The sequence below is a fragment of the Lonchura striata genome, chromosome 8, assembly GCF_050655825.1.
Source record: "Lonchura striata isolate lonStrDom1 chromosome 8, ASM5065582v1, whole genome shotgun sequence".
In the NCBI taxonomy this organism is placed as follows: Eukaryota; Metazoa; Chordata; class Aves; order Passeriformes; family Estrildidae; genus Lonchura; species Lonchura striata.
In genome coordinates this window covers 26,569,125-26,857,482 of record NC_140710.1, presented here as the reverse complement: position 1 = coordinate 26,857,482, position 288,358 = coordinate 26,569,125, and the positions used below count along the sequence as shown (strand labels likewise).

General features: G+C 39.8%; 2 protein-coding genes and 2 long non-coding RNA genes across 5 annotated transcripts; 2 read left to right on the top strand and 2 right to left on the bottom strand.

Moving 5' to 3' along the window:
* The first annotated feature begins 24,297 nt into the window (after positions 1 to 24,297).
* Positions 24,298 to 25,446, top strand: LOC144248499 (uncharacterized). The gene is made up of 3 exons (XR_014957108.1): positions 24,298 to 24,386; positions 24,490 to 24,895; positions 25,050 to 25,446. It is a non-coding gene; the product is annotated as an uncharacterized LOC144248499 (long non-coding RNA).
* Positions 25,447 to 64,584: 39,138 nt separating this feature from the next.
* Positions 64,585 to 69,569, bottom strand: LOC146766788 (uncharacterized). The gene is made up of 4 exons (XM_085586037.1): positions 69,171 to 69,569; positions 68,781 to 69,087; positions 66,875 to 67,177; positions 64,585 to 66,762 (listed from the first exon to the last, which is right to left on the bottom strand). The coding sequence occupies exons 1-4, from the start codon at positions 69,567 to 69,569 to the stop codon at positions 66,737 to 66,739; spliced, it is 1,035 nt and encodes a 344-aa protein (XP_085442163.1). The 3' UTR covers positions 64,585 to 66,736.
* A 173-nt stretch (positions 69,570 to 69,742) lies between these two features.
* BRINP3 (BMP/retinoic acid inducible neural specific 3) lies at positions 69,743 to 274,696 on the top strand. Of its 2 annotated transcripts, none has more exons than XM_085586627.1 (8): positions 69,743 to 69,935; positions 86,500 to 86,785; positions 185,382 to 185,572; positions 194,369 to 194,559; positions 213,074 to 213,179; positions 215,597 to 215,833; positions 237,024 to 237,246; positions 273,219 to 274,696. In XM_085586627.1, exons 2-8 carry the CDS (start codon positions 86,550 to 86,552, stop codon positions 274,333 to 274,335), a joined length of 2,301 nt encoding a protein of 766 aa, XP_085442753.1. In that variant the 5' UTR covers positions 69,743 to 69,935; positions 86,500 to 86,549; the 3' UTR covers positions 274,336 to 274,696. The 2 variants fall into 2 exon arrangements, with proteins under 2 accessions (XP_085442753.1, XP_085442754.1); XM_085586628.1 differs by lacking the exon at positions 69,743 to 69,935 and adding an exon at positions 72,680 to 73,173.
* Positions 69,881 to 70,189, bottom strand: LOC146766787 (uncharacterized). Its single transcript, XR_014957109.1, has 2 exons — positions 70,078 to 70,189; positions 69,881 to 69,987 (listed from the first exon to the last, which is right to left on the bottom strand). It is a non-coding gene; the product is annotated as an uncharacterized LOC146766787 (long non-coding RNA).
* Positions 274,697 to 288,358: the final 13,662 nt, after the last annotated feature.

Genomic DNA, 288,358 nt, shown 5'->3' with positions numbered 1-288,358 from the left:
TTGTTCACCTTTGACAGGTCATGCAGTGAGGTATCCTCTTCTCTTTCAAAGCACTTAGAAATGCTCTAAATGTTTAGAGCTCTAAATGTGCTGCTTACAACCTTTGCCATTTTAGCACACAGGTTTCGTTGCAGCTCTTCCCCAAGTCATTTATCATAAACCAGCAGTTAAAGAAAAGTCAGATTTCTCATACATTTTCCCTGGAGCACGTGTATTTCCAACCAGCACTTTCCTGCAGCAGGAAAGCTGTGATGCAGCTGTCACAGAGACATGGTGGGATGATGGGCACAAGTGCAGTGCTGCAATGGGTGGCTGCAAACTCTCCAGAAGAGACACGTGAGGAAGGAGAGATGGTCGTGCAGCCCTGTGTGTGAGGGAGGGTTTTGATGGTCTGGAGCTTGGTGATGGTGAGGAGAGGGTTCTATTTATGAGTGAGAATCAGGAGAAATGCCAGCAAAGCAGAGATCCTGGTGGGATTTTGTAAAAGAGCACCAAGCCAGGATGAAACACTATGAGGTTGCTGTAAGGAGTCTCGCTATCACTGGCCCTTGTTCCCATGGGGGGCTTCAGCTTACCAGGTGTCTGCTGGAAATATAAAAACATAACATGGAGCAGAAAAAATAATTCAGGAGGTTCCTGGAGCGTGTGAAAGAGAAACTCCTGACACAGCTGGTGAGGGAAGGTGCTTTGCTGGGCCCTTCTTTGCAAACACAGAAGGACTTGTGGGTGAGGTGGTGAACATGGACCCACTGTAGCACCTCCTGGCACAAGTCCACATTGCTGAGCTGCTAAAAGGAAAAAGCAGCAGCTGGACCTGGGCAGGGCATGGGAATATTCTCCAAAGCTGCTGATTAAAGGGGTAATTCCTGAAATGAGAACCATTTCCTGTACATATTCCAGCCCTTCACTCAACAGCAAACTCACCACCAGCAGGAGCACTATTTTAGGCTGGAATTTCCCAGTCACTTTTGAGCTGCAGGACACAGCTCTGTTAGGCTGCAGGTAGCTGTGTTGGGAAATCACTCTCAGAGAACTTATAAGCACTCTCCATTAAGTGAAACATTTCTAAATGTTATGCAAATGAAAATCTGGCGTTTGCTTTGTATGATGGAGCAGTGGTCCCTTGGTGTGGTTACACCACAGGACATAAAACCCTGAAATATTTTGAGGACAATGGTGGCCCATCCATGTACTGCACAGTGGCAGCAGATCTGTCTGGTTTTGCTTTGGGGAATCAAGGAAGCAGAGGCAGTCCTGAAAGCCCAAATTATGCTCTGAACTTCTGCCAGCTACTAATAAAGGTCAAGCTAAAAATGACAAGAGTGTGACTAAAACAATGTTGCTGTATTTTTGCTCCTTCTTTGCACACACTAAGAAGAAATTGTCTCTTTATAAGTCTATCAATCACTGGAAATCAGGACAAAAATTCCCCAAAATAGTGTCATTGTCCTTAGCAGAATGCAATTTCTCTCTCAGTTTCCAAATCTTTTAGGATTACATCAGTGCTTCTCTTTAATTAGAGGAGATATGTGCTTTTTTGAGGAAAAGCTGAGATTCTTTATTGTCACATACACTAGAATTCACAAGTTTAAAATATCAGCCAATATGCTGCATTCAAGAATTTGTGGAAATTTCTATAGACATGGAATTAGCTGTGATTCTCTTGGTATCTAGAAGTCCTAGAATCTAGAGTCCTAGATTTCAGTGGCATTTATTTTTAGTGTCCTAGCATCCACATAGTGCAGCAAAAATATTTTGATTTTCTTTCAGTCTGTTTCATGTCCTTTCAGATGCTCACAGCATCCCCAAGATGGCACTATGCCATAGAAATATTAAGAGAGGACACAGAAGTTGAAACTAAATCATGGAAAATAAAAGCAACTGCAATATTTTGCAGAACTGATAAAAATAGAACTGAATGTGCATATTTAAACCAGTGCATAGAATGCTAAAGCATTGCTAATATTTAATTAACAGTAATAATCAAAATGTATTTTTTACTTAGAAAATTTTTATGGATATAGTGTAGAAAGACTGTTTTATTATCGTTATATATATATATATATATATATATATATATATATATATATATATATATATATATATAATATAATATATATCATTATCTGTATATCAGTTTAATGAGGGCAGCGCCAGTCAATTTCTTTGTGTCATCAGTCTAATAGTCCAGTCAATGTTAAATACTAATGTGCTCAAAAATATATCTTTCTGGACAATTTTCTGCATGTCACACCATATATGTGGGGTCATGGAAAAAGGGGAGATTTCCTCAACTCTGCCTGCAGCACAAGGGAGAGCCCTCAGCAGCTTGATCTGAGTGTGTTCCCTGCTGCCAGTGACTGCCAGTGCCCAGGAAGGATTCACACTGACAGTTTACAGGGTAACACCCTCTATTAATATCAAATTGTGGCAGGTTAAGGTTTGAGCATTGTTGGAGATAGTGTCTGATTGCAAAAATGTATTCAAAGCAATACACGGACAAGCTGTAATCCCCAACAAAAGTACTCAGTGCAGACAGTGGGATTCTCACTCAAGAGGCATCCCTATAGGGGAGAAGACAGGTTCAGCCTGTCAGCTGATCCCAGCAGTTTCAATGGAGTCTTCCTTCAATTTTCCCCATTCTCTCCTTGTTTTTATTTGGCTTCTCTACGTTCAGGTGGAGCTTGAGTGGCCCTAGTCATACATTGGTGTAAAATTGTCTCACTTTGCTTTTAAAGATACAGTCAAGAAAATCTAGAGCACATGGCCCAGTGAGGGGTGGTTAGACCATGGAGTGGGTATACATTGAGGGGAGGTGTGTATTAATATTGCAATTAGATTATAATGAGACAAGTTAGCCCGAGGAGAGTGATTTTGCCCCAGTCACCAGGACATCTTCTCCTCTTTCAGCTGGAAAGTGCCACTGAGCCCCTGTAAGGATTCTAGCAGGCCTGGCCATAGTGTCTCTGTGGGTTTCTTTAAAATCAGAAGGTTTTGGGCACGAAATGTCTCCACTCTGCTCCTCCTTCCATTCCATCCCCCTGAGCAGCTGCTACGCTTTCAGATTGTGGGTGTGGAGAATCACAGTGGGATCCAGAGGGACAGGAGTGTCAATGGTTAATGACTCAAATAGCTGACCACTCGCTGTGTAAAGTGTGCACCCATCCCCGAGGGGTTGAATGGGACGAGGACAAATCCTGTGGGCTGGGATGGTGCTTCTTCTCATCCTTACACAAGTGGCTCAGCTGTGAGAACTCCCCTCTGGAGAAGAGCTAGGGTATTCACACACAGCATGAAATGTTCATCCCTGCTCATGGTCTGTAATGAACTCAATTTCACCAGTGTCATCAGTGTCCTGTGATTACATGATCCATGATTCCTGCCCCAGGGGAGCTACCTGAGCCTTCCCACCTCAACCTGGACTCTGTTTCCTGGGCTTCTGTCACCAGGTCCAGACTGCAACCATCACTTTGACAAGACTGGTACCCTCACCCCTGAGAAGACCAGAGGAAGAGGACCAATGGGGTGATGTCAGGAGCCATGGAGTGATGATATTTTCTACTTAATCTAGCTCTCTGTCCCACTATCTCTCTCCTCCTGACTCCCTTTTTCTAGTTGTTTCTATTTCTCCCTCTCTACCTCACATTTGCCAATGCATTCAGAGGGGCTAAATTATAAGCTGATGTTATTTATGAATAATTTAAAATTTGTTTGTGGTCTGTAGGAAGGCATTCTTTTGTTAAAATTATTGCTACATGAACTATGCCACAAGACATGTGTTTATAGAATTCTGTGCTTTATTTTTAGACTATTCACAAAACGACAAGCAAATGGATTATGGCTTTCAAAACAGAAAGGTGATACTTAAAGATTTTAACAAGTGTGACAAAATGATCATTGTTTGCCCAGAATTGTTTATTTCAAGAATTACTGATGAAGATTTGAGAACAGGCACTGCATTCACAAATGCAGGTCATAAAAATGGGCATAAAAATGGAGATAAGCAGAGTAATGACAGCTGACTGCTCTGTGAAACAAAAGCAGCACAACATCACTCTGATTATTCATTACAGCTGGGCTCAGTGAGCTACTTAAGCAAGCGTGTAATTTAATTGCTTTCATTCATAGACATACCTACCTCTTTAAAATAAGATGCTGGCAGAGAAAAAATTGGTTAGGTATCTCATTAAACCAGGTTTCTTAATCCTTGAGTGCTCTCTACTGCCTAGAAGCATCTGGAAGTTCCCTAGAAAACCATATGTAATCAGCATTCCTGGAAGTATCCAAGGCCAGGTTGGACAGAGCTTGGAGCAACCTGGGCTAGAGGAAGGTGCTCCTGCTTGGAGCTGGAGTGTTGGAATGAGGTGAGATTTAAGATTCCTGCCAACCCAAACCATTCTGGGATTCTGGGATTCTGTGTTCCAGAAAGTGGATGTCAAAGAAAAGGTGCAGAGCCTGTGTGTGCTGGGGCTGTCCTGATGTATGTGCATTGACATGAGATGGTCAGCAAGACCCTGGAGTATGATCAGTGATCTTTTTCCTGCCTGTAGCATGCCTGGAAATAAATATAAATAAGTCTGGTGCCAAAGCTGTGCAGCTGCTCAATGTGTGTGTTCCTAAAATCTTGGACCTGTATTGGAAGTCTTACAGGCTAAGATGAATATGGCAAGGACAAAGCAGTGCAGATCCCTGAGGTGATCACAATGAGGTGTCTTGTAATTGCTGCCTTGATAACCTTAGAAAGGTTTGCTTTATTTTCTGGTTTATTTTTTAGATTTGTCTGTGCTCTGTTCTGGCTGCACACTGTAATAATAAAAAAGTGTTGTTACCAGCTTGGCAATCTCAGAATGAAATGTTCTGAAATTTTAGACTATTTGAAATTATTGCAATTCTGGCAATGAGCACATTCATGATTTACAGATACAGCAAAAGAAAATAAAAGAAAAGCTACTGAACACCTTTCATTTTCAAAACCGATTTAACTTTCATAACTATAATAAGTTTTTAAAAGTTTTTAAAGTACCTCTGCTGATTTTTTTGACCCAAGTCTATTAAAAAAAAAAAAGTTGATTGAGGTGTGAGGCTGAATGTAGAATTTTGCATTCCATGTAGAGTATAAATTTAGAGAGGGAATTATCTCTTGTGGGTTTTTTTTCCAATATTAAGATAAAATTCAGTCTTTTATTCTTTATGGCACACAGACCATAAAGTGTTTGTTTCTCAGATGTAGGCTAGATGCATTCTGACCCAGTCTTGAGTCACATTTATAGACTCCTGTCTTTCCTGCATTCTGTGGATTTTAGTATCAAATTGAAATTGAGCTGATCCAGTCAAGTGAAAACATAGCTAACATAACCCATTTTCTTTTACCTAAAATAGCACAAATATATGACAAAGGGGACCGTGCTGCTGTATTTGAGTGTCTCCTTCATCCTCCAAACAAGCAGATGAAATGTGTTTGGGACCACACACTGGAGTATCACTGAGCAAAGGTTACAAGTGAGCTGCCTGCTGTGAAATGCTGATCTTTTTTTCTGCTTGTCTGTTTTTACCACAAAGTCTTTTCACGGAGTGAATAATTCAAATTCCAGATGATGTCTTGTCATTGTAGTGGGCAAATACCTACTTTTACTGGGTTCTCCTGAAGTAAAACCAAAGAAGGGGGAGCAATAACATTGTCAGTTTGCTGCTCCTTTGCTTTTATGGTAGCTACATGCTTACAACATTTCCGTAACTCATGTAAAATGATGTATTTTATCTCATAAATTCAGGGGTAGAATCATAGGCTGATTGGTAGGGAAGTTCATCCTGTTCCAAATTCACCAGCCACAGGTAGATCTTGCCCACAGAGTTTCACCATCTTTGCATACTCTGGAATTAGGATTTTATATCCTTCTCTGCCTGGACTCTTCCCCATCTCCACAGGTCCCCCTGCACTGATGGTGGGCATACCCTTTGCAGCTGTGAGTTTAGAAAGATATATTCTCACATATACCTGTGAGGTAACTGGTGTGACAAATAGATTTGTATCTCTTGCATGTATTTTCTTTAACAAAAAAAAAAAAACAAACAAAACAAAACAAAAAAAAACCAAACCAAAACAACCCCCCTCAAAAAAAACTTCATAAACACCATAAATAATAACAATCATCCCAGAAACCACTGACAGACACATAATCATTTAGTCCCATCCTATTGATTGATATATAAGATACAACAGGTTGAAAATCACTTTCTGTTTTGTGGGAGATCAATATTTTTATATTTGTTTTACTTTTCTACTGGCTTTTTTAATTTTGCAAAGATGAGAGTTAAAAGAGCTTCATTTGAGAATATAAATCTTCATTCTAAATATGATTTGCCAGTTTAGTATTTTTTCCATTATGGAACGTCATGTCAGCAGCCCAAGCTCATGAACTGTCTGACACATTTTACCCTTCAGTGTCAGAATTTCAAACCTATTCATTACAAGTTCCAATCTGCAAAAACACTGTGAAAAGACAACAAATAAGACTTTTAAAGCAGGATGGAGAATTTATTGAGTTTACTGATACTGTGGAAGAGCTCTACCAACAAAATGGAAATAAAGTATTTGAACTCCCATATTAGGACAATACAGGAGTAGCTCCACATAATAGTGTCTCTGGGATAGTACAAAGATCTTTATATAAAAGCTTAATTTATTGTAAAGAATTTAAAATATTAAGATCTGGAAAAAATTCTTTCAAGTCGTTTCCCTTTAGGAATTGAGTGAAAGTGAGTCCATTTCAATAAAACCAGAAATAAAGTTAAATCAGCTTTATCCTAGTCAGAAAAAAAAATTATATTTTCTAAAAAAATTTTTAAAGGATTTTTTTTTTTTTGAGGAGAAAATGACTTTTAGGGCCTGGTAAACCTAATTTTTTAGCATCAAGAGTGGAAAAAAACCATCCCAAGTATTCCAGAAGAGATTTAATGCTTTGAAATACATCTCAGCTTTGAGCTGCAGAGACAAGACTGACCAAAATTTGACAACATGCTGTTAATTGCTGAACACTTGGGACTTTGCACAGCAACATGAGCTTTTTTTTTTTAATATTAGAGATGTGTCCAATAACCTAATAGGCTGCATGTGTGAGTCTAGTACTAATTATAGATCAATAGAATTTGTCTTTAACACTCAATACTTCATTGAACTGCCTCTGCTGATCTGCCAATATGTCTACAGGAACACTCTATCTGAGTGAAAACTCAGCACCTTGTGGATTGACCCTCTTTCTCCTCCTCTTAATCTTCCATCCCTCACATAATATGTGGGATGGACACAGAAACCTATACAACAATAAATAATACATTTCTTCCCCTTGTTGTGAACAGTATCTCATTGAAGGCCAACACCTTGACTGCACTGCTGCTGTCGCTCTGAGAATTATCTGGGAAAATATATTAGAAATATAACAAGGGACAGACTGACAGGAAAAGACATGAAGGATTTGGAGAATATCAACAAAAAATTGCAAGAATAGCTGAAGCCTTGTTATTAAAGGAAAAGAGCCTGCAGGGGATAAAAGGATGAAGATGAATGAACCCATTTCAGGTTAATTAACTCATAAGGGGTTATTTACACCTGTGAGGTGGTCAATCCCATGGCACAGCCTTGGCAAAAAGGCTGGATAACATGTCAGATAAGAATGCCAGTGTCAGCAGTGTCTGAATTGAGAATACAGAGATGTCTGAAGAGGGTCTTGTACCAAAAATGATCTTATTTATGAGGAAGAGGAACATTTGTAAGTGGGAGGGGAAACTGAATATTTTAGGTACTACTTACAGAACGGTACTGGGAACTCTGTAGGTGTTCATTGACATTGTGTGTCTAGACTTTTTGTTTACCTGTTGTATTGCTAAGAATGATCACAGTTTCAGAGTTCCTTGCTGCTGGTTAATGACATGTTGCTCCTAAATCAATAAACCACTTTAATTCTGATTTAGAGCAAGCTACGTGAACTAAGTAGCTATTGCCTGCAACAATAAGAAAATCCTCATATTGACTGAAATTATGACACAGTTGGTATGAGAAAGTATTTGTTAATACTGTTCACATGAAACAGGGCTTTTTTTAGAAGAACCCAGCAGAAAACAAGGGAGGAGGAGCTGCCTATACTTTATCCTCACTGCCAAAGGTCTTGTAGCTCTGGCTTCTTTTGTTACTCAAGAGACAAGACACTATCAAGTTTCCCTGAACAACCCTTCTGGAGCCTCCAGATGTTATCATTCCTGCATGCCCAGTCATGTGGAAACAAGGGGAAGTGACTTCTGTAAGGTTTACGGACATGGGAAATTGTATTTAGTTTCTTTGTATATATTCTAAGAAAAATCACAACACTAGTCTTACTCAAAAACCTTCTCAACAACCAACTCTCTCCTTGCTTTTCTGCCTTCAGGTTGAATTGGAGGTCAGTTCTTGCTTCCAGGTTTAATTTCCATCACTCAGCAGTCTTCTGGGTGCTGATGAAGGATTCCCATTTCTTGCTGAGCCTTGGGAACTTCCATTGCCCCTAAGGCCTGGGTGACACCTGATGGCAATATGATACCATTTTTTTCTCATAGAATTCCAGAATCATTAAGGTTGGAAAACATCTCCAAGGTAATTGAGTCCAACCTGTGACTGAGCACCACCTAAACCACAGCACTAAGTACCACATTCAGTCATTTCTTATACACTTCCAGGGATGGTGACTCTACCATTCCACCACACTTGCTGCAATTTTTCATTCTCAGTTGGTCTTTCACCTGATCCGGTCACCCTACTCGACAGAACACAACATAAATCACAAAACAAAGCTAAATATACAGTCTACAAAAAATGTGTCATTTTTTATTATACATAAGAAAAAAATTGTAAATAAACCAGATTTTCTTGCTGTTGCCATTCCTTTCCACCTGCCCTAACAAATGCACAACTCTGTGGCCAAAAACTGGAGGGAATCTCCCATGGACCAGAAAACCCCAGGCTAGAACAAATGTACCAGAGGTTCTTTCTTAAAGGCATTTACAGCATAATGGATATATAGTTCCCTGAAGAATTTTCTTTCCCAGGCAGTTGAAAATCATAATGTAAAGTAATTTGAAAGGTTAATGATCAATTAGACCTGGGGGCAAACATTAACTAGAGGGTTTGAAGGAGTTTGTCCTTTGGGTTTTCACTTTTTTGAGATGCTCCATCAAGCCAAACCTTCAGACTTTAGCCAAAGTGAATTATTCATTCAGTGTTTCTTCTAACATATAATCTTTTTCCTTTGGGAAAAAAAAAAAAAAGAAAAAAAGTAAAACAGCAGAAACAAATTTCCAGCACTCAGGAAAAAAAAAGTTGCATATATTTAAAACATCTCCATAGGTGATGAATGTATATCTTTTCCCTGCAAGAGTTAAATAAGAATAAAAATGCAAAAACCTATGGTAGTCAGCAGAGCCATGTCTGGCAATGCTATTATCTGAATTTACCTCATTGATTAGAGCTCAGTTTCTGAATGAAACTCCAGTTTGGTTTATACACCGCATCCTTCATCTATCACCCAGTTTTTATTCAATTTTCTTTAACACAAAGGAAAGATTTCATCACTTCAGTTTTCTGGAAAGGCCTTGCAATAATGAAAGGAGCCATAGATAGAGAGACAGTCTAATATACCCCACTTTGTGTTCCCTGTGCATTTCCTGTATTGGAAATATCTGCTTCCTTAACTACTGGAAAAAGATCATGGCTCTGTTGTGCTGAATGCATAGGCAAGGATCCATCTCCCTAAGATATCCAGAAGTACTTACTTACTTGAAGAGGGTGCAATCAATAAATACTAGCATTTTTTAGGTTAAAAAGACCTTTAAGACCATCAAGTCAAACCACTCCCCCAAACTCTATTGTCTTTTTATTCTATGATTTCCTATAATCCTGCACAGAGTAGAAGAACAGAACTTGTTGCAAACCTTGATATAGAGAAGAGCAATTTAAAATTAGATTTATATCCATCAGAAATGCAGGTACCTCATTCCTTGTTTCTTGTGTTTTATACCTCATTCCTGTTTCTTGTCTTTTTATTCTTTGTGAGACTAATTGTGGCCACACTAATATTTTGAGCTGATTTTGAGGAGAGCCTCTACCACCATGACACAACAAGAAACTTGTTCTGCAGAGCTCAGACTGCTTAGGGTAAAACTGCAGCATCAAATGCTGTGTTGTAGGGAAATGCTAAACGGGATTAATTAGAGTTATTTTAGGTAACAGAAGCACTTTATGTGTTGAGCATAGAGTTCAGAAGACTAATATGCACATTCTCATCCATTGGTCTGTTAAACTGCTCTAAGCACTGATATGTATTAAAATAGAAAAAAATAACAAATTATTTCATGCAGAGATCCATGCTCTGAAGTAATGCCTGCAAACCCCAGCAGGTAGGCTGCAGTATGGCTATGACTTTGTATTCATAAAGCATCCTAAAAACTTCTTGGAAGGTATTTTTCCTCCTTCAGAGTCCTGCTGGTTAGCTGTTCAACTTCATTGGCTTCATCTGGTTTTCATAAAGCATTATCTTAAGGACACTGAACATCTGAGATTATAAGGTATTTAGTTCCCCACATTGCAGTATTCTGTGACAGAACTAAGGTGATTTATAGTGGGCTATGGAAAAAGTCTGGATGAATAACCATAAAAATCCCAGGGTTAGGGTGCTCATCTGTTACCATACTGGACCTTATTGTAATGCAGCGAAGAACACAATTAATTCAAAAGCCTTTGACTGCTTTCCATGCACTAGAGGCTTGAGTCTATTAAACCTACATAAGTATTGGCCATTTATTAGGAATGAATTTTAAAATTGTACAAATCCATTTTTTATACAAATAGCAGAAGGCGCCAGACCAGATTAATGACTAAAGAATTGCCTGCCAGATTTCTTATTTAATTAAAACTTTGTCTTTTCGACTCTAAAAATGAGAATAAAACCACTAGAAGTGACTTAAAATCTGTTTTTCATATTATGTAAAAATAGTTGGGCTTTACTAATAATAAAGTTTTCTGGTGAAAATTTTGTGTGAATTAGTTTAAAAAGTAGATTGTGCAATAGAATTTAAGACTCAAATTCGATCACAGAAAAAATCATCCGCTCGAGAAATAAATTCTATGTATTATTTTTACATCACATTAAAATAAATTATTTTATTTTTATTTGTTTAGGCCAGACCAGGCTTTCAGTGTTGCAGCAGATATCTGAAAATGCAACACTGTCCTAATCATTTTAGCATTTCAAACCATGCAAATTTTGGGTTTGTTGACTGTGGGAGGATCTCCTCAACAGCTGGTCTAATGATGGGATGCACCTGTTTCAGAGGGAAAAAGAGCTCTAGCACAGGATCCAGCAGGGCTCAATGACAGCTTTAAAGTAGCTTGGGAGGGGAAAGGGGACAAAGCCAGGCTGGCCAGGGATGGGCAATGGGATGGAGTGCCAAAACTGGAGGAAATTAGCACTGATGGGATCCCTCAATCTGCTCCACCAGGCGCTGGCTGCAATGAACCTCACCCAAAATGTTTCTGCTATCAGTCATTCAGCACGAGGAACAAACACGAGGAGGTCAAAGCTTTGACATCCTTGGCATAAGTGAAACCTGCTGGGATGAGTCCTGTGACTGGAGTGCCCTGATGGAAGGTTCCAGGTCCTTCAGGAGGGATAGGCAGGGGCAGAGAGGTGCCAGAGGGTATGAAATGGAAGGGTTGGAATGTCTGGAGCACACTGAGAGCCTCTGGGTAAGAAAAAAAGGGCAAACAAACAATGTGGATGACACTGTGGGAACAAGGCTCCATCTTCTACCCCATGCACGACAAGAACAGACAAGAGAACAGAAGTGCCATCTTCCTCAGCAGCAGCAGAACTGCATCTTCTGGTCTCTTCTCCAGTTCCTTTCTATAGTGTATGGTCCAAATCCACCATGCTAAAACTCAGAATTCTCTTTTCCAATTCTTCTAATGAGCTGTTGACACAGTCCTGGCAGTCCCAGGGAATCCATTCCCAAGAAGATGGGTAATAGAAATAGTCATTCTTTGAAGTTCAGCATACTTTGAGAAGGAAAATAAAGTGCCAGTAAGATTTCCATGGCAGGTTCTCCTCTGCAGGACAACTACAAAACTATCTCAAATTAAAGACAATTTCACAAACTCAGAGCAGAAAAAGCAATATTTCTCACATTAAACCTAATTCCTGTTTGGTTTTGCCCTCTTCCCCTCTAAAAGTATCCTGCAAATATTCACCTGGAATACAGAAGTTCTTCCACAACTGATAGGCTGTTTTTCATCCTGGTGGATCTATACAAGGATGTTTTTCAGTTCCAAGGAAAGCATCACCCAAGGTGAGCCAACACATTACAGCTTAGGCATTCGAAGGTCATGTCAACCATTTGGTGTTAAATCTCTCTCCTCAGCTCCAAGTAAAGTTTGTCTCACCTTGCCTGGGGACTTGTGAATACATTTTGTTGTTCGATTAGACACATCACTAGAAGAGCTACAACCACAGCTCTTAAAGAATGTCTCAGTAAAATCACTCTAGCTGAAATGCTAATAAGTTTCACTACCACAAGATGAAGGCTTATTGTCTCAATGAGCTACTTAGGTAGCTGGTCTCACCTTCCTCAAGAGCAGACAGAGATTTACAATCAATCTTAGATTTTCCTGATGTCTCCAAATATCACAATACAACAGGCTCTGTGAGCTCAACACTACATGAATGATTTTTTCAGAGTTGGTAGACAGTGAGCTGCTTAAAGTGATTAACAGTCATTTTCTACAAATAGGATTATTTTTATTATTTTATCCAAAAAGGCACAAAATTAGCTAAGGAAATGTTCTGAGGGGGGGGGGGGGGGGGAAAGTGGCTTCTGCATATTTATCCTGAACTTTTATCTTTCCTGACAAGGTTTATTAACCTGTTGTTGGCCCTATGACCTTGATCTCTGGGGTGGGAGGAGTAGCCTGCACTCTTGAGGCACTTGCCTTATCTCAAAGTCACTGGTGCTCAACTGCAGCACCAACTACTCATGCTCTAGCTCTACTCACTGCCAAGCTTTGACAAGTATCTTCAAAGCTCCCTTTGGGCATCAAATCCCAGATCTCTAGTTTTACTCATTATCTTGATATTCCAAAATATTAAGTCTCAATCCAAAAGCATTTTAATGATCTTTTTGTATTCATTCCATCGAGGAATCATTCTCTGCCACTTGTTTCTGATTTCCTACATCTTCTATGATCTCATTTCAGTCCTTCTGGAATATCACTCTTATGTATCAGGGGAAAACATTCCATCTGAGAGACATCCTGACACAAACAACCCAAAACACCTCTGATCCTGACAGCCATATTTGATGTGGTGATTATCCCATTTCATTAGACCACCCTTCTCTCCATCACCTCTCCCCTCTGTTTTCAGATGAATTATTCAATCACTGAGCTTGGCAAGGGCCACTGGAGGTCTCTGCTGCAGTTCAGATGAGGTTGTTCAAGGTTTTGTCCAGTCAGGCCTCAAAAACCTCCAAGGATGAAGCCAGCACAGCCTCTGTGCAATCTGTTCTGCTTTTTGCCTGTCCTATTTTCAAGCACTCTGCCTCTGAAAAAACCCAAAGCTGCTGCTTGAAGGATGCACAGAAATGGTAACAGAGCAGCAGTGGAAGAATTTAAAGGCAAAAGTAGTCAGGCATACAATTCCCAGGAATAAGCAGGGAATTTGTTGAAAATTACTAGAGATGGAAAGATAATCTCTTGAATTCCTGCTTTTCTTGCCCTTTATAACAATTTACATTTTCATAACACATTTTGAGGACAGACCAACAAGAAACACCCCTCTGAGTTACAGAAAGTCAAGGCATGGCTCTAATGGAACCCACCCCAACTATTTAAAAGCCCATTAGATGGCAGTTTCAAAAGTTCTGTGGTCAAGGTAATCTCTAATTGCTGTCCCCTATTATGAGGGCATATATTCCCTGTTTACATTTTGCCTGCCATTACTCCTCTGTGCAATATGCTTTACTAGAGATGCTAAATAATTTTTAAAAATTGATTAAAGTTGACTAAGCTTCCTGTGTCTGCTTGCTCATTCATACATTGGAAAATGAGTCAGCACTGATTTAACGTGTATGAATTGCACAACAAGATGCAACAAATCTTGCATGCTGGACCAGAGCTATTTATTATATTAATTATACAACATCTCTGTGCTAGAAAAACATATGCTGCTGCTACTTAACTCAGTGGCTTTTCTATCCAAGATAAGCTTCATGTATTACTAGGATTTGGCATAAATGTTACAGCAGTTAATATCACAGATACAGAAGCATTTATGTTTTTTGCTATCACAGAAATACTTTTAAAGAAGTAAGTTAATAACTAAATAGTGAGTTAATGTAGCTTGGTAATGAATCTTAGAAGAATTTCAGTATTATTTCACTTAGAAAATCTGAAACTGGCTTCTTGATGCTTTAAAAGTACACAATCTATAAGCTGTGTGCTTTTGCACTGTGAAAAAATGAACTGGAGGCATTTTGAAAAGAAAGCTCAAGGAATCTTTTTATATACATGCATTTAAAATTTATATATATTTTTTTCTACCAAATATAGTAAGTAGCATATTATGATAAATATATATATATATATCTCAAGCTGTTTACTTTTTGCAAGATTAACAGAGACAGCTTGGGTTTTGAAAACAACTAAATAACTGCTTGCTGTAAATTTCATATTAACTGTATATTTTCCTTTTTAATACCTATTTCTAAAAACCATTACAGCCTTGAAAAATGGAAAATTGAGTGTGACTGTAGAACTGTTTTGACTTGCCTGCTAAGAATGTCAATAGTTATGTGAAAGCATATCACATTTAGAAATACTGAGAAATATGCTAGACAGAGTTTGAACGAGATAACATGAGAGAGCAGAAGGAATTAATTAGTACCAGTTGATGTATAGTTTGTGTAGGGCAGCTCTGAGCTCTCAGTGCATTGCATCCCTAATTTTGTATATTATATAAGATGTATAAATCTTCATTGAGAATACAAGCAAAAATATGTGGATGTATTTTTATACACCAGACAAAAAAAAAATTGTTCATCACACAAAGGTGGTCTGTTTTTAAAAGAATATAGGTTTCTTTTCCCCAGCCAAAAAAGAAATATCTGTTCAGGCTCACACTTTGAAGGCCACCTATGTTCAGAAGAGCACAAAAACTGTGCCATGTACATAGATTTTAGGGAAACTTTTAAAAAAGGCTGGGAACATTTGCTGAACTCTAACCTTCATATCCTGAACTCTAGACTTCATGGCTTAGACACCTTACACACTTCTCTTTCTCTCCCCGAGTTTAGCAAATTCAGACTGAAGTTATCAAAGAAAGTTTTCTTAATAGAGAGATTTTGACTGCTGAAGCATTTCCCAAGGGAAGTAACAAAAGTCAGGTACTAAAGCTACTGGAAACCAGCCATGATAAAATCCTGGCACACATAATTTAGGGAAGACTGCTACACCAGCTCTCGAGGGATCTCCAGTTGTTCTGTTAAATAACTGCACTCTGTGGATAGACAGGACACAATTTACTGGCATTAGATGAGGGAAATGGACTTCTCTTTTGGACAGACATGAGAATTGGAGACCTCTGAAGGATCACAGAATATTATGTGCTGGGAGGGACCCAAAAAATCTGAGTCCAACCCTGAAGTGAATGGCCCATGTGGGGATTGACTCCACAACCTTGGTGTTGTCAGCACCCTGCTCTGACTAAGAGAACAACTGTGGCATTATGTTAGAGGGATGTAAAATTCTGTCAGTTACTATAAGAGCATCTTCTGATGTTTTGGAGCTCCAAAGCTATTGTTGCATCATAGTGAGGAAGAGAGCAGATAAGTTTTTTAAGTTTTTCTGCAAATTCTTTGTACACACACACATATATATACATGCATATTGTGTAATCTACATAGTCATACAGCATATATACAGACATTAAACTCAGCTTGTCATGCAGCCAGAATCTACTGAAAGCAATGGGGACTTGTTGCTATGGAATTCTACATCCTGAAAGAATCCTTTTAAACCTCTTTGTTGAGCCAAACTATTTGTAAAGATGCCTCTGGGTTGGTGCTTTTAGCTATACCATCTAGTGCACATAGGCTTGTGCCAGAAGAGAAAACAAAACAAATCACTTTTATCCCATCTTTAAAAAACCCAAATCGCTGGCTGGCTAGAGTTTACACTAAAACTAGGAGGGTAAACTTGTTTTATAGTTTGATTTTTGCATTGTTAAGTTATTAACCATCGTCTCATCTTTCTCTCTCTTAAAATGTGTGTTGGATTAATTTTAGTAATCCGTGTTAAAAAATAAAACCAACAGATATCTTTGTAAGACTGGAAAGAGAAGAGGTCAGGATCTAATTAATCAAAGTGACACCCAGCTTGTATCTATCTTTTCAAAAGCAAGTATCAGTTTTCCCGAAACAAGAAGAGAAAAAATATTTAATCCTAATGACATCCAAGGTTCAGCAATATTTTTCTAGGCCATGGTGCCTAACAGAGATAGATGATGTTATTTTACCTTCTAATGGAAAACTGCAGAAAGATAAAAGGTAATTGGGAAAATAAAATTCTTTTCAGGAAGCTATGAATTTAACTCTCTTTAAAGTATAGATAATTCTCTTACTAAGCCCTTAAGAGGAATGATCATGTTTTCTGCTGCACTGACAATGAAAGGTAATCCAAGGAGATTATATTTTAACAAATCATTAATTACATAGTTCAATATCTTAAACTGTATGGTAAACAGAGACGATGAGCCAAACAACCCAAATCTGTCACTGCTTCATTGCGTTAGGCAGCTGATGGGTTTCTTTACCCCAGAAGAGATTAATGTGGGGTTTTTTTCAGCTGTTTGTTGTGAAGCTGTGTATCTTAGATCAATAAAAGAACACAAATTTAGGGGTTTTCAATAGGTTTTCCCTCAATTCAAGTGCAGGAAACTGAATCTTCATGAAACATGCTTTTACAAGTGTAACAATTCAGTAACATAGAAAAAGAAAACATAGAATCACAGAATATCCTGAGCTGGAGTGACCCACTAATAGAAAAAAGTACTAAAAAGGAGTCAGCAGAGTCAGATTATATTAAAGGTGTGTTGTATGTCTCAGTGACTGTGCTCAGATGATTTGTGTTAAAATATAATGGCATGAAATAAAAAATGACAGAATTGTTTTATATGTCTAACTGGAGTCCAGATGGGTGTGCAGAAAAAAACCCAGGTAAATTACCCTCCCTAATTTCTCTGTGCAACTGTAGGGATCTAGTCTTGGGATCATGGAGACAAGGTGGAAAGGCTGCCATGATCAGAGCATTGCAGTGAAGAGATGCAGGCTCTGTAGGAGTGAGAGGATGCAGAGGGAAATGAGCCTCACCTTTCATGTGAGAAAACACTGAGGGTGCTGAAGGCCAGAGGATGGATGAGGAGACAAGGGAGAGTTCATGGGTTGGAGGAGGCAGGTAAAGGTCTGCTCTAGGCTGCCTGACTGGAAAGTGCAAGTGGATGAGGACTTCTATAGACAGATAGGAGCAGCTCTGGTCCTCATGGGCTTTTTCAACCACCCTGACATCCACTGAAGTAACACCAAAGCATGGCATGAGCAATCCAGAAGATTCCTGGAAAACATCAATTTCCTCACTCAAATGGTAAGCAACATGCAAATATACTTTGTGGCACCTCATGCAACCAACAATGAGGACCTTCTTGTGAAGGTCAAAGGAGTTATTTGCTGTAGTGGCCATGAGATGGTAAAGTGAAGAATAATTAAGAGGAGAAAGAGGCCTCCCTACAGGTGGTAGAGCTATTGGGTAAGACATTAAGAGTGCTGATCTATCAGTAATGATGTTTTCTTGTTTTGATTGTTTTGCCCACCCTGCCAATTCCTTGGCAAGTGAATGCCACAGTGGTGGCTAACAATTGCACATTCCCATGCAGTTGCAGCCCTCTTTGAAACAGAAATCCCTGCTTACAGTCAGCAGCCTCCTTGTCCATTTTACATGTGACTGGTGGAAGGAGCAGCATCTTCAATAGTCCACAGAAAACCAGTTCCATTCATAGCAAATAACAGTTCCTGCCTTGCACGACAGCATGTGGATTCTGCACCATCTAGAGCTGGGTATTGTCTTCCATTTCCTTGCCAGATCCAAGAACAGAAAGAGAATAAGCCCAGGATCTAGATAGAAGGGCGAGAAATAGTTCACCAGAGTCCTACAGATGTGGACTGCAGCCTACAAAAGAGATAAATAAAATTTTGGCAAACTGGTATTGAGAATAAAGGCAGGGTTTGTCAAAGTGAGACTGAGAGTACCACCATAAACTTACACACACAGTGAAAAATAAGAGATAACTTTTAAAATACACTTAAAAATCTCTTTATCTTTGGCAGCTAATAATTTTTCAGCACTTTGGCTAGAAATAGTGTTTCACCTCCTCCCAACCTTCTGCACATTGTCTGTACTTATGTCTCCATGTCACTGAAATGCAACAGTCAGGAACCTCTCAAAACCTTTCATTAAATGTACAAATGTACATATATTTTTAAAGGGAAAAGTAGTTTAAATATGTCAGTTTTTGAGCTAAAGAGATGTTCTCTGCAGCATAGAAAAGATAGATAAGGGAAAGTATAAGCAAAACACAAAAATGGAGGAATACGTCTTTGATGCCTTTAATCCTTCAAATTGATAATGATAATCCAGTACCAGAAAGAAAAGAAAGAACTATAAAAATCTCAAGACATTAGATATGCAGTGCAAACAAACTAGGCTGACCTCTTTATAAATCTCAAGAAATAAGAGTCTACATGCCTAAATTACCTGCAATATCGTCTAATTCCAGTAAGCCATGGGTGAATTTTAATTTACAGCATATATAAATATGACTGAGAATACTTGGAAAGCCATAATGTTTCAGATATTTTTCAACTTCCTTTTTGAAAGCCAAACTTTCAAGTCCATGGAAAAGATGAGAGCTTGCAAAAATCCAAAGTTTAAAAATGCTCATTTTTAAATTTCTAGTTCTTCACCATTAATTGATGCTTTCAAGCTCTGAATAACTTATAATGATAGCAATCAAAAGCAGCTGAAATGAAGTTTTGTGATTAGGAAAACAGTGGTATATTGATGGTGTTGTACATTTGTTTAATAGCCAGGGTCACCCAGATATTTTGTCTGAGAACCAATTCTTCCCAGAAAACTGGCTGCCTCTTCCCCAGAAGTGTTCTAGGCCAGGTTTGGGTGGGACTTGGAGTAACCTGGTCTAGTAGATATCTATATAGGCTTTGATGCAACAGGATAATCTGTGAGCTCTGACTCCACCCAGCACAAGTAGTCTGTACCCTGAAATGGATGTCTGGCTCTGCTTTGATCTCTAGAGATTTGCTTTGGGAATAGCAATCCCAGACCTCCACTCTTTCCTGTGGTCTTGGATATAGCTCAAGTCACATCACCCAATTATTCTTAGTGTTTGCTTTTCTCTTCCTGTTGTTACTTAATCAGGTTTAACTTCAGGGAGCAAAAAAAGCAACCTGAGGTCAACAGCAGACCCTGGACACAGATGAGCAGAAGACCACTGTAAAAGATGGATGTATGACTATCAGACAGGAATTTGGCTCTTGGGTACTTTTCTAAAAGGATTTCAGGGAGGACATGACAGGCTGAACTGGACTAGAAACCCACCAGAAAATGGTTCTCTGCACCCTCTGGTTTAAATTGGAGGTGCAGTGTCATCTGCTGCCAGGCTTATTTTGAGGATTCTCTTAGTTGCCTCAGGGCCTTTTCTCCTTTTAAGAATATATTGTTCTGTAATCAGTTTCTTCTGCATTTGAACCACTGAACAGATGCACAGACTGTCCTGGCTCCAGATCTTATCATTAATCCTCCCTCTCATATAAAGAGAGGACAAGCACCTTATTTCAGCCTGCATTAGTGACCATGCCACAGCCATTACTTGTCCCAGTTTGTCAGCAATCCAGATGATTCTCTTCTGACTTGCTACTCTTCCCATTTAGGTTTGGATAAGTTTCCTTCACTTTTCTAAATCAAAATGAATTATGCTGAGAGTAGTATAGTATATATATATATATATATATATATATGTTAACAAAATATTGTATACGGGAATTAGAGGTAAGCCTTATGCCAAATTCTGGCTATAATTCTTCAGCACTACATAGTAGATGATATTCAGTCTCCAGCTATTTAATATACTGCCTGATTTACTTTTGTTCACTGTTTTGGACAAAGGAAAAAGCATCTTAAATGGAAGGTGGCTAGAGAAAGCAATTCCAAATGTATAACTTTAAAAATTCAGCCTTCAGTGTGTCAGTTGCAGTGGAAAAGAATTAGCAATTTTAGCTCTTGCAGGTGTGTTTTCATGTGGTTTCATGTGTTCTATAAGGTGGCAACACGGGACATGAAAGCTGGAGATGAGAGTAGGATAAGAATTCTACAGTTCATATGAATATAAGGTTTGTTAAAATCCCATCTCTACACTATCAGTAAAAGATGTCAATGATGAGCAGCCCTGCCATATACTGGTCTAGAAAAAAAATATTTAGACCTTATTTCTGCGTGGAAGAAGTAACAATTTATAAATCCACCCTTATGAAAAGCAGAAAATAAGCCACCTATTCTATGTATGATACTCATATTACTATAGCTGGGCCATGTGGTTTTTAGAAAATCACTTTTCTGCACAATATTTAAAAAAAAAAATTAGAATGGTATTGCGAACACCTTATCCTTGAGTCATTTTGTGATCACTCTCCAAAAGGAAAGAACCCTCTGTCAGAGAAATGAGCATCAAGGGACATCCTAGAGGATTATGGCTCCATTTTAGATGTTTTTAGCAACAAATATTTAAATTTGGTACCTAATGGGTGAGTAAAGGGCTGATGCAGCTCTTGCACTGGGAGGGAGAGGACAAAATTAACAGTGAAGTTTGACCATTTGACCATTTATTCCTTCTTGCATGTACACATACATAAAAACAGAGGTTTTCCTTTTTCAATATTTTTAATATGAATATTTCTCTTTATAATCCTAAAAGAGAACACCAGATGAATTTTTAAAAAGTCACATCTGGATCTAAACTTTCTGTCTCAGATATATTATTAGATTCTCAAGTTCAAAATTTAAAATTTCCTTATAAAACCTCTCAGGCTGATCTATATAAAGTAAAGCAACCCAAACAGGTCTGAAAGCACTGATATATTGCACCATAGATTGATATATTCTTATTAAAAAGCAGCTACGGATTGCTCAAAGGAAAATTTATATTTCAAGCAGTGGAATAGAGAGACATCATAAAGTTTTTAATATAATTACTGGATGCCTTGTGATTTGGAGTTCTTTAAAGCTACAATAAAAATGGCATTTAAAAATAAATCACTATTCAAATATCTGTCAATTTCCATAATCTTTAATATAGCCAAAGGAAAGAATAATTTATCTAAAAATTTAGAAACAGAATATATAATAGAATATATCTTTCAAGTGCATGAGGGCCTCAGCTATTAAAACCAGCATCTACATTGGGACCTTCGTGCAGGTGTTGAAATCTGTGCTGGTTTTAGACTTCTGAAATCAAAGTCAGCGACAGAGGCCCCAGTAAAATAAATTGTACAGGCACATCTAAACTGAAAATTATGAACATTCTTTTAACTTCAGTGGGGCCACCAGTAAACTGTATGATAATCAAAAATTATCTATTAGTTAATTAGCTATTAGTCTAACTTCAGATTAAAACCACTATCTCAGCTTTGGAGACATACAAACATTACAGACTTTTGGTCCTGAGCCTTTTCTTTCTTAACAGAATTAAAAATTTAATCCAACAACATCCCGTTACCATAAATAAATAAATAAATAAATAAATAAATAAATAAAAGCTAAATATTTTCAAAAGTGTACGTCCATAATATAAATTATCACAAAGTTGCCTATGACATTGATCTCATACCTAGCAGACACAAAAAAATTAATCTGATTTGCCTCACAATTTTACAAACCTGCTAGTCTAATCTTATTACATGTTTTGTTGTTTCAATATTTATATCTATTATTTTATAAACACATGTTGCTGAGCCACATTTGGGGAGGAAGTAAATTATTGGTTTAGAACAAGATGAATATATCTGCTGTAACTTCCCAATGTATTTTTGAGATTGCATCAGTCTCAAGATCATTTCATGCCTTTGTTCCAGGACTATTCTCAAAGGAAATGACAACAAAGATATTGAACTGGCTTAGGAATATTTCTCTTCAACTTTACATTGTGGGGATTGTATCTATTGAAAGCTATTTCTTAAATTCAATTTAAATAGAAAATTTAGACATTTGTAGCATGTCTGAGTGTGATTTTAAAAACAAAACTACACTTAAGTACATCTCAGACTTAGAAAGTTCTAGCCAATAAATTTCAAAGAATTCTTCATGATGCAAGAAGCAGGTGAAGTTTTCTGAAGTGCCTGCAATATTTGTAAAGGAAGTCAGGATACCCTGACTGTGTGTACCCTAAATGCTTGATTCATTTTTGTTTTACTTGTTCTTCCTTGAATTCATTAAGCAGTGGAAGCTGCTACATTTATACTCTGAGAGAATATCCTCGAGGGCAGAGAGGCCCTGAAAAATCCGAGCAAGATGGGCAGGCACCACTTGTATGGGGTTTGACAGGGGAAAGGGCTGGTTCTGCCCTGGCCCCACTGGCTGTGTGTATGGGGAGCAGGAGGCTGGAGAGCAGCTGTGGGAAGAGCCCTGGGGCTCCTGGTCCATGGGCAGCTGGATCTGAGGCTGCAGAGCCCTGGCAGCCAGGAGGGACATCCCTGTCCTGGGGGCACGAGGCCCAGGCCAGGCAGGGATTGTCCCACTCTGCTCCTGGGTGGCCTCACCACGAGTGCTGGGGGCAGTTTTGGGTGCCACAATATCAAAACTATGCTGAACTGTTAGAGATGGGCCACAGGAGGGGGAAGGTCTGGAAGGTATGAGGAGAGTTGAGGGCACTTTGTTCAGCTGCACAGAGGAGACTGATAATGCCGTTGAGGGCAGGATGATATGAAAGAACTCCTGTTCAGAAGGCTTGAGAGTAGAACTCTGATTTATTTCAAATACATTGCTCTTTTATAGAGAGAATCATCCAGACCAATTCTAGTGGTCCTAAAGTAAAACATTACACATCATTGGTGTGCAGGGAATGATGCACAGTGGCAGAACTTATCTATAAACAATGCGAACAACAAGAGAGATAAAGAATTCTTTTCATTCTTTCTCAACTGTTTCCCAGGCTTCTGCCTGGTTAGAAACTCTCTGTTTTCTCTCTGCCTGAACTGAGAATATCCACAGACTGAGACCTCGCTGAGATCCTCAACATCCTCCCAAGGAGCAATGCAGGGGCAGCTCTGATCCCTGCTCTCTGTGACAGGGACTCAAGGAAATGTCTGGAGCTGGGTCAGGGCAGGCTTAGTCTGGATATCAGGAAAATGTTCCTCCCGCAGAGGGTGCTGAGCACTGCCCAGGCTCCCCAGGGAATGGGCATGGCCCCAAGGCTGCCACAGCTCCAGGGGGGTTTCAACAATGCTCTCAAGGATGCACAGGATGGGATTATTGGGGTGCCTTGTGCAGGGCCAGGAGCTGAACTGCATGATCCTTGTGGTTCCCTTCCAGCTCAGCATATTCTGTAATTCCACAAAAACTATTTATGACTGATTGGTCTCTTGGACTATTAATCTACTAGTCATTATCTCCTGAACAACAGATAAAGTATGATTTTTATTTATCTCTTCCCTCTCTTTCAGTCCCTTTTTCTTCTACTTCAGTAATGACCATAGTCTGGAAACATAAGATTAAAGCCGTATTTTTGGTCACTGTAAATATGAAAACAAACTCTTGTGGAAGTTATTTTTCCTCGCACTATCACTGTTCATTTGCAACAAGAATCATCAAATCACAGAGCACTTCAAGTTGAAATGGACCTTTAAAGGTTATCTGGTTCTAATCTCCTTGCCATGGGCAGGGACAACTTCCACTAGCCCAGGATGCTCCAAGCCCCATCCAACCTGGCCTTGGACTCTTCCAGGGATCCAGGGGCAGCCACAGATTGTCTGGTGTCGTGGTTTGACACGGAAAGATAATTTTTTCCGGAAGGAAGGGGTCAATTTAGATATTGACCAATTGAAAGTAGACACGCCTCTGAGAACACAGAGGGGTTGAAAGCAGAATTCCCAGGGGAACTCGCTCTCTTTGGTTCCGGTCAGCGTGCAGTGCAGACCTTCCCCCGCCCAGCCACGAGCTGGGTGGGGGAGGGGAAGCCCATGGCCTGAGAAAGGTAGGCTGAAAGCCCCAAGGGTGGTGAAAGGACTGGAACCGGGCTGGCCCCTGCAGATGGAAGGGTGGAAGAAATCTGGGATGTCTCCATTTTCCCCCCCCAGAGTTCCTCTCCCGAGAGGGAAAGCCGCAAGGAAGGAGGAGCGGGGGGAGCTGCTGCAAGGTGCCCAGTTGTGTGGGAGTTGCTGGATGTCCGGGCATCGAGCCATCCTGGGAGTTCGGACTTTTAACCCTTTCTTGAGAAAATGAAAGCTTTGTGAATTTTCCTTTCCCCTCCTCGGTTTGAAAGAGAGGAAGAGGGACACCTTGGACCCTGGGATGGGATGTTGGAAGGAGGAATTCTGGATGGGAGGGGGACAAGGAGTGGCTTTTGGCTGGACTTTTCCGTGTTAGCCACAACCTGAACCAAATCTTCTCCGTCAAGAGGGACTGTGTTTTGGGAGGATGCCAGTGAGTCAAGAGACCTGCTTCAGCTGAGAAAAAGACAAAAGTGGAGTGAACAGAGAAAAGGTTAGGGGGTTTGTGGTGGCGCCCCCTTGCCCTGGGAAGGGAAGAGAAGAGAAGAAGATCTCTGTTCTTGAGCCCTCGGCCCCAGGGGAAAATGGGGGGGACTGTGGTCCCAAACAATGAAAAACTGAACTGTTGTTTTCTCCCCTCTTGGCAGGGCATCCTTGAAAGGAAAAATCCTAAAGGCAGTCTGACCATCCATGCATTGGTGGTGAGAGCACTGTGCATGGAAAGGAGAAGGGTCACCATGGCAAACTTTTTCTCCGGGCGGTGCCATGTGTGACATGGAAACACAGGATGTGGAGCTGTGTTTCTTGGGGGGGTCTGTGGCACAGGAGAGACTCTGTTCCCTCGATGGACTGAGTATCGATTGCTTGGAGGGTGGAAACCTGATTGGGGTCCAGATTGTGTCTCACTGTGGTTTGTTGGAGTTGGGTGGTGGGGGGAGGAATGTTTTGCAAGGTTTTCATTTGATCTTTGTGTGGTTTTTTTCCCCCCCTCTTTAGTTTTCTCTTTTCTTTAGTAGTAGTAGTTTAATAAAGTTTTTTTCCTGTTATTAAGCTTGGGCCTGCTTTGCTCTATTCTAGATTCCACTTCACAGCATTCAAGGTAGGGATCACATTTTCATGGGGGCACTGGCATTGTGCCAGTGTCAAACCATGACATCTGGGCACTCTGTGCCAGGGCATCCTCACCCTCATAATAGAGATTGTCTTCCTTATGTCCAACCTAAAGTCATCATCTTTCAGTTTAAAGCTTGTCCTGTCCCTACAGACCTTGGTAAATGTTACTCTGCACCTTTCTTACATGGCTCCTTTGTACATCAAACGGGCTGCCATAAAGCTTCCTGGAGTTTTCTGTTCTTTAGGATAACAACCTCACCCTTTCCTCTAAGAGAGCAGTTCCAGCTCTTAGGTGATGTTCATAGCCCTCCTCTAAGTCCCATTCCAGCAGACCCATATCTTCCTTGAAGCAGAGCTGGAGCAGCTCTGCAGAGGGGTCTCACCTGAGGGGCCAGAGGAGCAGAATCCCCTTCCCCTGCTGCCCATGGTCAGCGTGGGGGGTTCAGGGCTGGGAGACTCACACTGCCAGCTCATGTCCAGTTTTGCTCCTCCAGTATCTGCAAGTACTTCACCTTAGAGCAATGGCTGAACTGATTAATTTACTAGAGAGCCAAATCATAACAAGAATCAGAGCCTTTTGTCATTACATGATGTGTTTCCCAGGTATTGAAGTGTTGGAGAAGCTGGTGGTAGCTCTACCCTCTCAGGTTGGTCAGATTATTTAGTACAAGCAGCTGCACTTACCTTTCCTTAGACTTTTGGTGTTTCTGTGCCACAGCCATTGGTATTATGGTATCAGCCTAACCATCCTCAGAATATCCCTTGGACAAATCTGCTCTCAGTGTGTACTTTAAGAATTAATGTTAGCTCTAACTAGAGACCAAATCAAACATGGACAGCTTCCAGGAAAGCTATTTCCTGTTTCCATATAGAGGACCTTATTTACAGCTCCCACATGCAATACACAATTAGAGTAGTAAATCTATTTATTCACAGAAAGAATAATGAGTGCCAAGTTAATAGGAAAACTTAGAGGCAAATATTATAAAAGCATTACTTTTGCTTGGAACACTATTAGCTATTAACAAGCATGTTCAAACAAACTGAAAAATGTCCAGAGGCTTAAGTGCTAATTCTGCATAAAAACCAACTGATTTTTAGCCTGTTTGATTTCCCTTCTGTTTTAATTGTATGGTACTTTCAAAGGATGGAATGGTGTATAGCTGCCCTTTGTTAACACCACATTTTGGTTCCAGATGTAACAGTTTCTTTTCTTCCTCTCACTCAGTTTACAACTTTGTTCATTCTTTTCTTAGAAACAAAATCATGGAATTTGTGAGATTGGAAGAAACTTTTTTTGGAGATAATTCAGTTCAACGTCTTTGATTAAGCAAGTTGCTCAGGGCCTTGACCTGAAAAATAATTAGAGGAAATTTGACTTACAAAATCACTGGAATTATTCCTCTTCCACCTTCCCTTTGGGGGAAGATACTGAAAACAAGAGATAGTAAATAGTATGAAGTCTGCCCCATAGTTCAGTGTGTGTTATCTCTAGATTTTCCTATTTCACTCTAAAAAAAAGTCATCGTAACAACGGTTGGCAAAAAAAGTCTCTACAGAACTCAATTTCCTTTGCTTTTTTTTGTCTTACTAGGAGTGAATAAACAAACTAAGCTATATAAAGCTAAACTGCTAACACATCTGAACTTTGTCCTGCCTCTTATTTAGACTGAAATGTGTACAAAGGGCTCTTTCAAACCTGCAACTCAAAACTGCAAAGCTTTCAAAGTCTGCAACTACCATGTTGCAGGTTTTCCATTGCAGTTTTCAGGCCAGCCAACAAATAAACAATGTACTGTTAAAACCAATAAATTATTCTACCCACTTTAGAGCAACATCTTTGTTTGTTCTTGGCCAAAAGAAATTATTTCATACAGTAATTCAGAAGCAGATCAAAACTGTCCATAGAGGAGAGGTCCCTGAGTACAGGGAATCAAGTGTTTCAGATTTTCTGAAGGCATAATAATGCCTTTGTTGTCAAATACAGTGTTCTTAACAGAGTCCAGATTTATTCCATGTAGTATTTATGTGTTATTTCAGAGAGAAACAGTGAGCAATAGAATGATTTTTTTCAGTATCTATAATTTCTTACCTTTCCTATTCCCCCCTTCCCTTTTAATTATCATAATTTGTGCCTTATCTCAGAACATCTTAAAAAACAAGTTTGAAGATTTAATCTAATAAAGTTGATTTTGCATCACATAGCACGCAGTCCATTCATTATGTTTCATAATCCTTTTTTCTCCAAACATTTCTGGCTGTTGTTGCTTAATTTTAACTTTAACTATCTGAGATCCCATAATGACTTTTTTTTACATTTTAGAATTTAAATAAAAAATTATATTAATTGAATGGTATCAATTTTGAAATGAAACATGGCCAAACCAGTTCTCATCTTATTGTTTGGATGGCTTTAGCTTTCCAGTTTAGTTAAAAAAATAAAGGTAAATCATACTCAGAAGGAGAGGAAATTATATGTTTTGATGGTGGACCTCTATAAATGTTTAGTATGCATTTTTTTACAAACAAGAAATCTCTCTAGACTTCAGGGGTTGCAATCATCATTTGTGACACAAAACCTATTTAGACATTAGCTCCTAGTGTAAAGATAATGTATATCTCCCTTGTAAACTTCTGAAGAAAACTAAAATACAACTGTGAAACAAACAGCAGATACTCAGGATTACAGCTATTTGTTTCCTCAGTTACGTAAATGAGTGATTCTTAAAAAATTTTTGCAATTATACTATGTTCCAAGGTGATGTCAGCAAAAGCACCTTGTGACTGGAGATGTGCTGCAGGTTCTTTAAACTGCCATTGTCAGCACCAGTATGTCAAGCATCATTAAAGAGCACAATTTAAATTCAACAGAAAAACACAAGTAAAAAATCAAATTATAAATCTGATTTTATAGATGTCCAGAAAAACTGATGTAATTAAACTTGGCTGAAAGAAAAAGAGATATGAAATTAACTAGGGAGAGATCTCAAAAAAAAATCATGCTGCATCCTTGTCCCAAAGTAGGGCTTGTGTATAAAATGCAGTTAATATTTTTTGTTCCTATTTAATACAAAAAAAGATCAAAGATTCTATCAACTTTTTTAAGGAGTAAAATGCCCTAATCAATAAAATCTGAAACCCTAGTGTAGCACATAATTTTTCATCTATTTAATAATTCAGTGCCATAATACATAAAAACAAAGTAGAAAGCCCAATTTTAAAACAAATATAATGACAAAACCACTAAAATATTAATTTTCCCAGGATTTTTCTGGGGGTTTGAGCACAATCTTATCAAAACCTAGACAGAATGCCTGTTCCAAAAACCTTGCATAACAATGGACACCACTTCTCTAAAAATTTATTTATATAGCTCTAATGCCACGGGCTTGCCTAAACTTGGATAAAGTACTCACTCAGGTATATGTGAATTGGATGCAAAGTTGAACTCTTGAGAGTTCTACAGGCACTAGTTGCTGGTTTTATTACAAATTTATCATCTGTTTCTGCTTGCCCCACTGCATCCTGTTCCATTCACCTAAAATGTTTAGTGGCAGAGCCACCATGCCTTTCATTCTGTTGGCATTGCATCCAGACTGACAATGTACATCAAAAGTGGCTGCTTTCCAAATCTGAAACATACATAAATCTAAGGAAAAATCACTTAAACCATGTCTTCTGTGTGTTCCATCACCCATCTCTCACCAGAGCCCTGGATTGACTGTTGTATCTTGATCTCAGCCTCTTGATCTGGAGTACTAACAGAGAATGTGGATCATTTCCCTTCTGCCTGCTGCCCTGGTGCTTCCTCAAATCTTATTTAAAAGCAAGCACTGACCTGCAGATTCACATGAAATCAGTAATTTCTATGACCATATATGTGATTACTAAATTGCAAACTCTTAGGGAGGCTTGTTCATTCTTTCTTTTTTTTTTTCCCTCCCTCCCTGTTTGTTTTTGGTTTTTTTTCCCTTCTTACCCCTTGTTCCTGAGAGTGATATTAATAAAATAAAAACCAAATAATTTTCAGAAAATAGTGGTGTTAGAAACTGTGTCTTCTGTCAGGTATTTAGACCAGAAAATTCACACAAGTGGCTGTCTCCCAAGGAAAGGATGACTTTGCAAATTAACACTGCATATGTACACATACTTTTAATCTCTTCTGTCTGCCACAGAGGAAGCAGAATTACAAGATTATGTTGCAGTACATTTTCTTTCAATTAAGAAAGAGTGAAGCTTGAGTTCTGTAGTATTCAAATATCATTTGGATCCCTAAGAAAGAGAACTTTTACACTTACATGTCATTAGTCAATCATCAGAAAAATACAGAATCAATGTATTAGGAGTCAGTTCTCCACTCATTTAAATCATCTGGAGTATCAGCTTCTTACACATCCCAGTGAATTGCTGCTGTAAGCAGTGAAGTATGCAAGAAAAAATCAAGAGGTTCCAAGCAAACAAAGAGTGAAATTTCTATGTAATTCCCCATGTTTTGCTTGCACATAAATTTGTTGCAAAAGAAAAATGAAACTATGTTCTGTCCTTAGCAAGCTGCTCCAGATGGGCACCTTGAGTAGAGGGGGTGGCCAACATCCTGGAAAGATCCCTTCTCACCTCAAACTTATGAAGTTTGAGTAACTTATGAAGTATGAGTTCATTAATGTATATCTGTACATCACCTAGGGAATCAGAGATCAGTGGGACAGGAATGCTGAAAATATTGATAAACCAACTTCAAAAGTGAGGATATTAGTTGATGGATGATTATTATCAATACAGCCAAGGGCTAGCTCTTGCTTAGCAGTTACTGGTTAAACAATGAGTGATAGTACGTGGTCGTCCTGCCTTGCTCTGCAAAAGAAACAGGGATGATGTTATTGGCCAGTCAACATATTTTGCATCTTGCTGGTTTTGTTCCTTGCAGATGATTTCCTGAATCCCATTTGTGCCATTTGATCTCCTGCAGGTATGTATTATTTACACATTTGTGCTTGGTGATGTACATGTTGTTAGCAAATCACGATGTACAGTTGGCTATACTGCATTCTTGGGTTTTGTTTGGTTTTTTTGTCTTTGTTTTTTTTTTTTTTTTTTTCCCTGTAGGAAAATGATTAGTTCCTTTGTACTCTACATGATTTGAATAAACACCCTGTAAATCTTTTGCATGTGCAAACAATGAAGGCCCAGACTTTGCTGCCATTACTATATCCAAAGGTGTATCGTTAACTGGGTATTAAATGTGTTAAAATTTACAGCCTACAGTATTCAAGTACAAGTAGAAATCAATTATTGTTTCCTATTAAAGCAGGAGTTATGGGCTATTAAACAATGTCTCAAATGGACCAAGGTTATTACTGGAAAAAAAAAAAATTAATGGGAAACATTCTAACTCAATACACTCATGAGCTCTCACAGCAAGGCCCTTGATTGTTAGTGTTTCAAAATGATGTAGCATTACTGATCAATACAGAGGTAAGAATGACCATCAGGTTTTATCAGACCTCTGTGTCATGAAAACGAATGAAGTTTATGGAAAAGTGAGGCACGTGCCTGCAGACAAGTGAAAATAAATGAATTTGCTGCACAATTATGTGCAAATCCCTGATGACATGGTACTTTTGTGGTGCAGCTCAGTACAATGCACTTCATATGGGTTTCTAGTGCTCCCCAAACACTGATGGAGCTTTCTGAGGAAAAGCAGAATTTAGAAATGATGATAATTATTTAGCACATTTTCAAATCTCTAGCCAGCCATTTAGATGACAGCTAATTTAAATAAACTTTTTGGTTAAGTTTGTATAAAAACATTGCTAATATTAAAATATAATAAATACACTACACTTACTTTATCCACTAAACTTGTTTTTTAAAATAAGATTAGGTTTGTTAATAAAAGTATACCAATGCTGCAATTATTCTTTTAGTTTTGATCCAAATCCCACTAGAGGCAATTGAAAATCTCCCAATTTTAGATGGAACAGGATCAGGCTCTGTTTTTAAATTAGGTTTTGCCTAGGAAAGAGCACTGATATCTATTAAATGGTGGAAAAATGAGTAACTACTGCCTAATTTTAATATATTAAGCCTTTATCTATGTAAAATATTGCATTATACAGTTTATTAATGGGTAATAGCAAGGAAATAATAAAAAGCCAAAATTTCCTTCCAAAATGACAAATTGAACTATGTTCAAAGACCTGTCTGTATTAGATGTGTTGTTGAAAGATTTCACTCTGCTGTGTAGTTAAACACTTCTCTTACATGCTTCCAATGGATCAGTGGAAGATGGAATTCAGAAAACCACCTCACCTTTGAGTTCAAAATAAAACAAAAACATCACGTTGTTTTAGTGAGCAAAGGAGAAGAAATTAGAAAAAAGTAATTTGAAAAAAAGTAATTAAATTCATAAGGGTGAAATAGTCCTCTTTTAACCTGTAACCCTCAATATTCTAATACTGGTAAAAGGTAACCTTGGAGAGATTTGCCTTAAGTAATTGAAAAATTCTTTATCTCAAAGTTCAAGTTTTTAATGCAAAGGACGGACAAATGAGGATGCAGAAAGCCCATCACCCTTCCAAAACAAAGTGGGTTACATGGACTCTCAGTGCACTGAGGCTTTTTTTTTCACTCCTTCTGTCTCCTTTCCCCAAGACCTTCTATCCCAAATAATGTCCTCTAAAGGACTCTTCCATTGCAGATGGGCACTGCAAAGCCACTCTGAAATTGCTTCCTCAATTTTACCAGGTCTCTAATATACTAAAATTAGATGCTCATATTATATGCTCATATAGTTATGCAATTTTTTGAGTACATAATTATAGTGTAATTGTCCACTCTTTTAAGATTTCTCCTTACTCAAGAGAAAAGGGAGTTAGGAAACTAGATTTTCAGAGCAATTTAAAGAAATTAGATGTTAACTCCTTCAAATCAAATAAATGGTGCCTGACAGGAGACCTGTGGGATTCTTCAGTCACACACTGCACATATATACTTGTATAGGATCATTCCAACAACACTGGTCAAATGCTTAAAAATTATTTTTCCTTTTTAGTTGCAAAGGTTATGAGACAAGAAGGAAACACTGGGGCAGTAGTGCTTCATGGTGTGGAAAAATTATAAGTACACTGACTGTTTTCTACAGGGATGCCAACAATTCTGTCTCATATGTTCAGCAGAAAAGGAAAGTTAAATCCATTTGGTGATAAAATAATTCTGAACAAAATAATTCAGTCAGTCCTATTAAATATTTCAGGCTGAACTAGTCCTTCCCTTATTATTTTGAGGTCTCTGTAGGCTGAGCAGTTCAATGCCAAACATGCAGTGCAGCCCAGTCTTCCTTCCTCAGCAATTTCCACCTCTGAAGAAAGAAATGAGCTCTCATGCAGATCTCTTTTACTCGATTTTTCCACTTAGGAAGCTTCATCCTGCTGGCACTAATTACTCCTGTCACTCGGTTCTCTAAGTCACTGACAGATTTTAGCACCAAGTGCAATTCCACTTAGGACAGACTGGGGAAGGAGCTTCCTTTCTTTAGAGTGAGGGAGCTGTCTCTTTCCAAAACCACAAGACTGATCAAGCAAAACATTCAAAGAAAAGATGTCTGAAGATGTCTTCTCCTTTACTATTCATTTTTTTTTGAAATGTCTTTGTAATATACCACATGCAAATAAAACATCAATCCCCCTGCAAAAACCCAGGAAGGTAACCTGCAAACATTCCTTCCAAAGCCTTTTTTTTTTTTTAAATATAAAATGTCAAGAGACATTAGAAATCACTGTGGAATCCCCATGTTTTTAGATATTGATTATTCAACAGAACAAGGATCTGAGCAACATGAGCTAATGACTCAATCAGTCTTGCTTCTAGAAGGAGATTTGGCCAGTAGAGCAAGCAGATTAAATTGGCCTGTGATTTTGCATTCTGCATAATTTAGTGACAGACATCATCTTTCTTGATTTGCTTATTGTAGCCCTTAAGATCTAGGGAAAGCACTGAGAGTTTAGGAGCATCCTGATTTTCTGGAGGGGACCATGTGCAGGAGGAATGTGCCCCACCTCTGGCTGATGGAGTCATGTCACAAGGGGACAACAGACTTTGAGAGTTCCTCAGCTGATTAGTGAGGAAGACTTAAGCTGACCTAGGCAATCAAGGGAAATGTTTAAAGAAAAAATGAGCAAAAATTTGTTGTTTTCTTTTCCCACTGCCTTGGTTTTTAATTTCAATAAAAATATCTCAGTATTCAACTCTTTGTTTCATGCTAGGAAGTTACATGGAGGCGTCTGAACAAAAGGAAATATCCTCAGAAGAGACTGACTTTATTGTTTCATACTATATTTGGTCTTTGTGACAAGAGTGGCTTTGTTCACTCAGGGTTTGTGACAGCCACACATAGAGCAGCTGTGATTCCATTTGTTCTATGAAAAGAACTATTGCTTTATCAGGAATCATAGGAATATATCAGGAATATAGGAATCAAACAGAATGGTTTGGGTTGGAAAGGACCTTAAAGTTCATCCAGGTCCACCCCTTGCCATGGGCAGGACATCTTCCACCAACCCAGGTTGCTCCAAAGTCTGTCCAACCTGGCCTTGGACACTTCCAGGGATGGTGCATCCACAACCCCCAGGGCACAAGTGCATGACCTTGCAGTTATTCTCCTGTTATTCAAAAAAGTAACTAAGTGACAATCAGTTAAATTTTATTGAGAGCAGCAATTGAAGCAGGGGAGTTAAATTTGTCCAGTCTTGGGAAACACTAATTTCTAAGCCCACACACACCCACCTGCACATATGCTGGCCCTGGATGCATGCCAGCCTGAGTTCCTGCTGAGACCACATGGGATCAAATACCCCAAACCCTCATCCATTTTACATCCAACATAGACCAGGCCATCAGATGTCACAGAGCTGTCATAGTGCAGGGAAATCATGCTAGTTTCTATCAGCTGAGTTTATTTCTTAGTAAAGATGCAAGATGCAAAATGCAAGAATATTGTTCTGTATAAAGGGATCAGACAGAGATTACAGAAAAAAAAAGGAATTGCATAAATTATACAAGAATCTATTCGTGTCCTGTCCTCATCTGACCTCATTTAATCTCAAATTAAGTAAATAATCCAATGCTGTATTATATTTTGAAATCACCCTGCATAAAACTTAAAGTTTTCTTAAATAAAAGTGCTGCTGTGCTGGCAGAACATTTCCAAAGCAATACAATTTTAGTCAAGTCTAACCTGTCTTTTAAGATGTTTAAGGCCTTCACTGTCTGAGTGCCTTGAGAATGTCTAATAGAATGTGCTAATCTTGATAACCTGCTAATTAGGTGCCACCAACATCTGATGTCCATGTATATCTTGTCCTTGCTAGGAGGAACTGGTGTTTTCACACACATAAAGTCTCATTCAACGTGTCTTCATGCCAGTCTTAATATTTGAACACAGATCTTAACTGAGGAAAACGGTGCAGGCGTGTGCAGAACTGTTTTGTACCAGTGTGGGATAGAGCTAGCACACCAAGTAACCAGTTGATTTATGGTGCACAGCACATAGAGGAAAAGAAGTGTGAATAACACAGAGCATTTTGCAGCTATTAATAGGGTGCATTTACACAGATGAGTGAAGACTGTTGCATGTTCCTCCTGACTTAAGATTCCTATCATATGGTAGAAAACTTTCAATCTTTAAGACGCAGTAATCTGAATTTCATCAGAAATGTTCTATTTTAGTGCTGAATATTTACCTTTATTTTAAACTCTTGAAATGAATGCATTTGGTGAGGGTTTTTAACAATCACAAAAAGTTATTCAGGAGAATAGACAACACTGAATCCTTATAAGAAAACAGACATATTTCATGTTTCTATGAGATATGAAGTTCAAGATGATCTGATCAGAAACTGTTTTAGTTTTTGCCTGCTGAGGATCTGAATTGTAATTCATAGAATAATTCAGTGAATAAAAATGTGCAGATTTATCAGTCCATATATCCTGATTTACACAGCAATTGCAAAAGCAGAATTTCAATTCTTGAAGACCATTTTCTTGCTCTCTGCACCTCCAGCAATGGTGTGAGTGGGTATAGAATGTCTGGGTCCTGGCCATGTGCCTCCCAGCTACTGCAAAAATTAACCTTGTCCTGGCCAGAACCAGGACACAAAGAATTTTAAAAATTAGCCATTACTATAAAATAAACTAGAAAATGCAATTTTATGAAAATAGCACAATACTGCTGTAATGTGGCAGAGAGCTGTGATATTTTTTTGGTTAGGGTTTTTTTTTTTCAGTGAAAAAGGAAATTTTCACAATGTTTTCTCAGAACAAAATCTGGAGGTCACACTGCTTGTTTTTAACAACTCATTATAGTAGGATATCCATATATTTTATCATTTCAAAATGTTGCTAGTTCTTGGACCTATTTAAATTAGGGTGATATTTCCTATGTGTACAAAATAAACATAGAGCACAAGAGGAAAACTACATCAAACAATGCACTAAGATCCAAATGGTTACATATGCATGGAGCTTTTCTAGGTTTTCAATTTCTGTTTAGCCTGCTTCATTAACACAAAGATGGAAAACAAGTTATTCTTGCATGTTTAAATCCAGATTTTAGATTTAACTCAAGTCTTTTGATATCTGGAATGAGAAAGGAGCAAGGCAAATGGTGACATATTAGGGAGTGACACAGCCTTTAAAAACAAACAATGTGAACTTCATTAAAAAAAGAAAAGCTTCCCCACAGCCAATGTTAATATCATTTTTATGGCTGGAAAAAAAGATCCTGTTTTGTATCTTTTCAGAAAATTATTGGAGGTCTTCTAGGATCCATCCGTCCATCCATCCATCCATCCATCCATCCATCCATCCATCCATCCATCCATCTCAGTCAGTTTCTGCATAGTCCTGTGTGGCTGCAAGCTCATTTTTGCACTATGGACCAAAGTAAAAAACATTACTATTATCTTCAAGTAAGTGTAGTATATTTATTAGATTTGAATATTACCAATGCCTTTATTACCAAGTCTCAAAATTTTAAACAGAAAATTTAATTTAAATCAGCTTTCATCTGAACACTCCTGGGTTTGAAAGCTTTGTAAATATTCACCCTAAAATAAATACTTTGCTATCTAGAAAGAGTTCACATAACAGTTGCTTATTATTCTTTAAAACAAAGCAAGCCACACCACCAAAGTACTTCTTCAGGCTGTGAATTTATCCTCCTGAACCACACAAAAAAATTTAATATTGACTACCAGACAAGTCCCAGTGGAGAAGGAAGGAGATATTCTGACAACTCAGAGGCAAATTTTTAAGAGACTTTTCAAGAAGGCATAGAGTGACAGGACAAAGGGAAGTGGCTTTAGGTTGAGGGATGGCAGGGTTAGATGGGATACTGGAAGGAATTTTTCCCTGGGAGGGTGGGCAGGCCCTGGCACAGGGTGCCCAGAGCAGCTGTGGCTGCCCCTGGATCCCTGGCAGTGTCCCAGGCCAGGCTGGATGGGGCTTGGAGCAATCTGGGATAATGGAAGGTGTCCCTGCCCATGGCAGGGGTGGCACTGGATGGGATTTGAGGTCCTTTCCTACCCAAAAGAGTCTGGGGATCCATGATTCCATGATTCATAAGTGTAAAAGTGCCACTTAGGACTACACTGTGTATATTTTTAATTGGTTTAAATAAGAAGTATTTTCCTAGGTATGTGATCTGCTGTTGGCTGATCTGGGTATCATGAGGAGGAAGGAAGAAGTGAAGATAAACTGAGAGCTAAAGGGCAAGAGCAAGAGTGGGAAAGAGACACCAAAACCATGTGCTTAGGAAAAGAGCAACTACCTAAATCCTGCTTGTGTCATGCAAGGATCCAGGATCTCTGAAAAAGCCTCAGAGATAAGCATTTCTTCAGCCAAAGGCACTCAAATTTAAGGCAAAACACTACTGTATTATTTACAGCATAAAATCTCTTGAAATCGACTTTCATGAGCTTGATAATCTCGACTGAATTTTAAATTATCCTTTAAAAATTGCCTGCCTAATTTTCATCTTTGGATTCCCAGGTTGGAGAGAAACTCTGCATCTCACAATGATTCTGAACAAAAAAAGTCTAAAAAATTATACTTTTTTTTTAATATATCTTTGGATAGTTTTTGGTCTAATTGGTTATGAAAATCCATGTACATAATTTCATGTTCTGCAGGAAAAAAGATTTTTGGAAAAAAATGCTGTGGTGTGTCTGTGAGAGGGAGAGATTTCCTTTTTATATTTTTCAATGGTTGAACAAGAATAAATCACTGAAATGGACACCTGCAGCTAAATATGAAATATTAATTCAACACAGTAATAAATACAATATTATTCTCAGTGGCCCTAATTATAAATAAATCCCAACAATCTTCTATCACCATTTCTTCTGCTTTACTAATGTGATTCATTTGAAAAACAGTCTATTTTCATTAAAAAAACAACTGAAGTAATTAACTGGTCTCTCTTTACCCACTTCTGAAGCAAAAAAAAAAAAAAAAAAAAAAAAAAGATTCAGAATATATAACCTCTGTTATTTATCCATTTTAAATTAACATAGAAGACCTGCTCCTGGTAATCAAAGAATTCATGGGAAAACAAGGAAACAAAAAGCAAATCTGCTGATTGCTCGCTGTGTTAAAGCAAGCTCGGTTTAGTTTTTTATCTCCTTCCCTTTTCCCTTCATTCTGCAGGTAAATTACAGCAATCCCCACCCTGAAGAAGTTTAGAAGAGGCAGACCTGTTCCCAGAGGAACAAACGGGCTCTTTCTAATGGCCCTCAAATCTCTCTTCTTGCACTTGAGTTCATCCTCCCGTGCTCCCTGCTCTGAAAAAGGCAGCTGGCAGTGAGCTCCAAGTCCTGCTTTTACCCACATCTCCGAGGGGCTCAGATGATGGAAAACAGACATGAATGACTGTGGAACACACGGAGCTGAATCTAGGCAAAAGAAAGTCATCCTACAAGGTGTGTTTTTAATGGGAGTTCTGGATGTGTGTTTGGTGGGGTTTTTTAACGGTAATTTGTTTCTTAATGATGAACAAAAAAGCAACAAATTATTTAGACAGAGCTGATTTGAATTAAAGAGCCCGTGACTTTATATTTAATTGCTTTATTCTTCTTTAGATCTAGATACATTAAAAAAAATCCAGGGAGCATCCATGCAGCCCATTGCTTATGCAAAAAATTTCTGGAAGCTTCCAGAGGTAAAAGTATCTGGGGATGCTGTAATTTCTGTCTTCAGGGCCATGATGGTTCAACAGAATTCCCTGGTCCAGATAATTAATTTTTTTTTACTTCTATTTTTTCCTGAAAATAATTAATTTTTTCTGACTTTTACCTCCTGTTCTTGAACCACAGGACTCTGAGAGGTGGTGTGATTAGATGGGATATCAGGAAGCAATTCTTCCCTGGGAGAGTGAGAAGCCCTGGCACAGGATGCCCAGAGAAGCTGTGGCTGTCCCTGGATCCCTGGAGGTGTCCAAGCCAGACTGGATGGGGCTTGGAGCAACCTGGGCTGGTGGAAGGTGTCCCTGCCCATGATGAGGGATGGGACTGGGTGATTATTAAGGTGCCTTCCAAGCCAAACAATCTGGTATTCCATAATTTTCTGATCTGTTATGGCCACAAGCTTAGTCACCCCTGTGAAAGAACCAGAGAGAGACATGGAGGTACCCAACATCTGGGCAGGAATCGATTGCCAAGTCAAAAGGAATTAATTTTGTAACTCCAATGGTGAAATTCAGGTTTGTGTCATAGTTACCAGCATGCTGTAGCTTGATACGTTGTGTCTGTGTCCACACTCAAGTGTGAAGTAATAAAAAACATCACAAATCAGAGTTAGTAAATAAGTTGAATTATATATCCTCACAGAAGGAATGGGGCCACTTCTGGCCTGTAGAAGAGTCTGATCAAGCTCACTTTCTGCACTGGGAGAAAAAGAAAATATGGATTTTTTAAATATTTTTCCCCAGCAGGCAATAGTTCAGTGGTAAATCCTTCAAACTAATTTTGGGGAATCAGAGACAGGAGTAATGTACATATAAAATCAGAAGTGACAAGAATCCCTCACTGAGCTTTCTGGAATGCTACCAGGATGGAATTGGTGACCATTCCAGCCACATAGGCAGACATGATATGAGACTTATGGAATTATACAAGAAAAGACTGCTCTGGTTATATATTTTAACTCAAGTCAGGATTAAAACTGTTCTGTGGGTTTTTATTTAAAAAACAAGTAATGAGATGGCAATCCCAGAGCTATACATTTATAATCAATAGCAGCAATATGACACCTAATGGCATTACTGCACACTCAACAGCTGTTAATAAAACCTTATAAATGTCTAGAACCCTTTAATACTTATTTGCAAAATATTTTTTTCTGGGAGTACGCACTCCCACACAGTGTTCACACACTCCTGTGGATCCACCCCCACACCGTGTGTGCTGCCATCACACATCCCCTCTCCTGGCTCTGGGTTCCCCTCCCTGGGAGGGAGGTGGTCCAGCTCTGGGTGTCCTCCTGCTGCTCCTCACGCCCACGGAGCCACCAACACCCTGGGGAGCCAGGGCTGCACAGCCAGGGTGGGGCCCTGCATCCTTCCCAGTCTGGTTTGTGAGGAATAAACACTGGCCTGGAAGGGTTGGTAGAATGGTGACTCTTAAAGTGTCAAGCCCAGGCTTTCTGCTATCTGTTACCTTCCTCTCAATCCCTGAATCATATATTTCCCATCCTTAATTTTATGCCTTTTCAAGCTGGCTCCTTCTTTCATCCAACGTCTCTTGATCGTGCTCTGGATAGTTCTTAATTTGGCTTATCATCACCATAAGGAAACCTCGATATTTTTAATTTGCTCTTGATCAAAACCATCAGTGTTTGGGCAAGAAACCTCTCAGAGGAGATAGTTTTGGGTGCCACACAGATTATTCACACTCCCTGAGTTACCCAGGTCCCATTCCCCAGAGGTGTATGGGGTGTTTGTGGCAAGGCCTTGATGCAGAGGGGCTCTGAGGGGTGGCTTCTGGGAGAAAATGCCAGAAGCTCCCTCATGCTCAGCACAGTTCCAGGCAGCTCTGGGATGAATCTACTGCTGGCCACACCTGAGTGGAAGAAATTGTTGATCCCCAACTCCCTTGGGGCAGCTCCATAGCTGCCATCTGGAGAGGAGGCTGAAGTGGAACAAGGCTTCTGGCAGGACTTGTTCTGGAGGAACAAGGCTGGAGCAGCCTTCTCCTGCAGGACTGACCCTGTGCAAGGGACCCATGCTGAAGCAGTTTGTGAAGAGCTGCAGCCCATGAGAAGAGCTCAGTCTGGAGAAATCCATGAAGGATTGTCTCCCATGGGTACGACCCCACGCTGGAGTAGTGGAAGTACCTGAGAAGGAAGGAGCAGGAGAAAAAACAAAGACCACAACCCCTATTCCTGTCCCCTGTGCTGCTCAGCTTTAGGAGCTATATAAGCTGGGAGTGAGGCTGAACTCAGGAAGAAAGAAGGGTAGGAAAAAGTTTGGTTTAAGTTTGTTATTATTTCTCGTTTTCCTACTCCTTTGTTATTTGATAATAAATGAATTCCCCAGAGCTGTCTATCTTGTCCATGCTGGTGATGTGTGAGGGATATTTTTGTCCTTACCTCGCCCACCAGCCCTTAATCATTGTTTTTCTCCACTGTCACACCGAGAAAGGGGGAATGATAAAGCATCTTGGTGGGCACCAGATATCCAGCCAAGGTCAGTCCAACTCGTGCAGATTACTAAAAACTGGAAAACAAACACATAAGGAAAAGGTAGAGCTTTTATTAAAGACCTTTTTAACTTCACCAAAATGGATGAGAACATCTTTCCAAAATGTTATTCACTGGAATGAAGAGAGCTTAGAGTTCTTGGTCAGGCAGACCTTGGTCAACTTCCCTTTTTCGTGTGGTATATTTGTTATTTCTGGCATCCTCTTACAGCCATAAAGTAAATATGATGTTGCAGGTGGGTTGTGCTACTGTGGTGCTACCTGGTGTTATTTCTGCATGTATCTCATGATATGACTTTAACAAATGCAGCACAGATACTCTATTCACAATTTTTCTTTCATCTGGCATTCTGCCTTACTGTTGCAGGTTTCATTTGTGGCCTTTTATGAGTTCTACTTTTCTCTCGCATCTCCCACATCACCAGTGAAGCTGTAAAGTTTTGAAATAATTCTTCCTTAGGCGTATTAACTCGACATTTTCTGAGAACAGTTTCATTGTGTTACTCTTTCCTGGCTCCCAATATTGCTTTGTCCCTCTGCATTCTGTTTTCTTGTCCTTAGTTTTGCTCTGCATGAGTGACCAAGGACCACAGTGTTCACTTGGCTGAGTTAACAGGTGCAGGTGGCATCTTCATCGAGGTGCATACCTTCCCGAAATCTCTTCTGAACTTAGGCTTTCATTAATACTGCTGTGTCTTTAAACCATCAAACTCAATCTAGTTCTTTATCAGCTATTTTGCTTTTTCTTATGGTATGTAGTTGATATATGAAATTTTCATGTGTTCAACAAAACATATATTCTGCTTTTCAGTTACAAAATCAATTAATTTGCTAGTGAAAGACAACTTCTTACAAGTGAACCACTTGTCCTTATACCAAACTCTTAAATCAACACTATTGTCTGACCAAGGCTATGCAAAACTGACATAATTTCTCACTGTCCTTTGACAGTGAAAAGGCACCAGAAGACAGGAGCTCACCTAACTGGATGATTACTGTACAGCGTACAGGCAAACACTTTCTCTGCCAGTAAAGGCTGGATTTTATGGCTGTGCTCTGAGAAGAAACTCCAGTGAGATAACAGATGAGATGGCAGCAGGTGTAGGAGTTCCCATGAATAAAACAGAAGCAGCAGCAATAGAGGAGCTGAGCAGCTGGGCTTAGGTACTCAATGTTGTCATTCTCTCACTGCAAGATTGATTCCATGGATGTCTCACTGAAATTATTTTAGCTGGCTAGTTGGATTTTCCCCTAGTTTTGTCTGATAACTGATTTTTCTTTCTAGATGTTTGTTTCACGTTTATCATGGTAAATTTAGGAAAATGGCTAAGAAAAGTCCTTACAAAAATCAGCAAGTTACTCAAGAGAAAATATAAAGTTATATTCCTCTTCCTTTGGAGCTGCTGGAAGTATTGGGTTATAGAATCAAATCTGCTGTGTGCATTGTGCATCTTTCTTTTTTTCTGTATTTACCATTCCCTTTGGTCCTCAGATGCCTTTACAGAAGACTATAAAGGATCTTTGCTGGATTAATTTTCTTTATCACCTAAACTTGTTATATAAAAATAACTTCTCTGCAAGAGAGCCTGGTAGTAACACGGTAGAGTTTTCCTTTTATATTATGTACATTGTAAATTCTTGTCAGCAAATTGGATGCTAATAGAAGCAGCAGAGAATCCACACTTGTGTGGCTGAATTCCTAACAAGGGCAAATCCAACCAGTGGGCTACACTGAACTGGTTTAGTAACTGAAAACCAAATTTACTGTTTTGCTACAAACACAGATGCTGGTGCTTCATCATGAGTCCCTTTTACCCAGGGGTGAGAGAGAGGAGGATTCTTGTGAGTAGAAGCAGATGGCACTTCTGCCTATTTTAAAGCAGTCTCATTAAGAGATGCTGCTGAGAAAAACTGCATGGACTTAATTATTTTTTTGGTAATGTGTAAATTTGGAGAGCATTATCAGCAGATATAGTCGTACTGTGAGAAAAAATAAGTATGATTTGTGGTTAATTCCAAAATAAGGTGTCTCCTTTGCTCAAATCTCATGTCATAAAAAAAAGCTACAAAAGAAAGATAAGCAACTCTGGACTTCTTTATAGAATTACATAGTTACATTGCAAAGTTGATGCATAATTTTTCAGGGTTCGTAACTGCAAAGAGCCCTATAAAAGTTTGAAAATATAAACTGTTATGAAATACCATGTTTTGCTCCTCTGAGAAAAAAAAAGACAAAATTTTAATTTCAAATTAAATGAAGAATTTTCAGTCCAAATTTCAGCTCAGAACAATATTATTGTTGTTTTTATTGTTTTTATCAGCCATCTGCCATGTACTCAGTCCAAGTAAAAACATGCAAAGACCAGTCCATGGAATGTGCTGAGTCTCAAAGAGTTTGTTGTTCCTCTTTCCTGTCTTGCAAAAGGAGGTAAGCAAAGAACTGAGAGCTTATTAATACCTGACAAAAAGCTCCTTATTTCCTTATGGAACAGCAAATGCCTGCCCCAGATAGTGCAGGTCAGGTGGGTAATGTATATCTGCATGTACCTCAGACATGGAGAACAGCACAGACAGCTCTGTCAGGGATATAAACAAGCATTTTATGTTCCATTAGTCTCCTGGATTTTATTCTCACTTTCTCGGAGAGAAACAGGCTTTGATACCATCCCTGCACTGAGTTATAGCCCATTATACTGAGAAACCTGAGAAATAAATTTGCAGGCATTCACACATCCCTCAAACCACTCAGCTCTGAGATGCTTCACTCAGCATCACCTTCCCTGCAGGATCCACTAATTGACAAGTCTGCTGCAGCACAGGAGAGATCCAAGGTGCACACACTGAAAGGAAGAGGGAGAGTTGAGTGTCTTTAGTGTCACTGTCAAGGGGATGGACCAGGCTCTGCTCTGTGCAACAGAGGAACAGGCAGGAACTGATGCCCAGGAAGTTTCTCCTGGATATGAGGAAGAACTTTCCAGCACAGTGAAAGAGCTCTGAAAGAGCCAGGCAGGAGTTGAAATCTTCCTCACTGGGGATACTCCAGAACCATCTGGCAATCCTGTGCCATGTGCTGTGGGATGGAGCTGCTGGAGCAGGAGGTGGGATCAGATGAGCCACTGTGTAACGTCAGGGACCTCAGATACCGGGAAAGCTGGACATGACTGAACGTACATCCAACCAATATAATTAATGCTATGTTCTCTGTTTATTTGAGAGTAGATGGCAGTTTATATACACTTCTATATAGTTTACAGTTTACAAAGGCAGTCTCATTGGCAAGCTAACATTGTTTGTCTTTGTCTTAAGGTGGTCTAAACCTCACACTATAAACCTGTACTACTTCACACCCAGACAGCCCAGTGCTCCCCATCACACCTTAATACAATTTCTAACTGCGTCACAAACTCTTAATTTCTAACTGCATCAGAGGCTGGAAGGCCTTGCAAGGGCCAAATCTGAGGTCCAGATGGGAGTAGTTAAAATCTCATTCCAGACATAAATCATGCCCCCTCTCTCTCAGAAATTCTGTAACAACTGTGGGCCTTTCCAGCCTTGTTTGTTGTATGTCCAGACAATGAGACCTTCCAGCCTTGTGCTTGAAGGTCCCTCTCACGGGCTGTTGTTTCACACCCCAGAGCAGCAGTGTGTGCACATGGCCCAGAGCTGGCAGCTGGGAAAGCCAGAGCACATATTTTAACTTACTGCTGGCCACCTCATCTTTGGGCTGAGCCTGACATGTCCATTTTTTTCATCCCTTCAAGTGGAGCAGATTTTTTTTGAAGTGAGAAAAGTAGTTAGCTCTGTAGCAGCAGGAATTTGTAGCAGATCATAGAACCACAAATCATAGAATCACAGAGCCTCAGCATCACAGAATTGCAGACTAGCCTGAGCTGGAAGGGAGCCAAAAGGATCATTGAGTTGAGCTCCTGCCCCTACACAAACACCCCAACAATCCCACCCTGTGCATCCCTGGGAGTGTTGCCCAAACCCTCCTGGAGCTCTGGCAGCCTTGGGGCCGTGCCCATTCCCTGGGGAGCCTGGGCAGTGCCAGCACCTCTGGGGAAGAGCCTTTCCCTGAGCTCCAGCCTGGCCCTGCCCTGGCACAGCTCCAGAAGTTCCCTTCAATCCCATCTGTTGGAATCCTGGATGCTGAGAATTTTAGACTTTCTGTGCTGAAAGGCACAGATCCACAAGAGAACACTGCACTTGACCTGAGGCTGTGGAGAAGACATTAAAAATTGATTGATAGTACTGGGATTTCTGGGTTTGTAGCTAATTAGAAGTGTGTAATATCTCAGGGTGGAAAACTTAGAGTTTGGGGTTTATATAGAAATAAATATGAAGCAAGATAGGGGTTTTAGGGTGGAGACAGATTGTCCTTTACCTTCTTCCTTCTTCATGCTTTGGGTAATGTTTTATGACTGGACAGAAAAGGCCACATTACAGGCTTCGAGGGATCAGTTATTGGCTTAAAAGGGAAAATAATCTAGGTGTCCTTTCTTAATTGGATAGTTTAGTTTTAAAAGACCTTGTAACAAGAGTTAGTTAGCCATTTTGGGCCTTGCTAATGAAAGGTTGCAGAACTCATGGTTGTGAGGCTGTTTCACTGATAAGAAATAATAAACACCTGAGTCCAAACATGGAATGCCATCTCAAGTGCCTTCAATCCTGACCCTGAGAAAAAGAAACTTGGAAATTAGAAAAGCCACAGAAAAGCAAAAAGTTTTCATTTGAAACATTCACATGGAAAAAAAAAGGCCTTCAGTCCACACAGAAATCTGAGAATTCTTACAAACCTTAGAGAAGATGCAAGAAATGAGGACCTAATAGATAATGTAATAAATGAAAAGAGAGAACCAAAGTTCTCACAAATCAAAAGGATAATACCCTTAAAAAGAACTTAAAAGGACATAATATCAATTTCCTCACAGCCACTTTTATCTGTAAGAGAAAAAAATCACTACTTACATAATTTGGCAAAAGAATTTAAATCCTAAGTATTTTTCTTCTATACAATTTCTAGACAGGACAACTATGAAGAATCTTTATGGCTTTCTTCTATTTGTTTACTAATGTCAGTGACTTTTAAAATCTTCTTGGGGAAAGTAAAAAAAAAGAGTATTTTATTTTTCTACAATATGTAAATGAACAACAGAACTGCGATATTTGTCCTTTTATATCCTTTTATATCCTTTTTTTTGGGGGGGCAAAGAAAACTAATAACATCTTGCAGATCAAATATGAGATATTGGAATCCAGCCCTAAAGATGATATTTATTTCCAGCATTCCCAGGCCTATCAGTGTACAAGGAGGAAAATGTAATTTGACATTGCTGCATTTGAATAGCATTCATGGTTAATTAGGTTACCAGTACCACTGGCAGGGTTTAATATTGTCCCTTAGGAGTAGATCTTTTACCACACTGTATGCAAATGATAACCTTGAGTATCTATTTTATCCTTTCCATCAGTACTCTGCTGTGTTCTGCTGCTCTACAAAAATATAGTATACTTAAAAGAACAAAGACAGCAGTAGCTGCAGTTTTATCCAGATGTAATTTATGCTATCTGTTGGACATACTGAGAGCAACTGAAAATTTGGAGATTTCTGAATTAGCCTCAGCTATGTCCTGGACTTCTAGAGATGCTGGATCTTCTACTGAAATTTTACACTGTCTTGTACTCAAATGCTTTTTCTGTTCCAACTCTGACTCTGTCACAGTATCAGTAACCAGAGAAAGAATCAATCCTGAAAGTTATATCGAAATTCCATTTTGCCTGACCAAACTGCAGCACGTACATTCACAGAGTCCTGTTTTTCTTCCTCCATAACTTTGCTAAGACAGTAGACTTCAAACCACAACAGCAGTATTTTCTCATTTCTAAATCTACATGTTTATTTTGCATTGTCTAATAGTTGCACCCTGAAGAGACTGCACTTGGAATTTCTTTGTGTGGGAGTTTAGAAAGTCTAAGTAAGTATTTTATCACAGTCCTCTTCTACACCGAAACCCACTAGAAAACAGAAATTATATCAAAATAAGATTAAGAGTCTTTAAATATCAGGCAGCAAACGAGACAAAAGGCTAGTGCTGTTTTCCTTTTGCCTGTAAATGCAGATTTCATGTGTTCATCACCATCGTGATGTCCATGAGTAAAAAAGGTGCTCCCCAGTTCAGTGCCTCCTCCAGGACTCTCCAAACCACTCACCTGCCACCTGGAGAGGACAACTGGAGACAAAAAAAGTGAAGATGATGGGCTGGGATCAGAGGCAGGTGCTGGAAACAGCAATGAGACAAGAAAAGGAGCACTAACAGCAACAATAGTAAAGCTAGACAGTAAAAGAAGGGATTCCCACAGAAAAACCTGCTGAGAACAGACAATACCAGGTGGTTCTCTCAGCCTTGTTTCCTCCACCAGGAGGAATCCCTACTCCCCAAGAGAGACTTCCCCTTTCCCCCACACCTGGCAACTGTGAGTCACTACAGAATAACCTCAGGCTCTTTGCTCTGCCCTCCTGGCAAAAAAAATTAACCCTGTCCAGCCCAGAATCAGGCCAGGACTTTTCAAATATGATGGAGAGAACTGCTCAGAAATGACATCTTGTGTATGTAATTGAGCATTGTCTTAGTGCCCATGAATGATTTTAAATGGGCATAGAAATAGATGTCCAGCTGCAACTGCATTTCTCTGCAAACCTTGTAGATGACAAGTAAAAATAAGTCACTGTTTTCTACTAGACAGAATTCTCACATACTCTTTAGCTAATTTTTTTTTTTAAATTTCAGAAAGAACTTTAAATACTATTTGGTCCTCAGAGAATCTAATTATATTTCTTGTCATGTTTTTGAATTATTTTCTGTCACTGGTGGAAGGACTGTGTTTTTCTTTCTAGTTTCAAAACTATAGGTTCTACCAGGATGAAAAGAAAAAACCTCTAAAAGATTATCCATAAAGATTATAACTGTATTATTTTTTCAATTTTAATTGTGTTTAATAATAAGCAGGACAAGACACAAAATGTCAAAACGTTATATTTTCTAAATATTTTTTTTGTTTTTATTAAAATTTCAGAAAAGTGGTATATTGCAAAGCACAGCAGCACACAGCACCTTTTGAGTGTCAATGTACCTTACCTCAGATTTATTAGTACTGAAGAAAATTAATATAAGATTCATATAAGAAAATTCAGCCCCAAACTTTGTGGCTTTGCTGAAGTTATGCCTGTGAGGACTTAATTACATTTTCTGCTGAGCTATCCCAAGAACTTTGCTGAACTTTTTGTTCTTGAAGAAGTTGCTAAGCACTTTTTTCCTTCCCCAGCCTCTTCGTCCCCCTCAGAAAGGGCCAAGCCCATTAAAATTTGATCCATTAATTTTTTACAGTAAGTTAATTGATGGGATATTAAGGCTACAAAAGTGGGCAATTGCTCTGTACTTCACCTCTTCTTATCCTCCAGTTGTCATTGCTTGAGAAATGAAATGTCTGAAAGTGGAATTGCCTGTTTAAAACCAAGCCTACAGAATGGCAGGGGATCCCCTTTTCTTTAATCCAGCCTGACACTAATCAGACATAACCCTCCTTCTGAGTGCTGAATGGCAACACAGATGGAAGATTTTCCAAGCTTGGATATTCATCTGGAGATGGTCACTACAGCTTTGGCAGGGAAACATTATTTTCTATTGATTTAGGTAAAAATATAATTCTGCTTTTAAAGTGAAGAGGGAATTTATATGCAGAGTCTAATAACAGTGAGTAGTGCAAATCATGACAATTCAGTGTCTCTCCCTTACCCTATTACCATACATTAACATCTATTGATACATAAATAGATTCACTTATTAAAAGACTACTTTATGGTCTTATGGCATGCATTTCATTTTTTAGCAGATGGTGTTTTTTGTTGCTGATGCTGATCACATTTGTTTTCTGGTAGGAAGTACAACACTATCAACATAAAATCAAATTTAATATTGGAAAATAAAATCAATTCCTGCATTCTCGGTAGGGATGTTAAAGTCCCTGGAGACCTGACTTTGTCTAACAAGGTACAAACTCAGATATTCTTTCTTTTTTTTTTTTTTTTTTTTTTTAACAGCTATATTGCCTAATATGTTTAATCATGGCTTTCATTTTAAAATCTCTACTTTTCATTTCTTCAGAATGCCTTTGTAAAGGCAAGCTTTCAGACAGAACCACTTCGGGTGTTCCACATTTTCCTTCAAATCCTTCCCCTACCCACTTAAATGGTGTAGTTATTCTATAAACCTAATAAGAAGTCAAACTTTTCTCTTCCCATTTGCATGAACAGCATCTTAGTCCAGAGGCTTCTTGGATTAGAAATTTTAACACCTGAAAAGAAAGCTAACAAAGTAGTCCATTTGGGAATCAATTATTCTTAAAAGGGAGGCAGATGTCCACCTGTTTCCCTCTCAGAATTTCTAATGCCTCTGAGCTCTCCTTAAACAAAACAAAACAAAACAAAAAACAAACAAAAAACCAATAAACAAAGAAACAAGCAAAAAAACCTACCAAACAAACAAACAAACAAAAAACCCCCAAAACCCAAAAGAAACCCAAAAAGAATTTATTCTTCCTTCACCCAGGCTGTCTGGTTAGGTGCAGCAGCAGCTAGATAAAAGTAGTCTCTGCATAATGAAGATGCTTTGCTTTGGGACTGTCTCTATGCCATAAATCTGTGCACAGACATTTCTCCTTTTATATCCTATTCTATAAAGTCAAGTTATTCTTCTCCATCTTCACCATCTCCTCCAATAAGTTTTACTGTAAGGGTATCTCTTAAAGCAGGTCCTAACATTTTTGTTAGGGAATGGGTTTGCTGTTGGACTGCAGATTTTATAATGTGCATTTTCTGCTAAAAGCTAAATCAAATCCATTGCAGAGAATACTTTTTGAACTTGTTAGCGTGGATAGGTTCTTCAAGATGGGATGATAAAATTATTTACTTCCTAATGTCTTTTCATGGCACACCCTGCCTATGTTCAGTAGCTAAGTGCTCCTTTGAGTTGATGCACAACCTTTTTTACTCTGCAGCATGCAACAACTATTCATCTATGTACTAATTCCATCCAAATTACTTCAAGTTGCTGACTTCTACCATCATTTAAGCTATTATATCTTTGGTTTTAAATTAGCTGCTATTGTATTAAATACCTTATCTTACACTGGCATCTGTCTTTCCTTTTTAGAGTATTTTTGAAGCTATATTTTTATCCAAGGTCTCATTTTCCTTTGTGGATACTTGCAGAGCCTGATTTCTAATTCCTTATGAGGCATTTCCTTATTTCCAATGCTTGTCTAAGAACATTTTTTTGATCTTTTGCTTTATGTGATGTACTAAAAAGAAAATCAAATGAGGCTTTGCTCTTGTTCTATAGGTATCTACTTTTTCATTGATATATCTCACTTCTAGAGACATAACAGATGCTAAAATGTTATTTACCTTCTTGCTGCTACCAGACATTGTGCACATAGCTGATGTATTATCCTTAATCAATCCCAAATCTTGTTATTGCTCAGTTTTGCAGGTTAATATTTTTATTTGTGCTGTAAAATTTTCATCATGTAGTTCTGTGTCCATCTCCATTTTTCCTCTCATGGGGAATAACCACAACCCATTGGATCACTCTGGAATTTAGGACTATGGAACCATGGAATAATGTTGCTTTGCAGGATAGTTCTTTCCTTGTAGCTGTTTCTACACTTCTGTGTCTTCCTAATAAATCTTTTTTGTTTGTTTGTTTTTGGTTTTGGTTTTGGTTTTGTATTTTTTTTTGTTGTTTTTGTTTTGTTTTTTGTTTTCATTCAGGGTAATGAGTCACTCCAGCTGATGCCTTCAAATTCAAATGGCTAGAGACGTTTGGGACTCTATTCTATATCCAGTGATATAAAATACAGAATTTATAGCTCAAGCAAGGTGTCATTAGGCCAAGTAGTGCCAGAGGCCAGAAGTCCATGATGTATTTACCAGCCCAAAAAGTAGCCAGCAGGATTTGCAGGGAAAAGCAGCTCCTCTGGGGTGCCTGTGTAGAGCACTTTGTGTTTACTGTTCAATTTCTACACCCAGGAGCTGTCACAATACCTGTGTTCCTCTCCTCACAACGTATTTCTTACCCAGAAGGATACAAATGATGCATTTATGTAATAAGGTGAACTCTGAACTTTAGCTCCCTAAATCCTGTCTTTAAGACCTGTGAGCAGCCACCATAGCAGAACTGTTCTTTTTGTTGCTAAAGGTTTCCAAAATTCCAGGTCCCAAACGCATTTGCTTATTCCCCTGAATAAAGGAGTAGGCAGGAAGCAGCTCAAGCACAAAAAAAGTGAAGCAAGTGAATCTTCCTGTTTGAATCGCAGCTGATTAATTTAATTTGTATGTCCCTTGCCAAAGCACCACCACCAGCAATTTTCATTTCCTCTTGAGTCCCCAGGCACCACCACCAGCAGAAATCTTCATTTCCACTTGAGTTCCGACAGAACAAAACAAACTATTTAGGAACAGCATGTGAATTGGTGAGCTGTCAGGTCACAATGAGTGTTTTGTTTGCAAAACATCCATTTAGAACGTCATTACCCCAAATGAGCTCCACCTGCACTCCATTATAGCAGCTTTATTCTTTTGCTTTTTTAAAATATAGGAAAATTTCACCTCATCTAGAATCAAGTCTGTGAAACTGAAGGCAATGGTGTTGGATGGGCAGGTTTAAATTAAGGTTTAGCTTGATGGAGAAAGCATGGAACAGGAGTAAAAACGCTGGACATGAAATATTGCATCATTATAACTAATAGGGTCAGAGGCACTTTTGCTGTCAAGTGTCTTCTGACCTTGCTCAGCTCTTATGCTGCAGAGATTTTTATAAGCTCAATGTATTATTCAATGTTTTGCCAGGAAACAAAAATACTTTGTCTCTTTTGCTTTGTGAAACACTGATTAATTTCCTTTGATTCGTTAAAAAAAAACCCTGAGGACAGTGACGGAGGTCATTGAAGATAAAGACAGGAACCTCAAGGGGCGAGCACGATTCCCTCTTTGAGCAGCTCATATTTACCCTAGAAGTTTTGAAATATAGAAAGTTGATATTTTCAATTTCAAGAAACAATTGTTTAGCAAGTACTGTAAACTTTCTTCTTACTCTGCCTTATTTTCCAAGCATTTTCACTTGTGCCTTGTCCTCCCATTAGATGCTTTCCAACCAGATTTTCTTCCAGTCAGCTGTTGAGACCCTCACCACTGTTTCAATGTTCTGCCTGGAGTGTGTTCTTGTCTTTCAATTTTCCATTTTTTTCTTACTCTTGGGATATTTGTCCTTTCACAAGGTCTACTGAAGTGTTTTAGTCCTGAAACACGGCTCTGTTGAAAGGTTCAGAACAGTACTTACACCCTGCTAGGCTGAAGTGTTATGTCTTCTGGAGGGTTTTTCAGTGCCTCATCATGTTTTCTTCCAAATCTTTCCAAAAAAATTAATTTAAAAAATTTGTAAATTTTTAAAAATTTAAATTATATTTTAAAAATTTTGACATAATTTCATACAGCTCTAGTGGCTCTCCAGCTGCCAAATAATTAATTATTTTGTGATCATAAAGTCGTACAGAAACATCTCCCAGATCATTCTCTCTGGTAGTTTAGTCAGAGATATACATTCCCAGTTAAGTATTTTAGTCTTGGATAAATAAACATTATATAGGAGCCAGCATCACCATTATGGCACAGGATTCCTGTGCAGCTCCACTTGAATGTAATAAAATCTGAAGGGCTTGTGTAAGCCAAGGAAGGAGCCTGCTCTCAGAGACCCTGTACAGGCTCTGGCTAGTCAGCTTAATAACTACTTTTGATTATTAGTAAGAATATTTAAATTATTTTCTTTAAATGTGCAGTCATACTCAATTTTTAGAATCTTCCAGCACAGAAGAAATGAAAATATTTTCATCCAAATGCAGCTTTCCCTATATTTTATTAATAAGATTTTTGCCCTGAACTGTCTGTATCACATATATTACATATGCAAAAATTCATTAGTACAGGTTAGCTTTAAATCTGCCAGTCAATGCAAATTATATTAAATGACATGTGGTGGTTTATGTATTTGAATTATTGCCACCACCAAATGAAAAAATATGCTACTTCAAAGCAGAGAGAGGACCCATGGCATCGAATAATAGAAAAAGAGCCAAAGGGTTTATTAAATTTGACACCTAATCTTTCCATCAAGCTTATAAAAATGCGACTGTTCTGCAGTAGTGACCTAGAGCATTACAGCAGCACTACTGCAAGATGCAGAGTTCTCAGCCACTATAAAAAATGCTGTTTTAATAAAAATGGTGAGCAGGTGGCTCTTATTTATTTTACCATACAGCCACATCTCTGTGTGAACCATCCTGAAAGGCTGCTGCACTTCAGGGTGTGTGAAGCACTGCCATAAATCTGGGAGGATGGCTGCAATTGTAATTAGAGGGCCTTCACCTGAAAGAAGAGGTTAATCCTGGGGCGTTAAGGATTTTGGTACTTATTTAGCATTTTAACAGTAAAAGATACAATCCCAATAGGCCAAGCTCATGAAACCTTGTCAAAAAACTGTTGCACCACACACAAGACCCAGCAATGACTTCTGGGCTTAGTCACATTAATCTTGGAACTGGGCAATAGTTCAAGCTTTGTGCTTGCTACAGAAAAGCCTCATTAGTAGAGCAGTGGAAGTTGTTATAAAAAAGGACATTCTAGTGCCTCCTGTTTTCTTTAGCACTAGCCCTACCCTCTCAATGCTCCTCTGCATCCCAAGGCTGGCAGCTTTGGCTTTCTTCAAGATTTTGGGAAGGGGGATTAACCATGTGCGGTTACCACCTTGGACATTTCCTGGCAATGTTGTGATGTGGTGAAGGATTTGTTCCCAGTCTTGGAGTCTGCCTGAGATTTTACTAACAATAATTTTTGGGTTTTTTTACTAGTAATTGTAAAAGTCATATACCTTGGGCGACCAACTGGTGAATAGGTTTGTTGCAGTGTATAACTTTCCTACAAGAAGTTGATTTTTCTTTATCGTGCTCAGCACAATGATCTTGTGCTAATCTAAACATTTTAGTGAATTTGAATTAGTGTGTTTTTCAAGATTTTAATTTCAGTGCCTAAAGTGGGCCAGGTGCTTAGTTGCTTTAATCCATCTACTTCTGACAAAATCAATTATTCTGATACAATACCAATGTGGGATTTTATCCACTACAGTTTTATCAATCTGTGGTCAGCAAAAACCCCTCAACTATTTTTGCTGAGGATGGAGATAAGACATTTATTTCAAAGACTTTCTATTTTTAACTGTGGCTCTCTTGTTTTCTTCCCTCTTCATGGATGAATTTTGTGAGCTGCTGGATCTATCAGCTGAAATGACAAATTTCTGCAACAATCTCCGTTAATTTTTTGAGATAGCTGAGTGTATAAAACAGTGCATGTAAGTACACAGATAACAGATATAGTGAGTTTGATTGCTATGCCTTTTCAATTTCTTTTTTTTTTCTACAATTTCTTTAGTATATATGTGCTATATATTAATTTTCAAACCCTTTAACAATTACAGCATGACCTTAAAGTTAATATTTAATGAAGAATCTGCTTACCTATGTTCCTTACCAAACTCTTCATTAGAACTGACAATTTGGACTCTGTATAATTTTTTAATTAAATTATGGGTTTAAAATAAACAAACAGCTGTTTTTCCCATGTAGTGGTTGATGACAGAGATATGAGCTTATGTGACTTTGTACTGATTTAAAAGTCTCCCCGGTAGTAGCTGTGTTCTTTTGCTTCACTATAAGGTCATGACACAAATATATTGGAGCTTTTTACCATGAAGAGACCCTATTAATGCTCAAGAAACTACCATGAAAGGAGACTTGGGTTAATACATAGTAGTGTGTGTCAAATTTATAATTGTAGTGCCAAGGAGAATTTGTATGTCTCGTGTTTCTAAATTTTCATTTGAAGATCTATAAGATAATTTAATTTCTTGTGTTCTTATTCTGTTTAAATGGATGTTAACAGGCATATACTGGTTTGGAAAAACAACATAAATATATCAGATCAGAAGGGAAATCTGCGTGGTTACACCTTTGCTGAAGATGGGACAAGACACCCATTGAAATGAAACTATTATTGTTTTATTGTTTGTGGCTCATTTATTTCCCATATTTTATAAGTATTTCCTAGCAGATATCAAGAAACAATAGATTTGGCAGAATATAGTGAAAGATATATGTGGCTTTGAAGATTAGGTTTCTCTGAGCAACCTGTGCTGACTGGAATTTCTGATGGTCAGGTGCTCTCAGTTTGTGCCATTTTCACTGACACTTAGATGCAATGAATAGGAGCTCTAACTGCTTTTTATACTCCAGCTAAATAAAATAAGGGAATAGGATTTGAATCCAAACCAAGAATGGGCTTTTAAAGTGCATCTGGTCATCAACATCAATTATTGCACTTTGGTTCTCACCACTGAGCAATCCTGGAGCTCCCAAACTGGAATCTTTACTAATAAAATCAGACTAAGAGACTGACTATAAGTGTTAGCAGGCAGGCCATGGTTTTAATCTATCTAATGTAACTTCATCTCTCTTCCTGAAACACTCGTCAGGAGATTCCACATCCTTAACAGTTTTGCTGCACAGATCCCCTCTGGCTATGCTACACCTTTTGGGAATATAGGCCTTTCCCATCCTTAGTGGGTATTATAAAGCCAATATGGTTGGAAAAGACCTCTAACACCACAGAGTCCTTTAATATAGTCTGGGTTTCAGATGATTCTAATGCACAAGTCCAGTAGACAGTTCAAAGGAGGCTGAAAGTCAGGTCTGATGCCTTTGCTGGCTGTGATCTCTCAGTTACCAGCATGCCTATATAATTACATTATAACATATTCTGTACAGCTGAAGGAAGTATGTCCTGCATCTCTAAATCTTGAGCCTGCACCAGAAGCTCAGAAGTAGGTGCCATTTTAGGGCATTTTAAGGCTCTGTTCATATCCATATTTCCATTGACAGTTGTGGACCCAACTGTGGCAATCCCTCGATGTGGGAAGAAATTATGATGTTTGGCTTTAGATTAAAAAGTTGAAGGATAGTTTTATTAAAATGATACTATATTACAATAATATACTATTTAAAGAGATACTATTCTACATACTTACTTCTTACTTACCTAACTAACTCAAACTCAGGACTCTGCTGAGAGTCCGAGACACGGTTAAATCTGATTAGTTATTAAACTCAAACAACCTGTATTAGAATCTAATCAAACAATTACTTTAAGTAAACAATCCCCATACTACATTCTACATCAAGAAAACAAAAGAGTAAAACTAAAGATTTTTTTCTCTATACTTCTAAGAGACAGAATTATGTCTCTCTGTCCAGAGAATGTGAATGTCACACCCAACCCCTGCAGTGGAGAGAAGCTGCACCACTTGGTGTTTGAAAAGTGTCATTTTCAAACCAAACCAAGCTTGGGCCCTTCTGGGTCTAAACTTTGTGTGAAGACAGAGATCATCTTGATCTTTCCTTTGGACCAGCAGTTCCCAAACTAGAAATCATGCTTCTGGAAGTGTGACTGCAATTGGCATTATGAATTCAGCCACAAAGATAATATGAAAACTGCTATCCCCAAAATCCTGTTTACATAAAATATGAAAAATGTGAATTATTGTTAAGATGGTTGTAAAACCCTCAAAGATAGGCTTCTTACTGTGGAGGAAATATACTGAAGCAAAGGCACAATTTCCCATTTTGTTTATCCAGTCTATACAAAAGAAGACAGTCAGCTGCATGGATACAAGGCTCTCTATTTGTCTCCTCTCTTTTGAAGCCTTTATTTTTTGGAAGCATTTGGGGGTTTTTAAAAAATTGAAGTTAATCTTCAGCCTGAAATTAAAAATATTAACTAACACCTTCCCAAACTGCCCAACTCCCTAAATGTCTGAGATTTACATAGAAAGGGAAAATATTAGATTTTCATGTCATGTGCTCTATGATGCACCTTCTTGTCTCAAAATAACACTTGGAGAGAAGCATAGAGTGCTTTTTCAGCCTGTCACTGTGCAGGTGGTGTCATTAGGATTTCAGAATAGAGGCAAATTATCAAAGCTAATAAAGTCCTAGGCAATATTCTATTGCATCTCTCGCAGTGAGAATTGATGAAGCTGCCATACAAAGAGAGGACCTCTTCTCCCTTGTCTTTGGATTTAGTTCATTGCCTACATTGAAAACTTATGAGATGCACTTGCCAGAGTTTTGGGTTTTTAGCCCAGTGATGGCTTTAAAATACACCAGAACAGACTCTCTTCACATGCTACAGGCTCTCTGTTTACATAGATTTTGGCTACATCTCAGAAAACACTCAGGAATATTTTTTGATCCATTTCTCTTCAAGAAAGCGTATGAGCACCTGAGCAAAGACAAAGCCACACGTTTTAAAAGAAGAATTAAGTAAATGCAAAATCTGAACTGAGCAAATGTGTCTCTCTATGTAGTGATGAGTTCATCCAGCAAGTCAATTACTTCTGTTTTACTCTTCCCTTTCCTTCAAAGAAAAGGTGTAGACAAAGCTGCCCATCATTGATGTTGGTGGTGCCCCTTTTAAAATGTGTTTAAGAAAGGGAAAAAAATTCAGGACAGGCAGAAGAGTGAGGGAAAAGATGATGAGAGACAGTCCAGCACTCATTGAGATCAGTGGAGAAAAAGGCAGAGGAGGTGTTCCAGGTGGCTGAGATGACATCCATCCCTTGTGGAGAGGACAACAGTGGAGCAGGGGAAAAGTGTGAGGAGGAAGGAGCAGCAGAAAGGAGCTATTAGGGACTGACCACAATGCTCAGTGAGGTCACAGCATCCCCCTGGGCTGCTCAGCAATGGGGGAAGAGGTAGAGGGGCTGGGAATGGAGTGAGGTAAAATGGGAAAAAGCAGGAGGAGAAGGTGCTGTTTTCATTTTCTGTCTTTCTTTCTGATTTGTCAACTCTGTTTTTAATTGGTAATCAATTAAATTATTTTTTCCCAAGCTGAGTGTGCTTGGCCCATGAGAGTAACCCATAAGTGGTCTCCCTGTCCTTATCTCAACACATCCAGCTTTTTAATCTGATTTTCTCTGCCTCTCCTGTAGAGGGGATGTCCCTTCTGAGGGGCAGTATTGATGCAGCTCTGATCTCTGTGACAGGGACAGGACTCAGGGAATGGCTGAAGCTGTACCAGAGGATGATTAGACTGGAGATTAGGGAAAGGTTCTCCCCCAGAGGGTGCTGGGCACGGCTCCAAGGCTGCCAGAGCTCCAGGAGGGTTTGGACAATGCTCCCAGGGATGCACAGGGTGGGGTTGTTGGGGTGTCTGTGCAGGGACAGGGGTTGGACTGGATGATCCTGGTGTGTCCCATCCCACACAGGATATTCTGTGATTCTGTGAGTGGCAGTTGGCCAAAGTCAGCTCACCACTGGTCTAAATTATTTCTGTGGCAGGAGGCACAGGGAGCAATTTTTGTGTGGTTTGTGTGTAATTACAACCAGCTGCAGTGCTGAAGGGTTACATCATTGTGAATGTAAGTAGAGAGCTTACCTTTATGATGATGAATTACCAAAAGATATTGCAGAGAAATTTTTCTCAAGCTGCTTACAAATTAAGTTTAATATTTGTTGAGACCAGGGAGAGCTTGTCTCCAGGAAAAGCTTTCTGTGACCAAAAAAGATTGTGTTTAATGCTGGCCAGAGACATCAATCATCATAATGAAGTGTTTTGGGAGAGGAGTCTTTAAAGTGGACCATATTTGAGTAGGATGAGAAGAATTTTGGATGCAGAAGAAGGTTTTCATGGAGAAGCTAGCAGAAACAATCTGCATGTCCTTTAGCTAACTTGAATGAAAAATCCTGTAGAAAACTTGTTAGGATAATGATTTTCATTTTCCAGCACTGCAAGATGTTGCAGGTGATGATGCAGTAATCACTGAGCAATAAACACATTCAGAAACAGCATAACTTAAAATTACTTCTTTGTTCCAATTGCTGATTTGCAAATGGAAAATACTCCCAGTACTGTTATAAACAGACTCACTGGCAGGCTATGCAGAAGAGTTCTTCTTTGCCACTTGCCAGCTTTACAGCCCTGCAGGAAGAGAGATTGACTAATCCAGTGTAAAGTGCACCACAATTACCTGTGACAAGCATAAAGCATTACTTTATTTATGAGTGTTGTGGTTTAACCTCAGCCAGCAACTAAGAACCACTCAGCTGCTCACTCATCCCCAGCCCCGCCAGTGGGAGAAAGGTAAACCCCATGGGTTAAAAACAGCTTAATAACAGAAATAAATTAAATAATAATATAAAGAAAATCCTTTACTTAGGGTAAGGGTTGCTGAGCAACAACTAAACCCTCAGTGTGTGATTCACATGGTTCACATTCTAAAGAAAAAACACAGCACTCTAGCAGCTACTAAGAAGAAAATTAACTCTAGCCCAGTTGAAACCAGGACAATCACTTTTTTATCAACTGTTGCTTGTGGTACCTTGCTGACCATCTACATGCAAACAATTCTGTGCCAAAACCTCCACAAATACTAAGGCAGAACAACTTCTACATCTCCAAACCTGTATTTGGAGCTCGTGGAGAGTTAACTACCTCTGTCACCAGCTCACCCAGCTGCTTCTTCACTCCTCCTCCCCTCCCTCCCCACCCTAAAGCAGGATGAGAGAGGAGAACAGGAAAGGCAAAAGTGAGACAAACTCATGGATTGATACAAAAGGAGTTTAATGACTGTAAAAAACCACCCTAAATAATAACAAAAAAACTAAACCAGAACCCCCAGCTGATGGCAAGGCAATCCCTGACCACCTCCCACTGTCAGACTGGTGCCAAGCCAGGCTATGAGCAATGGCTGCTCTGGAAAATTGGTGATGTCTGCTTTTGTTAGGAGTGACTTATTTCGTAGGTGTGGCAGTAGAGGGGGGTTTTTGTACTTCACTGTTCTCTTTTCCTCCTACTGTGAAAGGAAAATTAATTTCTGAGAATTCTATTTTGTTGTAGAACAAGATGATAGCCTTGCCTTTGGTTTTCTTATTGTAATGATATATAAAAAGTTGGGGTTTTTTACTAACTCACAAATCAGAGAAACTGCAAATGTTTCCTTCATTTACTTGTAGCAGCAATTTTTATTTTATTTTTTCCATTTATGCAAGTCTTTGCATTAAAACCACAAGAGTGCTGACTATTGAATTTGGGAAAAAGTCAGGCTAGGGTTATTTCTTAAGAGGAGAAAATTATTAGAGCACTAACTGTAAGTTGTAGGGTACAGACTGGTTAAGCCATAGCAGCTACAACTGAATTAATACATATACCATCTTCTAGCTCCAAGCTCAATTCAGACTCTAAGAGTGCTCAGTTGTCTAAAAAGACAAAATCCCAACATATATACTCATCATATAATACATACATAATGCCAGTTTTATACCGACAATTATATACTTATATATATAATTATACATATATATAATTATACATAATACGTCTATAATATATGTCATATATTTATTATATTTTATATGAAATATATTTTATCTATATATATATATGTGTGTGTTTATAATGCCAGTTATACAATTATATAAAATTAATTGCCCATTAACTTCCAGGTTGGGAAGACCTTCCATCTCCTCTAGATAGCCCTAATAGTGCTCAATGAGAATGTTTTCCTAAGGTTGTTTTGTTGTTATCCTGTAGGGTTTTTTTAGTCTATCATTTCAAGTGTAAAACTAATAGGGACATTGAGATTATCCCATATTATACATTGTGGCAGTGTTAATTTTCATGTCTTTATCTTATTGAAAAAAAAGCCAAACAAGCAACCGAATGGATGTTTGGTTTCTTAATGTCCTGCTAGGAACAAGACAGTGTTCTGCTGTGTCAGTTATGCCAAAAAGTGAATGTTATTTATAGGGTTGAGCAAAATCAAGGACAGCTAACTTGAAATTGAATTTATGTCTTTTTGAACCAGGTTCTGAGATTTCATTTACTTCTTTCATTTACTTCTCTCCAATCTCATTTGAAGAAAGGCAACTGAGATATGGCTCTGGGAAAGGCATTTTGCAACACTTTAAAAGAATAAATTCCTGCTGGCATGTGATTCAGCAAAACACATGCTGAAGACATGAAGCCATCCTCATCTGCTGGAGTTTGAAATGTACACTTACAAACCAGGGTGCTTCACAAATCCATGTGGGCTTTGTGCTCTACTGCTCTGACAAATGGAGAACATAACCAAATAAATGATGGAAGAGGCTTTCTTTTTATTTTTTTACTGCCTCTTTTCCATTGTGATTGAGAAGAGAAGCTGGTATCTCCTTGCTTTCACCCCCTAGCAGCTGGGAGGCAGGAGAAATGTCAAAAGGATGATGGCTGCTGAAAAGACACGTACCTGGTGTGTGCCACAGTGACTCAGCCTAGACTGCTGCAAGACAAGAACTGTGAAAAGCAAAAAAAAAAACCAAAAAAAAAAATTGCACAATTTTATACACATATCACTTATTTTTCATATTGTTATGTTTGGGTTGGAAATTAGGTAAATGGAGTTCATCCATACAAATTCTTCATGCTTTCTCTATCTCATTAACTCCACAGCCTAAGCAAATGAGAAATGCTTGTAAAACTGCTGTATTTTAAGTGCAGGCTGGAGAGTGGAAATGCATGGAACAGAATGTTCAAGAAACTGTATTGTTCTTGTTCACTGTCATTAGTGGCCATGTAGTTTGATTCTTATGAGTTAATGACACATAATAACAAAGGTTATTTTCAAAACTTACAACAGAGTTTTTGTTCAGCTCATTTCTGTGGGAGATAACCAGATTTATTGAGATAATGCAGCAGATGTTATTCAGGGAATGACTATCAAATGGAACCAATATCTGTAAAATAATCTATTTTCTAAATGCAAATCTCATTTTCTACAAGTTTTTCTTCACAGTACAACCACTTTGTAAAACTCTTACCTTTTTATTGTGCAATTCCTTACCACTGCAAAGCATCAACTGAATTTCACTTGACTTCACCACCCTTCCAAACACTCCTTTTTTTCTGAATGTGGGTCTTGTTCTTTTACATGTGGCACAGAAAATTCATTGAGGAGTCTTCTATTAATTTTAGCTCTTTTTCTGTCCTACACCATTAATTCAAATGCATTTCAGATCCAAGCTCTAGAGGAAGAGACTTTTTCTGTTAATATCTTCCCTGGTCTGGAAGGGATCCCTTTCTGACTACACAGATAACTCAGCACCAACTGGTAGGAATTTTTATAACTCTGTGTGTCAACACTAAGGTCACATGGGGCTAAAACCCAACAGAAGATGCATGACTCCTTTATTTAAACACAAGCACACTCAAATTGCACCTCAGTTCCTCTACAAATCTGCAGAGCTCAGTGCTTCTCACAGTGCTTGTGGCAGAGGGGCCTCCATTCTCTGTCCATCATATCAGCTACAGAAATACAGATTCATAAGACAGGCCTTCTCAGCAATTGAATACATCTAAAGAAGAACAGGCATTTGATGCACAGGAATCTCCACAACACTTCAACATGATTCCAAATGCATCTCCTCCTTTATCTTTTTCTCTACAAATATTGCTTGAGTATTTTGTAATTTTGTGATTTTGCAAAGTCCAGTTAAGTGGAAGAAATACCTGAATACATCAGATGATATTTTAAAAATGCAAACCCATATTTTTATATTTTTTCCTGCATGGCTATTGGTCATTGAAACATGTCCAAGATATGCCAAAACTCAAAAAAATAGTGAGAGAGTCAGTAATGCATTGCAGCACGTTGCTGTTGTCATTGTCCCATGGATTTGAAGACAACTAATTTTCCCTTGACCTTTTCAGCTTTAATGTCAAGGTTTGGGAGCATTTTAAAGTGCTGATTTTCCCTCTCACACTGTATGACAGCAGACATCCTTTGCCTTACATGCCTTAAAAATTAACAAGTGTAATCCAAGCCTGTCCCAGGACAGCCATGAAGGGAAGCTCACAGCACCCTGCCTGGCACAGATGACTGTGAAGATTCAACAGAATAGCCTGAAATATTTCAAGAATAAGGGTCAGTAAGCACTGCAGAAGTTTGTGCCTCCACATCTCAGGTGCTTTTTTGTCCCTCCTAGACATATGAGTCTGGCTATGTCTGCTGAGTTCAGCTTACAGGTCTTGCAATTAATACCTTCTGAAAGCAGTAGTGAAATACCACCTCTCCAAAGAGGTTATTCTGTCTAGGAAAACTGGTGGTTCAATGACAGCAAGAGCCTGAAAAAAACCCCAGCCTTTAAGTTTGTCCCCTGCTGCCAAAGGACATGGTAAATAAATAAGGAAACATGTTTTATATCTTTGATATTTTGGGGGAAAAAAATACACAGTATTGGTTCATTTTTCTGTAGGTGAAATGTTGGGAGATCCTGAAAATAATCTCCTCTGCAAGTGAGGAAAAGCTCAGTAAGCATAATTTTATTCAAGTGAATCATATCTGTGTTAATGCAAGGTGCCCACCAAGCTGCTCTACCCACTCCCCCTTCCAGCTGGACAGTGGAGAGAAAATAAGGTGGAAAATAACTCATAGGTTGAGATAAGGCAGTTTACTAAAACAAAAATGAAAGGTGTGCTCTCAAACAAGGAGAAAACCTGAAGATTTTATTCTCTAGCTCCCATCAGCTAGCAATGTCTGGCTTCTTCCTGGGAAGCAGGACTCCAGCACATGGAGCTGCTGCTCTGGAAGGTAAATGCTCAAATAACACATCCTCCTCCCAGTCCTCCATCCCCACTCAGCTTTTGTCTCTGAGCTGATGTCACATGCTCTGGAATATCCATTTGGTCAGTCTGGGGCAGCTGTGCCCAGGGAAAGTTGAGAGAGTGGAGTTGTACCAGCCCTGCCCAGCAGCAGCCAAACCTGGGGTATTATCAGCTCCTTTCTGTCAGAACTCAAAATGTCCCTCAGACATTTTTGGATGTTCTGGGCCCAGGTCAGAAGCATTTGAGACCCTGGCAGGCAGCTGGAAACAGCTGTGATTTTGGGTTTGAGCCATGGAATGATTTACCAACCTTGCAGGAAGAAGAAGAAGTCACAGAAGATTAGATATTATAGTAGAAGTAGTCACAAAGTAGAGGGAAGAACTTTTGAGTGCTGTACGGGGGGGTTTAATACTTGTACAGAGGGGTCAGAGGTTTTAAGATGGAGGGATTTTGGGATCCTGTCATCCCTCTTTCTCCTTCCTTGCCTCCATGTTCTTGGTGATGTTGGCACTCACAGATTGGTTTAGAGTAGAAAAGCACCATTTAATATAGGTAGTAGGTATTGGGGAAAAACTGTAACCATGTAACACGTTATGTACCATGTAAAAGATAGAAAATCACCATTTAATATAGGCAATAGGCATTGGGGACAAACTGTGAACATGTAACACGTAATGTACCATATAAAAGATAGAAAATCACCATTTAATATAGGTAATAGGCATTGGGGAAAAACTGTAACCATGTAACACGTAATGTACCATATAAAAGACAGCAGCAGCCCTGGGCGGGGAGAGAAGAAGCAGTCGGAGTCAGAGAGGATGTCAGGGTGTGTGTGTGCCTCTGCCTGAGCTGTGAGCAAACCACAGCAACCCCAGAAGAAAGTATTTTAGAAAACTTGCAATAAACTGCCTTGAGACCGGACAATAGAGACTGCTGAGCCTTTCTTTGGAAGCACGGGTTGGAGGAGAAGTTTTTTCACCACATGGAGCCACCCTGACCTAGGGTGTTCTTTGGCACCTTTCCAGCTCCCAGTGCAAAGCACAGCACTGAGGGATGCCCTGGAAGCATGAACCCCACCCCTGCCGGTCCCACTGCACCAGTGGAGTAGAAGCATCTCCTCTGTGACCAGGTGTCTCTGATATATTCTAAATATGGCACATTTGTTTCTGTAATGAGCAATTACAGGGCTTGTTTAGATATTCAGGTCAATTTATGGGTCCAAACAGTAGCTAGAAATGAAACTCATGAATCGTGAAGCACTGCTTCCCAAGCGAAATATGAATGCTGGACACAGGCAATTAAGCACTCCCTATGTTTTCTGGATAAATATGCAAATTTGACATTCAAATCAGACTTCTAAAAAAAATTTCACCCAAGTTAAAACACTAAGAACATAAGCAGTCTAAAGCTTAAGTCTTTTTGCTCTAACTTTAATTGCTTGCCATAATTTCTGTTAAGGGCAAGGCACTTTAGTAGGTTATCATTCTGCTCCTCCCAACTGTTTCAAAAGTCAAGTGTGGTTTCCCCTGACACATCACATAGTGGATGGAATTTTTAGATGGAGAATTTACAGCAGAGTAGCATGCAGGGAATTCATTAAAGCTTGGAGAAGGAAGTCACTGCAAGAAGGTGACAGTGTTGTTTGCATAATAGTTTTGCCTGTTCCAAAGTAAGACTAACTACTGAACTGCCTTAATAAATTACATTTTTCTGTAGTTAAAGAGAAGCACTTAGCAGGTTCTGGAAGAAAGAGGATTAAAAGGTTGATCATATGAAGTAGGAAAAATAAAAGTTATGGGATAAACTGTTAAAAGGTGTTTACCAACGCAGATATACACTGCTGTTAAATGCAGATTTACAGGACAAAGGACTCTAATGACTCTAAGTCATGTGCCACTCCTCCCTCACATGATTCTGCTGCAGACAGAGTCCCAATCTGGATTTAGCATTTTTGGTGGTGATGTAAGTTCCTGCCTCACTCAAGTGCAATTTGTTCCATTGTTTGTGACTTCAGTACGCTGCCCTAAAATGAGATTTTATATCATATTTTAATGCCACAGATTATTAACACCACAAACAAAAGGCATCATAATCCTTTACAACCCTTTAACTCTACTTCAGAATGATTTTAAGGGCTCAAATCAAACTGTGGTGGCAATTAGGTCTTGGAGTTGACCACAGGGAAAGATCTGTGTTGTAATTCCAAAGTAACTTTTTTAACCTTTTGGCAATGGACATAATCATTTCTGAGCGGTCTGTTCTAGTGGGATGTGGAAAGTGCATGGAATTAGATCATCTTTAAGGTCCCTTTGCAAATGAACTATTCCATAATTCTATGACTCTGTGAAGTTAATAACATCAGCATATTCTTATTAAATTTAAAGTGGAAAAGAGCCAGAAGAGTTGATACTCCCTGAGGAAACCAAGTTGTCCTGCTCTGTAGGTGAAAGGAGGCAGGGAGAGAAAGAGCACAGTGAAATAAAGACCAGACTGTGTCCACTGCACCTCTGGATGCTATGAAATAGAAACTCCACCTTCTTGTGAGGTGTCTGAGCCACAGACTAATGAAGTCAATCTCTTTCATTAGGAGGGTGAGGTTGGTTGGATGCAAAATCCTCCTTGGCTGATTGAAGCTACCTTTGGTGTGAAGGAGCTGCAAAGCAAGTTCAGCCTAGGACATCACTAGAGAGAAGAAGCCTAAAGGAAAGAGCAGAGAGGCATTAGCATACCAGCAAATCTCTTTTTATACATTTTGAGGGTCTCTCTCTCACACACATGCGAGGTAAAGGTCCGGTGGACATTGCAGTACCAAATTCTGCCGTGACGCTGCTGCTGCCCATGGGCGCCCCGGCGCTGTTGATCCATCCCACGTCCGTCCTTTGTTTTCTGCGAGATTTTATCACTCTTAGAAAACGGACAGTACCATTATTGAATGTCTTGAATCCCAAATCTATTTGACAGTCATTGCAGGCTTGATGCGCAGAGGTCTTTGTTAGAAAAGGCACACTATTTACATAACCAGCTGACCTTTTAAACCGCATTTTATCAGGAGGAGCTGAAGAGGAGGCGATAAGGGGAGAAAAGGGGGCAGAGGAGCCTTTGCTACCTGTTGCTGTAAGAGAAATCATACTCTGAGGCAAAGAGACCTTTTGTTTTTATAACTGCATAAAGTATCATATATATGTCTACATATTTAACAGCCACTACACTTGAAATGTACACTGAATTATTTTCTTTACAAACCGTATCATCCTTCCTTCATTCCTTCTCTTACGTTCTCACTAAAGAAAAAAAAAATCAATAAAGCCCCAAGCAGCGTAAATCATTGCTAAGATCACCTCACTCCACGATTCTTTAGCATAAGAATGATTAGATATGCTGACAAGAACAAACCAATGTGATGCCAGAGGAATCCTGGGTTTCTGTGGTTTCCCACTTTTTCCCAGCAGATTCAGGAAACATAAAACTGCCAGGCTGGCAAACAGATTGGAATGCTTCACACTGGTGCTTACAGAGACAATAGAAAGAAGACAAAAAGCTTCTTAATAAAATCCCAGAAACTGCCATCTCTTTTACAGACCGCACACAGCACGGCAGAGAGGGGCTGGTGGAACGCTCCGCATTGCCTAGCACACACATCCCATAATCTGCGCGGCTCCTGCGCTCACTGATCCTGCTAAGCGTGAGGCTCACACAGCCCTGCTCTGCTGCGGGGATGCCGGAGCTCCTTCACTGATCCTGCTAAGCGTGAGGCTCACACAGCCCTGCTCTGCTGCAGGGATGCCGGAGCTCCCTCAGTGATCCTGCTAAGCGTGAGGCTCACACAGCCCTGCCGTGCTGCAGGGATGCCGGAGCTCCCTCAGTGATCCTGCTAAGCGTGAGGCTCACACAGCCCTGCTCTGCTGCAGGGATGCCGGAGCTCCTTCACTGATCCTGCTAAGCGTGAGGCTCACACAGCCCTGCTCTGCTGCAGGGATGCCGGAGCTCCTTCACTGATCCTGCTAAGCGTGAGGCTCACACAGCCCTGCCGTGCTGCGGGGATGCCGGAGCTCCCTCACTGATCCTGCTAAGCGTGAGGCTCCCACAGCCCTGCTCTGCTGCAGGGATGCCGGAGCTCCCTCAGTGATCCTGGCTAAGCGTGAGGCTCACACAGCCCTGCTCTGCTGCAGGGATGCCGGAGCTGCCTCAGTGATCCTGCTAAGCGTGAGGCTCACACAGCCCTGCCGTGCTGCAGGGATGCCGGAGCTGCCTCACTGATCCTGCTAAGCGTGAGGCTCACACAGCCCTGCTCTGCTGCAGGGATGCCGGAGCTCCTTCACTGATCCTGCTAAGCGTGAGGCTCACACAGCCCTGCCGTGCTGCAGGGATGCCGGAGCTGCCTCACTGATCCTGCTAAGCGTGAGGCTCCCACAGCCCTGCTCTGCTGCAGGGATGCCGGAGCTGCCTCACTGATCCTGCTAAGCGTGAGGCTCACACAGCCCTGCTCTGCTGCAGGGATGCCGGAGCTCCGGAGCTCTGCACGCTGCTCCTGACACCTTCTGCCTTTCCGTTCACTCGCGCTGGGCTCTCAGCCCGGCTGTGCCCGGGGAAAAGCCTTTTTATTAGCCATGACCGCGTGTCTGTTCACAGCACGGGTGTAGAAGAGGGACCAGGAGAGGAGGGGGACATACATCAAGCTCCATAAATGCTGCGCTGCCTCCCTCTACCTCACACACCTTCAAATTCCGCACGTATTCCGGAGCCACTATGCGAAGGGTGATGTTTCCACCGAGCCAGGTCATTATTTCCATGCCGAGAGCCTGGCAGCATCGAGAAGCGGGGGAAATGGAGGGGCGATGCTCCGCTTACCCGGGGCAGGAGAGGGACACGAGTGATGAGCAGGGGAATTTCCGCCCATCCCCTCTGCCCCGCAAACGCTCCTGGCCGTGGGGTCTCTCCCAAAAGCCGCTTCCCCGCCCAGGGATCTCCGCAACCCTTCCGTGCCGGGGTCCGAGGCGGAGCGGCGCCGGCCGGGGAGCACGGCTGCGGAAAATATGAAATAAAAAGATGAGAAACAAAGGGCTGGCCGAGGGTATGTTCTTACCCGGTCGGTATCGCCGCCGTGCCTCGCTGGATTGCGGGCGCAGAGGAGGAGGAGGAGGAGGCGGAGGAAGAGAGGCTGGTGCCGCGCCACCCGCACCCTGCGGGCGCGCTGCCCCCGTGCCGAGCCCTGTCCCCGCCGTGCTGAGCCCCCGGAGTGCCCCCGGCCCCAGCGCTGCCCCCACCTCGGTCTCGGCTCCCCGCGCCCCCTCCTCCGCTCGCCCCCGCCCCGAGGGGCGCGTCCTCTCCCGGCCGCGGCTGCCGGGATGAGCCCCCGGCGCTCTCTGACCCTCCCGGCTGGCTCCGGCCTCCCGCTCCTCGGTGCGGTCTTGTCTGTGTTCCACCTGCGTGGGCAAAGCCCCTCTCCTCCCGCCTGCGGCTGAGATCCCACAGTTTGTTATTCTTTCCTCGAGAATCGCTTCCATCACCACCAAAAAAGAAGGACAAAAAAAAAAAAAAAAACCAACCAACACATCTACCCCAGCGAATCCCATCCCTCTTCGCAACTCCTCTTGCTATTCGGGTTTGCTTCCCTCTCCCCTCCTCCTTCTCCCCTCCCTCTTTCCCCCCTTTCGGGTTTGGAGCCTCTCTCTGCCCTACACACACACACACACACAGACAGGCACGCACGGTGTAAATGGGTTGTCACACACACAGAACCGCTGCTGGTTCCCAAAGTCCCCCCACCCTGCTCAGCCTTCCTCTAGCTTGAAGCCGCAGATCATGGACTATACGCTCGGAGCCGGGATGCGTTTCATTCACAGCCGCTTCTCCTCCTGCAATTTCACCCGGTGAGTAGGTTTGATTTCGCGTTCAGGTGGCGTGCTTCCAACAGGAAGGACACTAAAAACAACAGGGAGAAATAAAAAGAAAAGAAAAGATAAATTGAAAAAAGTTTTGCTTCCCCTTGTTCCCCAACGGGGCTGGCTGTACTTTCTAAACTCGAAGGGATTAGGAAACGCCAGCTTGCTGCCCACGTTCATTCCCAGCCACCGCGCTCGGCGCTGATCGCAGCGCGCACCGCAGCACCGCTTCCAGAGCCACCGCTCCACTGCTTATTCATCACATTTTATTCATGTTTCCAGCAGGCACGGTACCTGCTCCATTCCCCGGTTTAACCCTTGCAGGGGAGCGGCTCTAGCGGACGCTGGAAGGGCTCAGGGTTTGTCCCCGTGCCGGAGCAAGGACAGGATCGCTGCCGGCTGAGGCAGCCGGGAGCGCGCCTGAGGAATGGCTGGGAACCTGCGGGGGGACATCAGGTGCAAAAGTTCATTGCTCTTCCCCATGCCCTGAGGAACTTGCACAGGATTGGGGGTGGGGAAGGATTCTTCTGAAGCGATAGGAAAGGATTTGCAGACCTCAGGTCCCGTCGCATGCGCTGGGAAGTGGCGCTGGCCAGGCTGGGGGGGCCGGGGGTGCGGGGCAGCAGCGGGGTCGGCGGCCGGGGCTCCTGTCCTGCTGCTGCCAGGGCTCCTGTCCAGCCGCTGCCGCCACTCCCTCCTCGCCCTTTCCTCACTTCTCAATCCCATCGCACCTGATTTTATTTATCACTATTTTCGGCCATGCCTGCATTTTTCGCTGGCCAAAAATGGGCCCCTGAGGAGCGCAGGAAAACGTACACCTACCTATATATGTACATGAGGTAGAGGTAGGGCTCTTGGAACAAATAGGGGCTTCCTTGAAAGAAAAAGAGAGGAAAAACCATGGGAAATAAACATGTTATGTCTAAAAAAAAAAAAAAAAAAAAAAGGACAAGTGCCTTCAGAGTGCTATTTGTTGTTGATACTTCTAGGATTTCAGTGCCTCTAATTAGCGGCAGAGATCCTCCCATGGTCAACAGCAGAAGGCAGGGAGGAAACATGACTGGGCTCCGTGTAACTCTGGGTGCAGGATAAGTGTGTCTGTGTGTGTGTGTCCGTGTGAGCGATCATGTCTCCAAAGCAGTACCTGCAGGGATCACCGGGAAAGTGCTAAAGGCTTGCGGGCAGGTAGAGATGCCAGGGAGAAATAACAAGATCCGAATTTATTGCCTGGTGGCGTGCACAAGATGGGAAAGACTAATTCAATGCCATAGCGTGCTCCCCCCTTGTTCTCCCTCCACCCTCCCCCTCCCCACCCTACTGCCTCCTCCCTCGGCCGCCAGATTGCTGGCTGATGTCTGGAAAGGAGTAGTGAGAAAGCCCTTCAAGCATGGGATCCAAAATCCACCCTTCCTCCAGCTCCTCTTTTCTCCCACCAGTTCGAAGTCCCCATGCCTACTTCCAGCTCAGCGTCCCTCTCCCGGGGACTCCAGCAGGTTTTCCCATTCCCGCTGACTTGCCCCTCTGCCACTCCCCCCATCTCCTCCTGCCCTGGACCTTTCCATGAGACTGGGGTGATTAACCAAATCCAAATCCCAGACATTTCCCCTGAATTACCCGCCTCTGGCGCTGCTGCTGCCGGGATCCACCTGCACCAGGCTGCTCAGGAAAGTTTCCGTGCAGTCATACTCCCCTTCCCTCCCTAGGTAAGGAGTGCGTTTCAAAACCTCTGCCTGGTTTTCAGTCTTTCCACTCCCCACCCCCTAAAACCTTAGTAAATAAAGAAAAAACCCCGAAACTAACCAGCAAGTCCTGAGGGATTTATGTTATAGTGGGAATAGCTCAGCCAGTGAGCATCGCCTTGCCGTGCTGCTTAAATGTTACCGCTCTGCAGAAGAGATTTATGTGCCCATCAGCAGAATATTTCCCGGGTTTAAGAGCACTCGATTTTCCCTCTGCTGACGGGGATGGGAGACGGTAAGACACAGGATGAGGGCAGTGGAGTTGTTTAGCTCACAGGCACTATGACGGAAGGCAGTAAAACGGTGTCTGGGCAGCAAAAGTGACACAGGTTGGAGCGGGTGGCATTTCTATGCTCAGCGGAAGGCGAGGGGATGCACATCAACCCCTTTGCATACAGCCCCAAATAAATCAATGCGAGTAACGTGGGCTTAATGGGCGATTGCAACAAGAGTCAGGCGTGATAAATAGAGAAGATTCCCACTACCCCTGATTTCCAGCATTCTGCATCCCCAGCCCAGGGATGCCTCCTTCTCGCACGGGGCTGGATGACTCAGAAAAAGCAGAGGAATAATGGGCAGCGGCCGGGCAGCTTTTGCTCTGCCATAGTTGGTTCCTCAGCTTTTTGTACAATACATTGGCGGTGTGAAAATACCTCCGGAGCCCCGCGGCCCATTCCTGAGAGAATGCTTCCAAACATCTCTCTTCCCTGTATTTAGATGTCCAGGCTCCCTGCTTGCCCGTGTCTGGCTTCACTGCCAAGGATTACTTCCATCTCCCCTGAAGCTGCGTAGATTTGGGACTCCCTTTTGGCCGGGAGTTAATTTCCCAATTTCCCATGCTGCCGGTGGCAGACGGACATCCAGGGAGGTGGCTCTGGCAGAGGGGACACCTTTAAGGATGCGTGTCAGCGTTCAGCCTGCCTTCTCAGCTCCCCGGGCTTAATCTGCCCCGCTCCTCTGGGTGTCCTCGGGGCAGGTCCCGGGGGCAGGGCCGGTGACAAGGCGGGGGTCAGGGGGAACAAGCCACCCTCCCCGGCAGCAGGAGGGGCCGCTCCGGCTCCGGGCGGAGCGAGCATCCGCAGCCGGGCGGCAGCGCCTGTCCCGGCCGCGGGACCCCCGGCTCGCCCCTCCCCAGCCTCCCCCCATCCTCGTTTGGTGGGAGAAAGAGCAAACATCCCCCTGCAGGGAGCGGTGCGTGCCCCGCAGCCGCCAGCCCGGGCGGGCTCGGCGGGGCTGGCCGCAGAGGGAGCGGAGGCTTCACCGCAAAGGGTTAAGGCAGGGCTGCAGGGTGCTCCGGGCAGGAGTCCTGTGAGCGCTCCGAGGTGCGCCAGCCAATCCTGGAGACGGCGGCGTGAACTAGATGTAGCGTGCTGCGGGAAGGGAGGTGAAGAAAATAGGGTGTAAACTGTCACCGCGCATCGCCGGGCGGACCTGCTCCTCGGGCTGCGATCTCTTAGGGACTTAGAGACCACCATGCATTTAAAAAGGTAAGGGCTTTGTTACCAGCAGTCTGTATTTTTGATTCACTGCCGGATTCAAGTGCATTAGCCGCGTAGTTTTCCTTCAGTGATAAATTGTGCAGCACAGAGTGGGAAGAAAGTGGAATGTGGCATGATTTACTGCTCGGGAGCCGTTTTGAAAGACTACGTCAGCTTCGAGTTGTAATGATTTCATGTAGAGATTAAGCAAGTGAATGCATGTGAAGTAAAGTGAATTCATGACTGGCAGAAAAATGTAATGTATGTGATAAGAGAAGGCTGTTCTGTTGTAGCAGCAGAATCAGTTATGGATCCATATGAAAGGAAGGCTAGAGTGAGATAGACCTGATTTTGAGAAAATGTAGAGAGTAGTTCAGAGACATATATCTGAAAAGCAAGTCTGTCAGAAGAAAACCCAAAAATAACTTCATTCCTAGAAAAAAAACCCGTGTTGATTAAATACAACATCACAAAAGAATGCTGTAAAAAGAAGTGAAGTCAGAACCTTGCAGAGTCTGTACGTTCAGAGATGAGTGACTCTGACACATTAAGTGCTGAGATAAAGCTAGAGTGGCCCTGCTAACATTTTACAGGATATAAGAAATAACTTCAGAGGAGCAATCCGTTTAGATATCAGACTTCATAGACTGCTGTCATTGCTCAACTCCATCCCTACAAGGAGTTACTCATTTTAAATAGGTGCTCTATCAGCTTTACCACAAGACCAGCTTTGGGAATAGAAACATTTCACTGGATCTCTTCCTCTTGTATCTAAGCATAGCAACAGACCCTCAGTCTCAGACGCTGTTGCAGTGCTAATCAGCAGAGTTCCATCCAGAAACTACCTACAAATTCTTGCCTCCAAGCATTTTTCTCTCTAAGACGTGTATAATTTAAGCAGGGGAGGAATAAAAAAAAGATCTGTGATATTTTCTGTAAGCTGATCCACCTCCAGTGAGAGCAAACCTCCCCAACAGATGCTGAGTTCACTGGAGTCGTGTTTGGGGTGCTTCTTCATGAAATGCTGAAATGCTGTGAGTGAAAACGATAACTAAGAGACATGAAAACAAGCAGCTGAATGTTTTTACAGTGCTCAGTGCAGAAGGCAGCATTTGAACAACAAGCCAACAAAACAACTTGAGAATCTTCAAGTGATGCAACCCTCCCGTCTTATCCTTTCCTATTTTTTCTACTACTCTCTGAGTGCCTCTGTGAAGAATTAATTACAGAGGTCAATTCATTGTTTACACCAAGGTGACCAAAAATTTACTTTTTAGTCACATAGAGCAGTGACTTGTCACTCCTCTCAGTCCTAGACAATTATTTATGGGACTAAAATATTTTTCCTTCATTTGTATTTATTCAAAATCATGTCTGATTGTGATCAGCCTAAGTAATTTCTTGCTTGAGATGCAACATCCACTGAAAACAAAAGGAAGTTCTTTTTACCAGCAAGCTTGCTTCTTCAGCAGTTTTTGAAAACCTGAACGGAAAATTGGATGATCAAACTACTTACCTAAGTTTTTCTTAGAAGAAAAAGAGTGGTGGAAGGTATTAGGTGATAGTTTCTGGAAACATTATTTTCTAGCTTTCAGGCATACCAAGTGCAGCTCTTTCTGAATCCTCCCAAAGCTTCACCTCTCCTCAAAACCAGAAGTTGACATTTTTTTACTCTCCTGAAACACAAGTAAGCTCATATGGGAGCAAAATCAGCAGAAATACACTTTGACAAACAAAGCCCAAGTGCTCTTTGAGAAAGGTTGCACTGAAGCCACTGTCCTGTTAGAGCTGCAGGTAGTAGACTACAGCCACTCATTTCATGGGGAAGTAATCTAAATTCTTCCTGATCTCATCCTATATCAGCATAAAAGAACATTTTTTAAAAATAAATTTGCAGCTACATTCTCTTAATATCATTGTTTTCCTTTTGCTCGATACATGTGAGTTCAGTGAGGGCCCGATCTTGGACAATTCAAGGAGATGAGAACATCCCTATTAATGTCAAAAAAAGCAAGATAAATTTCCAAAACAATATTCTGGAGCCCAAATGAACTTCAGATTTAGAAGGGAAAAAAGTGGGCATCATGAAGGTACATGCTGCTAACTGAGCAGTGGGAAGCTCTGCATGTCTTGAGTCAAATAGCATTAAAATACTTAAGAACTAAGAATCTGTGACTTATTCCAGGCCTCAGTACTTTTCCATCTTTGATAAATCAACATTTTTCTGTATGAAGGTGAGGAAACCCACTGAGCTGCAGGTAATCAGCACCTTGTGACTGGAGTCATCACCTTGCTAAAAACTGTAGTGTGAATAAATTTGGCCTTCCAGCTTTGAAGTTACTAATTTATATGTACCAGAGTTTGTGTGCATACACAAATATGGTTTATACATAGATATAAATACACATGATTCACACCCATGGTCTGTATAATCACATTTTTGCCCTGGCTCAGACCGTGGGCATGGTTATTTAGCTCAGTCTTTTTCCTATCTCCCACTGGAAGTCCTCACCTGCTCCGTGTGCCACAAAAAATTGTGCTGAGGAGAGGGAAGAAGGACACTGCCACCTCAGAGCTTTTCAACTTTAACTAATGAGCCTCTCACAAAGGCCACAGATTTTGTTCCACCTTCAGAAGAAGATTGACCAAGCAATATATATTGTTAGCTAAATTAACACTATTAAACTTTAGTGGTTCCTCTTATAATGAGGTGAGAGCGTAAGGCTCGTGTGTCAGATCTCTTTATTGTAACAGTTACATTAATGGGGGAAAATTCTGCTGATTTGCAGTAACACCTTCATTGCCACATCCACCAGCACTGATTAATGAGAAAAGTGGAATGTAAGGCACTCATTACACATTGGAAGTAAAGGATGTAAATCTGGGGAGTCAGAGCACTGCTCTATACCCTTAATCCCATATTATTCATGACTCCTGAGAATTCTGTAGGGCTAATTTAGCTCTTTCAGTACTTATGAATCTACTGGAAATAACAAAAGCACCTGGTTAGCTGAACATGGATGACCACACTGGAGTCAAATGGGATTATTAAAATCCATTATAAATGGTATTAGTATTTTCTTTTTTTCCTTTATTTGAAATCTGTTTCTGAGGAGGCTTACCATCACTGGTGAAAAATACTGCTAAATGCTGAAAAACAGTGTCATGGATGGAGGTGGCAGCCCAAGTGTACATTTTTATTTCACCTAAAACGTTATTGATCCCTATTCATTAACAACTTGCTGGACAGAGAGAGCACATATACGTTACAACCATTTTAATATTGAATAATTCTATATGATTTGTACTTAATGCGCTGCCCTAAAGGTTAAAATTGCTGTAGTTTAGGACAGAGATAATACCCACCTCTCTTTCTCTAGAACATGTAGCTGCTCAGCATTTCTTGGATTAATGCCCTTATTCCTTTAGGTCTTTAGGTACCAACATTTCTAAGGAAGATGCTTGTTTAGGTAAATTAGCACTGTTTATGCAGGTCAAAACTCATCCTGCTGCCAGTCTCTGGAGGCTGTGGATTTATTTCACAGAGAGCCATTAGTTGGTGATGTTCTCTTTTTAAGTCACTGCTCCTGTGGGATGTAAATCTGACTCATTGGCTTAAAAAGTAAAAGCTTTAGTAACTACCTAAGTACCCTTTAAGCTCTCTGTTAGCTTGAGTTTATTAGATTGATTCACATTAGTTGAAGACATGGTAGTGGCTTTTTTTTTTTTAAGTGCTCTTATTTATAAACCAGCTTAACTTCTTCATGCTTGCTTGTCTTGGCCAGGCAAAGTCTAGAACACTTTGTCTTTCTGGGAAAAAATAGGCTATAATAAAGAAAACTGATGACCCTCATAATCAGAGACTGCAGTGATCTGTAATTCCTCATAAACAGACGTGTGTCTCTCATTCAGCACTGTGCAGGCACTACTGAAAGTTTAAAGCTCCTCAACATTAGCTTAACAAATTTCTACTAAATAAGAATGTTTTTCTATGAGCTACAACAAGAAATAGTGACAATTTTGTACTTAGGCAGTTTCAGACTGGGTCATATTTAAATTAAAACAGTAGAGAGATTGCAATTCCTGATGTGAACTCAGACTTGCACTCCTTGTAGCATGATGTTCATAAGAAAGACATCTTTTAGCGGACAGACTGCTTTTTTTCTCTCTACTTTTACAATTTCTTCTAATCTTGTCAAAAATCAAGTCTTGCAAGGCAGCTTTGGTGCTAGATTTATGTGAGATAGCAGGCTGCCCAGTACACGTAACATAATTATTACTTGTACAATCAAGCTTTATCCATCCTGAGCTGCAATTAGCCCCAGACTGGTTTGCTGGAGCTTGAATCTTTGCTCAGTCAGCCATAAAGTCCCTACTCTTGCTATAAAAAATTAATAGCTATAACATGAACATTTAAGAGGATCTGGCTACTGCCCATGCAGTGGCTACAGGCTGGGAACGCTGCGGCAAAGGGACTGTGGAAAAATCCTGTAACAGTTTTGAGTAGGATCAGCTCTAGAAAAATGGTCTCTTGAAGCCTCTACGAGTCCTGCCTTGGGAGCTGGCACAACAAGTGTTGAAAGTTTGTTGTTTTCTCCTGTTAGAATAAATAGGTTGAAGATGAGGAACTTGAAAGGAGTTTTAACCATCCATTTATATCAGCTGAACACCATGCATGCCATCTGTGAAATCAGCTGTAAAATATGCTGTGAGATCTGGAGCACTTTTGTCTGAAAGACGTAATAAAAAGGCAAAATAAAAACATTACCACTCTATTAGATATCATTGTTAAGAAATAAAATATATAAAATAATCCATTCTTCTTGCAAGGCATCCAGAGAAGTGCACTGAAAGAAAAACTTCATGCCATTAGATCTTTATGGATGTTGTTCTTAACTACTGGTCTGAGTTGTAACTACTAACTTTCACATGGAGAATAAAATCAAGAAGAGTGTAAATCCTTGACCAGATACAGCCTTAGATAAAATTAGAGGGCTCTGTCCCATGCCTGAGTCAGAGCCTCTAAACTGAGAAAACCATTCTTAGAAATGAAAGAACCTCCAACCACGTTATTTGTGGATTAGGTCAGGTAATTTCTGAGGGGATGGAAGTACATGAAACTAGGCTGGATTTTGTAAATATGTCCCCATTGCAATCAGTACAGTGCATTGCTATTTTGGCTCTCCTCCTAAGCCCAGAGAACAGCTATACACTATTATTTTTTCCCTTCATTATTGTACAAACAACATTAGCACTCCAGTAACTTCAAAGAAACTTCTATTTTTGCCTGAGATTGACAAATCCTTTCCTCTTCATCCTTTTTTTGAGAGTTTCTTGTAAAATCTCCAGGAACAGAAATTTTAAGCAGCAACAAAAATAGTCAGCCACTCTTTTAGTGGAAAAATCAACTTCCTTTTTATTTTATAACATTTTTGCCATCCAATAATTTGAAAGAATTCTATAAGCATTGATTGTTTAGGCTTCATAATAGAAACTGTCATTAAAAAAGGTTAAGAGACTTGGCAAGGCTTATAGAGCACCATCAAAATTGTACTTTGAGGTAACTCAGCTCCAAGTACTCTCCTTCCTCTATGTAACCTGAATTTTCTTCAGTTCAACAATCTGTTGGTGAGCAAAGTTTCCTCCCACTCCATCCCATTTTAGCCCTTCTGTACTACTAATCAGTTATATTTGGATTTGTCCTTGGGCTTGAAAGCCTCTGGAAGCAAAGCTTTAGTGTACAGTGTGTAAATAGCTGCTTCCTCCTGTTCTAGATGGTAGCAGCTGTAAGAGCCCTGGGTTTAAAAACTACTACAAGGGTGGATTAAAAGAGGAAAGGGCTGTTTGTTACTCCAGAATGGTTCACTGGATACACCTAATTTACATGTGTCTCGGTCTCTGTGTATCCTACTGACACTTAGCTGTCAAATTGGGGCAGAAAACTTGTCTGGGGACTAAGAGTTATGAGTGAAAAGGAGAAATGCTGCTGGAACATGTATGTTATGACTTTTCAATGATCACTTACTACTTAATTTCAGGGGGTACTTTTTACAGATACTGAGAACCAGCTCAATTACCGTCAAAACACACCCAACGAGATTATTAGAGTGAAGAATGCTAAATTATCAGAAGTTAAGCATTCAGTTAAAAAAAAATCCAAACTGGGAAGAAGGCTTCTAAATATATGTCTCCTGTTGGGATTTTCTTCAAACCTGAAAGCTCCAGTATGCAAAATTTTATGTCACAGCAATACATGTCAGTCTATGCCTGAGGAAATGCTGGACCAGAACCTCTCCCAAGGCTGTTATTTTTCTGTAGAGCCACTCCCAAACTTATTCCAAATGAGTTTGTTCTATTTCCCTTCTAACACTTTTCCTACCATCAGATGCTTTAGCTGAAAATTTTTTGGACAATTTGGGAGAATATTTAGCATAACTTGTATAATGGAAGAGTGACTTAAGACTGAAATGTCAAGCAGAGCTTTCATGCAGAGAGATTTTGCACATAGGATAGCCTGTGTGCACTTGTGGACTTGCAAAGATTAAGGTTTCATCCCTACAGACTTCAACCCCTTCAAACTTTTATGATTGCAAAAGTGCAGTCATCCAGCCTGGAGCAGGCTTCAAGCTCGAAGCAGCAGGTTTTCTGTGTCTTCTTGGCATCCTGGGTGTTGGTCAGAAACCCAGGGCTTCTAGAAATCAGCTTCAGTTTTGCTCCTTGTGTGTCTGATACCTGTTGGCTATCAAGAATTTAGGTGCTAGCCCCCATTTAAAGATGGGGAACTGGGACACAATGAGGACTTGAGTGGATTTTACAAGATCATGTAGTGAAAGGAAAGTGGAGAATGGCTTTAAACTGAAAAAGAGTAGATTTAGGATTTAGATTGGACATTGAGAAGAAATTCTTCCCTGTGAGGGTGGCACAGGGTGCCCAGAGCAGCTGTGGCTGCCCCTGGATCCCTGGCAGTGTCCAAGGCCAGGCTGGATGGGGCTCGGAGAAACTTGGGCTTAGTGGAAGGTGTCCCTGCCCATGGCAGGGGTGGCACTGGGTGGTCTCTAAGGACCCTTCCAACTCAAATCATTCTGTAGCTCAATGATTTCCCCCTTTCAGTTATTCACCTACACAATCACACCAGCCACACAAGCTGGGACTGGAGGTCCTGGAGCCCCTGGTCAGCCAAGGTGGGTTGAGGACCCAGATAAGGCTGGTCAAGGCTATTGAGGTATTTTTGTGCTTTCAGAGCTCTCAGAGCTCAATAATATCAGAGCACAGGTAATATCTTCCCCTCAACAGGCTCCTTGTAGAAACAGATTCACTCATTAAGGCAGAAAGACTGCAATGGCATTTTGGGGGTGCTGCTTTACATCATCAGCTAAAACACATAAGGATCCATTTGCACAGGAGGATGAAGTTAGATTAACAGATTTAAACAGTGCCTGAGGGAAATGATACATCATTATTTGGGCAGCAAAAGAAAAAAAATCAGGTCTTTTACAAATATCAGACATTGAAGCAATTTCCTTGGTACGCCTGACAGCCCACAGATACTTCATGGGCTGAGGAGGCTGCCACTTGCTGCTCTGACAGGAGCACATGGGGACATCAGCTGAAGGCTCACAGGCACTTGCAGGAGTGAAATTCTGCAGGGACAGAGCAAATACCAAGGCATGCTCCGTGGGCAAGGGTTTTAACACTCAGCAACCAGCCCTCACATTCCAGAGAGAGCCGAGCACAGCTGCACAGGTTGGGCTGACATCAATTCTCTCTTTCCATGGATGCATTTTATGTTTTCTCCTTTTCTCTGAAGGCAGGGATGAGGAAAAATAATAGCAGGATTGTTTAAAAAAAATTGAAAATCAGAGATCTTATTTGTTCTTTATTTCTGCTGTTGAGGACACAGTTAGAGGGATCTTATCTTTGAGAGGGGATAAGAAAGCTAAAATCTGGCAGTGGATAAAGCTCTGTTTGAATAAAGGAAAGATGCTGATTTAGGGTGCCTGAAGTAAATACTGCTACCAGGAACTGATATGAAGACTTATTCTTAAGCTTGGAATGTAAAACTCTCCTAAGATTGTTAGACATAGATTTAATTTCCCCTTTCAGATTTTTTTCCAGATTATTGTAGCTCAGAATGAACACCAGAGAACAAACTGATTCAACCCCCCTCTGGAAAACCATGTTGACAAATATGACTTGTCTACTTAGGTGACTTCTAATATTTCTGTAGTGTCACACACTGTCCCCTGTAGCTCATGAGGTCAGATCTGATGGCAGGGAGGCCTCACCATCCTCTACCCTGATCCTCCTGAGCAACCTGGGCCACTTGGCATTGGAAGGAGCTGAGCTTTGAGATCCAACCTGAAGCACTGTGACTCTGTGATTCCAAAGCTCCCAAAGCTTGCTCTGTTTCTTTGTTCTGGGTCTCTTGCTCCTGCCACGGACATCTGGGGGGAATTCAACCAGAGCTCATCTCTGTCCAAGAGCTGACTACGACCACGGGACCAAGCAGCCCACCTCAGTTCACAAGTCCTTTTGCTGTCCTTCAGGAAATTCAGCTTGGGAGATACTTTTTCTGTGGATTTGAGTATCTTCCTTTGGAGAACAGAGCCTGTGTGGTGGCCAAGCACAGAGCAGAGCACAAGTGAGATAATTTTTGCTCTCCTCTCTGGCTGATACTGATGGAAGCACTTTCTGCTCTTTTCTCCCACAGCACACCATCAGCTTCAGGGCTGTTTCATTTACACTGTGCTGTGTGAGATTCCAGGGACAGGTGACTCCTCGGGTCTCATTCACTTAAAGCTGTTAGCATGAGAAAAATGGTTTCTTGAAAAAAGAATAAGAATCACTGATGATAGCACAGTAGGTCCTGTGGTGCTTTGCAAAGGTGGGCAATGTGATCATCACACTTCAGACAGGGACGTGAAAGCAGAGACACGTGAAGTGATAAACCCAAGGACTTACAGCAGATAAGAGCAATCTCTGAGACACAGACTACTGCTTTATTCTTTATGCAAAATGTCTTTCCATTTTTCTGTGTCAAAATACCTTTGGAAAAAAAAAAAAAAAAAACTGGTCTGGACTTGGCTTCTCTGAGCTTCACTGTTTCCCATCCAGCTGCAGCAAATAAAATGTTGCTTCTTGCCATTGATTCAAAGTTGTAGCATTCCTGAGAATTTTGTGTAATACATACAAAACAAAAGGTTTGCTCCATTCCTGTTTTCCATGATGTGCAATCTAAAAGAAATATGAAGAGTACTCTGCTACACCATGTATTGCACTTGATCAAAAGCAGTACCTTTGAAATCCCTAAGGCTTGGAAGTAATGGAGGGATGGAGTACCAAAACCCCCATAAATGGTAAAATTATTACCTTGCTGAAATCCAACTGCCTACAAACAGAATGAGATGTATTGCTCTCCATCTGTTATCCTATTTTTTTTCTTTGTTTGGTAACAATAGATTACTTTTTTTTCCCCTGAGAAATTTTTCCATAATTTCCATTTTAGAAAAGATTTAAACAAACTTTCTTTTCTTGAGCATTGCTGTGCCCACATCTGGGTTGGCTCTATATTATTCAGTGTATCTTAGTATACTGGTTCATTAATTAATGTTCTGTAAGCAAGAAAGCTCAACCCACAAATCAAGCAGACACTTCAATCTGCACTATTTTAGCTTAGTATCTTAGTAAATTCATAAAATACCATATGTAATTATATACAATTTTAATATTAAAAAAAAAACTGAAAAAGATGAATTTGGTGAGATTTTCCTTTCAATATGATGACAACCAAATGACCACAGATGTCCTGTTCTCTTGTTCACAGCTGAAGCTCGATGAAATTTATCTCAGTGGCCAAAATGTTTTTGCATTTGCCAGCTCTACATTCACACACGATATAAATACATGGATTTTGCCAGTCTCCAGAACCCTTACATGTTCAAGAGAATTAGGACTTGGTTATGGTGTTCCCAGAAGGTGCTGAGTCAAATTCCTGCTGCACTAATGCCAGCGAGGAGACAATAGATTTCTAACAAAGAAGAATTTAGCCTGTTTTGCTTCTTGAACTCACCTTAACCTCCGGATTTAGAAGAAGGACCAAAAGCTTAGCAGAATTTACAAGTGGTAGCTGGGTGAAACCATGGGGATAACAGAAAATAAATGTGCAGAGCATCTATGCCTAAGAATTGTCCTTTAAGCCAGCACTTCAAAGAGACTGCTGTTGACATGACAGTTTTTTTCACAGAATAAATATTGCATTATTTGCTCTCTGTATAATGTCTTCTCTACTTGAAAATCTACCAGCTCTGTTACTTAACAGGTGTTTTATTTGCCCTGGCCCACCCTTTATCTACCACATATTTAATACAGGTTGTTCTTCCCTGGAGTTCTATGATGGCTTTGTAACTGCAAACTTTGTATGCTCCATATGCCTGTAACAGTATTTAGAAAATATTTTCAGGGCATTTGCATTAATTAGACAATTTGAATATTCAAATTTTTTAGATATTTCTGATACTGTAAGCTTTGAAAAAATCCTTTGGTTAGAATTTTCTAAATTATCTTTTAGTAGGAAACACACATTAAGATCCCTCTAACAGCTTAACCTCTCCCTCAGCAGTCATCTTTTCAGGCTTCTGTTCCTTGTTTGTTAAAGTCTCCTTCTCAGGGGTGTTATGAGGATTAATGCAATGCAGAATGATTTTACAATGACTGGACAACAGACACAAGTGCATAAATACCAGTTACAAATGCACACATGATTTTTCTCTCCTTATTTCTCTCCTGTATACTTATGCTCCTTTGGAATATACCTCCTTAGATCTTTAAAACAAGGAGATTTTTAAAACAAGATTGTTTTCTTCTGTTCCAGTGCAGGTTCTCTGCAGGTGTTTAGCCAGTGGTTAATTTATGACCCACCGTGAGGTGCAGCATTAAGCCAAAAATAAACTCCTGGCTCTTCCACTATTCCTTTCCAAGTGCTTAATTAGTCTAGTTTTAGGAAGATGCTCCATATACACCATGATTCATTTTCCAATCCTAATATTATAATTTTGAAGTCAAAAGGGACTAAATTAGTCATCATTACAGTTTAACAGCCTGAAACACTTTAGTGTTAATAAATAACTGAAAAAGTAAATTCCTATCTCTTCTCATTTAATCAAGTATGTAAATTTTTCAATAGAAAAGTTTGAAATTTTAATACAGCAGTAGGTATGAAAATTGAAATTCTCATGACACTCACTTTCTGTAGCTTCACATAATGTCAATTATGCCCAGCATCTTCCCTGTCTATGGAAGGGAATGAATATGCTGTGCAATTTATTTTTCCCTGATTAACGATAAAAAGAGACAAAAGCATTTGTGGATTTTCGCTCTGTTGTGATGCAAAGGCTGGTCTGGCCTGTCTGAAAGTGACTGGAAAGTTTTCTTCATTTATACTGATCTATTTTTAGGAGGAAATGACAACCAAATGATCAACATGGCTTTTATGGGCAGTAGAGCAATCTATGGCACTGCAGTTTTGCATCAAATCTGTGCAGACTTTCTCACACAGCGGGAGGAAGGTTATGCAGTGGTGTAACCTCAAATACATGAATTTCAACCTATGAAGGAAAAAAAACCCCACCACCAGTCTAGGAAGATTATACTCAAACTTCAATATGCAGACTCTTTTTGCATGGAAGTGATGGCTTGGGACTATAAATAAAACTTTGAGAGGTCTGTGTTGTAGACTCCTGGAATTTAATTTCAAAAGGATTTATAAAATTAATGCAATCTGTGTTTTATGGTCAGAAACAATTGCATGGCTGTAACTGTTTATGGTTACAATTCAGTGTCTTGGTACACGCTCAGCATGAAATACGAGCGGGGTCTTTCTTTATACATTTATTGTTTGCAGAATCATGTCCAAATCATGTTACAAACAATTACACCACATAAAGCTGAAGTATTTATCTGGTTGTATAGACAGATTATTATATTCTTAGGCTGTAAATTCCTGTTGGTTCACAAGAACCTCTGTGCTCTCCTGGAGGCAGTCAGCTTCTTGCAGGCTCTTGAGAATATTAATATCTCACATATATGCACAGAGCATATTTATTCAGTGACACAATTTTCATCATAATGGATGGAGGTGCTGAGTGTTCAGTTGCAGGACTGTTCTTTTGGAAATATTCATCTTTTAGGGTTCACTTACAGACCAAATTACTGATGGGAAGGGAGAGTTTCCCACCAAGTTCAAAAAACCATAGCAAAGGTAAAAATGTCATGATGAGTGCTGATTTGAGTGAATGTGAATCCAGCATTTTATTCCCTGTAAACTCATCAGCTAGAAAAATTAAAGTTTTTACACTCATGTATTTTAATTAATTCTGTGCTGTTTCAACTTAGACTGAAAACTGGAACTGATTGCCTCTATATATTTAGGAATCTACATGACCTTTGTAATCTCTGAAAACCTCATGCATAAATCTTGCATAGATGTTTTCATGAAATCTCTGCAGGATTTTAGAAACATTAGCCCATTCCACAGGTATGAGTCTGAGGTACAGGGGGAAACTGGCTTGTCTTCACTGAGATCCTACATGATGCAATCAATACTTGATCTGTGACAAGACACACAAAAAAAATTGTTTAGGCACCGTTTAAAAAGTGTTTCTAGGCTGATCCGCTGAGTTGGAGTGATTTGGACTAAAAGTAAAATTCTGCTGTTAGGGATACCCAAAATTTCAGCATCTGGAGTTGGTGTAAGTCACTGGAACTCATCACTGTGGGCAGCTCCAGAGCCCTTGATCAGGGCAGTCACTCTGACCAGCAGTGCTGGTTTGGAAGGAGGAATGTGGCTCTGTTAACTACATTTTGCAGTGAAGACAAACCACTATGCAATTTTCTCAAGGATATTAAAAGAGAAAGCAGCCTGGATCTTCTGAATCTCACCTGTTTTCTGTCCAATGTGTGAACTGTGAGCTTATGTACAGATATTGCCGAATGATTTTGTACTGCTGCTAACAGACAAGAATCTGATGTTGCATATTTTTCATTAATGACTAGCATGAATGGGAAAAAAAAACCCCAACAATCCCTCCCCTGATGATTTGTGAAGGTTTCCCTTCAACAGTAAATGTAATCGCTGATGATGTTAATGAAGACATTAGTTTCACAGCATTTGGAGTACTGAAACACTCCACTGTTAACTAGCCTAGTGGGGTTTATGCTAATGTAAAATATAATAAAGTAGAGGCCACTATCTCTTTAAGCTGAAAGAAAGGAAACTTGTTTCTACTTCCAAGGGATGCCTAGTGTGTGCTTATCTAATTGACTGTGTATTTTGTCTAGGTGTTGAGGGAAAGCTAAGAGAATGAAGGCTCTAAGTCCCCAGTGGAAGCATGATATGGCGATGCAGTGCTGGTGCTGAATTGTTCTCTCTGATGGCTCTATGGGAGTGGATAGCACTGAGTCTTCATTGCTGGGTTTTAGCAGTTGCTGCTGTCTCGGATCAGCATGCCACAAGCCCCTTCGACTGGCTCCTCTCTGATAAGGGACCCTTCCATCGCTCACAGGAATACACAGATTTTGTGGACAGAAGTCGACAGGGATTTAGCACAAGATACAAGATTTACAGGTATGAAGCAAAGGGAAAGCAATTACAGAGATGCCATCCTTAGAAGTTGTAAATTATCAATAAGGTTTTCCTTTAAGGGAAAGGTTCAGTTGTGGGAACAAATCCATAGATACCAAATTCATTGCTGAAATATATGCAAGGCCACTGTGTGTTATGGAAATGCTGCTTTTGTTGTTTCTGTTTGTTTGAAGAACTTTTGATAATTGATTATGTTGCTCTGAAAAACTTTGTTGTTTACTACCTACCTCTACTCTGTTCTAGTGATGTGGTCAAAAATGTGCCAGGGATTTAAACACCCCCTTTGGTTGCAGAGGGATCACCTTTGATCATGCAGCAATTGCTTTCTGTGTGGCTCATAAAGACTTAAGCTGAGGTTTTAAGAATGAAATTGTGGCTCTGCATATACTGCTGACAGAACAGACTTTGTGGTACAGAAGAGGGCATTTCAAAAGTGACTCAAAAATGTTTTATGTTGGTTTATGCCATTTAATGTTTGTCTATGCCACTGATTTGAAAAGGGATGTTCTCTTCCCTGAGGAATCGAGTGATAAGAGCCACTGTGAATTTTAACAGAGTTTGAAGGTGTTTGGTCCATCACAAATCTCAGCATTAGACTGGCCCAAAGAAAAAAAAAACAAGAAACCAACAGGAGAAAACTTCAAAAGTATAGGTCTGCTTGAGAATTTGGGCTTTGCTGTGGAATTCCTTCAATGATATATTTGTAACCTGCGAGTCTCTACTACTTTGAGATAGCACTGGTGAAATATCTTCTCAATCATGTGTGATGGGTGTAACTCAGTAACACCCAATATTATCAAGGACATGGGCAGGAAAAGGGGACCTCAGTCTAATATGAGTGATCTAATGGCAAATAGACAGAAGGACAAATGAGAGACCAGGAGAGATTAAAGACTGAGAAAATAAATCTATAAGCAGAGAGAATTTTTTGCTTCGAATCGTGATGGATTCCTTCCAACAGCCAAAAGCAAGTGGGGCAGCAGGGCAGTACAGGGCAGATTTTCAGCTCCCCTAAATAACTGTTCATCCTACAAACACGGACCATATTGGTATGGGAAGACACACACTGATTTCACTGAAAAGCACAGAAGAGATTGTGCAAATGTCATACCTATTTTGAGCTATTATTCCCTAGTCCTTTAGAAGAAGGTAAGGGTGATATATGCTTATGTGTATATTGTATTTAATTCAGTGTACAGTAGCCTGTGACAAAAAATGCTGGCCTCAGCATGTAAAGATTTTATTTTTAAGGAATTTGCTTTATTTCCTTTCCCAAATACATGCAGTAGAGGGCACTCTGTTGCAGGTCAATTTTGCAGTGGGCTCCTTTGCGATATACAGAGAAATTAAACACATTTTGAAAATAAAGTGTGATTTGGAAATATGCTTGATGAAGTGGCTTGTCTTAACAGAACAGCATTGCCCAATATTTACTGCATTTTAAAAGCCAGCTGTCAGGACCAATAATGTAAAGCCAATAATGCAGAGACTGAGGCAGCATATTTTATTCCCATTATTCTGTATTAGTCAAAACTGAACCAAAATTATCTTGCTAAAACATGAAAGATGGAATTGTATTTCATTTGAGCTCTTACAATCAGGTCCTTGAGAATTTTCCTCCTCTCAGCCATCATTACAGCAACATTGTTAAGTTTCACAGATCTGTAATCACACTGCTAATATTTATTTGGGTTTGTGCATAGGTTTCAATTGACTTTAATTTACACAGTCCCACAGAAAATATTTCTCAGCTTTAGTTCCATTCTCTGCCTATTCCAGAAGTTAAAAGAGCCACAAACTGTACTTTTTTGATTCAGCCCTCCAAAACCAAATTTTATTGTAAAGTTTCCTTGTAAAATATAGTCCCATTAGTGAGTAGTGCAGAACACCGTGACCTTGTTAGAAGCCACACACTGTAAATTTAATCCCTGTTGCTTTTCTATGAGCTTTCCCAGGCTATAGGATTTGGAGTCTAATTGTCTGTTCATTCCCTCACCTGTCTTTTACCTAATGGAAACCATCCCTCAGGGACTGGTCCTTATTTGAAGGAAGAGGTAAGGAGGAGGAAAGAACCTGCCTGCAGGGACTCAGCTGAATTAACAAGGGAGAAAGGTGCTAAGAGAGCCCCTCCAGTCCCTGAGCTCTTCACTTCAGCCCTTGAACCACACTCCTGAGACCTCATAGTCAAAATTTAACTCTTCTCCCTTCATTTTAAGTCCATGCCAGGTCAAAATCTATGGGGTGTAAGATGAGTGAGATGTGTAGGGTGAGGGACTCCACGAGATTGTGTCCCATTTGAACCCTTCCTGGCAGGATGTTGGTAGCACAGCGGGGTCAGACAGAAAATGACTGAAGACCCCTTTTCTTTTTTAATGGCACAAATGTGGCAAGTAGCTGCAGGCTACCTAAAGGAATGCTTCTCTTCTGGGGAAGGGGCTGGCTCCAGAAGAACCAACGGGGCTCTGAGCAGCAGCAGCTCACCTCCTGTGTCTCCAGACTGACACAAGAGATGACCAATTTTATCTCTCTGCCAAAACCATCAAATTCTGCTGCCCATGGGAACCAACTTAGGAAGAACAACCTCACACTGGGACTGTTTGTCTACAACTAATAGGAATGAAATGGCCTTAATAAAAATAACATAAAGCCAGCAGCGAGTTGCACATTTTCCGTGTCATAGTTCAAGGTGTGTAGCAGGAGATTTCAGCATGAGACTGCTGTCTGATTTTTGCTTTCCAACAATGGAGCAATTATTCAGTGACTAGAATGATATTTTCATTTCCCCTCCATTTACAGTCTCAGGAGAGGCAGTAATGGTGTGGAAAAAAACAAATCTTGATGGAATCTGTAATATCACAAGATTTTATTTCATTCCCTCATTAAAAACATTCTATTTTTTTAATCAAAATCATATTAAAAAGCAGAGAATACATGTTATCCTGCTGTTGGTGGTATCAGGTAATGCATTTTTCTGTAAATACCGAAGTTACAGGTACAAAGGCCATTGTCTTGCACCATTGTTTGACATTGGTTTGAATGGGATCAAGGTCATACATTGCAGGCCCATGAAAGATACAAAATGATTAAAATCAGATAATAGGACAGAGAACTGGAAAAGCACCCAGTAGAGAGAATAACAAAGAATATTAAAACGGAATTTACTTGAAGGATACATTGTCATTATTTTTCAGCTTTTGAGTAAAACAAATGTTGTGCTAATTCTTCTATTTCTGTCACTTGCATGGCAGGAGACAGACTGATTTTAAAGTTTAATTTCACATATGGCAATTGTTTCTAATGATACACAGGAGGCTCACTTTTTTCAGTTCTTATTTTACATAACCTGTTTCCATTTAAAATTCATATTGGGTTTTGTAGCATCAAGCAATCATGTGATGAAAGCAACTAGTGCATCAATTGTGGGAATGTACCAACAGAAAAATCATCAGCTACCCATATCTTACTATATACATTAAGGTTCAGTTATGATCATGGGCAAACAAGCTGGCCTGGCCAGGAGTATTCAGTGTTACAGGACAGAGCTGAAAGAGACAAATAAATATGAAGTAAGTTTTAATCTGGTATTGAAGAACCCTAAATAATATACAACTGGTGTTATTGACATTGTTATAAGTTGGAAATGGTGGGCTGGTTGTGTTGATTACGTGGCAGTGTTCTATTCCCTCTAATGCATCAAAGGAAATACCCTCCTGCAGGAAATGTAATAATTGGCACAATTTTTGGTGGTATTCTTCATCACCGATCTATGAGAAAACCACCAAGAAAGCACCTTGATCAGTGCTGAAAACTATAGATTCATCATAGATTCATGGGATAGATAGATGCATGGGAATGCTATGTCAATATTTCATGGAAGGTGGCTCCTGCAGTTAGCATCAATAAGTATTTTGGCAAGGAAAATCAAATTTATAATTTGTTATTTAATACACAAAGGAAGTGCTGTGCCTCTTATGTAAATCAGCTACCAGACAAAGGAATTTAAATCCAAACAGAATGAGACAGAGGGGTTACCAGAATGGAAAGAGTGATTGTGAAATTATGCAAAGAACTTACATTGTATCAGAAGAGGTAATTTCTACAGCGATAGGGAAGTATTCAACCTATCAAATAAGGTCTTGAGGAAATCTCCTCAGGGATACTGTGGAGTTTTGTTGAAGCAAAATTATTTAAAACCTGAAACAGATGTGAAAAATCAGGGGAAGAAAGAGCCTCATTCTTAAGATGGAAGTACTTGACAAAGTATAGGAGGGAGAAAAAAGAGTTGAAAGAAGATGCAATTCTTGCCAACAGAATACATAGTATAAAGTGAGATGAGTTATCTAAACCAAAAGCCATCGCTGTCTCAAAACCAAACTGGTATCAACTGGCTATGAATAAATTTAGGTTGGTTCTTTAGAAAAGATTCCTAATCATTAAAGAAATTCTGGGACACATAAAGTTAACAGAGCCCTCCCAATCATAGGAATAGGAGGAAAGGGTTGTAAGATATGATGCAGATAAAAGTGGATGAAGTTGGAGCGACCATTGACATCCTTTGGGGCAACTACACCTAACAAGTGTCCAACACTACTCTGCAAAAGACAAAAAATAAAAGGAATATCTTGAAGAAGTGGGTAGCCCTTGGCAGCGTGGTATTCACATGGCTTAAGAAAATTCCCTTAGAGGTTGTTTTAAAAGTGATTATGTCCATGAACAGCTACAAAAATAGCATTTGAAAATAATGCTATCAAGTTAAAAATAAGAACACACTGGGTTCCTCTCCTTTGTTCTGAATCCTTTGGTGACTGAACCCATAGAGCAAAGTGAGCAAGACTCAAGACTGTATCAAGACATTTTCTAATATGTTTCAACTCCTGTGTGTGAACCTAAGTAGGGCCAACATTAGTTGGTTTTGTCATTTTTTTACTCCCTATCAGAACATTTTAGCCCACAGTTCTCACTAGACTTCTTGACACTTGTGGCAGACAGTGTTAATGAAATCCTAGGGGCTTCAGTTGTGCAGGTACACAATATGCCTCGAATCATAATTTTCACTCCAGTGTGCAGTCTGGAATAACATTTCCTTGTGCTCTTCCTGAGGCTGATTTGAACTGATTAATCTGGAATTGCAAACCATGGAGAAGAACTAACACAGGTCTTCCAACTGTGGTTTTCAATACAAGTGTTTTAACAGGAATAACAGAAATCTCTGCCTTTCCCAGCTATTGGCTCTATCAGTAAATAGCTTCTGGTCTGTGTTGTAATTGGTTCCTTTAGGGAATATTCCATTCAGCTTTGTGTTGAATGGAATTGGTTGGTACAGAAATGGAGTTGGTACAGAAATCAGATGAGTCATCGTTCCCAGAATGTTTGCAAAAGGCTACATTGGGGAATGCACTAAGTCCTCTTTATAATTTCAGAGGCTCACAGGCTGGTAACAGGGAAGAGGAGCTCAAAGGGAGTTTTTGGGATTGTGTGTTGATAAATTTCCACTAGAAAAATAATATTTGTAGCCCAGCACATTTTTAAGAACGTCTGGGTATGAAAAACATCAATAAGTTTAATTTTGGATTGTGATACAACAGCCTCTCTTATTCTAGTTAGCTGGGCATAGAAAAGCATGACACCAGTTAAATAACTAGGTGTGGTGAAACTGCTTGAATAAGGACATACATGAGCAAAATGAAAGCTTTAGATTACCATATTTCCAGGTCTAGAAATACCTGGATAATGTCCTCCAAAATCATTGAATTTCCATCCCTTTGCTCCAAATGCAAAGCCCTTTCACAGGAAAGGATTTTTACTTTAATTTTAGAGCTTAAAAACATATCAGGTCATGAGGATTTGCAATTAGCAATTCCTGTTATCAGTATTACATTAGTTTCTTGATCTTTATCCAGGGGATTCTCTGGAGGGTATATGCTTATGAAAAGGTGGAAATAAAGTATGAGAATATTTAAACTGAGAAGCCATGCATACATAACAGAAAAGTTAAGAACATTTTTTTCAGCTGAATTATAACCAGAGCCTAGCTTAATTTAGCCAGAATATTAAAAGATTGACAAGTCCCTGGAATGGAGGCTCACAAAAGTAAAGGAGGGTTTGGCTATCTCCAATAGCACTGGGAGAACCAGGGGACTCCTAAGATGGATAACAGAGACATGAAAGGTGCAGAAGATAAAGACTTGACACTTGTTTAAGTCTATGCTTACAATCCCAGTTGTGTAAGGGGTCTGCTATGCATGGATAAATGATATTTCCATGGGGAATAATGAAAGAGCCTGAGATCTTGTGGGTATTTGTGTCTCAGGAAAAGGGCAGACAGAAATGAGGGCTCAGAGATGGACACAAGGCAGGCAGGCAGTTCTGATTCCCAAAATAACCCTGTTTTTCCAGCTCTCTGACATCTATGAACCAGCATGGCAGAGAAGCCATGTGCTCTGGCTAAAGGAAAGCACTTTTTACTCCAGAACAAAGGAGAAATCATGTTCATTTTTGAGACTGATCCACAATATCAGCCCACATTTGAAGATCTTGGAAAAAAGGCCCCATCCCTGGCAGTGTCCCAGGCCAGGCTGGACAGGGTTGGGAGCAGCCTGGGATAGTGGAAGGTGTCCCTGCCCATGGCAGGGGGTGGAACATGATGGGCTTTAAGGTCCCCTCCAACCTAAACCACTTTGTGAGTCTCTGAAAATCATGACAGCCCCTGAAGGCACAGTGTATTTCTAAGTGATTCTGCCTTCCTACAGGATCTTGCAGAACATTCAGTATACCACAAATTATTGATCAGAGAGCCCAATTCTACAGAACTCAAAGGCCTCCAGGGTGTTTTGCCAGACTCAAACCTATCCCATATCCCCTTACTCCACTTGGCTGGCTCGGTACCACCCTCCTGGGCTTCAAAGTGAGGGTGGAGCTCCTCTTAGTGAGCTGGAGCAGCACTGGGCAGGGTGCTGGGAGCAGTGCTGGCTGTGCCCGCAGGATTAGGAGCCTTCTCAGGAGTCAGCTTGACAAGAACACGAGAGTGTTTCAGCTTGGCAACAAAGGAGACTATTGATGCCAAGATTGCCTTCCGTATATCTTTTTTTCATGATACACTGCAGGAGTCTGTGTTTTGACAGTCTCTCTTTGTATTTCTCCCTATTTGTTCTGTGTATTTAATCAAAGATCCTAAAGAAACTCAAATGGCAAGGAGAAGAGCAAATCTTATTTTTTGTAAACATTATTATAATCTATTTCTAGAATATACCCTCCTTCACAATCTAATATTTAAGGATAATTATTAGATCAAACCTCCTACTGATATGTTTCCCAAGAACAAAGAACATTTATTTAGAGAATATGGTGTGTCATCATTTCAGTTAGTGAGTTCATGAATCATTTAAGTTGCCCTAAAAAAATTAGTAAAATAGAGGCTGTAACTTAATGGTTTCATACAATCACTGAAGTAGTGTAAAAGCTGTTTAAAACTAATAACAGATACATTCTTCAGTCAGCAGGGTAGTCTGACAAGATTTTGCACATGAAAGCGGGTCATTTTCATTAATTCTTTGAAGATTTTTTGTTAGTTAGGTCTTTGTTCTTTCATTGCCCTTCCTTTTCATTTTCATTTCATTATCCCTGCTGGTACTATCAGTGATGTTCATGATGTAGAGGATATCAAACACTGATGACGTTCATGAAGGAGAAAAAGAATTACCAAGATTTCTTTTAGTTACTGGAGAAAAAAAAAATATTTTTTTTATTACTTGAATCAAATTGTCAGTGCTTTTGTTTGAGCCCCCATGTTGATGTTTTCTCTTACTGCTGCTAGGGCAGTAGCTGTCTCCAAACTGAATGGCTTTCAGCTTTTTCTTTTGGACCGTGTGTTAAACCTATATGGGTGTCATGTTATACCTTATACAGAAAAAATGACTGAGTAGCACAGAAACCTTCTCTGTATAAAAAGCCAGTGATATTGATTGGAGTGTATGATAATTTATATAAAAGGGCATTTGTGCCTTTTCCATGCAGAAAAAGAACAACTGACACCGAATGTGCTCACTCAAGAATTTTTGTCATTTTCTTCTACTATCATTAAGTTAAGGTTGGGTCAATATCTCTGAATCAAAATCTTACTTGTCTTCTAGCTCAGATTGATTGATTCTACAGGTTTTCACAGTCATTATGCTGGTTGTGAATTTTTTTTTTTTTTTTGTAGCTACAGGTTCATTCCAGCAGAGACCCTTGTGAAGAAAAGCAATACTTCAAAATAATGTCTCATTGCTCGATTCTGCCTAGAATCCCAATATGATTGTTATGGATAACAGTGTTCTTAAGGTCATTAATGGCTCTGTATCTCAATGTATCTTCTGATACTCTCAATCTCTGCTTTATTTATGCAGTTTGAGAAGATATTGTTACTGACCAGACAATTTGATATATATAGAGCTCTGAAAAATGCACACGCAGAACCCACTAGAAATTCAGAAGTTGTGTATGCAGGTCTTGCATGCATCCAAGAGTCAGAATCTGGCTTTGAGGAGTGAATGCTAATTTCTCGAGGGAAAAACACATAAAAAGGTTTTGACTTATATGAATAACGTAATTTAAAATCAAAGCAGAAGAGGCACTACCAAATATTCAGAAAGAAAACAGAATCTGAGACCTGAGGAAATGTAATTGATTAATCTAAACTAAATATTTTGTGTTTCAGCTAATTCTGAACTATATCCTTACAGTTCTTGAACTATAACTAATATAGATTGGATTGGATGCTTTACTAGGAACTCAAATACAATATAATCTTTTCTTCCTTGTATATATTCTTTAAGAATAGAAAGTAAACAAAAATGTTTTGTTTATTATCAAGTCCCATCTAATTGTATTTTATTTAAGCTACATCTTTAGCCATTTACAAAACATACTGGCTACATATAATAATAATAACAATAATAAAAATAATAATAATAATGATGAAGATAATGATGATGATGATGAAGGTTAAACCTCACACAGCATAAGCAATCTAATAACCTGCATTAACAGAATGTGGCCTTTTGTCTGCATTTCATGTATTTACTCATGAAAATAAATTGTAAAAATAATTGATAAGTTCAAGTGATTAAAACAGAATACGTAGGATAGACTGGTTATTTTCAGAGATACTTCAGTTTCAAGACTCAGGAATCTCATTGTAGTGGAGAAGCAGGTGAACTCACAGCCCTGCAGGGTAATTATTCAAGGCCTGCTAGCCAAGGGTGTGTTGAAGATGAAGGCTGGAGGCAAGTGCCCCTGCACAGAGCAGGAAGAAATCTCCTCTTCCTCCTCCTCACCTCCTCTGAATTTAACAAGCAGGGCTGGCACCTCCTACACCAGGCACGAGGCTCTGGAACTAGAAGGCCAGACAACTGGTCAGGTGGGCCAAAGCCCTTCTGTCATTGTGGGGCCTCCTAAAACACCACTTGTACTCTAAAAACACCTGGATGACAGCTTTTTGGAACTGGTCCTGTGGGAGCCAACTTGGAAAGATGCCCTTCTGCATCTGCTGCTTGTCTGCAGCTGGGATTTTGTGAGCAAAGTGGAGGTTGGGGCCATCTTGGCCACAGCAAGCACGGAGTTGGTGAGTTTAAAATCTCTGGTGGCAGGAGGATAAATGCCAGCAAAACCTCAGCTCTGGCCATGAGGAGAGCCTCATGAGGATCGACCTCAGGCTGATCAAGGACTAGTGAGCAAGGTCCCCTGGGAAAATGTTTTAAAGGTGCTGGGCCCATCAGCACTGCTCAGTTTTGCTGGTCAGCAATTCCCAAATGCTGGAAATCAAACAGACAAGGCAGAAGACCTGCTTGGCCAAACAGAGATCTTCTCTTGGAAATAAGGCTAAAAAGGAAGATGTGGAAGTAGAGCCAGATGATGTGGGGAGAATAGAAAGATGCTGCTTCCCATTGTGGGGAGAAAATCTGTGCAGCCAAAGCTCAGCTGAATTTAAGGCTGCCAGAACTGTCAGGAAAAATTTAAAAAGTTTTTTCAAATACATTAATGGCAAATGGCAGAGTAAAAATACCATTGGCACATGGTCACCTCACAAACTGGGACAGGGACAAGGTGGAGGTGTTTAATGGCTTCTTTCCCTCTGTCTTCAACATGGGTGATGGACCCAGAGAGTTTCAGTGTTGTGAGCTGGAGGACTCTGTGAGAATGATCATCTCCAGGCTACCCTCAACTTGTGAGGGACCTGCTGCTCCAGCTGGATCCCTACGACTCTATGGGGCCTGGTGAGCTTCATCCAAGAATACTCAAAGATCTGCTGATGTCATTGCAAGACCTCTCATGACAATTTTTGAGCAGTCTTGGAAATGCAGAGATGTCCCAGTTGCCTGAAATCTGGCAAGTGTTCTGCTGATATTCAAGAAGGACAAGAAGGAGGACCCTGGAAACTACAAGCCTCACTTCAGGGCCTCGTAAAATTATGGCGAAGGTTATTCTGGGAGGTATTGAAAAACACCTGGTGGACCAGACAGTCATTGTTCACAGCCAGTATGGCTTTGTGAGGGGAAAGTCCTGCTTATCAAACCTGATTTCCTTTTATGACAATGTGATCCATCTGGCTGATCAGGGGAAGCCTGTTGATGTAGCCTTTTTGGATTACAGTAAAGCTTTCCAGGCTGTCTTTTCCAGGATCCTCCTGGACAAAATGTCCATCCCGCAGCTGAATGAACATATCATGAAATGGGTGAGCATCTGGCTCACAGGTCGGGCACAAAAGGCTACAGTGAGTGGGATGACATCAGACTGACAAGCTGTCACTAGTGGGGTTCCACAGGGCTCTGTCCTTGGCCCTGTGCTCTCCAATGTCACCATTAATGACCTGGACATAGGACTGAAAGGAATACTCAGCCGGTTCACAGATTATAAGAAACTGGGAGGAGCTGTCTGACTCCCTCAAATGCAGAAAAGTTCTGCAGAAAGTCATCAACAAATCATAGAGCAATCACCAAACATATGGAAAAGGAAGGTTCTGCCCCTGGGACAGGGCCCCACTGGCTGTGTGTATGGGGAGCAGGAGGCTGGAGAGCAGCTGTGGGAAGAGCCCTGGGGCTCCTGGTCCATGGGCAGCTGGATCTGAGGCTGCAGAGCCCTGGCAGCCAGGAGGGACATCCCTGTCCTGGGGCACCAGGCCCAGGCCAGGCAGGGATTGTCCCACTCTGCTCCTGGGTGGCTTCACCACGAGTGCTGGGGGCAGTTTTGGGTGCCACAGTACAAAAAAGATGCTGAACTATTTAGAGAGCATCCAAAGGAGGGCTTTCCTTGAGGGGAAGCCTTATGAGGAGTCTCTGAGGGCAGCTGTTCACCTGGAGGAGACTGAGGAAGACCTCACTGCAGTTACAACCCCTTTGTGAGGGGAAGAGAAGAGATGGACACTGATCTCCTGTCTCTCATGACCAGGGACAGGACTTGTAGGAGTGAAGTTGTGTCAGGGGAGGTTTAGAGTGGATATTAGGAAATAATTCTTCCCTGTGGAGGGTGGTGGGCTCTGAACAGTCTCCTCACAAAATGGGCATTAGCCCAAAGCTGCCAGAGCTCCAGGAACATTTGGACCATGCTCTCGGGGACAGGGTGGGATTGTCGGGGTGTCCTGTGTTGAGCTGGACTCAAAGATCCTTGTGGGCCCCTTCCAAACTGGCAGATTCTGTGTTTCTATAATGATGCTTTTGGTAGCAAATCTTGATAAATTAGAATAAGTGGAAAACATGTAGATTGTGGTGCTTGTTGTGTCTACTGATGTCTAGAACCCAAATATTGGTGATTATTGTGAGAATGAATCAGTGTGAATATTTACCAGTGTTTTTATATATTAGTGAGTATATATTTCTGTACACATATATGTATTCTTGTGCATGTGTGTGTATGTAGAGATATGTGGATATATACATCCATAAATATAAAGATAGATAAGGATGAGTAAAATAAATTAGTTTAATGATTCACCTTTTTACAGACAGAAGAACACTGTTGATTAGAAAGACAAGCTTATATCCTCTGCAGTCTGGTGTCTGAATAATGCCTTTGGCCAAGGCATTAATGAAGTTTGCTATGGACATTTGCTCATGAATCAGACATCCAGAAAATCTCTGTAACCCTGGCAATGCCAAAAGATCTTTCCTGATTAGATCCTTGTATTAAAATGCCTATGGCAGAAACATTATGTCACATCTTGCTTCATTTTCTCATGCTTTTGCTCAGCTCTAGATTATGCCTTAAACTTATCCATTAAATTTTAGTTGTGGCTACAATAGAAGACTTCTGAGAATCTGTAACTGAAACACATTACAATGAAACTTCTTTTTCCTTTTCATTACCATGAAATTTATTTTTCATACAGGGGTTACCATGATTTTGCTCCATTTTTTTCTCTGTCTTCCCATGTGATTATGGATATAGTTAATTAAATTAGCCTTGACAAAGTATAGAAAGAATTAGGCATGTATGTGACTACAGAAGCTCTTAATTTAAATCTCAGCTTTCCATAGATTCCTTGTGTGGCAATGTCATGGGAAATTCATATGCTATAGATTTTCCACCTATACCTTCATTTCTAGATCCACCATGTGCTCATGTGTTGATGGTGCTAAGAGCTGTCAATATATGTTTGATAAATATTACAGGTGGTGCACAATTCCAAACTTTCAAAGAATATGAAAGGAGTTGTTGTTGAGCTCTGTGCCTAGGACTGCTTTGTTCCTTTGATACCTTTGCCTTTTCACATTATTTTGGGGTTTTTTTGGTGTTGTTTTTGTTTTTGTTTGGTTTTTTTTTAGGTTGGTTTTTTTGCTTTTGTTGTTTTGTTTCAGGCCTTGTGTAGTGTCTGGATGATATTTTTATTGTATTTGCCTTTGAAATTTGATATTCCTTTAAGTAGAACTATTTCTCCTGTGGTTGACTTCAAAGGCACATCTGTTTATTTAGGATTCTGCCTGATGAAGTAATGGTAATGTCTATTTTTACTGCTGACTCCTTGGCCTGGATGAGCACAAATGTGTATTTGTTTGCACATTCTAAAGTAGCAGTTCTGTGTGAGTTGGGTATGTGTTTCCTTGGCATGCAAACCATGAAGGAGTCTTAGAAATCAATGTAATATGTCAAACACCCTGACACTTGTTCTTTCAGAGAGACAAAAACAATCAAAAAACCAAAATAAACAAACAAACTGTTTGATTTTTTTTTTAAAGTGATGGTCATTTTCCCATTCTATGAGACTGGTAAAATATGAATAACTTAAAAAGGAATTTTAACCATAGCAATTAATTGGAATTTAACAAGAGCTTTTAAATTTAAAAAATTGCAAAGTAGGACATTAAAATGAGAGAAAAAGAATTGTACTTCTACTTTTAAAAATGTCTTCATGTACCAATTCTGTATTTATGGGAAGACAAAATAAGATATATAATGTATAAGTCACACTTATTTCACTCTATTTCTCTTGTCTTCACAGTTAAACCATGAGAATTCCAAATCACGAGTGGGTTTGCAAGATGCTAAAGGGTTGTTGACAGCAATAAAACAGTCTTTATGTAGTATTTATGCTAAAACAAAGTGGGACTTGGCAAGCTTCTACAACACAAAAGCTGAGGCCATGGGACTACTGTTTCTAACTCAGCTTACATCTTTGGAAATTCCTATGAAAGGCTGATATGCATGAGTTACCATCCCTCTCTCCCTCAGAAGAATGGGTTCTGGCACAGGGACTGGACCAAAGCAGTAGGCAATGGTCAGTTTTAGTTACATAAACTCGGTAATATTTCCAAATTTAGGGAATAGAATTTTTGAGAGAGGGAAGGGTGGAAGAGAGAAAGGTCCACCTACTCATTACTACACAAATTTGTGGCTGACATCTCTGTCTGAACAGCAGGTACCTGAGATGAAACGGTTTTATCCTCGTGAAATATGCATTTCCCAGTTGTGAAAAGAAGCTTGTGCTTTGCTTCTCTGTTGTCATGTGAAATCATCCTGAAATGTGCTAACAAACCAGTAATTTCAGAATTTCCTGGTCTGGCAAGAGACATCTCTTAAAGCCAATAAGATGATGGTAACCATCCCACGAGTGGAAAGGCCACTGGAGTGATTCCTGCTAACACTACCTGCTGAGTAGCAGGGAGTAGTAACAGGGAGAGGAAACTCAAAGGGCAAATCCAGGAGAAATTCAGGGAGCCAGCTGTTCTTGGAGTGCCAGAATGAATACAGATGGCTTTTCCACAACTTCCTGTCCCCTGATTGATAGCTGATGATCTGACTACAGCTCATCTTGCAGTCAAGGCATTTTTAAGAAGGTCATGTTTTGGTGTTACATTGATTTTTAAAAGAATTAAGTTTTCTTTTATAGTTCTTTTGAAAGTTTCCAGATGTTGTTATTGGACACAAAGTGAGTACGCAGATGCTTGGTAAGTTTAAAGGAGAAAAAAGAGTAAGTTTTATTCAAACTTCTGGTATTTATAGGATTTCAGAGGTGACTGTGGATTGGAGGATGGAATTACTACTTCTCCAACCACAGCGATCAAACTAATGGTCTATCAATTCTCTCCTCCCACAAAGAAGAATGCAAACTAATCGTTATTTACATGAACAGTGCATGAGAACTCTAGTAGAAATATGTAAACAGATCAGAAGGATGACAAAGTTTTATGAGAATTTTAATACTTTTAAAAAACTATAAAAGAAAACACTTTTAAAAATCAGGGTAACATTTTAGCACTCACCTTAAACTCTGCAGACATTTTTGGGTGTGCCTTTGTGATAAGATAATTTTGCCCACTATGGTGTATGATCATCAAATGTGAAAATGGTTTTAAAGTGATTTGTGGCTTACTATGTCTAGAAATGGGTGAAATTAATTTGAGGATGTACAGTAAGTTAGATATATTTATCTGCCTGTAACGCCTCCCTGTATCTGTAACACTACTACCACAATGATGATCCATGACTGTCACTTTTTAAGAAACCAGGTTAAGTCAAATCTAGAATCAGACTAAATGGGAAAGAGGTATTCTTGATTGGCAAGGACCACTAATGCCACTGACTTGAAAAAGTACAGAATGATAACAAATCACAGAATGGTTTGGGTTAGAAGAATCTTAAATTCTATCACATTCCACCCCCTGCCATGGCAGGGGCACCTTCCACTGTCCCAGGCTGCTCGAAGCCATGTCCAGCCTGGCCTTGGACTCTTCCAGGGATGGGGCAGTCACAGCTTCTCTGGGCAACCTGTGACAGAGGTTTCTCCCTCTGGTCTTTTCTCGTGAGACCCACCTGGAACTACACTCTGGGGTCATCAGCATGAGAAAGACATGGACCTGCTAGAGCTGCTCCGGAGGAGGCCACAGAGATACTCCAGGGGCTGGAGCTCCTCTGCTCTGGAGCCAGGCTGGGAGAGCTGGGGGTGTTAATCCTTGAGAAGAGAAGATCCCAGGGAAAACTTAGAGCCATTTCCAGTGCCTAAAGGGGCTCCAGAAGAGGGACTTGGGACACAAGCCTGGAGTGACAGGACAAGGGGGAATGGCTTCCCTCTGCCAGAGGGCAAAGTTAGATGGGATATTGGGAAGGAATTGTTTGGCACAGGGTGCCCAGAGAAGCTGTGGCTGCCCTATCCCTGGAAATGTCCAAGGCCAGGTTGAACAGGGCTTGGAGCAACCTGGGCTAGTGGAAAGAGTCCCTGTCCATGGCAGGTGGATAGGAAGTAGGTGAGCTTTAAAGGTTTTCCAACCCAAAACATCCTGTGATTTTTCTGATTCTCAGAAGAATGCAAGAACCTGGGTGGCTTTAATTATTCAGGCAATCAGACAATATCACCAGTTTTCCTCTGCACATTTACTACTAATCAATATGTTTCTCCACAGTTTATAATTTCATGAGATATATCACTGAATATCTTACCTATTTGGTCTTAGCAAAATGTTCTGGAAGGTGCCCTACAACATATAATTCAGAATTAAAACAGTCCCTATGTTTTCTGCTTGCTGAATTAAATTATCATACCACAAGGTTTGGTAATACCTTTTAGTCAGTGCTGAAAAGTAAGGAGTGAAATTAATAATGTCACATTACAAATGCCCCAGGCAAAGACGCTTGTGTTATTTACCCTTTGGCTGTTACCAGGTCTTGAAAATCAGGAATCATTCCATCTCTGTAACAGCATTATGCAAAAATGACATGACCTGTGAATTAGTCTTGTGGGGTATTAAACTCTCTGTCTCAGATGAAGTAATCCATGTCTAGTTAAAGCAGGGGGGCTGCACTGACAAACTACAGAAATTTCTGGGTCTAGACTAGCATGAAATGGTATGTTGATCTTCATTGTAAATTGACAGGCATTCAGAGGAAAATATATAAAAGTATAAATGTGTCCACTGTGGACTTGATGCTGAGACTAATCCAGCAAAAGGATTAGGATTTGGGATTTATTTAACTCCTTTCTAATATAAAGAGTGATGATGTTTTTCTCACTTATAGCAAAGGGTAGAGTTTGGAACAGTACTGTGGAGATTTAATTCCCATGCTGTGAAATGAGGAACAGTCATGCTCCTCACTGGCAGAAGCAGAAAGTGAAGGCAGAAGCCTTCACAACCGGGGTGTTCAAGGAGTACTAATTTACTTTTTATGAGATCAGCTGCTACTGAGTGCAGTCGAAAAATGTTGAGGTGCTGGAGAGTAGGAAGGCTCTGCAGGGGGACTCAAACAGGCTGGATTGATGGGCCAACACCCACTGATTGATTGATGATGGACCAACACCCATTGATTGATTGATGATGGGCCAACACCCATTGGTTGATTGATGATGGGCCAACACCCATTGATTGATTTATGATGGGCCAACACCAGTGTGTGAGTTCTGGGCCCTCCTGGCCAAAGAGACCTGGAGGGGCTGGAGCGTGTTCAGGGCAGGGAACGGGGCTGGGGAAGGGGCTGGAGCATCAGGAGGGGCTGAGGGAGCTGGGAAGGGGCTCAGCCTGGAGAAAAGGAGGCTCAGGGGGACCTTGTGGCTCTGCACAGGATGGGACAGCCGGGGGGTCGGGCTCTGCTCCCAGGAACAGCGACAGAGGGAACAGCCTTGGGTTGCACCAGGGCAGGCTCAGGGTGGCTATTAGGGAAAATTTCTCTGCTGAAAAGATATTCAGGCCCTGGCACAGGCTGCTCAAGGCAATAGTAGAGTGCCCATCCTGGAAGTGTTCCCAGAGTGTAGATGTGGCACTTGAGGACATGGTTTAGAGGTGAACATGGTGCTGAATTGATGATTGGACTTGACGGCCTGAGAAGCCTTTTCCACCATTAGTGATTTTATGATTATATGATTTCTCTTGGGTATTTCCAGGTTGGTTGAACACCTTTTTCATACCAAATAAAATTTTAAAGCATCGTTTTCACTGAAGTCAGTTAGATAATTGTTTACTAAAAAGAAATACAACTTTGAGAATACATGTGAATACTTGTGTGCAGTTTTTGGAACCAATCTAGAGCCAGAGAGGATGTTAGGCACACATACTGTGCTCCCTCTGTAGTAGTTTGTAGTAATTTCTGTTTTCAGCCTTTTTTAAAATACTGATGAGCTTAAATGAACAAATTCAGTTTTTGGAAGAAAACAATTCAATTCTGGAAGAATTGAAGAATTCTGGAAGAATTCAATTTCTGGAACAAAACCACCTCGTTTTTGTCATTTTTTCCTAATGAGCTCATGTCATGCTGTGTATGTTTTGTCAGGGTAGTGGTATTTGTGAAAGGATTAGGTTTATTTTGTATCTCTTTCCACTCTGGTACCAGGTGTATTTGATGGTACAAGATTATTTTTTAAATTTCAAATCTGGCAAAGCACAGAGTAACATATTGCTTGCTATCTGTAAAACAAATGGAGTTCACCTTTGCCATTTTACTGTAGTGCTTGTTCCTATATTTCTTTTTAAATTATGTTTTATTTAAATTTTCCTCTGTGTTATGGCCATCCCACAATTGCAGTTTGCAATGGGAAAAGTGATTATTACAGGATGGAAACTGTCCAGTTCTGCTTTTGCTGAACTGGAGAAATTAGATGTGTCATATGAATAGCATAAATTCTGATTTTCCAGTTATGTATTTAACTGGTTTTGTAGGATGGGTGCTACTCAAGTGTGAAATATTCTTGTGTATCACTGCTAAAACACATGACATTTTGCATTTTACATGCTCTGATTTCATGGTAAAGTACTGACAAAGGCAGGGGAACAAAACTGGCTATGGTTTTTGTATTAGTCACTAATAGAAAGTGGCCCATGTAATTTCTCTTATATGCTAAGCCATGTCTTGCTGTCAATATAGACACAATTCACCAATCAGCAGCAATAAAAGCTCTTTAATTGCATATTTTTGTTGCAAATATTTCTAAGTAAGCATGTCCAAAGTATAAAAAGCATAATTAAAATCTATAATTCAACTATCTGGGTCCATTGATAGAAATACAGCCACATTTTAAATGAGCTTTAACAGTTTAATAGCTCTGTGCTTCAAAGAAAAAAAGATTAATACAAATAGCCTGTAAGGAAAGATAAAGGTTCAGATCTCAGCAATCTGTAAAACTTTGCATTTCTATGGAATCCAATTTCAGACTGCACAAATAAAGTTAAGAGGATGAGTAAACTTACTGCATAGCATATTTTGTTATCCTAACTATTGTTGCTCATTGAATTAAATTTGATCATTCCGCTGAAGTTCCATTTTTGCTTCATATTCCTCATGATTCAGACATGTTCTGTATTTGATGTTCTCTAAATGTCATTGAGGCTAATGCCATATCAATTAAATATGCTCTTTAAGTACTATTTTTTTTCTCCACTAGTCAATCACTGACATTTTCTATACAGCTTAGCATTAGCATTCAGAAACAGATTTTCAAAAGGACCTCATATTTTCAAAAGACTTCAGACCTCGATGTGACATTTGTTTATTTAGGTACCTAAGGAGAATAATTGCTGTGCTGAAGAAGATGGCTTACCAGTTTCATGTTAACTAGGATGGTTCCACTCTCAGTAGTGCAAAATTGTGTGAATAGTTGACATGTTTAACAATATTTTACCTCCTGGTTTGGTTTAGTAGGTTCAGCTCCTGATTGCAAAAACTTTGGGACAGAGAATGAAATAGGAACAAAATAAATAATGATGTGAGGCTGTAACAATAAAAGAAAAAAAATATCAGTCTGAGAGGAGGAAACCTTGAGGATTTTGTGAATAAGATGAGTTTAATATGTGGGACTGAATTACTTATAGGAAGTGGCAAAGTACTGTGGATTTGATGATTAGGGAGCAGGAAAGGACTTTGCAGAGCAACAGCATTGATAGAGGGCAGTGAAATTCTGAGGTTCTTAAAAAGAAGTGAGGAAAAATTTGCAGGTGATTAGTTCAGATAATAGATCTAGTTGAATTCAAGAGGATTCTTGCTGTGCTTTTTTCATAATATGAAGTGTATTGGTTCAACTTAATTTTATAGCGTTTATGTCATCCTGCTTAAAGTAAATTTTGCCATCAGTTTGTGGCACTGGATGACAATATATCTCTTACTTAAACCCAAATGATTTGCTTGTATAATTTACTAAAATGTTACTTTCTGTGTTGCCATTAACTAACTTTTGCTATCGAATTGGGAGATAACAGTCCTCTCCACCCTTCCTAGGGCTCTGAACCTTTGGTGTTGGCTGCTGACAGTGGCACTGACAGTGATGCACTTGGCTTTCTTGCAAAGAGATTTCCTCACCCCATGCCAGATGTGGAAGAAAGCAGAATTCCTATTCATTCTGGTTTCTAATGGCATACCCTACCATTGAGTACATGGAATTAGAAATTAACTGTTCTTCAAAGATATAAACTTACTATAAGTTTCTATGTCTAGGTTTTTTATTATATTACATACTACCTATTATAGGTATTACAGTTTTTGCTTATTTTATTTTAAAAACCCCAATCCAACAAGAAAAGCACTTCAGTTGTGTGGTGATGTGTTTGTTTCCTTTCTTTTGGGAACCGTGCTTTTTCTCAAAAATTCTGGACTGGTCAAGAAATATTTTGGAGAGGATACAAACATTTTTGCTGAAATTTTACTGTTATCTACTTACCAAACCTGTGCTTCTTTTACTTCCATTTTATAGGTGAATTTCAGGAAAAAATTATTCACTGGAAGGGTTGTAAAGCATTGGAACAGGGTCCCAGGGAAGTGGTGGAGTCATCACCCTGGAAGTGTTCATAAAACATTAGATGTGGCACTTAGAAACATGGTTTATTGCTGGGCCTGTCAGTGTTATCTTAATTGTTTGACTCAATGATTTTAGAGGGCTTTTCCAACCTTAATTCTTCCATGATCCTATGATTCTATATTTTAGAAGCTGTGCTATGTAATGCATCCTATACCAAGGGGGGTGGGAGAATTCTGCATGCAGAATGCAGCAGAGTAAAGGCAGGAGAAAGTCATGCACCTCTTGTTCTACTTTTTAGAAGAAATCCCCACGTGGAAAAGAGCGATTAAACCCCACCCCCCCACGCCCCCCCAAGAAAAATGACAGCTAAAAGACAGTGTAACAATCTTTCCTATATATGTTAGTGAATATGAGCTCAGATGGGGATTGTTTAAGCTTTGAGTTTTGCCAGATGGGTTCTAGAGCTGGATCCAGCTGTGTTAGCTGCAGAGGGAACTGTGGATAGCCTGACTGGAGAGCTCACAGTAAAATTCCCTCATATGGTATATTTTTCTTCTTCTGATTGGCTGTAATTGTCACTAAAAAGTCAATCTCTGTCCTTATACTGAGTGAAAATGAGCAGGGCTATTTCTTACTTGGATACTCATTTGTAAATTAGATTACAGATGCATTCGTAGCACAAATCAATAACTGGGTGCAAAAATGGTATATTTGTGAGTTCCTGATACTGGAGCATGAGCAGATAAAAGGAAACCTGTCCTCTGCATAGGATATGTCTTGTGAGGTCAATGTGGGCCATAAAGAAAGTGCTCTGTCAACAAGCCATGCCTAATTAGATGAGACTGATCTTAAAAGATTGATCTTGAGCTTTCTTAAACTGAATTCTGCAGGTCAGATCTTTTTGGGAAGAGCAGAAATGAGGTGTCCCACACTTTCTTCTAAGAAAGTGTGAGGACAAACAATGGGTTTGTTTGATTTGCGTGAGATTGGTGCTGTTCTGGGGACTTACCAGGTCAAACAGAAATGTTGGTCAGGTCAATCACACTTTAGAGGTGTAAATTTATTTTTTCAAAATAAATTTTATCTTGAAAAATATGTTTTTTCACTGTTTATTGACAGGCTTTCACAGTTTTGTCTGTGAGAAGCATGTTGACATCTTCTTAATCACAATTTTGTATAATGTACTTGTTCTGAAATTCACTTGCCAGTTTGAATGTATACATGTGTGTGTGTCTGCATACACATACATAAAACTTTCCATCATCCTCCCTTCACAGGATGCTTTAGGTGGGCTTTGAGAGCATCCTGCTTTCATATTTTCTGTTATTGTGTCCTTGGGTAAATGTAAGAAAGTTCTGGACTTCTCTGAAATAAGCTGAGTACCTGAGATATTCCTGAATACTCTTTGCAGTAAGCATGTATGCAAGTATTAATATCACGTTTGTGTGTGCAGAGGGGTTTGAAGAGAGCCAATTTTGAGGGATGTTTTACCTGAACTTAGACTAATGGCTTCATGTAATCACTATGATAATATCAACAGCCAGATGAAATGCGAGCTTACTCATCTGTTTCATCTGTTTGCTTCAAAAAAGACATGTAGAATGGAAATATAAAGTGTCATATCAGAGGCTGGAGCTTGGATGTTCCTCTTATCTAAAGAGTGATCAGCCTGTGGATATTTGCATGTTCATCTGTTTTCAATCTCCAAAACTGATGCGAAAATTTTAGTGGGTCATTAGCCAGAGTAAAAAAAAATCTTCAACATTAATTCATAAATAACCCTCAGGTACACTAAGGTATTTCCTCCAAAAACTGGAAGTCAAAAATCGTGCCAATATCACACCTTTGTTGAACTGCTTTAGGTACTGTCAGGACTGACATTTCCTTTGGAAATCTGGGAAACAGAATCAGCTCCCTGACTGCAAGCTCTCAATTTATGGAATAGGTTAAAATGTTGGGAATTATCTAATTCAGAATATCAAGTATTCAATGCTGGTAATTCCAACAGTTACAGAGCTTTCCTCCAGTGTCTTTCTGCCATTTAAAAGTAAAGTAATACTTGCAAAATGCTGAAATAAATGTATTAACATTTCTATTTACTTTGTTAGGTTAACTTCAACTAAGAAGTTGAGACTGATAACACACAGAGAGAAATAGTTACAGCAAATCCCAGAGAAACCAAGTTTATTAAAATTTTCTTTCTTCCAAATAGTCAAGCTGAAGAATGCCAAACACTGCATTATGCAATGCTTTTTGTTGTACCTGAAAGGAAAGGGAATATCACTATCTAGCTACAGCTTCAGAAGTGATACTGCTGTAACCTGTTATCCTCCCCCAAATCCCTAGATATAGATTCTTCACTGTAACCATCTGGATGCAGCTTCCTGGAGGTTTTTCTAAAACACACTTTCACCTAACAGTTGAATTTAAATATAGCCTCTCTGTTGCAGGCTCGAGGGTTGAGTGTCATTTCAGTGTAACAGTCAGCATATGGTGCCTGGCACAGGGAGAAAGAAAATTGAAGTCGAAGCCAAGCTGTCAGGAAGCTGCTGCATGTCTCTAAGATAAACTGCAGAGTTTCTGCAGTGCTTCGGGGCTCCTTCCTGATACTTATATGTGTATTTGACACTTTTGGAGTGGTCAGAAGGTGTCCTTGGAGGGCAAAGAAAAAATTACTTAAAAATTCAGGTGTGCTGGCATATGTCATTAAAAAGCAGTTGAGACTATTACTGCAATTAGTGAGCAGCTCTTTTAAACTGCAAACTTGGATGAAGAAAGAGAGTTTTGAGCAGAGGGATCCCTCTGAGCAAGGCTCATAGGTGTGCCTGCCCATCTGGCCTCCAGATTTCACAAACCTCTAAGGAACAACAGGTGAAAGGCCAGGTTAGACCCAAGGCAGACTTTGGGATTTCCATCTATCTTCCCTTCTAAGACGATCTTTTTCCCTATCTGCTTCTTATCACTTTGGTTTACTTAAGAAAATTTACTTTAGAGGAGAAAGTAATTCCAACAGAAGGGGATGCTGTTCTTGTAAGGGAGAAAACATTGCCAGGCTTTACTAAATCATTACAACATCCCTACAACTTATCTCTTGTGTAGACTGGATGGAAGAGGTTGCCCAGAAATTCTGACAGCTGCTCCATCCCTGGAAGTGTCCAAGGCCAGGTTGGATGGGGCTTGGAGAAACCTGGTCTAGTGGAAGGGGCAGGAGGTGGAACTGGATGAGCTTTGAGCTGCCTTCCAATCTAAACTAGTCTCTTCACAAGATTTAATTCTGAAACCACATGAAAATTTTCTCAAAATTATTTCATTTAGGCATCATTTCAAACATTGACTTGTTGAGAGTTAAATAGTTCTGTATGAATGACACATTACTCTCTCCTATATTTTTTTTTCCATTGCTCTTTCTGGTAGTTTTCGGAATTATCTAATTCACTATAAAAGTATCAAAAAGCGTGAACTTAATATGGCTTAATGACTAGCAAAAGCAAATGTGTATATGAAAGATGTTTTGAGATCCCGTAGGGGTTTAGATTGTGAGAAGTAGTCACAATCCTGATCAAAAAGTAATTAAAATCCTAATTCCATCTACCCTCAAGAGAGACTAGTATTCCACTTGTTTGTGTTAGTTTAGATTTTCATTTTTTAAAATTCCTATAGTGTGATTTAAGAATGAAAAATTCAAATTAACCAAACCAGTTATTTGTGTTGTTGAGATATTAACACACTTCTTCTGACCATTATTGCATGAGTCAGTAATCAGCATTACTCAGTGCTGTATTTATCCCTGTTGTTCTTGAGAACGAGGTAATGATGGTGATACTTGGGAATAAAAAAAAGGTGGTGGTTGTAGGTCACTTCTGGCTGAACTGCTCTACTCTAATTTAATGAACTTCTTCCCTTCCTTCCTTCTTCCCTTCCTCCCTCCCTCCCACCCACCCACCCCACCCACCCATCCAGTTTGGCTTATTCAGAACTTTTTGGAAGGCAAAGGAACAGGGACAAGCTGCCCTGAGTGAGAAATGTAAAAACTTCCTTGAAGATGCAACAATAGTGTTAGGAAAATGAAAGATGAGGTGGAATAGAGACTTACAAGGGACAACAAAAGGAACAATAGGAGCTCATGCAATTATGTAAGCAACAAAATGCTGCACGAGGCAAATTTGGACTCACTGCTGTATGGGACAAGTGATTTAAAAACAGAGCCGTACTAAGGCAGATATATCCAAGGTGCATCTGTTATGGACAAGATTTTTCTCTGTCCCTAAACTGGGTGAAGAGGTGCAAAGGGGAGATGAGCTACCAAGAGAGAATGAGGGCTGAGTGAGGAATTACATGAGAAAAACTGGACCATGCAATCCCATAGGACCTAGCATGCATCCAAGGGTGCTGAAAGGGCTGGATGGTGTCCTTGTAAAGCCTCTTTCTGCTGCTCTTGAAAGATCATAGAGACTAAGGAAGTTCCATGATGAATGGAGAAATTAAAGTTGAACTCATCTTCTGAAATGGCCAAAAGAATGGCCTGAGAAACTGATCACCTTGGTTGTGATCAATGGGAAAAGCTTGGATTGAGACCTCTAGGAGCACATTCCTGAGGACATGATGGCCACATGGAGTGGCTGGCAACAACGTGGCTTGACCAAGGTTGAATCAGGTGTGACCCACCTGATCACCCTGAGGGCACTGGGTGCTCTATGCCTCCACTGCAGTGAGGCTTTGGGCAGTCTCACAGTGTGCTTGAGTTCAACTTTTGGTATTGCAACCCGGGTGGGAGGACAATCACATGGACAGCAAACACAGCTTGACTGCTTGCAGAAGGTGTAGGATGAGGGGCCTCATCCTCTTCTTCTCCATGACGACAGTTAATAACTGAAGAGGTTGCCCAAAGAGATGGTGCAGTCTCCATCTTTGTCTGATTTCAGCAGGAGTTTGGACCAGTGACCTTCTGAGGTCCCTTAAGCCTGTGATTCTGTGACCCTTGTAAGGTTGATGAGCTAGTGAGATAACACTGACTGCAAGTAGAAGTGCTCAGAGAATATTTTTCTCTCAAATATCAGCTTTTCAGTAAGACTAAAAACCTCAGCTGTTCCTTGTATGGCTTCTCTTCAAGACTCTTCACCATCTCCATGTCCCTCCATTTGGCACTCTCTAACAGCTCAAGATCTTTCTTGCAGTGTTTGATGATTGCAGTGCAGTGCTATGGTGGCAGCTGCATTCAGGGAGAACACTGAGGGTGACGTGAGCACAGAAAAATCCTTCAGAAAGATCCATGACACTGTTTTCAACAGAAAACACTTTCAGTTTTGGGTAAACATAAAGGAACTTCTCCCCTAACCTCTCTCAAACCAAATCTCTTTTGTAAAGACTTCTGTCTGTACCAAAACACAACTTTTCATGAAAGAAAGAAAAATGAAACTCTGTAAGGAAGACATACATTTTCCCTATACTTCTAACTGATGAAAAGCATTTTCCTATTGAAAAGAGTTTAAAAGCAGAAAAATCCTTGTCCAGCTACATTGTTCATTTCTCGCAGAGAAAGGATTCTCCAATGTATTATCTTCAGGATATTCCATTGTGTTTTCTTTATGTATGGCTCAAACATATCTGCTTTATGTGATTAAAAAATAGTCGGTGGTGTATGTATGTATTTTGGGAGATTTAGCTCTGTGGGTTTAAAAGAATAGGCTCAGGTCTTTCTGCATTAAGTTCTAGAAAAATGCTGATTTATACAGCTCATTAAGGGTTTCAGAACTAACTTCTGAGAAAATATGGGTGACTAAGCTTATATACCTTTGTTTGAGATAGATTCAGAGTCCAGGGCTTAGAGTGCTTTTTGCAACTGAGAAAACTTCTGCCCAAATCCCTTTTTCCTTATAGATTCATTGTGTGACCATGCACAAATCCTTTAGCCTGCTTTGCCACAGATAAAACCAATTTCCTGCCTCACAGGAATCTGTCAGAAGGAATAAATGTAAATGTGCCCAGGTACTGTGGCAAGGGTAGGGGGTGTGGAAATTAACTGAGCACCACTTTTGCTCAATCTGAACTTGCTTGACCTTTCTCATTTAAAATTTAACTTTTGTATATGTTTAAGGGGATTGTTTCCAGCATGTGTGTATGGTTGTCTTCTCATCTGAATCATCTAGAAATGAAAAACATAGTAGGAGGCAGTAATAGTGATTATAAATCAAGCTTACGATGAACAAGTTGTACTTTTGTTAGCACAGAGGGATGAATTTCTCTTTTTCAAAACCATAATCTTGCATGATTTAGTCCTTGGTTTTACAGCACTGTTGGGATTTTCAGTGTACTGTAGTGTCTTCTGTGTATTGCACTATTGTAAGGTGTGATTTCTACTCAAGGTGCTCTTTACTCTTTTTGTAGAAGGAAAAACAAAGTGTTAGATGAAAGATTTAAGGACAAATTGTCCAATCATTTCACCCACCAAGAAGTAGGATCTGGTTTCTGTGTGATGACTTTGTGAGATGGGAGCTGCAGAAGTGCTTCTGTGCTCCACACAGATCTCTTCAAGATCTTGGAGCAGACCATGGTGAAGTACAGGGTCAGAAGGCAAAAAAAGATGGATTAAAGTTTTCCCTGGACTAAAAGGAAGAAGAAGGAAGGTTTATCTCAAAACCTGGAAGCTTAAAAGAACAAAGGAATGCTATGGATTATTCAATAAATATTAGTTTCCAATGTCACCTGGCCACAGAAGGATTTGTAGGCATTTCTTGGACTCCATCACTACATTCAATGCCTTTTAGCTGCAAATAAGATTTACATTCAGAGTGCTTAATTTATTATTGGATATACTTCAAGAGAGAGCCTGCTGTTCAGCTGTGGTTCCTGGGATAAAAACCTTCACTCACAGGAGAAGGAGGAATCTTTAATACACAAATTGTGGGGCACCACTCATTGTCCTGCACTGTACTAGGTCAGATCAGATGCATTCCACAGATCCTCTTGACCTTAAAACATAGATATAAAAATCTCTGAAACAGTGGTGCTTCTTGCCCACAGATTATATCACCTTGTCACTAGAAGTGAGGGGACAGCCTGTGCAGTGAGAGCAGCTGCTGCACTTTCCACATCTTAGAGCATGTTGCATTTACCTTCCCTCCACTATTTACACTGTATTCCTCACTGAAAGCACCACATAGGGATTATCTGATTCTCACTTTCCCCCCATGAATCATTTGAGACAGCTGGGGGCTGTCATCCTGTGTTTTTATTTTGGCGTGTTAAAACATGGGAGTCAACAAATATGCATAAAGCACTACAGGCAAGACAAATTTCAACAATTCACATCCAGTTCTTCCACTGTGTTCACCTTTTGAAAACCTGCTTGTTAGACACAGACAAGGTGATGACAACTGTAATAAAGTCACTCTAGGAAAGTTTCTCTCATTGATCCATTTGGACAAACAACAAGGACCAAGATTTTGCAGCATGACCTCTTAACAATCTTGGAGACAGTCAGTAAAAGGGAAAAAATGTGAATAAGAGGTAAGACACAAATGTAGTTCTTCAGGAAGGTGGAGAAGATTGGCAAATGGCTTTTGTAATCGCCACCAAAATTTGATTGTTGCTTCAGCAAACCTAGTAAATGTGAAGGAATAGATCTGGGGAAGAAATATTCTCCCATGTTAAAAATAGACTTCAAATACTGGAGTGAACAGTTTAAATATAAAACTGTTTGTGAATGAAAAATCCATTGAAGAATTATTCAGTTCAGCTGAAGGTCTTTATTGCATTTTTAAAATGTTGAATTTTGATATTTTCACCTCATTACTCGCACCATTTTCCAGATGATTTAGGAATATGCTGAACAAGAGAGATCCATGTGGGATGCAATAATCCTCTTGCTTGTGCACAGCCCATCATTATTTCCCCTATATGTGTTTCCTATCTTTTAGCAATCCACTAGAGGATCTTCTCCCTTGTCCCATTGCACCATGGCTTCTTTAGGAGATTTTGGCTAGGAAACTTCTCTAATGCCTTTGGAAAGCTGTGTGCTCTAAAATGGAAGTGAAGCTGTTTCTGTATGGATAAAGGAAGGAACACCCTCCCTCTGGTAATCCCCTCCAGAAGAGCTGTAATGGGACCAAGCACAGCCAGTGTCATGACTACAGCAAAATCATCAAAGCCTGCCCATTTTTCTCTCCATACTGCAGTGGTATCCTGGGACAAATCCTGCCACAGGCAGAGCAACTATTTGTGCCTCACCAGAGACCTTTTGCCTAACACTCCCTTGCTGCTGTTGATCAGACCCTGTTCCTATTTTCCCAGTGCCTTTCATCACAGTTCACACCCTAAGCAGTAATAAACCTTCATCCCCTGAACCCACACAACCCAAATTCCTGGTTTTAAATCCTGAACCAAACTGAGAAGTCAGAGCTAGGTAAGCATGTGTCCTCACAGCCCCCTCTGATCACGTCTGTCTCATTTAATTTGTAGCTGTGTCAGATTTAACCTGTAAATGAAAAGTGAAAATTGAATTTCTAGTGTTACTCAGTAGGCAGGCCAGGTTGCCTGTGGGCTTGGAGGCAGATGTGTAGTAAAAGAGGCCTCAGTACCTTTCCAGTGCCATTTATGCTGCACAGAAAATCCACATGACCCTTGGAATGCTGACAGTGGTACCAGCTGTGAACAGAGAAAGAAATCAAAAAAGCTTATGTGGAAGGTGGGGTGTCTTTCTTCTCCAGGAAATTTCCTGCTAGTAGTCTTGGATAATACAAAGAAACTACACTGAACAACTACAAGAAGTTGTAGTGAAAAACACCCAGATATTTTGGTGATCCTGGTTAAAAGCTGGTATATGGGTTTTCCACAACATTGTGAAAAAATTGCATTATGACAATTTATACAGGCTAAGTTATTCTCTTGCTTTTATGTGACAGATTTAGAAATGTCTTTTTAAAATGAGTCAGCTAAACCCCAATTTTGATGCAAAATTTATCCTGGAGTGGTCATGCATTTTTTCCAAAGCAAAGCATTTGCTCGTGATATATCAAAATGTCAGTTAGTTTTTACTTTGCATGTTATTCTCAGTCAGAATATCATTCATATGGTACACAATGATCTCACTGGATAGAAATGTATTCCATCTCCTGGATTTGTAAATTAAAGCTGTAGTTTGGCACAAGCTAGGCCAAAACTCGTGTTGTTGCTGTCTTGTGCCTTTCTCTGCCTCCAAAGGGGGTAATTGTAGCATTAAGTTAGTCTTGTATTTAAGATGTCACAGAGGTTGGAGAGAAGACAAAAGACAAGGGTAAAGAAGGGTTAAGAAAATGTGACCCAGCAATTTCTTGGGAAATTAACATTTCGTCTGAAAAGCAGCAGTGCTCTACCAAGTTGATGAATGTGATGTGTCCATTGGGAGTGGCCTTTTGATATTTTCTATTATCTGATAGCTTGCCAAAACGGATTAAATTATTCTTGAAGTGTTCAAGGGCATATTGGATGGGACCCCAACAAGTTGGTCTGGTGGAAGGTGTCCCTACCCATGGCAGGGGGTGGAGCTGGATGGCCTTTAAGATCTCTTCCACCCCAAACCATTGGTGCTGAGATTCTGCATTATGATTCTGTACAATAATGTTTGCATAGATCTGGGGCACAGAATCAATGACAAAAACCATAAGGAAGACAGGAAAATGAGCATGGAAAATGCTGCATAAGCTTCCCACACGCATCAGGATGCACCCTTCTGCCCTTCTATCAGTCTTCTGCCCTTCTTGCTTCAATGGGGAAGCATTGCCAAATTCATGGGATTATTCCACATGCTTCGAGTGCAAGTCATAGAATCCTCTTGTAGAATCACAGAGTGGATTGGGTTGGAAGGGATATTAAGCCCATCCTGTTCTAACTCCCTAACACCTTCCACTAGACCAGGGTGCTCTAAGCCCCATCCTTGAACACTTCCAGGATTCCAAGTCCTTCACTAACAACAGAAGGCAGGATATCTAAAAGTACAAGAGATAATGCACAGCTAGATCCATGGAATATGCTGTGACAAGATAGTAGAAGGAGAAATATCTATGTGAATATTTCTATGAGAAATCATGACAGCTGTTTTCTAACATTAACTTGAATGTTCATATTTCGATTTTTAAGCTGGTAAGCAACAGGGCAATGAAGAAATTTGCTTCCATGGTAAAGCTGCACAATTAAACCTTCTCGGTTGAGTGCTGAATGCCTCCAGCTTCCAGGGAAGCTGAATACCTCACAGGCTTGCCTTCCCTGCCAGATGCTTTGGAGATGTTAATCCACCCATCTGTGAACCATCCACTCTACCCCAGCTGGTGGTGGGATACCAAAAACACAGGGAAAATAGCCTGTTAAACCACAGTCACTTCCTATACTTGCACTCAGATTATTGTGTGGCCGGACAGATCAAGAAAATGCATTTAAGAGAGTAATGTGCAATTAATTTATTTTTTTTCCCCTCCTGATATTAATATTTTAAATTTACTGTCTATTGAATGATTTTATTTAGCTCATTCGGAACTTTTGAAAGTGACAGACTACTTAAAAAATCATTCTAAATCATCAAAAGAGCAAGCTTGACAACACATGCAGACTCTCTCCTCTAGATCCAGTTGCTGTGTTTCAAGGGCACTGCTAAGAGATCCTGTTGGGAATGGGAGAAGAGAGTACAAGGGAAGGGTATAAAGTCAACCTCAATTCCCAAAAGGCTTTTTGTCCTGGTAAGAATCCCAGCCAGAGGTAGTCCAGAGCTCTTACTGAAAAATAGAAACCGAAGAGTCAGAAACAAAAAAGGATTTTATTTCTTAGCCAGCTGGTGTTGGGTTTCAAGTTACAGCCTGGGTGGGGTGAGTTTCACCTTACAGCTTTAGCTCCAGCAGGAGAAAAGCAAATCAAGGGTCTGTCAGCTGCCAATTTACAGTAGAATATTTCACAGATAAAATATTTTTATTTTGAACCATCATCGACTTCCAGCCTTTCACAACTACTGAACTTCACTCAGACTACCTTATGACACGTCAGCAGGCACGTTAAAGGAGCCCTTGACCTGGGAGGAATTAATATATCACTAAAGCCTATGAATTCCACTGTTCAACCAGTAATATTTATATTTTCTGCAGAAACCAGCTTTTAAGATATTTTTTATCTTTCCCTTCACTCTCTCCTTTCCTCTAAAGCTTTAGAATTTGGTATCTGTCCTCCTCTAGCTAAACTTAATATTTTATCTGGGTGTTGAGATGAAAATATACCGATTTTAAATAGAAGAAAAGCTGTTTACAGGCGTTAGATTTCCCTTGCTTTCCAATCTGTGCTGCAAAAAGCAATGAAGCTTACTCAAAGTATAAAACACCATTTGCCTTGGACATCTCACCTCCATTTAAAGTAGTTTTGCACCTGTCAGTGAGGTCATTATTAAAAGCATATTCAAATTGCCTTTACAGAGTACTGTCACAGCTCACTAATAATTGTCCCCAGTCAAGCAAGGAAATTCATAGGATGTTTTCCTCTTTTTTTTTTTTTCCAGTGGAAATGGAATTAAATACTTAATGTCTGTAAGTCTTGCAGCTCATCATCACTGTAAATAACTCCATTGTTTTTCCATTACTTTTCCATTCCATTTATTGCCCTTTCTGAGAATTACACAACACACATGTGCCTCCAAGAGATTGTTGAATTCTCATCAGATATCAGGTAAACTTCCTGCTCTACCCTTTCTGTCTGAGAGCTCTGAGCCAGGCCCTTTGGAAGACTGTAGGAGGGAAATATTCCTGTGATGTTCACATGTGGGGCACAGAAAAGAGGAAGAGGATCCTTAGCCCTGAGCAGAGCCATAATCAAACAATCTCATTATTTTGGTTTCTTTCCAAACAGTGCTGGGCTGAAGGAAAAGTCTCTCATCTTGCAGAACTCACCCCACAGAGGGAAGGGAAAAAAAGTGTTGTATCAACTCATTGCATAAAAAATTGGTCTCATAAGTGAAAACAAGTTCTATGTGGTTTTGATAGGCTGGGGAGACTTTGGGTAATTATCAATATCTTTCCATGGAAAATGGAAATAAACTGATGAATAAGGACTCATGCAGTAGAGAATTTGAACGAGCTTTAAATTTCTTATCTTCACAGCAGATGATTCCTTCTCTTTACCCTAAACATGCACACTTTTCTTTTTTCTTTTTTTTTTTTCTTTTTTTTTAATCTGACCAGCTCTTTTTCCTTTTTCTAGCCTCTGGTAAACACAATTGTGAGCCTATAAAATCCCTCTCTCTTTATCTGTTATGGGGATGCAGCAGTAGTTTGCAGCAGCTCCACACATTTTCAAGTCAGTAAAAGTGACACTAGTCCTAATGTAATAAGCTTAGAAACTGCATTTATTTAAACAGCTAATGACTCTTGCTGCAGTAAGTTTTCATTAGCTTGTTTTTTATTTTCATTCTGTTTTCAAGTGCCCTCGATTGTGCAAGGAATGATGAAGCTTGGTACCATGGCAGAGGATTTTGATTTGCCTGCAAGCAGCAGCAGTTCTTTGAATGGCCTCAAGCTGCACCAGAAAGGTTTAGATTAGCTGTTAGGATTTAAAAAAAAAATCACAGAAATGTTTGTAAAGGTCGAAAGATTAAATGTTTTTTTCTAACTTTAGTGATTCCTTCTGGAGGGGGATGACAGCTGGTCCATGAGCCTAAAGTTAGAGCTAACAGAGGAAGAAATTGAAAAAAGAAGGAAGGAGGGAAGGAAATTAAGAAAAGGTCATTTGCATGGGAACCAAGAGAACAGAGATAAGCAATGGATATTTGCAGTTAGAGAAACAAAACTAATACATGCCTTGAGGATTTTTGTCAATGCTTTCCAAATCTGTTCATGCAGATTGCTCTGCACCAATAAATATGATGAGCTTTGTATTGTGACCAATGATTTAATTGTAGGCTTTGTCAAGAAACATGCTTGGTTAAGGAATGCATAAAAGAGGAGAAGAAGCAGCAATTTAAAAAAGCCTTTGATACATTGCTTGGTGTGTTGTTTCTGTCCATCTCCACTATAATTCCTTGCCTCTATGACTGCATGAATATCCAATTCCCTGAATCTTCTGTACCATATTGCCTTTTCCAAAATCCCACAAGAATGTCTGAGGTTAGCCAGTCACATCCAGCATTAGGAGCCTCTTATATTCATGTAATACAAAACATGCAAAACACTTGTTTTGCAGTTCCTTGGGAGATGATGTCAGTCTGCAATATTCAAGGACTTTGCCCATTGGAGCATAACCCTACTCCTCATCCAAAAATTGCTACACTGCAAATAAATTGGGGTTCCTTATTCTTTGTTACTCAAATTGCTTTAGCTGGGGTAATTATAAGTGCCTCAGGTGTCTTATGCAAAGGCTGGTTTTGTGATCCTCCTTTTCAGTAATCTCCTGAGACCTGACAGTGGCATAACACCTTCCCTACTAACTGTTCTCATCACCTGGGCACCTCTGCTTTGAGGGCTTGTTCATCACCAATAAGTAAAACAAGAAAATTAAATCCAGGGAATATATAGAGGGATGTGTAACCACAGTAATAATCTGTATGAGATGTAGAATTCAGCTGACTGTAACTCAGCTGCTTCTAAATCAGCCTTGGCAGAAGATTTAACCAGCTTTTTCCTATGTACACTGCTGGAAAGTCTCAACAATTGTATAATGATTTTATTTTCTAGGCAGGTAGAGCTTTAGTTGCTGCTTTTCTATATAAAATTAGTATGTTTCAGGACATCTTGACAGTTCAAAAGAGGCCATTCTTCATTAAATGCTCTCTACTTTGGAAGTGTCCTCCAAGCCACTTGGATTTTGTGTCTTTTAGAAGTATTTATGCACTTCTCTGTGCCTTTGTGGGATTAGATCACAGGATAGAAATATGTCAGATTAGACTTTTAAAAGTATTTATTTAGCTTTCAGGTGTCAAAGTAGATATTTGTTTAGGAAATAGGTAATGAACAGTGGACATAATAAAAAGTCAAAGCCTGTTTTCAGCAAGTACGGCCAGGAACCATGTAAACACTGTTAGAAAACACAAAGTGAGCTGCACTGCAAGGTCTCACTTCCAGTTTTAGCCATACTGTGTTTTCTCATTAAAACAAGGAGCAAGAAGTAGGTTGTGAATCAGCAGCAGCGTTTCCTAAATTGACCTCGCCTTTGGTGCCAGTAATAGAACTGGGTCTTTATGAGTGCTCATGCCTCTTAACATGCCCAGCTGGGCCAAGTCTTTTTAGGCACTTATGCTATTTACATCACAGTGGCAGGACAGATGAAAAAAGTCCTGGGGCCATGCAGCTGCTATTTCTTTACACTATCACCACTCCAGCACGTTTAAGGCTTTAAACAAAATGTGTTTTAATGGGTTCCCTCTGTGTTCAGACTGAAAAAAAGAATATAAACTGCCACGCTGGACTTGAGTGCAAAAGACTCCAGTGTACCTGCTGGGATGGAAGAATCTGGAATATAAGAGATATAAGAGATGAAGGGAACATTTGACCACCTAGGCAGTCCCAGTGTGGACAACCCACTGCTTCCATGTGGCAGCAGGGAGGAACATCTCCTGGGAATGCAGAGGGAGGACTTCCTGTTTTTCTTGGTGAGAAAATGCTGCTCTCCAGTGGACTAGAGGCTCTGAAGAGAACTGACATCTGAGACACCAGGAACTGAAAACAATTCATCAAGCCACTCAATGTGGGTTTATGAATAAAGCTACCAGTAAGCCAAATTGCAGAAGATGGGGTAAAAATCAGTAGCATTGAACTATTGCTGTAATAGTTGTCAACACTGCAGTTTTTTCTTATAATAGAGAGAGAAAAAAAAGTGTTTATATAGTTGGTAAAGATCTATCTATAGAAATAATAACACATGGCTGGAAGATATACAACCCATAATCTGTCTGAATGACTTGGCCAAAGGGCTCCTTGAACACTGCTTGACCCAAAAGGCACAGAAATGCTAAAGGAAAGGGATGAGAGCCCCAAAGTCTGGCTCCTTTTCTATTTGTGAAGTTTGTTTTCCCTTCAGCTCTACACTGAGAAGCTGCTCTTTGGTTCTTTTCCTGTGCCTGACTGGGCTGCCATGAAGTGAAACCTTTTCATATTTCATTTCAGCAGTAGTTTCACTGCAGTGGTGGATGAAGTGATTCAGTCACAGGGCCTACATACACCTCAAAGTTATTCTAAGACCTTAATGCTGTTTTGTATTTTAAAAGCCACTACACAAATGAAAATTGTTTTTCCATACCAATCAAAGTAAAAATATTTACTTTAGTTGCTTTATTCTCAGTTGAAAAAACACAAATAGTGAAAATTTTAAATAGTATCCTTCCTGGTATCATTATCAAGATGTTCTGATTTCTTGTTGGCTCTTCCTCACGTTTCAATGTACCATCTCATAATAACAACATCACTGTGTTAGTTATTAAATTAGCTTGAGTCAAGACCAGGCAATAAGTAAAGGATGGTTCTCTCTGCCTCTAATAACTGGAGAATTAGAAAAAAAATGCTGCTTCTGTCAAGAAATAATAAAAATGATTTTTCTTTATAGTATAGATTAATTAAAAAAAAATGCATAAGAAGAGTATAAGGTTAAATTTTTCCTAGTACAGAAGGGGAAAAGAAGTATTTTGATATTTTGTATTAACAGGGCAGAAAAAGATTTGGGTTTTGTTTTCCTTTTAATATCAGCACAGATATCAGAGTATATAGATCCAAGAGGTACATAGATACATGAAGTATCTTGGGTGCTACTGTAGTATGTCCAGCATGTGCAGCTTATCTCACAATTCAGGTTAGAGAGGACCATGGAAAGCAAGAAATGCATGCATGGCAGCAAATAATCTGCTCTGAAACATGGGCTGTGTTTGTGAGACTATTTTGGACTAGTCACCTTCCTGAGGGGATTCTCAGAATTAATTTTTGGGATCCTAAAATATTTCAGTTAACATGGGATTTATATTTAGGCAAATGAATAACTTTGGCTTATTGGCTAAAATTATTTTGATGAGACTGAATGAATTGAAATATTCAAGAAATATTCAATTTCTTGTAGAGCAATGTCCTTTATTTTAAGAAAGTTGTGTATAGGTTTTGTAAGTTCAGTCTTGCAATGTTGTTTTATTTTAAGAAGATAATGCCTATATCTGTGCATGTGATTTTATTTTAAAATTGATTTTTATTTACTTGCCTTGAAAAAAAAATAGGAAACACATCTTTTTCCTCTCTACAATTCCAGTAGATATAATATATAATCACTAGATATTATATTGGACTGTGTAAATGACACTGTATTCTGCTGTAGGACAAGTTATAGCTGTGACAAAACCATATGATTGCAGGGACAGATGTTTATAATGGAAATTTCTTTGGGTATGAGGAGGTTACAGAAAAGGTTCAATATACAGCTATAATATCCCATCCAAAATGTGTTCTAGGTAGGATAAAACAAAGAGATTACTGAAGAGTGGATGATAGGGATGTGAAATGCAAAGCCTGGAAGGGCTGGTTCACTTTTTTTTGCATTTAGTTGCATTATATATTTCATTTCTTCATCCTCTGTTAGATCTCTGTTATTTTTATGGTTTAGTCTCTCTCCCTTTAGTAACTAATGGGTGAGACTATAGAACTGGGACATTTAACAAGAAAAAGCAGAGGTTTAATATTATTTTTAATGTGCAGCTAAGAGAAAACAATTTGTTTAGTGACAATAGAAATTCAAAGAATTCTTGTTTTGGTGTTTGTTGTTATACAGATTTTCTCACTTGGAAAGAGAATTACTGTTTAGAAAAAAAAACATGAAAAAAGTCAGCAAAAGTTGATGTTATTGAAAATAATTATATTTTAATTATATCCTCTTTAATGAAGCAATTTGCATTTTCAGAAAAGAAATTATGTTCTTTGAAAAATAATCTTTGCTATCCAATATTGGCAATATTGCAAAGCAAGCTTTGGATGTGTGATAATTTTTGGGGCTACATCTTTGGATACAAATGTCTTTCCACAGTTTGCATGACCTTAATAATAAACTCCTGAAATGTAAAGATAATCTGAAACTATAGCAGATACCTTCCTATACAGCATATAATGTAGCCTGAAATTTATCCAGAATGAAGAACACCTCCTTGTTTTGATGCTGAAAAGCTTTGAAAATTATCTGGGTTGCACCTTTGGAAGTGAAGAGCGTGTGCTGGTATTTTTTTTTTACTAATTACAGTAATATATTTAGATTTAGATTTAGATTAGATATCTTAGAAATCTTTCCCTGTGAGGGTGGGCAGGCCCTGGCACAGGGTGCCCAGAGCAGCTGTGGCTGTCCCTGGATCCCTGGCAGTGTCCATGGCCAGGCTGGATGGGGCTTGGAGCCACCTGGGCTGGTGGGAGATGTTCTTGCCCATGGCAGGGGTGGCACTGGCTGGGCTTTGAGGTTCCTCCCAGCCCAAACCATTCTGTGGTTCTGTATTTCTGTTCATGGGCCTGCAGGTACAGAAGAACAAGTCAAAAATGGAAATATAGTTGGAAATGCAGTGTGGTTTTGGGGGAAGAAGGGCGGGAAGTGGTGACACATCAATTCCTCTGGTGGCAGAAATCAGAATCCTGCTTTGTCATTGCTGCCCCATCTTGCCTGGTTCTGTGGTGAAAAGGTGTGAAGAGCAGAATCTCCCCTGTCCTAAGCTGTTAGCTCGTCCTGTAGCATTCAAGAGATATTTCATGGATTCTTTAGGACTGGGCTCAGCTTCTGGAACTGCATTGCAGCAGCACCTGAGTGCCTCAGAGTCTGGGCATTTATCTTGAGCGAATTGTGCAGGGTTTTTGCAGGGAACAGAATAAATTCAGAAATGCTTTCACCAGTAAAACCTTTAGTGACAAATCTTCTTTCCTTCTAAAATGTTTATTCTTTTCTCCTAAAATGCTGTGCCTTGGTCAGGGAGAACCAGCTGATTAATTTTGGAAGGTTTTCTTACCACCTGTTTCTGATTGTCTGAACCCTCCAGAGTGGTGATCAGTTCTGGCGCTGAGATTTCTGCCTGTGCAGCTCATTTCTGAGCACTGAGGTGGCAACACAAATTTTAGAGGGGTGCTCATTAATGCAGAAATCCTTCTTAAATGCACTTAAATTGTCCATGAGACAAAGAGAGTAGTTACCATCCCATCTATAGTGACAAGGCTTTATTTCTATGCTTTGTAAGTTGGCACTCCAACATTTAACTATTACTATATTATTACTATAACTATACAACTATTAAACTCCAACATTTCTTGACTATTTTTTAAATATTTTTTATATTTATTTTTTATTTGGAAACAGACAACTTTGTTCTAAACTTCTCTGAATAGTGGTTGGTTACAAATTTGTTTGGTCTGCCTTTAGATTTCCAATGATATGTTAAGCACATTTTGGATATTTTATTTAAAGATTCTAAATTCTAAATATTATTAATGAGTTAATTATAAAGATTTTTTTATCATTATTTTTGAGATAGATTAAAATGCTTGCTTTTACTAGAGTCTGCTATGTTTTATTTTGAAGGTCCAGAGTCCTTGCAGTCATATAATGATTCTAGTCAAGAAAAATTAAAAGTTATGTTATTTTTGGAAAGATTATTATTAAATAAGTTTCCTACCTTTTTTGTTTCTGAAGGGTTAGGACTCAGTGTATCAATGTATACCTGTTGAACTCGTAAAATTAAAGTCAGGAATTGACAGATAGAAAGCAATGCATAAATTAGTTTTTAATTTCTGTCTTACCTTTTCCAGTTGCTTTGAGTTTTGTGTATTTCAAAAGTTAGAGGGCCTGATATTATTTATTCATTTCTTAAATCTTTAGCTGGTCATTAGGAGCAGGAGTCTGGTCCCTTGAAGAAGAGATCAACTCAGCTCAGTCTCAGCAGGCTTGGGCTCAAGCAATTGCACAGTCTGCTGCTGAAAGATAGCATTAATTTTCAGGATGAATTGGAACATTGCAGAGATTCTGGCTTTTTGGCAAGTGCAACAACCATCCCTTTCTAAATCTGAACAATATCACAGTGTGTGCTTGTACAGGCTGGACTGACAGGGCATTCTTAACGGTGAAATAATAAACAGTGAAAAGTCATCCTGTAGCAGACTGGCAGGACAAGAGGAAATGGCCTTAAGTTGTGTCAAAGGTGGTTTAGATCAGATATTAGGTAAAATTTCCTCACAGAGAGGGTGGTCAGGCATTGTCATGGGTTGCCCAGGGCAGGGGTGGAGTCACCATGCCTTGAAGGGTTCAAAAATTGTGTGGCTGTGGCACTGGAGGACGTGGTTTAGTGGTGAACATGATGGTGCTGCTGGCTTGATTGTCCAACCTCAACAATTCCACAATTCTGTGAAATGCAAGCATAAGAAAAAGAAGAATTCAGCTACTTTCAAGGTTTAAAGCAGCATCCAATCTACTTGTATCATAAAGTGATAAAAAGGGTGATTTTCTGCAAGCTGACATTAGTCTCATGTAATTTATATTCATTTTCTGTTTCTGCACATACTTTGCCTGTGCTCCAGAAAACAAACGAGTTTTTCACAGGCAGCACTGATGGCAGGGTTTTATTTCAAGAACAGGTCCTGTGCTACCTCCTTATCACTTTTTAAGATAATCTCTGTTTTGATAAATGAATAAACACTAAACTCCCCAGTAGGTAACTTCCATCTGTTTGAGGGAAGCATTGCAGCTTCACCATGTCTCTCTTTTCTGTACAATTTCCAGTACTTTTCATAAACAGTTTTAATTATTTTCTAGCAATATATGTTCTCTGGACATTTACTGCTGTTAAACAACTTTTACAGGACATTAATATCGTTTTGCTTTCAGCCTGCATGAACAGCAAATATCCTTAGCAGAGCTGAAGTTCTCTCAAACACGTTTTGCCCCCTAAATAGTTTTCTTCCTAGAGCAGCTGATCTGCTCGTACAACATAATTATTTTTATAAATTCAGCTTATAGGTGTCTAGTTCCAAACACTGTAAGGGTTTTGTTGACCACTCTCTGTTGCAAGTAATGATTCTGTTTTATGGATTAATTTAGAAAGGATTTCTACAGATCTGATACTCTGAAACACAATGAGTTTCTTAGACATGGCCCACTGAATTATTTTACATACTCTGGTGTAATATATAAATAGAATGTAATTAATACAATATAATACAATATAATAATATAATAAATATAACATAACATAACATAACATAACATAACATAACAATATAATATAATATAATATAATATAATATAATATAATATAATATAATATAATATAATATAATATAATGTAATAGGATGTAATAGGATGTAATAGGATGTAATATATAATTAATCTATAATCTATAATCTATAATATATAATACAATATTTTAATTGTATAAATCTCATGAATGGAAATCTGTCTGGAAAAATTGCTTTCCTTCATAGCCCTACAATAATTCAAGATTCAAAGCAGATAAATCTGTCATGCCCAACCTTGGTGCTTTTCACCACCCAGCTGAATAAAGTTCTGAGCAATTTGCTCTGCTCTGACCTCAGAGCTGGACTAGAGATGTCCTGACATTCCTGTGAATCTACTGACAAAATCAGCACCTGTTCATAATGAAATGTTGTGGATTTGGAGGGTTTTGTTTTGTTTCGGGTGGGTTTTTTTTGTTTTGGTTTTTTTTTTTTTTTTTAGAAAGAAAAATAAGCTCACAAATGCTCTTCAAGAGTTTAACAATTGAGTTATTTCATTATTTTCAAATTTTTTTTTGTGTATTTTTTTGGTGTATTTTTTGGTGTATTTTTCCCCCCCAGTTTTTGTAGACTGCATATCAGGGGCTTAATTTTCCTCAGGCCTTTTCTTCAGACTTTCATTCATGGATTATCCACAGTGCCAGTCATACCTGTATAAGATGTTGTGATGAATTTAGCATGAAGCTTTCATTGCAGACGTGGTGGCAAATGTGTAATGTCTTGATGACCTCCCCTTAGGTTTCCATACCCAAAATTGTTCCCAAGTCTTCCCATTATTTATTTTTTTTAATATTATGCAGAGAAATGTAAACTGACCTTATGGCAAAAATAAAAAATTATTGTGAAAATCGGTGTAAAGCCAGTGTTGCCATTTGCTGGACCTGTGTTTGTTCAGAGGTTGTGCCATCAGCAGGTGTCTCACTCAGGGAACCTTCAGGTGGCCTGGGTAAGCTTCAGCATCTCTTCTTCTGTAACTTCTCCACCCACTGGTCATTTGGAAGTTGCATTCAGAATTAACATGTAAAATAGTTCCTGTGTTACAAGATTCATGAGTTTTATACTGTGGTGGTCAATTTTTATTTTCCCCTTTAATAGAATTTATTTTTTAATTTTGTGTCTTCTGTTTTATGCTTATAGTTTTGGCCATATCCTGTTTTATCTGAGATTCTGAGTGTCTGTGTTTTTCATTCTCTCTCAATTCCCGTCTCAGGAGTGGGTGTGAAGGGTCTGAGCACATGGCAGCCACGTGCTGCCCTACTCTTATAGTCCCTGGTTTTGCATGGTGTCATTACATGATATTTATCTGCATGAAATTTAAAGTAATCTATCTTTAGTAAAACACATTTGCAGCTGTGACACTGCCGTTTCAAGGTTTTCATCAAAAGGGAGAATTGCTATTTCTCAAGTGTATCTACCACCTTCAATGCTCAAAGCAAGCCCAGGGTGGAATTTTGGGTCACAAAGCAAGTTCCACCAGGTGATGATTTGCTTCCCAGCACGTAGTTGATTAGACTGCTTCAGTTTTGTGTTTGATTGATACTTTTCACAACTGCAGTAAGGAGGAAAGCTACAATTTATTTACAACTAGCTGAAAGAAAAGTGGAACTCAGGTTTAAGGTATGAAAGGGCTGAATTTGAGAAAAGTCATTGTTCCAGTGCCTGGCCACCCTCTGGGGGAAGAACCTTTTCCTAATATCCACCTAAACCTCCCCTGACACAGCCACCAGTCCTTGTGCAGAGTTTTAAAGTTTTCCATTCGGGTATTTCTTCCAGCATACATTTCCCATTTCAGTGGTTTCAGAGCTCTGATGTTATAAAAATTAGATCATAACAAAATCCAAACATTCAGGATAATATGAGACATGAATCACAGTATCATTAAGGTTGGAAAAGAGCTCTAAGATCATCTAGTCCAACCTTTGGCTGATCACCAGAGTCATGCTATGAGATAGATTAAATAAAACTCAATAAGAGACAGATAAAAGATTGTAAAGATCTTGGATAGCAAAGCTGATTAGGTTTTCACATAACAAAAATACCCCAAATGAAGTAATGTATTTAATTTAATGCAAGTGAGGCTGCAACCATTAGGAGACTGGGTTTGTAGTTTTGAGCTGATCTTTGCTTCTTAATTTACTTCGTTGTCATGACAGAGACTTTACCCACCATCCCCTGCTCAGCTGCAGCAGGTAAATACTGTTTTATTACCCCTTAAATTAAAAAATTGTAAATTTGGATCTGCATTTTTCCAAAGCAGCTGATTTTTCATATTCAGGAGGTTTTTTTTTAATAGTCAAATTTATGCACTTTCTACTTTCTGAGGATTTAAATATAATGAGTTTTAGAATCTCTTATTATAAACACAACAAATTATTCCTAGAATAATGGATGGAGAGTGATGAATTACTGGAACATAAATCTGTAACATTCACTCACGGTGGGAAATAACAGAGGAATGGCAAGGCTGATTTATTACTTGCTGGTGTATCTATTCCTGTTTGAGAGTGTTAAAATTACAGTACATAGAAAAATTTAATTAAAGTTATTAAAATGAGGAAACTGTTTTCTGTTTTCTATTCCACAGCTGTAAAAGTTTTTCATTTGCTCATAAATTTAGGGATAAGTGTAACATTCATCAAAGTGTAAAGAACAATGTTAGACATAGAGCTTATTGTAAATCTCATATTTCATCAACAGAAAGGATAATATGTGTCAGAGTGTGCAAGAACTCTGGGCTTTAGAAAGCCTAGCACAGAAAGAAATCATATTTCTTAACTATCTGAAATCCTCATACAAAACACATTAAATCCATTTGAATGTGAAAATAATACATATAATATTGGCATGATGATTTTATTTCCTGTCTGGACCATGACTCTTCAGTGCATTGGAAAAGTCTCCTTGTGATAAATTTCAGAACCTCTTGCTCTACTGTGTTCTAAATTCTCCCAAAAAGCAAGAAAAAACCAGCAGTGTTTACTGGGAGGGAAAAATATATCCTTTATTTGATGCTCCAGCATGATCCAGACCTAGAGGAGGAAAGACACAACAAAATCTTTCCAAATCTACCACAATCACTTCTCTATCAGAGAGATTGTGGGGAGAAAGATGAGTTAAGAAATGGGTTTCTCCTTTCTTGATGGGTTTTTATTCTCTGACACATTGTTTTATTGATTTCTAACCTTCAAGCAATTTGAATGAGTTTTGCAGTGAAGCGATATGGAATCTCACTTGAAACAGCAATGAGTTTTACTCAGGGAAGGGAAATATAATAGGCAATTAGCTCAGTTTTTGAAGTCTGAAGTAAAAGCCAAGCCAGGTAAGGTTTAGCTTCTCAGACAGTGCCCAGCTCTGATTGGTTATCCAGAGTTAAACTTCAGCCCATACTTAGGGAATATTTTACCACTTCAAGAAATTTCAGCTCTACTTAAGGGCTGGAGCTTTTGTTCTCATAGAGGGAATTTTTGTGTTGAGCCAAGGGCATAAAACAGAGTTTAAATTCAGAGCATTCTTAAGGCTGCCCCTACTCCTGGAAAGATTTATTAGCTTGTAGTACCAGCAGATAGTCAGCCAGACTGCACTGGCAGAGTTCCATGGGGAAATGCAACCGATGGCCAGCCTGCAGAGGGGGAAGTCATGAAAAGCTTGACAAATCCAGGCAAGATCAGCGAGCTGGACAGATGAAACAAGATCCTAACAAGTGATCAAAGGCTGTGTGAGCTCATACCTAAAGGAAGGCACTTGAGCAATTTCCTATATTTCCTGGGAATGTGTGTTCCTGTGGTGTCTGCCGCTTTACAGCTTATGAGAGATCAAGGTGGATTCCTTAAAGATGTCATTTGAACAGAGCAGAAGAGGAGCATTTGAATCCATCTGATAATTTCCCTTGAATCAATATACTCTATTTTTTCCTTCTTATTTCCTTTTAGATCTTTCCTATAGTTTAACCTTCTAAAAAGTCTTTTGCTCTACACCAGAGGCTCTTCTCGTGTTCAGGGAAGAAAAATTCTTCAGAGTGGGGTAAGGAGGAATAGCTGACATAGGCAGCCAGGAAGAAAAGAGGGAGAAAATCATGTGGGTATTTTCTACAATAGTAGAAAAAATATATGGAAAGCATCTTGATTGACCCACAGCATTTCTCATCTGGTGAAGTGAGGCTTTTGTATAGATGGCACAGCTGTGAGAGCTGCCAAAAAATTTCACATACGTTGAGAAGAAACATTGACCTGTGTACAGGTGACATATATATACTTACTTGTATATATAATATATATATATAAAGTAATAAAACAGGAAGTTAAAAGGGAATTGGAAAAAGACACATTTATCATCCTTGTTTCTTAGATAGCTGCAATGAAGCACAAAGGTCACTTAAAAACTCTCTGGGAATTAAAGTACTGAGCTGCCATAGGCCATATATTGAATTTAATGCTTTACTACAATGATACCTTTTCTTCAATTCAATGAGGATATTTAGGGCCTTTAAAGCAGTGGCAGGAACACACACTGGACAGGGAATCCCATGAACCTCTCCACGCAGGATGCATATCCCTGTTTTAAATAGTGCACTGTGCCTTGCAGGCAATCACCTGATTTAAATATGTTCATTTGAAGAGTATGCAAACAGCCTATTTAAATTCACAAAATGTTCTGTAGTTTTGCAGGCCATAAATGCAGTTTTATTTAAGGACAGTTTTGCATCGTTGTTTCCTAGGAATAATTCTTACCTGAATATTTGGGTGCTTCTACATCATTATATGATGGAGGAAAATGGTTAGTTTAGAGCAGTAGGATAACAGAAATGGAAATAAAGTTGTATATGTAGGAATGCTGACCAAGCTTTAGCTCAGTAAAGATACCTAAATTAAATTCAGATAGTGCAAGTTGCACACAAATGGTTCATTAGCAATACAGAGATTAAGATTTTTTTTTTCTTTCCACAATAAGAATTCAAAAAAATCTGAGCTAAAATAACAACAAAATCAGCAATCCAAGCCCTTAGGTAAATTAGAGTTTCATGAGTCCACATAAATATGCAATTAAAGATGAAGGAGAGAAATTATTTTTGGAGTAATTTCTGTTTCAGATTTGCCATTTTCCAAGGATAATGAGGGATGGACATGCTCTCCTAGTTGTTCTGAATTAAACACCTGAAAAGGCAAGCAGAAAAAGAGTGACAATGCTTTCTCAGATAACTGGAGCTTAAATGGCGAATTCACACAGTCATAAAATGATCTGGGATAAAATATTCATGCACAGACATTTGAGACAAAAGTTACCTTAAAAACAAAATAATTGATGCATCCAAATTTCCAAACCACTAATAATACCTTCAAGAACAATATGGGAAAGCTGTAATTTTCACAGAAATTTTCCTAACATGAATAATTATGTTTATTTCAACACAGATTGTATTTTAGTATTGGCCTATTAAAGTAATTACAAAATAAAGGAGTTTTAGAAAACCACTATTTGGTTTAACTTTCTATTAGAGGTCATGCCAAGGTTATAGTAATTCAGAGGTAAATCATGAGTTTCCAGAGGGTATGATGACTTGGAAGTATTCTGTGCTATAGCATTAATATGCAAATATTTGTGACACAGAACAGTTCACAAAAATATTGTGAACATGTGGCAATAGATTGGCCGACTTGGTGAGGTGGGCTTTAAGCTAAAGGTGTATTGGTAGCACAATACAGCAGCTCATGTCTGTTCATGTGACATGAAGTTCCTGGAATGCCTGGAGCACCTCTTCCTCCTACAATTTTTATATATGCCAGCCAGAATGAACTGCTGCTGGAATTGCTACTCCCAAACCAAGAATATCTGCTCTGTAGTTCCTCGGGTGATTTCTTGTCAAGGCTGCCCTAGAACAGAGGCTGGGCAGAGTTAAATAAAGTAGGGATTTATTAAAAGGCCTCAATGGATCCACCTTAGGCAACACAAGAGCCCAGCTAGGGCTGCACCCCAGGTGAAGAAAAATCATCATAAAATGCACGACCAGTCATGGGGTCTCTCACTTTTATAAGTTCTGGCCCATTTGAATATTGGAGTTCATTGTCCAGTTCCAGCTTTAGGTTATGAAGTCCCATCCTTCTTGTTTTTCAGTCAATGTTGTTCATGCTGAAATTTGGGTGGTTGTCTTTGGTCCCATACTGGGAAAGGAATTGTTTTGTCTCCCTGCTCTGTGAAGAGAGCTCACCATTGCTTAATATGAAGCTCAGAACTACACACTAAAGCACAGAATCTTAAAAATAGAGAAGCTGAAACCTAAGGCACCACAGTCAGTGATGGCCTTGACTGCAGTGATCAGGCTTGTGCACTTTGGGATCCTGGAGGCTGCTCTAAGATTTGAATTTGCCCTAAGGATTTGAGTTTTAGAAGAACAAAGCTGAGCTTGCTCAGAGCTCAGTTGGGAGGGATTCGGTGGGGAGATTCCCTGGAGGATAAAGGAACTAGTGTGTGCTGAGGTTATTCTGGAATGTTCTCCTGGAAGCACAAAAACATTCATGCCTTTTAAAGGGAAGGGAAGCAGACAGAAGAGAACGCTCTTGGCTTGGTGTGAGCTTCTAAAAGAAAGTGTAACAGAGATGGAAAAGAACTCACTGAGAACTCCAAAGGCATTTCCAGGGTGTCAAGACCTGCAGTTAGAAAAGCAAAAATCTCAGTTCAAACTGACATTGGCCAGAGATGTCAAAAAACTACAAGAAAAGGTCCATCAGGTATTGAAACAATAAGAAGAAACAGAATAAAAATATGAGCCCACAGTTCAACAGGAGAGGAGCCACAAAGCTGAAAAAATTGAGGTTCTTGACACATACTTTACCTGTCTTCACCAGCACAGCTGCACCCCAGTTTTTGGGAGCACCAATCCAGGTTCATGCAAACAGACCCACTACCAGTGAAGGAAGAGTTGTGTGTGAGCTGTTAGAGGAGCTTGACCCTTATAAATCCTGAGGATGTTAAGAGACTTGGCTGATGCAATTGTGAAGCTGCACCCTATAGTCTTTGAGGAGTTGTAGAGGTCAGGGGATGTCCCAGAAGACTGGAAGGAAGTTAATGTCACCCCTATCTACAAGAAGGGCTTAAAGGAGATTCAGGAAATTACACATCCATCAGTCTTCCTTTATGCCCTGGGGAAGTTAAGGAAAACCTCATAGGTCAAGAGAAGTCAGTTTACTCACGAAAAAGCCAAAGGTTGTGCATGCAAACAACGAAACCACAAGATTTTATTCTCTGCTTCCCATCAGCAGCACACATCCATAATTATTTTTATTGTGTACCACCCCAGAAATTTCTGCCAGATTCTGATACCCAAGCTCATAATGAATAATTAATATATAGGTGTCTCTCTCACCTACAAATACATATATTATTAAAATCAAAACTCTACTGAGACAAGTAGTGTGTTATATATTTGATGGCAGTGAAAAAAAAGCATCAGGAAGTGTCTACCAGCTTTCTTAAAAACCTTAAGCCTGTGATATCAACTCTGTTTTTAATACACATCCTAACACAACCCCATACAAGCCATAACGAAAACAATTAACTCCATCTCACCCAAACTCAGTACAGAGAGACATGTGCCTCTTACAGTGGTGAAAGAGCTATGGAAAACTTGTCCTTTCTCTTTGAAACATCCAATTGGATGCCTTATGAAGACCAACTAATTCAAAATATATCTAGTTCAGACCAGCATCTGTTTCTGCATTAAACAGATATATACTGAGTGTGCTCCTGGTTGCATAAGGTTTCAGGAGAAGTGAGGAAGATCAATACATGGATTTGTGTGGGAAAACTGTCTTGGTTTGGATCACAAGCAAGCTGAAGGGATTGACAACATATAAAAAGTAAATACAGTATAGACTGGACACTGTTTGCTTTCCAAGAATAAGCTTACTAGAATCTATATGGATTCCAGACTTGCTCAAATTACATTCATTTGGAGTAGTTTTCTCTCTGGAAAGGAAACACTTGCTTTTAGGTGCATTCCTCAGCATTTTAGGATTGGATTTAGGACTAGAAGACCACTGTCCTCTGGCAGGGTTTAACTCAGGCTCTGATGGCATGGCTGGGGTGTGGGTCATTGGGGTTGCTCAGCTGTAGCTGTGGTCTTACACTGTGGCTTAAACTGCTGGGGTCAGCTAATTTAGTTTTGATTGCCATTGTCATCTCCTTGACAGGGAAAGAAACAGTGCTGGAATACTCTGCTGAATTATCTGGAGTCTGCTTGTTCTCAGAAGTGATTCACACCAGGGTTTTTATAATCTCTTCACAAATTTTACTTGTGGGAGAAAAGGAGCTGGGAGAAGCTCTTCAGCGAGATGATGCTGATAAATGGCCTCCTAGATAGTTTTGTTCTATTCTCCAAATTTGCTTTTCGCAGTGCACCTGATTTCAGCAGAGCCAGGCTTCAAATTGAGGCTGGGACCACAAACTCTTGATTATGTTACACTTTTTGGTACAACCAAGTCTGTTCTCTTGCCTTGGGGGCCGGCGGGTGCTGCTGGTACGTCTGAAGTACCTAATCATGCTTTGGAAAATCATTGGCATTGAGTTCCTAATTAATGACTGACCCAGCTGTAACTTAGGAAACACGGAAAATTGGATGTATCTTGAAAGCTACTGCTGATGTCACAAGGTTGGGTACATCAATATGTTGGTACTATCAGGATTTATATTGTTTGTGCCAGGAGGATATTTCTAGATTGAAAATAGTCCAAATGGTAGTGAATTGGAGGCAGCAGATTTCATTCATTCTAAGAAGAAAAAAAAATATAACTGATGGGATGGACTATTTAAAAAAATGTATCTGATGGGAAGGATTTTTTTCATGAAATAATCCTTTCTTGGCTTCTTTGTAGAGAAAACTTGCCTGAAAGCTTGAGAAACAGATAAAGGCTCTCCCCAGGCTTTGATTGTGCTTATTACTGAATTTTTAGTAGGTTTTGTGACTCTGCTTATACACAGAGTCATCTGGTGGCAATCCAGTACAGATTTACACTGCTGCAAGCTCAGAACCCAATTATTGCAATTTTTTTTTTCTCAATTACTGGTGAATTTGGTCCACTGCATCAGCGTTAGTTCCAAAGTCAGTGATACAGGTAATTTTTACAGGTAATTCAGCCCAGTTTGTGTGCTACAGGGTTGGTATCCATCAGTTTAAATTGTTGGTTTTGATTGTCAGAAGTATGGGAGGTTTCATTTAGGAATTTCCTCAACTTTACCTCGTGTTCCTATATCAACAACTGAGCATCCATGATACAAAGTCTGTGCTTTGTGAGCTCACCAATTTGGAAATAGATGTTCCTTGAAATAAAAAAAAAAATCATCTTGTTCTGCTTCTAAAAAGTGTCCTGCATGATTTTCTAACTTACCACCTCATTAATTTTATAGTCTCTTTGATTTTTTCTGATTTCTTTACAGGTTTGATGACTTTAGAGAGTGATGCTTAAAAAATAATTTTGTATTTGGTTTTGTTATTCAGCACTTCAAGTACAAGTACCTTATTAAAAGGGAGAAATATTAATTCAGTTCTGTATAGAGATGTGGCTATTTTGTATTCTTGTTCAAGTTCTGAAGGTGAGACTTTAACAACAAATTCTTCTGAAAAGAAAAGGAGAATCCTGTAAAAGCAACAAGGTTTTCAAGAATAGCACATCTTTCTCCATTAAAGCACGTCAAGTCTTATCTCAAGTGTATTTCTGAGTTTGCCACTTTCCATTCGTGTTCTAGTGTCACTGAATTAACCTTCTATACACAGTATGATCTCAGAATCAAAAAGCTGTTAAGACCTTGAAGGTAAAACTCTAAAGTTGTCATATGTCTTCAGAGAATTACTTGTCTGAATGAAGCTATCTTCCTTTTTTTCTTTTAAAGAAAGGGAAAAGTACATTGTAAAAATACTGAGCTTCATAGTTGTGAGTTCTGTCATTGTTCCATGCAGAAACCAACGGCTCAGCTATCCTGGAAAATAGGTTGTTCTCACATTAGCAGAAGCCTCCTGCTTCAGGCAGGGTCTGTATTTACTGACACTTGGAGTTACCTTAACAACTACTGGTCTGATTCTTATATTTTTGCCTTGTGAAGGGGTACAAAAATGAAGAATTAATCCCCAAAAATTCTCTTTGTGCCCTCTAGCATTCTCTTTGCAGCTACTGTTACTACCCCAACTTAAGTAGTCTTAAGGAATGTCTAGCTAAACCTCTGAATGGTTTAAATCTAAATATTTTGTTGATAATAGAAATTAAAAGTGTGCCCATTCCTGCAGCATCTCTCAGTCTTCAATGCAGACAGCTTGTATTACTTTGGCAAATAGGCTACTATTAGGAAGGACTTACAAAGAGATGGATAATTGACTGGCACTATTATACTTGATATATATGAAATTGTTTATTGCTAAAATTAGCTAAAACCCCCCAAAATAAAAATACAAAATAAATCTGTCTCATAAGGCAACAAGAAATGTAGAAGGCCTGATTCTCAAGACGGTTAAGGAAACACAGATAAATCAACTTTTTTTTTCTTTTAAATTAATATTTGAAGTTTGCATTGGCAGGAACTCTTTGACAGAATTGACAACTTTGGAATTTCATCACTTTGATTTCTATCACTTTTTCACTCCAATTTCTTTTCCACCCTGAAACAGGAACTCCAACACTAAGTGCCACCAATGTGATTGCCATGTTGGGTCACTAAATCCCAAAAACTGGGCTGAAAAGAAGTTATTCTAAAGCTTTGGTTTTTCAACTATGGGGCTAAATATTTCCATTCACTTGGTCAGAAGAGAGGGAAAGCAGGAGAGGAACTCTGGCAGAAGAGATAAGATCCCTGACAGGAACCAACTGTATGGAAGGCTGCCCAAAGGCAAATAATTTGAAAAATTTTCTCCTTGTATTAATATTTTTTTCAAAATTTTTTCTGGAGCATCATAGATTTTGAAATCTGATGCAAGACCAATGTATGTAATGTTTTCCTATAAAATGCCAGCTAGAAAGAAAAGTGAAAAGGAGACACGTAATTAATTAATTAATTAAATAATTAAGTCCCATTATTTACAAAGAAAAAGGGTAGTGAAAACACAAATTTAGAGCAAATTTCCTTTGAAAGGACATTTCAGTGCCCAAGTTTGCTGTTGCTGCTACACTATGATTAAATATCAGCTATGTAGAATTAAAAGACTATCAAAAGGTGTCAGAAGTGCTATCATGTCTCCTGGGGAATAGATGTTTTACAGTTTTGGGCCTTTTCTGAGCAGATGTCTAACAAAGTGATCCCAATATTGACTGCTCCAGCTAAGAGAAATATTTGCAGAACTCTGAATCAGAAAGGAAGGATTATGGGGTTTCATGCCCTGTGATATGCTCAGGTGATGACACATGCAGCAGCAACCTCTTTTTCTCTGTATTTTGTCATTCTGAAATTCCTACAGTGAGTCAATAGCATTTATCACATCTTTTTCTTGACCTGGGCACCTCTATTCCAGTATTTGGTCTGTCTCCAAAACACACAACTCACTTCTTGCAGCTGAAGGTTACTTTTGTAAAAAATCAATTTATATGTTGAGATCTTGTGTCCATAATAAAGGTTGGTCAGAGGAATAGGAAAAATTCAACTGAGGATTAAAGCTGGCTAAGGGCACAATCCATATTCCTGAGAAATTATGTTGTTGAGCATTCCCTTGCAGCCTAAAGAAAAATCTGTAATGCTGGGCATTCGTACACCTGTGGGCAGAGACAGAAATTTAGCAGGAGGGTGAAAGGTGCAGCTGAGCCTTAGGGGTGGGTTCAGAGCAGGGTCAGCCCACAGCATCTTCCACAGCTCCTTTTCCAGCACACAGCCCTGAGTGCCCAGGGCTGCACTCAGCTGAGGGCCTTCAAGCACTGGCTCCTTGCCAGTTTATTCTGCTTAACTACATTCTTTTACAGCTGACTTTCTTCTCCTGCCAGAAATGGTAGAAGGGAATTGAAACAGAATAGAAAAGAAGCTGATCCTGAATATTGTGCTTTATTTTATTGTTGTGGTTGTTTGAACAAGACAGAGAGCTTCAGTTCGGTTTCATTCTCCCTACAGCACACACCTGCCCCACACCCCCAGTCCAAACCACTTTTTTATTAATTACAAGTGATACACATCATAATTATCAGTTTATTTGTTAGAGACTTGACCTAGTTGAGTTGGAAAGCTGTTTTCACTTACATGGACCAGCAGCACCACCCTGGAAAGTTTATGGGAAAATCTGGTGCATAGAAATGTTCTCACTGTAAACATTTTTTCTGCAAGAAACACCCAGATCAAAACTGTAGGCTTCTAAAAGATAAAACAGGCTATCAATTGTTTCAGTGTAGTTGTTGTAAATCTGTATGGTTATTTTTGATACAGGACTACAACCACATTAACGGGAATCCTCATGACATGGCTTAAGTGCACGGTGGGGCTCAGATGAAGGTAGGGCTTGAACACCTTGGAGGTCTTTTCTGGCCTTAATGATTCTATGAAGTACAGTAATGAAGGTGTTATTTCTTGGAGTCAAAGGTTAAAATGTGGTGGCAGGATTTTTACTGCCACCACAGAATATTTCTCCCCTCCTACGAGGTGCAGCATTACTGAGAGTGCGTTTCCAAATAGGAAATGTCCTGAACACTGACTGAGCTGATGCTTTTGACAGGATAAAAGCATTTCACCCAATTTAAAATTGATTACCATGTGCCTAAGAGTACATAGATACAAATCCATAGTTTAGGATACAAGCAGAAGCCTTTCTCCAAAGGGAGAATTCCATAAGTTCCAAGCTTTGTCCAGCTGGCTGCACCAAGAACAGGGTTCTTTTCCTCATTGCTGTGTGCCATGTTTTATTCAAGTCACACTTGCACAGAACTTTCACAGTATTCCCTTGTTGTCTGAGATAATTTGCTTTCAGCTTGATCTCGAGTAACTGGCCAGAGCTGGTTCTGTTCATCTGTGAAACAGAAGGTGTTACATCAGCACTAAAAGTGTTTATGGAATGCAAACACTGTGGAAATACCACCAGAAATATGCATGCATGAGAGAATTAGCACTCTAATTTTCAACTGCTGAGGAATCCCACATGAGCTTTTCAGGTTTTTTGAGCAAGGGGAAGTTCTGCTTGCTTCCTAGCAAATTCCCAGATGTGTACGAATGAGACAGGGTTAAATTATATTGCAGAATATATAAGTTTTCACTGTTTTACAGTGGAGGAAAATTAAAATTGTAACTGTTCAGCATAGTCTATGGGGAATTACCTGGTCACATAGCTTTCTGGACTCCTTGTAAAACTGCTTAAGGCAGTAGGACTCTGCCCAGTGTGTTGTTTGTTAATTCATGTGTTTGGTTTTGATTTTATTTTTGTTAAACTTTAAGCACAAACATGTGCTTTATTTACCTCAAGGGGTACCATGAAAATTCCCCAACAGTCCTTTTAATTTAATGTTATAAGAGTGGAATGAAAAGACAGACTTATTTTGCCAAATTTCTACTATGGATTTTGTCCTTTTTATTTTTTTTTTTTTCTGCTAGTAACTGAGAGAGAGAAGGTTTTGTTTAAATATTAGGAAGAAATCCTTCCCTGTGAGGGTGGGCAGCCCTGGCACAGGGTGCCCAGAGAAGCTTTGGCTGCTCCATCCATGGCAGTGTCCCAGGTCAGGTTGGATGGGGTTTGGAGCACCCTGGGCTGGTAGAAGGTGTCCCTGCCCATGGCAGGGGTGCCACTGGATGGGCTTTAAGTTCCTTCCCATCCCAAACTCTTCTGTGATTCTATGACACCAGTCTTATTAATTAAATTCCACTGCCTTCCTTCCTCACTGCCCACATCTCAGCTTATTATATTTCTCAGTACAAAAATCTGCTACCTCTTCTTCTCTTGTCTTTCTCATTTTAATCTGCTTTGGGTCTTATCATCAGAGCCTTCATCTCCAGTGGCTTGTCTTAGACTGGGGCTTTCTTTGAACTTTGTTTCTCATAACAGAAGATTCGGGGTCATATTCATGAAAATGTTCCTGGCAGTGGGGGGCACAAGCTGATCTTCATTAAGAAGAGAAACTGGAACCTATTTTTCTAATTTGTGACACCTGCTTAATACAGTTCTATGTAATCCGTGTTGGAAAAGACGGAAATGAGCCCCTGTTGATTGCATAGAATTATACCTCAACTGAAGTGCAAAAGGGAGAAAAATCTTCCTGCAGCTAAAGCAAGAGAGTTTCATATGTAAAACAACATTCAGTGATGCAATTTGAAGTAAATTCTACCATGTTAAAAATAAACCAAACAAACAACCCTTATTTGTTACAAATTCTGAACCAGATATTTCATTGTGGAATCCTAGTGGAAGCTCTTGAATGGGAGGGGCAAGAGGTTTAGAGATCCTGCAGTCAGGTTTCAAATTAATCCTGATAAAGTTTGTTTTTGGAGCTAGTTGCATTCCCTGGATGATCCTTGTGGACTATGAGGTGATTTTCAGTCCCTTTTCAGAGGACTTTTAGCAGAGTGGAGTCTGGTCCTGCTAGTGAAGTTTGCAAATATTGTTCTGATGATGGCACTACAAATGTGAGCAGGACTGTGCTGATAGCAAACCTCTACCCACACATCAGGGAGCAGAAACCTCACCTGCATCCCTGCCCAATCTCTGCATTTTTGGGAAACTAATGTTTGCAATTCGCAAAGAGAGAACCCAACGTTGCTCCTCAGACAACACAGAGCTTAAAAATAAATCCTTCCACTTCTGCCCACTTAGATGTAAATCTCAGGCAGAACCTGGCCTTGCTTGGTGTAAGAATGGGGCTGTTTCACAGTTGATTTTCTTCTAAACCCAGGGACTTTCCACTGAGTTGATCCCTACAGTTACATTTTAGGAGGTAGTGCCACAGGAAATGGCCTCAGCAATCATCCCAAATGATTTATGGGATGTTCAAATCCGACACGTCTCATTCACATTATGCCTTGATGCAGATCTGTCTAAGCAGAGTGTGTGCAAGCAAATTCATTCACATGCACTGTAATAAGGCTTCCTATCCCTCCAGCAGCTTTGAAAATATGAGGGATACTTATCCCATTTTTATTCATTGATCCATGTATTCTCGAAGCAAAAGATATTATATTTCATGGCTTCAGCTACAAGGACCTCCAGCCTTGCTGAGGAATTTTCTGAACCACTGACTCTAATTTTCATATTCTGGGGAGAACAGTAGAATGCATTAGATTAATATCTGAACTTAGTAAAGAATTTGATATTATAGTTCACAAGAATTATTCATGAAAATAATCTATCTTGGCTTGACTATGATCCTTTGGAGGAATTAATACTTTAAAATGCTTAAACGTGATTGTCTATGAGGATGTAGCTGACCTAGGGAGCAATCATATCAACCTCAGCCCTCAGAATAAAAATAAAAATAATGTCATTTATGTAGTCCCTTATCCTACTCAAGGGAGGAAGTTTAGAGTCAGTAAAGTGTTTGAAAAGTGCTTTGCTATAAGTGACTGGGATATTTTGGCTGACAATCTGCTTTTCAATAGTATCCATTTTAGGCTTACTTGCATATAAATACACCCTGGCTTATTTTCCCTAAGAGGCCTCTGGGTGCATTTCACCAATTAAAAGAATATTTTATAAACCATTAACGATACTCTGCCAACAACTGGCAACACTTACTCAAAGCCCAGCTAAATTAAAGCTGCTGTGGTGCCACAAGTGAGGAACAAACCCCACCCACACCTTTTCACACAACTTTGCTCCTTCATTATCATTTAGAGAAAGAGAGACTGGCAGATGCCATTCTGATGGGCATTGGTAAGTGCTTGGGAGAAATACAAATGCTATGGAAGTGTTAGATAGTTCATTTTTGCAGAGCAGAAAGAAGCAAGAATAGACTTAGATACTCAGTTTGCTCTGACCTTGAAGTAAAAAGAATATGATCATTGAGAATGATTTATTTTAACCTAGTTGCTAGCTTTTAGGTTCTCTAGCTTTTGTCCATAGTGATGGAGAGAAAGGCATTCACAGCCACAAGTTCAATCATTTTCAGGACCTTCTGTTTGTCAACAATTTCCTATTCCCAGAGTCACCTTTTCCCAAAATTCCCTATAGCCCATGTACAGCTGGAGAATTCTGAACCTGAAACTTAAAATTAAGGCTGAGTGTAAATCTGCTTTTTCCTGGGGCAGTGGATTTTGATGCTTTCTAGGCTGTTCTAGTGATTGAGATAAATTTTGTGCCTTGAAAATGATAGGTGCTATCAATTTAATGAGTAGTTGCACTTGCTAAAGTGCTTTGCTCAATTTTTTTGTGCGTGTGCCATGATCAAGTACAGCATCAGGGTCACTAAACTGTATCTTTATAGTTTAATTGCATGCCCACATGTGTGATTGACCAAAAAATTGATAAATTGGACCTCACAGAAAACAAATAGCTAAAAAATAATTCTCTAGATCAGATTTTCTGTTTGTTGCCTTATTTCCCCTGCAGCAAAACTCTGTGCAGCCCTGGCAGTGAGGATACAAGGTCAGTGGAGATGCTGACATTTAATGCCTGTAGTAAACATTTCAGCATACAGAAAGCAATTATTTACAGCTTAAGCAGTGAGAAATTACAAAGCTTCTCTTCAGACCTTGTGGTTTCTTGGCTGGTATTTGCAGAGGTGATGTATACACAAAAGGATTTCTTTACTGCTGTATTTTCTTTACTGTATTGTCTCTAGATGTTATTGTGCTGAGCTTTCTGAAGGCTAATAGCTCACAGAACACAATAAAAAGTGGTTATTTAGCAACACTTCCATGGGTATAATACTTTTCTTTTTTACCCTCTAATGCACCTTTTTAATAACTTCCAGCTGAAAATACTGCCCTTATTTCCTAAGAGCTCTGCGCCTTTACTAAATCACCAGTAGGTATTGTTGTTTTTACAAACCTCCTCACAAAAACAGCCTGTAAAATATTATTATTTCAAGTAGCAGTTCACGGGAACAGAGCAGTCCCTTGTACTGAAGTACAGGAGAAGTCATGTAGTAGAATGAAAACTTATTCTTTTAAATAGTAAGGGGTTTTTAGAAGCTTACATTGTTTGTTTTTTTTTTTTCTGTGAGTGGTGTGTGCTGTAGTAATATTTTATAATGGCTGCTGTGTCTTTCACAATTAGAAATTACAATGCACTTAAGTAATACATTCTATATAAAATCTAAGTTTTAAAAAAATTTTCTATACAAAAGCAAATTATTATTGTTTATTCTGCATTGCTATTATTGAGTATTTTAATCCATATCACAGCAGGTAATAGAGATGAGTAAAATGTGAATTTAAAAATGTAGCACACTGTACAGGGAAAAAGATACAAATAAATAACAAAAATTAAAAGCTGAGCACAGCAGGGATGTTTTATGGTTATCTGAGAACCAGGCAGCTTGATACAGGTTGTTAAAATACAAGAAAACAGGAATTAGGGTAACTAAAACTTTTCTAGGTAAGAACATGGTATATAAAAAACCATGAAGGATTAGGAAAGCCAGGAAATTTGTGTCTGTCTTAAGCACTCCATGTTAAATTCTCATTCTAAATTTGGGGGTTTTTAGTGTTATGGCTGTTGGACCTTTGCTGGCCACTCTCTCCTCAACAGGATGTGAGAATGAGATGAAAAAGCTCATGGGTTGACATACAGACAGGGACACCACATACCAACTACCAGGCTCAATAAGGAAAATTAATTTAGTTTATTGCAAATTAAAATAGAGTAGAAAAGTGAAAACTAAAAACAAGAACTCTGAGACAGTTTTCGGAGAATATTTTACTTTAAAAAAGAAAAAAAACCAAACTGTGAATAATTTGTGTGTGTGGTCTGTTATCTTCTTTTTTCTTTTCTCTCTGTCAAACAACTCCACCATCAAAAAAAAACCCCAAATGCTCCAACAGCTCCTTTCTTTCCAGCTCTTGAAAATTCTTGAGCAAACACAGTTGTTGGTATTTCCCTTTGGGGAAACTTAAGAGTTTCCCCTCAGCTAAAAACAAGACAATCTGGAGGTCCAGAAAAAGCTGAACTGCCCTTGGTAGCTATACTTGGAATCAGCCTTGGCTTCCCTAGGGTGGGTGCCCCAAATGGCCAAATTGGGCCTTCAGTTAGCACAAGAGATGCACTAGACAGGAAATTTAGGTGAGGAGATAAAATATGGGAGCTCATATAAAGATTTTGTGAGCAACTTTTAGTCCAGGTGCCTGGCTCAGTGATACTTGTATAGCTTGCAGTACATTCTGCTCCTCCAGGAGTTATGAGCTTCTTCTTCATATTTATTTGTATGTGGAGTTGTAAATTTCTGCTCTTATTTCTTGCTTGTGAGATACATTTTCTCCCTGTGCATTCTTATTCATGCAGGCTTTCATTTGATCCTGCTATAAGATTCTTTGCTCCTTTTCATGTGCTCAAAAATTGTAGCCACAGCGGTTTCCGTGGTGGTGGAATTATGCAGCTGCTTAACGCTCCTGTCTTTCTTGTTGTGCTTGTTCTCCTTCTGTAATCCCAGGGACAGGAATTATGGCACTGGAGGCTCTTAAATCAGCAGGGTTAACACAAGCACAGTTTGCAGTCCCTGCAGTCAGAGGTCCAAAGGCAAAGGGTGCCCTGGGGTGTGCTCCTGTCTCGTGGGGCTGCTGGGGCAGGGGTGGCTGCAGCTCTGCAGCTGATGGACAGAAACCACCTTCCATGCTGCACTTTGAGCTTCATGGAAGTGCAGTGTTTTCAGCTGCCACCTAAAAAGCCCAACCAACAAACTGAGCAAATTATTTCCACTGCCTTTAATAACGCATAAGCATTCCTAGAAAGTTGTCTTAAAACGCATCCAGTGCGACCCATGGTTTGCTATTAATTTTCTTGCTGTTGTGGACACTTCACAGTGTCATCCTCCATTCAGCTGGATGAAAAGAATGTAAATAATGCTTGCAGATAAATAAAGATGCAACTTCACCCTCCACCCCTTTCCTCCTTCCCTTGCTTTTCACCTTTTGAGAAGCTGATCTGATCTGTCAAGGTCACACATTGGGAAGCACAGAATGCAGGTGCTGGGAGTTGTCCAGGAGTCTGGAAACATTTATTTGTAGCTCAGACAAATTGTTCATTTAGTCCTCAGACTGTTTAGCTCTCTGGCTCCTGACATTTTCAAATGACAATAGTAAAAATGAATGTGGTGAGTGGAGTTGTAGCTGCTGGTTTATGTACTGCTTGAGCAGGGTTTAATGAACCTTTTCTACATTGTGAGGTCACAAAGTAAAAGAAAAGGCTTGTGGGGGTGGGAAAATGCTGAATGACACTAACATTGTAAATAAATACCTGAAGTAGGATGGGTTCTAACTTCTGAGCTAAATTTGATAGCATAGTACACTTCCTCCAATGTTAGAAGGGTGAGGCACACCCAAAACAGGATTAAAGGTCACTAAGAAAAGGCAAAAGTTGAGCAGGACTTGCTTCAACTTTCCTGTAGTAAACCTAAAAGAAAACTTTTGACAAAAATCTATGTCCAGTCCCACCATAAGAAGTACTAGTCTTATAAAAAAATTGACAGCATTAAGAATTAAAATTTACTAGGATGAGGAAAGGAAGAAAAGATGGTGGGAGAAATATTATCCACTAGTTGTCAAACTGATTTATTTTTTACCCCATGTGAGCAACACCACGAGCTTCAGAGCAACTGGTGCACCAGTGAAACAGATACCTCTTGTAAACCAAAAGTGATTTCACGAGATTTTAATCAATTTGGAACTGAAAAAGTATGTTAATGCTAAACAGTTGACTGTTAGGATACATTCAGGGTCAATATTGGTAATGCAATGGATGAACAACAGTAATAAATAAATGAGTGATAAAAGTACACCCCTAATTTCCTGGTTCTCCTCTACAACTGATCCAGGGAGTTTTAATCTGGCACAAACAGACAGAAATATGCTCCTGTCCCTCAGCAAAAAGTGAAATAGCACCTAGAGAAAGGAATGAGTTCTTGGGAGGAAAGTGCAGCCAAAGTAATAAATAGTAACATTGTGCTTGCTGGATCTGGAGAATAAAAATAAGCCCCTGCAATAAAAAACATATTCAAGAGAGCAAAACAGAAAAGAGATTTTAAGAGTTTATACTGAATTTTTATATTAAAAAAAATCTTGAAATAGAAAATATCTAAAATTTCAAGGAAAAATTGAGCAAATGAAAGCGGAACTCTGCGGGCTTATATGTATATGTATGAAAAAGCATTATTTAAATAATCCTTTATTACCAGACTTACAAGGGTGTGGGGGGTTTTGTTCTCCTTTAAAAACAAGGGTAAAATAATTAATTTAAAGAAAAATTTGGTACTGTTGCTATGATAAACACAGATCACTGAAAGCTTCACTGTCCTAATTGTTAGGCATACAGAAAAAATAGTTCGTACTATTCAAAATGCAAACACATCCCAAAATAAAAAGCTTTTTTAACCTATGTCCCTTTGATCCTTGCTTTTAACCTCCCTAGATTTTTTTGCAGTTTATAAAACCTGTTGCATCTTGCACACAGGTGACTGAGTAATTACTTGTATGTCTAAGCTCCTATAAATCATGTAAAAGGACTGAAAAATAAATATTTATGCATCTAGGGAAACAGAGTGGTAATAATCAGAGAAAAGTGACTTTTTATGCAGTCTGAATGGTTTATAAAGGGATTTCAGTGTTTTGCTCTAAAAAGCGGAGATGAATGATGAACTTTTCTAAATATGAGAAAACATATGTTTTTAGTTGCTTTGTGAAAAATCCCCTGAAAAATATCAGGAGGTGCCATGTTCCTACATTGTCACTAGCATTGTAAATGATGAAAGTGCTTCCTTAAGGAAAACACTGGGACTTTTTGCCAATGAAATCTCAGTCTGTTCAAATTCTGTAGGAATATTTGGCTTCAGGATGCAGGGGACGTCTCCTTCCTCCTTGGTGGCCACCCTGCTGGCTCAGCACCTATTCCAGGGGTGCAGAAGCACTTGCACATCTGGGCACAAAACCTCCCAGACTTCTTTATCAACCCCTTCCCACCAGCTCCCCATGTTTGTTTTACTCCCAGCTCCATATTCTCTCCTTCTCTGTCCTGGCCTCCCCCTAAATAGATCACTTGTCCCTGGTTTCTTTTCCCCCAAAGAAGTATTTTTTCCTATATCAGCACACAAATTTAGAATGTTTGACAGCATTTCCAGGGTAATCCTGGTGTTACTGACACAGTTCCCTGGGTGCTGCTGGCCTTACAGACTTTCTCCACAAAAAGTCCTCAGTGCTCCCTTCCAAATATTTCTAAAAAAGTGCCTTTCTCTCCCCTAAATCCCATTAAACTCCTGAAAATCTGGCCATTCCTAACAGCAGTGTCTGTAATTTTATTTTCTTATCACAGTGCTCTTTGTTACATCCATCAAATTTCTCATGTCATTCCTGGTGATTTCCCAAGGTCTGTTCTCCTCTCAGGTCAGGGCTTAGTCCTTTACCTGTGTGCCCAATTCTCTAGACTCTGAAAACCTCAAGTTAAAAGAGCCATAAAATCAGAAGAAAAATTGAAAATTAAAGTTATTATTAAAATTTAGTATTTTTCCTTTATTGTGTAATATTACACTTACCAAAAATATTTAATAAGTCTAATTTGATAATAAAGCTACCTGAAAATGCTTTGATAATTCCATTTGTTATATTGTCATGCTTTACAAAACCTCAGAACAAAGTGCTACACAAGAAGGTTGGGAAAAACATTTCTCCTAAGGATATAACCATAAAGTTACCAAAAAAATTAATTAATCCAGTAAAATATTGACCATATTATATGCAATTGCCATCACATGCAATCCATACATGACAAACTGATTTAAAAATGGAAAAAGCCCTCCACGTGTGCTCTGTATCCCAGCTAACACGGCAATAATACCAAAGTACATTATTAGGCCCTGCAGCTAAATGTGATATTCCAGTGGTTCTACAAAAGCCACACACTTTGGCACAGCAGAGAAAACTGGACACATGGCTCCCCAAACTTTGTTCTGTCACATCAATGCCAAAGAGCCAACGACCTCAACGTGACCAAACACCCGATCAAAAAGGCTCAGATGTACAAGCTGCAACTTCACAGACACTGCACAATCAATAATTTGAAACCCACATAGCTAACCTTCGAGGTGAACCCAGAAAGACAATGTTTTTGAGCTTCTTGACACTGGATTCCCACAAGGACAGTGCTGGATTAATGAGCACTCGTGGCTTGTCACCTCTCAGCAGTGGTGGCTGAGCCCTTAGCGTGCAAAACGTTCCCTGCCATGGCAGCGATCTATAGATGCTGTTGCTTTGACCTCACAGAAACCTGTGTGAGCTGATCATCCCATCAAGAACAGGTGCTGAGCCAGGGGTTTAATGCAGTCACCTCCATCCTGCACAGAGAGGCATCCCTTTACCTTGGTGCATGCTGCCAGGATGCACATGAGTCTGCCTCGGTGTTGAAGTGTCCCTGACATACCCCACAGACCCAGCACGGGAGGTTTTGTGATGCTGTTGAGGCAGGAAGGGAATGAAATGATTCCACTTCAGAAGGCAAGAGAATAGAACTCTGATTTATTTCAAAATCTTTATACAGAGCTTTGTCCAGGCCAATTCTATTGGTCCTAAAGTGAAAACGACTCAACCCATTGGTGTGCAGTCAACATACAGTAGCAAAACCTAACTATTAACAATGTGAACAACAAGACAGATAAAGAACCTTATTTACATTATTTTCAGCACTTTCTCAGGCTTCTGCCTGGTTAGAAACTTTCCGTTTCTCTCTTTCACTGCATCTGAGACTGACAGATTTGCAGTGAGCTCATAACCAGTAACTTCACAAATGCCTGGTATGTGGATGAACACTGGAAATATTCAACCTCCACAGAAGGTTTTGCCTTGAGTTTTCCTCAGCAAGCTAGGGAAACTGGAATATTGTTCTCTTGTTTTCTTAGGCTACCAGATAACAGGCATGAGCTGTACTGACAAACCTTGGGATTTGGATGCTGTCCCTCTGGGGCCCTGTACCTTGATGCAGAAACAGCAAGAAAAGTCTCACAGGAGCTGGTTTTAACAATATTTCAACAAATAAAAGCTCTTGAACGCGACACAATAGAAAGGAGGTCTGGACTTTTGAAAAGCTCCAAATCTGGGTTCTGCTCAGGTGCCTTTGGCCTGGCAGTAAGCTCAGAAGGAATGAAATGCCAAATCCCTAACATTAGAAGCATGTGGTTCCATGTGAATGCTGTCCAGATGGTGACCATCCCTCTACCTGTGCTTTAGCCAATTTGTATCTGTGTATACAGCTTTGACAGCTATTAAGTTCTCTCAGTTCTAACACGGGTTTTGGAGTGTATTTAATTTTCATACTAAGAGACCCAAATTGCTGATGTGGGATGGAATCCAAAATGCACTGAACTGAGCAGGGAAAAAAAAAAAGAAAATATCACAGCCTAACTACATCTTGGAACTAGTAATTAGTGACTGAAACTTTTCTACAGCTGGCATCACGCTCTTTAATAAATGTGGTGGAGTGTTGAAAGGAAAGACATGGACAGAACTGCCATGTGTGTGATTCTTCTCCATTTATTGTCTTTGCTTGTTGAGACTAAACATGATTGAATGTGAGGTGGAAGGGATTCTGGTAGGATAGCCTGGTTCAGACAGCTCATCACAGCAGGCAGTTGAACATCAATATACTGTGTAAATAAACACCTTTGTAAATGGAAAACAACCACATTTCCAGGCTTTTTGTACTCCAGGGCCTCAGCTGACAGGCAGCACTTTTGTTTCCTTGACGTGGAGTAATTAATGCAGTGCAGCTATACTGCTCCTCATAACCAGGATGGTGTTTTTAAAAGGTGCCCAGCACTGCAAAATCTCTGTTTTCACAGCCCCAAGAGCCAATTAAGGCTGCTCACAGTCATTTACAGCATTTTTTTGTATTAATAAGTTGAAATGTAGAGTCACAGAATCATATAATCACACAATAATTTGGGTGGGGAGGGACCTTAAAGCCCATCCAGTGTCACCTCCTGCCCTGGGCAGGGTCACCTTCCACTATCCCAGGACCCTTACAGGGAAGAATCCCTTCTCCTGGACATATGGAGCCTTGTTTTCTCCAAGCTGAACAGCCCCAACTCAGCCTGTCTCCATAGCAGAGGTGATCCAATATCCTCTCCCGTAATTTTTTAAAAATAAAATTACATCAATTATTTTAGTTTTTAATGCTTGTGCACAGCATATACTGGTTCAAAGTATTACAGTATATCGCAGGTTAACAGGCAAAACTCCCCAGATTTTTTAGCCAAGTGGTGTAAATCAGTTCTCTGAGTCATTGGGGGAGGTGACACTTGGAGGACTTTGGGTCTCTCAGGCCAGACCAGGCTAGGTTTAGTTTTCTGTATAAAATCCATTTCAATTAAAAGCCTTGCTGACAGTAGCACCATTATTCAATCTGGGAAGAGTAATTCCACGCTGATAAAATTAGATTTCTTTGTCACAGTCTTTCAGACTCTATCCTCACAATGTGTAGCAATTTTGCGCAGAAAAAAAAAAAAAAAAAAAAAAAAAAAAAAAAAAAAAAAAAAGTGATTTAATCCACAGCGGTTATTGCAATTACAAACAGTGTTCACAAATCTGAAGAGAATTCATAATTCTCCAAAGCATCACAGTGCCATTCAGCCACAGCACAGCTGGGGAAGAGAGTGCTGAAGAAGCTGAACAAAATAACTGATTGGGGTGACCACAATGGGAGTGATTCAATGCTGCCACCCAGCAGAAATCACCCACTTCCACCCCCTCGGGGTCTGCTGGGAAGTCCCAGCAAAATCCACTCAGCTCTCCTTGAGGAGGCCCAGGAGCTGGAAGAGGAGATGCTGAGAGGAGATGCTGAGATATCACTGCCCCTGTGTCCTCTGGAGCCTGGAAATCTGGAAATGGCTCCAAAGTCTGTGCCAGAGCTAAAGGACTGCAGATGGGAGAGTGGCAGATTTGGGCATTTGACTAAATCTTGTAGCTATTTGTGGCCATTCCTGGAATACTGACCTCATAACTCTAAGTATGTACTCTGCAATAGCACAGAATCATGGAAGGGTTTGGGTTGGAAGAGTCCCCAAAGCCCATCCAGTCCCACCCCTGCCATGTCAGGGACACCTTCCACTGTCTCAGGTGGCTCCAAGCCCTGTCCAGCCTGGCCTTGGGCACTGCCAGGGATCCAGGGGCAGCCACAGCTTCTCTGGGCACCCTGTACCAGGGCCTGCCCACCCTCACAGGGAAGATTTTTTTCCTAATATCCAGCCTAAAACTGCCTCTTCCAGCTCAGAGCTATTCCCCCTTGTCCCGTCACTCCAAGCCCTTGCCCAAAGCTCTCCAGCTCTCCTGTCAGGACCCAAGAGCTTTACCCCAGAATTCTCTCTCCTTCAAGCTGCACAATCACAATCTCCCAGCCCTTTCTGGTAGGAGAGCTGTTCCATCATTTCACAACCATGGGTGCCCTTGCTAGCAGGGGTAGTTCCACACCTGTGCATGAAGAACCTCCTTTGCTTCAAGGAAATCAGAATCAAAATGCTCTTCTAAGCACAAAATAAGCATTCATTAGGATTTCTCTTACCTAACTGGTCCTTAGGAGGGCAAGGTGGGAGCAAACAGGCCCTGCTGATGCAGGACAACAAACTCTCTGGGACAAGTTACCTTTTAAACTCCTTTTTTGGTGAATTTTTCACTCCTTCCATACGTGAAACAGTAAGCAGGATTGGTGAGGAAATGTATTTAACTTCTGAGAATACCAATTGCATGCTGCTTTCTAAAACAAGTCATTGAAACATCATGAGGATTAGTATGCAATGTGCAGAACATGTTGAAGAGGAAGATATCTACTTATTAATTATTAGAATTATACTACTAAATCTTCTAGGAAGTTATGTATTTAAATATAAATCAGTGGTTTTATTTAATATGATTATTTCTCTTCCTCTCATAACCTTATCTGGCAATGCAAACTGATAGAATAGGAAAGGAAAAGACCAATTAGATGGGTAAAAAATGCATTGCCATCCAAACACTGAGTTCCTGTAATTTCTTAGTCTTCATTAATAAGCTCCTGAGCTCACCTCCCTCTCCCTGCTACTCCCACAAGTTCAGTTTAAGCTTTTTCAGAGCAGCAGAACATATTCAAGCTCTGATTGATCAGCAACAAACATAAAAACAGGTCAGAACCTTGAGTATCTCTGAACCATGCACTTCACATAAGCACAACAGTGCTACCAAAAATAAACTTGTTTGGGATCATAGCAGATACCTAAAAGATTTCTGTTTCTCTGAAGAGTTACAGAGACTTGAACTCTTATTCCAAACGTTTCAAACATTTGAAGGACTCTGAAAGGAAAGCAGCCATTCTTTTGTGACATAAAAACTTGCACAGGAATGATGCTGGGATGATTTTCCCCTTTGTTATGGCTGTGCCACAGCCCTGGCTGAGCATGAGCTGTGCATACGTGTGCACACAGAGTATCTGTGTCACAAAACCCCCAGCCTGCTGTGCAAGAGCCTTCCTCTCTCAATAAAAAAAGCACTTTAAAGCACTTTTCTGAACACTTTTGCTACTTTGAGTCTTTTTTAGCTCACTGCAAAACTTGTTAGCATTGGTATTGAGTCTAGTGAGGCTAGAAACCTTCCTTCTCCTGGATATATGGGGGATCAGGATCTGATGGGTTCAGCTGTCTGGTTTGATCAGGGTTTCCACACTGAAGCTGAGCTCTTTGGGTTCAATGTCATAAAAACACCTGTTCTGTTTTTCCCCACAGACACTGGGGAAACCTCAGTTACAAGTAAAACACCTCCACAGCTCACCAAACATGCTCTCCAAACATGCAGGGCATACTTGTGTTCTCTAATCTTAGAACACACTTTTTCTCTTTTCATTTTTAGTTTTCTAATCAGCATTAGCAATGGTGGAATTATCAGATGCTCTTCCCAGCCATAGTGGTGTTAAGAAGAAGGAAAGAAGGGAGAATGAGAGAAAAAACTCTTTTTTGAAAGAGTTATTTAGTTGACTCTGTCCTTCATCACTATCTATGATTATAATATGTGTATGTACACTCCATGTGCATAATACTAGGAGTGAAAGTCAAATTGAGGTCTGTTGATAGTGATACTTCCACCATCCTAAATTTTATGACCTAGAGGAAAAAATAAGCCCCAGCTAGGAGGGAATTTCAGACAGGTACAGCACACCTGGGCCCACATCTGTGTCTGCTAGTGATCCCCTGAATAGTCATGGTCACCTTAGTATCTCACCTTTAATAAATTGTGAGGTGCTGGTGTCACAAATACTAAATTGATTTACCAAATAAAAATAGAAACATTTAAGGATGCAGGAGGAAGGTCAGGATTGATGATCACATTTGTGCTGAGGGGTTGTCTCATACAATACTCACCAATTTCGTAGTAACTGTACTTGGAAACTCTTCCTGGTATCTGGTATAACATTCCCAAAAAACATTTGTTAAACTTGTCAGCACCTGCAGAAGGAGAGTGATATAATTATAAAACCACAATTTTCATGAAAAAATATATCTCACCTGATATATCCTGCATAATTTCAAAAGCACCAGCTTTTCTGCTTCAGTATGTCAGCATTTCCATTGAAACCCTCATTTGAATGGGAATGCTGTTCATCTGCAAAAAGTGTATTCTAAGCAGAAAACAGGAGCGTCCAGGATCAAATATGAGCACAACACCACTTAAAGGAGTACTAATGATTTTTAAGAGAGTCACTTGCCTCTTTTTGAAAACACAACCATCAACAATTTTGAGTTTAATTTTTGAAGATTTGTTAAATCTTGGCTGGAATTCCAGGCAGTCCATAAACCTCTTTTTAGAGAAATTTCTGCTACCAGGAAAAGGAATGGGCTTGGGGAAAAGATTTATTAGACCTGTTCGATATTGTTAACACAAATCAGGAAATAGTGACAGTCTGAAAATGCAGGATTCCTGGGGGGGTAAAAAATCCCCAATATACAACCTGGTATAAAGAATGAAGATAATTGGCTCTGATCCTAAGATGCCACTGGGAATTTCCAAACAGGCCCCAGAGGATGTAGGAACACTGATCTTCAAAGGAAGTGCACACAGGTCTGTTACAAATTATGTAAGGTCTGATAAGCAAGTTACACGGTCTGATAAGGCAATTATCTGGAAAAATACCGTCCTTAAATCCAAAGCAATCCAGAAAGGCACTTGAAGGAAGAATTGGCAGTGTGCTTTGGCCCATCTCCATGTGCTCCTAAGCAGGATGGGAGGAGGAGAGGGGTTTTGGTTCATGATTCTGGCATGCAGGGCTGCATAGGCAGTACAGATTAATTCACTGCACCATTTCCAGCGTGCGGCTGCCCTAGAAAGTGTGAATATTACAGTTGTACATGATGGGCTTAGCTTTAAACTCCCACAAATTTGAGTACTGGAGCCATGATGCCATGGAAGGCCAGAGGAGTTCAAAGCTGAGGCAGCATCTCCAGCTGCATCTTGGTGTCACTGGGTCTGTGTGATCCTGACCTCTGCAGGCTCCATCTCTGACCATGAAGCCAAGAATCACCCCCTGCACAGAATTTAAATGCTTCAGACCCATCCCAGCTTGTTTCTCAGCACGAGCTTGCTCATACCTTAGGTATGCACTTCCAAAATATATTTTCCCTTTGCTACAGCCACCCAAGAACAAGGGCTATGATTGCAAATTTAGTGGTTTCTTTAACAGGAACTTTTCTCTGAAATGTACCCGTTAAGCATCTTTCCTGTGATTTGTAGCAGCTGTTGTGTCTCCATGCCAACTGATGGGGAAATGGGGGAAGGACACGCTCAAAGTCATCTCTGAGCTCTGCAGTATCTTATGAAGAAAAGCTCATGATTATAATGAGAAAAGTAATTCCTCGCCGTGAAAGCTGACTGAGAGCAAATGGAGAAAAGTAAGACTTTCAAGTAAAGAAAACCTGAGTAGGATTTCCTACATGAAAAAGTGGAATTGCTTTGGAGATGAGACCTTCCTCTTGCCTCCTGAGATCAGCTCCTGGGAAGGGCTGAGAATTGGCTATTGTGAGTAATCTTTGTACCAGTGCTTGTGGGGTGATAAAAGGCATGAGGATTTAAAGCAAATTTCTTTGCTTGATAAATCCAAGCCTTTTACCTGAGGAGAACAGTTAATTTTTGTCAGAAGTATGTGTGCAATTGCCTCAGTGCTGAGACGAGTGGGAACTGAGGCAATAACACTCTAGCCCTTATGGCGAGAGAGAGAAAGAACCTCTTCAATGTCTCCATGAATGCACAAGTATTTCAGAAATGCAATAAATAAAACTCAAGTTCTCTGCCAAACCAGAAGGATGGTGACAAGATAGACAAAGAGAGCAAAGCAAACCTGGGGGAGGACGAGCTCACTTTGAAGCAATGACACAGTTGCTGCACATGCAGCAATCTCAGCACATTCTCAGCTGCGTCGCCGTTCTTATCCCAGACAATGCATTTAAGTATTTGCTGCAATGCTATTTAGCAGATGATAATGAAATAGCAGGCAAATGTACATGAAAGGAGATGGAAATATCTTGTGCCTCCTCACAGGGAAGCCGTCAAGCATAGAAGCAGGGAAATGACACTCGGAGCACTTGGAGGAAGGCGAATGCTCTCCGCTGCTTTCTGCTGTAAATTGGGCACTGGGGAGAAAGGACAGAAGTTCCACTGAAGTGTAACAGAGGGTAACGTTTGCCACCATGTGTCACCACTGCACTCAGGGAATGCAGAGGATGAACTGCACGAGGCACAAGTTTCAGAAATTTACCCGCAGCCACTTTGTCCCGCAGAGCAAAATAATAAAAAATAAGAAAATGCTGAAGGCAAAGAATGATGTCTCTTTCATTTTAGCTTCAAACAAACCTAACTGTGTATCTTCCTCTTCACTCCTCTCTCTAGCCTCTGCACAAGGTCTAGAAAACTGAGTAAATTTAAAATATTTTTGTGGACAGATCTACTGACAAAGGACAGGGTTTCTAATTTTAGTAACAGGCATGAAGGTAATTGGTCATATCAGATACCTACTGAAAGAATTGCCACACCAATGGATTTTTGCTACATTAAAGTAATCCTGAATTTTTTATTCACTCCCCAAGTTGAATTTACAGAACAATGAAATAGATGTACACAAAGAACATGCAGGCAGTGTAATTGTGATGTGAGGTGGGCACAATCGCGTGAACTTCACCATGGCCTACAAGCTACCTCAGCTTTGCAATTTGAGGTTAATGTGACTGATGCATTTAGATTAATGGCAGTTGGAAGAATTTTCTTTTTCTCCTTCTCAATGTCAAAATATATCCAGTATAATTTTATCCATTTTACATGAAATTGGATGCGCCTGTCCTTTACCATTTTGAAGCTGTTGGACATCTTTAACTCAGAAATTACGAGTCAATAACTTTGTAAGTCCTTCCCTCAAAACAAAAGCCTTATGATGCTCTGTGTATGTAAAAATTGTTTGTTCCATACAAAATGGAAATAGGCAAAGGCAACTTTTTTGGCTGGTGGGTTTTCTCATTGTCAGGGAGTTCCAGAGGATGTTTTGACCAAACCCTTCTCATTTTTATCTACTTATGGTACTCCTTAAGAAGAGGTATGAGTAGCACTGAGAAATACTTCCAATAACTCACAGTTCAGATTACAATGAAGAAACTTCCAGATTAACTGGCACTGACCTTTCTGAGTCAACATTCCTGCACTTTCAAATTTGAGCATTTCTAGTTCTGCCTTTTTGCCTTTGATTTTGACCTGGTACAGCTGGAACTATATATAGATGTGTAAGGTAAAACCCATGATCACTGCACTTCAAATGGGTCTTTCAACTTGCTTGCTAGAGGCCTTACAAATTGTGTCATACACCAGTAGTCAGTGGGCAATAATCACCTCTCCTGGGATTAATTTATTATAAGGACACCTTCATTTGGGAATGTGTTTTATTTAACACCATCACCCTTCTTTTTGAGAGACAATTTCCTACCTTTCACATATCTTGTAGATGCATATTTTATCACTTCATGGTAGTGGCACAATGTTTGTAAAATTAGACAGAAAAATATTTTACTTTCACTTATCAGTACTTATTTTACTTATTAATAGCATAAATTTCAGTTGCAACTCACTGTGGTGTCTAATTTTGTATAATAAATCTTGCTAATCATATAAGGTACTGGGACACTTCTAAAATATAAATAAAAAAGAAGAACAAATAGTATCTGAAATCAACAAGGCTGACTTATCCAGAGGGTAATTAAAAAGTCATTAGTTAAAGTCATCTGAGTTTTTGGTTGATAAAGTAAAAATGTAACATTTGTGTTCTGAAAATTGATTAACAAACGGATACACAAGTTTCATAATGGAAAATCAAGCTGTTGGTTAAAATTCAATTTCTTATGTACTTCAGATTAAAAAAAAGATCATCTACTATACTCTAACAGGAAAAAGTGGAGTCACATCCAGTAATGAATGGGGTATGGCTTTGGCTCTGGTCCAGTTATCCATAAAGTCTCATGGATCAACAGGAATAGACAAGTGAGCCAAACCCAATGAAGCTAATTTTAGCTGGCTGAAACCAACACCATCTGCACTTCTGGCCTTGGTAACTTTCTATTGATCCAATCCTTCAGAATGACTGGGTGCCAAATGCATAAGGAAGCTTTACAGGTTCCTAGTGTGCAATGGGAAGGTTCTGGTATCATCTCCTTTGAGGGTTTCAGATCCTGTAACTTTAATTTTTTTTTTTTCTTTTTCTTTTTTTTTTATTGAATAACCTTATTTTTGTGTGTATAGCAGATAAACATTAGTATCAATTTCTTTGCACAATTCCAGAAAAGAAGTATATCAATTTAAATGATTTTCTCTCCAAAGCCACAGAAACAGTTTGAAGTGGACAGATGAGCACGTTTCCCACGTGGTTCAGCTCATTTATACATCCTATACATCTGCTTGCTTATCCCACTTATGTTAATCCAATCAGAGGAGATTCATGCAGTGATTCCAATTAACTGGCATTCTGGGTGTGGTGTCAAGTAGATACAATGAATTATCCCCAGTACAAAAATACAAGGGAAATATTCTCACTGCATTCAAACACTGAATAAATGACACAAATAATCTGCTACTGGACATGCCGTGAGCAAAAAGAATTCAAATTGGTCAGACATTGATTGTGAATAATTTACTCAAATACATTGTTTTAAATCAGTTTCAAGACCAGAGGGCTAAACTAACCAGCCAACCAGTTAAAATTTCGGTGGTTTGTGGATTTATTTTCTGTTTCCTCATTTACTTCAGTGGGTTTTGTATTGAGCTCTCACAGAGCAGACTTACATTAGATATCACAAAGCTTAGGGTCCACTTTACCATTTTTAATAATGGTAATTATACTGCTAACATTTGATATGAAAAATAATTTGTATCTACTAACCTCTTTTCTCTGTTAAAATCTCTAAATATAATAAATATGATGGTCTAACCCCTTGAGACTTTTAGCTTTTCTGACAGGCCTTGGTTTTAATTTACTTACAGAGCAGTAGAATTGTCAGCAGAGATCACTAATGGCATTATTTTTCCTAAGTGTAGGTATTTTAGTGTATCATTAAATTACATCTCTTACACATGCTACATAAACCCCAAATATAGATATACACTTATTTAGACCTACTACAAATTAATAAATAGGTCCTTTTAGATTAAAGTTGGGGTTTTTTTAGTGACTGTGTGCATTCAGGATGAGAACATTTCAGCTGCTGGTTTTTCAACATTGTTTGGTAACTGCTTTTACATATCATTATTCAGTGCCACAACTGCTTGCCAACAGTATCAGAGGGGTTGGAATCCTAGGGCTCAAAATATTCTTGCACAGCATCAAAACATCAGTGTCCTGACTATGTTTATTAGACACTTGATAAGCCCAGAAAGTTGCCTTTCTTTGATGTTGGTATAAACACCAACTTCTGCCTCATTATTGAGGACACCTCCCAGGGCGAGGCCTCCAGTGGCTCATGGCAAATTTGCATAACTCCAGCAGGTGCAGAACAAACCCTTCACTCCTCATTCCCTTGCCACTTCTGAACTAATCATTGTTTACCTCATTAGTAGTGCTTCCAAACTTTTATTTAGAAGAATACTGCTTTATTGGAGCTATTGAGAGGATTTTGAAGGCTCATCCTTGTAAAGATGCCTTGGGGAGAAGTTAGATATTCAAATGTCTGGGAATAGATTAAAATAAAGGTGAGCATTTAAAATTTTTTAAACCTATTTTTGATTGCCTTTAATCAATTAAGTCAAAAGCCAGGTGGGAGATGGAAAGGTGAAAGAGAATTACTGACACTTTGCATATTTACTCCTTACTGAAGCAGATGCTGAGTTTAGAAGACCAGATTCTACTTTGAATTAAAAATACTCTATCTTTAATTTTAATTGTTCTCTTTGGCACATTTTAAATGCTTAAGATTTCCAGGGGAGTGAATTTCCATAGAATGCTTCTACTCTTTGATTTTTCTTGATTAAGGTAAGATATGGGCAAACTAATCCCCCTCGGGTAATAGCAAGTTTATTGTTTTATGATCCTTTGCACAGGTTTGCTGTGCTTCCAGTTCTTCCATGGCTTATGTTTGTGTTATATTGAAAGAGAAATTAAAAGCCATCTCATCCATCCATCATCCATCCATCCTTCCATCCATCCATCCATCCATCCATCCATCCATCATCCATCCATCCATCCTTCCATCCATCCATCCATCCATCCATCATCCATCCATCCATCCATCCATCCATCCATCCATCCTTCCATCCATCCATCTATCCCCATCTGCATCTTCCCAAAAATGTTCAAGGCATGTGTAAGTGATATGGCCTACTTGCCTGTGAAACCAAATATACTTGAATCTTGTCAACTTTGGTTATTGGCACATTTTGAGGAGTTATTGATACATGGCTCAGATCATCCTGTGGTGCCATGGTTATTACTTTGCTAAGAAATTGTGCTGGCAGGACCATATCCCTGTCTTGTGTTTGGAGTGCAGCTCAGAGGCCCAAGTACATCTGCACAGAGATACAAATAATTACCACTGGAGCATCCCAGGGAGAACAGAAAAAATGCCTTTTTGGGGCAGCAGTGACTGCTTGGAGCTAGGGAGGCTCCATTGCTGCGTGGAAGTGAAATAAGGTCCTTTAGAATCACAAGGGAAAAGGAACCTCTATGCTACACAGATCAAAGGGCATCCCTATTAAAATTATTTTTGCAAAAAGAATATAATGTTGGCAAACCCATTTAAAATCCCATCTTATTCTTCTTTCAATAGTATTTTACAGATACAGGTATTATGACTTCCATAAATGTCTCTTTTTCCAACTGGGAAAGCTGAGGCTGGAAGGGGCTGTTCTCTGTGTTTAAACAAGTGCAATTGTCAATGGCCATATGAGACTCTTAAAACACATTTTGTTCTTAAAATCCCTAAAGCTGCTTCCCAAACAACATAAGGTCAGGTACATACTGTTTACTCACGTAGTTTGTGTCCTGGAACACTTGCTAGAAAAAAGAAAATATTTATTCTGATACAGAGTAAATGTGTAAGGACATAAAATACCTACAGAGGTTAGGTTTAGCTCCCCATAAAAGTGAGATCAGAACTCCAATGGAGATGCCAGGTCTTGCCCACTACACAAAACCATTTGCATTCCAGTTGTTGGCTGAACAAATACAGTGGAAAAAATATTTTGATTGAAAAAGCCTGAAGATTATTTAAGGTAAATAGAATCTTAAAATAGCATTTCAGTTCCGCTTTCCCAAGACGTTATCATCAAAGGCAGGGTGTTCTTGGAATCTTCAGCACATCTCTGATGCTCACATTTCCTCTTGTACAGCTCACTAGTAAGCCTTGTAAATGTTTAATGGGAGATAATTCCCTCTGCTTGGTGGGAATCCTGCTGGGGATCACAGCACTCCCAACCTGAGAGCAGAGCTCTGGGAAGGCTCTATCCCTCACCTGCTTATCCATCTATACATTCTATACATCTGCTTGCTCTTAAACATAAATTAAGATTAACACAAATGTGAGCTCTCTCCTGGCAGCACATTCCAGCTGTGCCAATGTCCCCCCTAGAAGAGCTGGTTGTCCCCCATGCCCACTGCCAGGGCAGTGACCATCCCTGAGCTGCAGGCATGGCCGAAAATGCTACAAAATGCAGTTTATAAGAGACCCACGGAAAGCCTGGAAATGCTGCTTCCTGATAAACAGCTCTGCAGTTTGAAAGAGACATTTTTCCTTCTCTTTTCCTTCCCTCTGAGGACATCAGCTTCTAAAGAGTCACCTGTTCTCAGCGCGTTCACCCGAAATAATCCTTTATAAGGATTAATCCTTATGGGTTTTATAATAAGGCTTTATTTTCAGGAGTTGTATGATTGCTATGAGCTGCCAGAGAGCACTTTAGTCTCAGCAGTGATGTAAACAAAATTAGCACTTTGCATGGTCATGCTTCAAGCAGTTACTGAACAAGGTAGTAGATGCAACAACATAATGCGAGTAAGAGCTGAAGGAGAAAAACACTTCATGCAAATTAAGTTTTGTTCTCTGAGGTTCCCCTCAAATCCCACAAAAATATCTGTTTGCTGTGTGTGCCTGCTGTCATGGGCAGGGCTGACTGTTCCTCATCCTGCAGCCTCAAGCACAAAGAATTCCATGGTTTCAGGGAACAAGTAGCAATTTCTTTGCAAGCATTGCTATTTGTGTGGATATACATAATTTCTTCCCCTCCTCTTCTTGGCTGTGAAATGAAACGACAAATCAGAATCTTAATAATAACTGAAATGGTTCAAATGAGCCTAGAATTTAATAGTAATAAGAAGTTATAGATATCTGTGCTTTTTCTTATTTTTAATCCCACGAGGATAAAAATTTACATTATAAAACTATGAATTGCCCAAATTCTCTGTAATTAAAATGACATCTCCTCGGTGTCTCTGAGTCAAAATGTGTCAGCTTTAGAAAAATACCAACTTAAATAAAATTATAGTTGATTAAAAAATAATCTTGAAATAATTTTAAAATCACTAAAACAAAACATTTTATCTAAGTGTCCTGGGTTGTAAGATAAGCTTGTATTCCATTTGCCATCTGTCGAAGGCGAACCGGTTGGACAGGTTTTTGTTATCTCTCTCAAAGACAATGGTTTGTCCTGTAGAGGCAATGGTTTGTTTATACACCATTGACTGATTTAATGAAGGGCTGAAAAAATGTAACACCGTGAGGGGTCCCACCCAGAGGGGGAAAGCAGCTCTCTCTTTTCTTCGCGGGACTCCGAGAGAAGCAGCTCTCTCTCTCTCTTCGTGGGATTCCCGGGGAAGCAGCTCTCTCTCGCGCTCTCTTCGGCGGCACTCGCAGCGAAGCAGCCGGCGCGCAGAGGCGACGGCAGCGGAGCTCAGAGGCAACCCCGGCGCAGAGGAAGACCGGCCCCCACTGCCACCAGATCTTCAGAGGAAAATTATACCCTTCTAAAGATCACCACTTCAGCTGCAACTCATCAACTATTGCAAGAGAAAGCAATTATCCCAGCAAAACTGTACTGGCATTCCTCAGGTTCTAGACTTTTTCTTTCACTGGTTTTGTTTGTACCGATTGCATTTGCCTTTTTAAATTGTTGTCTAGTTTTCTCCTAGTAAAGAATTGTTACTCCCACTCCCATATCTTTGCCTGAGAGCCTTTTAATTTAAAGATCCTCGTAATTCAGAGGGAGGGGGGTTTGCCGTTCTCCATTGCACAGGAGGCTTTGCCCTCTTTCACAGACTCCTGTCTTGTCTAACCAAGACAGAATTTGGCGCATCAACGTGAGGCCCGAGGGCATTGAGAGGGAAAAAGGATTAACAGTTCTTAAGTAATTTGGTTTTGTTGTGTGTAAAAACATCTTCAGCATCACCATGTGGTCTAGTTTACCTTGGTTTGGGTGGCATGTGATCGTAGCTATACTTTTCCCATTTGCAGACCCTTATCTAAAAATGGGTCCTATGACTAAGGCTACGGTGTCTGTTATCAAGTTTGGCTTCTGGGTTAATTGGGTGAGGAATTCATGGATCTTTAATTTCCTCTGGAAGGCAGGTACATGGATTCATAGCTATCACACGTTAACTGTATGTTTTTGGGGTTACTTTAATAACGGTACCTACTGCGAGGAAATAGCACCTGGGCAAACTTTCTCTCAACCTTTGAACCATCTTTTTGGGTCTGTTCCACCAGTTCTCAAAGGGTTAAGATCCTTTATAAGTGCTAATGATACCATACAATGGGTGGTGTTGCTGATAGTCCTGTTATATTTAGCATTCAGAGATAAGGGAAGATTAACCTGGATAACTACCCTCACACCTACACCACAGACTCGAGATGCTGCTGCTCCAGAGCCTGACCCTGCCCCACAGCCCACCTCAGAAATGAACCGCCCAGATTGGGTGAGGGTTCTGGTTAAGGAGATACGAGAGATGCTGAAGGAGTGCATTTCCCCAGCTGGTGAGAAACCGGCCCTTTGCCTTGAGGAGGGACAGTCTAATAGTACAGCTGTGGAACCCACTAATGTTACAACTGTCCAGGTTCCAGCTGAACCACAAGGGCAGTCACGGTCAGCAGCAGTGGCCCCGGTAGAAACAAGGAAGTCTAAGGTGAAAGCAGAGCACCCTGCAGATAGGGACAGGAATGGAGGAACCTCACAACCCACAGGGGAGCCAGAGATTGCTATCATCACCGAGTCCCTGACGTACGAAAGTCTTCGCAATCTGCATAAAGACATTGTGCGACGAGGGCGTGAGGCTTATGCTACCTGGCTACTCCGGGTTTGGGATCTTATGGGTACAGGCGTGCAGCTGGACGGTGGTGAGGCAAGGAACTTGGGACCCTTGACCCAGGACTCGGGTATAAATCAGGTTTTTGTAAGGGAACCAGGGTCCCTTTCTCTCTGGGAGCGGCTCTTAATGAGTGTCAGGGAGAGGTTTATCCACAGAGAGAGAATGCAAGAGCACCATCATAGAATGCGCTGGAAGACCCTCGAGGAAGGGATCCAACAGCTGAGGGAAGTGGCAGTATTGGAGGTACTCTTTGGGAGGGATGGACGACACAATAATGACCCTGACAAGGTCAGGTGTACGGGACAAATGCTGTGGAGTCTGGCAAATCTTGGGCCATCTCAATACGCCACCTTCATTGCAACGATCAATGCTGACACCCACCGGGAGACAATAGGTTCTGTTGCCAACAAACTTAGGAATTATGAGAGTATGATTAATGGCCCAATGCAGGCTCATATCTCAGCTGTGATTAAGGAGTTTAAAGAGGAGATGAGGGAGGAGATAAGGAAGGTTAATACAGCACCCGTGAGAGTCACAGGCCCCAGAATCAGCACCCAACAATCCCCAGCTAGAGAGAGAGGGTACACCCCAAGGGCTAATCTGTGGTTCTTCCTGCGTGACCATGGGGAAGACATGGGGAGGTGGGATGGGAAACCCACCTCTGTCCTGGCAGCACGGGTCCGTCAACTCAAGGAGGGAAACTCTAACCGGGGGAGTTCCACCAAAGTGAAGGTAGCCTCAACCTCCCGTGACCAAGCTTGTGGGTACGATCTGTCAGACCCCCTTGAAGGGACCTCTAGTATGTATGCCCAGGGAAGGAATGATAACCAGTGTTAGAGGGGCCCTGTCTCTAGCCAGGGAGAGGCACGGGAAAACCGGATCTTCTGGACAGTGTGGATCCGATGGCCTGGCACATCAGAGCCACAAAAATATGATGCTTTAGTTGATACTGGTGCACAGTGTACTCTGATACCATCGGGACATGTGGGGGCAGAGCCTGTTTCCATTGCTGGTGTGACAGGGGGATCACAACAATTGACTCTGGTGGAAGCTGAGGTGAGCCTGACTGGGAAGGAGTGGAAGAAACACCCTATAGTGACTGGCCCAGATGCTCCGTGTATCCTAGGCATAGACTTCCTCCGGAACGGATATTACAAAGACCCAAAGGGACTCAGGTGGGCTTTTGGAATAGCCGCTGTAGAGGCAGAAGACATTAAGCAATTGAACACCTTGCCTGGACTGTCAGAAAACCCCTCTGCAGTAGGACTCCTAGGGGTGGAAACACAGCCCCACCATCTGCCATGGACTGATCCAGGCCGCACTAGAAAAGGGTGAGGCTCCAGAACACCTGCAATACATTGATGACATCATTGTGTGGGGGAGCACAGCGGCAGAAGTGTTTGAGAAAGGTGAGAGGATCATCCAGATACTACTAGAAGCTGGCTTTGCCATCAAGAAGAGCAAAGTCAAGGGACCTGCCCGAGAGATCCAGTTCCTGGGAGTGAAATGGCAAGATGGACGGCGCCAGATTCCCACTGAGGTCATCAACAAGATCACAGCTATGTCCCCACCAACCAGCAAAAAGGAAACACAAGCTTTCCTGGGTGCCATAGGTTTCTGGAGAATGCACATTCCTGAGTATAGCCAGATTGTGAGCCCTCTTTATCTGGTTACCCGAAAGAAGAATGATTTCCACTGGGGCCCTGAGCAGCAACAAGCCTTCACCCAGATCAAGCAGGAGATCGCTCATGCTGTAGCCCTTGGCCCAGTCAGAACGGGACCAGAGGTCAAGAATGTGCTCTACTCTGCAGCCGGGAACCATGGGTTGTCTTGGAGCCTCTGGCAGAAAGTGCCTGGGGAGACTCGAGGCCGACCACTGGGATTCTGGAGCCGAAGTTACAGAGGGTCTGAAGCCAACTACACTCCCACAGAGAAGGAAATCTTGGCTGCCTTTGAAGGAGTTCAAGCAGCCTCGGAAGTAATTGGCACAGAAACACAACTCCTCCTGGCACCCCGACTACCGGTGCTGGGGTGGATGTTTAAAGGAAAGGTTCCTACTACCCACCATGCCACTGACGCCACATGGAGCAAATGGATTGCCCTCATCACTCAACGCGCCCGTATTGGAAACCTGAATCGCCCTGGGATTTTGGAGATAATTACGAACTGGCAAGAAGGTGAAAACTTTGGTCTCACTGATGATGAGGAGCAGGTACAAGTGGCAAGGGCTGAAGAAGCTCCACCATACAACCAACTACCAGCAGAGGAGACCTGCTACGCTCTTTTCACTGACGGTTCCTGTCGCATCGTAGGGATGAACCGGAAGTGGAAAGCAGCCGTATGGAGCCCCACACGCCAAGTTGCACAAGCTACCGAAGGAGAAGGTGGATCGAGCCAACTCGCCGAACTCAAGGCCGTTCAGCTGGCTCTGGACATTGCTGAAAGGGAAAAGTGGCCAAAGCTCTACCTTTATACTGATTCATGGATGGTAGCCAATGCTCTGTGGGGCTGGCTGGGAAGGTGGAGGAAGGCCAACTGGCAACGTAGAGGAAAGCCAATCTGGGCTGCTGATATATGGAAAGACATTGCCTCTCGAGTGGAAAAGCTGACGGTGAAAGTCCGTCATGTAGATGCCCATGTCCCCAAAAGTCGGGCTAATGAGGAGCACCGGAACAACGAGCAGGTAGATCAGGCAGCAAAAATAGAAGTGTCAAAGATAGACTTAGATTGGCACCATAAGGGGGAGTTGTTCCTGGCTCGATGGGCTCATGATGCCTCAGGTCATCAGGGCAGAGATGCCACCTACAAGTGGGCACGAGACCGAGGGGTGGATCTAACCATGGACAGTGTTTCCCAGGTTATCCATGACTGTGAGACGTGTGCTGCCATCAAACAGGCCAAGAGAGTGAAGCCCCTATGGTATGGTGGGCGGTGGTCCAAGTACAAGTATGGGGAGGCCTGGCAGATTGACTACATCACACTGCCCCAGACACGCCAAGGCAAGCGCTACGTGCTGACCATGGTAGAAGCCACCACTGGATGGCTGGAGACTTTCCCTGTACCTCATGCCACTGCCCGGAACACCATCTTAGGCTTGGAAAAACAAGTCCTGTGGAGACACGGCACCCCTGAGAGAATTGAGTCTGACAACGGCACCCATTTCAAGAACAGCCTTATCAACACCTGGGCCAGAGAACATGGTATCGAATGGATATATCATATTCCCTATCATGCTCCAGCTGCCGGCAAAGTTGAACGGTGCAACGGACTCCTTAAGACTACCCTGAAGGCACTCGGTGGGGGAACATTTAGAAACTGGGAAATTAACCTGGCAAAAGCAACCTGGATGGTCAACACCCGGGGGTCTGTCAATCGAGCTGGCCCTGCTCAGTCAGAACTCTTACACGCAGTAGATGGAGATAAGGTCCCTGTAGTACATATGAAAGGTATTTTAGGGAAAACTGTTTGGATTAATCCCACCTCAGGCAAAGACCAACCCATTCGTGGGATTGTCTTTGCTCAAGGACCTGGTTACACTTGGTGGGTAATGCAGGAAGATGGGGAGACCCGCTGTGTACCACAGGGAAACTTGGTCTTAAGAGAGAACTGGGTGTAAGATTTCATGGTGTGCAGATGGAAATAGAATAAGGGGTGGATAATGTCCTGGGTTGTAAGATAAGCTTGTATTCCATTTGCCATCTGTCGAAGGCGAACCGGTTGGACAGGTTTTTGTTATCTCTCTCAGAGACAATGGTTTGTCCTGTAGAGGCAATGGTTTGTTTATACACCATTGTCTGATTTAATGAAGGGCTGAAAAAATGTAACACCGTGAGGGGTCCCACCCAGAGGGGGAAAGCAGCTCTCTCTTTTCTTCGCGGGACTCCGAGAGAAGCAGCTCTCTCTCTCTCTGCGCGGGATTCCCGGGGAAGCAGCTCTCTCTCGCTCTCTCTTCGGCGGCACTCGCAGCGAAGCAGCCGGCGCGCAGAGGCGACGGCAGCGGAGCTCAGAGGCAACCCCGGCGCAGAGGAAGACCGGCCCCCACTGCCACCAGATCTTCAGAGGAAAATTATACCCTTCTAAAGATCACCACTTCAGCTGCAACTCATCAACTATTGCAAGAGAAAGCAATTATCCCAGCAAAACTGTACTGGCATTCCTCAGGTTCTAGACTTTTTCTTTCACTGGTTTTGTTTGTACCGATTGCATTTGCCTTTTTAAATTGTTGTCTAGTTTTCTCCTAGTAAAGAATTGTTACTCCCACTCCCATATCTTTGCCTGAGAGCCTTTTAATTTAAAGATCCTCGTAATTCAGAGGGAGGGGGGTTTGCCGTTCTCCATTGCACAGGAGGCTTTGCCCTCTTTCACAGACTCCTGTCTTGTCTAACCAAGACACTAAGCACAGTAAATCTACTGAAATATTGAAACAGGCAGCTTCTACTGCATATTTAACATTTTCAGTGAAAATAATATTCTTGACTACAGCTCTAGACTACAGCTCCTCCCTGGCATTTTGAAATAAGTCCAAAATAATGGCATCCTGTGCCATCCATGACATGACTGATCCTTTAGGAAACATAGTAATTATAATCAGCACATAATAATTTCTTTTATTTCATGTTCTTGTTTCAATTTGTAGCAAACCCGCCTTGCATACAATAGAATTAAACACAATTCTTTTGCTGACAGTCCCTTGTTTTTCTATGTTCCTCTACTTTTCAGGAACTATTGAGTTGAGCTATCACAATAACTGTGAATATTATTAATTTGTGGATTGGGACTCACCAAAGACAGTTCTTGCTCAGCCTTCTTTGCCCCAAATAAAGTTTGTTTTTCCTAAGTGAGCAATTGATCACCTCCTGTTTCTGAATAACATTCCATATGTTATTGGAAGTCTTGTGTTCTCTAATAAGAACCAACCATGCAACCTTTCCTACTAAGGAATTTCTTATACCTTTTTTTATCTTCTTGCTATTTTGAAAAGTATTTAAGCAGTATTTTATTTTATTTCATTTTATTTTATTTTATTTTATTTTATTTTATTTTATTTTATTTTATTTTATTATTTTTACATTTTAATTTTATTACTTTGGGAGCTATGATTGGGATCTTAGCAACCCTCTGGAAAGTGACATAGCTAATTTTTTTGTTGTCACATGTAAAACCTTCTTGTTTTATGTTAGAATTTTTAGAGATTGTACCTTTGTACTTCCAAAAATAATTAGGTGGACTTTTTGGAAATGTGTTGTATTTTACCATGCTTCTATTTGCATAATTATTTATTTTTATAAAATTATATAATGGGAAAAACCTCCAAGATCACTGAATCCAACCTTTGACCAAATCCCATCATACCCAGTAAACCACATCTCTTTTCCAGTAATTTTTTCAACACTTCCAGGGATGGTGACTCCACCACTGCCCTAGGCAGCCTGGTCCAATGCCTTTCCTTTAGTGAAAATATTTTTCCTAATAACCTGGACCTCCCCTGATACAACCTGAGGCCGTTTCTCCTTGTCCTATTACTAATTGCCTGGGTAAAAAGGCTGACCCCCACATGTTGTGGTGTTTTCTCTTTTTTTAGCCTAGTGCCTTACCTTTTATCACATGCCATATTCTCAATTTTCAGCTGCTTCTCTGGTTTCTCAAAACCTTCCAAAATACTTGCCTGGACCATCAGCTTAATATTGTCTGGGTATCCTATGAATATATTTTCTATCATTCTACTCAGTAATAAGATTTTTTTTTAAGAGCAGGTTTTTAAAAGAGGGAAAGATCTGTGGGATCCTTTCTAATTTGATAATGCACCAGGAACAAGGAACCCTTTGCAAATACGAGTCTATTACCTTCAGCCAAATGTCTTCGATTATTTGATGCAACAAATCATGTGAGTTGAAAAAGTGCAATTTGTGTATGCAGAATGCTGCAAAAATTCCACTAGAAAACCAAAATTTGCATGACTAATATGTTATATTTTTATGTTATTTTTGCATAAGCGAAGGTGTACTAAACTATTAACTAGAAAATAGATTAAAAATTACAGTGCAAGTGGAAAGTATTTGATTTATAACAACTTTTAGCTTTTCTGTGGTTCAGTAAATTAATTTAAATGTGACACGGATATAAGATGTAGAGGATATTTTTTTCCTGTAATTTCCTTCAATTTCAAAAATTTCATTAGTTATCACAAGAAGAAGCAATACCACATAGAACAACTTACAACAAAATCAACCATTTTAATAACAAAAAAGGCTTGGCTTGCTGCAACTCTTTTTATTTCATTTCAAGGAAAAATCAGAGAGGAAATGAAATCACCTGCTGTCCCAATTAGCATTTAAATAGTCCCGATTTGGCAGCGAATTTCGTGTGCTTATTTAGGTTAAAGAGGTGAAGAAAGCGTTTGTTCTTATCTGTGCAGCTGTTGCTGGGTCAAGTTTCTCTTGCAAGGGTGCAGGGATTCATGGCTATGTCAGAATTGTTGGATCCAAGACCACTTCCTAATTCTTCATATCAAGGGCATTTTTGGTATTATCCAGATTCAGAGCAGAATATCCCTGTATTTCCCTTTTGCTTTAATTTCGTTGGGAAAAAATGAAAAAAAAAAAAAGCTCAGGATTGCTCCTAGAGAGGCAATTACATATGTATATGTATGTATGTATGTATGTATATATGAATATATATATATATATACACACACACCTTGTGGGGTTATTATCACCACTCTGAGGTTGCTGCTTAGAGAGGCTGACCTGGAACAGAGGCTAGACAGAGTTAAAGTAGGAATTTATTAAAAGGCTTTCACAGGATACACCTTGGGTAATACAAGATCATGGCTGAGGCTACACCCAAGATGGACAACGGGTCATGAGTTTTCACACTTTTATAAGTTTCGGTCCATTTCCATATTGGGGTTAATTGTCCAGTTACAGCTGTAGGTTATGCAGTTCCATCCTCTCAGTTTGCTCTCCTCAATTTGCTGTTGTTTATATTTTTTGGGCCTGAAGCTGCAATGGTGTGATTGGTTCTGGGGCTGGAAAAGGATTGTTTTGTCTGTGAGGAGAACTTGCTAACACTTTATATGAAGTTCAGAATTATATATTAATGCAGCACAGAATCTGAAAAATATGAAAAGCTCAAACTTAAGGCATCAAGGTGACCCTGTGGCAAAGGGAGTCAAACCTCAAGCACACACAGGTGTCAGATTTAGTATGAGCAGAAAGCAGAGTAATGAGGAGTGTGGTTCCATTCTGTGTGACTGAGCAGTTGTTTGAAACCTATTAAAAAGTGTTTGAGCTCCTGCCAGAAAATCAAAAGAAGAGATATTCCTTAAATTTGAGATATTTCAGATATCAAAATCAAGATATGCCTCAAATCGTAGGAATATTTAACTCTGCATCTTCCTGCCTGACAGAGGTATGGAGGGATAGGGAAGTTGCAGATTTGTGGCTTTTTTTGTGTGTGAACTACTTCTTACAAGGAAAGTACAGTCTCCTGTCAGGGAGTTTTCTGTTTCTGGGATGTTTGGATAGTCACTAAATTTCTGCTCCTTGACCTGATTTCACCTGGTCCGAGGTTTAAGGAGGTTGTGCTGTGGCACAGCAGCTCTCTGACATGGTGTGAAGCACATCAAGAATCAGCAGAGGCTGTATCACCCATGGTCCAGCTCAGAGAACATCCATGTCTCTGCATATGTTGGTGGCTGTGGGTTTCTCACTCATACAGAAAAACTCAAGGCATCAGCAGCACAAAGTGAGCATTTATTTTGGTAAAAGGAAGTTTTCAACAATCCTGTCTCCTTTTCCCACTGCTTACATGCTGTCAGACAGGAAGAGCAGACCTTGGTGTTATGTAGTTTCTGCCTTGTTTTCAGTGACACTCTTCATGAATATGCTGATTAGCTTGCTCTTGCAATATGTTGATATATTTCCCCCAGAAAGTGAAGTTGAGGGTCCCTTCACGCTGGTCAATGCCAAGTATCTGATGGCAAAAATTCCTCTTTTGTTGCACCTTGAACTGTATTCAAACTGGCAGTTCAAAGGGCAAGATTTCATAACTGCTCACAGGACTCTATGTCAGCAGATTTGTCTTGTGCACTACCACTGCCCATAAGTATGACCTTAATAAATGACCTCATTTATTCTCACACCTTCCATTTAATGGAAATATTCTTATTACCCATAAAATACTGGACTATATTTAACACTTAATCTCAATTCAGGGAAAACACGACACACTGCAGAAATACACTTGTTTTTTTCCTGGCAGCATTGCAGAGCTGGTGAGTGCTACAACCAAACAAAAATCATCTTGGCCAAGACATTAAGAGCAAATGTTAAATTTATTCTGGCTAAAACAGAATCCCTGGTACATGCTCAGCATTGTTCCTTACACAAAATAGTTGGAGAATAAACACCATCGTGTGTGTTGGGCATATGGATTGGGAAATCAGTTAATCTTGGGTTATTTCTAGATCTGTAGAGCCATGTTTCACTCTGTTTTTTTCTAAGCAAGCTTCCTAGGAAAAACCTGCAATGTTCATGTAGGCCCTCATTATCCTGAGCCTGAGGCAGAACAGCAGCTAGGACAATATGGCCCAAAGCACAGTTGCTATACTGTGACTAATCTGAAATTATTGGCTAATCAACCTCAAACTGAAATATACCTAGAAGATAAGTAATAATCTTTATGCTAATTTTAGTTAAATTATTGTGCCTCTTCTTAATTTCATCTGGCCTGCACATCTTATGCTGCTCCCAAATATGCTAACAATCACATTCCATAAAAAAAAATTAAGAGAAAGGCAAAGTGACCCTGCCCATAGCTAAATGTTTGGGAGGATATGTCATGTAATGCTCCTCTTGGCTGGAAAATATGTCCCTGGTCTGCAGTTCTTGTCCCAGCCTCTGCTAGGTGCATAAAATCTCAGTCCCTCCAACTCCGTGTCAGGATTTGTGGTATTATAACTAAAATCTACAGTGTAGATGATAGTTACATGGCATTACTAATACTATTTTATCTCCCATTTTGGTGTTTGGTGTTTGGTATCTCCCATTTTGGTCTTTATATCCCATTTGAAATTTTCCAAAATCACCTTTATTTTTCTCTCTAAGACCTCTTCTACAAAGGTGCTGGGAGTGATAATGAAATGAATTCAGAGGCATAGAAATCTTATAGTAATGCATTTCCAGTACATATATTTTATGATAGTAAATACATAGAGCTTCATTCTATTTACAGCTTCTTTAAAAAGCTCATATTTGGATTCTGTAGAAGGATTAAGTATTTTTCTCAGAATTTTTAATGTGGGTTGAGCTTCAGAATAGGTCTAGTTGCACGGAAAATGTGTAACTCTCTAGTGGATGTATTACAAGGGGCATTACTAGCTAACCTACCCACTTTTGTATGATTCCCAGGGATCAAAAGGGTTTTTTTTCCCCAGTTTGTTTCCCTACCTTGAGTAATTTCCACATCCCTGCCATTTGGGAAGGACTGGAAGATGGCCCCGAGGGCCTGCCCAGGTTGGGGCTCTGTGAACCTCACGGATTCCACAAAGTGGAGCGCAAGGTCCTGCACCTGCATCCGGGCAATCCCAAATTACCAACAGACGGGCATTCTCCTCCTCTGCTCTGCCCTTGTGACTCCCCACCTGGAGCTCTGTGTCCACTCCAAAGTCCTCAATGTAAAAAGGACACGGAAATGTTGGAGCAAGACAGAGGAGGCCATGAAGAGCTTTGGAGCACCTCCCTTATGGAGCCAGGCTGGCAGAGCTGGGAATGGTCAGCCTGGAGAAGAGAAGGTTCTGTGGAGACCTCACAGCAACTCCCAGGGTCTGCAGGGGCTCCAGGGAACTGGAGAGGGAGAATTCATCAGGAATTGGAGAGACAGGACACAGGGCATGGCTTCCCACTGCCAGAGAGTAAGTTTAGCTTAGATATTGGGGAGAAATCCTTCCCTGAGAGGGTGGGCAGGCCCTGGCACAGGGTGCCCAGAGCAGCTGTGGCTGCCCCTGGATCCCTGGCAGTGTCCAAGGCCAGGCTGGATGGGACTTGGAGTAACCTGGGCTGGTGGAAGGTGTCCCTGCCCATGGCAGGGGTGGCACCAAAGGGGCTTTGAGATCCCTCCAACCTTCTGGGATTCTGTGATTCTATAAAGTAAGATAAATATAGGCTTTATTCTTTCACAGAACACATTTAACACTTCACTCTTTCTGTTGCAGAAATTAATAACTGAACTCCCTTCCAGCTTTAGTTAAGAGCATTGGGAAGCTCTGTGTTTACAATCTGGAATGATATTAACAATTTTCTTGCCCTGACTCTCTATTTAGCTCACCAGTGCAATTCCTCTGCTTCTTTAGAAATAGTTGCAATTTAGTCCACTGGACAAAAAAAACCAAAAACAACAACAACAACAACAACAACAACAACAAAAAGCCAAAACCAACCAAACAAACAAAACCCCAAAAAAACCCCAAACAACCCACCAGGACCATTTTTAATAAACTAACATTCCATATTTATTTTGGAATTAATGCAAATAGTTTTTCCTAAAAGAAAAGCACCCTTTGCTGTGGTAGAAACATTTTTATATGCTGAATTAGAATTCTTGACTTAATTTTTTATGTGCAAGTAGACATCTGAGCATTTTCTGCTACCAGTGAAACAACACTTGCATAGGAGGAGAACATTTAGATGCAAAGAAAATCATCTGCACATTCCCCCAAGAGCTAAGCCATAAACAAACAAATACAACACCAAAGGTATTTTCAGGAAATATTTTGGTTTACCTCCTACTCCTTTCAACAATTTGAGTTGCTACAGACAACAATAGTGCAGATGCTGTATTTCACAATATCAAGACAGCATTTATGCATATGTTTGTGAGATTTACACTTGTGTGAAGCCAGATTCATCCCAGAGGGTTGGTAGAAACAACTGCCTTTATAAATTCAAGTGCAGGTTAAGTAACTGTCATCCATCAGTGCTGTAAATAGCACTGCTGGCATCAAACTGGAGACAAAAAGCCTCCACTTTGGAAGGATAAACTTATAAATTGAATAGAAAATGAGCCAAATAATGCACACTGTAGGAGGTTAAGTTGATACAACATTCTTTCTGGAAAAGGAACAATTCTGGATTTTATATACAGCTTCATAAATAAGGCTTTGGATCAGTATTTCTTTAAGAAAATATTTGAGACTATAAATTTTGTATGAAACCAACAATTCAGGTACCTTTTCCCTCTTTCAGGCAGTCAGGAGTAACATCAGCTTTTGTTTGGAACAGAAGGCAATTTGGTCTCTATGGCACCAGGCACAAGCCAGTCCTGAGCATCAATAACATCCCAAAAACAAGCAAGCAAGCAGCTTCCAAAGGCTTTAAGGACTCATATTCCCTGCCACACTACCCAGGTCATAAAGTTTTTTTTTGTTTGGCTCTGGGTACAGGGTAGAAGGAGGTCATGGCTGCTCACAGCACTGCCAGAATTCTTAGCCTGACTGTGCCTCATTTTTCAAATGAGAACTAAGGTGAACAAGAGCACTCCCTTGAAATTTTAAATCATTTATCACGGTGTGGGTTTGTCTGTAGGCCTCTCTGTTGCCCAGTACTGCAGATCAATTTGTAGTTCTGAAACAGAAGTTGTAAAAGTGGTAATAAAAGGCATTTCAAAGACTTTGAGACTATGAGTTGTATCACATAATGATGAAGAATTTTAGCAGTTTGTGTTTCCCCTGTGATTCATCTGCGAGTATCCATCAACCCTGAATCTATGAATCCTCTGCTCTGTTTTATTTTCTCCAACAGATCTTTATGCTGATTCATTCTTCATAAACTGTATTTTCATGTGTTGATTTATGCACTAAAACACTTCCACAGATTCAAATTTCTTCCTTATCTTTACAAGAAACATGGTTCAATTCTTTTTTGTTTTAGTCAGGACAAAAAAGGATGGAAGAAGACCATGATTTTCATGCCGATTTTGAAGCATTATAAGGTGTAGCCAAATCCCTAAAGTCCAGCCCAGATGAGAATTCCAGAGACCTTTCAGTTTCATTTTCTTAGGATCCAGAATAATTTGTTTTTTTCCTGTACAACGAACTACAGGGACAGGACCATAATATCAATTGGCTCTTAAGGTTAGGCAAAAAGACTGTAAACAGAACTTTTTGCTTCTCTTTTTCATAACTCTTCTCCTTATTTTGCCAAAAAGCTCTTTTCCAGGGCAGTCTTCTCCATTTCAAAGGTTAACTACTATTTTAGCTATAGGTAAGATATATTCTTCTCTGAAAGTAAAACAGTCTTTTACCCCATTTACAAAGTATAAATCCAAACTTTTTCCTCATGTTGAATTTCAGGCAATATTGGCTTTCATAACAGTCACAAATAAAATGGAAAAAAAAGAGCAAGAATCTTCCAGTCACAGGAATATATTTTTTTATTTCATTTGTCTTCTGCCAGTCTAAACAAATGCACCATTTTATCAAATCTATTACCTGTTTAGATAATAAATGAATCCTATGAGCAGATGTGAACTAGGAAAAAAGGATGCTTTTAGCTTGTATGTACAAGGTATTGGAAACTCTCTTGATACTGCCAAGGGGAGAAAGAGCAGTTTTCCAATCCCTCTAGGACATATGACAAACCATGAAATCAATACTTTTTGCAGGGAAAAATAAATATATAAACCAGTGAGAATGGATTATTATAATTATTTAGACGGACAACTACTTTTGACTCCAAATATGTCACCATCTTACCTGCAGGCTGTAAACCCAAGTTGTTATTATAATTTTTACAGGATCCCAGGCTGGCTGGGGCTGGAAGGGGCCTCTGGAGATCACCCAGTCCCAGCCCTGCCACAGCAGAGCCACCAGAGCAGGGGCACAGCATCACAGCCAGGCAGGTTTGGAGTGTCTGCAGAGAAGGAGAAACCACAGCCCCTCTGGGCAGCCTGAAAAGATTTTCCTCATATTTGGATGGAACTTTCTGTGTTTCAGTTTGTGCCCGTTGCCCCTTGCCCTGTCTCTGGGCACCACTGCAGGGTCTGGCCCCATCCTCTTGGCATTCACCTCTAAGATATTTGCATGCACTTACAAGTACCTACAGGCCAGAGCATAGCTAAGAAAACAAAGCCCAGAAATAGAAAAGAGGTGTAAAATCTATTTCCTGCTTACTCAGCCTGTAGGAAACACCTCCCAAGCATCCCACTCATTTTCCACTTCAGATGTGGTAGAGGCAAGGGTAGGTTTTACTGGGAATGCTCCCTTTCCCCTCTGCTCTCTGATACCACTGTCACAATCAGAGCTAATAAATCATTTGCTTGGAATTTAACCCTTGTCTTACAAGCCTGTGCAAACTGGTGAGATCTTACAAGATAATTCATCACTCTTAGATGGTTGATACAAACATTTCAGTTCTGAAATGTTTTCACTCCTCCTGTACTTGCTGTTTATCCCTTGTGCCATTTGCAACAGGCTCTTGGTAAATGTGTTTCTGCATTATTCTCTGCTGCTTGGTGATTGAGCTGCCTTTGAGGCAGGAGGTAAATTAGATTTTTTAGTCATCAGGAGCTACAAAATACCTTTGTATGAACATAGGTCCAGCTAAATATGTGGAAGGTGAGTTCCTGAATGAATGTTCACAAAGGTGTTGGGAAGTTATTCACGAACTCTGGGTAAAAGGCAAACAACACCACAGGACAAGATACAGAAATAATTCTCCCTTGGATTTCATCTGAGGATGAAATGTTTCAGTACATGTGTTATAGAGGTTAAATATCAATCAGGCATGCACAAAAGGAAACCACATTCCTTCCTCTTGTGTCCGTTTTGATGTTCATGACAGGTGAGAAGTTTGGAATCATTGATGTCCCAGTAGCTGACTCAGTAATCTGACTATCAGGAGTCATAAAAAAGAAATATATCTGAGTACATTCTAGGTATAATGTATGTACTTTTTATTAAAATTCATTAGTACATTTGCACGTATTCCTTATGCATAATGCAAGAAGATAGTGAAGCTGATATTGATGAATTCTACTTCTGGAAGTAGAATTTCAAATGCTAGAAAGCTGATAAGGCACAAAAGGCACAGAAAGGAAAAAAAATAACTAGGATAAAAAGGTATTAGGATAAAAAGAAATCCTACTGATAGTGCTTATTCACTACAAGGTAAAAGCAATAATATGGAAAAAATTGCATATGTTCAGTAAACCTTTCTGTTTTGACCTTGTCAAAATGTCAGACAATTACAAGCAGAAATTTGATGAAGAAATACTTTCCATTTCATCGAGGGCAAAGATGTTTAAAAGGAGCTTATTATTTCTTGAATGTTTTTTTTCTGATCACCACATGTAGATAATTGAAAACATTAAGGGACACAGATGAGATGTGCTCGGTACTATCTGCTTCCTTTCCTCCAGGGAGGTTGTTCTGTTTATTTTGCTCATATTGCCATGTTTTTTCTCTATTGTCATGTATATATACCTCTATTGCAGGAGGCTGCTCAGCCACATGTAACTTATTCCCTTCTTTTTCACGTTGGATAGAAAAATCAACCACAACAAGCATTTAGTAAAGATTTTGGCAGATTGTCCATTGTAATTGTAATAAGCATTGAAATTTCTATGACCTGTGCTGGTAAGGAGAATTTTTTCAGACTTGACAATCTGTAACACAGTCTTGGATATTACCTGATTCTAGAGTGGTCCACGTCTGGCTGAATCCTCTCTTTAAAATTCAAATTTTATTTTTTTTCCTAGCAAATATTTTATCTACTTCCTGTTTTGGAACTGCTAACAGGTAGAAGATTAATATAAAATGGAGTTATTTTCATCTCATCTTGGCCTTATTCAAACCATGGCCTCAGGCATTAGGAATCCTGAGGCTTTTAAAGAAGGTAGGAGGAGAAAAACACCATATATTCTCTCAATGAGCTGTTCTGCCAACAGCAGAACTTGCAGCTGCATGGGAAAACATTGGATTCAGGCTGCCACTGAATTAATTCCAGCCCATTCAAAGCAGTCATGTTCTCACCATCCAACAGTGAAGGTGCCTCATTTAGAAGACATTAAGAGAAAGGAACACAGAAGAGTTCTTTTGTATTAGAAATTGTATGAAGTCCATTTTCCAAGAGTGTTTCCACATTATGCCACAATATTATTCAATAATATTTATGCTTTCTAGTAATAATATTGATTTATAAAACAAGATAAATTACTCCAAGTGACGTCTAACATTGTTCATTTTGCCTGGGTTCTGTTTTGTGAGTGGTTGACCTTAAGTAGTTAGGAAGGATCCATCAAACTCACAGTAAATCTCTTTATAGGCTGATTCAGTCACTGCAGTGGAAGAGATTATATCACCATTTCAAATCTCCTCACACTACCATTTTAGAATACAATGGCATTTTAAAGATTTCCTTTATCTAGTTGTTTTATAGACAGCTTTCCATAGCTCCCCATGCCATAAGATTTAAAAGGTATTGAAATGAATACAGTGATAGAAGCAAGTATATAATTAATGTACACATTTGGGAAAAAAGCTATGGCCTGAAACTCAAAAGAGACATTGACAGCCCTAGGATTCCTTTCAGATCCACTTGCAATTTAAGCTTCTTTGAAGATAAAAACTTGTCCAAAACTTGTATGATACTTTACTAACAGGTCTTTCCTGTCAGAACACTAATGGTTTCCTGAGATTAAACTCTCTCTCAATGTCATTAATAAAAGAAACAGTGCTGAAATGACAACTGCATTTGAAAGTGTGCTTTTTCTCATCTCACACTAACTCTCTGGCTGGTCATTCTTCATGGGAGCTCCAGGGCTCCCATGGCCATGGCAGCCAACTAGCCAGGGATCAGATTTGGGGCAGCACATGCAAATCCATGGCTCTGATATCTGGGAAGATGGAGAGAATGCTGCCCATGACCTGGGGCACTACTTATGATAATAACATAATTCCATTATAAGCTTCATCCTAGGAGCCAGACTGACTGATTTCCTCTCTCTTCTGCAAGCCTGGAAACTCTGAGCCATCATCCTTCTCCACAACAGGCTTTGCCTGGAGCACTAAAGAGCTCCATGCAGTGAATCACACTGGAAATAGATGGGCAGCACATCCACCTGCCATTCCCTTCCTTGAGAACATCATGGAAGCTGCTGGGCTGGGCTCCTATAGAGCAGCAGAAGAGGAAGAGTAGGAAAGAACAAGCTTCTCATAGCTCCAGTGTTTGCTCTCAGTGGAAAACTGGTTTTCTTGAGCAGCAGTCAGTATTGATGGCTCTGGAATGCAGCATGTTCTCTGCTCAGAGGAAGATTATTAACTTTGAAATCCTGAGGCTTTTAAAGAAGGTAGGAGGAGAAAAACACCATATATTCTCTCAATGAGCTGTTCTGCCAACAGCAGAACTTGCAGCTGCATGGGAAAACATTGGATTCAGGCTGCCACTGAATTAATTCCAGCCCATTCAAAGCAGTCATGTTCTCACCATCCAAGAGTGAAGGTGCCATGCTATTCCATGGGAGCTGTTCTCCTGATGGATGGAACTCAGTGGCTCTGGAAAACAGCATTTTCTCTGCTCTGAGTAAGATTATTAACTCTATCAGGCCTGCTGGTCTGCTTTTGGCAATAAGCAGGAGCTTGATTTCTGAAGGGGAATAATGCACATTGAGCACAAACCAAAATGTTTGGGGCTGCGGAGTTTGTGTTAGAGACACTGCAAGACAAACAGGTGAAGAAAGGGGTGACAAGAGAGAGGAAAAGCCCTGCTTGCTTGCAAAGGGAAATTTAGATTAAAACCAGAAATTACATGGCTAGGTATATAGGTATTTATGTGTCATATAAAAAAGGAAGATAAGGATATGATTTTACTCAGAGTGACATTGCTAAAAAGGGAAATCAGCTCTAATTTTAGGAGCTACTAGTGACCCAGAAAGCATTTGTGAAACCTCCTCACTCAGCATGCTAGAAATAATGCACCATAACCCCTCACCCTGAACTTCATCCCAGCTTTTACCTGCTCCTACATTTTACTCTCATAAACCTAGCTCCTTCTAAAGTCTGAAATATTTCCTCAGCTCTGGAAGCTGCTCATCACTTCTCTCTTGTCCAAATCCAGGTGTTCCTGCTCCTGCAAACATGCAGACACTTTTGGTGCCCTGCATCCCTATTTTTATCTTCAGAGATGAACCTTCTTGTCTCTCCCAGAGAGTTTAGGTCTTCATCTCTCCATATTCCAAAATACTTTATTTAAGAAAGACCTCAGCAAAATAAAAAAGCTGTTTTATAAAGTCTCTAAAAGCTTCATTTCTGTCTATGGCACAATTATAAAAATGTCATCTTTTTAAAAGGGCTCCATCTTCCATATTCTACTCCCCCAGATTCCTCAGCAAAGATTTTCAAAGGATGATTACTTGCTGCACTAATAAATGTTCCCATTGATATGTTCTGAACAAAAAAAGAATGACAAAACTTTTACAAAAGCATTTTTGCCTACTTCCTCTCTAAACATACAGAAAAAAAAAAAATCCTTGTGTAGCAAATACTGTGGAAGGAAATTCATTTAAGCCAAGTAAGTTTCTCTCAGTGTCTGAATAACCCAGTCCCTGGATTCAATAAATAAAAGATTTGTAGTAGGTCAGGGCAACCTCAACTTGGAAATTCTTCTGAATTTGTCATGGATGTGGCCATTGTTTCCAGTTTAACTCTTCCAAGAATGGATTTGCTGCTTGTGGAGAAGGGCTGTAAGACATAATTTCTGAGCCCACTGTTGAAAGAGAGACACCAAGGAAGGCAATGGGCTCAGCCCAAGGTTAAGAAGGGATTCAGACATGAGCTGTAATTACTTGCACAGAAAGTATCTAATATTTAGAAAATTCTTCAGTTGCCCAGCATGCATTAAGAGCTCTAAAAATTGGAAACTGGAAATGGCAATATTCAATCTGAAAATAGAATGCACCCTCTGTAGTTAAATACCACAACAGATCACTGAGGATTTCTGAGAATTTAAGTCGAGATGTTTTCCTGAGGGACAGTTTCTTCTCAGTCCCAAAGGTGTGACAGCAGGAGGCATTTGGTGAGGGTCCTCTGACTGCACTAAAAAGGGGGCAGGTTGAGGGGATTAAGGTGGTCTTTGTTCTTAAATATCTATCTATCTATCTATCTATCTATCTATCTATCTATCTATCTATCATCTATCATCTATCTATCTATCTATCTATCTAAATAAAATAAATGAAAATCAGATCAAGGGTGGCAGCAAACTGTCTTTTATAAGAATTGTTTCTTTTCTGTTAATATTGTGTTTGAACCTCAGCTCAGATAGCGAGCTTAGAACAAAAAGTTTCCTCGAGGCATAAAATAAATATTTTACAACATAAAACTTGTATTATTTTTTTGTGGTGTCAAAGCAAGTCTGTCTTGCTGGTCTGTTCAGGAACTACAGTTAATCAATATTTCCTGATGTATTCAAATGAAAAATATCACCAGAAAATGGGGAAAAGATGGAAGGTTTTTTTTATAATTGACTTCTTATTTTTTTGGTGATTTGGTTTGTTTTTTACTTGAAAATTACATTTACAGTGCAGGGTAAGTCACTGTTTTTAGTGTCTGCATTAATGTCATCAATATACACAATGAAGATTTTTTTCACTTTACAGGCAAAAAATATTTGTGTGTAATTTTTTAATTTCTCTCTACTCATATACAGTAGTTCCATAAAAGCTGCAAATAGAAGTTACAGGTTTTCTAGTTTCCTAAAAGGAAAGGAAAGTCGTGAGAGAAAACTTCAAAACCTGACAACTAAGATGGAAAATCCCCTATCAGAAAGCAATCCTCAGATACTAATTTAGCACACTGGTGATGCTTAGAGTCTTTAGGAACTATGGAGATCTATTTAACCTCGTTCCCTTGACTGGTAAATGGCATTAAATTTCAGTTATGTTACAGAAATCTCTCCCTACCCTCATTCTTCACATTTCTTTTTGATTAAAAAATGGCATCTGCCGGAACGTGTCTGAGAGGAAAGGCAGTTTGGATCCAGGAGAGAAAGAGGAGGATGCTGGAAAGCAGAAGGGCTACACAAAAATGTATTTATCTGGGTTCTGCTGATAACTGTGGACTTAAAAATGTTAAAAAATCCCACTGCTGAGGATGTGTTACACAGCCCTGGTCATTCAGCTTCTGGCAGCCCTTGGTTTCTGGCATCCCTCAAATATTCTTCTTTTTTTTCTTTGCTTTATCTTCGATTTCTGCTTCTGTGTTAATTTTGTAGGTGAGCATTTCTCTCTATTTACCTTCAGCAGGATCTTGCAAGGTCGCTAAGCTCTTTGCTTTTCCACAATCTTGTCTAAGAGCAATCCTAATTGATGTGGCTGTACAAAAGACTCAACAAAGTGGTGGCTGAGGCAGAGTCCTCGGGTCCCTTGCCCTTAATTCCCAGAGTCTGTAACCAAAACTGCTATTGCTGCATCTAGGAGAAGCCAAGTTACTGCCAAGGCTGCCTGTCCTGTCTAGATTTGAGGACAATGAGTCCTTCTCACTAATAGCTCTAGCTGGTATCTTAATTGGCAAGTAAATTAATAAAAGATGTTTTTATAGCTGTGCAATGAGCTTGTTTGTTTTCCCTGCTGTCATTGATTTACTTTGGAGAGGGGAAGGAGGCAAGTCTGAATTCGCTTCTATCCCTCTTACTTTTTTGGAATCGGTCTTTCTGTCTGTGTATTTTCTCAGGATGGAGGCCAAAAGTATAGAAAACTGGAATTATCACAGTAAGGTCAAATGTGGTGTAGTGTTTCTTTAGGTTATGCAGTTTATCTAGTTCTGTACCTAAGTGACTAAACATCAAAAGGCAGAGAACATGGACTCTTGTTGCAATTTTAAAATTCACCTTGTTCTAACAAAAACACCTGTTGCATCAGGTCCATATTTAGGGAAATCATTGCTTTAATTTCAGTTTCTACCAAATTGGGTTGTTTCAGAGCTAAATTCACATCAGAGGCCACCCAAAACCCACAGGAGCAGCAGCAACCTAAGTGGCTTAGTTTTTATTTATTTCTTTCCCAACAATTATTTTATTATGGAGTACTTTCCCCACTTCTAATAAATAACCCTCGTTGCTTGTCCTGTCTATAACACATGACAGAGTGTCACTGTCAAGGCCCGTTGTAATTCCCAGCGAGTGCCCCCAGCTACTCAGCAGAGCAGAGTCGTTTGCAAATGAAGGACATTTGTCTGAATGACACATTTCTGAATGAGAGCTGCTTTGTTTTTGCAGAGAGTTTGGCCGCTGGAAAGTAAACAATCTTGCTGTGGAAAGAAGAAATTTCCTTGGCTCCCCACTGCCACTCGCCCCCGAGTTCTTCCGTAACATAAGGCTGCTGGGACGGCGCCCGACCCTTCAACAGATCACAGAAAACCTGATCAAGAAATATGGGACACATTTCCTGCTCTCAGCTACCCTGGGAGGTAGGCTTAATTCTTGGGAATGTTGGGGATGAGCTTGGTGTGAGTAGACCAAAAGTGCTGGTCACAACTCTTCCTCCTCCAAGCCGCTAGGATGGGCAGCGCTCTCTGTGGGAGCAGGTTTTGTCCACAGGTCTTGGGACTCCTCTTTGTTGGTGCTGTGTATAGAGTTTTGCACAGAAAAAGAGAAGAAATCCAGTTGCTAAGTGGAGGTGCTTTACCTGAGCTCTTGCTGTGCTGTCCCATGTCTTTTGGGAGTCTTTCTCTGTACTGAGGTCATGAAGGAGAGTGACTTTTTTTTCTGTGAATGTTCCTTGTAACAATTTACATCGTACCAGCTTACAGAAGTATCTGGGTCCATTGCAGTCCTGCAGAAATGGAGCCAGAAAACCAGTAACAAGTACTTCCAACAAATCTTTTAAGTTATGAGACATTTAAACTACTTTGTCCGTTGGAAAATCCCTATATTGTCACTCTGCCCTTTTTAGAATTAGTCTTCACTTAAACCAGTGGGACTGCATTTTCAAAATGGGATGATGAGGCTTTGCCATGTCATTCCCATTAACTTAATGGAATCTGCATCTTTCAGTCCCCACAGACTAATCTGGAAAGGGTAGCCCCATGGATAATCGGGATCCAGTCACCAGATGGATTGAAGAAATCCAGTGAAGAGGTCTAATGTTCAAAGGAGAGCATAAATTGTTCTGAATGAAAGATAATTAGTACCTGTGATTACCCATCTAGGCATTACACAATGAACTGACATTTTAGAAATGCAGCTCTATCCCATCGTGGGTGATAATACTAAAGATAATTCTGGTGATTGAGTGTCCTTCCAGCAGGACAGGCTTGTCAGAATCCTTTATTCACCTGAGGAATGGTTCTTTTTAATACATTGCATAACTGAATACTTGCCATTTGTAAAGGAAATGAGAGCCCATCTAGCCTGTCTTGGCTGATAGCTGAGGTCTGTAACTACCCAAATTGCTCACAGAGGCTTCCTTTTGAAGGAGACCATCCTAGAAACAAGAGGAATTTCTGTCTTGCTCTAGTTATTTTAAAAAATAAAGGGCTAATTTCTAACATTTTTTTGGGAACTAGTATCTCTGTGGCATTACCACTACAATTTGAAGAGCAATTTATGTGTGTTGACCAGCAATTTGTAACAAAAATCCCTGAATTTCTTTTAATTACTTTGAATGTTTTTCCATACAAATATACACGCTTTATAAGTGACTGATTTTTTGAGTATGGAACACATGGCACATTTGAATAGGAAAAGTAAATGCTGAAGAGAAAGAAAATGTTTCTTAAAATATAGAGCATAAGAATTAAAGCTTTGGCTGCAGCATGCATCCTACTTCAAGGATTATCCAATGGTAAAAATAATTTTTCAGTATTGCTACCTATCTACTAATTATTATTGAACGTAAATAGGGATAGTGCCTCAGCCACGTGATGAAATCCATTGTCAAGGTGAAATTGGATCTGGCAGCTGTAGGCAAACAGTGTGACATTGACCACAGCTGATCTTGACATTCAAAGCAGCACTATCACACTGATCACCACAGAGCTGACAACTTTCAGGAGGTCTGGACCTAAGTAAAACTAAAACTTAATGGTATTTCCTTTGAAGACATTTGAAAATTCTAGCTTAGACCTTCAATATTCTCCCCAAAGACTCAGCATTTACTGCAGGGGAGCTGAGGTAGGGTACCATTTTCTCACCTCAGACAGGCTCTAAAATGCAGTAGCTGCCCCAGCCTTGCCTAAATTTTCACTCAGAGGGAGACAATGTTGACTTCTGGGCTCTGTCACTGCTTAATGAAGTCAAAGGGAGTTCTCATATTAACTTGGGGTTTGATTTAGGTCCCTAGTGTCAATTTTTAGGCATGATTTGAGGCACACCTGCTGCCTTCCATTATCACTGGATGGGTGCTGAATACTTCGAAAAATTGGTTCAATTACAATAATTACAGGGAATTAGTAATTTCTAAGAAAGCTTTCATGAGGTAGCTAATAAACCCATACTTTCCTGAATGTGTTAGTTCTCATTTTTTGAGCTGGATTGAATGGGGATTCCCACAGATGCTTGTCCACATTTGATTAACACATAATTAGATTTTTTTTATTATTTTAATAATGTATTAGTACTTTCCCTTTAATTACAAGTTGTTTTATTGTGAAAGCTTGTCACTTATGCAGCTTGTTAAAAGCAGAAGACCAAATGGAGTGTGCACAGTGCTTTTATTTAATGAATCCCCAATCATCTGTATTCATGGACAGAAAGGAAAACTTGGCAAATGAACGATGCTGTGATAAGATTTGTGTGCCTCTGTGACCATTTGGTTTCCATAAAGATCCCTTTTTGAGCATAAAGGGAACTCTTGCACATGGTTGTTTGTGAAACATTCCCTAGTCTTTATTCACAAACACAGAAATACACTCCTCAAGGGCATCCAGAAATGAGAACGAAGGGAAAAAAGTTCCATATTTCTTGCTGCCACAAGATAATGTGGAAAGTGACATTTCTCACTGCATTTATTTCTTATGGAAATTTTATCTCCTGGTGCCATAAGCCCAAAGTCCATAAGGAGCATCTCCGAGCTGCGTGATCGAAGGACCCTGTGTGACCCAGCGGGTTGAGCACTCCGTATGCCTTTCCCTCCTCTTGTTTTGCATTTATACCTTTCTCTTCTGCCTGCCCACAGCATCGTGCAGTGCAGGTGCAGTTTGCTGGAACTACACTTCAATGGCTTGCCAAAAACCCAGATGTGAGCTTCGCAGCTGGAGGGTGTTGGGAAGCCTGGGGTACCTCTGTGGGGTGGGGGCAGGAGGACAAAACCCAATATCTCCCGCCTTAAAGACATTCCCTTTAATGCTGTTCCTGCAGAAAAGGCCATTTAGGAAAGCAATAGAGTTGGTGATGAGGATAATTAGCACACCATAATGACAGGCTCTTGTTTGGGTGAAGCGAGACTGATTTGGGCGCTTTGCAAGACGGAGAGAGCAGGTTTTGCAAGGAAGTGCTCCCGGCACCTGGAAACTGCTCTGAATGAACCAATTTCCAGGACAATGCCAAAGCTTCTTGCGAAACGAGAACCTCGTTAGGCAACTGCCTAAGTGGTCATCTGAAACGCTCCGGGTGGATTTATTTTTACTGCTATTGTCAGTCATCTTTGCTCAAGGTGTTCATTACCAGACCATCAATCCATTCAGCTCTCCGGGTCAGGAAATAGCCCTTGATGTTGTTGAAGGCTTGGTGAATGGGAAGGAAAAGAGGTGGTTTTGTGTTTAAAACAGACAGTCTTAACAGGTGTGGGCAGATGAGCTGGACCCCAGCCTCTCTCCACTGATTAAAGCCCTGCGAGAGTGATGGTTACACCTTTGCTTTTCCAGCCTTTCTGCCCCTCATTAATATTCCCCTGGAGCTGCGAATTATTCTGCCTGCAGAGACGGGGGAAATTGTCAGGTGGTGTCAAACAGTGAATCTCAATGGATTCCGAAGGATTTATTAGCACTTACACTCACTGCTGATATGACCTTTGCTTTCCATACCACTCTCTCAAGGTAAGATACAAATTATTGGCAAATAAGGAAAGGAGGAGACAGTCTCAAATGACTGATGTGAGAAAGAAACTTGAAATTTTTGCATCAGATTTGCAAACACCAGTCACACCCCCCGCCCCATCTGGGTATGTAAATTCCCCAGAATTTAAGATTATGGAAGATAAGGGGAGAAAAAAAAACAGAAAACACATTAACTTTCTTCCCTCTCCTGTTTACTTAATGAAGAAAAAATTTAAATCCTTAAACAGATGGTCTGTATAGAATTAACGTGCACTGTTATTCACTTGAACCATGGAAATGATACCACATCTGGCCTGACATTAATTTATATCGTTTTTGAGCCTGTGCATTTCCATCAGCATCTGTTTAAGTTCGGGAAAATGACCTGATAAAACCCTAATGGTACCTTTGGTGATCCAGACAGGAATAGATTTTCCACTAGCTAGTAGTAGCTGGTGTGTTTATTTAGGTGTAGTTATTTCGGTAGTAGCTGAGGTATTTTATTTAATCAGAAACCTTGGAGGAGTTCATAGGACAAAGACCTTTAGTCCTGTGTAAGATACATTTATGTGTATGAAGAGAGGGCTCTGAGTAGGCATCTGTGGGTTATGCTCAGCTATACCTTGGAGTATTGTCTCTTTATTCCTGTTTCCTCTCTTTCTGACATGAAGTGATGGGAACTGCTTGGATCACCGCCTTTTCCTACCACTTCCCAGTCTACAGATGAAAATATGAAACATCAGGGCCTATAATCCCTTTATTATTCCAAAGTTGTGTGTACAGGCAAACAATCTCTCAACAACTGAGGCAGAAAATAGCACTAAGCATTTAAATCATATGAATATGTATTGTTATGTATATAAAAATATATTTACTCTTTCAATAGATGGTTATTTTTAGTTACAGTTGTTACAGCATTATTCCAATTCCACCCTGTTGATGGAGATTTGCATTTTTAATTTAAATAATTCCTGAATATGTTATTAAGATGAACATAACATTAATTTCTAATTTCTGAATGCCACTTACCAACTGTTATTTAGGTCTTACATCTAAATGGTCACAGATAGCTTGTGTATCTGGGTAAATTTCTAGATACATTTTATTTTATTTTATTATTTTATTTTATTTTATTTTATTTTATTTTATTTTATTTTATTTATCAACATCTGTAGTTGGGACCTAGCTGAATTTATAAATATATGTAATGGACAATATGTTCCTATAAACCTAGCAAGAATTAAAAATTGAAGTTAAGTTATAATAAGCTTGCATATTCCAGGGCTGGTGGAGACAGGATTGGACAATGTGGCAAGGTCTGTGAAGAGCATGAACATCAGTCCCCTGCCCCTGCAGTGACAATCTGTCAGGGACAACCCCCACATGGCAATAAAACATCCCTGTAGTGACTGAGAGCTTCTTGGACCACCCAATTGGGCTGTGTGGAATTGTTTTATGGGCATAACTGAGTGTTTCCATGCTACTTCCTTTAAACCTGAAAAAGTGAACTCGACTGTCTCTAGAATTTTGGGAAGGAGAGCAAATGATGCTCTCAGAGCTTGTGAAAAGCACAGCTGGTAGGATTTGATGCTGAATAATCATGTTTTATAAATGTTCACTGCCATTACTTTTTTTCAATTCTTAAAATTCGTAACCTTGTTTTCTAAATCACACTTGTTTTTAGCTGATGCTTGGATGTCTTCTTAGCCTGTTTTATGGTGGCAGACAGTAACAAGTGAAAAACAAGATTCATCCATGTTTTCAATGTGACACAAGATGTCTTTTGGCATAGGTTTAATTTTCTCCAAATGAACTTAAAACTCAAATTGCCGTCCCCAAATCCGAGTTTGGCAGCGTTACTTCCCAAACCCTGGCGTTCTGGGTGCTGAAGGGAGCCCTTTCACAGTTCTGCAGGGACATGGGTGCCTAAGCTCCAGCGTAGGGGGGAATCCACTTTTTCTAGTGAGAGCTCAATCAGCTCTGACAGATGAAAAACTCTTTGAAAAGTCTTTTGGGCAGCAAATATTTTTGAGCTGCCCCTGATGGCACTTGCTGGTAGCACAGTGCCTGGAAATGTCAGTGATGAGCCAGGACTTCTTGTGTGAGATGCCATGTAAGTGTTCAAATTTCAGTCTGGTTACAAAGGATGAAAACACAAACACATCTGCCAGGGTGTGGGGATGATGCCTTGAGAATCCTGACCTAGAACAGAGGCTGGACAGAGTTAAAGAATAAATTAGGGATTTATTAAAAGGCCTCAATGGATCAACCTTCAGCAGCCCAGCCAAGGCTGCACCCAAGATGAACCAGAATGGTCCCAAAATGCACAACCAGTCATGGGGTCTCTCACTTTGATCAGTTCTGCTCCATCTGCACATTGGAGTTCATTGTCCAATTCCAGCTTTAGCCCAGGCAGTCCCATCCTTCTTGTTTTCTTTCTTCAGCCCACATTGTTTGGGCTCTTGGTCCCCAGCTAGAGAAGGAATTGTTTTGTCTCCCTACTCTGTGAAGTTACTATCCCTTGATATGAAGCTCAGAACTACACACTTAAGCAGCACAGAATCTGTAAAATATAAAAGCTAAAACCTCAGGCATCAGGGACAGAGCCTGCAGGGCTTGGGATGCCAGGGGATCCTGCCTGCCAGAACACACCCACCAGCCACTGCCATGGAAAGCGTAGTGTCAAGCAGGATGAGGTGAATAGGATGATAGGATAGCTCTGATGTGGTCCAAACATTCTTTTCCTGAGATGTTCTGACAAAAGCAAAGCATCACAGTACACAACCCTGTCCTTTTTCAAGGTTTGTTTGTTTGTTTGTTTTTGAAATGGAAGTTTTAGTTGCAGTTCTGCTATCTGCTCCTGGAGAGCAGGGAACAGGAAAATGCCTGAGATTTTTTTTTTGATGTGAAAAAAACTCAACAAATTCTGCTTAAATAATATAATTTATGATAATGAAACACAAAGAACCTCAAAAAACTTTTTTTTTTCATATTTTCCAGAGATTTTCTGCAACTTTAAGTCCTTGTTTTCTTTGCCCTTACAATTCATTATATTTTCCGTGGAAAGGGTGTTGACCTTGGGAAAGCCACTTTAATCTAAATAAACTACCTCAGACCTTTGGAAAAGGGGAAAACATGGTGAGAAAGCTCCTAGTAAAATTTCCACCTAACCTGTGCAGCCTGAACTGGTCGCTGGCACAATATTCACCCTCCGAATTCTGATGTCTTCTCTGATACCACAGAACCATGGAATGGTCTGGGCTGGAAGGCATCCTTCAGCTGGGTTGCTCCAAGCCCCATCCAACCTGGCCTTGGGCACTTCCAGGGATCCAGGGGCAGCCACAGCTTCTCTGAGCACCCTGTGCCAGGGTCTGCCCACCCTCACAGGGAATAATTTCTTCCTAATATCTGTTCTAAACCATGTCTTTGCATCTCCACAAGCAGCTGCACAAAGTCCAGGGCCTGTGTCTCAAACCTCAGCTCACTCCATTGCTTTTGATTCCAGAAAATTCTTTCCTCCTGGCTGGAGTCACAAGTCGGGTTTTATTGCATGGGCACAGTTGAATGGCAGCAAAGCTGGAACCTAGATCAGGTTCTGATGGCAGATTTCTCTCAGGCAGGGGACAGGTCATTAGAGTTTGCAGTGCTTTCCCAGTTCCCTCCTCACAGCAGTTGTGAACCTTTGTCACATGGTACAGCAGAAAAATTAAATTGGGTGGGGAAATTCTGGTACTTAAGGAGGCTGTGTTAATTCCTGGTTCTTTGGAGCTTCAGGCAATTAATCCCTGCATTGAGGACTTCATGGACAAAATAATGACCCATTAGGAAACTGTAGGAGGAGAAGCATAAATGTAGTGGTGGAAACTGAGGTAAGCTCCAGCTGGAACAGCCACCTGTGCCTTCCGGGACAAAAGGAATATTCTGGACAAGCCCTGCAGGTCTAATTAGATGAATAGCTCCTGTATAATGCCAGTTTCACCTGTGTAAGCTCTGAAGGGCTTGAGTATCCTCTGAATTTCTGAGAGACTGGGAAACACAGAATGTACATTGGGGAACAAGGAGTGTGCTCGTGTTAACCAAAGACAAATTTTGTGGGTCAAAATTTGCCAGCAGATGTGATCTCCTGCATGGTGGGAAACGTTCTTCATTTAGCATTGCTCACCACCAAGATTAGCTCCCTTTGAAGATGATGTCATGTTTTCAGCCTAGATTTTTATCCTACAGCTATTACTTTTCAGCATGTAATCCCATCTGAAGTTGGCATCCTCTGCACGGGCACAGTGCCACTGCAGCAGATGGGTGAGCAGTGAAAGTAGCACAAGTGGCAAGTCAGACCTTAGCAGGGTAACTTCCTTTCCAGGAACTAGGAAAAGGCACTCACTGGAGTTGTTCAGCACCTAAAATCTAGGTATAATGACATTATTAATCAATTGTTGAGCTAAATGCTGAAGAATGCAGGTTACCAAACACACCCTCAGAGAATTAAGAAATTTAGTTCTGTCCAATTTATTTGGACATAAATTGCACAGAAGAAAATACTGGGTCCAGAAATTACTTTTCCAATTTGTTTTGTGATGTAATGAGTTTTGCCTAAACACTTTACTAAATTAATGAATTCTTGCTTAGGCTGAAACACAGGAAAATATATCCGTGAACAAGATGATAAACATGGAGAATTTGACAGTATCAATAGGTGTGTTCTGGAAATGTTCCTAAGAACAAACTCAGTTAAGCAAGTCAGATTTTGGGGTTTCAATAATCTTACAGAAATTAAAATTTCTGAATTAGACAGTATTAATGTCTCCATAAAGAGACAGGAAGTGAGAAATCCACAACACAAGATGCCGGAGCTTTTATTTTCTTTTCCAAAAGCACTAACTTTATGAAACCCCCATATTTTTCACATGTTACAAAAATTTGGTTCAAAGCAACTGTTCTATCAGATTTCAGGCACTGCTGAATTGATTAGAAAGCACATGGTTGCTCATAACAAGGTATAACAAGGCACCTTTCTTCTAAAATCAGCTATGAGAGAAGGAAACAAACAAAATCTCAAGTATTACACTGGTTTCATTTTCTTTTATGCCAACATAGAACAATACAGAATGACTGTATTGTGACCTTGGAAATAAATACATTTTGTGTGTTCTTCAAGTTGAATGTTTACAAAATCTCTCCTTACTGTTGCACATTGCTGATGCCTGCTGGGGCTTCTCTTTCCCCGCCCAGGAGAGGAGTCGCTCACAATTTTTGTGGACAAACGGAAGCTGAGCAAGAGGTCAGAAGGGAGCGACCCCAGTGCCAACAGCTCTGTGGTGACCCTGGAGACCCTGCACCAGCTGGCAGCCTCCTACTTCATCGACAGGGACAGCACCCTGCGCCGCCTGCACCACATCCAGATCGCCTCCACCGCCATCAAGGTAGGGACAGCTCCAGGGACAGCTCCAGGGGAGAGCCCAGCTTCACCAGCTCCTCAGGAAGTGTGGTTTGATTGGTAATTGTTAGCAAAATAATTCGTTTTATTTGCTTTTTTTTCCCAAATCAGAGAGTTTGGTTTATAAAGAAGATGCTACTTTGGAAGAGTGTCTAAAGATGCACTGAAGATATTAGTGATGAATGATACACAGTTTGATTGGTACAGAGGTGTTTGGTCACTGGGACAACCTCATGAACATGTGTGATCAGTAACTCCATTTACAGACATACTTATATTTCTTTTTCTTCCTTTTAAAAATAATATTTATTTACTTATTTTAAAAATAGTTATTGTACTCCTGTGCCTGATTTTTTTTTTTTTTTAATGACCTTTGGAATACTTTGGAGATGTACTATTTTCTGTTAGGAACTGATTTTAGTGGTTTGTCAAAGAACCCTCTGTGCTGATTGCTGCAGGTCCCTCCTAGCACTGGAGGATGTTTAGCCAAGATCAGTGCCCAGGTAGGACCTAAAGCAATAACTATCTTCCTGAGGAGATCTCTAGTTTTATGTTACTCATTTGACATGGCCTGTCCCAGGTAATTTCCAGCTTTGAAGGGCAAACAAAATTGTAACTTGCAGTTTAATGTGCAGTAATTGTGAAGCTCTTGATTTAAGATGTGATTTAGGATCCTTTCTGCTCATTGAGTCTTTCCACTGGTAACCAAGATCTTCATTAAAGACAGCTGAAACCAGATACACTTCCCAACTGCCTTAGCTGTTACTCAAGCAAATATAAATGTACTTCCCTGGAAGTGCCTTATCTGGGAGAAGGATACAACCAAAATTTGTGGTTCCACAGCGCATGTTCACTTTGGCTGCTGGTCTCTGGAGGATATTCCCAAAGTCCCATCCATCCTGGAATGGTGCCACGGCAGCTCAGCCCAGCCCAGCTCAGGGCTGGTCACCTGCTGGTGCCAGAGTTGAGCTGGGAGTGCAGCAGAACAAACCCAGGGTTTGCTTGGGGCTGCCCATCTCATCACCTGGTCTTGGAGGAAGGACTGGCTTGGGAGCTTGTGGCAAGGTGGGATTGGAGTCTACTCCCAGGACATGGGACAATGGCCTCAGGTTGTTCCTGGGTAGGATCAGGATGGATTTTAGGAACACTTCCTTCATTTAAACTGTGGTGAAGCATTGTAAGCGGCTCTCCAGGGCAATGGTGAAGTCCCCCTCCTTGGAGGTGTTCAAGAAGTGGATGAGATGTGGATTAATTGACAGAGTGCTTTGAAGGTTGATGTTCTTGGAGGTCTTTTCAACCTTCATGGTTGAATTTTCTGATTCTTGCTGCAGAATCACCCATCCCTTAGAAGTGACTTACCTTCACAACCTGATTGTTCATTATGTAGATGTACAGCAACCTTAAAACCAGGCCCCCTCCACTTGCAAAAATTCCTTCTATGTGAAGGTGGCGACGACTGCAACCAGTGGTAACTCAAGTGACAGAACATAGAAATGTAGAGACAAAACACTGCCTGAAAGAAATCTGCCCCTTCTAGTCACTGAAATATTTTAAAGAAAATTTGTGTTACAATGCAAAATTCAACCTTGCCCACCTACAATTTACAGAGTTAGCCTTCTGCACATCCAAAGATTTCTGCAAAGAGCACAAATGAAAGCTTTCTCTCCAGTCTCCTGCCAAGGTGCATGCAAACCAAGTGTTAGTCCACCAGCAAATTTGATTTGGTTAATTGACAGCAGGAGCCTCCAGGAAATGGTTTCACATCAGATGCACCAGTGCTGATAAATGAAACCCTGGCTTCTCTTACCACTTTCATTGAGAGGCTGGGGACATTTGCATGACAAATTTCTACTGTCAGAATACTTAATTGAACAAAAAACCTGTTTCTGTTGAAATGCAGAAGCACAAATCAGCCAAGGAAGGCATTTTTTTTTGTTCTATATGCACAGGTTTTTGAAAGACTGCTGGTTTTAAATTGGAAAACCATCAAGTAAAGTTTTAGATCCAGGGTGTAAGTAGCACATTTGCAGATTATTCATTAAAACACATATCCTGACATCTGAGTTAGACTACTTTACATACAGCTGCTGAACCAGATCTCTGCCCCATCTTGAGGGTTGGCTTGGGAGAAGTGACACCTTGAAGGACCTGGGGACCAGGGTGACCATCAGAGCCTCCCCTCCTGCTGCTGCAGGGAGGAGTGACCCCAGTACTTGTCACACCATGGATTCCTGAGCAGCTTTTCAAGTCCCAGTGCCACCAAAACTGCAGGAAAAACAAAAACTCTGCAATATCACTTTTAATGTTAGAGAATGAAGGCATTACTTTATTCTGGACAGGATGTTCTGGCCAGGATGTGGAACAGAAATAATTTCATTCACGTGTTGCAGAGTAAATAATTCCATCATACATGGCTCTTTACTAGACTTTTCACATACTTATGCAGATAAAACCTAGAGAAATTCATTGGTTTGATGTTCATTGGTCCTAAATGACACCATTCTCAATATTTGATTTCCTGTGGGTATTGATCCCTTCACCTTCAGCTCTAGTTAGATCCTCATGTGCTGCTCCCAGGTGTAAATGTTAAATGACCAGGCCTCACCCAGGCAATAGAGTCTTTTGAAAAGAAATTTTAATTCCTTTCCCCTGGGAAATGACAAACAATCCCCCTTGACCAAAGTTGGTTAAAAATGTTAAAATTGTATAATTTCCAACACCAGCACTTCCTCTGTCTGGTGTGCTCACCACAGCTCTGCTCAAAGCCTTCCTCTGCATGAGGGATTTGCCAAAGGAGCCCAAGGAAAGGCTCACAGCTTGGCATAACTCCCTTTTGACCAGCATCAAAGAAATCCAAGATAAAGGTATTGCAACAGGTTGAGAAATCCCTAAAATTCTGAAGTAATATTAGAAGTTTTCCCAGCAATCATTTTGATTGCTGACTAGTTAGCAACAGCAGCAAGAGAAAAATAATCTTCAGGACCTAGTTAGTATTTGATACTGTCATTTTTTATTAATTTTGGATGGCTTTTTCATATGCAGTATTCTAGACTCTACCATACTATCAAGAGTTGTTTATATTTTAGGAAGAGAGAGCTGAGAGTATCAAAAATATTTTTCATATAACTCATGCTCTTACTAGGAAGAACATAACTGCCCTGTTGGGAATGCATATCTGAATATGATATGGAACAGAGAATACTTAAAACACAAATCAAAAACCCTGACTTTTGCAGTTAATTCAGAGCACTATGATGCACAAATGAAATCTGCCACTCAAATTCCTGGAGTTTGGAGCTTCAAAATGAGCAGGAATAATTTGCTTTGCTATTTGACTTATTGTTTGTCACATTTCCTGTGATGACGGACAGTCTGAAACTGGAGTTAGGAAAAAACAGCAGAACTGCTTGCACACCTACATGTTTTCTGATTGCAGTGCTCAGAGACAGCTATCTTGATGGCTGGGACACCTCTAAAATATTATTTGAGAAAAGAGATTACAAATACAATTTCTTTCCTCCAAAACCACACAACCCCCCCATAAACAAAGCCAATATGTGTTCCTTCTTTTCCCCTCAGATTGATACAAGCATCCGTTTTCAGGTTAGACCACATCACTCTCACATCTCTTTTTTGCCCTATTTCTATGAAAAAAAATTGCACATTTTCTCATAAAAAAGAGATAATTTTTATCCACATGTGATGTATCTTCTAAACAAACGACTACATTAATTCTGTGTCCTTTCTTGTAATTTTTTTGTTTCTCCTACTACCTGTGACATAATTATCCTTAAAAGTAGCATTGAGGCTGCTGCTGATGGAGGCTTTGCATTAATCACGCAGACAATCCACTGTTTATTCCACATTAAAAGAGGTAACATCATCCCATGGCAACATTTTCTGACTGGAAATCAAAATGTCCATGGGAAGAGGCCATAGCTTGCATCAATATTTAATATATTTCAAAGCCCCTGACACATACGTTCTTTCAATGTGATTTCAGCACACGCATTTTAGTGCAAGTGCTAAGGCTCATGTACTAAATCAACAGTTTGGAGCCTCCAGGGCCTCTCTGGAACCTCACCAGGTGCCTGAGGGCTGTGTCTCATTTGCATAACATTTACATGAACATACAGGCTGTTGTGTTTGAAATATGACACGTCCAACATCACTTCCTTGGCACGCTCATTTCAGAGGCATTTTCCTACCAAAACCTCTCTTCAGCTGCATGGTTCTCCTTATTAACCACCTATTAGGGTGATGGGGCTCTTGTCTAATAAAACCCTGCCCAGCTGTGGGAGCAGAATGCAAATGATAAAGGCAGCAGAATGCAGATGATAAAGGCAGCATTTTCCCCCACGTCCTTGTCCTGTCACTTCCCACTGGCAGAATGACCCTGCTGAGCTGGCCCAGGTGCTGTGGCCACGTTCCTACAGCACGTTGGAGATTTTGTGGTTGTGGGTGGGCGGCAGAGGGCTGTGCCACCAACATCTGGATTTCTGTACATCTGGATTTCACCCTGCTTCCTAAGCCCTGGCTCTGGGAGACAGCAGCGTGCTCCTCTCAGATGACCACGACTCCAGTTTGCTACGAGCTGTAATTCCAGCACTGTCCCTAAGAAATTTCTGCAATGAGTCCAAACAGTTGTGCAGAACACATAAAAACCACCTTGGCTACACGGTAAATTAAATATTACTGAATAGTCTCACTGCATTCTGCAAAATTATAAACACAGTTATGTTATAGCATTGCCATTAATGAAATGAGGCTGTTCTGTAGTTGTCTCTTGGAGGATATTGTCTTCCATCCCAGAATACACCTCCTTCTGTGGGAGCTGGGCCAGGTGAGTACAGCAGAGGTGTTATTGCAGGGTCCAAACAGTTCTGGGACAGCCACAGTGCAACAAAGGAACAGGAGGCAACAGAAGAACAGATGCATAAATTGAATTTTCCACCAGCTATTTACAGCTATTTACAGCCCATTTATTCCATCTGAGTGAGAAAGAATAAACATCCCTGAGAACGTGCCCTGTAATTCCAATTAAATTTTATTGTGCAATTTGCTTTTTACTTTCCCCAAACCACTTTTTTTTTTCTTTGCTATGAGAGATTTAAGCATTTGGTTTTATCTGAGAAGTTTAGATTACAAAGAACAGGGCTCTGTTGTGGTGGTAACTATCTCTGATTATCTATAATTAACCCATGAATGACTTGTGGTGGGCTGTTAGAGAGGAAACTTAAGTGTAATGAAATTAATTTCTCACTCAAAACTCAGACTGAAATACAGACCTTGTTTTTTCTGTTTTCTTTTTTTTTGTCTGAAAAAGCTTGCTTGGTTCAATTTCTTTTCCTTTGTACCTCCTATTTGCATCTGTTTTTCCGCGAATTCAAGTAATTGCCGTAATCAAAAGTAGAAATGCTGAAGTACTATAAAGCCTTGAACTTTTGTCAGATTTCTGGCAAATTCTAAATCTCATCAGTTTGCACAGTTTAGTATAAACAGCCAATTTTGGGGAAGCTTTTGAAATCTAGGTCTCGAACCCTTCTTGCCTTCACTTTATCCATTCAGTTTGTGGGTAGAATTTAGGACTGTACAGCTGTGAAACCTTGCAAAGGACCAAAGACTGGGAAAAAAATGTGCCCAGCAACAGCTTTAAAGTATAAAATCAGTTAGAAACATTGTTTTGGAAAATTCTGTGGTAGCAGGGTTTTATTGATTTCATTGAAGAAATGAAATATGAATGTAAATTTAATTGCAAAAATCCACACAATTAAGAGCCAGGAATTATTGATCCTTATAGAAAAATTGGGGTTTCCCTGTTGTGTAGGTATAGTGACATGGCTTAAGGATGTCAAGGAAAATCCACAGGACAGATTTCCAAGCACAGGTGTTGTTCAGGACCATTATGAAATGCCATTCTCCACTACCCTGGGAGATCAGACTGCCTTCATACAAGACCGAAAGCTCAACATAGCTCCAAGGGGGAAGCTAGAAATTAGGAAATATACAAGAATTGTGATCTTGCAGGTTTTTCTTCCCTGAAATTTCTGTGAGAATTGAATACTTTTGCAGGTGTCTTTAGAAATCTCACTCAATATTAAGAGTTTCACCAACTCAGCTTGCTGTTAATATGGGCAGATATGAATTTTAAATTTAAATTTGGGACATCATTTTATCTTACCAGAAGGACTGGGACCTGCAATTATACTTTGGGCATCACCCAAAAGTACTGTGCCATCTTCTACTGCACAGGATGAGATTTGTGTTGGCGTCACTATAAAAATTAAATACCTGAGGTTTTATACTTTTTTACATGGAAAATGTTGGAGATCCTTGGATTAAATTCACCATAGGTATAGAAAGGTATCTTGTGACTTTTATGTGTGCACAGTTCACTAATTTTAAGAATATAACAGGTGAAAGGTTAGGGATCTATTTTCACATCTTATTGAGGAATTTAAGGTGATGATATTAAATAAAAAACCCCAAACATTTAATTCATTCAGAGAGTTGATTCTTAATTAAACTGAATATCCAGAGCTGCTTTCTCTGAAAAGTAACACAGAGGTCAGTTCATGGGCACAATTTCTGTAAGAATTTGATCCTCAGTATTTCAGAGGGTGAGATAAAAGGATGGAGGGGAAAACCTAAAATATATAAAGGGGGCTTTAAGAAGGCTGGAGAGGAACTACTGACAAGGACAAGCAATGATAGGAGAAGAAAAAATGGCTTTAAGCTGAAGGATGGCAGGGTTAGATGGAATATTGGGAAGAAATTTCTGTCTGTGAGGGTGGGCAGGCCCTGGCACAGGGTGCCCAGAGCAGCTGTGGCTGCCCTGGATCCCTGGCAGTGTCCAAGGCCAGGCTGGATGGGGCTTGGAGCACCCTGGGCTAGTGGAAGGTGTCCCTGCCCATGGCAGGGGAGGATGGAATGGGTTTCCCACCCAAACCAATCTGGGATGCTGCAATTCCAAACCCAGAAAAGGAAGGGAAGGCAGTAACATTTCACTGATCCTTCTCAGCGCTCACTCAGCAGCATCACTGCCACAGTCCATCACAGCAGCTGCAGCACCAGACACTCCTGTATCTTGGTTTGAACAGACAGGTGTCTGCCAAGGAAGGCAGGAGCCTTTCTTGAAATGGAAAATGCAAAGCCTTCCTCTGAATTATTATAATTTTGAAATTAAAGAGCTCTCAGGCAAGGATATGGGAGTAGGAATAACAGTTCTGTACTAGGAAAATTTAAAATACAAATGCAATAATACAAACAAAAAAAAAAGAGTCAGAGCAGGCCCTGTCACCCTGTGTGTCAGGGAGGTGGCTCAGCCCCATCCCAGGGTGGCTCAGCCCTCCTGCAGTGCCAGCTGTGCTTCTGCTGGAGCAGGATCCTGCACAAGGGGGGAGTTTTCCTCTGGAGCTCCAGGGCTGGGGGAGATGGGCCTGGGCTCCTCTGGGAATGCAGGGGGAAGGAAGCTGCTCCTCTGGGAATGCAGGGGGAAGAAAGCTGCTCCTCTGGGAATGCAGGGGGAAGAAAGCTGCTCCTCTGGGAATGCAGTGGGGAAAGAAGCTGCTCCTCTGGGAATGCAGTGGGGAAAGAAGCTGCTCCTCTGGGAATGCAGTGGGCAAAGGCTGCTGTGCTGTTCCCAGGTCAGATTGGTAGGAATTTTGGCTCCTCCTCTGGGCAGAGCATCTCCCCATGGATGATGGAATTTTCTCAGCCCTGCAGGGACACTCAGTGGCCATGAACAGCAGAGATCTCCTGGAGGGAGGATTGGCTGTGGGAGAGATAAAGAAAACTGCCCAATGAACAGCAGAGAACTGCCCCAGCTCTGACAGATGGGGATAGAATAAAATACACACCCCCATTTCCAACCTGAGACACTTTGCAGGCTCCAGTCCCAGCTCCACTCTGTTACCTCTGCAGCAGTGTGTGCAGAGGAGTCATGAGTGCACGGAGTTACAGCATCTCCAGTTCATTGGCAGCACAGTGAGAGATGCTTTCACAGAACATTAAAACAGCACATAATTGAGATGCTTGGATAAGCATTTTGGAAAGATTTTGGATAACTATTGTCCACTTAATAAAAAATATCCAAACAACAGAATAGGACAGAATACATTATGTGATCGAACAGAACAAACTGAAGGGCTCTTCTATTAGTTGTGAGTTTAGTCAAGAGAGAAGAGTAAAAAAAACCCCAAGGAGATGAAGACTGCCAAACCCCAAGCAGGCTATAATTATACATATGTAAATGAGAAACCTTAACAGCACTCACACACTTGCCATCACAGTTGTCAAAAACCTATAAACAATTCAGTTCCTTAAATTTTCCATACTCTTTTTTTTTCTCTGTAAAAAAGTGAAATTAAAGTAAATAAACCCAGAAGATGGAGAAGGGTTTTAGTATTGAGAGCTCTGCAGTGAACATATTGAAGAGTGCAGTTAGAGCACTCCAGCAGGAATTTGGAGGCATTCAGGTTTGTAGAGATTTCAACTTGATCTTTTTTCTGGCTGGCTTGTGTATGGGTTGGGAAACTTCAGCACTCTGCCTGTCCTCCACCCTTTAATTGGCAGCTACTGCTTGCCAGCAGGTCAGAGAATGTCAAGCAAGGGCTATAAAATTCACAGAACATTTCCCTGCCTCTGAGCTCTCAGAAATAGGAGATAGCATGTATCAACAGCTTGTATGAACACAGAGGTCAGATTAGGAAGAATATCTCAGACAAACAGAGACTCTGCTTCAGAAGAAATCAGCTTAGACAATGGTAAAAGGCTGTGGAAAGTTTCTAGTTTTCATATTATTTTTCTGAGAGAATTCTTGGCTATAATACATTTTTGCATGTTTTTTTTTTTTTATTATGGTTTATGGTTCAATCTGCAATCATCCCCTTTGATCTATTCATTTAGTATGAAAAATTATCTCTTGTGTGGGAATCCTTTACAGCTAACTGGCACTGAGAGTTATATCATTGCTGTCTTCTGCACTTCACTGTTATTTTTACCTTGTAAACCTTCTCAGGGAGCTCCAGCAGAATTTGCATGTCTGACAGCAAAACTGTAATTTAATCTCTTACAAGATAATGCATATAACGCCTCAATATGCTGAAGCAGAGCTGGGTTTAAGAAAGGTTTCATTATTCATCCAGAAGACTTTCTACACTGCGGAGTGATCGTTATTTTCAGATCTTTAATGCCTGAAAGGTTGGAAGCTGTTCTACAGGCTTTGTAGCAGAATCCAGTGAGCAAAATAATAAAATTGTTCTAATTTTTCATGGTGAGGTTCTGACCTTATGCAAGGAATAGATGGCACTGATGTCAAGGAAGTTTCTGCTCATTCATGTTGGTATCACTGAGATCAGGGTTTCCACAAGCCAGCCTCAACTACCATCTTCCCAATTTATCAAACTATTGTTCATGATCTCTCCCTGCATGGCCCAATTTAACCCTTTAATTCCCAGGGAATAGCTAGCACATTTTATGGGCTTTGGGTATTCTTCCTTTCAATTTTTTTAAAAGTAATATGAAAAGAAAGAATAAAAAGGGCCCTTTTGTGTCAGGGTTATAATAGTCCATAATTTTCCAACCTTTATAATAATTCCATCAAATGGAGGATATGTGTGTCTCCCAAATAATATGTAAATTTACAAGGAAATTTAATTTTATCTTTTCCAAGTGTATCTAGATTCTGGCAAATGAAAAATCATTCCATGTTTGTTCTTCAGCTTTTCAAGAAATTCTTAATGTGTAAAATTCTTAATGTATAAAATTTGGTGATGATAAAACCTTGATGATAATAGAGAAAATGGTTTGAAGAGGACCATTAAAATATTTTTCCTGTCATGCTTTAGTCTACTTAAATAGAGTTTGTTCTTACTCCAATTCTCTGTTTGAAACACAACATTCACAAGAATACTGAGCCCATAATAAAATAAATAACCCGTGTTCCTTCAGGCATAAAAAATAAAATGTGTTGTTCTGCTTTTGTTACTTTGGTATTGGTTTACACTGGGGAGGATCTGTCCTTCCTTGATGCAAATATCCCAAACTGACAAGTCTGTAGTGTGTGACCTGAGAGTTCTACCTTGATACCACTGTGAAATGGCTTAGAAATAATTGTGCATTCATACAAGATAAACATTCTGATAGCAAAAGGGCATAAGGAAAACATATAGTGGCATACATGACTTTAATCCAAATATTTACATACGTAAGAGCTTTAATTGAGAAAACAACTCTTGTCAAAAGGCTTTTCACCTACAGTACTGTGAAAGGTGCTGGATATCTAGGAATGTCCTACCTCACATGTTCATCTGCCTAGAAACAAAGCAAAACCTGCAGGGGGTGGAGCTGCTTTCAATTCAGAGTAGAACAAAGTCCTTTCCCTTCCCCAGGGCTCCCTAGTCCTGATAATAAGTGCTGCTTTCTTTTAATAGGTTTCCTCCTTTTCCTTCTGAACGTCTCTCAATCCCTAGACTTTTGTGCTCATAGGAACTCTGTCTCTCTCTTTTTCTCTTTTTTTGATGGAAGAAATGCACTTTCCCTTATGATACATCATTCTTTGCCCTTGCCATTGGCTCATCTATGTGAGGACCAGAAAGGAATGAATAAAACGCCTCAGACAAGATCCTATATTCTATATTCTAAATATTTTTTCCTACCCATAGTAGAACACACTGATGTGTGTTTTAATGAACAGGTTTTGGTATTTGATAGGTCTTTCTGTTCCCATGAATCAGGATGATGTGAAGGATTTTCCAGCTGGGCTCAGCAGTCAGCCTGGGTAACGCTGCCCTCAGAGCCTAATTTTAAGAGCAGCCTTCTGTAAATTAAAATATCTCTTCTAGTTTTGTTCATGAAATAACAATATTGAGACTCACCAGGTTCTCAGATAGAACTTTCCATATGACTGAAGCAGCCATATGAAATTAAGTTTAAAGCTTCAGTATTAAGTTGCTTTTCTTCTGTAACACAAATTCAGCAAAACTAAATTCCCTTTAGCTTGAGCAACTAATAGGGATTTAATGATTAAATTATAGACCAGTTGTAGCTGCCTGGTCCATAGTAGGTCTGCAAAGATGCAGGAAAACACTCTAAAAACCAAGTTGCATAAAAACAAGAGTTCAGCAAAACTCTAAATTGAGAGTTGGCTGTACCAATGAGACAGAAAGGGCAAATGTGCTACAATCATTTACCAGAGGGAATAAATGGGTGGGAAGTAATGAGGATATAACCTAAAAATAAATCCCTGCACACATCTCTGTGAGCCAGGCAGAAACCCCTGTTATGGACACTAATGTGATTCCTTGTGAGAGCTTGGGATGACAACCCCAGGAGGGGGAGTTTGATGGCAAAATAAAATGGACATGAAAAATGTCCTGCTGCAGACGTGACCGCCAGGGAGGTGCAGGGTGTGCTGAGCTGGGGAGCCACGGACAGCACAAATAACTCAGGAGCTTCTGGGCAGCAAATCTAAGAGCTGGAAACAGCTGAAATTAGTGCCTTGTTAGAGAGGTTGCTGAAAAGAATATTGCAGCCAAGTTTTAGTATTGCACGGAAATGTATAATCCAAGGTAAAATCTCGATGGAAAATTGAGTTCTTAATTAACCTGCCCTTATCATTTTGATTTTTAAGCTTCAAGACTTTAAATGCCTTTCATGCTTTTTTTAGGACCTAATGTTAACACATCACATTTTTTCTTTGGCACAAGTTTGGGTTTTTTTAAATTTTATTTTTCTCTTAAAAATAGCATATATATGTTTTTAAGAGTGGACCACATTAAAAGTATAATGTTGCCAAATGATCCAGAGATAATTTTTGTATTTACCAAGAGGATCTTTTTCCTGACACCTCAAAAAAGAAAAGGAACATTTTAACTTTTAATCCTGATTTAGGAAGGACTATATTTTTTATTCACACTTTCCCAACATATAAAAAAAAAATCCATTCACCTGGAGTATTATTATGACTAATAATATCTGTGAGTCTTATAAATAGGCAAATCATTCTGTCTTCTTGAAATTAATGGGGACACAGTGAAAAATGTCCGTGGCCTCAGCACTGCCTGCTGGAGCTGGTCCATGAAGATACAAATCCTGCACCCAATACTCTTGGGAAGTCCTTGCATGAGACTTTGCAGTTGGGTTAAATGTAAGAAGACATTTAACCTGTACAGAATGAGCCCCCGAAATTATTTGGAGCTCTTTGTCCTTTATATGCAATTACTGCAATTGTAGTAATGCAATTATTATTAGTAATGCAATTATATATGCAATTATGTTTGGAAAAGGATGTAAAGTTGGGCCATGAGTTAATCTTAGGTAGGCATTTTTGCTTTTGCTTTCTGCAGATACCTTGTGATTTTTATGAAGGTGAAATATTATTTTAATTTGTATCTGTGCTGTTCTCTCTGTTTCTAATTTTATCTTTTAAAGCAAATATATAGATTTCATTTGCTGTTTGTTGCTCAGCTGTCTCTTTAGGCAATAAAAGCTGAGAAAAAAATAATATTAGTGTTAATTTAAGTAAGATATGGGCAAGCAGAAGTAGCTAAATGGAGACTGAAACAAAATCCTCTGTTTTTATTAAATTTTTGCTAACTCTATTATTTCTCTGTAAGAGAACTTCGCTGTCATCTCTTCAAGATTAATTAAAAGAGATAACCTGTTCTTTTGGAGATAATGCCTGTCCTTATTCTCTGTATGAGGCTGATGCACCTTTGATTTGTGAAAGTGCAGGAAATAAAGGCTCTGGCGTGGCTGCCCTGACTGGTTTTCCAGCAGCCTCATTTCCTGCAAACTTCCCTGTTGCAATCCAGAAGGTTGCATGGGAATGTGGCATCTGACAGGCGGCGGATTTCAAATGTCCTTGAGAAGGGAAAATCGTGGCTGTGATGCCAGAGCTGTCAGTGCTGCCAGACTTGTTCCAATATCCTTGTGGATTCTCCTGGAACTTACAGACAATATACTGCTCCCTGAGATAGTGGAGAATAGACTTGAGCAGAAAGGGGATTGTTCCCTATCAGACAGACCTGTCCAGCCTTAAAAACTCATAGCATTTTCGGCAGATGTAACAGAGCAGAATTCTAATAGTGCAAGTTCATCTCTAGTTCCTGAAATATTCTGATTTCTGAAGTATTTAATGCTTTATGTAAGAAGAATGCATTTCAATTTCCTTGTTATTTTTAAGGTAACAATCTGGTTCACAGTAAATTCCTGGGAGTGTAGAAACAAAGAAGTGCGAATGGAAGGATTAGACTGATCTCTTGGGAAGCTTTAGTGCTGCATTCAGTAAATTTCAAAGTCATCTCCTTGCCCAGAAACTTGAAAGAAGTCCCTATTTCACTTCTAATGAAGTTAATGGAAATTTTGCAATTATCTCTTTTGCAGAAAGATCAAATTTACTGTTCCTCTTCCATATTACAGAAGACAGAAAAATATGATGGGAGTATTTCCAGGTCTCCTGAGTTAGGAGGCTCTTCAAATTAAAGTGTCAGCCCTTTGCTGCTAGAAAATCTGTTCAAAATATGTCATGCCTTTGAGGTATTGTTTTAGATTCCTGGCAATTAAAAAAATTGTATTGAAAACATGAATCTAACCTCTGACATTGTGAATGCTTCTGGTTTGTCTGTACCTCCTTCAGAAATGTTCATCTAGCCTGTAGCTGAGAAGCATCAGTGCTTGGAACACTCAGAAAATGTGATTTATTTTAATTGCACGCTCATTAGCAGGAGTTTTTTAATATGTTCAATGACAAATATAGGGCAGTGGAGCAGCAGCTATTGTGTGGCAAAGGGAAGTGCTGGAATAAAGGTGCTTTTGTGAAAAATTGTCAAGCCTGGGGGAAAAGAAAGAAAAGAGTTGGCAGGAGATGCACATCTAAATAGAAAGTACATTTAGTACCTATTTATTTGATCAACTCTTTTTTAAGGTGAAATGAGCATTGACTGCAGAATGGGCAGGGACTACAGGGCGTGGGGGCATGGGCTGCAGGACAAGGCCTGAAGGTGAGGTTGGTAGGAGGATGATGGAATCAGGACCATCCTGGTTGGAAAAGACCTCGAAGATCACCAGGAACAGCCCAGCACCACCGCTGTGGTACTCAGAGAATCCCAAAGCTTCAGGTTTCTCCCCATTCCACACTTCTGCCCCATCTCCTGTCAGCACAGCCGCTCAGAGCAGACCTTGCTCCCTCATGCAGATATGAGGAGTTTGCTCTAAATCCTTATTTGAATGTTTGAAGCATTAAAGAGGTTTATGTGAATGTGAGCGTAGCTGCCTATTCTGCAGTGACCAGCAGAATTGCCTCATCCTCCTTTGTGCTGGCTCACTTCTCATCCTTAGAAGCCAAACCCATTTTTAAAGAGTCCTGCTGAAGAGGACAGTCCTTTATGCAAGGCACACACCACCTCTGCATGGGCACTTCGTTAGGAATATTAGCTACATATGCTTAAAAGGACTCACCAGGAGCAAAATCTCTGCAGAAACGTATTTCCCTTTTATTAGGAAAGTCTTCTGTTGGCTTAATTACCATGGACAAAAAAAGCAGGCTGTTTCCCAGGGAAATACTACCCACTGATATCACAAGAATTCAGCCCTGCTTAAGTACTAGGAGGCATGTTCTCCGTGCACTTATAATCGGGTCATTATCACCATGGTTATGAGATTTAACTGACTGAAAACTGTAGGCATTTGTCTCATTAATGCCAAATGTTAGAGTTTATTTCTGGGAACTGAAAACTCTGCTGCCCAGGGACACCTGTTCTGTGATAATCTCTGAAAACAAGGCACTGGAGAACATCCTGCCTGCTTCATGTCAAATGATTTCACAGGTGTTTTTTTACTGGTTCTTAGGGGGGTTCGGTTGTTTAATAACTTTGTTCTGTGGTGCTTTGCTTTGTGAGTTAATGTTCTTTGTGGGTTGCAGGTCGTGCAAAACAAATATTGGTTCTGGTGCTCTTTGCACAATGTCAGTCACTTCTGGACCATGCTACATCCCAGCATAATCTGAATTTCTATTTATTACCTGCCCCTTTCCTCTTTTTGGTTCATCTTTTTTTCATACACATTCTGACAAAACAGTTTTCAGCTGTGATCTTGGGACTGAACATAATCACTCTTCTCTGCTTGGAAGATAATTAAAGACGAGCCATCGCCTTTCCAATTTCGTTCCTATTGTTGCCGAAACACAAAAAAAATGTAAAATCATCAGTAACACTTGGCTCAAACCACAATTAATGTATTTTTATCCTTTCAAAAATTTTTTTCTTCTTCTCTAGTCTGCCTTTTTATCACCAAAGTTATCTCGAAAGGTCCATGACCAGGTTGGATGGAGCTTGGATTAACTGAGTCTAGTGGAAATGTCCCTGTGTAGGGGTTGAAACTAGATATTCTTTAAAGTCCCTTCCAACCCAAACTAGTCTATACCTGTATAATTCAGGAAAATCAAATCCTTTAATCTGATGTGAAAATTTGATAAAAACTCGAGGCTTTCATTTGTCACCCATTCACAGTTTTTTCTGATTTACAATCTTTGTGGAGTAGGATTTGCGTAGAGTATACAAAAATATATGTAACTGCATAGCTTTGACCTCTGACTAAATTTGTCATCCATCAAAAGTTGAAGGTTGGATGACTTTTATATTCTTTAGCATTTCTTTTTTACATACTGAAACTATTAATTTTGAATTTCTTGTTGCAATGTATTTTCTATGCAGAAAATAATAGTACCAGAGCAAGGCAGCTGACAGAGGATGTGAAGATTCCTGAAAAAGTAAAAGAATGAATATTATAAATATATAGATTGGAATGAAAAATGAACATTTAGAAAAGGTCCTTATTTACTGATGTATTTATAGAGCATTGTCTATTATTATTATTATTATTATTATTATTACAAATTTTAATTACTTCACTGCAGTGATTGTCTGTAATTCATATAAAAACTGCTCTATATAATTTTCTTCTGAATCAATGTATTTATAAATGTTATCACTCAAAACAGTGGCAGTCTCTACCTATGTCTGGCATAATTCAGATAAGAGTGAAGAAATAGGAACAAAAAGGGGCACAGTAACTGCAAAGCTACTTAGCACCCTTCCTTATTTTGTGATTTCAGGGGACATAAAAGAGTAATAGGAATGGATAGGAATGGTAATATTTGCTTTATAGTTTATACATTCCATATAACTTTATGAAGCTACATTTCCTTATAGAGAAATGCTTGAAAAACATAATATTATGCAAACGAAAACAACACTAAAATAAATGGATCTTTAAATAAAGAATTGCACAGATGAATGCTGAGCATAATATGTCAGAGTAAGGATAAAATTCATGGCAACATTTGTCTGTCTTTTTTTTATGTCTTCTGGCCATTTCTCTTATTTAACCTAGGTAACACTCTTTGTTATTGCATAAAGAGATTAGGATTCTATATATGGATTGGAGGTACTTCCAAAAAAATCATATTTTAGAATGGAATTTTAGACTACTTGTTGGCAGAGGACTGAAGGATCAAATCACAATTGCCATTCCAGCCATGTCCAATCCAAATCTTATTCCCCTGCAAGTGTCTTTGTGTTGATTCAGGATGATTAAGCAAAAACCACAGAAAATCTGCTGCTGTCATAAGTATTAAAGGTATAAATATAAAAATATAAAGTATTATCTCTGCCAGATATGTGCAGAGAGGACACAGCCTGGCTTGGTCCCTTTTCCTCATGCGTCTTGAGCTCTGCTCACAGGTTTGGTTAGGCCAGTTCTGTGTCCTCTCCATGGGCTGTCTACCCTCAGGAACTCCACCTCAAAGAGATGGAAAGGTGCCAGGAGCTTGGAATGACAGAAAATCTCATATATTCTTTGCAAAAGGGCAAGAATAATGTGAAATCTCAAAAAAAAATCAGAAAAACATCAACTCAGAAGGTTTCAAGGACATCATGGCCCAGCTGCAGCCACCCACAGGCTGTGGGTGAGCCAGGGAACCCTCAGCAACATGAAAAATCAGGGTTTATATCAGAAAACCTTCATATTCCCATCAAATCTGACTGTTCAAATTGCCCTCTGCCTTCTGTTCTTTACAATTCACATTGGTTGTCTGGTTGCATGTCTGGCACTGGCTCAGTGCATTCTGCGTTTTAGAAATCTGCTCTCTCACCCTGTAATTTAGGCTTATTCTCCAGGAGATCCAGAGCTGAACATGATACCTGAAGTAATAGAAAATATAAGTGGTTGTATTCAAAACTGAGGCAGGTGAAAAATAAGGATAAATCTGGCCATAATTTCTGAAACAGTCAAAGGAAGAGAAACAGTCAAAGGAAGTTCCAGCAGAGTGGCTGAGAACAGTTTGGGAGGTGCATGACAAAGGGATTGGTTGTACTTCTCATTTTGGAAAGAAATTGTTGACACTTAAGAATTATAGATAATACTCCAGCAAGCATGTAAATTTTTAAAATTTATTTAAATGTGTTTACTCACCAAGTTGCACCAGGGATAGACATTTAGATTGGATATTAGGAGAAATTTCTTCACTGAAAGGATGGCCAGTCACTGGCAGTGGTGGAAGCACCATTCCTGGAAGTGTTCCAAAACCATGATGTGGTGCTTAGGGTGTAGTGGTGTATCTGGCAGTGCTGAGTTAATGTTTGGACTTGAAGATCTGAAAGGCTTTTTCCAACCTCAATAATTCTATGATGTAAATAAATGCTCTCTCCCAAATTCAAACCTTCACTGTTAAGCCAGAGCTCTGCTTGTGGAGGTTGTGTTTTGATAAATGTAGCTGTATTTTGGTTCTGTGGCCATGGATTTGGTGATTACAACAGACAGAATATCCAGAATTTTGTGCCTAAAATTATCTTAGGCCCTAATGGAAATAAAAACGTTCCACCAGTACCACCATTGTAAATACAGCTCGTAAAGGGTTTTTAATTCCAAATCCTGATCTTCTTCACTGGAAAAGTCAGAACTTTTTCCATGACTTCAAGCAGGACTTGTCACATGCACAACTTTCAAGAGGGGAAAATCACAGTCCTCATTTTTATAAACTTAGTATTTATGTTTTATTTTAGTGTTTTATAAACTGATTATTTAGCAAACTCATTGTAAGTCCCACAGCTATGGAAAAAAGATTGTCTTTAGACAATCTTGTTGGTGTGGCATCACACCCTCTAGAATTATACTACTGTAGTATTTGTGTAGTATTGTATTGGTGGGGTGTTTGTAAGGATTCTCTGTGATAGAAACAGCACTTCCTGATGCTAAAATATTTGCACTCATCCTTTTGGCAATTAAATTGTTATTTATTATTATGTGTATATGTTATTTATTATTATGTATATATGCATGTTATTTACTAATTATGTATATTCATATAGTCTTAATGATGTCACCATAATTAAGTCTGACATGTATTTCTGGCTGAAATATGAAGAAAATTTATGAAACAATGTTCTGAACTCCTCAGTCTGCTTTGGATAATCCAGTGAGTGCTTCTCCCTTCCCACCAGGTGACAGAGACACGGACGGGTCCCCTCGGCTGCAGTAACTATGACAACCTAGATTCTGTCAGCTCTGTTCTGGTTCAGAGTCCTGAAAATAAGATTCAGTTGCAAGGTATGTAGGTGCAATTTCATTAATTTGTTTTTGGAACGGGGTGACATTTATCACGCTATTTGTTTTTTCTTTCTTCCACCTCATAAAAGGTCATTTTCCTAATTTGTGTGTGCGTGTGTGTGTGTGTGTGTGTGTAGTGGGTTCATTCCAGCCGAAGTGAAGGAAATGTCAGTACCTCTGTTGCCTTTCAAATGGAAACAATTTCTGCACCCATCAGAAAATAATTTGGATGGCCCTGTTAACATTTTGCATCCCTATTTAGCATCCAGTGGCACACCTCTTAAACAGCCTGAATTCCCAGAGATCCCACCCAGCTGGGGGTGACATTTTGTGTGCTCAGCCTGCTTTGCACATATTGAGCAGTAACTTACACCCCCTGCACTTGTTGCACCAAAATTGATGGAGTCACCAGAAAAACAGAATATACATTTTCAAATGCTCTACATCAGGAGGAATCAAAGCGCTCCTCCTCTTAGGAATAAAAAAAAAAAAAAAAAAACAAACTTAAAAGGTTAAAATCTCACTCATTAGGAAAATAGTAGTAATTGTGTATAAATAAAAATGAAAAATAGAAGCAGAAAGAGGAAGCAAAAGGAAGAAGAGAGTCATAATTTCTAAATAATAATTTTTTTTCAAAATTCCAGCAGAAGTATTTCCCAACCTACACAGTAAGACAAAAATTATTGAAAAGTCACCCTTTATGCTATTAGGCCATTAATAATTTTTATTTTCAGTTACAAAAATAAAGCATGAGCAAATTATGACTATGAAAACACCCACTAAATTCTCTTTAATGTGTGTATTTGTGCACACTTCTGACTCTCTGCCATGAGAGAGCAATACAATTCTTAATTTGCAATTGAAGGTAGAAATATTTCCAAGATTTAAAGTTTTCTATATGAGTTTGTAAATCACTCAGACAAGCAGTGTGAGGTGGTTGCTGATATTAGGAACAGCTGTCAGGAATGATGATTTCTGTGGCCCTTTCAGTCTCAGGATAGTCCATGATTCTATGACTCTTCCTTAAAATATCCATACTTCCTTTCTCCCAAGAATCAATTAAATCCATAAAAACATAAAATTATTTCCCAGAAAGATTTTTTTTTACAAAAAACTTGTTATTTCCACTGGGATGCCAGGAATATTTCCAGAAAATATAAATTTTTTACAGTTTCCTGCATATTCATGACCTTTGTCAGTTAAAATTTGGAAAATGATCTTTGCATCTCTCAGACTGTGGTTTGTCGTGATGTGGAGAAAAGTATTCTCAGAACTGTGAAAACTCTTTAATGGAAGAATTGTACTGGGCTTCTTTTCCCCATTCATAGCCTCTATGGCTGAAAAAAAAATAATGTTTTTTTACAAGACAATAGCAGAGTTTTCCAAATTTTGACAGGAGACTGAAGGAAGCACAGCCAGACCAGGTTTCAGCAGTTGTGATATGAGTTTTGACTTGGAAGGATTCTGAAATTCCTGTTCTAGCTATACTTTTGTATATACATAAAAATAAGGGATAAATCTCTGTGAAATCATCCAAGTGCCTCTGGAGAAGAAACTTATATCACCAAATAACCAATTCTTATGATGAGAAATTCCTTGGAACACTTGTAGCAGGAGTTTTTTTTGAAGCCTCATAGGAGCTGGACTTTGCACCATTTCCATGCTAAAACTTAAATAGATTTACGAATGAATTTTCTTACTCAAGTTTTGTAGCCCTACCCTTCACATCCAATTGACTGTCCCACAGCGATTTGTTGCCAGTGCTAGAAAAATAATCAGCCAAATTTTATTTTTCAAAGATTTCTTCCAACCCAATTTCTGCCTTCCTTCTTAGTTTGCCCCTGCAGAATTCAGGAGATAATGAGTTATTTAGACAAGCTACATCTTGTTGTGCCAAAGGAAACATGGAAAACAAGCCCAATTTTGGATGGAAATGTTTACACCTCTTTTGCTGATTATGCTGTCTCTTTACTCTGTCTCTCAGGGCTTCTTTCCTTTCATCAGCATTTTCAGAATCTGCATTATTGCTGGCACCAGGATTATAATTCAGCTGTGTGATTTCCTGCTGCAAGGCTCTGGCTGCTGTTCACTCAGCAAGGAGAAGTTATGTTACCCCATCCCCCTAGAAGGATTAAAACAATCAATGCTCTCTCTGAGGAATACAGGTTACTCATTAGGGAATGGATAGTCCATGCTGACAGGGAAATGTGAGGAATATGTCTGAAAATAATTATTAAGAAATGAAATACACAACATAGTATAAATGCTGCTGGACAGATGTGCAAATTGTCCTGAAATCTCCATATATTTTTGTTGTTCATAACTGTTTGTTTCTTTGCTGCATAAACTGGGGAAGCTGCTCCGCTCCAGAACTTCCTTGGTGTTTAACACCAAAATATTTCCTCCATTTCCTACAGGTCTTCAGGTCATCCTTCCTGAGTACCTGCAAGAGCATTTTGTGCAGGCAGCTCTGAGCTACATTGCCTGCAATTCGGAGGGGGAGTTCATCTGCAAGGACAATGACTGCTGGTGTCAGTGTGGCCCCAAATTCCCCGAGTGCAACTGTCCCTACATGGACATTCAAGCCATGGAAGAGAACCTGCTCCGCATAAGTGAGACCTGGAATGTATACAACAGTGAATTTGAAGAATCTGGTGAGATTTTTTTTTTTTTTAAAGTGATGTTTTTTCCCCTCTTTGGCTGTATCTCATAGAATGGTTTTGTTTTCAGCTGGCCCCATCCATGTTTTTACAACTTGCTTGTGCCACATTAGATTTTCTTAATGCATCAAGGTTTGTTTCATGTTAGAATGCTAATTACTAAGAATTTTAGACCTTCTGTACTGACAAACATTAATCCCCAAGAAAACACTACATTTAACCTGATATTGTAAAGAAAACTTCCAAAACTAAATAATATAACTAAAATTTTAAGTGTATAGTTTATTTAAACCATATACTAGAGAAGTATATAAATATAAACTATATACTATAGTATACAATGTATATAAATATATATTCATTTATATACATATATAGTATATAAATATAAACTATATACTATAGAAGTATATACTATCACATAGTAAAAAACCTAGAGTTTATAGTTTTAGAATATAGGAATATATACAACAGGATAAAAGTTTTAAAACAGTAACTAGTCCTTCTTCTTCACCTTCTTCTTCATGAATTTAAGTAGTATTGTATAATTAAATAAAAAAGCCCACATTATAAACCATGAGAAATTAGTCATTGAGTTAAAAGTAAAAATAATTTAAATATAATTTCTTAAAAAACCTTATAAAAAATACAATTCCATTTTTAGTTTATTAAAATAAAATACTATGGGATTCACAGTTTGTGAAACTATAATATAAAAAAAAAACTAATAAATGTCTAAATCCAAACAAAAAATACCATCTCATGAATTTAATCCCAACCTTAACAAAAAAAAAAAAAAAAAAAAAAAAAGCCAAAAAATCCATAGTTTCATACATCATTTCACCTGTCCTGATCATCAGAACTTCCCATCCCACAGAGAATGGGAGCTACAGGTAAAATCAGCTTCGGAACAAGTGTTTTCACAACTCAATTGTTCAGTGCTATCTGAAACAGCTGCCTAGCCAGATGGTGGGAAAAGTAAGGAGAGCTCAGCAGACCTGGGAAAAATTGTTGAGGGAAAAAAAAGGATTGAGGGAGATAAGGAAAAGTCAGGAAAAAATACAAAAAACACATGTTCTAATGAGTTGTGTTGGAGAAAGAGAACAAATCAGTAGGAGAGAAAAGGAGGAAAATCATGCAGTGGTCAAGGGAAGAGTAGAATAAATATCAATAAAGAGTGTGAATGAACAGTACTCTATATGCATCCATTTTTATATTTCTTTTTTTATTGTTAAAGACTGATTCCTCAGTTCAAGGGAACTGATAATTTCAAGAGAAATGATCAGTTAAATGTCATTTGTTGCAATTTTTAACCTGATGCTGTTTTTTATCTGGGTCTGTTTAGAAGATCTGAGGCCCTTTTCCCATCCCCGTTCTCACTTTCAGCAGGAGGACATCAGAACTTAAAATATTTCTCCTTGGAGGATCACAGACATCTCTGACTGTAAAAGCAGGAATTGATGTACTGGTTTTGTGTACATTTGGGTGCATTTTCCCAATGACTATTTGGACACCTTTAATTATTTGTGGAGCTATGCTATCATTTACTGCTTTGCAAACTAGGGCAAATATATTGACTCTTCAGAGGAGCACATATTTTGCCATATTTTATTCTATCTGAATGGGCTGTGACACTGTTCAGTGCCTGAAAAATGTCCTTTGTAGGCACCTACTTAACAGCAATTTTAGTCAAGCTGGAAGGACACACACATCTGGGTCTGTGGAGGATTCTCACAGCGAGCTGTATAATGGACATCAAGTTAATTATGAGTTTGAATCATTGTCAGCTACATTTCTAGAGCTATGCTCAGGTCTGTGACATGAATGTCAGGGGAAAATTGGTAAGAGTTAAATTCTGGGCTTTTAAAAGACTCTTTAGCTCTGCTGGGTGAATCACTAAAATGCCAACTTCACATATATCTGTCAATTTGGTAATTGCTAGTAGGTGTGGTTACTAAGAAGTGTGAAATTTAGGTTATTAACATCATTAAGACATATGCCACGCTCCCCTCTTTAGCCCTTGAAATATTTAAATCGTTTTTAATCTAATAAATATACCAAGCATGACTTCCACAACTCAGAGGTAGCTTCTAATATTTCGGCTTTTATCTCATGAAGTGTTTTGCATAAATATGTTTGTGGGAAGATGAGATAGGTAACCTTGTATGGGTCTGCTCTTGGAAATAAGTTAGCATGTGTATTTTTGATTGATAAATTAGTCATTGAGCAGCCAACCTCATATAAATCATGTATTACCACTGAGCAGCTCTTCCAGTGCTGTCATACATGATCTGTAAACATTTCCAGCCACACTGATTTATATATACATATATTTTTTTATAACCATTGAGACATTATCTGAAACATTTGGAGCTTGAGCAATATTTCCATAATGAAAAAATATTAACAAATATCAGTGTGATCTGATCCATGTTAACAGCACGTCCTGGCAACAAAAGTGACCTTTATTCAGAAAAACTAAAGAACTGCTAAGTCTTTGTCTAAATCACTTGAAGTCAGCTTCTGAAATAACAGTATGTTGCTTTATTCTAATCTATTTACAATAAAAAATAAATTCACTAGAAAGGAGGCAAAATGATGTAGGAATTTCAGTCTGAGCAGCAAGGGGCAAAATAATCCAGAGCAGCCACTGCTGGCCCATATAGTCTACTATTAATGGCAGGGGAATTAATGAACTAATGAGTTCCCTTCTATGACACTGTGAACTCCAGAGTCAGCTAAAGGTAAATACAGGTAAAAGGTAAAAGATAATTAATTTTTTACCTTTTCTGCTTCCAAACCCTTTCTTAGCCTAGATATTACAAACTAGTCTTCTGAGTCCAGAAACAATTCTTGTTCCCTAATGCAGACCTGTAAGGCTTATTGGGTTCACCTGAGGCCATTCACAGTGTCTGTGGGCAGGATTTAGTTTAAAGAGGAACAAGTAAATATTCTATTTAAGATGGTTTGTTTATTCTCTGTGTTATCTCTCCTCCTGTCTGTTCAAGATAAAACTGAGGAATGTTTTTTTTTTTTTTTTTTGAAGGAAGGATGAGAGGGCTGGGGTTGTTCAGCCTGGAGAAGAGAAGGCTTGGGGACAATATGTAAATACCTGAAGGGAGGGTGCAAAGAGGACAGAGCAAAGCTCTTTTCAGTGGTGCTCAGCAACAGGAGAAGGGGAAATGGGCAGAAACTGGAACACAGGAGGTTCCCCCTGGTCAGCAGAAAACAGTTTTTCACTGAGGGTGACCTGGTGCTTGCACAGGGAGGTTGTGGAGCCTCCATTCTTGGACTTCTCCGAAGGCTGACTGGCCATGGTCCTGGGCAGCTGGGTCTAGGTGGCCTTGCCTCAGCAGGGCTTTGGAGCAAGGGTTCTTCCCCATCTCAGCCATTCTGTGGTCAGAAAATTGTCCTGGTTTCCACACGGGAAGGCTCTGCTCTGCAGTCTGGGCCTGCTGCTAGGGACAATTCTCTTTGAGCCACTCTGGCTGTTGCAGGTTACACGACCAAGCACATCCTGGGTCAGAAAATGCTGATTATCTTCATGTGCAGGCTGTATTTCACTCAGGATCTTCTCGCACTTTTTAACTACTCAAATCCCATTTTGGAGGATGTGCAGCAGTATGTTATTTATCTCTCAGTAAATTTGGCTGCCTTTTTCATTTCTCTAGCTGCCCTTCAGCAATAAATATTTGATCACCATTAGCTCAATGAGCTTTGCATAACCTCTTAGTGTCAGGATATGTACTAAGATCTTAAAAAAATATAAGAGCTTCTTCAAATTGTTTATTCTGAACCATCTGCTTATCCTTTATCAGATCTTGTGGCCTCCAAACTCTACTACTACCCAAGAAAATGAGCAGCTGTTTCCTTATCAAAAATCCACACAGAAGCTATTCAACCTTTATTAACAAATTTCATTAGCTTCTTGAGGCGTTTGGCTGAATTACTGTGTAAGTAAAGTTCTCCCTGAGACCATCATTCCAAGAAGCAGTGTTCTTACCACTAACACTAAAAATATCACCTCTAATGGAATCAAGCAGGTCTCCATTTACCTTTCCTGATGTGCATGAAAGTAGCCTTTCACTGGATTTTGCAGCCTGAAAGGACAACTAAAAACAACAAACTGGTGATCCAGTTTGACCTGCTGCTTTCACAGGTCACTAAGTTTTCCTGAAATTCCAGGCTGTGGAATCCACCCATGTTAGATTAAAGCTGTGCAATCTTCTCGAGTGTCCCTGCAGCCCTCCTCACTTTTTCAGTATTCCATTGTTCTTTAATATTGAAAATTTTCTTGTTCCCCTTCTTCCCCTCCCAAAAAATGAGCATCTTCTTGTCCAGGTACTTCTCCTACCTCACCTCCTCGAGCTCCACCTTTCTATTTCAGAAAAAAGGTTTGAGCTAAGCACTTTGTTTCCCTCAATAAAGTGCCAAATATTCCTTGAAAAAAGCCTCACATTTTGGAAGTAGGTGGGACTTCCACAGCTTATGGTTGGAGCAGTGTTAAAGGTGGTGCAGATAAATAATTTGCTGTGTTACACATCACTGGTTTGGGAAGATTTTGAGAGTGTTAAAGAGTTAATATACAAAGAAACTAATTCTGACATACAACACTAATGGCAATTTCGCATGTTACAGAGATCATGATCCACTGCTCTAAAATATAGGGAAGTCAAGAAGACCCCCAAAACCATCCACAGGCTCTGAATTCTGACAACAAGGATAAGAACACAATCACACATTTCCTGTGCCATAATCTTGGTGTGGTTGGCTGCTGAGTATCTTTGGAAATCTGAACATTCCATTTAAATAACAGCAATTTTCTTTTAAGGTGATCTGACAGTTGACATTGGAAAAAAAAAAAAAATTTTAGCATTCCCTGTAGTGTAATTTCATTTTTTGGAATAAAAAGGCTATCAAAATAAATAAGGACATGATGGTAGTGTTGCTCACACAATAGGAAATGGCAAAATTGCATTTTCATAATTTCTCTTTTTTTAATCACTAGCATTTATGAGACCTCCTGGAAAAATGAAAGTAAAATCTTTCATCAAGCATTTATTTTCACATATCTGACACGCAATGGCAGCTTGTTGCCTTCTCTCTGCATATTTCACAATATGCTTAGCAGTGGATTTTTCCCCCCTTGAATGCAACAAAATCCCTTTTGGAATATTTACTTGGAAAGCACAGGATCATGAGTTGTACGATCAATATTATGATACAAAATTTCAAAGTAGCTTTAAAACAAACTCATTCTTTTAAAAATTTAGTTTAAATACCAGCTAAGATAGAAGGAAAGAGCACACCCACCACAAACTGGACAGAAATTTGACTGTCACAGCTGGGCTCAAAGGTGGTTCAGTGAAGCACTGAAATATGTGCCTGTGTGAATCACTGGAAGCGTTTGAGGAAGTTAAGATAACATTTTTGAACAACTTGTAGTCCATTAACTTCAGGGATTTGACTTGAATGTCCAGCAGAAGCTTTAGAGGAGCAGAGGCCCTTGAAGGGTTTGACCACAGAACACAAACACTGCTCACTCCAACAGACTCATTGGACACAGACAGAATTAATCAAAAGTCACCTTGCAAATATTTTGAAGTGCATCCATCTACAGCTTTAAATGACAAACAACTTCTCAAAATGTCGAGTTTGATTTTTTTTCAGTCACTTCTGTATCTGCTTTGCAGAGATAATTCAAAAGGTAAATTTCAGTATCACAGAAAGTGCAAGTGATGAAAGTACAGCCAAAGTAAATTGATATTAACTTTCCCATTAATATTTGCTGAAACTAGTTTTCATTGTCCATCCATCCACCATCACTACTTTGATTGCAAATACTAACAGAAATGAATTGCTGGTGCAAGCTATTCTTAAATCCCTGGTTTCACTGGATTTGGATTTCATATCTAATGCATTCCATAATTCCCTAATAACTCTGGGATGTCTTGCTATTGAGAATTGGTTACCCTTTACATGTACAGACTTAAAATCATCTGAAAAAATGCAGTTTTGAAAGGTTCACCTGAAAATGAGGACTGAACCTCAGTTAATACATAGCACTGCATAGATGTTAACAAAGTTTTTTTTGTTTGCTCAGCAGAGATTGCTTTGGAGACTTTGGAGTCCTGTTCCTCAGTTCAATTATATGTTTCCCTTTCTTTACAGTGATTGAATTAATGATGTTCCCAAAATCCCTGTATAAAAGAATTGGATTTAAAGGGATGGAGAAAGTGGATTCTAATAGAGGAGATGATAAGCTTATTACTGAATTAAAAATCAGTAATACTGAAGATGAGGAAGTTCAACCATTTCATTATTTTTTGGGGGGTAGCATTTGCATCCTATATAATTAATTTTATGCAAAACCTACAGAAAGTAATAGGAAAGATAATCTCCAGCATTCCATAATCTGCAGTGAGATTTAGAGAATTATCCATTTAATAGTGCCATGAAATGTAGAAAATCACCATATTTTGCTGGTATACCTTCCTAACTCTTGCTTCTCCTTCAGCTCATATTTTCCCAAATGAAGTAAGCCCATGCTGCAAAATATCAATTTAGGAACAAGGAAGGCTCTTTCCACTCTTTCCATCCCATCTGTGGCACTGGTTTAGGAAAGCCAAGCACAACAGAGGCTTGACCAACCCTTCTTTGTGGTCACACGCTGTGTCTGTATAAAACAGAGGACCCTGCCCTCACTCCTGGCTTCAAAACTGTTCCACTGCTTATTGTGGAGCACCCTGATCCCTGCTTTCACACTGAAAATTGCTTCCAACAGTCAGGCTGCAGACTGTTGTAAAATACAGCAAAATCAAAGCTGGAAACAAGCATTGGCTCACACCTGGAAGTGCAGGTGCTGAGGGGAGAATTCCTTACATTCCCTGCCAGCCTCATGTGTGTGTTACAGATGGACAGCACTGCCTTTGTGATCGTTGAGGCTGTAAAGAAGCTGCAAAATAGGAATTCTGAGATTGTCCCAATATCAGAGACAGTCCAACAGTCAATCAATACACCCAGCCATAGCAAGTGATCATATTTGATTTCAAAAGCTACACAAATCTCTTAGTGCTTCTTAGGAAAGAGGATTATAGTCATAATTCTTGCATGCAGATACTCCTAGATGCTGAGCACATAGCAATAAAGAGTGATGCATCTGTTGAGTTACTTTTTCATCCACTTTTTTTGTAGCAATCAAAAAATAACAGATACGGCCGGACTTACTTAATTTGCTAAAAATGTATTGATACTTTGAGACAGCAGGTGCAAAGCTAGGCACTTAAACAAAATACAAAGTTATATCTTTAACTTAGATTTGAATAGACTAAATTTCAAGCTAGAAAAAAAGTAATGTAAATAAATTTGAATAGATTGTCCAGTGCTGAAGACAGGAACCTTCTGTGATGCACAGAATACATTATGAGGAGAGTCAAAGACATATTCAGATCTTCAAGATCAAATGTAAACCACAACATAAAGACACAGGGGGCAAGAAGTCTGCCCCATCAGATAAGTACTAGCTTTTTCACCATTTCATAGACTATTGTTCTGGCATCACCTTAATTATGGGTTTTATCAATATTTCCTGACAGTGCATTAAGGAAAGCAACCAGTGGAACAGTCTTCTCCTTCTGTTCTCAGACAAGCATTTTAAACTACTGCTGCCACGTTCTTCCTGATGGACAACTCCAGAAAATCTGCAGCAAATCTGCATTCAGCTGTGAAATTTAATCTTAAAAATCCCTCTATCTAGTCATAAAAATCAAGTGTAATTTTGTTTGCCACCCCAATAAGGCTCAGATTTTTGCTATTCCTATGGCACAAATCCCTTCTTAAAACTGCTTTAGCAGAAGAGGACACCATGGGATTCCTTTTTATTGCCTCTCTCTGCATCCAAATCAAAGTCACCTGGCTGACAAGTACAACAGGTAATTCTCCCCAGCATCCAGGCTTGTAGATTGACATCATGAAGACACTGACCTGGGTCCCAGCCCTCTTCCTTCTTACCAACAGTGATAATGACAACCCTAAGAGCTAAAAAGTGCCCTCAATGGCTCCTCTGTAAAATATAGTGGTGTTGTCTTTAAAAATTTCAGACTGTCATTTAATCTCTAGCTAAAAATTATCTTGGCATTTATAGTGTTTGCTATGGTTCTTCTGCTCTGGGAGAAGAGAAAATAACCACCCCCTGCCCCCTGAAAAAAAACCAGAAAAGCTCTCCCCCCAAAAAGGCTGACAAAAATCCCTCAAAGAGAATCTACATTCTAAGACAGACATTTTAAAACATGCACCAAATGTCTCATTTATACCTGTTTCAAATTATTAAAAGGAAGTAAAAGGGCAGATGGTAACTGCAGGCATAATTTGGAAATGTCAGTTTAAACAAAGATGTTGTGTTGTACACGCTGATCAGAAGAAACTTATTGCATTTATAATGGAAAAAAAATGCCCAGAATGATTTTCACACTCGGTGTTGAGATTTCAAATCCTAAATAATATCTCAAGATGACAAGGTTTGACTTGGCATCACAGACAGACTATAAATTCTTAGGCCCACTCCATCATTTGCAGTGAAGGCAGTTTGCACTGGAAGTCCTGTCTTAGTCCAGTGACATATTCCTGCTTTTCCAGCTGCAGTGATTCAATTTAAATGCGTGTAAAATGAGACTAAAAATGAAATCTGGAATTCAAACTGAATGTTGGAGGATTTCTTCAATTGATAGAAGCCACAAATCTAACCTTGTTGTCTGATGAGCTTTGTTTTGGTGGGTTTGGGGGATGCCCCTCCAAGTGTCCTTGCACAGAGCCCATTCCAGATGTGCCTGGGTCACTCAGCACAGTCTGTCCCTCTCTGCTGACCAGGACAGACCCATTCCCATGCAAAGTGAGTCCCATTTGAAATCTTAATTGAAAGACTCCTCGTGAACAGTCTGAACAGACTCACTGGCAGCTGAAGGTGCTTTTTAATCACAGAGAATAAAGACTTCAATCAATATGGTTCAAACTATTTGCCCCTGAGCAGTGCAGCGGTGGTTTGCTTCCAAACACTGCTTACAGCCTCAGGCTCAGGGCCAGGAAAACTTAGCCCCCTGAGTTCTTAATACAATTATTGTTTTCTCTATTATCTTGCAGCGGTGTTAATTTGCCTCCCAGTAATTAACTTCCCTCTGTGGTTGTCAGGAAGTTAAATCAATAACATGAGCAGATACACCAAGCTGCCATTCCGTCTGTGACCAATGCTCCCTCCCAGCTCTTCCACCCCTGTGGAGGTGCCACTGTTTTAATAAAATGAACAGGTGGGATGTACTTAATGTTTTTGGAGGGTCAGTGTCTAAATTGTTCCTGTCCTTCTTCAAAAATGATGGTACAGCTGATAGAATTGCCCCTGTTCCAAAACTAAAAGCATTATACAACTCCTGCTAAAGCTGCACCTGGCAAATCAACTTATTAAAGTTTTACATGGCACTGCACTCTGAGATACTTCAAACACTGTGATGACATTGTAATAAGAGGAGGAGCAGAAGGCTTTATCTAATATAATTCTACTTATGTCCACCATGTACAGGACATAATGTAATTCCCTTCAAAGCTAGTGACAAAATCCCCTCGTTCTTGGTGGAATTCCAACCTGCCTTGGCAGCTTTGGGCTTTCTTTATTAAGAGTGATGTCACTCTGTGGCCTCTCTTTTCTTCTAGGGCAGTGTTGTCTGTTCTGATTCATAGCTTCTTAAATCTTCTGCTGGAACAGCTGAACACTGCTTATTTACTTCAATGTGTTTTCTAAGAACATTTTTCAGTTTCACTCATTCTCTTTCCTCCTTTATCCTCCTGTGAATCATTCCATGTTTACTTACCCTACCCAGTTTTCAAACTGTAGCAGTTGCCAGCATGTCCAACTAAGGTAAATTTTGGACTGACAGAGTTTATATCTATATCTGCCCATAAGGAATATGTCTTATGCATTAAGTGAATTTATAGTTCTGTAGAAAGATAATAAAGGACTTTGGGACATCCATGTTGCAATACTACTTCTAAACTACATTGAAGTCATAAAAATATTTACCAAAAAAAAAAAAAAAAAAAAAAATCCCAAATAACCCATAGATAAATTTTTAAGACATTTTTCTTGAAAACTTACTGTGACTTCCAAGGAGCATCCCTTTGAAAGGGAGGGATAGAAACATTTTGAGGAGTAATGAACCAAAATCAAACCTGACAGGATGAAGGGAATGCCCTTCAAACACTGGGACTTACAGAGACAGCTGTGGAGTCTGGCTTTTTGGTTTCTGGAAAGGGAACTTGCAGTCCAGGTCATATTTAGATTGCAATGAGAAACATGTTTCTTCATTGTAGGAAATGTGAGTCCATCCAGCTGGTAGCAGGGTCCAGGCAAGGTTATCTCCTGCCCAGCAGAACTTCTGAATTAATCCACTATTTATAGGATGATATTCTGGTTTCACTACCAATTTTGACTGAAATTATTTCACCTTTATGTGGCATCAGGAGACTTTCCAGCCTTGTGAGAGGAGGATTTTTGGTTTCATGTTCCTATGACAGGCTGACATTACTAGCATTAACTCTACAACATACACATATACCTGTGTGTTTGTATATTTATACACATCTCTAACACCTATCATAGAACCACAGAATCATTAAAGCTGGAAAATACCTTTAATGTGACCAAGCCCAACCACCAACCAGCACCACCACCCTGTAGTCCAAACATTTTTAAAATGCTTCCAGAACTGGTGAGTCCACCACTGCCCTGGGCAGCCTGTTCAATACTTGACAACCCTTTCCATGAAGAGATTTTCCTTAATATCCAAATTAATGCTTCCCTGGTGCAGCTTGACACCATTTCCTCTCATCACTTTTAACATTTACATGAGGTTCCTCAGAATTATGTATATAAATGACTGACCAGAGGATCTCTGTTCCCCACCAATTCTGCCTCCATGCTGACACTTATCCCTGTTCTTTCCTTCTTGCAGAGCACAGGGATGAGAGGAGCTACCCTTGCAGCACTCCTCACTTCAAAAAGAACTCAACCAAACCCCTCCAAATCTGCCTTACTGCCAGAATCATCCAAATTTGCTTTCCTGAGTTTTCTTTAGCAGCTGGATTGTTCCTTGTCTACTAGTCTGTCCAAAAGGAAGTGTGGACTTCCTTTCCTCCTTGAAAAACAGAGGCCATGTCTTGCAGAAAACACACATTTCTTCCCTTCCCTTTGTCCTTCAGAAAGTTTGAAGGAGAAATCATTTGCTTTGGAGAAGGAAATATTTTAATTATCAGGAGAGCTGGCTGATTTAGCCTAAATAGGAGGGAGAAGGGAAAGGAAAATTCAGATTTACTGTCTCCTCTCTGAAGAAATAAGGTTGTTTCCAGCTGCACTCTTCTGCTTCTTTGAATTGGATTATTTTCAAACATATATTTCTTGGAACACAGCTGCTACTTCTTTGACAAATTGAGTAATGCATCACGAAAAACTAAAATTCATGGCAACATAAAAACAAATATATGTTCATTTTTAGCACTTTGTTTTCTCCAGGCTTCTGCATCATGGTGGGATATTTTAAAAAACATCTATCTTTTATAAATCTCTTTAATAACAGCTACACAATATTGAGGCAGCACTTTAATGAACAGCAATCACATCCAACCATTTGAAATGTGGGTCCCATGGTTTATATCCTCTCAGACTTCCAGCTTTGTGCTTTCAGGTCTTGATTTACAACTGACAATGGTATTTGACTCGCCATCATATTTATTGCCCTGATTAAAATTAAAAAAATATTGTTATGGAATAGGAATGATAGCAATGGTGGTCATATTGTTGGAGCAGCAACAGGTCTGCTTAAATAATACAGCAAAATGTGTGATAAAATGGGAATTAGGAGATCTTTCCTTCCAGAACTCTCACCCTTACACTAATTGCAGCTCCCACTGAACTTCAAGGAGGTTGCAGCTGCCTGGAGCAACAGGCAAAATTATTTTTATTATTTGTAATAAATGGCAACAATTAAAATTGGGGTCTGTTGTGCTGACTGCCCTATAAAGATATAATAATAAGAGCCAGGCTCCTCTGAAGAGCTTGCAGTCTGAACAGAAAAGTCCATTGAAGTGTAGCAGAGATTAAGATTTATATACAGGATGCTACAAAATATAAAGTCAGCTACTTTGAATAAAACAACCAGGAATAGTCTTTGAGAAAGTGCAAACTTGGTTTGGTTTTTGTTGTTGCTGTTGTTGTTGTTGTTGTTTTGGGTTTTTTTTCAGGATTGCAGTAAAGTGTTTAACCTTCATTTTGAAATGTTTATTAATTTTTAAATTTTTTTGCTTCATAACTTTGATGTTATAATATGAAACTAAAAGTTGATATAACATTTCATCAAGGTGAAGTATTTTGACTGATTCAAAGCAAAGTAAAAGAGGAAAACTGCAATATTCATTATAGAGGATTTCAGAGGAATTAGAGGCATTTGGAAAATTTTGGAAAATTTATAAAAATTTAAGATAACTTTAGAACTCTAAAAATCCTTTCACCTTTTTTTTTTGCACATTTTTACTTAAGAGCCCTTTTGGTAATGACAGTATTTAGCTTTAGCAGCTTTCCTTGGCTGTTTGTGTGATGCCAGTCTCCTAACCTGTAAAAAAAACTAGTCAGTATTTATATTAAATAATAATCTTGTTTATGGCACCAGCAGATAATCAGCCCTGAAATGGACACCCAGCAGGCCTGGCTGACTTTGCTGCTCCATGTCACTTTTCTGTAGGGAAATAAACTTCTGGAGCTACTAGAGATATTTCCTAAGGTTTTTTTTTCAAGGAGAACTTCTGGTCTGAATATTCTTGTTGGTTGTGATTGTCACTGCTTTCCCTTATGCAATATTATCTGTTTACTTTGGCTTGCTGATAGAAGGAATTGTGCCAAAGGAAGGCTGGAGTCCTATTAAAACCAGCTCTAGGCAAATGATTAGCAGAGACAAGGAGACAGGTTACTTTGAAGGAAAAACATGACAGGATTGAACTAAAACTGCAGCTGATTTTTTTTTTTTTAATTTAATGTAAAGTTTTGAGTTCCTTAAATAGATTTTCATCTGTTGGGCAGTAATCTGGAAAGGCATTATTACAGGCACATGCCTCTGGAACATCATCTCATGGATGGGGTGAGGCTCAGAGGGGGAATGGCACAGCTGGAATGCATCAGGAGTCAGACAGGGTTCAGGACTGTGAAAAAAATGGTTAGAGGGTCACACATCCTATCTGAAAACTGGTGTTCAACACAGCCAGGTATGTCCCAGGACTTGTTCTTTTTACTTTCTTTAGCAATGACTTGGAGAAAGTGCCCTCTCATCAGGTTTGCAGATGTTGCCAGTTTGAAGGAGTGAGACAGAAATCTCCAGGGTCAGGGCTGGCGTACAGGGGGAGCTGGACAAGCTGGTGGATCAGCACAACCTGCACCTGGTGAAGTTCAACGAGGCAAAAAGGAAAATCCTGCTCTGGTCAGGCAGAGCATCAGCTGGAGCTGGGTCTGCCTGTCCAGGAGCAGCCCTGCTGGAAGGCTCCTGGGGCAGAGGATGAAGTGGCCTGACAGTACCAAGGACACATTGTGGTTGATTCAAAGGAGGGAGCAGATCAAGGAGGGGATTAGCCTCAGTGCTTTTTGGACCACATTCAGATGCTGCATCCACTTTGGGGCTCCACAGTACAGGAAAGACATCAGGAAGCTGGAGTGTGGTCAGGGATGTCACCAGAGATGTGGGGGCTGGAGAAGCTGCCCTGAGAGGAGAAGCCCCAGGGGAGGTTGGTCAGCCTTGGGCATGGAGACCTCAGAGAACACAGAGCAGCCACCTTGTCTGCAGGGACAGGAAAGAGAGCCAGGCTCTCTCTGTGTGGGGAGAGACAACAGGCATCAAGTGAAACAAGAGAGATTCACACTGGGGATATGGAGAAATTTATTCCCCACAAGGGCACTTGAGCCTTGACTGCAGCAGATTCCAAATCCTGACTGGAGCAAGCTCTGAGGAAGTTAATCTGATGTCAGAGTTGACATGCTTGAAGCACAAGATCATCTCTCCTTGGACTATAGGCTGCCCAAGGAAAGAACAAGTCTGACTTAACATCTGATCCCAGAACTGGTTGAAGAAGCGAGCTGGCTTCCTGAAGGAGCAGTGCTTTCTACAGGGGAGTGATCATTTGCAATTCACACTATGAGGGTGAGAAAAGAGGAAATGCAGTGGAGAACAAGAATTCACTGGAGCTAATTTGGAAGCTGTCTGCAGCACTGTGACTTGGAGCAGCACATCAGTCGATATCATTGCTTGTTCAGACACCATCACACCCCCATGTGTTAAAGACCACTTGATTTTTGTTACTTTGCCTTAATCCCACTGTAACATTTTGTCAGAGCCAAAGCAGAACAGGTTTTGCATGAGGTATTACTCACTTCGACACTGCGATGGCAGAATTTTAATACCTCTAGAGCAAGTTAAAGAACTTGAGTAAAAAAGAGGATGTGTGTACAAATGACTGATGTACAGATTTTTAAGGGAGAAAAGAGTTTCCTTAGAGCCTCATTTAGAGAAATGACAAAGCAGACCATTACAATTGCTCTCTAGTAGTAGATTTTGACATGATAATGTCAAAAAAAGGGTTTTCTCATATACACATATTTTTACTGAACTTTGTTAAGTGAAAAAACCTCCAAATCCTTATTAATATTAGAAAACACATTGGCTATATAAAATTGTAAATAGTATGTTTCAGTCAACAAAAATTCTTACATTTTTTCAGTTATCGTCGGGCTGCTTTTTCCCAGAAAATATAATTTCTTTTTTAGGGTTTAAATATTGTTTAAAAAAATTAAAATTGATTTTGGGTAGATGTTGTAATCCACAATTAGACAGGATTATATATTTACTGAAGCACTATGCTGTAATTTCCAATGCTGAAAGTTTTGTTTCCATAAGATTATATTATTTTGTTGGGATAAAATGGCTCATCAGAAAATATGAACTTAAATTAAACAAGAGAATAATACTTGATGGAATGTCATCTCCCCAGAAACTGCCATTTCTGGAGACTGAGAGAAGTTGGCTGAAATTTCTTCTGAGTTATTTTTCTATGAATCAATTTTTTCCTTAGCATATCACCAAATACAGATTCTTTTTAAGCTGTGCTTTATGCTCTCCTAAATTGTACATAGATTTTTCACCTCAATTATTGTCACATGTGTGTTGTCATCTATTTCAGCCATAATAAGAACCAGCAGGGGAAAAACCCCCAGTATTCTATTTCCTTTGATAGAAATCCATGTCAAATTTGAATTTCCTATTTACTTAGGAGTTCTGGTGTTCCATTAGCACATCTCTGAGAGTTCCTTAGGCACAAGCCCTGGCTTAAAGGAGCTGTTGATTCCCTCCTGCTGTGACTGCACAGGCTCAGGCTCTTCCCTGCCTTTGTGCAGAGTGTGTCTGGGCTGCGAGAAGGAAATTGCTCCAACATCCTTAGTCCTGAGCTAATCTCTGTTGCACTAACTGATGAAACTGCCTGTATGATTTAAAAGGAAATTTCAGGAATGACAGTTTCAAAGCTCAGTCCTGGACTTGCTCTGTTTACTCTAAAGGAAATAGGAGACAAAAGTGCAGTGGTAAAATTTGGTATTTTCATATTTTTGGCATGACACTGCTGTCAGATGTCAGTCTGTACCACATCTTATAACCTGGTGTTCTGGTTTGAAAGCAAAACCAATGAGAGACTCCAAGTCAGAAATACAATTTATTAGGAAAAGGGGAAAAGAAAACAAAATACATGCAATAATACAAAAGAAAAGCTACTGATAGAGTCGGAATGCAACCTGACACCCTTTTTGTCAGGGTGTTGGTAGCAGTCCAAATTGGAGTGGCTGCAGTCCTCCTGGAGTGGCAGATGTGGTTCTGTGGGAGCAGTGATCCTGTAGAAGGGTGTAGTCTTCCTCTGAAGGTCCAATGGAAAATCCCAGCTGTTCCTCTTGGGAATCCAGTGGAAAAGGTTGAGTCTGGTGTCCCAAAAACCCAGATTATATCCAGGTAGGAATGCTTGGCTCCTCCCTCTGGGCAGAGCATCTCCCAATGGGATGTTATAGTTGTTATCAGTCCCGCAGTGACATTCAGTAGCCCATTAACAGCAGATGTCTCCCCTGAGAGAGGAGTGGCTGTGGAAGAGATAAGGAAAACTGCCCAATTAACAGAAGACAGCTGCCATGCAGATGGGAAATGGAATACATCTTGCTTCTCAATCTGGGACACCCAGGCAGGTATAAATCCATTGACTTCCAAGGATCCCTCACAAGGGATCTTAGGAAAGCTAATCCAGGACATTTTGGCAGCCTGGAGAAGTTCCACAAACCACTCAAATAAACAAAATCAGAACTGTACTGTGTAGATGGGACAGTCTTGTACAGGCCTTGTAGGAATATGCCAGGGAAAATCAAAAATCAAAATAGTCACAGCAGAGAACAGGTGCTGGAATCTGAAATGCAAGGAACTCTCAGAACTTTGGGCCTGTAAGCCAAAGTTTAGGATTAAACACAAGATTTGATCTGAGACCTTGGAAAAGGCTTCCAAATTCATGTGCTAGAAGCGAAAATTTGGATTTATAGCTTAAAGCACAGACATGTTAACCTGAATAAAAGAAAGTTTAGAGTCTTAGAGTTTAAGATATAGAAATAAAAGTATTTACAAAGGTAAACAAGGAGCTCAGAATGCAGTACTGTAAATGTGTCATAACATAATTAGCTAAGAAAATTTCCACTGTAACAAATCCATAAGATGAAATAGTTAAAGATTAACTCAAAAACATAAATATCTTCATTAGTAGTGTTTTATTTGTCAACAAGCCCTTAAAAAGTCATGTAACTATAAGTCTTGTGACCTTCTGAACCATGCTGTAAAGATGTGAGCGGAATTTACCCTTCCTACTTATGTAGAAGATAAGAAAATAAGCCACATCATCAAAAACAACTCAGAAGCTCCATCTCTAACGCATTCAAAAATCCTTCACAAATCCCCAGAACCAGGCACCTTTTTCTCTTGCAGCAGAGCACTGTCAGATCCTTGGATGAGGCTTCCTGAAGTTTTCTGGCCTTTACCAGCTCTGTCTGCTGAGTGGTAACCACTGCACCCAGCACTGAGCCCTGCTCTGACACCAAATAACACTGAGGATCCAATTTACATCTCTGCAGCTCTAGGTATTTCTCATAGCCTAAATATGTCTGATATTCACCTGATTTCAACAGGAATGTTTGCTCCCATTATGATATTTCTCATTTATTCTTTCTCATTTAAATATGGGATGCCATTTCCATCTCCAAGCACTGTTGACACAAGGAAGATTTACCTGGTTTAAAGGAAAAGTGAAAAGAGACACAACCAGCCAAAAATGAACTTGCTTGACCCATCGCTGCATATAATGTTTTACCATTTTTACCTTATTTGCAATTAATTAAGAATATATAAAATCATATTGAGTATTGAGTGTACTACCCGTATGAAAATAAAAAGGAAGTGCTGCAACCAGATTTTATGTGGTGTCAAGAATCATGGTCTAGTTTTTGGGGTTGTCCTGTGCAGGGCCAGGGGCTGGATTCGATGATCCATGTGGGTCCTTCCCAGCTCAGAATATTCTCTGATTTTATGAATTAAAGTATCAATTTCTGTGGCCCCTGGGACTGTAATACTGGCTGTTAATCCTCAGGAATGGCTGGCACCATGTGTTGATTAGAGTGTAATAGTTTAATCATCTCTCAGTGTTAGGAGTTCATGTTGTAGTTTCACAGATCATGAAATGTGTCTGTTTAAGATATGGGCACATTATCTTCTTTTTTTTTCCTTTTTTTTTTTTTTCTGCAGCAGGCACTATGTAACCATGCTCATTTTATCTCTGTCTCTCCTCCACCTGCATTATGGAGCTCATTAGCAGGATCAGACAGGACACAAGGGTAGTCAAAGATGATGCTTATTACAGGGAGAAAAAAACATTTTCTGATTGGAAATGCTGTTGCACTGCAAGCTGAGGAGTGTAAACCTTCCTTATCACTTCTGAACACTGCATGGAGCAGTTGTTAGCTGTAGAGATTAGTGCCATGGAGCAGAGGACAGCAAAGTGACAACATTCCTTAAATACGTGGTTAGAGCAACGTGAGGGCTGAAAAGGCATCAGCTGAGCTTGCTGTTTCCTGCTGTTTCCTGAGGGAGTTGCCTTTGTTTTGGCTTCACGAAGCTCATTTTTAAGGAGCTTTACCAGCTTTACCTCAGAGAAGCAGAAGGGAAAAGAGGTCTTAGGAATTAAGCAGGTAGTCAGGAATGTGGCTTTTGGATTTCATCCCCACCCAAAGTTGTCAGTCTATATATACATATATACCTCAGTTCTCTAAATCTGGTAGAATTTGTCTGGTTTTTACAAGCTGCAGCTCTGTGCTTTGTAAAGGACTTTGTATCAGCTCAGTTAACCTTACTTCCCATCACTTTTTTTTTTTTTTAATGACCATTTTTAATATTTTTAAGTCTTTAGGCTTATAAGGCTTTACCAAGCCAATGGGACAAGCCAGCTATAACCTGTCACACCTTCTGTGCAGACCTGGGAGGGGCAGTGTGAGGATGTCACTGAGCTCAGGAAGGAATGAAACTCTGACACTCTTTGAGCTGCCAGTGAGTCAGGCAGTCTTTTATTCTGGCCAGGATGTGCACTGGAAATCATTCCATCTACATGTCTATTACAAGACTTTGCAAATTCTGTACACTTGCAGAAAACAAAGAATTCTTTGGTTCTGTGTTACACCATTCTTTTCATTAGTTAGTGTGTGATCTTCTATTGGATATTGATCCCTTTGCCTTTCATGCTCATTTGGTCCTGTTCTGTGGCTCCCTTAGCATTCTTCTCTCAGAGAGACTCCAACTTTACTGGGGAGATTGTCATCAGATTAATGTCTGATTAATGTCTAATTACCTCCTCCATATCTTATAAATTCCCAACATGTAAATTTTAAAATCCCACACCTCCAAAAGTCCCTTTTTATTTGCTGAAGCTTATCAGGCCCTGCCCAGCCTGACCCAAAGCCTTGGTGGTTTAAAGATAAAACCAACAACAGAGCCCAGCTCCCCTCCCCCTTGGCAAAGGGGAACAAACCCATGAACTAAAGTGGCTTAAAATGAAAAAGAATGTTATGGCATTTCTAAAAAATAATCAGTGTTGGTGAAGCTGGACTGGGCTCTGAGAAACCTAACCTAGAGAAGCTCATTGCAGTGAGGGTTGGACTATAAATGTCCTTTCCGACCCAAATTATTCTCTAATTCTAAGGAAGGAATAATTGTCACTTGAGAAGGAAAAACCAGAACTGTCTATTCCAAAACTACACTAAGATTCACAGAGATGCTTACCTGGTAATGTAGAATTTATGAAATATTCCCATTAATTCAAATTGTTAGCTGTACACCCAGGAATGAACATTCTTGATGGACAGAGGATAAAAACCAACTTAGACAAAATTAAGGAAGGGAAAAAGCAAAAGATAAAAGGCTCCAAATAATTGATAAGATGAAGTAACAGTTCATTTCCCTCACCCCCTAAAGATAGCACAGGGGCTGTGCAAAGACAAAAGTATAAGGGCAAAATGAAGAACACACTCCCAGAGGAATTGTTAAAAACATTTTATTAAACATAAAATCATCATATTTGCCCCTTGATTTTAATTTTCTACCTTCTACCTTGAAAGAAGACCTTTCAATACTTTTTGTTTTGTCATGAGTCTTCATCCTTCACAGAAAATACCCTGCTGAAGTGGGACTGTTGTATTCCATCACTGCCCTGTGTCCTTCAGGATGTGGTCAAGGGCCACTACAGCTTATTTACAAAAGATCTTTTTCTCTTCATCCATAAAAAAGAAAATATTTTTCCCTGCTTTGTGTAAAAATATTAAAAAACCTAAAGTAAAGCTAAATCAAAAGACTTATGAACAAGGAAGTTAATGGAGTATTCTTTGATGTGAGTGGACGTTTTCCCCAATCAATTCTCTTCCATGAGGACCTAAAATTGCACCAATGTTAAATATTATGATTATTTTCGTTTGAAGAGGGAGGCTACTTCAGGCAGAGGGATCTTTGCTTTCACATCGTCTGTTGAAATATAGACTATCCAAAAGGAGCAGCTGGCAGGGTGAAAGCCAAACTGTGGGATGAGTGACTTCATTGCAAGAACAAGATGAAAAAAAAAATGGATTGTGAGGGGTGGGAGGATAGCAGCAGGCAGAAGGGCAGGCAGGGAAACATACTGATACACAACAACAAGAAAGAAAAAGGATAAACATGTGCATTCAAGCGTGCCACTTGTCCTCACGTATTTCCCCAGCCCTTTTAATGGTAGTTTATTTAGGTCTAGAAGTTATACATCATTCTACTCATGGAAACAAACTCCCTGATTCATAAAGCTCTGTTAATAAGATTCTTTCTGCACATCTTGTGTGGACTAAGCTACCAGAACAAGCCACAAAGCATGGCATGTTCACAGTAACAATGACCTTGTGATTGAAGAACTTCTTCCCACCACTTTAGAGACAAAAAAGAAGTTATGGGAACATTTTTGAAGTGTCATAAAATTTTGAAGTACCATAAAATGCTTTGAAAGGCTCCATTTTAATTGTAAATACTTATGAAAGTCTAATTTAATGGCTTGTGTCGGGTGAAATAACATATATATAAGAGCAATGGCCTGTAAAATCACATTTACTTGCATGTCCTAAGTATTGGAATATACTTCTTTTAAGACAGTTTCTGATGTTCTTCAAATGAGTCAATAAACATTGGTCATTAAATGCACATTTGCTTTCAGATCCCAGATTTGAAGGTAAGAAACTCTGATTTTTATTTAATCTTCATATTACCCAGATTGAGAAATAAGGACAATGCTTGTATTTACTTTAACATTAATTTAAAAATTATATAAGTATTGGATTTTGCTGGCTTTATGCTAATATTACCAGAAAAAAATTTAGTCACCTTTCTAGTTGCAAAGAGTTAAAATGTTCAATTTTAAAATTTCAAAAGATTGAGTTTATGAAAATTAGTTTAAATTAAAAGTTAATTTCTGTTGCAAGAATAACCATAGCTGCATAATTAAAGACTATTAATTTTTTTTTTTTTTTAAGATGAATTCAAATTATTTATGAAGAGGCTGCCTATGAATTATTTCCTGAACACATCTGCTGTGATGCATTTGTGGACAATGGATTCTAATTTCCAACGGCGCTACGAGCAGCTGGAGAGCAGCATGAAGCAACTCTTCCTCAAGGCCCAGAGAACGGTGCACAAACTCTTCAGCCTCAGCAAGAGGTGCCACAAACAGCCCCTCATCCGCATGCCAAGGCAGAGGTAAGGGTCTTGGTTTGTAAAGACAGAGGTCTGTTCAAGAAAGGCAGGGGTCTTCCCTGAAATGGAAAATTTAAACCCTCCCTCTGAATTATTAGAGTTTTGAAATTAGAAGGCTCTCAGGCAAAGATATGGGAGTAGGAATAACAGTTCTGTACCAGGAAAATTTAAAATACAAATGCAATAATACAAAACAACACTGGCAGAGTCAGAGCAGGACCTGTCCCCCTGTGTGTCAGGGAGGTGGCTCAGCCCCATCCCAGGGTGGCTCAGCCCTCCTGCAGTGCCAGCTGTGCTTCTGCTGGAGCAGGATCCTGCACAAGGGGGGAGTTTTCCTCTGGAGCTCCAGGGCTGGGGGAGATGGGCCTGGGCTCCTCTGGGAATGCAGTGGGAAGAAAGCTGCTCCTCTGGGAATGCAGGGGGAAGAAAGCTGCTCCTCTGGGAATGCAGGGGGAAGGAAGCTGCTCCTCTGGGAATGCAGTCAGAAGAAAGCTGCTCCTCTGGGAATGCAGGGGGAAGAAAGCTGCTCCTCTGGGAATGCAGGGGGAAGAAAGCTGCTCCTCTGGGAATGCAGTGGGCAAAGGCTGCTGTGCTGTTCCCAGGTCAGATTGTATCCAGGTAGGAATGTTGGCTCCTCCCCTGGGCAGAGCATCTCCCCATGGATGATGGAATTTTCTCAGCCCTGCAGGGACACTCACTGGCCTTGAACACCAGAGATCTCCTGGAGGGAGGATTGGCTGTGGGAGAGATAAAGAAAACTGCCCAATGAACAGCAGAGAACTGCCCATCTTTAATAAATAGCAATAGGATACACTCCCAGCTAAACCTGAGACAGTAAGGAGTGCTCTATGAAATCCAGAGAAATCCAAACATGGCACTAAAATCTCCTCAAGGCTGTGGATGTGAGAATGGTACAGGCACAGGGTACAGTCCTCTTGTTTGTAGGAGCTGAATAGTCCCAGCTTGCAATATTGCTCTATTCCTGTTCTCCTAAATAGAATGGGAAAGGTCAGAATAAATCCTGATTTGTTTGTGACTGTGCAGGATAGGAGGCGACTTAGAAGTGATATGAGCACAGATTCATCGTCCCATTTGGTTTGCCTCTGTTTTACAGAGCCATGTTTTCTGTGGCACTTGTCCAGGTGTAACAGTGCCAAAGAATTGTGTACAGAATCCTGAACAACTGCTCTGGAGCAGGCACAACTGTTTTAGGAACTTTGTGGGTCATTATACAATGTATACTACACACAATTGATTTCTCGTCTCGTTTGTCAAATATGAATTAGATTGCAATGGATGCCCGAGGAAAGAAAATAGAAGAGTTTCAGTCCTTCCTAGAAACAGAGAGAGATCCTGAAAGCCAGCTAATCAAATCTCTACATTAGCATAAAGTGGGTATGCTCAATTCCTTGTTGAAAATTGCTTTGTTGAAATTAGTGCAGTGACACTACAGTAAATCTGAAATGAATGAGCTTTTAGGGACATTGTTCTTCTGAGCACAAGCATTGTGTCCGGTGACTCCTGCATTTAGCACGTTTCTCCATTGATTTTAAAGAAATCTAGTTTAGGTTCAGTGTTCCAGAACTGCCAGGGATACTTTACACTCCTCTGCTTTCGACTCTGCTGTTGCAAGCTCAAGCACCATCAATTCCTCTTTGCCTTTCAGTGGCCCTCTCCCTTCTTTCAGGAGGTTGTGCTTGCAGGTTTCATGCCCTCTTTCTTCTACATATTGTGCTTTGTGCTGTGATCTGTTAGTTAAAACCAAAAAATTCACTTGTGAGGTCATTTCATGATTAGAAAACATTCTGCCAAGAGAGGTTATATAATCACTGCAGAGCCTCGTATCCTCTCGGGTGTGTCTTGGCCATGACCTGAATGAGCATCCTGCAAATAGATAATTCACCATGAATGACTTCTGCAGGAGCCCAGAGCTCCTTAAAACACAAGAAACAGTCCAGACTCAATTTTGCCCTCACCAAAATTGAATATAATCAATTTCAAATAATTGAAAATAACCAGGTCTTCTGAAGTAACCTCCATAGGGCTTTGGAGCAACTTTTGGTTGCTGTAGATAATGACAGTGATGAAGATGAAGTGAGATTTGTAAAATTGCAAGGATTGATCAAAACACAGCTTTCTTGTTATAGAAGGGATTTTGCTATTTCAGTGTAGAGCTTGCAACTTCACAATTTATTTTTTCGTATAAAGATGTAGCACTGTGCCAAAAAGATATGGAGAGGCTGGGAAAGGTCCAGACAAGGGCCGCAAAGATGATCCTAGAAGAGGAAGCTGCCCCATTAGGAAAGGCTGAAAGACTTGGGTTTGCCTGGCTGTGAGAAAAGAAGACTGAGGAGAGACTTTGTTTCCATATTCCAGTATTTAAAGGGGGTAACAAAGAACATTGAGACTCCCTTTTACAAGGAGTCATGTGGAAAAGACAAGAGGAAATGGATACCAGGTACTGCTGGGGAGATTCTGAGTGGACACGAGGAAAATATTGCACAATGAGAACAGTCAGCCACTGGAATAACCTCTCCAGGAACTCCCTGGTGCTGGACAATTTTAAGATGCAGTTGGACAGGGTGCTGGGCCATCTTTTCGAGGCCATGCTTTTGCCAAAAATGTTGGACCAAATGAGATCCCTTCCAGCCTGAAGGTATTCCATGATTCTATCACACTAAATGTTACCAGCAATGAGTCTGCCTGTCCTACAGGGACTTGCACCAAACTTTCACAACAGTTTGATTTTGCAGTGTATCTCAAACTCAGAAATATCATCACTTACTTTTGAGTTAATTATGTCTCATTTTAGTGACTACTGTGAATTTTTTTCTTGTCACTACAGAGGGAGATAGGGCGTATGATGTAGTGATGAGCAACAGATGACTCAAATATCAGTGTTAAAGCAGGCTTGGGAATACTTTGCCAGTGGGATACGTTTGCTAAAAGAGACAGTTTTTAAAGGTTGGATTCCATCTGACTATCTGGGAAAATTGCCTTCTGACATCCAGGCTTTTATGGCTGATAAGAAGAGCTTTAAAATAAGAAGTGAGGGGAAAAGGTCAAAAGAAACTGGTTTAATGTCCAAGCCCCTTACAAAAAAAATCTGATAGATCAAGATAAAGTATTGGATAAAGGAATATCAGTAGTGAAAAGACCAATAGTGAGAAAGAAAACAGGACCTTGACAGAACAGTTTTCAGATATTCCTCATGGTGAGAATATACCTAATCCGGATGAAATACTGAATTTTTGATACCTGCCAACAGGTAAGTGAATGTAGAAAGAATACCTGAGTAATGCCATGGAGAAGCAGGAACCATTGCTCAGGCTGTAACATCAAACATTTCAGCAGACAGTGAGTGAAATAAGAGAACCAAACCCCAGTACAATTTTTTTTTTGTGTTCAAGTGAAGATAGAAATAAAAGCAGAAAAAACATCTTTGTGATCTTTCAGGTCCCTTCCAGCCTAAGCCAGTCTATGACTGTGTGTGCCATGCACAGTCTAGGCTTCAAACTAACAAGAAGGGGAATTGGAACAAAATGTCATTTTTTCTAGGGCTTTCTAAAAAATTCCTTCAGGTTCGTGTTTAGGCTCTGCTACTGGGTGAATTTTATTTTGGAAAGAGAAGTTAGATTGAGTTAATGAAGATATAAATAACTATTTTCAATAGTTTTGGGTATGTGTCTTGTCAGATACAGATTAAAGAAGCAATGCTTCACTTTTTATTAAAGGTCATGGTGATGGCAGTGAGTAAAATCAACTCTACTAATGTTCAATTTTACACTGAATTTCACTAATCAATAGAATACACGTATAAAGGATTTTTGAAGGGATATCTTGAGAGTGAGGGTTGGTTTTTCATGAAACTGGGAGGTATGTCCTCAAAGTTTAATGTAATTCATGAAAACTTTCTCTGAGGCTGTAGTTTTATAGGGATTTATCTATGCAGTCTGCCAGAAATCATTGGGTCACGCCTGAAGGAGCTCCTGCATACGGTCAAGGTTATCATTAATTACTGAAAATAATAATCTCTTTTCTCTGGCCACAAAATTTCTTTCATCAACATGAAACAAATTGTTGCCTGATTGTTTTAAGCGGGGCTTAATTAATGATTTACACAGAATTTCTTGCAACTTCTTTCATATTTCCTGAAGAACAAGCCACTTAGTAATCATAATACTAAATTACATTAATATTTTAATTTTCTAATCCTGAAAAACATAATACCATTGAATCCTCTCCTAACATCATTGCTCACAGCAGAAAAAAAAAAAAACCCTCAATTAACTCACGGGTTAAAGAAACTAAATTTCCATGTCTCCTTCTGGGGCACAGTTTATATTCTTCAGCTAGAATAAAGCACAAATAGTTTTTTTCAGTTTGCACTCAGGGTCAGAACAATTTTCTGCAGCACTTTATATACAGCGGGGGTGGGCCCAGGATTGCAATTTTTATTTTATTCTTTTCATTGCAAATCTTTTCAAGTTCCAGATGTTCTGCCCAACTTTTAAGCTTGCTTTCATTAACATGAAACAGACATTTTGTCCTTTTCCTGAAAGTTAGATCATGTCAAGGTACATCAAACACCCTTAGATTTCCATTGTGGCACTGCTGAGTGTAACTTTTAAAATTCACCTGAATTAATAAGTCAGTCTGTAATCAGTGGCGTATTTACTGGTTGTCTAAGTTAAAAAAAAAAATACTAACTAAAATTCAAAGCCAACAAGGTGCAGAGAAATTTCTGTGTAGGCAATCTACTCCCATGTTGTCTATTACGGATGGACTAATAAAACATTCCATTTTAAGCGATAAAGAGAAAAACAAGATTAAAAAGCAATGCACTCTGAAAAAGAAATGTGTTCTGCAGAATAGTACTACCAGGTGAGCTTCTGCCTCCATGAATTTGAGGCTCTGCTGCTTCAAGAGGCTGGAGTGATAATTTCCAGTATGTTCTCATTGCACTGACACATCAGCCTTAAAAACGTGGAGTATTCTTGTGTTCCCTTGGGCAGAGTCCACTGCATGCAGCAATTGTTACCCTGCTCGATGGCCAGCTCCTGCTGCAGCTTTTGTGCAGGAATGTGGTTGAGAGATGGCACAAAACATTTTGCAGGAATCAGCAGGTGGTGTAAAATACAGATGGGAGGGTTGTTGAACAGAGCAAGGAGCACAGCACATCTGGTTTGCAGCAATCAAGCTGAGGTGTAAAACACGTGTGTGCCCTGAGCTCATCTGGTGCATTTCTGGGATAGGATCATGAGCTGTGAGCATCAGTGGTTAATCTTTGAAGGGGATTTGTTGTGGAGTGCATCCACCCTGAGAAAAAGACTAAACTAGTAATTTTGTCCAAGCTCTGGATCAAGCTCAGGAGCATCTTCATCAAATGAGGTCAGAAAGTGAATATTCCTCACAGGCATAGCCTGAGCCTGCTGGCTCACACCCCTACTGGAGGGTGACACCTGTGAGCCATCTCTAACATCACCTTCAGGTTGAACCTTTTCATTTGAACCTTTTCATTTCTCAAAGCAAAAATAAGTGGAGGGAATTAGTAAATATCAGTTGTAGTGCACAGGGCCACTGCAGCTCACATATGGCCAGGGGAAGAGGTGAAGCAGCAAGCAAAGGTGGGGTTATAGAGTTGTCACTATCTTATGGGGAGGGAAGATGGGTTTTCTCTCTGTTTTGGTGGAGACAGCAGTAAGGTTGAATTTCAAATGCAGTGACTGTGCTGAGAAACTGAAAATCCCAGAAGATCTGATTCTACCCTTGAATTGCTGTCAGTGAAACCCCTGATGTGAACCAGAGCTAGGGGTGTGCTGGCACTCACCTGCACCCAAATTATGGAACCAAAGTGAGAGCACTGGAATCTCTGTGCTTGAGAGCATTAAAAGAAATATTAACTGTCTGGGTGGAGGAGGAGAATCCTACCTTTCCCAAATACTTTTCAAGGACAGCAGTGATTTCCCCTGATTTGCTCTAATATCCAACCACTAGTGAAAGACATGGAAGAAAGGGGAAGCTTTCATTTCTTCCTTCAGAAGTGCCACTTTATAATTTGGTTTCGTTCCTTTTGTGTCATTCAAATGGGTTCCTTCACTAATCATCCTTTTAAGGGAATACACTCAGTACAGGACATTATTGTAGGTATGAACCTTATCTGTATGCACTTTAAATAATTTCATAATGAAAAAGCATCACTTAAGGTCTAATTTAATCAGCACCATCTGTGATTTAATAAAGACATAAACAAAAATATTAAAAGGAGAGAGGTAATGTAAATACAGTAATAAGTCAGTGGGAAAAAATTGCATCTTCCTTGCATAATAACTAAATGGAAACCTGCTGCAATAAGCTGCAAATGAAGATTATCAGCATCTCAAGTAAATAAGAATTTCAATCTTAGAACACCGAGGTATGGCATGTGCACACAAAGGCATGGAGTTTTGAATAGAATGTTAGTATTTGAATTTTTGAAAAGACTGGATGCTTAATATTACCATCTAATTTAAAGTGAAGGTAATAATTATATCAATAGTTTAGACACTTTTAAAAAGGATCTTATTCTGATAGCAGAAACTGAAGACAAATACAGATGAAACTTCTTAATAACTTTGAAAAAAAATGTTTTTACATATAAAACCCCCTATTTTTGGAAGGAAAGAAATTATTGGCAGCCTTATGTTTGAAGCATGTCCTTATCTCCATGGAAGGTATTTTTTTAAAGAAGCATACTCTGCAGCTAATGTAGACTTAGAAGGAGTTCATCACTAGAGGCAGTGAATAGCTACATCAAACAGAAGAGTTTCAGAAAGAATTATGCTCTTTAAAATCAGATTTTTTTCCTGGAATTTCCCACAGAATGCACCACAGGCAGCTATGAAAGAAGGAAGAGCCATGAATTTGCATTTTCTTGTTTCTCTCTTATTTTTGAGTTTCACGTTGCAAAATACTCACATGCCCTAGAAACACAAGATCTGAATAGTCTGAAAACACTTCAGAGAAGGGAATTTGTGTCTTGGTCTTCTCTTCAGTCCATAGGCAGAAAACCAGATTTAAAATAGGTGACTTTTTTACAGCATCTGTAAACACAGTCCATCAGAACACTGAGGCCTGGAAACCTGTTTCCTTCAGAACTCTCCAGAATGACATCCAGAAGAAATAAAGGGGACAGTGCAGGTTAATCCAATTCCCTCAGGACATAATACAGGATTAGTTCCTTACATCCCAAAGTTGTTTATCAGCTACTTTAGATTGCTTTGCCATAAGTGTAATTGATTTGTGGGCACAACATTACTAAAGAATAAAATATTCCACCAAGGAAGACACAGAATTCAAGATATGAAAGTTTCTCTGTGCATCACACAGTGACTTTTCCTCTTAAAGAGCATTTGTGGCACTGGATCCAAGGGGAAAAAAAAATCTAATTATCCATCACTTAACAGGTTGCTGGAATGAAGGTGAGCAGTGAGTCTAGAGGAAAATTATGTTTTAGAAAGGCAGTGTAAGACAGCAAAAGCTCCTCTGGATGGGCTGGGTCTAATGTAAATTATTTTTCTGAACATGAGGTGCTAAATAAACAGTATTTTGTCTGCTTTCAGAACATCTTCTTTAATAGAGGACAAGGAGCACAGAGATGTTTCTAAACAAAAGTGGTTCCAAGAAAAATATGTTGTCATTATTAGTATATTAAAAAAAAATAAAAAGAAAATAAGAAAGATTTTTATTTTATATGCTCCAATTAAGATATTGCATTTAGGAGTCAAAAAATGGATTTACAAATTTTAATGTAAATGAATGCCTGTTCAGTGGAAATTTAGATTGGATGTGACACACCAAGTGCAGATCTGAAAGTCACATGCTACAGACAAGGAAGGTGATAAGATGAAAGTGTGAGAGATAAAACGAAGGTCAGCTCAGTAGTGGCTGCTTTACTAATCTGAATACTAAGTCTGCATTTGTTCTCAAAGGAAATAAAATGATCAGCTTCGAGGTGATACCTTTAATTGGATTGGGGATTAGAGTTATTTAAAACTAACGTGACGTACATAAAAATATGATCTGGAGCCCTGCAAATAATAGGTGTGATAACGAGGAGAAGCAGAGATAAACTCTTGTGTACAGATGTGTTTTCACACTTGGTTTAGGAGCTCTATATACACAGGGCACCTGTCCTTGGAACACCTTTCCTCTCCTGAAAAGGAGATCTGGGGTTCCAGTGGAGCAGCATTTTATTGTACAATCATAGAGGCTCTTCTTGACCACCTGCTACCCATGAAAATTTTTCCAACTGCTCCTCAGCTCCACTTTTGGTATTTTTGATGAATAGCAACATTAGAATGAAGTAATTTCAGTATGTCAGACAGTGAAATGAGTAGAGAGATTATATTAATGTCACAGGGCAGGAATATTCCTGTTTTGGAAACACCATATGTGCAATGAAATCCCATTTCCACACCAATTTTTTTTCCTGTTCAACTACAAACAACCAGTGTTAATATCCCCTAAAAGCAGTGTTTTGGCAATCATGGTTTACATTCTGCCATGGGATGTCAAAAAAAAAAAAAAATCATCTTATTAAGATTTATCTGACATGAAAGGTGTTACACCAATGCAGAATATATGATTTAATGATATTGAAGATATGATACTGATTTAATATTGCAGGGTGTTGAGTTACACCTTGTTCTGAGACTTGCAATACTAAAATATGATTTGTGAATCACTGACCACGTGGCAAACAGCCTGTACTTTGAAAGGACATAACAGATGTGCCTTGTATTGCCCACACATTATCTGTGGCTGCCGGATATTCAGACAACATTTCAGAGGAGTCACTATTCAGAAGTGCTACAGCAGAACGTGATTCAAGGAAATCATCTGTTCAAGGAGAGTGACTTTTGTTGTGGGCTCACTTCTATGAGTGACAGGCTGGTAAGAACAGAAACCACATGCTCTGTTGGAACATGAATTTCCTCTATACAGTCCAGTTCTGAGAAAGTGGAAAGCTGGGCTCAGTTTCCTCTTCTCCCTCATGAAGCAGTTTCTAGAGTGTTCATTTGTTTCAGATCTGCTAATTTGACAGACACTAATTTGCTACCACTTCAAATTGCCTCTGTCCCTTCCATCTAACAAAACATCTCTTTGTTTCTAACCCAAATGTCCAAACTTCCTTTTTTTTTCCCCCCAGGCAAATTTTGCAATTCAATTGATCCAACCAACCTGAAAATTTGAAAAAAAAAAATTAAAGACAAAGTGCTTAAAATAGCATTTTATTTTTATAGATCTGTGGTGTTAAAAAAATGAAGTAAAACATGGGTTAAGGAAAAGCTGCTAAAGAATTTCAGCTATAAAGTATTCAGCAACATTTAATCCCCTGTGTAGATGCACAGTACTGGACATCTTGCTTTTGGCCTTTTGGCTTTTACTGTGACCAAACTGCTGTAAAGGACTTTTCCTCAGGCCAGATTTAAAGACATCTTAATCACCTATCCACATGAATCACTGGCAGAGGCAACATCAGAGCCAGCACTGCTGCGACTCAAAAGGCTTGGAAGTCTACACTTCAAAATAATTGCTTGACATGTGGAGAGATCCTGGCAGACATTGCTGGACTTGGCAGCTCCTGCTTGCCCCTGGCCTGTGACCATCTGTGTTTGCAGCCGTGGAATGTGACACGGTGGCCGTGAGCCTCTCTGGACAGCACCCACCACCTCCAGCAGAATGTACTCTGCAAAGGCAGCTGGAGGTCAGGGAGGGACACCAGAAGGAGATTTTGGATCTTGGAGCACCCTGGGCTTCATCTGTCCCAAGTCCAGAAAGTTGTGGTATTGTCCAGATTTGCTGTGTAATAACAGCATATTTGAACAGGGAGGTTATAAAATCTACCATAAGGGCATATCTTTTATCATCTGTGAGTTATTAAGTGGGACATGTACAAACTAAGTAAAAATGAGCTTTGTCTTCAGCATCACCACAATATAAGGAAGATCTAAAGCTTTTGCACAGCATCCCAAGGAAGCCATGAGGATGGTGAAGGGCGTGGAGGTGAAGCTGTGTGAGGAGCAGCTGAGGGCACTTGGTCTGTTCAGCCTGGGAAACTGAGGGAACCTCAGTGCAGTCACAGCTTCCTTGTGAACAGGAGAGGAGGGACAGACACTGATCTCTGCTCCTGTGACAGGGACAGGAGCCAGGGAGTGGCAGGAGCTGTGCCAGGGCAGGGCCAGGCTGGAGCTCAGGGAAAGGCTCTTCCCCAGAGGTGCTGGCACTGCCCAGGCTCCCCAGGGAATGGGCATGGCCCTGAGGCTGCCAGAGCTCCAGGAGGGTTTGGATAAATCTCCCAGGGATGCACAGGGTGGGATTGTTGGGGTGTCTGGGCAGGGACAGGGGTTGGACTTAATGATCCCTTTGGGTCCCTTCCAACTAAACTTTTTCTGTGATTTTGTAGTCAGCAATCCTCTGTGGAGCCACCAAAGCCCTCACTCTATAGCCAGCACAGTCCCCCAGCCTGGCCTGGGTCTGATCTCCCTCATTCTCTTTTTCCATTGTGTCCCTTCACAGGGACAGCCAGGGTGTTTGTCACAGAGGGGTCCCAGCCCAGGCTGCCATGAGCTGCTGTAACATAAACACTTCTCTGGGCTGTGCTGTGTGAAGGAAAAATACCTCTCATCTGTGGGGAGATGTGCTAATGCAAAGCACTAGAAAGCTTTGACACAAGTGCAGGGGGAAAGGGGGGATGAAGGCTGGACTTGTGGGAGGGTGGGGGGATGTTGGCATATCCATGTTTCAGGCAAAGCTTTTGTTGCTCCAATGCCTCACTTCGACAATGAGGTCTCTGCTTGTCAGGTCAGGTCTGTCAACAATGAAAATGAGATTTTCATGATCAGAATCAGAAAAAAATCTCAGTTAAACAAACAGAAGAACTGTGAGACATTCATTGACACAGAAATGGACACTAATGGGTGTCTGATGTCCCTCACTTGAATTAAGTCATATGGAATTTACCTTGTGAGATTGCTCAGAAGGTGAGGTACCAGCTCCTCAAGGGGACATCAAACACCATTCTTCAGCCTGCAGGGTTGTGCCCCAGGTCATCTTACAGAAGGACATATAGTTGCTTTGAATAGATAAATTTGAAGATTGCATGGTTTCAGTCCTCAGATAATGGGAATTTCTAGCCTTTGACTTTTAAAAATACTTTGGAAAGTACTGTAAGCCTGTATCTGACTTGTTCAAGATGTGCAGTGTCTACTCTTTCGTTCTTTATAAATATATAAATTAGTCTTTGGCTTCTAACATGCAGAACGCACAAATCCCATTGTTATGGACTTCCAAAAGACATATTTCTGGGAGCAAGACCTCTATCTGGTCAGTATGTAAGAAGATTGGATAAAATAACTAAAAATAACTAAATTCTTCCCTGTGTGGGTGCTGAGGCCCTGGCACAGGGTGCCCAGAGCAGCTGTGGCTGCCCCTGGATCCCTGCCAGTGTCCAAGGCCAGGTTGGATGGGGCTTGGGGCAAGCTGGGATAGTGGAAGGTGTCCTTGGCCATGGCAGGGGGTGGCACTGGAAAAGTTTAAAGTTCCTTCCAGTCCAAACCATTCCCTGAGTTATTGAAAAGGTTTATGCAAAGTTTTGTATGACTGATTCCTACTAGGCTGTTTTTCCATTTGCAACACAAAGGAAGAAATAACTCGTATATGTCAGCTTCATAATTATCAAAACTTAATACCTATTTCTTATTTACAATCTATAATTTCTTATTTCCATAATCCAGAATTTTGTTAATTTTTAGTGTAATATATTCTCTTTATTCTCCCATATGATCTTGATAAGAGCAAAATAAATGGATAGAAAGAAATTGAAGGGTAAAGTGTAGGGAAACATTCAATTTTTATGAAGTTGAGCTGTTAGATAAGAATTCAGTTTATGCATAATTACTATGGATATTTTCAAATGTAATTTGTGAACAAAAACATCAGAAAAAAATTATATACAAGAGTCGTCATTTTTTTTTGAAACATAAAGAAGCCTCTGAAAAATTAAAATTTTCTAATTAAGAATTCATTACTGGTATCTCATGTGTGTAACTATATCCTGATTGGTAAAGACTTCCTGCCTTCCCCTGTTTTGGAAGGAATTTATCCCTCCAGAGAGGAGCCAGGCAGACAGCCCAGGAGCATCCAGCCCTCTGTGCTCCTAGAGGGACAGGAATCAGTAGCAGGTCCAGGCTTGCACTGCCTTGCCAACAAATGTCACCTTTCCCTGGGATGGATCCCAGCTGGAGGGGTGAAACAAGTCCATGATAAACAATAAAAGCAGTGTTGTTTTATTCTCTGCTGGCTGTGGTGTGCACAGGTGTCACCCAGGGAAAAGCTCTGCTCTTGAGGGATTCACCTCATACTCTGTGCTGCCAGAACATTTATGTTCCTGACAGGTTTCTTTACAAACTCAGTGTAGCCCCAGGATTGCACACAGAGATTCTGACAAACAGGAATCCTTCAGTCCTGGGTAGTTTGGGTGGGAGGGGACCTAAAGCTCATCCATGGGTACAGGATGCCTCCCACCAGACCAGGTTGCTCCAAGCATCTTCCAGCTCCAACTTCCCTGTCCTTTGTTATTGTACAAAAGGCACAGACCTACACTGATGCAAATTTCCCATGTTTTTGTCCTTTTGGAGAAGAGCCATGAATATACTTTAGAAAATGAACATAAAGCACTGTGTTATCAGTAATATTATTTAAAACAAACCCCTTAATTTTAGAGTAATTTTTGGGCAGGAAAGAGAAAATCTTCAGGCTGAGAGGATGCAAATGAATTTTATTGCACCAACAAGTGAAGGAGATAGGGCCTTAAAGCAACCTTTGAAATTAAAACGAGATTGTCTTGCTATCAAGTTTCCTGCCTCAACACTACATCCCGAGCAGTGTTTTGGAATTAAACAGTTGTGTCCTTATCCTAAAACTGCATAATCACCAATGACAAAGAGAAAATCAAATGTCCAAGACATCTGAGTCCCCTGGCTTCAACCCTGCAGGAAATGGCAGGAAGGGGTTTTTTCCACAGGGCGTCAGAATTCATATGAGGAGCTCATGGAAATCACATCCTGAGACCCCACGTGATCTATCCCAGGCAGGCAATGCTGATTCAGAACATGTAGTCTGTTTACCCCTGATTTTGGGCTCTGGGACACATTAACAAGATATAACCAGTGCAATAGCTTAAAATAGATAAGCACAGACCATTACAAAATTCTCCTCAAGCAGTAGATGACACAGCACAGCTGCAGAAGGCATTAATTACAATTAATTTGTATGGAATTTATCCCAGTCAGAATTATATCAGACTTCTAGAAACTGATCTTTGAAATGATAGGTGATGGTGAGTATAAAATAAAGGACTTAACCAATTGCAAGGAGCAGAACTAATGGCCCCCCAGACAAAAAAGGGACACTTGCTAATTTTCTAACATAGTTATATTTTATTATTTTTAATAACTGCCTTATTTCAACTGTTGAGGTATTAAAGTAAGATGACCCAAAGCAAACTGAAGTCTTCTCTAAATTCTACCCAAAATCACCTTCTCTTTGCAATGAATCTGTTTGCTTAAAACTCCAGAAACTATCAATGTAATTACAACCTCTACAGAAAGGCAAGCTTTTTATTCCGCATTGTGAAGATGCCACCATATTTACCATAAAATTTATTTTCTCCAGGTTTTTGTTATTAAAAAACCCAAAATTTTAAATCTTTTTATTATTTTCCTAATTGGTGTCTTTCCTAATGGCTTTTTAGTCATTCAGATTCTTAGATTATTACCTAAGAGTGCAGACCCATATGACAGGAAAAACTTCAATATACCTTCAAACCTCTCCTGTTACATAAAAGTACAGCAAACATCAACATTTGATGAATTGATTGAAATAAATGTATGTCTTTGTGTTAAAAAAGAAATTTAAAATGAATTTAACTTTTCTTAAGGCATTTCCTTTTAAAAAATAATTAGAAGTCGCTATCAACATGGATGGAGTTAGAAGTCTCTATCAACATAAATTTTGTTATATTTCTTTGTTATATTTAATTATATTTCCATTCCTTATTTTAAAGAGTGATATTTCCAACAGGATCTGACATCACGATAATTTCCTTAAACTTTTATTAATTGGTTGTGGTTTTTTGTAAATCTTCTGAATTTAAGACACTTCTTGTTGATAGTTAAGCTGAAATCCCAAACAATTCTTTAACTGGCCTTAGAAGAGCCCAAAGGCATCATGTCCTTGAAACTGTGCATATATTTTTCAACACATTTTTGAACAAAGCTGCCTTAATTTTGGAAAAAATTAGGAACAATAACTGATGATTTTTTTAATGTAAGCTGATAGCTTACCATCTGTGTAGATTGCTTCATCAGTGCATTATCTGCAGCAAGCACTACTGGGCTGGATTGTTCCTGGAGTGATGGCTGAGATAGAGTATAAATATAAACCAGACAGTTGGCAAATGTGTCCAAGATGGGAGCAAGGCACTGGGAAAGGGAAAGCTGAGCTGCTGACGGGGCCGGCCCAGCCTTCCTTGACAAAACTTCAGTAAAATAAGCTCTGAGCAGAGACCAGTGTAGCAAATCCCAGGCCAGCATGCAGACTTTCTGTTTCATCAGTTTAGCCCTCGGTACCTCACAAAACCCTTGAGCAGCAGTTTCTGTCTTGCTGAGTCCAGCCCATGGTTTAATGAGTCTTGCCACTGGTATTTGTTGGACATTAAGTGATTTTTTATTTCTTCTACTGACCATCTGCTGCATATTCTGACTACTCCTCTATGTACATCCACATTTGGATATAACATCAACTGTGTGGGAGAGAAAACATTTTACTTGTGGATTAAGAGATGAGCAAAAGTCCATAAAAGCCAGAATCCTCAGCTTGAAATGATAGAAGTAGAGAAACAGGTTTCCAGCCATGAATATTTAAAAGGAAGTCTATACAGAATATCTGCATCTGGGTTTCCAAGTGTTGCTGCAACTTAGGGTTGGATTAACTTCAAAGACAAAAATAGACCCTCTGTCTGTGAAAGGCAGAATTTCTCTGCACTGAATAGAGATTAGTGTCCTGACACAGAGCAGTGAAGCTTTATAAAGAGGGTTTCTACACGAGGCACCTGTGAATCTTGGCTAATAATGACTCCAGAGCCTGTTTCTTCTTTTTTATCTGAATAGCAGACAGTCATCTGGTTATAGAGCTCTATAGACAAATTCAGATGAATGGTGCCATGCATTTGTGAAATCCATGACATTGCAAGGCTCACAATCTACAGGATCACACATCTCACCCAAACTTTCAAATTTATTTTACAAAAAACATATTTAATCTGTTTCACCTTTGAAGTTTGCAAGAGCATTCACTATGTTCTTGTTACCCTGTGTATGACAGTGAAAGTGGAATGGAACTGACATCCTGTGTCTTTGAAATTCACAAAATTTCTATGCAATTCCTGGTTTAAATATCTAACCCTAATAGTAAACACAACCAGAAATTCCTTTGCAGATCATAATCCCGAATAACTGAGATAAAATATACAACACTGCACGCACAAAATCATATTCATGTTTACCTGTGATAAAAGATTTGAAGAACTCCTTCTTTAACAAAAGTATGCAATTTCCCTTCAGAATTGTCAAGTAAATACTTCAAAACTTCTTGAGTATATAAGTTAAATTGCACAGAAGTTTGCCTGTTAAAAAAATACATACATACATACATACATACATACATATATATATATATATATATATATATATATATATTTTTTTTTTTTTTTTTTTTTTTTTTTTTTATAAAATTGCCCTGACTCTTGGTTTCTGCTTTTACTCTCTGAGAAGCTTCATTGTAGGGGGCTGCATCACAGATTGATCCCTTTGAGTCACAGAATTTCCCACACTTTGGAAGAAAAGGCTGGTTCACAAAATTTCCAAGGGTCTGAGCTGAGGCGTTGCCTTGATGATTCAGTAGAAAATTGGATTTGCAACTATTAGATAAAAAAGTAGCAACCAGATAAAAAACAGAAACCAGTTGTTTCCTCTCTTCTTGACCTTGTCATATTGAATCCTGGAATCATGGAATGGTTTGGGTTGGAAAGGACCTAAAGCCCATCCACTGCCACCCCCTGCCATGGGCTGGGACACCTTCCAATAGCCCAGGCTGTTCCAAGCCCATCCAACTTGGTCTTGGACAATTCCAGGGATGCAGGGGCAGCCACAGCTTCTCTGGGCATCCTGTGCCATGGCCTCACTACCCTCACAGGAAAGGATTTTTTCCCAATGTCTAATCTAATTATTATTCTTTTTTTTTTTTTTTTTAAGATCTAAACTCAGTTGATCACTCACCATTCAAATCCAACCATCCCATGAATTCTTTCAGTTCCACGAAAGAATGAGCAGTTCTAAGTATCACTTAATTTCACTCTTAGGTCTGCAAGCTCCCACAGGCCCTAAGGAGAATTTAATGTCTTTATTGGCAATATCAGTCTAGCATGAATTCATGCTTGTGAACCCCAAATAATCTCATCTCTTCTACCCATAATGATATGGGTTTGCCATGTACTTTTATTTGTGCTCAGTAGCCTCATGGGAAAGTACAGATCCTAAATCAGTTCAGATAATCCATAAAGAAACAGAATTATTGAACTACTTTTGGGTTTTTCTTAAGTGTTTAACATGTTATATTCAGGTCTGGAGGCTGTCACAGTGCTGAGGTTTCATTTGCTCACCTAGAGTTTTTGGCTGCTCTGCATATGTTGTTGACATCAGAAGGTGCTGAATTACCATTTCCACTGGAGGAAAGGAAAAGATTGAGTGCTTAATTTCTTGAGAAGATAGCTTTTAAAATGCAGTTAGGGTGTGCAACTGCCAGTACTAAGGCACCTGAATGGCAGCAACACTTTGCATACCTTTAAGCTGTAAAGTAAAACTGAGTGTGATTAATGGGATGGCTTTGCACATAACAGCACAGCTGGGGATTATGTTATTTTATATTCATCTTCCAAACTCCCATAAAAGTGGATTATTGTAGCATAGCACTTGTGAATAGCTACATGATGACTGGAGTCTTAACAGCTCCCGTGTTCTTACAAAAGGAAATGTACTGCCTAGAAGCTCAGTCCTCCTCTGTGGAATTCACCCTTCAAGGAGGATGAGGAATATAAAGAAGCCTGGAAGGCTGTTTGGGGGACATTTAGGTCATCATAAAAATATGGGAAGAGGTGTAAATACCTGGCTGAAGAGCATGAAGAGGTATTTGCTGAGCTCCTGTGGCCCAGGTGGGCTGTGCAGGGCTGATGGGCATGGCTGGGGCTGGGCACTGGTGACCTGAGCACCAGAGTTACAGCTGGCACTGTTCCCTGAGCCCCAAAGCCATGATGAGAGTGGGAAAAAGGTTTCAGGAAGAACATCTGAGCCTGAAGATGTGCCCCAGAGTCTCCTGGTAGTGCATCCATGTTGGGAGCTACACAAGCTCTTTCTTAGATGACCTGAGCAGTGAGAGAGAGGTTAGAGGTACAGAAGTTATGTAGATACAGAGGAGAAATATATTAATAGAGCTGTGAACAGCTCTGCATAAAAGGGTATTTGACTTATGGTTCTCATTGCCCACTAATTACAAGATAAAAATTTGCAGCCATCTAAAGTATGCTGAAACCCAGCTGGAATTGGAATTGCTGCCATGTGTCATGTGAAAACCCTATCACAAAGGAAGATTTTTTTAATGGGCTGTTGGCATCAGCTGGAAGATGCCCACTGATCTCATGGCATAAGAATCAAGGTTCTCCTTTATGGTGACTCTCTAAATTAAAATGCTTTTTCATCAAAAAAATCAATTTTCCTTGATTCATAGTCTTTGATTCTATTACTTGTGACCAGTTGAGTCACAAAAGAGAAATTTCTCATTGCTTAAGTTTTTCCCCATTCCTTTTTGCTGTTATTTGTGAGACAATATAAATGTATCAGTAGTTAAATATTAATACTTTAATTTAATTAATTTTAACTGTATCTATATCTAAAAGAATTCAGGTTGATTCTGCAGCAGGAGCTGTATTGATCTGCAGAAAATCTTGCTCTCAGTCTGTCAAATAACAAAGAGATACAGTACAAAGAATATTAACCATAAATAATTTAAAAATGTCTAAAGTTTCTTTTCACAAATAAAATTTAATGAGTAAGATTCTAGCTATTAAAAAATTAGTTTTAATAGAATAATAGTACCCATTAACTTCACTTTTCTGTACTCTGTGTACTTCAGAATGTATGTTAAGGACCAGACCAGCTGCTGACATGGCCTCAGTACCAAGTTCCTTGTAATAATTTTTATTTTGTCATGGATATGTTACACTTTTAGTGAGTGTATAAGAGAAAATATTAACTGTATTTTAACCACTCCCCTTAATTTTCTGTGAAAAATCTCCCTTTTTTCATCTGTTTATTTCTAAGCATATGGTATTGCACACATTTACGAGGCAATGATGGTACTTAACTAAAGCTAAACACTGAACTATTTTCCATACTGCCATTTCTGTGCTCCTTAAGTTCTTAAAAGGATAGATCCCACTAGGAGAAGCATAAATTTAATAAGAAATACTTAGCAGGTCAGCAAGAAATGAATAATAACAGGTGACATTGCTTTGCCTCAAAACAAGTAGGAATAATGCAAATATACCAACCTTAGCAAAACCCTTTGAATGATAAATAATGTAAATGCATATTAACATATTGTGGTCCATGGTTAAAACATATTCTGATTCTTTATGCTTTTAAGAATGTGTTGAAATAATAGTTGGGGCTTTTTTTCAGGAACCTTTAGGGTTTTTTTTAAAGTAAAATATGAAAAAAAAAAAGATTCAAAGGGAAAATAGTTCTGTAAATGCTGAAACTATCAAGTCCTGTTTCCCTATAAATTATCCTCTCATTGCTGAATTCCCATCTGAATCTATGGATTATTTGGGCTCACATTGCAAATTAACAATTTACCCAGTCTATGGACTATCTTACTATTTTCATAAAACATGGAGAAACTCAATGTTCTTGATAGTTCTGAATTATCCTTTCCAAATTTTTTAGATATTACCTGGACATTTCCAGATCATGTTGGCAGAAATAGCATAGGAATAGTAGGCAGCACTGCAGACAATACTACTAAATAAACCTTTTCCCCCTCAGAATCCAAGTGGGAACACAGGCAACATTAAACCAAAACAAGCCAAACAAGGGTTCCTTTGGGGTCCCAAATAAGAACTTAAATGGCAGTGAGATTATTGGAAGTCTCAGAACCAGAAACCAAATTAAGAGGGTTTATCCTCAGTGAGTATCTCCTTTTTGCCTACACATTTGAGAAATTCTCTGTGCTCATATACACCCACATTTTTTTCCTAAAATTCCCTCAATTTCAAATAATTTATGAACATCTATTTGCTGATTTTTGCTTTTGCTTTAAGATATCTCTTAATTATCAGCACCATCCTCATGGATGGATTCTCTCATATGAGCTTTTCCAGCTTTTGAAGGACATCAAAGAGGTGTGAGTTTGACCAGCAGTTATTTGTAGATTTAAGAGTAAATTAATGGATAGTAAATGAAGAGCAAATGTATCTCCACATGAGTCCAGAGTGACTGGAACAGTGCTACAGCAAAACTACTCATCTCTGCAAATTCCTGGATATTGAAAGGAAGAATCCATCAAAATCAGACTCAAAAACAGTTAATAGGGACTGCAAAAGACCACTTGACTAAAAAACAAGCTAAGAAACCATCATATCCAAGAAAATAAACTGTAAGTTTGAAGAAACAGATGAAATTGACAAAGTGCCTCACAAAGAAGAGAATGTAGGAGTAGAATCTTAAGCATCTTTTTCTTTAATATTTGTATTAAATACTCATCAGGGTAAGGTTTGGCAAGTCAGAAATGTGAGAATTATTTTGCCTATCTATGGTAAGTTCTCCAAAGTAACAAACAGAAGTTCCCCCCACTATATACTTAGTGATCTTGTGGAAAATTGCAAATTTAGCAACAGATGGCAGGAAATGGAATTTGCTGTCTTATCAGGACAATAAAGCTGAAAACAGCTGGGTTAAACTTGTTACAAAGGGAAAAAAATATAGCAAAAGAAAATAGGGCAGATACTCTGCTTCACATTTATAGATTCTATTAAGTACAATCTGTTTTTAATTGGAGAGGGCTCCCTGAGCCTGAAAATGTAGTGCCTCAGAAAGTATTTGCAAGTTATTGTCATGCAGAACATGAGTGCTGCTCATGCACTAAATTAGATTCACTGCTCAGTGACTCCACGGCTGTAGCAGCAAACCAGGAGAATCAGGAGTGGTGTCTGGAGCAGCATCTCCACCAATCCCTCACCTTGCACTGGAGCCCGAGGAGAGAAGCTGATTTTTCTACAGCTCAGCTCAGTCACTGCTGCTCAAAGCTTCTGGAAATGTCACACACAGGTGACTGGTGCCTCCAGTGTGGCTCAGCACACACTGGAATGGGCTGGAAGTCTCTGACAACTGAACTGAGACGTGGGAAATTCATGAGCAATTTTCAGTGTAAGAGAATGAAAGGACAAATAAATGAGAGACTCCTGGTACCTGCACAGAATACAGGGGTAGCCTGGTTTTAGGGGTCAGCCCAAATATTTGCACTTCTAAACTTTGCAGGATTTCTCTTCTCTTTGGTCTTGTTGCTGGTATTTGATGAGGAAAGGGGAAGGGGAAGGGGAAGGAGAAAGAAGGAGAAAGAAGGAGAAAGAAGGAGAAGGAGAAGGAGAAGGAGAAGGAGAAGGAGAAGGAGAAGGAGAAGGAGAAGGAGAAGGAGAAGGAGAAGGAGAAGGAGAAGGAGAAGGAGAAGGAGAAGGAGAAGGAGAAGGAGAAGGAGAAGGAGAAGGAGAAGGAGAAGGAGAAGAAGAAGGAGAAGAAGAAGGGAAGGGAAGGGAAGGGAAGGGAAGGGAAGGGAAGGGAAGGGAAGGGAAGGGAAGGGAAGGGAAGGGAAGGGAAGGGAAGGGAAGGGAAGGGAAGGGAAGGGAAGGTATAATGGAGTGCTAGTTCTGAGTTGACAGTGATGTCACCTCATATGATCCTTTTGGGTCTCTTTGTCCTTGGCATTATGTCCTTCGTGGGCAGAAAGTCTCATCCATCAATCACTTCTGAGAAAGATCTCTGTTCAAGGAGGAAAATAATTGCAGCTATGTCCACTATGAGCCAGTCACTGGCAAAAGAAGGAAAAGTCATGTTTTATCCATTCCCATCTATTTGATGTGGGGACAACATGCTGCTTCCACTGTCCTCCCAAATAAGGGAGCTGCTCCCTAACTGCTCTGGGTCTGGAACTAGAATAAGGCAATCCCAGCACAATGTATATTATGTATTTCCCTCAATATTTGCTGAATTTGCCTAGAAAAAAGTTTGTATACCATCTTTCATGTATTAGTAATAAATCTCCCTGTGATATTTAGAGGAAAACCTGGCCAGTGTTATGTACAAGGTGTTCATAATTAGCAGTTGATTTATGGAAAATATTGCTCCTCTGTGCTCCAAAGAGATCATAAATAAAGAAAAATAAATAAATTAGTACTTTTAGAAAACAAAATAAGCAACCCCCCAAAACAGAAATAAAAATTAGTCAAGAAGAAAAATTTTAAAAAATGCTTTCCAACATGAAAAGAAATGTATTTTTACTGAAGAATAGTATGAGAGTTGAGAAAGGTTATTTTTCTTTTGGCTGCCACAAAGCCAGGTTTCTGCAGCAGACTTTTGCACTTTTGGTCATGTTCTCTTAACTTTGTGTCCGTTTTATCTGTAGTTCAGTGGCTCTGTCTCTAAGCTGAAGTTCCTGTCTCCACATCATGATCCATGCTTTAGGGAAGATCACAGGAATTAGCTCTGTGGGGTCTCCTGGCAGAATTCAGCTGATTTTACAGCTCCCCTCCTTCTGTTCTGTACGTGAGGACTGGGCTTGGCTTTGGGATTGCCTGAGATTTGAGGGTGAGGGATTATGCCTGGGCACTACAGATGTTTTGCAGTCCATCTAATGGGTTCACGTTTAGGGGTTTGTGTCTCACATGCTAAACAGCATTACCTGAAAGCATGCTCAGGTTTTTCATGGTGCAAACCATAAAAGATGAAAATATAAACTGAATTAAAGAGGCTGAAGTTGAAAAGGTCTGTGAAACAACCTCAACAACCATGCTCAACTTCACCAGAATATTTTAAGTAGAAGAATCAATCAAATTGCAGATCAGTAAAAAAACAATTACTCCCTTGGCAAGACAATGAGACTTTCTCCCACAGCAACCCTATCTTCTTCTTTATAATGGTTATTTTTATCCTAATATCATCCTCAGATAGAAGATGGGAAATCATTGAGATCCTCAACCTGCAGGATTTAGTAGGATGCATTAAAGGTTATGTCAGGACAATTCAAATTTTCTCCCCCATCACATTTGTTTCATGCTGGGAAACTAAAATCTTTGAGTACCCAACAAACCTTTATTTCTGGAGCTGAGGGTAGAGCTATTTCATTCAAGAGTTCAAGTGCCCATTTGTGGATGGGGAGTCTATGCAGCAATTCAGTCCCGTGTGACAAAATAATAATTGAATGTGTTCCCATAGAAACTAAAGACAGCCAGTGAAAACTGCTGTAGAGTACTAAAAGAATCCAGTCAAGTTTTATTTGAGTAAATAAGGATCACTGGCAATATACTGCTGGTTACAAGGACAGGTGGTACTCTTGAAATTACTTTTAAAATTACATCATTGAGCAGTAGCTCCTGTGGTTTCTCACAGAGATAGAGGCTGGTATTAAAAATATTAGGATTATGTAAGTGATTGGTCAGGAATGCTCTCAAACTAAAGGGGTCCTTTTTAATACTGCCATAATTTTTTTTGTAGCAAGCCCATAGTGAGGTGAATTAGATAGATTAAAGGAGCAATAGGCATTCAGATAATAGTAATACTTGACAGAACTATATTGCAACAAACAGCACTGATTATAAGACATGTAAAACCAATATTAGTTTGTTCTCCTTGTATCTTGGACAGTTTGGGGCTTGGAGAAAGAGTGTTTGACTCTTAAGAGTAAATTTCAAAATCCAAGAAAGGATTTGAGCAGAGCCAATTTTTCTCTGGCTTTCTGGGGATGTTGATCCTGGCCTTGTGAAAAACACTGGATTGTGTGTGGATTTGGGTTCCTCAGTCCTTTTGGCATTGGAGATGGATGGTGTGGCAGGGGCAGTGCAATTACTCACCAAGGTGAGAGTGTTTGTGCTGCAGCCCTGTTTACCTGCCTGTGACAAACCCTCTTACCTTTGCTGTCCATCAGGAGCACCACAAATAGCTGCAGCTTGGGAAGAGGGAAAAGTCACCAACGATTGGATGGAAGTGCAGGCTGAAAGAGATCCCACCAAAATCTGCAAACTGTAATATAAATGCTGAGCCATCTTATCCACTAGAATCCATGTAAAAGATACTTCCAAACCCCATGTGTTGGACAAACAGGACAAATCATGGGTGATATGTTTGCCTGAGGACATCAGTGCTATTTTTGTGGCTATTCCTTGTTATTCAGTGGTGCTCAGCAGGAAATCTGCATGACAGAGGGGCTGTTAAAGATCCAGACTTGCATTCCAGCTCCTGGCTCTGCAATTATCCCCCTCCAGTCCTCACCATCCCTCACTGCAGCTCTAACACCCCTGTGAGCACATCCTGCAGCCCATTTCTATTTATTTTGCCTGGTTTGCACTTAGATTGGGATCTCTTCAAGGCAAAGGCTCTTGAGGCAGGTTGGTTTTTCCAATGTGGATCATATCTTCAGGCTTTTGTTGTCACTTCTACTACAAATGCAATATAATTTGCAGTATCAAGAATGGATGGAATCTTTTTGGGGACATTTTGGTGGTGCTTTTGCTCCAGTAATTAAACAATTATAAACTAGCACTATGCCATCCTTTGTGTTTCATGACCTCATTCACAATCTCAAAATTTAACCAACCTTCATGAGCTTCAAGAGCTTAAAATGCAAAGACACAGAACTACAGGTGGTGTAAAATTCTGTACAAAGTGGAAGAGAAAATGAGCTCTTTGCCACTTCTCTAGCTTCAGTAAAAAATTCAATTTTATCTCTTCATCATTCATTTGCATTAATTAGTAGCATCACCATTCCCCTCATATCACCATGACCCTTGTTCCCTTGGTCCATTTAGAGCCCTTGAATGTGTGTTTGGGAGGACTTCTTTTTCAGAGGATTTTTGTAGCTTTGCTTTTTTATTTTCCCCAGGTGGAAGCATCTGGTCTTTCTACAAGGGACAGATAAACTTTTCTGAGAGTGCCTAGGGTATTAAGGAGGAATGTTTTGAATATATGTATATATATATATATATATATATATATAGGTATGTATGTATGTATGTATGTACATATCTGTGTGTGTCTGTGCACATATATATATATATATATATATGTATTTATATAAAGCTAGAGACCTTGTTAATGATAGAATTCCTCCAGAGCCTTTAGTGTCCCACTGTGATTACAATCCAAGATTCTTGGAATGACTCTGTTGAGAATGCTAAATATGCCTTAAAACACATCCCTTTGTAGGCTCTGAAATGTTGTACATCACTTGTCAGAAAAACGGATTCTCTAACAGATCTTTTTTTCTTCTCCTGCAAGGAAATCTTGTCTGCTCCAATCCACTTTTGGTTATTGATGTGAACACTTAGGAATTATTTGTGAAAGACAAAGTCTTTAAATTAATTCCTTCTGTAGCAGCCTGTTAGTTTTACTTAGGAGGAATTCAAAGTGGACCAACATTTTGGGTGCTTTGTTAGCTTTTTTGGTTGGTTTTTTTTTTGATGGGCTGGTATGTGTGTTTTTAATTATATTCCCTTAAATAAAAATTTCAAGGTGTCAAGGAAGCTGTTCTGCATGGGCAGATTTTCTTTCCACCCTTGAATATCATGGCATTTAAAGGCATGCAATAGCAATAGGGGATGAGCTCATCAGAAGGAGATTACCTATGTAGAAAAACAGCATTTCAGGAGTAACATGGCCTTTCTTTGCAATAAGAGTTGTCACTGCTTCAGGGTATGATTCAGAGTTCCTCTAGTGCTGCAGATCACAATTCCATATCTTCCAAGGTGGGATTTTGGCCTTTCACTCTGTTATCTACACTAATTTTTCTATTATGCAGATTAACATGTAGAAAACTGGGGGGTTTTTTACCCTTTCTATCACCTTCTATGCATTTCAGACTGTGGGTTTGATTGCTTAAGGTAGGCAATAATGTTCTAGGAGATACAATCACTTAATATTTGTTATAAGCATTATTGCAAGTCTGTCTCCTAATTGATATTATGACATGCAACATTTGCCCATTTATTTTAACACTTTCTCTGTTTATGACTGTTACACAAGTGACATATTATTACAAGTATTATACATTTTTAAGTGAAGTAAAATATGTGTTGCTTTAAACAGCAGGATCCAACTTTTCTAGACAGCCTTTAGTTTTCTTTCAGAAATTTATTTGAACATACCATGGCAGAAAACCAAACCTCTCTTCTGCCTGTGTATCTGCCTTCTTTTGTGTCTGCATTAAAATTTTAAGGATTTGCTCAAAATTATAGCGATTTTCAGTTATGACAAAATTAGAGAAAAAAAGCACAGTGATCTCACAATCTTATTTGGTTTATTTTGTTTAATGATATGACAAGTGAGGTATGAATACAGAACTGAGTTTTGTATTTAATTAAGACCATTACTCTTGTCTGGGATATTCTTGCTTTGCTGTAATCCTTCTGGTTCTGCACAATGGAAGAAAATGACAGATTGTTGCTGTTTATATTACAGTAGCTTTTAGGGATAACTACATTTATAATCCAAATAGGAAACAGCAGGGAAAAAATAAGGCTCATTATCAAAAGAAAGAGCAAGTGACTGGTCCATAGTCATCATCATACAGAAATAAACCAGGACTAAAAGCAGATTTTTCCCTAGCTCCACATTCATATCTGCCACAAAGTTTGCAGAGGCAGATTTTAATTTATTTATTTATTTGTTTATTTTATTTTATTTTATTTGATTTTATTTTATTTTATTTTATTTTATTTTATTTTATTTTATTTTATTTTATTTTATTTCAGTTATTTGTACCTGGGGATAAGGACGCCTGAAATGGGACTAACGGTCTTGTCTCAAAATCAGTGGGAAAATGTGATGGTCTTGTATCAGCTTCACAGATGTAATCATGGACTTGACTCTCTGCTACTGGTTGTTAATGAGGCTCTGAATTTACGTGGAATAATGAGGTTTAATTCCAGAAAGTCTGGAATTGATGGCTGCTTTTTCTGGTGCTAACTCTCTTTTCATATCCGGATTTACCCCTTACCATGAATAAAACTTTGGATGCTGTTGGCAGCAGTGGGAATTTTGTGGGTCTGTTATGGTTCAGTAACCCTACCAATTGCCCTTTTGCTTGATTTTTGATTATCCTACAATTTATTGAAAGGCTTTAGCTCAGAAATTATCTCCAGTCTCTAAACTTTCTATTTTACTCCTGTTTTGAAGAAAATACTCCAAAAATGTGGGTGCTGCTTTCTCCTACCTGAAGTACAGTGTTAAAACACACAGCATTCTGTTCATATCTTCAATAGACTTTTGTCATCTGCTGCATTATATAAAAAGAGCTTTCAGTCAAGGCTACTTTTTTATTAATTCTAGAATTTCTACTGCCTACTAGAGCTTCTGGTACATCTTGTTATTGTTGCAGTACAGTTCACACAAACAACTTAGACTATTATTTTGCATTTGGCCTCAAGATCTTGACATGGGAATCCAGTTGGTCTTAGTAGCTGCTTCCTCCTAGAGATTAAATACTGAAATTAGGTTTATGCCAGCTATAAATATATATATTAAAATTCAAAGAAACCCCTGAATTAGCTACATTTACACTTCCATCTTAAATTATTCAGTGAAAGGAATTTTCATTTCAAAATCCTATTTCATTTTTCTCCTTTTCCCAAGTCAGGGTGTTCCTTCACTTCTTTCTTTTTTGCCTCTACTTTTTGGTCTGCTGAACACAGAGCAAAGAGCTGCCCTTGCTCTACATTAATGTGAGCATCTTTTGGGGCTAATAAATCCAGCTGGGAGGGAAAGGCTGGCAGAAATGCAGGGAAAATACACTGGGCAGCATCAATACAGAGTGAGACATGAGTGGAATATGAAATATGTAGAGAGACTTTTAAAGCAGCCCTGTAGTGAGGGGACAGAAGGCAGTGGTTTTAAAATAAGAGAAGGTAGATTTAGACTGGGCAGAAAGAAAAATTCCTTTTAGGAAGAGGGTGGGGAGGCATAGGGTGCCCAGAGAAGCTGTGGCTGGCCCTGGATCCCTGGAAATGTTTTCCTTCACTCATGATAAAGATGGTTACATTGCAGTAAATTTGGTTGTTACTTTTCTAATGCCCTAAAGGGTTTTATTAACCTGAGTGTCACAGAGGCATCTAGTTAACCCTTATAATAACTTCATTATTTTTTTTACTTTTATACTTTAACATACATCTGGAAAATTCCACCTAAAATTCCACAAAATGAGTGGCTAATCTGTGAACCAAGGTCAGTTTTTCACAGATCCAACACTACAAACACAAGCACACACAGACATTGACATTGGCTATGAGAAGCACACATGGGTTGGCTGGTTTGGAGGTTTTTGGTTGGAGTATTTTGGTGGGGTTTTGTGCATGTGTGTGGCAAGTTTCTTCCTCCTTTACATGGAAACTCTTAATTTTCCCAACAGCTCTGATTCCTTTTGTTCTACAATTTACTCCATTAATTAATTTTCTGTATGTTTCCTCTGCCCCTGCTGCACTTTGGATCATTACTTAGTAAAAGCTTTCAAAGCTTGTCTCTGTTTTGTCTCTCTTTACATAACTATTTGGTGCTACAAAGCAGTTTGATTCCCAATTAAAAATACCACAATGGTCATTATGATTAGGGCTGTGTCAAAAGAGTTCTGGATATACTATCTTAATTTTTTTTCTTAATAATTATTCTTTTGGGGGTGTGTGTGGCAGAAATGTTTCATATTAGAAAAATTTTACAGTGAGACTTTTAACTACATCAATGTAGTTAAAACTACAAAGCTTTGTAAATCAATTCATAACAGACAAGCTATAAATATCATCTGAAATATTGTATATTTTAGTGCCAAAATGTTGTTTAGCTTGAAATATTGTGAAACCCATGGCAGTTTTGTCTATGAGATGCAAAAAGTTTCAACCACTTAATGTAGGGGCTTAATTCCTGTACTTCTCATAATATAAAGACTGTGAGGAATTTAAAAGGAAGAACATGTATTATTGATTTTGTACCAGCCCTGAGTGGCCCAGGAAACAGCTGCAGAGTGGTGACATGAGGGCTAGGGAATCTGGAAAGACTCTTCTTAAATGTGATTATCAGGGAAAACAAGGTATTTTGGCTCCATAATTTAAAGCAGATTCAGTTTAGACTGTGAACAGCCCCAGCAACATAATCCAGCATCATGCTCCAGGTTCAGCCAGTCACCACAGAATATCATCACACTGAGACACATTTCTTTAGTTACTGCATCCACTTCAATGCTGGGAGCAATTTCAGCATATGAAGACAACATTTCCATTAAAATTCCATAGCTAATTAATATCTTTTCTGTGTATGCTAACAGGCATCCCTTAGGTAGAGGTTTCTCTTTCCTTTGCATATATTTAGAAAAGTATCATAGTCCTTCCCTACTTTACACTACTTTTTGTGTTCACCATGGCCCACATAGTCCAGACCGTTGGATCAGCCTAAAAATTCCTGGCTCAGGTAGAGCAGCAGTGAAGCTGTGAGAGGTGAATTCAGAGCAGCTGCACCCTCCCCTTTGCCATCTTTGGCAGTGGGATTTGCAGTGTCACCGAGAGTCTCACTGCCATGCCTGTAACATGAGCCACAGGAAAATGATTTCAGGCACATTTATCTCAGTGGTGGGTAATTTTGTGAGGCTGAATAAAGTAAAAACATTCAATCTTCTAATGACAGAGGGATCGAGGCCATTCTCAGCAGGTTTGCAGGTGACACCAAGCTGAGGGAGCAGTGACAGCCCTGGAGGACAGGGTGGCAGGCAGAGGGACCTGGAGAAGCTCCAGACGTGGCCCACGGGAGCCCCAGGAGGTTTTAACAAGACCTGCTCAGGGCAGCCCCTGGGCTCAATCCAGCCTGGGGAGCAGCAGAGGGAGCAGCCCTGGGAGAAGGATTTGGGGGTGCTGGGGGTGAGACTGGAGCTGCCCCAGCCCTGAACCCCCTGCCCTGGGCTGAGCCCCAGCGTGGGCAGCAGGGGAGGGGGATTCTGCCCCTGTGCCCCGTGCTCAGCTGAGACCCCACCTGCAGAGCTGCCCCAGCACAGGAGGAGCTGGAGCTGCTGGAGAGAGCCCAGGGGAGGCACAGCATGGTCAGAGGGATGGAGCAGCTCTGCTGGGAGGAGAGGATGGGAGAGATGGGATTGTTCTCCTGGAGAGGAAGAGCTTTAGGGTGACCTCACTGTACCTGAAGGGAGCCCAGAGGAAAGAAAGAGGGAGACTGCTTACAAGGGATGGAGTGACAGGACAAGGGGGAATGGCTTTCCACTGCCAGAGGACAGGCTAGATTAAATTTTAGGAAGGAATTGCTCCCTGTGAGTGTGGTGAGGCCCTGGCACAGGGTGCTCAGAGAAGCTGTGGCTGTTCCTGGATACCTGGCAGTGTCCAAGGACAGGCTGGACAGGGCTTGGATCTCCCTGGAACAGTGGAAGGTGTCCCTGCCATGGCAGGGGATGGGACTGGACTTTAAGCTATTCCCCAGCCCAAACCATTCCGTGGTTCTGTGCTTCTATGATCACTCACTGCTCTTCTGGCTGCTGTGCAGTTGGTAGTTTTACCCTGATTCCTAGAAGAAAACAACATTCTCATAAAGACCACTATCAAATTAAGCAGCCATTGCTGTTGTTTTGAATCACAGCACAGAAACAAAGTGCTTGGAGTCTGATGTGTCCTTCCCAAGATGTAAATCCACCTGATCCAGAGTAGGACGTTGTAGAAATGTCTGAAAGTGCATTTGGTGCTGATGTTGCTGTCTCACAGATTTATACTGGACTTGGCCTCCAAAGAAGGGGAGAGTAGGTAATGGGTATTTTACTGCCTCTCCACTTCTTGTTAAATTGTCTTCATTTTTTTACTTAGCATCTGCCTCACTGAGTACTCATCATCTGCTACTGAGCCATCTGATGTACAACAGATGTTAAGCACTTAGTGAGGCAGAGAAGGAGGTAAAAGTGTCATATCATGATTAAATACTTGCTCCAGCTATTCTATTGGGTGACCATAGTGTTTTGCTTTTACATTTAATATTACAGTGTACCAAACAGGAATAGGCACATGGATTGGAATAAGCTTGCAACTGCTCTAGTAAAAATAATCCTGTTATTAACTAAAGTTTTTTTAGAGTAAGAAAAAAATTTCCAAGTTATTTTAAATGCACTTCAGAATTATGATTTATATCTGTCATTAAGATTCTCATCAGAAACTTAGCTGGTGTTAATTGCTGCATTAACTTCCCTAGTATTATCATATGTTTTTACCATGCTTGTGCAAAAGTGATATTATCTGGCAGGCTTTCTTTCCCCTGCAAGCATTCCAGCTGAAAGCTGGTGCAGATTATGGGGCAGCAGATTTAACCACAGGAGTCTCTTCATGCTGCAACAGTGGTCTGAACTTGTAGCAGAGTAGGAAATGAGTAGAATTTGGAGCTGAAGTTGTAATTGGAGCAGAATTAGTTAACAATCTGCTTCCAAAAAAATTTTAAGAACTGAGAAAATTTGTGGAATGTTGTTGTGCACCTCTAGGTATTTTTAAACTGACATATTTGATCAGACATGGAAGAATAAGGAGGGAGGAATTATTCTTATTATTATTATTAATAAGGAGGGAGGAACTGTTCTTCCCTGAGAGGTGTGATTTGTGTGAGCAGGAACTCTTTACAGCCAATGGTGAGATTCAAACCCCAGAATAATGGACACCAGTTTTGGGGTCTTAACTAAAAGGCAGGAGTTTGGGATTTGGAAGGGTTACTTGGCTCACTGCTCACAAATCAGAGCAGTGGTTATCTTATAGAGACAACAGGTCTTCTACTAACAGGACAATCAATATTCATGTTTTCAGATAAATGTTGTCCAGATTTAGCACTTCTTTTGTACTTTTGTGCTGGTTTAAAAACGTTGATTTCAATGACTTGAAAAATAAATAATAATAAATAAACAAAAGAAGTTTAAAAAAATTCCAAACAATTTCTAGGAAGGTGTAATTCATTATATAATTTGACAAGTATCCTGTGTTTACCAAATATAATATTTAATTACACTAAAAATTGTTTTACTGCTACAGCAAAGTGTTGATTTCAAGTGTGTCAGTCACCAGAAAATAGCTTTTGATTATAAATTATCACATAACTTTGCAGGATGAGGAAGACACAGGTATTTCAAGCATTCCATTTTTATTTGAAGCTCACTGGAGTGGCTAAGACTATTCTTGCTGGTTTCACTAGGTTTGGAAGCTGGTTCTACCCCCAGGGTTCGGAAAACTAACTCATCAGGCCAGCATGTGCAATTTCCCAAATCAAATAATAATATTTTATTGTTAAAAGAGTAATTGAAGAGCTCTTTCAAGCCTCGCTGAGGGCACGTGTGGTCATGCTGCTTTCTCCAGTTGGTGCTGAGTGATAAAGTTCTGGAATGGTCTGCCTGGGGAGGTGGTGGAGTCACCATCCCTGGATGTGTTTAAACAAAGCCTGGATGTGGCACTGGGTGCCAGGGTTTAGTTGAGGTGCTGGGGCTGGGTTGGATTTGATCATCTTGAAGGTCTCTTCCAACCCAGTGATTCTGTGAATTCTGTGAATTCAGGGAGGCTTCTGTCGCACTACGACATGAAATAACTCACACATTCATGATAGATCAAAAGAGGGGATAAAGATCAAAAAGAGGAAGTTTATTTTCTGACTTTGTAATATATAGAATTCCAAAAGTGGCAGTGGATTGGAGGATGAAATTGCCACCTCTCCAACCACACTGGTCAAACCAACAGTCCATCACTTCTCTCTTCCCACAAAGAAGAATGCAGAACAATCATTAGTTACATGAACAGTGTGTGAGAACTCTAGGAGAAATATGTAAACATCAGAATGCATAGGAAACTTTCAGAAGAACTTTCAAACTTTTAAAAGAACAGGGTGACAGGCTTCATCCATTTCCTTCTATCTCATGGTGTTTAAGATTCTGACAGTGTCCCTCTCACTGTCCTCTCCTCTCACCCCTGCCCTGGAGAGCCTGATCAGTGCATTGCTTGTTCAGTAGTGAAGTTTTAGTTCTGTAGTCATCTTTCTGTGGGGAGTGCAACTGTTCCCCTTCTACCTGATTTCTCCAAGGAGTCTCTGTCCATCCACCACACCTCTGTGATATCGAGGAGGTCACAGTACTGGAAATGTGTCCAAATGTTCCTTTCCCTACATCCGTGTCCAGGCACAGAGAAGGGTCCCTAGGTGCACCACTCTCTGCACAGAATGAATCACACAATCACAGAATGATTTGGGTTGGAAAGGTCCTTGAAGATCATCCAGTTCCAAATGGATGATGCAGTTCCAAACCACACTGGAAAGCCTCTCTCCCTGGATACTTTATTTCCCAGCCTCCATTAGAGCTGCAGCCCCAAGCTAGCGATGTTTGAAACCTTTGTCACAGGGTTAGCAAGCTGGCACCTGAGCTGTCACCTCTCACCTTCTCTAAAACCACCTTGTGGCAGCAAATTTCTTCCTCTCTCAGGATTTTCATAGAGGTGCACAGAGAGAAATGAAAGAGAAAACTATTTCTGCTCCTTGTTTTTCCTATGTGGAATGTGTTTGGAGAATTGTTTACCTGGGGTGATTCCTTGATTGGATTCTGGTGAGGATTGTTTGAGCCTGATGGTCAATCCAACCCACCTGGAGCTGGATTCTCAAGAGAGGGTCACAAGTTGTGTTAGAGATATAGAGTTAGAGAAAGTAATATGTGGTTTTAGTATCTTCCTTTATATAGTATATTAATGTATTTTAGCATAGTTATAATAAAGAAATCATTCAGCCTTCTGAATTGAATCAGACATTATCATTTCTTCCCATTGGGTTCACCTGCATTTACAATCCCCCCTCTGTCCCCAGCTGCCACCGTCCTGGAGGGGCTGTGGCAGCCTGGGCTGCAGCAGCTGTTCAGCCAGGTGGTGACCTGCAGGACACATCTGCTCCCAGTCAATCCTCTCCCTTGGCTGCAGGGTCCAGAACTTATCTGATCATGAATCTCTAGGAGAAAAATGATTTTGTAATGACTTGCCAGTGTGAATTTACCCAATTAAGGACGAGTGGCTTACATAAAGTAGGTATCACCCACATTTTATGTACTTTCACATAATTTTATTAATTTGCTCTACTGAAAGCAATAAATTTACAAAGAGTAACAATATTCCTGAATGACTAATTTTAAAACAAGCAGTTAAATAAGGAAGTAGTTTTATTTTTTTTTAATAGACTGTATTTGTTAAATAATCAAAGAAAAGTATTAAGCAGATTCTTCTTGAAATCTCTCTGTTTAAACTCAGGTAAAAAGAAATCAAAGTAAGACAATAATATTGGAATGTTATTGTTTTGAACTTCATTGGAATAAGGAGATAACCTCCTTCCCTTTAAAGTTGTTGACCTCTTTGCAACTGCTAATCATCAAAGACATAGCAGTTTAAATAAGCTAGATAATACTAAGTTACAAACAGCATAACTAAGTTATAGAAAGAAAATTACTTAATTTTGCAGTTTGTAATTTCATGCAGATTTTTAAACTGCTGCATGTATTCCCTAACAGTTCCTGGTCTGTGTAAAAAGAGCTTTTCTATAAATGTGATCTGGAAATGAATTCCTAAATGCATAATAAAACTTTTCAAAGGCATGGACTTCTGTTCCCAACAGAAGTGGAGGAGGATGCTACAAGTCACAGTTACAAACCCAGTAGCCATGTAATTGCACATGGTAGTAACAATACCAGCAGAAAACTTGGATATTAAAATGCAAATAATACAGCCTTGAAATCTGCCCAGTTTTCTGTCCAGTGTGATAAAGCACAAGGTCGCAACTTTATGAAGGCTACTGTGAATCAAATGGCATTAACCAAAGAGTTAAAGTAAACAAACCAGACTTTTATATCTTACCTCCAGCAGCTTTTGGGACTCCGCATCAATTCTTAAAATAGCACAGAGAAGCACAAAGGATTAGGGAGAAGCTGCAAAGAGAGGCCTTTGGAGGTTGGTTTCCCTCCCTTGGGAGGAATCTGCTCTGTTTTTGTTGCTGTGGTGCCCATGGGGTTATAGCAGTGAACAGGAGAGTTCAGCCCAAAATGGGCACCAGGGTCACACACACCTGGTCTGGCTGGGACAGCTCCAGATCTGCAGGCTGCTGTCAAAACAACCCAGACAAAACACACAGCAGCTTTCCATTCCACCTGGGACAGCTTCAAGGTCTTCTCAGTTCTGGGGTAACTTTTATTTTGTGACATTGACCTTGCCTGCAGAATGGACATTGTGATTTGTAATTAGGAAACAGAGGAATACTCACCCAGAATATTTTTGCTTAATGCTGACTTTCAAATAAGCACCAAGAAGAATAATGATGAGGTATGTTCATGTTGTGCATGTTATTATACTTACTTATGCTTCTAGAAAATACTTAGAGCTTTAGGTATGTAAACCTCCAACCGGAGCAACCGAGATTCCTGCCCTACAAAAGGGAAAAATAGAAAGATTTAAAAAGTCACCAGAGTATATTTTTACTGAATTTTATTTTCAAGTTTCTAAAATATCAGAATTTGAGATGCCATGGATTTCTCCTTGAGGCAAATTCAGATGTGACTTTAAAGTCAGTCAGGAGTAAATGAGGGTCTTGCATTTTCTCTTCAAAACAATGTAATGAAAGGGGAAGAAACTGTACAACCATCATCATTCATGTGGCAACAACAGATCTGATTGCAGCAGACAGAACAAGTCCTTAAACTGTGCATTACTGAGAATAATAGGAGTTGAAAAATGCAAAGATCATTTTTCTGACTATTTCCATGTAGCTTTGCTCTTCCCATAGTCTTTCTTCTAGTGGATGTGCCTCATCAGCCTAAACTGTTGGTTTCAGTATGCTTTCCCAGTGTGATGCAGGACTTTAATGGTTCCTCCTAGTGAAACCAAAATGAGATGACAAGAAGAACATTAAAGTGATCTTTTAATTTTGTCCCTAAAGATGAAAAGTAAACACAACAAGCTCATGCACTCATGCATGGCTTCCTGTAGAGATTCTGCAGTGCTGGAAGTCATCTAAAGAATCTCTTTGGGTGGGGGGTAGGCACCTATTGCTATTCTAGGAAAGAATTTTGTATCACTGTCTGTAAATCAATGCACCTCCAGCTAGTAAAAATAAAATAAATCTTCATAACTGAATAGAGGGACAGTAGAATTGTAGACACTTAGATACACACTAAACACTTTGGTCAAATAGAGCACATAAAAATAATCTCAACTGCGTAGGATTTCAAGATGTTAATCTGAAGACAGTTACAGAAAATGGCTCTTTGTCAGGCTGCCTTGACAGAGACACAGAGAAAGCAAATACCTGAAATAGATGTTCCTGTCATGCCTGTGGGTTATAAGAAAACTTTTCTTTTGTGATTTTGCATTGTTAAGAGGCAATTTATACCTGTAACTATCTGACAGCAGATGCTATCGTGCCTTAACCTGACACTAAAACCAGCTTTATTTTTCTCTTTCTGATAAAACACAACAAAGTCGTATTTGCTGCGTGCAGACCTCTCTTTGTTAAAAACAAGTTCTTTCCACGCTGCAGGTCTTCCAACTACTGGCTCAACCGCATCCAGTCCTTCCTCTACTGCAACGAGAACGGGCTCCTGGGCAGCTTTTCGGAGGAGACCCACACGTGCACCTGCCCCAACGACCAGGTGGCCTGCCACGGCTTCCTGCCCTGCACGCTGGGCGACGGCCCCGCCTGCCTGAGCTGCGCCCCCGACAACCGCACGCGCTGCGGCAGCTGCAACGCCGGCTACATGCTGAGCCAGGGGCTCTGCAAGCCCGAGGTGGCCGACTCCACCGAGCACTACATCGGCTTCGAGACGGACCTGCAGGACCTGGAGATGAAGTATTTGCTGCAGAAGACGGACCGGAGGATCGAGGTCCACGCCATCTTCATCAGCAATGACATGCGCCTCAACAGCTGGTTCGACCCCTCGTGGCGCAAGCGGATGCTCCTGACTCTTAAGAGCAACAAGTACAAGTCCAGCCTGGTCCATATGATACTGGGCCTCTCTCTGCAAATTTGCCTGACCAAGAACAGCACCTTAGAGCCCGTCCTTGCTGTTTATATCAACCCTTTTGGGGGCAGCCACTCTGAGAGCTGGTTTATGCCTGTGAATGAAAATAATTTCCCGGACTGGGAGCGGACTAAACTGGACTTGCCCCTTCAGTGCTATAACTGGACGCTGACTCTGGGCAACAAGTGGAAGACATTTTTTGAAACCGTGCACATCTATTTGAGGAGTAGAATAAAGTCAAATGGTCCAAATGGCAACGAGAGCATCTACTACGAACCCCTGGAATTTATTGATCCCTCAAGAAATCTGGGCTACATGAAAATCAACAACATCCAAGTGTTTGGCTACAGCATGCACTTCGACCCAGAAGCAATTCGAGACTTGATTTTGCAGCTGGACTACCCCTACACTCAGGGCTCACAGGACTCAGCACTTTTGCAGCTGTTGGAGATTCGGGATCGTGTAAATAAACTCTCTCCACCCGGCCAACGTCGTCTGGACCTCTTCTCTTGCTTGCTCCGTCATAGACTCAAACTGTCTACCAGTGAAGTGGTGAGGATCCAATCTGCTTTGCAGGCCTTTAATGCCAAATTGCCAAACACAGTGGATTATGACACAACCAAATTATGTAGTTAACCATAAATGTGAAGCACAACGCAAAACTTTGAAGGAGTTTTTACAGTGCTTTTGTGGAACAGTTTATGTTTGGAAGAGTAAATTTAAATTGTCTTTTCAATATCTGTCTTATATCAGTCAATACTGTTGGATGGCAATTTACACACATGAACTTGCTGACAATGAATATATTATACCTGCAGTTTTGGTTTATGAATGAAATAAATACTGACACCAGTCTAGAAGACATTCTACTTTTTACAATAAATTTCATTTGTAATTTTATATGTTCCGTGGCAATGCTTTTGTGCATTACATCCTCTAGAGGGAACATAGAAGGAGACCAATAAAATTTTGTAGCTGAACAGTTATTACAAAGAAACGCTGTGGGATTCTTTTTTCTTACACAAAAGTAGTAACTTTCGTACACTTTTGTGTGTGTTGAACTCAGGAGGGGTAGGAAAATAGAAGAGATTGACACCAGATTTTAAGAGAAACTGTCAAAAAGTCAAAACCATAGGATATTTTAATTTTAGGATGTGGATCTAGGAGTTCATGCCGGACTGAAGTGACCACTGTAGCGATGCTCCACATGAGGCTTGTCCTTTCCAAGGTGCTCAGTGTGACACCCAGACATCAGAGTGATTTTAGGAGTGTTTTAGGGTGGGCAGGAGGTTGGAGCTGTGGGATACACAGCAGTGCAAAGCTGCATTAACTCTACAGGAGACAGGTGAGAGGCTGTCTGCAAATGACCAAAATGCTTTTCAAAAGTCTCCCCCTGATCCTTTGCTCTGCATATTTACCAGAAGAATCAAGAATATGTACACATTGCCTCCTCCCAAATATTCAGAATTCTCTGTTTTGAAGTGCTCACCCAAATACAGCCATGATGCTTAGATTCAAATTAATGTTAAAAATTTCCCTGCCAATGCAAATCTTTAGTAGATGGGTGCTTTTTCCATTCTTTTCAGTGCAAGAATTTTCAGGTTTTTTTAAAAATCCCCTTTGAAAGATACAAGAAATCCAGTTTATAAAGCTGACAGTGCAAGTCATTAATTAAGCATTATCAATTACTGAAATTAATTAAATGTGAATGTCTGTGGATCAGAATCAGGTTCTTTGCCATTTGACACATCCCAGCAGAAAAAAGCACATCTGAGACAGCAGAACCTGGGACTCACAAGAAGATTTTGCTGCCTTTTGCAAGAGAACAGAACAAATGGTTGGATTGTCAGAAGTCCCCATTAGTTAATGCAGGATAAAATGAAGGAAATTGATACAAAATGGTTTAGTAGTACTTCCTTACATTCATTCTAAATCTGTGCCACAGATTTAAAAGTCAATTTGTATATTTTAAATGGGAAAGAATTATATAAAGAACAGGCAAGCACAAAAAGCAAAAACCCCCATTTCATTCATACACAATTTTAATTCAGCTGGACTCCAATGAAATTCACTTTCTTCATTTCAAGTTGTTGTATTACTATGTCATTTGAATTTAGCCTAATCTAAGACACACTCCTCACTTCCAGCAAGACCCCAGCAGCACAGGGGAGAAAACACCTTGTAAGTGAATGTAGGCAAGAAAAAATACAAGGACAGAAACTCTTCACGAAGCCCACTGCCAAGGGAAATCTTTTCCTTAGTGATTCCTGTCTCTCCTTTCTGCTTTCCTGTTTCACTGCCACCATTTGGACAATTCCTCAGATCTTTTATACTAAGAAGTCACTCAGAAGTAAAATTAGTGATTTTTTTTCCCCTGTTTTTTAGAGCCTTTTTTTTTTTTTGGGGGGGGGGGGTGGGTTAGTGTTTTTTTTTTGTTTGTTTGTTTGTTTTGGGTTTTTTTATGTTGTTGTTGCTGGAGGAATTAACCTCTGGATGAATTCCTGTTTGTCTTCAACTTACAGCTTTCATTTGCTGATAAATAATGCATCTCAACCCCTCTTCTATGTGTCTAGATTTTGGCTAGCTCTTGCATTAGTAAGATCTTTCCAGTTAAAATTCTCAGTATTCCAGTTTTCATCTTCAAGTCTTTCTTTTGCTCTTTTGTTATGTCTTTGGCAACTATTATAACTTGCAAAATTAGATAGTTGGCTTTTACTACTCAGTACCTTGTGTAGTCTTTTCAATCAAGTGAAGGACTCTAATGTTATAAAATGAACAAAAAGTAAAGATAAATGTCCTCTTCTGCTCATAGGAAGTAAAAGTTATGATAAAGAGTGGGGCAGTGATTAAGCATTTGCTTCCCTTCACAAAGGAAAAATACCAATTGTCACAGTAAATGATCTGAGGGGTTTTCTTCCCCACCTTTCATCCTCCTTCTTAAGATTTTCCCCCTCTCTGACCATGGTTTTTTTCTTGGCTGAGTTGGGGTTTTTTTTACATATCTTTCTCTGATGAGATTTAAAGTTCTTCACTGTGCACAACTGTATCTGTAATAAAAGATACAGATCAGAAGAAGCCCCAGAAGTGGGATATAATTTAATGATTACACATCACATTAATTGTGTTGGATTGGAGTAGTGGAAACCTCCTGCCATTGCTCACCAGCTTTGTGCCAGATTTTGTAGCCCACTAGTCATGGACTAGTTTTGCATTTTGGAACCTGTAGGCTCATGGAATAGGGAGAGTTTCTATTTTACCAGAACTGGATTCTATAAAGATAAGGAAAAAATATAAGGAAAAACCCTTCACAAGTATATATGGAGGAAAAAAAGGCACAGTTTTATCAGCGTCTCAAACAGGAGACAATAATATTTCCCTTTTCACATTTTTTTCTAATTGAAAACTTTCTGTGTTCTCAAAAAAGGAGTTTAGGATGGTTTTTTTTAGAAAAAGATGTCTTTGGATGAGTCAAATCAGCAAACAGCTTGATCCATGAAAGTTTTGTAATAAGATACGGACACAAGGGTGGAGAAGAAAGAACTGTGAACTCATTTCCATTTGAGCATTGCAGATGGAAAAAAAAAAAAAAAAAAACACAGAAAGGATGGTAATAGAGAATCGCAGAACCATGGAAATCCAGACTTGTTTGGGCTGGGAGGGACCTCAAAGCCCATTTGGTGCCACCCTCTCCCATGGGCAGGGGCACCTTCCACTAGCCCAAGTTTCTCCAAGCCCTGTCCAGCCTGGCCTTGGACACTTCCAGGGATCCAGGGCAGCCACAGCTTCTCTGGGCACCCTGTGTCAGGGCTTGCCCACCCTCATAGAGAAGAATTTCTTCCCAATATCCCATCTAAATGTACACTTCTTCTGTTTAAAGCCATTTGCCCTTGTCCTGTGACTGCCTGTGTACTGTATCCATGGAATGGCATGGTGGCATCTTAGGACAATATTCAGAACAAATTCCAGTGGCTACATGGAGTCACTGGATGGAGGCTGCAAGTGGGAGAACAATAACCAGGTAGTTGCTAATTAGAACACAGGCATCATCTTGCTTAAGTGAAGGCCTCTCTGATAAAGAACTCTTCTAACACTATTTTCCAAGCAAATCCAATTCAGATCATGTCTGAAGTGTGGGAGCCAAGTTTATGTCTATAAATTCTATTGTGGGAAGAGACTGCAGTAAGGATGGCCCCCCTTATCACTATTTGGGAGCCAGAATTAGGTTTTCCAGACTGATATAAGTCTCTGGGTGAGAAAATTCAGAATACAGAGGCTGAATTGAATCATATTCAAACGTAGTGAGCATGAATGAACTCTCATTTCTCTCATTGCTTGCTGAAAAAAATATAGGCAGGAAGAAAATGTGTCCATATTCTAGTAGCTGAAGATAGAGAGAGGTGTAGTCACATTTCAGGGTCTTTCTTCCCAAAGTTTGAGGGAGAGCCTTTGTTTCCAAAGATGTGCATATGCTGGCTGCATTTCTTGTGAAAGTGCTTATTGGGCAGACACCTCAAATCAGCAAAGAGGCAAAAGCCAAAAAAAGTCAGTTTTCCCAGGCTGAGTAAGCAGCTTGTGCAGAAAGGAGGGTGGAGAATGCAGGAGGGGTCTACAACTGCCTGAAGGGCTTTTCTGTGAAAATGCAGTGCGTTTTCCAGGGACAAAAAAATGTCATGGGGAAGAAAAGTGATCCACGACCTCCTCTCTGCTGTGCTGGCAGCAAGCAGGAAAATGGGATATGGGGAAGGATCAGTGTTTTATAATCCAGCAGCCATAGTTTCTTTGGCAGGTAGGGGACAGAATCTGAGCTGCTGTGCCAGTAGAGCCACCCCTGGGAATGGGATCACCCTCTGGATGCTGCAGCCAGGGCTCCTGCCAACGTGGTTGGAGTGCAAGGAGTAAGCCAGGGAAAAGAAGAGAGAGGAAAGGAAAGGTCTCATTTGAGTAGGTTTTTAAACAAGCAAGAGAGCCTGTATGCCTGGTTAGAACTAAAAACAGGGGCCAAGGTCTCCCTGGGTGTGGATGAGGTTTGGAAACAAGGAATGTCGTGGCTACTTTTTGATGAGAGTCACATTGGGAGATCTAGACACCAGGGCAAGTGCAGACTTAGTTCTGATGTGCAGGATTCATGGGGGCCCAGCAGGGCAGTTTGTGGGACTGCCCTTGGGGTCTGTTCACTCAGCTTCATCCTCTAAGCATGAAATCTACTCCAGAAGTAGCACATGGGTGTAGCCACAGTTCTTTCTTCTCCACCCTTGCGTCCATATCTCATCACAAAACTTTCATATGGATCAAGCTCTTTGCTGATTTGGCTCACCCAGAGACATCTTTTCCTAAAAACAACATGCTACAGTTATTTTTTTAGAACACAGAAATTTTCCTGTTGGAAAAAAATGTCCAAAGGGAAATATTATTATCTCCTGTTTGAGAACCTGATAAAACCCTATACCCAACACTTTCTGCCTACACAGACCACCTGTGGAGCAACCACAGCCCTGGGTCACAGGGGATAAAATGTCACCTTACCCACAGGGTAGAGAAGTGTATGGATTCTGACTTTAATTTTCACAAATTTGGTAGCATGGCCACACCAGATATACCACTGCTTTGGGAACAAGAGCACATAAATTCCTTCTTTCTCTGCCAAGCCAACAACAGTAAGGTGTGAATTATGACCAAAGAAACAGTTTTACCTCCCAGAAATAGTGAAATTTTCCTTCCCTGCAGATTACTCCTTGGATGGTAACGTGCATCTAAAAATACCAGCGGATCTTGTCAACACACTCACATATTCCTCTGTTTTAGGGAGCATTCAACGTGCAGGTATGAAAGGGAAACACAAGACATGCCAATGTTAGTAACAATAGGTGCTGCAGGATTGCCCACCCTCTGCTCACACCTGCACCAGGCATTGTTTGTCTGGCTATGATCTGCTCTCAGCACACAGCAGACAGAAAAGAGCTTAAAACCACCTGAGAGGCAGAGATAGCTTTGCTCTGAAAACAATGCTCCCCTAAGAGGGACTAATCCAGAGCGTGACCAGCTTTCAACACAATCCAAGAGCTTTCTCTTTTCAGAAAAAAGGCTTTTTGCCAATTCTCAGCTCACAGGGAAGGGAGAAGAGGAGGAGTAAAACAAAGTGAGGTGTGTACATATCAAACCACAATTCTTCGGTGGGGACTGAGGGAAGAACAAAGAGTCTTTGAAGAGCTTTGGGATCCCACCACAGCTGTGTGACTCACTCCAAGAGCATCTAGGTACCACAGGGATAACAGAAAACCCAAAATGCAATGATCGTGTACAATTGCTGAGCATGAGCGTGACAGAAGAAAATCAACCATCACTAGTTTTGAACACACAAATTTTCATCTTCCATCTTTCCCTCACTCTCAGCAGAGAAAAAACTTTAAGCATTAAACAGGTATAGGGGAATGACAAAAGATAGTTCATGGTATAAATGTGTAGAGCTTCTTTTCATGTGCCTTTTCACTGGGGCCTCTCATGTCCCCATCAGTTATTCAGCTTACCAGGTGTATATTAAGGCAGAACTCCTTTGCCTACAAAATTAAGGCATCACAACATGATGACTTTGTGGTTGTATAAGATGTCTAAATTATTTTAAATAACCCTGTGTCTTACATATCATTATAAATTTTCCAGCTAAGTCCTTCCTCAGCATCAGCCAAACCAAACCAAACCAAACCAAACCAAACCAAACCAAACCAAACCAAACCAAACCAAACCAGACCAAACCCCCATCCCAAAATAATACAGACAATTTCTACAAGATTAGACAGCAATTCTACCGTTAACCAGCTTTATGAATTTTTAAATTTTATTTTCTAAAATGGTTTTGTACCACTATTTTTCTATGAATTTAATTCCTTTCTTGGTGTCCAGTGCTTACAATTTCCCTCCCAAAATATCTTTCTGAAGGGACTAGTTTGACAGCTTGAGATGTGAAAGTTCTTGTTTAACAGCAGGACATCAGAGAGCATCACAGCTGCCTTTTTAATATTTAGATCCATAAAGTTAAGATGAGGACTGTGCTGCTAAGCATTTTAAAAATGCTGACTTGTCAACACAAAATAGAAAATGGAAATTCTTAGCTATGAATTTTATCTGGACTCCAAACATTAAAGCCTCTAGTCAATCAGAATTTAGTCATGTAAACGTACCAAGCATTTATTTTCATGCATTATTTCTCAACTTTAACAGACTCAGAGAGCAAAATGAACACATGAACTGAGTGAGATTGAAAATATTGGTGCTCTTTCTAATATGCCTTTGGTAGAATGGAATACATTGATGACAATTTTTTTTTCCCTTCATTGGAAAGGCAATATTCTGTCATATTCTCTTAAAATAAATTGGAGTGACTATATTCCTCCACTTCAACCCAGATATATGTGAATTTTTTGGTGGGAATATTTACTAAAGTAGCTGGATTCTATGCACACACAGTCATTGAATTGCCTGGCAACTTTTTTACTTAAGAGACAACTTTTAATGTCATTGATAGAGTTGGGAAAAGCTATTCTCTAAAGAACTGGGACACTCTGGGCAGTAATCCCCCTGCAAGTGCAGATATTTGACCTTCAGGTTAATAGATGTCATTTCCACCTGAGCACTGGGGGAGCAGGCAATTCTTGAGCAGGTGAAGTTACTCTGTAAGCAAGGCCTTTGTCACACTGCTGAAGGTGACACACATTTCTGGTGGCTGAATCCATCCCTGCCCACATGGAGACATCCAGCTGGTAAAACCTGCACCATCTGTGATGAGGGCTTTCAGATAGGAGCCTCTTCTATCTGCAATAAAGCTCTGAAGGGCAATTTGGACATCTCATTAGTCCATTAGTCCATCAGCAATCCAAAGGTCCAAGGTTCCTAGCCTAGATTAAATGTGTAATGATGGGCAATGTGAATAATCAGCCCAGAACTACTAAGGACTTTAATGGCAATTCTATTGAGCCTAGGCCCATTTTCTAGAGAAGAAACTGCAATTTATGGAAGAGACAAAGAGCAAAAAAAAGCACAAAGAATGAAAGAAAAAAAAAGAAATACCACCAGTCATAGATATAAAAAAGTAGTTATTAAAAATAATTTTTAAAAAATGTAAGATGTGATTAAGGCCCACAGTTAGCCACTGCATAGAATCATGGAATCCCAAAATGGTTTGAGTTTGGAAGGACCTTCCAGATCATCCAGTGCCAGCCCTGCCATGGGCAGGGACACCTTCCACTATCCCAGGGTGCTCCAAGCCCCATCCAGCCTGGCCTTGGACACTGCCAGGGATCCAGGGGCAGCCACAGATTCCCTGGGCACCCTGTGCCAAGGACTTACCATCTTCACAGGGAAGGATTCCTTCTCAATATCCCACCTGACCCTGCCTCTGGCAGAGGGAAGCCATTCCCTGTGTCCTGTCTCTCCAATTCCTGATGAATTCTCCCTCTCCAGTTCCCTGGAGCCCCTGCCGACCCTGGAAGTTGCTGTGAGGTCTCCACAGAACCTTCTCTTCTCCAGGCTGACCATTCCCAGCTCTGCCAGCCTGGCTCCATAGGGGAGCTGCTCCAGAACTCTTCATGGCCTCCTCCGGACTTGCTCCAACAATTCCGTGTCCTTATGCTGGAGACAGCAGGACTGGACACGGAGCTCCAGGAGCTCTGAGCAGAGCAGAGCAGAGGGAATGTGCTGAGGGTGCCTTGGTCCCACTGCCTGTGGAACAGAAAGGTTCCTGAATGCACTGGAACTCACAGGGTGCGATGCAGCTGCATGTGGAGGCTGCAGCACACTCACACCTCAAGGAAATATTTTTAGCACATTAGGAGAAAATGTAAAATCTCCTTATGAAATATGATGTTTGGATTTATAACTGAGTTTCCCCTGGTAAGTTCTGGGAAATTTCCCTAAATCAAATTAAACGCAGGGAGCTCAGCTGGCCTCATAAATCACCTGTCTAAACTAGGAATGCTTCAAGTGATGCACGTCCAAGTCAGGAAGCGTGACAATAAATTTGATGACATGAAATGATCCTGTTAGGCCTGGATAAAACTGTGAATAGACAGTTTTTATGCCTTTCCTCGACAACTACAAATGAGTCTTGTTTTTCTAAAATGCTGGATGAAGTGTCCATGTGTATAGCTACAACCCCATTGGATCTTATTCACAGCAATGAAAAGCTTTCTGCCCAAAGAATATTGGAGATTTTTAATCTGAAAATGTTAAAATGAATATCAGATCTTGGGTATCTACTTCTCCAATGTCTCTGCTATCAGGTAGGAGGAGGGAACTAAACAGGAATGCAGTGGGATTATCACAAAGGTGAGAAGGAGCATCTCTGTGATGAGGAGAGACTGGGAGATGGGTCTGGTTAGTTTGGAGAAGAGAAAGTTTGGAGGGGATTTCATCAATCTATAAAAATATTCCAAGGGCAGGTCCTAAGGGAATGGTGCCAAACTTTGTTCAGAGATGCTCAGTGACAGGACAAGAAGTGATGGCCATGAACCAGCCAAGCACAATTTCTGCCTCTGCATGAGGAACTTCTTTCCGTGGAGGGTGGCAAAGCACTGGAACAGCTGCTCAGGGAGGGGTTGGAGTCTCCCACTCTGGAAACATCCCAAAGCCACCTGGACGTGCCCCTGTGTCTCCAGGTGACCCTGCCTTGGCCAGGGTGGGAACAGAGGACCTCCAGAGCTCCCTCCCAGCACTAAGGACTCTGTAGTTTTGTGGATGAAGATCCTTCAGCTTTGGAAATTTATTGCTGGGGTATGAACAAGACCTTCTTGCTCCTTACAAAATGTCACTAATTCACAATGTAAAGCAACACTTGAAGACTGTGCAGGAGTCAAAGGATGAGACACAGGCTGGGGGAGCTGTGAGAGGCCTCCAGAGAGACCCCAGAACCCCTCCCAGTGCCCAAAGGGGAGCTTCTCCAAAGGATTTCATCACTCCTCAGGAAATGGTCAGGAAAAACCAGCCCTTCATCATTCAAAATCTTGGTATAGACAATGGTAAGACACACATCAAAGCAGAGATTTAGTTATCAGCATGTTCAAAATCTTACCAGAATATCAGAGAATTAATATTGGTTCAGATCAAATTATTAGAATAAAAATAAAGACTAGAATACTGTTACACAAAAGATAACAACAGCAACTGTTGGAACCCTGGCTGCTGAAAATTTTAGACTTTCTGTGCTGACAAGCACTGATACCAAGAGAACACTAAATTTAACCTGAATCCTTAGAGAAAACTTCCAAAATTAAATAATAAAACTAAGATTATAAGGTATAGTTTAAATAAAAATGTGTAATATCACTTAGTAAGAAAACTTAAAAGTTTTAAAATATAATAATATATATAAAACAAAATAAAAATTTTAGAAGAAAAACTAATCCTTCTTCTTCATAAGTTTAAATAGTATTATATAATTAAATTTAAAAATCCACATTAAAAACCACAAGTAGTTAATTATTAAGTTAAAAATAAAAAATAAATTATGTATAATTTCTTAATTAAACAATTTATCCTTAAAAAACTTTATTAAGGAATGCAACTCCATTTGTAGTTTATGAAAATAAAATACTATAAAGCTCACAATGTATAAAGCCATAATATAAATAAACCCTAATAACTAAATAAATAAACTAATAACTAAATAAAAACTAATCTAAATCCAAACAAAAAATACCATCTCACACATTTAATCCCAACCCTAACAAAAAAAATTAAACTCCACAACCAACAATAACACTAATAATAATAATAATAATAATAATAATAATAATAATAATAATAATAGTGACACTAATGATAATATTTAAACCCACAATATTTTATCAATTTTTATCTTCTTTCATTGGTGTGAAGGTCCCTACCATAAATGAATTCACTGCATGTGGTGCATTTTGCAAAAGTTAATATTTGGGATTTGTTCTCTTTGTTACCTCTCAATTGATTTTGTCCAGCTCCAGCTGGAATACACAGTGCAACATCAAACACCTATATCTGACTGACATGCTAATAAAAAGAAATAAATAATATACTTTCAATAACAGGACTTTCAATGCCACCCTGATCTACCCTGGTAACCCCAGAGGACACATTAAAAGCTCAGCACACAAGTTTTTCAGTAGGACTCTGATGGCCAAGTTTCCATTTAGAAGGATGTTGGCTTGCCTTTGTTTTCATTTCCAGAGTGCTTCATTAGGCTTACAAATGTTTAATTAAGTTTTATTAAATGCATTAAGCTGAGAGTAAGGAGCTGCACTTTGCACGCTGGGTGAAATGGACTCAGTGGAAAAAACCCATTATCAAGAGTGATCAAGATTGATCTGTGCATGCTTTGGCCAATTTGTAGCTAGAGGGCGGCTGATTTTTACTTGCTGTTTATTTAAGGGAATGAATCATACAAGTAAAAATAAATCATTGTTTTGATTAGCCATTTTTTTTCTCTCTCTTTTTTATTATTTCCTTGTATTATTTTTTTAAATTTCCTTGTAGCAAATGTCTATTTTCCCTGTTAGAGACAGGCTGCACTGACTCCTTTAGGAAGTTCTGTTGTTTTGCCAGCTCAGGGATTTTACTGTAAGGCTGATGATACCAGATTTGTTTTAAAGTCCACGTCTTGGAAAGCTGTCATGGAGTGAGTCTTCATTATGTGCACACAAAAAACTTGATATCCTCAAGGCTAGAAATAATTGGTGATATGATGGGAATATTGTGGGGAATAGCTTTCCAGGTGGCATGTCCCATACCAGGCTTGAGCTGAAAGAAAAATCCAAAGAGTTTTAAGCTGCCAAAGCCATCTGATATATAAAAGTTTCTGATAAATAAAACCTCCAGTTTCTGTGGCTGACAAAAATCCTCTCACTGTCCTTGCCTTGGGGAGAACTGAGATCTCTAGGTGAAAGTCCTTGCCTGCAAAAATTAAAAACAATACACTAACTTAAACAAACACTGAATTACAAGGCAATCTCATGCTTTTTAAGATTCCAAAATTGTTGTTTTAAGCCAGATTGTTGTTTTTCCTATCATTCTTATTATGTGTAATTTATGCTAATAGTTATTCCTGATTGCTGGTGGGTTTTTTTTACTTGGAAGCTTACAACTAATCAAAGAGCTATTGCTATCCTTGGCTGAACTTTAATTTTTGAACTCAAAAAGCTGTATCTGCTACAACATCTTGGCTCCTTGAGAAGATACTTGTTTTGGAAAAGAGTAAAGTCTTCACTCAACATATCCACCATTTTTATCTTAGATCATATGTGCTTTGTGCTAATTGGAACAGAACCTTAATTTGAATTAATTATTGTATTGACTGAGCACCGAATATGCACCAAACAGAACAACTACTTAATTTGTTAATGGAACTCTACCACATCTCTGCTTTGAAAATAAACTAAGAGTGAGGAAGAAATTGGGAAAAACAGCCCAGAAATACCCAAGGGAGAGAAGAAGGGGAGGATGTGCTCCAGATTGCCCTGCAGTTTGGGGACGCCCCAGTGGGGCAGACACCCCAGTGCAGATTCTGAAAGCATCAAATTGTATCGGGGGGATCAGGCTGGAGCTCAGGGAAAGGCTCTTCCCCAGAGGTGCTGGCACTGCCCAGGGAATGGGCACGGCCCCAAGGCTGCCAGAGCTCCAGGAGGGTTTGGACAATGCTCCCAGGGATGCACAGGGTGGGGTTGTTGGGGGGTCTGTGCAGGGCCAAGGGTTGCACTGGATGATCCTTGGGGTCCCTCCCAGCTCAGGATGTTCTGTGATTCTCTGAAAACTACAATTAATCAGCAGGTCACTGTGGCAGCAGCTCTGGCCACAGAGAGCAGGCACGACTCTACCAGGCATTTTCCTGGGGAAGGCTGTGAGAAGATCAGAGGAAAGAATGAGAAACAATTCTTATCTCCACTTGTTGCACCTGCTGTTGTGCACATGTGGAATGTGCCATGGGGATTTGTTTACCAAAGGGTGATTTCTTCATTGGACACTGGATGGTGTTTGGATGGATTTGACCAGTTAGGTCAAAACTGCATCAGACTGGCTGAAAGGGCTACCAAGTTACTTAATAGTATAGTATAATATAGTGTAAGATGATATAATAATAAAGCAATTAATCAACCTTCTACAATCATAGAGTCAATGCTGATTATTACCCAACTAAAGGCCTGTGGCAACAGGTTGCTTTGCAGAAAGCTCAATTCTAGTCATAGAATAACCTGAGAATCATGAAATCATTTAGGTTGGGAAATGCCCATCCCTGAAATCCTGCTGCCAAACATGCCTGGGACAGCACTGACCTGGCTCAGTGGCACAGCTCTCAGTGCAGAGAAGGGAAGGGTGAACAAGTGAAATAACCCTGTGGCTGCTCAGAACCTCCTCACAACGCCTGCTCCTCATGGCCCAGACTGAGACACATTTGAGAGGAATGATGGATTTGTCTTTACAAACAAGCTGTGGGTCTGCTAATAGATAAAACTAGCACTGAGAGATAAAAAAAAAAAAAAAACAATGGGAAGAAATCAGAAACTGATTAACAAATGGAAAAAAGATATTTGCCTTTACAAACAAACTGTAGATTTGCTGATATATTAAATTGGATACTGAAAGGTGAAAAAACATTGGGGGAAAACCATCAATTCCATAAGAATTAAAAATTAAAAAGGACGGTTATACATTAGAGGGAAATCTCCAGTATCAGGCATTTGAGGAAGTCTGTACCTCTCAAGTACCTCAGCCAATGGGGAAAGAGAGAGGGAAATGAGGGAAATTAGGATAAAAAGGAGGCTGCATTCTCCAAAAATTTGAGAGACCCCAGAGTAGTGCCCCATGGCCTCTCCCTTAATTTGAATAAAGTAAAAGGATTCCTCTGTCTCCTTTTTGGACATAAACCTCTGGTATTTGTGGATTAATTTTCCTGACACATTCACAGAACCTCAGGGCAGGACTGGCATTCTGTTGAACCCTGTGGTGAAGCAGTTGCTTACAAACAAACAAACAAACTGTAGGTTTGCTTTTACCCATCACTGGTAAGAAGTTGTACTCAGCGTAGGGCTGGCTTGACAAAAGCTAAATAAGAATCTGGGCAGAGCACAGCTCTTACCTCCTCCCCTGCCATCAATGGGACTTATTTTGACCATTTTTGTGACTCATGCATTTGTGTATCAAGACTGCAAAGCCCATTTGTCATGTAAAACATATTTCTTTTTGGTTTCTAGATGTTACAAGCCACAGTTGATTAACACTACAATTAGTAATAGAGATGTTGGGAGTCTTTTGCATTGTGCTTCTGGGCTTATAAACATTTCTACAGCATGGCATTGTTTGGAAACACAAAAACCAGCTTACACAGTGCACCTCTGCCCGAAAATTCAAGAATGACATAATTTGAAATTTACATAAGGCAGGAGATATGTGGATTTTATACATAAAATATGTATATGTCTCTTATCCCGTACATCCTATAATTATGAAGACATTTCCAGGTAGCTGACACTAGACCTAAACAGCAGGTGTTAAATTATTATTCCTTCATCCTTGTTGACTTTTTCTCAGACATTCTTGCATGAACATTTTTAGGTCCCAACATTTTTAGCTCCCAAAACTGTTGGGATCTTAACCTTTGGACTATGAACACCCAGAAATGAACTGGACGTTTCCATCAGGT

Excerpts from the sequence above, each read along its gene's own strand:
- LOC146766788 (XM_085586037.1), bottom strand. The coding sequence starts at position 69,569 with ATGGAAGCGATTCTCGAGGAAAGAATAACAAACTGTGGGATCTCAGCC. Across the intron at positions 69,088-69,170 it reads TGCGCCCGCAATCCAGCGAG|CCGTGCTCCCCGGCCGGCGC; the intron begins GCACGGCGGCGA and ends TATTTTCCGCAG. Across the intron at positions 66,763-66,874 it reads CAGCGTCACGGCAGAATTTG|GCTTCTTCTCTCTAGTGATG; the intron begins GTACTGCAATGT and ends TCTTTCCTTTAG.
- BRINP3 (XM_085586627.1), top strand. The coding sequence starts at position 86,550 with ATGATATGGCGATGCAGTGCTGGTGCTGAATTGTTCTCTCTGATGGCT. Across the intron at positions 86,786-185,381 it reads ACAAGATACAAGATTTACAG|AGAGTTTGGCCGCTGGAAAG; the intron begins GTATGAAGCAAA and ends TTGTTTTTGCAG. Across the intron at positions 185,573-194,368 it reads GCTCTCAGCTACCCTGGGAG|GAGAGGAGTCGCTCACAATT; the intron begins GTAGGCTTAATT and ends TTCCCCGCCCAG.